The following is a 262,110-nucleotide window of genomic DNA, read 5'->3' on the forward strand; positions in this document are numbered from 1 at the left end:
ATTGAACAATCCTAGGGACCAATTTTCTCCAAGGCACATCGTTATTATTTGGGACAGCAGTCAGGAATTTTTCTTTACTTCATTTCAAGGGCAAATGCAAGATTAGCATCCACAACTGAGTCAAGCTAGAATTTGTTCAATGGAGGTTGCAATGCAGCTATTCAGAGATCAGCATGCTGGCCAACAATGGAGTAAACTATCACTAACAGCCTCCAGCTCCTCTCACAGAACAAATATGGCAAACATAATATCAGTGATCTTATCTGTGTGCAGAGTGCAGAATCTAACGTTTTCCAAAAATTAAAAACAAAAATGCAGTCTTCTGTTTCTGAAAGATCAAAGTCCATGATAATCAAATAAAAAAAATGTTGAGGCTTTCAATTTTACATTCAAATGAAATCAAATGTGAAAGGAGGGTGCATTATGTGTAAGCATTCTATGCCTTCTTATCTTGCCACTGTTACAAAACTATGAATTATCTTTTGACCAAAGCCACAGTAACTCAATACCAAGACCGTCAGAAATCTGTCTACTAATTTTCTTTGGAAAATGTTGGTTTCTCAAGTTTTTCCAAGGATTTAAAAAAAAACATTAGTTTTGGGAAAATAGAAAAATGGACAGAATCACAGAATGGACTGCCCTGATCAGACTGGGTCTCCCTGCTCCCACCTAGGTTGATGTTGATCCCCACAGCTATCCTGCACTCAGTGATTGCACTGGATGGTACTGTAGCTCATTTTGGGGAGTGATCTCACTTGCTCTTGGCCCAGTCCCAGCTTGTTCCTTCTATTCTGACTTTCCAGCACTCTTCACATGCTTGTCTTCCTGTCTCCAGCAGCATGTCTTGCGTTAACTGTTCCAGTTGCTATCACCACTCTGCACAATCACAATTAATGATGCAAAACTGGGGAAATTGGAATCAGAAAGGCTGCAACCCAGGCAGAATCAGGAAGATCCAATTTGAATCGAGTTGTGATCTAGAGTGATACCTGCAGCCAGGCAGCATGTGGTACAATTAACATCAGACTGGGAATGCAAGAGGAAGGACTGAGAGAGGAGGTTGGGAGACCAGTCCTAGAGAGTCCAGAAGAGATAATGGAGTGGGTCTGCATTAGGACCAGGTGAACTACAGTAACATCCAATGTAATTACACCAGTTCCAAGGATTTCCAAAGAATCATAGGGCAAAATTTAATGATTTTGACTCAGATTTCCATGATAGGGCAGAGTATTCCCTTCACAGTGCAAACACAAATGGTAGGATATTTCACTGGAGTTATGCCAGAATGTAGAAATTCTTCAGGAACCACTCCACCAGCTCTTAGCTGTCATCCATTAATTCTGGGATTGTTTGCCTGAAATGACAGGAGACATACAATATATCTGTCCAACAATGGGTGCGTGTATTTACATGACATCCAAATGATGAGAGTACATCATCCTATCACTTGTGCCCTAACAATGCTGTTTACTAGGACTACCTGTGTATTCCTAGCATCCAGAACTGATGTGACAGTGAGGGGGATTAAAATTTAAGAAGAGATTGGGATATAAATTTACCTTGGATGGTACTGAATTGGTAGCCTGTTTTGAACTCTACCCGATTTTCTTTGAAGTCAGAGTGCAAGATGCCTACGTCCTACACAGGATGAAATCAGAGCAATAGTGAGAAAGGATATTGGCTCAGAAAATCAAGATGTAGAATCAGTCTGGGTGGAGTTAAGAACCACAAAGGGGCAGAAAATACTGGTGGGAGTTGTCTATTGGTCTCCAAACAGTAGTGGTGATGTAGGGGATGGCATCAAACAGGAAATTAGAGATGCATGTAACAAGGGTACTACAGTAATCATGGGTGACTTTAATCTACATATAGACTGGCCAAACCAAATTAGCAATAATACTTTGGAGGATGAATTCCTGGAGTGTGTACAAGATGTTTTTTTAGACCAGTACGTTGAGGAGCCAACCAGGGAACAGGCTATCCTAGATTGGGTATTGTGCAATGAGAAGGGGTTAATTAATAATCTTGTTGTGCGGGGTCCTTTAGGGAAGATTGACCATAACATGATAGAATTCTTCATTAAGATGGAAAGTGAAGTAGTCCAATCCAAAACTAGGGTCCTAAATCTAAACAAAGGAAAATACGAAGGTATGAGGAGTGAGTTGGCTATGATAGATTGGGAAGCTACATTAAAAGGCATGACGGTGGATAGGCAATGGCTAACATTTAAGGAACGAATACATGAATTGCAACAATTATACATTCCTTTCTGGAGCAAAAACATGAAAGGAAAAGCGGCCCAACCATGGCTAGCAAAAGAAATTAAGGATAGTATTAGATCCAAAGAGGAGTCAGATAAAGTTTCTAGGAAAAGTAGCAAGCCTGAGGATTGGGAGCAGCTTAGGATTCAGCAAAAAAGGACCAAGAAATTGATTAAGAGGGGAAAAATAGAGTATGAGAGTAAACTTGCAAGGAACATAAAAGTGGACTGTAAAAGCTTCTACAAGAACGTAAAAAGAAAAAGATTAGTGAAGACAAATGTAGATCCCTTACTGTCAGAAACGGGAAAATTTATAATGGGGAACAAGGAAATGGCAGAGCAATTAAACAAATACTTTAGTTCTGTCTTCATGGAAGAGGACACAAATAACTTCCCAGAAAAGCTAGGGAACCAAGGGACTAGTGAGAAGGAGGAATTAAAGGAAATTAGTATTCGTAAAAAAATAGTGCTGGAGAAATTAATGGGACTGAAAGCCGATAAATCCCCAGGACCTGATAATCTGCATCCCAGAGTACTAAAAGAGGTAGCCATGGAAATAGTGGATGCATTAGTTGTCATCTTCCAAAATTCTATAGATTATGGAACAGTTCCTGCAGATTGGAGGGTGGCAAATGTAACCCCACTATTTAAAAAAGGAGGGAGAGAGAAAACAGGGAACTACAGACTGGTTAGCCTAACATCAGTAGTAGGGAAAATGCTAGAGTCTATTATAAAGGATGTGATAACAGGGCATTTAGAAAATAGCAACGGGATTAGACAAAGTCAACATAGATTTATGAAAGGGAAATCATGTTTGACAAACCTACTGGAGTTTTTTGAGGATGTCACTGGTAGAATAGATAAGGGAGAAGCAGTGGATGTGGTTTATTTGGATTTTCAGAAGAACTTTGATAAAGTCCCACATAAGAGGTTAGTGTGCAAAATTAAACCACACGGAATTGGCGGTAATATACTGGCATGGATTGAAAATTGGTTAACAGACAGGAAACAGAGAGTAGCAATAAATGGGTCTTTTTCGGGTGGCAAGCAGTGACTTGTGGGGTACCTCAGGGATCAGTGCTTGGGCCTCAGCTATTCACAATATATATCAATGATTTGGATGAGGGAACCAAATGTAATATTTCCAAGTTTGCTGACGACACAAAACTAGGTGGGATTGTGGGTTGTGAGGAGGATGCAAAGAGGCTTCAAGGCGATTTAGACAAGTTAAGTGAGTGGGCAATACATGGCAGATGCAATGTAATGTGGATAAATGTGAAGTTGTCCACTTCGGAAGGAAAAACAGAAAGGCAGAGTATTATTTAAATGGTGATAGATTGGGAAATGTTGATGTACAAAGGGACCTGGGTGCCCTTGTACACCAGTCACTGAAAGCAAACATGCAGATGCAGCAAGCAGTTAGGAAGACAAATGGTATGTTGGCCTTCATTGCAAGAGAATTTGAGTACAGGAGCAAGGCTGTCTTACTGCAGTTATACAGGGCCTTGGTGAGACCACACCTGGAGTATGGTGTGCAGTTTTGGTCTCCTTACTTGCCATAGAGGGAGTGCAGCGAAGGTTCACCAGACTGATTCCTGGGATGGCAGGACTGTCGTATGAGGCAAGATTGGGTCGACTCGGCCTGTATTCTCTCGAGTTTGGAAGAATGAGAGGGGATCTTATTGAAACATATAAAATTCTGACAGGCCTAAACAGACTGGATACAGGGAGGATGTTTCCCTTGGCTGAGGGGTCCAGAACAAGGGGTCACAGTCTCAGGATATGGGGTAGGACATTTAGGACTGAGATGAGGAGAAATGTCTTCACTCAGAGGGTGGTAAACCTGTGGAATTCTCTACCACAGAAGGCTACGAAAGCCAAGTCACTGAATATATTTAAGAAGGAGCTAGATAGATTTCTAGACACAAAAGGCATCAAGGGGTATGGGGAGAGAGCGGGAATATGGTATTGAGATAAAGGATCAGCCATGATCATATTGAATGGCGGAGCAGGCCCGAAGGGCCAAATGGCCTACTCTTGCTCTTATTTTCTATGTTTCTATGTTTCAACCTCCAGAAGACATCACAACTTTGTAGCAGTCTCCTTTGTGAAGCAGAGGTGCAAAGACAGGTCTCCTCTAACATACCCAGGAAGAACCTTTTGCATCACTACATACAGATCCTGGGGTAAGTATATAACGCTTGAGGTATAACCACACATGCCTTTCTTGTCCCCTCAAGATCTGCCCCTCCTCCTCCAAATAAAGGACTGCCATTGGAATTCCCAAAGGAATTCCCATCTATCCACTTTAGTTGCAGCAAGTGAAATAGCAGCTAGAAACAAGACTGTTATAAGAAACATGTTTGGAAACAAAAGTCTTGCAACGTGAAAAATAAAGTCTTAACAAAAATCAATGCACCAGCAAAAATGCTGATAAAGCAATATAATAAGGCAAAATAACTTTCCAACTACTAACAAAAGGTGATACACACCTTTAAGAAGCCAATTCACACAGGCCAGGTTATCCATATACTGCTGTTCCTATTTTATGTGGGCACGCAGTTCTTTCAGCGAACACGTAGTAGAATACTATGAAATCCGATGTTGGACATATTTTTAATAACTACAATCTTTAATGTCACCAGCAGGGCCTCCAAAAATTTGTTATCTTTTTGTTACTAAATGCAGCATGCTGAGAATTGGGCAAATTAGCTTGCACACCCAATTTCACAAGCCATGCCCACCCTAGCGAGGATCCATGCCACCAACAAAGTATCGCAAAATTAGGGCTAATGAATAGCTGGGAGTAGCAGAGACAGGCCTGGCTATAGACTGACACTAGATCATGCTATATTGTTTTATTTTTACACATGGAAATGGAATCACAATGTCTTTTCTGTTTATATGCAAACCCAATGGTATACAAGCTTATTGTGTTTGTTGTTCCTAGGTATTTGCATGACAGTTGCTTTTACTATACTTTGTTTTCTTTTTCACTGGTCTCATCAGGCAGCTAACCCTGACAGTGTAATGTTGTAACAGTCTTCGAAAAAACAATTTATTATTAATAACTCTCATTCAACAGATATGCTCTACAATTTAGTAATTTTGAACATTTTACAAATAATCTCAAAAATATACTACTAATTAGGTGCACTACACCTTAACCTGAAGGACGCATACAATTGTTGTTGGAGTGAGTCATTGTTGATCTACCCTGTAACATGAACCCATCCTTGTCTCACTGCCAAATGGATAATGTGTTGCCATGGAGCTCTTGACATCAGCAATGTACCTGTTCTTGGGAATGCACAGAGAAAGGAACAAACATCACTTAGATATGCTTTGACAAGCACGTACACTTGGTGGATGAGCTTGAACCACACCTATTAAGCACTTGCCTTTTACCTACATAGGCAAGGATGTTTCTTGAACCTTTAGTGATGAGTTTAAATCCTATATTTAATATGTACCTTGTTCTATTTTTGTTTCCTCTCATTCATATATAGAGTAACCATCCTCCATTCCAAATATTCACACAAAAATCTACTTAATTATTCCATCGGTAAATTAGGGGAATATTATTAACCCTTAAAGTGCCAATCGAAATATTTGTGGTAAGTTCACCATATAAAGTTTCTATTTATTCGGAAGGGTAAAGATCAAAAAATAAAATTCATCAAGTTATTCTGATGACTTTTGCAACAACATTCCCTGAAACACTTTGTAACATTATCATTCCATTATTACGCAACAATTTGTAAGGCTGTAAATTCAATTGAATTCAGTAGGAAGGAGACTCATCAGATTTTATATTTCACCTTTCTAAACTGGGAAGTCTCTTGTCCCTCATAGAATCATAGAAAGGTTACAGCACAGAAGGAGGCCATTCGGCCCAACGAGTTCGTCCGGCTCTATGCACGAGCAATCCAGCTAGTCCCACTCCCCCACCCTGTCCCCGTAGCCCTGCACATTTTTTCGTTTCAAGTACTTATCCAGTTCCCTTTTGAAGGCCATGATTGACTCTGTCTCCACCATTCCCTTGGGCAGTGCATCCCAGATTCCAGATCACTTAGGAACATAGGAACAGGAGTAAGCCATTCAGCCCCTCATGCCTGCTCCGCCATTTGATAAGATCATGGCTGATCTGTGATCTAACTCCATATACCTGCCTTTGGCCCATATCCCTTAATACCTTTGGTTGCCAAAAAGCTATCTATCTCAGATTTAAATTTAGCAATTGAGCTAGTATCAATTGCCGTTTGCGGAAGAGAGTTCCCATCTTCTACAGCCCTTTGTATGTAGAAATGTTTTCTAATCTCGATCCTGAAAGGTCTGGCTCTAATTTTTGGACTGTGCCCCCACTCCTAAAATCCCCAACTAGCGGAAATAGTTTCTCTCTATCCACCCTATCTGTTCCCCTTAATATCTTATAAACTTCGATCAGATCACCCCTTAACCTTCGAAACTCCAGAGAATACAACCCCAATTTGTGTAATCTCGCCTCGTAACTTAACCCTTGAAGGCCGGGTATCATTCTAGTAAACCTACGCTGCACTCCCTCCAAGGCCAATATGTCCTTCCGAAGGTGCGGTGCCCAGAATTGCTCACAGTACTCCAGGTGCGGTCTAACCAGGGTTTTGTATAGCTGCAGCATAACTTCTGCCCCCTTGTACTCTAGTCCTCTAGATATAAAGGCCAGCATTCCATTAGCCTTCTTGATTATTTTCTGCACCTGTTCATGACACTTCAATGATCTATGTACCTGAACCCCTAAGTCCCTTTGACCATCCACTGCATAAAAAAGTTTTTCCTCATGTCACCTTTGGTTCTTTTACCAATCATCTTAAATGTATGCCCTCTGGTTCTTGACCCTTCCACCAATGAGAAGAGTTTCTCTCTATCTAACCTATCTAGATCCTTCATGATTTTGAATACCTCTATCAAATCTCCTCTCAAGCATCTCTGTTCCAAGGAGAACAATCCCAGCTTCTCCAGTCTATCCATGTAATTTAAGTGCCTCATCCCTGGAATCATTTTAGTAAATCTCTTCTGCACCCTCTCTAAGGCCTTCACATCCTTCCTAAAGTGCAGTGTCCAGAACTGGACACAGTACTCCAGTTGTGGTCGAACCAGTGTTTTATAAAGGTTCATCATGATTCCTTGCTTTTGTGCTCTATGCCTCTATTTATAAAGCCCAGGACCCCGTGTGCTTTTTTAAAATGCTTTCTCAACCTGCTCTGCCACCTTCAACGATTTGTGCACATATACCTCCAGATCCTTCTGTTCCTCTGCCTCTTTTAGAATTGTGCCCTCTAATTTATATTGCCTCTCCTCATTTTTCCTACTGAAAAGCATCACCTCGCATTTTTCCGCGTTAAACTTCATCTGCCACGTGTCTGCCCATGCCACCAGCATCTTGAAGTCTATCACTGTCCTCCTCACTGTTCACTACCCATTCCAAGTTTTGTGTCATCTGCAAATTTGGAAATTGTGCCCTGTACTCCCAAGTCCAAGTCATTAATATATATCAAGAAAAGCAGCGGTCCCAGCACCGACCCCTGGGGAACACTGCTGCACCCTCCAGTCTAAAAAACAACCGTTCACCACTACTCTCTGTTTCCTGTCATTTAACCAATTCTGTATCCATGTTGCTATTGTCCCCTTTATTCCATGGGCCGCAATCTTAATAGCAAGCCTAACATGTGGCACTTTATCAAACGCTTTTTGAAAATCCATATACGCCTCATCAACTGCATTGCCCTCATCTACCCTCTCTGTTACCTCATCAAAAAACTCTATCAAGCTGGTTAAACACTATTTGCCTTTAACAAATCCATGCTGGCTTTCCCTAATCAATCCACACTCATCCAAGTGACTATTAATTCTGTCCTGGATTATCGTTTCCACATGTTTCCCCACCACCAAGGTTAAACTGACTGGCCTATAGTTGCTGGATTTATCTTTACACCCTTTTTTGAACAGGGGTGTAACATTTACAATTCTCCAGTCCTCTGACACCACCCCCATATCTAAGGATGTCTGGAAGATTATGGCCAGTACCTCTGCAATTTCTCCCCTTACTTCCCTCAGAATCCTAGGATGCAAGCCATCCAGATCAGGTGACTTATCTATTTTAAGTACAGCTAGCCTTTCTAGTACCTCTTCTTTCCCAATTATTAGCCACACATTTCCATTGGTGATTTACACATATATCTGTTTGTTTTATTTAGAACTCTTACCTTATCATCTTACAAGCAGTGACTATCACCATCATCCGCTAACTTAATCTAAACCACAACACACAATCTGCTTTTAGAATTGTCATGGTGATTTCTTCAGGAAAGACCAATTTCCCCTTCACGTCTACTCTCGTTTCCCCATCTGTGTCATTGCTACAATCGTTCCCTGATTCTTCTTCCTTCTTTGTTTCTTGTTCAAGTTGCAACAATTATAATAAAATGGAATCTTCCTTGCCATGTTTTTGATGATAGAAATTTGACTGCAAATGGTGGTTGTATGTCATTGTCTTTGTGTTGCCAACAGCAACATTTGCCCTTAGTTTGAGTCAGTGCTCACACTGTCCTGACTGTATAGAGTTCCTGTTTATTTAGCAAAGTATGGATAGCCTTGTGAAATGTGTTGCAATTTCCCTGTTTTTACCAACAGTATAGCTATCTTACTGTGTTATTTTCCAGCGATATAAAATTGTCTTCAATGCATAAAAAATGATTAAACTTGTCAAAGAAAATATGACAATTATCAATAAAGTGTTCTATCTCCAATGATCCACCCAAGTCAAACGGTTGGTCCATTAGAGTTTCATACACATATGGTTGTTGATATTTGTACAAATAAATCTAATCAATAATTAGAGATCACTACTTGGTTCATTTGAATATAAGAGATCAAAACAAAATTTGACGAAAGTTGGGAAAAGGATAAAGAATTTCCTCATATCGTCTCACCTCACTCCCTTTGTGACAATTTTAAATTGATGACCCCTCGTCACTGACTGCCCAACCAGAGAAAATAATCTTTCCTTATTCATCCTATCAAAACCCTTCATAATTCTAAAAACCTCAATTAAATCTCCTCTTAGTCTTCTCTGTTCCAGTGGAAATAGTCCCAGTATCTCAAGTGTATCCTCATAACTATAGTTTCTCATCCTTGATATCATCCTGGTGAATCTGCGCTGTACACTCTCTATGGCTTTAATTTACTTTCATTAATAGGGTGCCCAGAACGGCAAACAAATAATACTCATGACTGCAGTCTAACCTTTGCCTTGTACAACCTTATCATTACCTCTTTGTTTTTGAACTCGATGCTCCTATTTATAAAACTCAAAATGCTATTAACCTTTTTTTATGCACTTGCGCTTTCAAGGAGTTATGTATTTGAATCCTTAGATCGTTCGGTTCATCTACACCTAACTTTCCATTGAATGTTCCTTTTTATTCATTCATGGGATGTAGACGTCGCTGGCAAGGTCAGTATTTATTACCCATCCCTAATTGCCCTTGAGAAGGTGGTGGTGAGCCGCCTTCTTGAACCGCTGCAGCCCATGTGGTGAAGGTTCTCCCACAGTGCTGTTAGGAAGGGAGTTCCAGGATTTTGACCCAGCAACGATGAAGGAACGGCGATATATTTCCAAGTCAGGATGGTGTGTGACTTGGAGGAGAATGTGCAGGTAGTGTTGTTCCCATTTGCCTGCTGCCCTTGTCCTTCTAGGTGGTAGAGGTTGTGGGTTTGGGAGGTGCTGTCGAAGAAGCCTTGGAGAGTTGCTGCAGTGCATCTTGTAGATGGCACACACTGCAGCAACAATGCGCCGGTGGTGGAGGAAGTGAATGTTTAAGGTGGTGAATCAAGCGGGCTGCTTTATCCTGGATGGTGTTCAGCTTCTTGAATGCTGTCGGAGCTGCACTCATCCAGGCAAGTGGAGAGTATTCCATCACACTCCTGACTTGTGCCTTGTAGACGGTGAAAAGGCTTTGGGGAGTAAGGAGGTGAGTAACTCGCCACAGAATACCCAGCCTTTGACCTGCTCTTGCAGCCACAGTATTTATGTGGCTGATCCAGTTAAGTTTCTGGTCAATGGTGACCCTTAGGATATTGATGGTGGTGGATTGGGCGATGGTAATGCCGTTGAATGTCAAGCGGAGGTGGTTAGACTTTCTTTTGTTGGAGATGGTCATTGCCTGCCACTTGCCTGGCGTGAATGTTGCTTTCAACTTATGAGACCAAGCCTGGATGTTGTCCGGGTCTTGCTGCCGGGCAACAAGTCCTGCGGGCACGGACTGCTTCATTATCTGAGGGGTTGCAAATGGAACTGAACACTGTGCAATCATCGGCAAACATCCCCATTTCTGACCTTATGATGAAGGTCAGAAGTGAGGATGAAGCAGCTGAAGATGTTTGGGCCTAGGACACTGCCCTGAGGAACTCCTGTAGCAATGTCCTGGGGCTGAGATGATTGGTCTCCAACAACCACTACCATCTTCCTTTGTGCTAGGTATGATTCCAGCCTCTGGAGAGTTTTCCCCCTGATTCCCATTGACTTCAATTTTACTGGGGCTCCTTGATGCCACACTTGGTCAAAGGCTGCCTTTGATGTCAAGGGCAGTCACTCTCACCTCACCTCTGGAATTCAGCTCTTTTGTCCATGTTTGGACCAAGGCTGTAATGAGGTCTGGAGCCGAGTGGTCCTGGCGGAACCCAAACTGAGCATCTGTGAGCAGACTATTGGTGAGTAAGTGCCATTTGATAGCACTGTCAATGACACCTTCCATCACTTTGCTGATGATTGAGAGTCGACTGATGGGGTGGTAAATGGCTAGATTTGATTTGTCCTGCTTTCTGTGGACAGGGCATAACTGGGCAATTTTGCACTTTGTCAGTTAGATGCCAGTGTTGTAGCTGTACTGGAACAGCTTGGCTAATTCTGGAGCACAATTCTTCAGCACTACAGCCGGGATGTTGTCAGGACCCATAACCTTTGCTGTATCTAGTGCACTCAGCTTCAGTTACAGTGGGTTTTCAACTTGCATCTCAACTCATCATGTCCTCTCTCCTCTGAGTTCACTGCCCTCGCCTCCTTTAATCTTTCCCTCCATGTATACTCCCCTACCCATATTAATGGCCACCCCCTCGATCGTGCCATCTGACGTGGCCTCTCTATTCCCATCATGTCAATCACAGATAAGGCTATCTCTGATCACTTCCTTGTATCCCCCTCTCCAGTCACATTGCCCTTACCCCTCCCAACCTCACTTCCTTCTATGTCTGCCCCTGGGAAAAAATTCTTCCCCAAGTCAATTACAATAGCACTTTCAAATTCCCAACTGTCTAGCCTTTGGCCCTCCATTCACCACAACATTTCTGTAGCTCAATCACACCCTCACCTCCACCTTTGATGCCCTTGTCCCCTTTAAAACCATTACCGTCTCTCACCCTGGTCATTCCCCCTGGTATGGCTCTCAACTCCGCTCCTTTAAGTTCAAAGGTCGCAGACTTCAACGTTTATAGTAGACAACTGGTTTAGCCATTCATCATCAGATCTGGCTGGACCACATAAAGCACTATTGGGTCCTGTTCTCCTCTGCCAAAACTGCTCACTATTCCAGGATCATCCTGGAACACAAAGATAACCCCCTGCTTCTCTTCTCCACTACAAACCGTCTTCTGAATCCCTTCTCCCCTGCCCCCTCCACCCTCACCTCCAACAACAAGTGTAAGGAGCTCATGGACTTCTTTGTCACTAAGATTGAGACCATCCATTGAGCTGCCTCTGTCGCTTCCCTCCTTCCCCGAGCCCACAAAACCAAACTTCCCCTAAGGTTCCCTCCTGCCCTAGTCCTGAACTTGCATTGTTCTATAGTCTCTCCCCTATCTCCCCTCATGCCCTCTCCGAGCTCATCTTGCCCATGAAACCCATCTCCTATTCCCTCGACCCCATTCCCACCAAACTGCTAACCACTCAACTTCCCTTCCTGGCCCCCATGTTAGCTGATATTGTTAACGGTTCCCTCCCCTCAGGTACTGTCCTCCTCCCCTTCAAATCTGCCATCATCTCATACCTCCTCAAAAAACCCACTCTTGACCCCTCTGTTCTTGCAAACTACCATCCCACCTCCAACTTCCCTTTCCTCTCCAAAGTCCTCGAACATGTTGTTGCCTCCCAAATCTGTGTCCATATTCCATGTCTGAACCCCTCCAATCAGGTTTCCGCCCCTGCCACAGCACTAAAACAGCTCTTATCAAAGTCACAAATTATGACTTATCTGACTGTGACCATGCTAAACCATTCCTCCTCATCCTTCTTGACCTGTCTGCAGCCTTTGACCTGGTTGACCACACCATCCTCCTCCAACGCCTCTCCTCTGTCGTCCAGCTCGGTGGGACTGCCCTGGCCTGGTTCCATTCCTATCTATCCAGTCGTAGCCAGAGAATCACCTGCAATGACTTCTCTTCCTGCTCCCACACCATTACCTCTGGAGTCCCCCAAGGATCTATCCTTGGCTCCCTCCTATTTCTCATCTACCTGCTACCACTTGGCGACATCATCCGAAAACACAACATCAGGTTCCACATGTATGCTGACGACACCCAGTTCTACCTCACCACCATCTCTCTTGACTCCTCCATTGCCTTTGATTTGTCCCGCTGCTTGTCCGACATTTAGTACTGGATGAGCAGAAATTTCTTCCAACTAAATATTGGGAAGACCGAAGCCATTGTCTTCAGTCCACGCCACAAACTCCGTTCCCTGGCCACCAACTCCATTCCTCTCCTTAACCATTGACTGAGGTTGAACCAGACTGTTCGCAACCTTGGCGTCCTATTTGACCCTGAGATGAGCTTCCGACCATATATCCGCTCCATCATCAATACTGCCTACTTCCACCTCTGTAACATTGCCGGTTTCCACCTCTGCCTCAGCTCATCTACTGCTGAGACCCTCATCCATGCCTTTGTTACCTCTAGACTTGACTATTCCAATGCTCTCCTGGCTGGCCTCCCATTTTCCACCCTCCATAAACTTGAGCTCATCCAAAATTCTGTTGCCCGTATCCTAACTCACACCAAGTCCTGTTCATCCATCACCCCTACGTTCGCTGACATTGGCTGTTGGTCTGGCAATGCCTCGATTTTAAAATTCTCATCCTTGTTTTCAAATCCCTCCTTGGCCTTGTGCCTCTCTATCTCTGTAACCTCCTCCAGCCCTACAACTCTTCTTGATCTCTGTGCTCTTCCAATTCTGGCCTCTTGCGCATCGCCGATTTTAATCGCTCCACCATTGGCAGCCGTGCCTTCAGCTGACTAGGCCCTAAGCTCTGCAATTCCCTCCCTAAAGCTTTCCGGCTCTCTACCTCTCTCTCCTCCTTTAAGATGTTCCTTAAAACCCACTTCCCACCTGTCCTAATATTTCCATATATGGCTCCGTGTCAAATTTTGTTTGACAACGCTCCCGTGAAGCACCTTGGGACATTTTACTATGTTATAGGTGCTATATAAATGCAAGTTGTTGTTGCTGTTTCTGATAAATTTGTAGACAATATTTGGCACTTTTTACGTCAACATAAGCATTTCTTATATGTTCTATTAAAAGTAAATTAAAAATATAAAATAATGCATAGAATTTTTAAAAAATCAAATAAAAAGTGTAAAAATATGAAAAGAGAGAAAAGACTAGCACTAAAAAGGTACTTGGAAAAAGAAAGTAAAATAATATGAAGGAAATCTGCCCTTAAGAGTTCTATTGAGTAAGGAGTTTCCTTTTATAACCAGTCTAGATGGATGAGCAATGCACGCAGTACAATGTTGTCCTAAATGAATGCACATATACTTCAATTAAACCCATTTTAATCAATCGTAATATTGAAATTAAGTTGTCCCCCATTTCTGGCTAGCCAAAAAGTCATGTACTACAGAAAGTTGTGCAGGGGTCCTGTGAAAGTGATTCCTTACCCAATGTCCCAACTCTTGCACATCCTGCACTGGTGAAACTCAGGAAAGAAAATATGCCCCCAGTCAGGCATAATGCAGACACCAGTGACAGTCTATCACAAATTTCAGAGTTAAGTTTGAGCCTAGTCTCTTCTCTGCATCACTTCTAATCTCTGTTGTGGACTTCCAGGTCTTCACCGAATCCAAATGCACCTTTTTCATGTTTCCTCATAAGACTTATTTTAAAGGAGCTAGGGACCAACTTGTTCAAACCCAGATATTTTATTAATATCAATAAAAGCAGAAAACAAGTTAAGACACTACTGAACATCAGAAGTTAGCAATTCTAATGAGAATTGATACTAATTTTTCTGCAAATGAAATATAATTGTGTCCTAGCCCAGACCTTCAGATTTAAGTAAGTTCGTTACTTGCGAATTTTATATATATAAAAATTATATATAAAAAACAAAATGTAGTGGCATCTCAATGGTACAGACTTCTTTAAGTGGGCTTCATTGCACTTATTCCTGGTTTAAGCAAAGTGGCACATGATAAAGGATGTGAATGAGAAAATTATGGAGGAAAATTTCCTCTGTGCACTATTTGTGGCAAAATGTGAACATGTAAATTTGTACAGAAAGAAGTATTGACTTCTGTCGATGAAGCACAAAGCAAATGCAGGGGTGGGAACAATTATCAGAATGAGATCTATTATCAGGCCAGGGCTAGGCACACTAATAAGATGTTTGTACAGACCTGCACAGTTTCACATTTGGAACAATTTGTGAGGCTGCACCTAACCTCAGACTAAAGGCGAGAAACAAAGTGCACTGAATGGTTGGGTGTACAATAGCTGAAGCTAAATTTACTGTTTTGTCCTTGTTTTCACCTCAGCAAAGTTCACAGTGTCAATGCCAAAGAGCAATATCTGGCATAAAGTGCACTTGTAATATAAGGAAACACCTAAGAAAGAATAACAACATGAAGCATATTACACCCCTCTTGTCTCTAAGTTGAATAGATTGTTTTGTGCTCTTACTAATGTAGATAATGCCATGAATTTTATAAACAGGTGGAGACCAGGGGCTCAATTTTCAATCCTCCCACCCAATGGAAATGGGACACCGGGCCCCAAAAGTGGCATGGAAGAATTTACAGCCACATTGCTGCCATCGCTGTGGCCATCTCCATTTTGCTGGGGTCCTCCAAATAGGCAGCCCGGGTGACCGCCTGAAGAGAGCAAACAGCTCATTTAGGTATTTAAATTGGGGTCCTATGATATCAATAGGACCCTGATACCATTCTAGCACAGGACTGAACTGGGCGGAGCAAGCGCTGTGGGGCCGGGAGGAGCAGGAATGCTCCTTCAGGCTGCGCAAAACCAGCCTGGGCTGCTGCCACTCTGGCTCCCCCTGTCTCTCCAGAGATCAAGCCCCCCTCTCCCATGGACCTACCTTCTTCTGGCTTGGAGGACTGCCAGGCTGCCCCGGGGCGCTTGGTCTCCAGCTGCAGCCCACCGTCCTGATGCTAATGTGGTCTGGCCCTCAAAATGGACCAGGCCTCCCACCGTGAGTATCAGGTGGTCGGCCAACACATTCCACCATCCAGCCCCCAGAAGTCTGCTCGGGGAGGAAGGGGAGTCTACCCCCAGATCTCTTAACAGAAACAGGGCAAACTTGTACAAGATATGCTTCCTGATTTAAAGGTAATGGGATTTACAAGCTCAAAGGCAAATTATTAAGGGGAGATATATCTAGGAGTGAGGCAACCAGACTTGGGCTCAAGAGAAGCCCCCAAAAAATGTTTTACCTTTAGTTTGCAAGAAAGTTTTAAGACTGAAACAAAATGGAGGCAAGATAAATCTTTCCTAATTAGATTCTTTCTCTAAAGAGAAGTATGCCCGCTCATAAATCGAGGGAGGAAATTAGAGTGCTTTTTTAAAAATTATATACCAACACTACCTTAAAGCGCGGGCTACTCAATAGCACAACAGTACAGCTAGTCATTTACCCACACAAAATATGACTTACCAATTTGTAAATTATTAAAGAGTTACTTTTTAAAGAATATACAGAGGAGCAGTAAGCAGAAGGATCAAAAATTGTCAAAAGTTCAGAGAATGAGGGATGGTGACAACTTTTGTTCTTTTGTAGAATTTTTAATGAAACTTAAGTTAAAAAAAATTTGAAAAAATGTGCTTTGTTCTCTGGACCAGCAGCATCCTGGTGTAAAAATCAAGAGGATTTTATGTGTTATTTGTTGTTGGGGAGGGAGGGTGGTGAGTGGAAAGAATGGGTAGCAGCAGTTTCCCCTTTCCTTACAAGAGAGGGCAGACAGCAGAAGATGTAAAGGAGGCTGATGATAAGTTACCAGCTTTCAATGATATCCCTAGAAATCCATGTTAGCTATTTTAAGCACTTTATAAAGATCTTTCTGGACTTATATACGAATACGAACAATGACGGACAGGAAAAGACCATTCGGTATATCCAGCCTGTGCCACACAATCGTGATACCATATGTATCACAATATATACATTTCCCTACCCACACCATGTGATGTCCTGGAAGAGACGAAAAAACAGATAAAAAAGCAGGCCAATTTGGGGGAAAATAATCTGGGAAATTCCTCTCCGACCCCTTTGGTGATCGAAACCAGTCCAGTAAATCACTCTGGCCCTGATAATTCTATGCATTACATTACCTACCTTTTGTAAGAGGTGATCTCTGCCCCAGCCAGAAACAGGTCCAGTTCTCGCTTGAAGGAATTCAGTGAATCGGCGTCTACCGCACGATCCAGCAGCCTGTTCCAGAGGTCCACCATTCTCTGGGAAAAGAACTACCTCCTGACATCTAACCTAGATCTGATCTTGTAAAACTTAAAATTGTGACCCCTGGTCCTCCCTAACATATTTAATTGGAACAAATGTCAACGGGAACATAATTTATTCCTTACATCATCTTTGAAACCTCAATCAGATTACCCCTAAGTCTACACTTCTCTAAAGTGTAGAGCCACAGCTCTGTTAGCCTATCTTGATAACTAAGATGTTTTAAGCTGGGAATTAATCTAGTGGCCCTCTTCCGCACCCTTTCCAAAGCCTCAATATCATTTACCATGTGAGGAGACCAAAACTGGACACAGTATTCCAAATGAGGCCTGACCAAGGTCTTGTACAAGGACAAAATAGTATGTTTTGTCTTATAGTCAATTATCCAATAAATGCATCCAAAATCCTATTTGCTGTAGCTATTGTTTCATGGCATTGATCATGAACCTTTAGAGACCTGTGCACAGAACTTCCAGATCTCTTTCTTTCTCCACCTACTTTAACACTTTTCCCTGAAGGGTGTATGTATGTTGAGCATTTGAACTGCTCACATGCAAAACATTGCATTTCTCCAAATTAAACACCATTTGCCAGTCATGAGCCCGGTCCCCAGACACATCAAGATCCACCTGAAGCAGTCGAGCATCATCTACATCGCGCGGATCTTGGTACCATTTGCAAATTTGCAGATTGTACCCCCAATACCTACACCTAGATCATTAATAAAAATAGTAAAAGAGCAACGGTCCCAACACCGATCCCTGTGGGAAACCATGCGATCTTGTAAAGAAGCCTCTTGTGCCTCCTGTCGAAAGCTTTTTGGAAGTCTAAGAAGATAATGTCTACTGGGATTCCTTCATCCACCATCTTGGTGACTTCTTCAAAAAATATAATCAAATTTGTTAGACATGACCTGTTTTTGAAGTCATGTTGGGTGTCCCCAGTATGTCCCTCTTTATCCAAGTAATCATATATTACAACCCTAATGATTCCTTCAAGCATCTTTCCTAATACTGATGTCAAACTAATGGGCCTATAAATTACCCGGCTCCATCTTGTCTCCTTTTTTAAAGATGGGGACCACATTAGCCTCCTTCCAGTCTACAGGAACAATCACAGAGAGCAGTGAGCTATTAGAAATACAGGCAAGGGGCTCGCACAGCACGTGTCCCATCTCCCTGAGGACCCTCGGGTGGATTTGATCCGGCCCGGCTGCTCTATCTATTTTCAAGTTAATTCAATCTAAAACAATATGTTTATCTATGTTAATATTACTAGTTTTAATATTAACATCATTAAATTGTAACAGTCGAGCATTGTGTTCAAGAGTGAAGACCGATGCAAAGTGCTCATTTAATGTATCTTCCATACCAGTGACTCTTTCATAAACTGTTCCTGAGCTTCCTTCAACGACCCAGTACAGTCTTTGACAGTCCTCTGACTCTTCACAAAACTGAAAAAGCTTTTCCCATTACTTCTACAATTGTCTACAATTCTCTTTTCCATTATCCTTTTAGCTAATCTAATAGCAGCCTTTGTTTTCTTTAGCTGTTCTTTGTACTTAACTCTGTTTAGTTCAGTATTAGATATCTTAAGATTGTGGAAATATTTTTGTTTACATCTTATTTGTCTTTGTATATGACCAGTCAGCCACCTTGGCTTTTTCTTACCACATTCCCTTCTTTAGACTTTGAGTACATATTTGTCTTCCACATTTTTTATCTTGTTCTTAAAAACTTTTCTTTGTATTCTACATCGGGCTCATCACCATCCAGTAGGGTTAGCCAATTAAACCGTTCCAAATCGTCTGCCACTTTAGCAAAGTTTGCCCTTCTGAAATCTGGTATGAGTTGTAGATTTTCAGTACCTTTGGTTCTACTAGCCAATTGTAACTGTATAATGACTTGATAGGGTAAAACCCCAAGGATCAATTTTACAAAACATCAAAGACATAACTAGAATTGAGGGCTGTGAGGATTTCCTGAATCATTTCTATATAACTGTGCCTTCAAGATGAAATAGATTGGCCAGCGGATTTACTTATCTGACAAAAAACCCATTTGACTAATGATCAGAAAACCTGAGACAAGGGGAGGATATTCCTCACAATTGTTTTTCCTTAAATCTAAAAGTTTAACATTGGAGAACTCAGTCACTAGGATTTGACTTGCTATACTTAGCCAATTATCTAAGAGTTTCGAAAGAATCAGCCAAAGGTGCAGGTGCCTCTGGGTAAGACGGGAGGGAAGAATGCCTTTGAAGGGAATGGGAATACCTGGCAATCTCCCAACTATGAGATCTGATGGATGAAAATTTTCCAGGGGGAATTTCCATGGGATTCTCCCGATCTTCCATTTCAACGTTGGTGGAAGATCAGCGAAGGCCCCGGAGAAACAACATAAATGGCTGTTTACTCCCTTTCTCTGAGGGTTCTGCTGATCCTCCACCAATGTTACAGTGGAAGACTGGGAGGACCCCACGGAAATTCTCCCCATACATGATGAAGAGACTTTGGTAAGCATCTTGAAATCAGATATTGCATAGACAATGGTTGACAGTGGCTGCCAGCTGCTTCGGGGAGAATACTCTAGAAATAATAGGGCAGAAATTGCTCTGAGCGGCGAACACACATCGCCCGCCACTCATAAGTAACTAAGTCATCCATAAACTTTTCATGGGCTTCTGGGCGCCAATTTGCTTTAGTTGAGAAATGCAAGAAGGTCATTCCCGGGCTTCTCTGAGCTGTAAGAGGAGGAAAGGATCTCTGTGTCCCCTCCAACAATCAGCTTGAAGCAAGCCCGCTGTGAGAACCAGGAAGTGAAGCTCATTCACAAACAGCGCAAACTAACAACCAGGAAGTGCCGGACAAGATTAGTAAATGTACTATAAAATCAGATAGAGAAAGCAAAATAAAGAGAGGATAAGATTAAAAGACTGAGATAAAAGAGACAGAAAGAAAAAGTAAAAAACAATTTCTTTTTAGTTTCTTAATTTTTTTTTTAAATGTCCAAGAACTATTAAAATCAGGATGTGGAGATGCCGGTGATGGACTGGGGTTGACAATTGTAAACTTTTGCCTGAAAATAGAGATCTTGAAACATTTGCCTGAGGAAGGAGAAAATCTCCGAAAGCTTGTGAATTTAAAATAAAATTGCTGGACTATAACTTGGTGTTGTAAAATTGTTTACAATTATTAAAATCAGGAGTAATGAGACTCCACATTTTTAAAAGTAAATTTTAAATGCCAGAGAGGTTGTTTGGCAGTCATTAATACTTATCATGTTGTTAAAACCCAGGTTAGACCTAAAAAAAACTCAGCGTACCTGTTTTGTGGCGAGATTAGTTCAGTTCCAGCTGGGAAGTGGAGCAAGTTGGCGCTGGTTCATTGGTTGCAGCTGGTGAGGTTCCTTTTACGTGCATCTTTCAGATCACCAGCGAACCAGGAAGAGCAAATTCTGGATTTCCGCATTTGACTGCGCATGTGCGGTTGCCGGAACTTGCTCTTCTATTTCGCCATTAATAACGGTGAGCGCTGTTAGGCTCACCATTATTCTAAAAGCAATTTCTGGCCCAATCTATACATAAAATGTGGGCAAATCTAATTTTGAGTCAAAAATACATGAATTTAGAAGTGCTCCAAAAGATTCAAAAGAACCGAGAAGAGGACATGACTGTGGGCGTTCCCCCGATCTATTGTAACTTTGACGGAAGATTGGTGGAACTCATGGAAAAACAGAGCAAACAGCTAAAAACAGCCATTTACGCAGTTTCTCTGGGGGTTCCGCCAATGTTATTGCAGTAGATCAGGAGAACTCCAGGGAAATTCTCCCCCACTTGTCTTGAGTGGTGGAGTGAAATAAGTTGCAATGAAAATAGAGCATCACAGTGCAAGAGGCTGTGCCTATTAGCCAACACCCAGTTCACAGATTTCACTACATGCACATACACAACAGGTTCAATAAACAAAATGTCAGAGATTGGGATTTGCTGGAAATGTGGGGAGAGTAATGGAAACTACTGAGTCACCTCCAATTCTGCAGTCTGGTATAGATACCTTGAAGTTAATGATAGGCGTGGACATTCTCCATAACCACAAATCTTTATATTAGATGTTTACTCAATTCATATTGCTCCTCATTACCACAAAGTTGCAAACAAAAAGTTACTTGAAGGCTCCACTGGCAGCCAAATGTCTGTTCCTTATAGGGGTAAGTCAGTACACCTCCAGTCTCCAGTCAAGGTGCACTAGATAAAAGTCGTCTCAGGTGGACAACTGTGAATGGTTGATGGTCTTACATGGAAAACTTTGACAAATTTTGTTAAGTCACATACTATAGAAACAGAAACAAAGAGTGAGTCCTTTAAAAGATCTGTCTGGTGCTACTGAGTACATTGTGAAAGACAAAAGAACTGACAGCATTGATTCTGCTAGATTTCTGTCTTTGACACTGTGAATATTAATTAAGAAAAGAAAAGACCAAGGTGGGGCTAACTAAATTATTTGCATTGTTCAGTAGAAAGTTATCCATTGACAAGCCCAAATTTTAAGGTACAGCACTCTTCCATTTTGTACAGGAAAAAGATCAGCTTTGGTATTCAGTTAGTAAGAGAGTAATGAGTATGGCTTGGCAGTCCAACGAACATCCAATCCAAGAATAAAGTTCTTCTACTCCAACTCACTGAGATTGTTGGTGTATTCAATTTGGATTATTCTTTTGTTCTCTGTTCTTGGCAGGTGGAAATATGGGGTGGGAAAATATTCTGGAGTTCTGCTTGATTACCTCTGGAAATTAGTCATGCAGAATTTTTCCTCATGAGATTAAATAGGTGATAGGGTAAATCGTACATGGATTTGAAAGGAGTTCAATGGACCAAAAGGCTTTTTGTCTTTCCTGCATTTTGTTTAAATCGCACCTCATGAAGAGCTGGAAGTATGACAGGTGGGTGCAGCTCACCCCTTTCCTCCCATACTCCTTGTGAATTTTCTAAATTTCAGCATGTGGGCCTTTTGGTTCATAATCCACATGCACAATAATGAGGAGACAAATTTTTCACTATTCTTACTCATCATATGATCCTTAATCTCTATCAACTTCACCAATCCAACGAACATCCAATCCAAGAATAAAGTTCTTCTACTCCAACTCACTGAGATTGCTGGTGTATTCAATTTGGATTATTCTTTTGTTCTCTGTTCTGCTTCTCCTTTTTTAGTTGCAGATCACCTTTTGTGTCCCAATAGTTTGCACACTTGAATTATTTTATTTTTCTTTAACATTCTAAGGCGCATTGCTTGGGAGAAGGAGGTTTGGGACTCTTAGCTACATCTTATTTATTTTAGTGATGTTAAGGATGCTCTGGAGATTGAATTACTCATTCAATTCAGTGGTAATGAAATAAATTTTGCTTAACTGGGCACTAGTCCTTTTCATGGTGCTAATCAGGGCAACCTATCCTCGGGCTCAATATTTTATTTCTAGCTCCGCTTTGTAGAGGAGGTTTCCCTTCCTCTACCTGTGTTTAATTTCCTTTCCTTCCTAGAACATTCCCATTTTGTTGGATTTCTTATTTGGATATTAAAGGAAATATATTCATAAAATATTAATTTAGTGATCATTGTACTCAGTCCTTTTGGTAACTGAAACAAAAAGAGGGGAAAGAGAATAATCCCTTCATCCATGTGGCAGATGGACCAATAGTAAATCCTCCAAAACAACATTTGGTTAAAGAATTTACCTAAAAACAGGATTCCCCAACACCATCAGGGCATCAAAATACCTGGGCTGAAACAGCCAAAATGAGGGGAAGAAATCCAAAACACTAAAAGCAGACAGAAACCAGAATGCACACAGGAATCAAAACACTTCCACGGTAGAAATTTCAGTGTCAAATCAGAAAAGATGGAGGTCAAGTAAGGATCAACAAGCTACCATGCTTAGATATTCAGCTTTATCCCACCCACCCTTCACTTGGTGATAGCTGGAGAGAGGAAGTGTCCTGAGGACTCAGGCTACTGGTAATGTGGATGTTACTGTAGAGACTGCATTGCAATGGCCTGTTTGCACAATTCACAGTAAAATCATCTGCTGACATTGCAACAAGCAACAAGACTAAGCAGAATGCCAAATTAATCAAACTGTTGACTACATTACAATGCAATTAGTTACCTTTGCAAATGAAGTTCAGAGATATAGCTTAACGAATGCCTCCACTTCAACCTAATTCATTGTCCGTGAAGTGCTTTGGAGTGTTTCTAAAAGATATCAAGGTGAAATATAAATGCACCTTTGTTTAAATCAGTGCTCCATGGAGTCATCTGAACTAAAGGGACAAGTTTAAGTCCCATAGTAGCTGATGTGCCACTTATGCCTAAGGCTGACCCTGCATGGATTCATGACAAATTCAAACATACAAGGGTAGATTTTCCTCTATGGGTGCTCGATGGGTGCAATTCTTCAATCTCTCATAGTGTATTTGGTAGCATTAGATAACTCTAAAGGCTTCACACTTTGTGTGTGATTTATAGAATGTGATTTAAACTATGTCTCAGAAAGCTCTGTATTTGTTGTCCATTAGCCTTTCCAAATTACTCAGATCAGAGACTGAACTTATTCAGCACACTGTAAATGAAGTCATCAGTTCACGTGAAAAAGGTGCAGCCAACTGCCTCACTTTTGACAAACCCCTTTCTTGTATGTAACGCTTTCAGTTTCTGGAGTGTTCCACTATATGTTTTATTTCCTTTTCCTCAGAGTTCTGATTTTCCCAAGTATGTAAAAGATAGCATGCTTAACTGCCAAATCATTTGCTATTAAAAAATTGCATACCGTGAAAAGTGAAACTACTTAAAATACAGCAGGAATCGATTCATCTATACTTATCCGATGATTGGGCACTCCCAGTGAGGGTCAGTGCTCGCAGTGAATGCTGGTCAGGAAATCATAGGCCTGCAGAGCTTGATTTTCAAAACATTTAAATTCAAATTAATGGAGGGAAAATCAGGATGTGGGTGCCTGCGATTGTCTGACGAGCATTTCCTGTGAGCACCACTCCTCACTTCCAATGTGGAGTCGGCCCTGTAATGAATGGGTAGATTCTACATTTAAGCAAAGTCAAGTGACATTAGTGACCTGGGCCTGGATTTTTACTCTGAACCATGGAGAGAGCGGGGGTTAGGATTTCCAGATGGGAAACCCAGAAGTATGGGTTTCCCAGACATCCTGGCGATTTAAATTTTTGATTTTTTTGGTAGGTTTCCCACGCGATAGCCAGCCAGGCTGACAGGCTGATTGCCTGTCAGACGGGAAAGCAGCCGGGGAGCAGATGCCAAGTAAGTCAGACATCGGGGTGGGTGGTTGGGGCCGGACATCAGCGAGGTGAGGATCGGTCATTGGCGGGTGTCAGCCATCGGCGGGGGGGGGGGGGCGGTCAATGGGGGGAGTAGTCAGTCATCGGGGGGAAGGGTGGTCATTGGGAGGCGAGGTCAGTCATTGTGGTGGGGGGGGAAGGGGGTCAGTCATCTGGGGGGGGGTCAGACATGGGTGGGGGAGGGGTCAACTGATCGCATATGTCAGATCGCGGCAGATAAACTTGTTGGGCCTGGAGGAAAAACTCCTGCTTCTCCTGGTCCACAAGCAGTGCAATAAAGGCACTTAGCTGTGGCGAGAATCACAAGGCCTGGGAACCACGGCCCCCTGCAGTTAAAAATAAAAAAGTTACTATAATGGAGACACGCAGCCTCCTTAAAAGATTTTACTGACCGACCCGCCTCCTCTGAGTGGGTTGGTTGCCTCTCCCCACCCCAACTAGCTTCCATTAAAACTGAAAGTGGGCGGTTTGGAGGGGAGTTGTGGTCGGGTTTAACATTGCTACCTTCCCACCCATCCTCAACCCACCCTTCCTTGGGGGTTAAGGTTACCCCCTTGGTATCAGCATGAGGCAGCAGAATGTATTAAATTCCACTTCCAATTTGACTGAAATATTACTGAAATGCCATACATGCCAGGCTCAGTTGTATCAGGTATTGAGCAGCCTAACCAGCAATTCATAAAGGGACAGCTGAAGGCCGCTCCTTCGGTCCCCAAAAACTACAGCAGCCCACTGCCAACCCGTTCTCGCCCTACCGCCCGGGGTCTGCTCCCTCCCCCAACAGGACCGATCTGCCAGTCGGCTCTGCGCCGAAGCTGGCCGATTTCAGCCTTTCAAAAGCAGCGAGTTGCAGCCGAGTACCCGTTTTCATACTTCCCTGCTCTTCTTCGAAAAGTGCCATGAGATCTTTTACCTCTACCTGAAAGGGCTGACGCTGCCTAATTAATAGAACGTACAGCACAGAAACAGGCCGTTCGGCCCAACATGTCCAAGCTGTTTTTAAGCTCCAGACAAGCCTCCTCCCTCCCTACTTCATCTAACCCTATCAGCATATCCTTCTATTCCTTTCTCCCATATGTGTTTATCTAGCTTCCCCTTAAATGCATCTATACTAGTCACCTCAACTACTCCTTGTGGTAGTGAGTTCAGATTCTAACCACTCTTTGGGTAAAGAAGTTTCTCCTGATTCCCTATTGGATTTATTATTGACTATCTTATATTTATGACCCCTAGTTCTGGGCTCCCCTTCAAGTGGAAACATCTTCTCTACATTTACCCTATCAAACTCTTTCATAATCTTAATCAGGTCACCCCTCAGTCTTCTCTTTTCTAGAGAAAAGAGCCCCAGCCTGTTCAATCTTTCCTGATAAGTCTAACCTCTCAGTTCTTGTATCATCCTAGTAAATCTTTTTTGCACCTTCTCCAGTGCCTCTATATCCTTTTTATAATATGGAGACCAGAACTGTTCACAGTGCTCCAAGTGTGGTCTAACCAAGGTTCTATACAAGTTTAACATAAGTTCTCTGCTTTTCAATTCTATCCCTCTAGAAATGAACCCAGTGCTATGTTTGCTTTTTATATGGCCTTATTAACCTGCATCACAACTTTTAGTGATTTGTGTATCTGTACCCTGAGATCCCTCTGCTCCTCTACCCCATTTAGACTCTTATTTTCCAAGGATTATGTGGCCTTATTCTTCCTACCAAAATGTACCACCTCACACTGAACTATATTGAAATTCATTTGCCAATTAAATGCCCATTCTGCGAGTTTATTAATCCTGTATATTGTCGCAGTCCTCCTGAGTATTAGCTATACCCCCAATTTTATTGTCGTCTGCAAATTTTGAAATTGTACTTCTGATTCCCGAATCCAAACCTTTTATGTAAATGATGAACAACAGTGGCCTCAGCATTGATCCTTGTGGAACACCACTTCCCACCTATTGCCAGTCTGAGTAACTATCTTTAATCCCTACTCTCTGTTTTCTGTTTTGTAGCCAGCTTGCTATCCGTTCTGCTACTTGTTCCCTGACTCCACATGTTCTGAGCTTGGTCATGAGTCTACTATGCGGTACCTTATCGAAGGCCTTTTGAAAATCCAAATATATTACATCTATTAAATTACCCTTGTCTACCCTTTCAGTTACTTCTTCAAAGAATTCAATAAGGTTGGTCAAGCATGACTTTCTCTTGTGAAATCTGTGCTGACTATTCTTTATTATATTTTCAGTTTCTAGATGTATTTGTATTACATCTTCCTACCACTGACAATAAGCTAATTGGCCTATAGGGTTAAGCTAATTGATTTTTGGCTTGGTTTAATGCCTCATCCAAAAGACAGAACTTCTATGAAAGGAGCACTCCCTCGGTACTGCACTGAAAAAGAAAACTATCTACAGGTTAAGTGAGATTCTGATAGCAAGTTCCATAAAAGCGGTGTCCGTGAACTGTGCTAATAATTCCGGGCTGTCATTTAGTGACTATACCTTTAGAATCATAGAAATTTACAGCATCAGAAGGAGGCTATTCAGCCCATCCTGCTTTTGCCGGCTGAAAAAGAACTATCCAGCCTAATCCCACTTTCCAGCTCTTGGTCCGTAGCCTTGTAGGTTATGGAACTTTAAGTGCATATCCAAGCACTTTTTAAACGCGATGAGAATTTCTGCCTCTACCGCCCTTTCAGGCAGTGAGTTCCAGATGCCCACCACCCTCTGGGTGAAAAAAAAATTCTCCTCAACTCCCCTCTAATCATTCTACCAATTACTTTAAATCTATGCCCCCTGGCTATTGGCCTCTCTGCTAAGGGAAATAAGTCCTCTCTATCCACTCTATCTAGGCCCGTCATAATTTTATACACCTCAATTAAATCTCCCCTCAGCCTCCTCTGTTCCAAAGAGAACAACCCCAGCCTATCCAATCTTTCCACATAGCTAAAATTCTCCAGTCCTGGCAACATCCTCGTAAATCTTTTCTGTGCCCTTTCTAGTGCAATCACATCTCTCCTGTAATATGGTGATCAGAACTGTACACAGTACTCTAACTGTGGCCTAACTAGTATTTTATACAGTTCTAGCATAATCGCCCTGCTCTTATATTCTATGCCTCAGTTAATAAAGGCAAGTATCCCGTATGCCTTCTTAACCACCTTATCTACCTGTCCTGCTACCTTCAGGGATCGGTGGACATGCACTCCAAGGTCACTTTGTTCCTCTACTCTTCTCAGTATCCTACCATTTATTGTGTATTCCCTTGCCTTGTTTCCCACCCCCCCCAAATGCATTACCTCTTTTACTTTTTTTTAAGTCCCTTACACATTTTCTTCCCTGTAGTGATGTTCAAAATAAAAATTATTTTGTACTGATTGTATCCAAATTTACTCAGGATTTATGGGGTTCAATTTTTCCTTTGAATTTCTCCCATTTTTTTTACACTAAAATAAAACCAGAAAAAAATCCCCAAAATAGCTATTGGCAATACAAATGGATGCTAGATTGCTTCTAGATCCTCGATTTACCTATTTGTTTTGATATTTGCAAAGGTTTTAGTCAAGTATCTTTTTGGCTATTTTGTGATGTAGTCTATGCATCTTGGCTAGGATGTCAGGTGGTAAGCATTATATCCCACATATTGCTTCTTAGTATTTGTGTGCTTCTTATAGGCTAATGCCCAGGTTTAAACTGTGTGGGCCCCATCCTTTAGGCGTCCCGCACCATTTCCTGACTGAAAAGATAGGCAAAGTGACTTTTCCCCAGGTTGCTCCCAATGGCACTCTTTTAGAATTATTGAAGTGAGGCAAAGATTGGCTCACCCTGAAATCTTCTCTCCAGGCCTGTGGGGAAGTGCCTCTCCTCTTTTCAACTCCACCCTGATGACTAAATTGAATTTGGGGATTTACTCAGTGGGAAATAATAGGCGTTAGCTTCCATTCTACCATTCTGTGGCACAGCATGTCAGTGCACCAATGTGTTGCTCCTCTGAAACCTTTATTTATGTGGTAGTGAGTCACTGACCCATTTAACAGAAAAAGGCTCACAAATGTATAAATTCATTGTAAAAGACAACATCCAAAACTCATATTACTTTAGGGTGAGATTATTGCAGTTTCCAGTAAAAGTCACCTCCATATTCATGTTAGGGAACCTATCTTATTTTAGGAATTTTAAAGTAAAACTTTAAAGCAATTAACTAGCTATCAATTATTGTACCACATGCCAAACCCACCCTCTAGAAAACTAGAACTTACCAAAGATGCAGTAAGCTGAGACAGTGTAGGCTTGGGCTCAGTATTTACAGGGAACCTCACTTTATTTCAGAAGCAAGTTTAGGTATCTCCAATACCCATGCAGTATGAAATGCAAAGTCTCTTCCAGGCAAATCTGGCAAATTAATATAATTAGTCAGTTATGCCATCAAGTAATTTCATCTTTAAGAAGGCAGGAGCAAACATGTAGCTTGCAATAATAGACGTGTGGGAGAGGATTATTAGATAAAAGCACAATGCCATAAACCACAATAGGGAAGTTTACCTGAAGATAGCAGTATGCTACTGCTTTTTAACCCCTTCCTACTTATTCTTTATTAGATATATACTATTTTCATTCTAGCCTTACTTAGATTGTCTGGAGATTGTTTGTCAGGGGATTATGCAGTGGGAAAAATATCAGTAAACATTGACAGGAATTGATGTGATATACAAGTGTGAGTTTATTAATTATGGTTAGGATTTTCACTTCTGCCCTCCCCAGCCTGCAATTCTCTGCCCATTCATTTTAATGAAGGACTAGAAGGTGAACTGTGGATGCCAATTTCTCCCCCATAGTGTATGTGTGAATAGCTGAGGCAACGTGGGATAAGGAAGCTACAGATGGAAGCACAAAAAACTGTCAAAGAGGAGCAGGCTCCAGCAGTCTAGAAACCTGAGACAAGAAAAAAGCAGGTGAACATAAGGGTGCAAACCACCTCACCAGCATGGTGTTCCAAAAGCGGGTCCCCATCGCTAGCACCAACTTGTTCCCTCTCCATCCTCTGGAAACGCCAGCACATCCATCCCATATTGCCAGCACTTCCTACCGAAGTGAAAGTGGGAGCTCCATTAGGGAGAAAAAACATCTGGAAAATTCCTCTCTGACCCCTTTAGGTGATCAAAACTACACCAGGAGATCACATTGACCCTGATTTATATAACAAGGTATCTGCTTCTTGTACGAGGTGATCTCCACTCCAGCCAGAAACAGGTCCAGTTCTCCCTTTAAGGAATACAGCGAATCAGTATTCACTGTACAAGCCAGCATTCTGTTCCCAAGGTCCACTATTCTCTGGGAAAAGTAAAACCGCCTCACATCTAACCTAGTTCTGCCTTTACGTGACTTGTAAGCATAACCCCTAGTCCTCCCTAACTTATCCAGTCGAAATAGCTGGTCCACGTAAACACAATCTAGTCCCTTCATTATTTTATAAACCTCGATCAAATTGCCCCTGAATCTACGCTTCTCTAAAGTGTACCGATTCAGCTCTTTGAGCCTATTTGCGTGGCTAAGGTGTTTTAAACTGGGAATCAACCTTGTTGTGCTTTTCCTCAAGCTTGTGTTGAGCTTCATTGGTACAGTGGAGAAGGCTAAAGACAAAGAGGTCAGAGTGGGAGTGGGATGGGAAATTGAAGTGACAGGAAGATTGGAGTCGCACTTGCAGACAGAATCACGGTTTTCAGAAAGCGGTCACTTAATCTGTGTTTGAGCTCCCCATTGAAGTAGAGACTGCACCTTGAGCAGCAAATACAGTATACAGGTTGCAGGAAGTATATATAAATTGCTGTTTCACCCAGAAGGAATGTGTGGGGCCTTGGAACGTGGTATGGGAAGAGGTGAATAGGCAGTTATTGCATCTCCTGCGCTTGCACAGGAAAGTACCAGGGGAAAGAAAGCAGGAGATAGGGGTGGTGGAAGGCTGAACCAGGATATCATGGAGGGAATGGCCCCCTTTGGAAAGCAGAGACAGAGGAGGGTGGAAGATGTGTCTGGTGATGGGATCTTGTTGGACTTGGCTGAAATGGCAGAAGATGATCTGTTGAATGTGGAGGCTGTTGGGGTGGAGGGTTGTGAGGGGGTTAGGGCAGCAGCACGGGATCTGTCCAATTGTCCTGTTTGCCACGGTGGAGGGAAATCATCAGCTGAGTAATAAGGAGGTAATTTCAGATATTTTGGTGTGGAAAGTGGCATCATCAGGGTAGATGCGACTCAGCTGGAGAAACTGGGAGAAAGGAATAGAGTCCTTACAGTGTCAGCCAAGGCACAGTGGTAGCACTCATACCTCTGAGTTAGAAGGTTGTGGGTTCAAGTCCTACTCCAGAGACTTGAGCATAAAATCTAGACTGACATTCCAGTGCAGTACTGAGGGAGTGCAGCACTACGAAACTGTGAGTGTTAAACCGAGACTCCATCTGCCCTCTCAGGTGGATGTAAAAGATCCCATGACACTATTTGAAGAAGAGCAGGGGACTTCTCCCCACTGTTCTGGCCTATATTTATTCCTCAATGAACATCACTAGAACAGATTATCTGGTCGTTATCACATCACTCTTTATAGAACCTTGCTCTGCACAAATTGGCTGCTGCGTTTCCTGCATTACAACAGTGATTATACTTCAAAAGTACTTCATTGGCTGTAATGCGCTTTGGGACGTCCTGAGCTCATGAAAGGTGCTATATAAATGCAAGTCTTTCTTTTTCGTTTTAAGGGAAGGGTGGAAATTTGAAACATAATTAACAAAATTCTCTAAATTGGGACAAGAGCAGGGAACAATAGTTACAGTCATCGATATAATGAACACTGCAATCAGGGAGGGGATCTGAGTAGAACTGGAACAAGAGTATTCAACATATTTTACAAAAAATCAGGCATACCTAGGACCCATACGGGTTCCCATAACAACACCTTTTATCTGGAGGAAGTGAATGGAATTAAAGGAAAAGTTGTGCAATGTGAAAACAAGCTCAGGCAGGTGTAGGATGGTGATGACGAATGGGGACTGGTTGGTCAGGGAAGAAGCAAAGGGCCTGCAGGCCATCCTGCTGAGGGATGGAGGTGTAGGGAGTCTGTACTTCCATAGTGAAAAGGAGAGTGTGAAATTTGTTAAAGTGGCAGAGGGCATCAGAAGAAGAGGGCATCAATAGTGATTACATTTTAAAAGTATTTCATTGGCTGTGAAGCACTTGGGACATCCTGAGCACTTGAAAGGCACTATATAAATACAAAAGCTTTCTTCACCCAACACAGATCCAACCCCAATGTCTTTTTTGAGAGAAACAGGGAATAAACATGACCTGTATAAGAGATCTCCACTTAATTGACATTTTTATGCTAGTCAGAGTAGAAATAGGAGGATATTTCAAATGAATACTTGGCAAGAGGAGTGGTGGAAGGAGGAGGGATTCAAATTCCTGGGGCATTGGAACCGGTTCTGGGGGAGGTGGGATCAGTACAAACCGGACGGTCTGCACCTGGGCAGGGCCGGTTCCGCTGTCCTAGGTGGAGTGTTTGCTATTGCTGTTGGGAGGGTTTAAACTAAAGTGGCAGGGTGTTGGGAACCTGAGCAGGGAGACAGAGGAAAGCGTGTCAGGAAGGGGCAGAAGGTATGGAGTAAAAGGTAAAGTGTTAAAAAAGGAAAAAGCAGGAACTAAGTGTCACAAAACATATTTGAAAGTTCTTTATCTGAATGCGCGTAGCATTCGTAACAAAATGGACGAGGTAACGGCACAAATAACTACGTATGGGTATGATCTTGTGACCATTACAGAAACATGGCTGCAGGGTGACAACGACTGGGAATTAAATATGCTAGGGTATTTAACAATCAGGAAGGACAGGCAGGAAGGAAGGGGAGGTGAGGTGGCTATGTTAATAAAGGAAGGAATCACTGTAATACAGAGAAATGATATTGGGACAAAGGATCAGGATAATGAAACAGTTTGGGTAGAGATAAGGAATAATAAGGGGAAAAAAACACTCGTGGGCGTAGTATATAGGCCTCCTAATAGTTGCAACTCTGCTGGAAGAAGTATTAATCAGGAAATAGTCAGGGCATGTAATAAGGGAACAGCTATAATTATGGGGGATTTTAACTATCATATTAACTGGACAAATCAAATTGGGCAGGGCAGCCTTGAGGAAGAGTTTATTGAGTGTATTAGGAATGGATTTCTTGAGCAGTATGTAACTGATCCTACAAGGGGGAAAGCAACCTTGGACCTGGTCCTGTGTAATGAGCCAGGATTAATTAATAATGTCCTAGTTAAGGATCCCCTTGGAATGAGTGACCATAACATGGTTACATTCCATATCCAATTAGCGGGTGAGAAGGTTGGTTCTCAAACAAGCATACGGAGCTTGAATAAAGGAGACTATGATGGTATGAGAGCGGAATTGATTAAAGTGGACTGGGAAAATAGATTAGATGGTACATGAGCAGTGGTGTTCATTTAAGGAGTTATTTTACAACTTTCAAAAATATATATTCCACTGAGGAAAAAAGGGTGTAAAAGAAATGACAGCCATCCGTGGCTAAGTAAAGAAATTAAGGACAGTATCTGACTAAAAACAAGGACATATATGGTAGCCAAACTTAGTGGGAGGATAGAAGATTGGGAAGTCTTCAAAAGACAGCAAAAAGTAACTAAAGGATTGATTAAGAAAGGGAAGATAGATTATGAAAATAAATTAGCAAAAAATATATAAACAGATAGCAAGAGTTTCTATAGTTATATAAAAAGAAAAAGGGTGGCTAAGGCAAACGTAGGTCCCTTAGAGGATGAGACCGGGAAATTAATGGTGGGAAACATGGAGATGGCAAAAATGCTGAACAAATATTTTGTTTCAGTCTTTACGGTAGAGGACACTAAGAATATCCCAACACTGGACAAACAGGGGGCTCTAGGGGGGGAGGAGCTAAATACGATTAAAATCACTAAGGAATTGGTACTCAGTAAAATAATGGGACTCAAAACGGATAAATCCCCTGGACCTGATGGCTTACATCCGAGGGTCTTGAGGGAAGTGGCAGTAGGGATTGTGGATGCTTTGGTAATAATTTTCCAAAATTCTCTGGACTCAGCAAAGGTCCCGGCAGATTGGAAAACTGCTAATGTAACACCCTTATTTAAAAAGGGTAGTAGGCTGAAGGCTGGAAATTATAGACCAGTTAGCCTAACATCTGTGGTGGGTAAAATTTTGGAGTCTATTATTAAGGAGACAGTAACGGAAGATTTAGATAAACATAATTTAATAGGACAAAGTCAGCATGGCTTTATGAATGGGAAGTCATGTCTGACAAATTTGCTTGAGTTCTTTGAGGACATAACGTACAGGGTGGATAAAGGGGAACCAGTGGACATAGTGTATTTAGACTTCCAGAAGGCATTCGACAAGGTGCCACATAAAAGATTATTGCTCAAGATAAAGAATCACTGGATTGGGGGTAATATTCTGGCATGGGTGGAGGATTGGTTATCCAACAAGAAGCAGAGAGTTGGGATAAATGGTTCATTCTCGGACTGGCAACCAGTAGCCAGTGGTGTTCCGCAGGGGTCGGTGCTGGGTCCCCAACTCTTTACAATCTATATTAACGATTTGGAGGAGGGGACCGAGTGTAACATATCAAAGTTTGCAGATGATACAAAGATGGGAGGGAAAGTAGAGAGTGAGGAGGACATAAAAAATCTACAAGGGGATCTGGACAGGCTGGGTGAGTGGGCGGAGATTTGGCAGATGCAAAACAATATTGGAAAATGTGAGGTTATGCACTTTGGCAGGAAAAATCAGAGAGCAAGTTATTATCTTAATGACGAGAAACTGGAAAGTACTGCAGTACAAAGGGATCTGGGGGTCCTAGTGCAAGAAAATCAAAAAGTTAGTATGCAGGTGCAGCAGGTGATCAAGAAGGTCAACGGAATGTTGGCTTTTATTGCTAGGGGGATAGAATATAAAAACAGGGAGGTATTGCTGCAGTTATATAAGGTATTGGTGAGACCGCACCTGGAATACTGCATCCAGTTTTGCTGTCCATACTTAAGAAAAGACATACTTGCTCTCGAGGCAGTACAAAGAAGGTTCACTCGGCTAATCCCGGGGATGAGCGGGTGGACATATGAGGAGAGGTTGAGTAGATTGGTTCTCTACTCATTGGAGTTCAGAAGAATGAGAGGCGATCTTATTGAAACATATAAGATTGTGAAGGGGCTTGATCGGGTGGATGCGGTAAGGATGTTCCCAAGGATGGGTGAAACTAGAACCAGGGGGCATAATCTTAGAATAAGGGGCTTCTCTTTCAAAACTGAGATGAGGAGAAACTTCTTCACTCAGAGGGTAGTAGGTCTGTGGAATTTGCTGCCCCAGGAAGCTGTGGAAGCTACATCATTAAATAAATTTAAAACAGAAATAGACAGTTTCCTAGAAGTAAAGGGAATTAGGGGTTACGGGAAGCGGACAGGAAATTGGACATGAAGCTGAGTTCAGATCGGTCAAGGCCCTGTGGGTGGCGGAGCGGGCCCAGGGGCTGAGTGGCCGGGTCCTGTTCCTACTTCTTGTGTTCTTTAGATTTGAGGTTAGGATCAGATCAGCCATGATCTTATTGAATGGCGGAGCAGGCTCGAGGGGCCGATTGGCCTACTCCTGCTCCTATTTCTTATGTTCTTATGTTCTTAAAGGCACTTAACAATCAGAAGAGAATTTGCATTGGTTAAAAAAAAAAACAAATTACATTCCACAGCTACAGGGAAACTACTTTAGCAATTTCAATGTCGGACAAATTCAGGAAGTCTGCAGTCTTAGGGCAGAAGCTCATTGGATGGGACTGCAGGTTGGAGAATTGGGGCTGAATTGGGGCTGGAGTGTTATAGCTCTATCTCTGTGCACTTTCATATCTAACAAGTCTGTCTCTGGGAGTGCAGCCTGCATTGAATTTGCTCATATATCTGCCAAGAATGAATGTCACATTTCAAGCTTTCTCCCCAGTGCTTGCTCTCATGTTAATGGATAGGTAGTAGCTTCCAGAAGCAGACTTCTTATAAACTGAACTCGTGCCTTTGTTCATCACCATGTACAGGATAGCGTGCCTAGCTTTACCACTTCACCCCTATTCATAGTAAACCACTTCCTGGAAAATATCTAGGATGCCCATCACATTCTCCTGTCACACTCGAAAGCAAAAGAAACAAACATATTGTCAGACCAGTACATCCAGGCTAAAATGTTTAGTTCAATTTTAGTTTAGGTAAAATAATACATTGAAGCAAAAAGATACAGCAAGATACTAAACATCACAATACTTAAAAACAAGAGAACTAGAATCAGTTTACAAGGGATTAATATGTCCATTTCAGGTGTTTCCTACAGTCTCTGAAAAGCAACAGATCTTATACCAGGTACAGTCTGGTTTATGTTTTGTGTAGGCTTTCACAATTCAATGTTGTACCCAGATATTCTAAGTTTGAACTCATTCACAGAGTTTGTTGTTTACACACCAGAAATAAATATTAACTTCTTTCATATTACAGCCACTACGTTTACAATAAAGCAACCAATTGCAGTGCTAATAGCCTTGCCCCGGGACATAAAGTCTTAATGCCTGAAAGCTGCAGTTTCCTCCATATATTTCATGTAACAGATTTTCTGAATAGTTCGGTAAACATTTGGTATACAGTTGTCTATGTCACTGCCTGTAAATTCCCATTCATTCACATTTCAAATAGGCTGTTTTAGTCATCAAAGTAACTGTGCTGAAAGCAATGGGTTTCATCCTGCAACAAATAAAGAATGTTTTTGTATTTTATGTCATAGAATTAAACTAGAGTTAAAATGGAAGGTGTCTTTCACTATTAAACTTCAAAATGGAGACTGCACCCCAGTTGCCTGTGAGGCATGGGCCAGGTTGTTTGATCTGGAAAATTATCAAGATACAGAGGCTTTGAATAGGGAATTTAGGAGAAATTTCTTTACCCAGAGAGTGGTTAGAATGTGGAACTTGCTACCACATGGAGTAGTTGAGGCAACTAGCATAGATGCATTTAAGGGGAAGCTAGATTAACAGATGAGAAAGAAAGGAATAGAAGCATATGTTGTTGGGGTTAGACGAAGAAGGGTGGGAGGAGGCTCACGTGGAGCATAAACACCATCATGGACCTGTTGGGCCGAATGGCCTGTTTCTGTGCTTTACATTCTGTGTAATTCTATATAATTTATTCTAAATGCTAATCAAATTATACATGTTCAAAGCATTAACAGATATGTTATGTAACCAAGGAATAGCATGTAGATAGTGAAAAGGAGGGCCCCAATGATGGATACCTAAGTGACACCAGAGGTGACCATGCAAGCAGAGGAGAAGCTGTTGGCAACAATATAATACATATGTTGAGTTAGGTTAAGAACAGATTCAGAAAGAGAGTTCCATGGAGGTGGACTGCAGAGAAGATATTGGAGGAAAATAGAGTTATCAACTGTGTCAAAAGTAGCAGAGAGGTCAAAGAGGACAAGGACAGGTAAGAAGTCATGGTTACAGTTGCACAGGATGCCATTTGTGACTTTGACCAATGCAGTCACAGTACTGTGGATGGTTGAGATAATTTTGAATACTATAAAGATAGCTGGCCCTGAAATGCCTTGGGGGTTCCATTGGTCTCCCGTAATAACTCTGAAGGGGGCCTCAAATGTGCCGGCAGTGTGCCAAAGTTTTTTTGTGGGCCCAGGAGGAGACCCACAACAATATAAACTGAAAATTTCTTTGGCCAGCTTTTGAGTGGCCTCCGTGGTCCCTTTAAGAATCCCTGGTTAGGCCACTCAAAGCCTGGTTCAACTAGGTGAAGCATGTGTGGCGCAAGTCTGTTTGAACCTGAATTTCACATGAAAACCAGCATAGGACCCCAATTTGCATATTACAGAGCCTAATGTATGTTTCAGGCAGGCTCCCTGGATGATTAAAAGTCACCCAAGCCAATATGGTGTTTGGCACAATTCTGGCATAGTTCGGGCGTGGCAGATTGCGCAATGAAATTTGGAGGTCTAGCTCTGATTTTATGCCGGAAAAACATGTGGCCATAAGTTGACCCTAACTTTTTTGATTCTATCAAATGGAATGGTTTTAAGGCCTCCAATTTCTGACACAGCTCCTTCTATTGTGCAGTGGTGAACTGCTATTATGGCCCCTGATGCTTGTTTGGAAATACTCAGATCAGTTGATTCACCCATTAAGGTTGAAATGGTGTAGCTGAATGATGTAAAGAACTCTAATTATTTTGTATCACTGGATTTTATAGATAGAAGCATTGATTATAAAAGTAACGAAATTAAGTTGAATTTGCACAAAACACAGTTGAAGTATTACGTGCAGTTCTGGCATCCTATTATAGGAAGGATATTGGAACCATGAAAAAGACTATAGCTAAGTTTCATCAGAGGGATATTGGGAATGAGAGATTTGAGGTATGAAGAAAGGCTTGAAAAATTGGGGCTTTTCTTACTGGAACAGAGAAGCCTAAGTGGCTACCGAATAGAGTTGTCACGTTGCAGAATTTTTGATTTTTTTTTTCACAGAAAAGATTTGGGGATTGAGTTATGTTTAAGTGCTGTGTTTTAAAACAAAGTGAATTTTCACAGGTTTAAAAAAAGAGAGCCAAAGGGGCTGCAGCCAAACTAGCCAGTTTGTGGAATGTCACAGCTGATAGAATCATAGAATCATACAGAAGTTATGAAGACAGTGGGGCCTATTTTTCAATTGACGAGGAGCTTACTATTCTGTTAACATCAGCCCACCACTTGCTGCTGTTGGACTTAGCATTTGTGTGGGATTTTAACTGAATTAAAACATGGACCATTTTAATTCCTTTAGACTTTCCTCATTTAGATTAGAGGCAGAGATTTTTTTTTAAGAAGTTACAATGAGCCTTTCTGAACATTAAACAAATGGCTGGTGTCTCATCCTCCGCAGGAAACCATGACTCTAGTCAAACATTTCCCTACCGTCAGGAACTTTTTTTTGTTGACCTCTCGTCCAAAGACCTTGAAAGGTAGGCTCTTGGACTTAAAATAACTGATTCAGACCGCCAGCAAATTCTATTGGAGCTGGCTGGGAGGAAGTTGCCCAATGGGGAGAACCAAAATGGTTATGTTAGCAGCGTGGCCTTGTTTTCATTCTGTGGGAAATAGGTCCCAGTGTTACTGTAAATAATATTAAGCTCAATAAAACACAGCACTGAAAAAGTTAACATACTGCTGTTTGGGTTCCGCCAGGAACACTCGGCCCCAAACCTCATTACAGCCTTAGTCCAAACATGAACAAAAGAACTGAATTCCAGAGGTGAGGTGAGAGTGACTGCCCTTGACATCAAGGCAGTATTTGACCGAGTGTGGCACCAAGGAGCCCTAGTAAAATTGAAGTCAACGGGAATCAGGGGGAAAACTCTCCAGTGGCTGGAGAGCACAAAGGAAGATGGTAGTGGTTGTTGGAGGCCAATCATCTCAGCCCCAGGACATTGCTGCAGGAGTTTCTCAGGGCAGTGTCCTAGGCCCAACCATCATCAGCTGCTTCATCAATGACCTTCCCTCCATCATAAGATCAGAAATGGGGATGTTCTCTGATGATTGCACAGTGTTCAGTTCTATTTGCAACCCCTCAGATAAAGAAACAGTCCGTGCCCACATGCAGCAAGACCTGGACAACATCCAGGCTTAGGCTGATAAGTGGCAAGTAACATTCGCACCAGACAAGTGCCAGGCAATGACCATCTCCAACAAGAGAGAATCTAACCACCTCCCCTTGATATTCAACGGCATTACCATCGCCGAATCCCTCACCATCAACATCCTAGGGGTCACCATTGACCAGAAACTTAACTGGACCAGCCATATAAATACTGTGGCTACAACAGCAGGTCAGAGGCTGGGTATTCTGCGGTGTCTACAAGGCACAAGTCCGGAGTGTGATGGAATACTCTCCACTTGCCTGGATGAGTGCAGCTCCAACAACACTCAAGAAGCTCGACACCATCCAGGACAAAGCAGCCCGCTTGATTGGCACCCCATCTACCACCCTAAATATTCACTCCCTTCATCACCGGTGCACTGTGGGTGCAGTGTGTACCATTCACAGGATGCACTGCAGCAACTTGCCAAGGCTTCTTCGACAGCACCTCCCAAACCCGTGACCTCTACCACCTAGAAGGACAAGGGCAGCAGGCACATGGGAACAACACCACCTGCACGTTCCCCTCCAAGTCACACACCATCCCAACTTGGAAATATATCGCTGTTCCTTCATCGTCGCTGGGTCAAAATCCTGGAACTCCCTTCCTAACAGCACTGTGGGAGAACCTTCACCACACGGACTGCAGCGGTTCAAGAAGGCGGCTCACCACCACCGTCTCAAGGGCAATTAGGGATGGGCAATAAATGCTGGCCTTGCCAGCGACGTCCACATCCCATGAACGAATAAAAAAAAATCACCAGAAGAGATGAATATATAACTTTGTCATTAAAACATTGACAAGAATCACTAAATATTTCAGTAGGTCCTGGACTAGTAACCAAGGCTAGAAATGACCATTTGACTTTGAGGTCCTACAGCTGATGAAATCCCAAAGGAGGAAAAGAACAATTAAAAATATTTAGAATGCTTCAGTTTCCAAGTTAAAATCAAAATGTTACTAGTAATTACAAATCCAGTTGTACATTTTGCCCAGCTCCTGTTATATTTCAGCTCTCCACCTATAGGCTACTGAAAGTAATTAAATTTATAACGTGAGGACTGTACCCAAAATATGGACTGGATTTGATCCAGGCACAATAGTTAGAAGAAGAATTAAAACTATCTTGTATGCATCTGTGCAATTCTTCAACATTCAAAGTACTTGCAATAAATTTGTATTAATGTCGTTAGTACCAGTTTCCATAGAAACTAGTGTAAACACATCTGTGTAAAACAAAGTACAAGACATTAAAATAGTGAGTCGTGGTGAATTATTGAAGTTATTTCACAGGTATGAAAAGCTGCATACAAATTAAATACACACTGCAATTTGCCTCTGCGTATAGGATAGTCCTGTTATTCAGTCTCTGGGGCCTTGTTTAGGGTTTCCCAGTCTAAAGGTCCACTTATGGTGGGCAACTACATTAACTGTGCTTACTTTATTGTTATTTCACACTTGGGAATTTGTATCACTTCTCCATGGTGCGAAGACAACTACTATATATGAAAATCACAAGTGAGAGATAATGTGTAAATTCGTAAGTGCACAAGCTGCTGCTTAGGGAACTTTTTCCCCCTCTCGATCCTCAATCCCAGACCAATATGTCACTTCTAAGAGTAAGTAATCCTTTGAGATATCAGTGACTTGATTCTATTGTTTCATTGTGAATAAACTTTGCACCATATATCTTTGCGCAAGTTAGATTTAATGACATTGTGGTACTTTTAATTTTTGCTTATACCACAATAGCATTCTGCTGTCAGGTAGATGGAAGGGAACCGAGCATTCAAGTATTGTTTTTCTACTAGCATGGAAAGTTCCCTTGTATGCATCCTGAAAAAGTAAATAAGATATGATAAGGGACACATGATAAGGGTGCTGCCTAAAACCATGATTTTGGTGGAGCAGCAAAGCCATTTCATCACATGGCAAAAGAGGACACTGGCTCAAATACTATTAGGTGGGTACCACAGATTAATTACAATATAACACCACACAAGATATTCACAGTAGTGTAGGATTATTGCATTGTGTTAAGGAGTAGGTGGGACATTATAAAGGGGACACTGGCAGTGCCACCAATTCAACATGAATGCGTGGTAAGAGCTAGCCCATCAATCTTTTTATTTAACTAGTGATGACTAATGAGTCCTTGCTCCATGGCACCAATACTGTCAATATAAAGATGATGTAATAGCCATTTATATAATGTGGAACAGATTTTATAAATCATGCAGATCCAGACACCAAGTGGTTGGAGCAGGCTCAAGCACAGCCTTTGTGCTGACTTGATCCACATTTATAGTTTTTTGTCTGGAGCTACAATCGGAGATTAAATAGCCCTGCTAAAAGCTTTATGAAAAAATGTGCTAGAAACGTTAAACTGGGCCAAAACTATTAATGCAGTAGCATAAAACCACATATCACACTACTGAATAAAAATAACACCTTCTCAGGATACTCTAAAGCTCTTCACAGCTAATTAATTACTTTTGAAGTATAGTCACTGATGTTATTTTGGCAAATGCTGTCAATTTGCATATAGCAAGATCCCAGAAATAGTAAATGAGATATATAACTAGTTGATTTGTTGTTGGTTGAGGCAGGAATTGTGTTCTTCACATAGCCCCATGTGATTTTTTACATCCACCCGAACAGGCAGGCATGTCGTTGGTTTAACATCTTGTTTAAAGGATGGTACGCCTCTGACAGTTCAGTACATCCTCAAGTACTGCACTGAAGTGTCAGTTCAGACAATGTACTCAAGTCCTGGATGTGGGTCTATGAACATACAACCTCCTGACTCAGAGGTGAGATTGCTACTAAATGAGCCAAGCTGACACGATAAATTAGCTTTTCATTAATGCTCTATCAGCCTGAATTTCATTTGTGCTATTACTGCCAACATAAACAAAATTTAGCCTGTAGAAAACACAAAACAAGCCATGGAGCAGGAATTCACTTGGGCTAACTGTTAATATAAATCTGGGCCCCACGGCTGAATTCAGTGGAATGCACTTTCTCTCAGCAACATGCTCTGGAAAATCAAATTGACATTTTCTTGAGATTACTTTGTAAATGTGCACAAATCTAACTCTACTTCATGAATTTTATGAGTAGTTTTAGAGTTCACTGAATTCAATGCTAGTAAAAAATTAGTAAGATGCTTGTTCAGTCTTTTGTGTTTATCTGTTTCAGGACTGTAGAAGTGGCACTGAAATATGTCAGAAACCAAGAGAAAGGTCTCTGGAATATTACTGAACCATGATAACAACCCTCCCTTTGGACTGTTATCTGGGGATTCAGTGACCTCTGTACTTCAAAATCAAGAACTTCTGATAACTGTTACACGTATATCTGCACAAGTAAACAGTGGGTCTAACTAACTGCATGGAACAGAATTTTCTTTGACAAATGATAAACCAGATCGTCTGGTTCAATCTGAAAATATTTCAAAAACTCAACTTTGTATCAGACAAACACTTCACATGATGAGCCATTACTAATATTCCCTGTGCTCCTGAGTGAAGCAGAATTAAAACGTTTCCCGAATGAGGGCTGAAGATCTCTTGATGTTTGAAGCTACACACATTGCAGTATAACAATATGGAAAACCTTCTCCAGTATATTACTGAGATTCGGAAAATGCTGCTGAACAGCAGACGGGTTCGCATCTTTGATTGTCCAAATGGTGAGTTCCCAACTTCAGCTGGCCGTTTGGCGGTGAGAAGTAGTAACAAGACATTCTCCTCAAAAGGAAGGAAGGAGAAAAGCAGAGGGCAATTGAACACTGGCTCCTCTCATATACCCTATAGCATCGGATCACAGAGCTAAATCGAAAAGAGGAATGCTGTCTGTAATCACAAAATATATTTTACTTTCTGAGGTGGCCCTAACTATAATTTATTCACTGCTTCGGGATTTATGAAATGTCCAGTCAGCTTTACTCATGGAAATAAAAAACACATATTCAACAGACTCTGTTTCTAGGTTATGCAACAAGTGATGATCATCTTAATTTTGTTGCTATGGAACCAAGTATTACTATCTAGTACACAACATTACTATTGGAGTGTGCAGACAATCAGTAATCCGGGAAACATAATGACAAGAATGACCATTCATGACCATACTGATCCCACTGCCTCTTTGTTATTGAGGAACTCATTATATCTCCCTACCTCTGTCTTAACTGGAATTTTTTTTTACAAACTGGGTTGGATATTAGAATTTGAAAAAAATGGAAAAACAGCTTCATAACATAACTTTATATAATGAAAATATATAAAGCCATAGAAATAGAGTGATTCAGAGCCTGTCATGGGACTGTGTTGTATACTGTGTCACATCTAAGTCGGTATATACTGACATTAACATGTCGATTTATAACTTCATCCATCTGGCGAAACCAGGCGTGGGGTGGGCAGTTAAAATAGTGTGTAGGATTTACCCACTCCTTTCCTGCCCTAAGCTGGCCGGCTGCAATTTTAAATTGCAGGTACCAAGAACACCCATTCGGCCCAACAGGTCCATGTTTATGCTCCACATGAGCCTCCTCCCACCCCTCTTCATCTAACCCTATCAGCATAGCCTACTATTCCTTTTTCCATCATGTATTTATCTAGCTTCCCCTTAAATGCATCTATGCTAGTCACCTCAACCACTCCTTGTGGTAGTGAGTTCCACATTCTAACCACTCTCTGGGTAAAGACGTTTCTCCTGAATTCCCTATTGTATTTATTAGTGACTATCTTATATTTATGGCCCCTAGTTTTGGTCAGATCTATGAAGAAAAAAACCTAGCAGAAGTGAAACTAAAACAATATTATGTATAAATAACAATGATTCTCACTTAGTTTACAGAATCAGTTGCAAAACAATAAAACATATTGTGCCCGATTTATCCTGTCTGTAACCTCCTGTGTGTGTAGTATCCAAGTATTTCTGGACAGGAATTAAGGCCAGAGACCAATAACACTGATTCACCACCCCTATTACACACGACGAGTATTTCCTGAAGTCACATAGTTAGGAGTGATAGGCTCTCACCTGAAACAGCAGGACTATTTAAATGGCATTTAAATGATGTGGAACTGAAATCATGACTCCTTCAACATCATTTTCCAGGGTGAAGGTTTGGCCGATACTTGCTTTGTAAGACGTCCTTGAAAACATGCGGCAGGAATTTTCTCGGAGTTCTCCCAATTACCCACTGCAACTTTGGCAGAAGATTGGTAGAAATCCCGTTTATGCATCTATTCTGGGTTTTCACCTAAGTTACTGTGGCTGATCGAGAGAACCCCTCAGGAAATGTTTGGCATTGCTAGGCTGCAACTTCAGGTCGGAGGAACTTTAAATGGCCAGGCAGCAACTTACACCTTGATGAGTTTTCTTCATTCAGGTCAGCAATTGGTGCAGTATAGTTGCACTGTGTGGGGTGGAGGTGATATTGCTGCAATATCATAGAAGCATAGAATGATACAGCACTGAAGGAGGCCATTCAGCCCATCATGCCTGTGCTGGCTCTTTGAAAGAGCTATCCAATTAGTCCCACTCCCCTGTTCTTTCCCCATAGCCCTGTATTTTATTTCCTTCAAGCATATATCCAATTCTCTATTAAATTTGCTTCCACTACCCTTCAGGCAGTGCATTCCAGATCACAACAACTTGCTACGTAAAAGAAAAATTCCTCATGTCACGTCTGGTTCTTTTGCCAATCACCTTAAATCTGTGTCCTCTGGTTACCTACCCTGCCACTGGAAAAAGTTTATCCTTATTTACTCTATCAAAGCCGTTCATGATTTTGAACACCTCTATCAAGTCTCCTCTTAACCCTCTTTGCTCTAAGGAGAACAACCCCAGCTTCTCCAGGCTCTCCACATAACTGAAGTCCCTCATACCATTCTAGTAAATCTCTCCTGCACTCTCTCTAAGGCCTTGACATCCTTCCTAAAGTGTAGTGCCCAGAATTGGACACAATACTCCAACTGAGGTCTAATCAGTGTTTAATAGAGGTTTAGCATAACTTCCTTACTTTTGTACTCTACGCCTCTATTTATAAAGCCAAGGATCCCGTATGCCTTTTTAAACAGCCTTCTCAACTTGTCCTGCGACCTTCAAAAACTTGTATACGTACACCCCTAGGTCTCTCTGTTCCTGCACCCCCTTTTAAATTGTACCATTTAGTTTATATTGTCTATCCTCATTCTTCCTACTAAAATGTATCAATTCAAAACTCTCTGCGTTAAATTTCATCTACCACGTGTCTGCCCATTTCACCAGTTTGTCTATGTCCTCCTGAAGTCTGTTACTATCCTTCTTATTATTTACTACATTTCTGAGTTTCATGTCATCTGGAAACTTTGAAATTATGCCCTGTATACCTAAGTCCAGGCCATTAATATGTCAAAAAGAGCAGTGATCCTAACCAACCCATGGGGAACACCACTGTATACTTCCCTCCAATCTGAAAAACAACTGTTCACCACTACTCTCTGCTTTCTGTCCCGTGGCCAATTTTGTATCCACACTGTCACTGTCCCGTTAATCCCATGGGCTTTAATTTTGCTTACAAGTTTGCACTGTGTGGGGGGAGGGGATATTGCTGAAGTATGTTTGCACTGTGTGGGGAAAGGGGATGTTCCTGAACTCAGATGAGCACCTCTTACTGTACAAGTGTTAATGTTCCATTTCTTACATCAGTTATCTTAATGGCCTCGTTGAATGCAATTGTCAATTTATTGACAATTAATGCTAAATTCTGGGCAATTTTGTACTGTTGACTATGTCCACTCAGAACTGAGTCGTGATTGCCCAAAATCATTTCACATCGGAACCTTTTGGAAGAAGGGAAAGGAGAAAGTGGTAACGCATTATGCAACCTACAACCACTTCCTGCTCAATGCTTAGCATTCTTACACCTTCCCCATCCCACTTCTATGTTATATATTGTATACATAAGGGCTGTAGTGTCACAAGAGTTGCTCCTTATAACCAGAAATATTTTAACCACAGTTGACATTATCAATAAAATGTGACACCCTATAAATTGCATCCAGTTCCAATGAAGCTCACGTGCAGGAGAACACTGGGACATGTCAGGAGGAGAATCACACAGGCAGGCAATACAACAGTGGTTCATGTACAAATTTGTAATTTGTTTAATGGAAACAGAAAATGGTGGAATTTGGCATTTAAAAGGAGAAAAATAGTTAAGGTTTCACAATTTTTTTCTGTTTACAATAATGATGATTAATAAAGAAATTTCATGGCACGTAATTTGCTTTCCTTCCTCAGCCTTGCTTGTTTGCAGGAAAGGTTTATTACACCCATCAGTTCTCTAGAGCAGTTTTATCTACCAAAATGACAATTATATATATTATATAGAGGGATACTGTGTGACATCATCCACTGGAATAATTCAAGGATTACACTTCCCTAATCAACTTAAAAGCCGATATCGCAGAGATACAACTAATAACACTGACTAGCCTTCAACTGCTGTGGAAAGGAATATGAATTCAAAAATTATTGTGAACCGTTTAGTTTTCAGTTGTCTACATATGTGAAACTTCAGATTAAAGTGAGTGCTGTTCTTGTGGGGGATGGAGTAAGGCTCTCCTTCATGGTGACACTCCCTTGTAGAGATATTTATTGGAGCCTACCCACTAACCTTATGGATTTTATGTGTCTGCTGGCTTTATATGTTTTGTTTGTCCATTCCTTGGCTTGTACTTTGGACTATACTACTCTTTGGTTAGTACACAAAGAGCCTAATAAAAGTTTTCAATTGTAAAAACAGAACAGTGCATAGACACGCATGCACATAAAATAATTGCAATGCTGTGGTGTGCCATTATAAAATGTAATATTTTCAGCTCTTATTTGGACTGACACTTTATAATTCAACGGCTAAGATTAAAACTAAAGCACACAAGCGTACTAAACTGTTAGGCACATGCTCAAGCTCCACCCACTTTCCTTATGTGGTCTAGTAGCTGAGCTGTGCGTAGGAGTTGGCTGTGTTGCTGCACATCCTGAAAAACAAGTTAATTTACTGAATAAAGTCTGAAGAAAATAGCGTCACTGCTGAATGGCAAGATGGCAACAATGGCTTTAACCGAAAAAAAAAATCACTTTTTCTGGTTACATTTTTCCAATGTCCCTCACGTAGTACTAATGGCTGGATATCGAAGCCTCCTTTCTACCAACCTCCCCTCACCCAACCTCTGCACAACTTGCCCCTCATACATCCTTGGAAAAGGCCATCTGGAGTCTCAAAGCACCACAGTGGTGCTAATACTGACAGCTTGGATAGAGGTCTACATCTCTCATTAAATCCCCTTGGATTTGCTGGCCTTCTCTCCACTCCTAGCACAATAATGAACCCTCTAGAGACAATAGCCATAAACAGATTCAGGGTGTCGCAGAGAAAACCTTCACTAAAATGATTCAGCTATTCCATAAGGATTGACTTATTAAGGTGGATTTTCCCTCTTCAGTGCAATGAAGTGCAAAAAGGAGTGCAGAGCCGTTATGTCAGGTTTCCGCTCCCCCTCCCACCCCATCCCCCGCCATACCCTGCGCTGCCGCAGGATTTCCAGAAGATTCCCCAACATTTGTATGTGGGCCTGTATGAAGTGCTGTCCTGCACTTCCATTAGAACAAGGCAGAAAGGAGTACTCCCAACACACCTACCTCAGTTTCCTCTGGATGCAATTGTTGGGCACCCCAGCGATGGAGCACCTGAAGCTTGGCATTGGAACTGCTCCCCGGACCTCCGAGGACCGGAGGGTCTGTGACGCTCTTGGGAACAGACCAAAGACTTACCAAGCAAGTTTTCAACTTTTCCTAAAAAAAATCCTCAGGATGATCTACACGGTCTAAAGCTCATCTATCTATTGCTCTCCAGCAGCAGCCAGAAGGCCTTGATGTTGACAGCCCGCAGAGCAGCTGCAGCTGTTCTCCCATTTCGTCCCTCCTGTTCAGGTGCATGACCCAGTTGGGGGGAGGGGTACACCAAGGCTGTGCAAATTATCTGATGCAGGAAAAATGCATGCACCTGCTTCTCACAGGCACAGCACACCTGAGGTGAATTGCAACTGTTCGGTGCTCAGTGAGCTCCACTGGAGGAAAATCAACTCTGTAATCTTTCTGTAGTTGTTCAGTGTCATATAGTATAATTCATTCCAGCATTTTCAAATTCATCACTGCCTCCAATACTCACCTGTACCCCTCAAACTTCAATGCTAGTTGCTGCCTTGGAACTACGTGACCACAGCAAGACAGTCAGCTTTGGTGCCCTCCTACATGCTATATTATTATGTAAAATTATACAACTGACTCACTAGCTGTAGGTGTTTCCCTGCAAGGACTGAATGACCACCTCACCAACTCTCAAAGTTAAAAAAAAACCCTTAAATAAATTATACATCCGTATTTGATGCTGACATCAATATATTGGGACCACTGTCTATGTGTCGGTGTTTGTGGATGAAAGTCGTCACAGACCAGGCTCCTACTCTTCAGACGTCTACTGCTACCGCTGTTTTAAGTGATTCAACTCCACAGGACACTCTGGGTGGGTATTCTTGTCAGATCAGTGGCATTCAATCACTTATAGCAACAACGTGAGGTAGAAATCCCAGAACAATGCTGAATTCCCTCCCAGTCGGGGAACACTTTAGCAGTCAAGGACATTCAGCCACCGATCTTCGGGTAAGCGTTCTCCAAGGCAGCCTTCGAGACACACGACAACGCAAAATCGTCGAGCAGAAATTGATAGCCAAGTTCCGCACCCATGAGGACGGCCTCAACCGGGATCTTGGGTTCATGTCACGCTACACGTAAGCAGGGAAAAAAAAAGTTATCTGTTTTTAATACAACTGGACATTCTCTCTCTCTCTCTGCCTTTCGGGTCTCTTTCTCTCTCTGGCTTTGTAACCTGACCCATTGTGTATTCAGAACTGTTTTCTGTGGCTAACCTGTCTGAACACCAACGACACCTTTGATTGGTGTGAGCGTGTCCCAGCCTAATATAAGATATGCGATTTGAGAACCTTTCACTTGCTCACTCACCTGACGAAGGAGATAATCTCCGAAAGCTTGTGATTTTAAAATAAAATTGTTGGACGATAACCTGGTGTTGTAAGATTCCTTACATTAATGCTGAAGAGGGAGGAGAAGGGAACAGATTTCAATATTAACTAAGTGAGATGGGAAAGGAGAGTATCAACATGAACAGGAGGAGAAAAGTGCCAACATTAACTGGAGGAGGGGGGTGGGTGGAAGGAGAGTGTCAACATGAACTAATGGCATTGGAAGGAATGTACAATTCTAAATTTGTTGCCCATGGTCTTAACAAGAATGATCCTATAGTAAATGGGACTTGGTTTGAATGTCTTACTTGCTATTTTTAAAAGTAAATATTATTTTTTTTAAATATTAATTTTTTTCTCCTATCAATAGGTTATCTGGTGAAGTTTCAAAATATAAATTTAAATGAATTACTTTGAAAATGACAAATAGAAACTAGTTTTCAATAAAATTGAGCAATAGTCCTTTCATTTTTAAATTAGAAGAATTTCAATGACCATGTTTATTGTAAATTACATAATACTGGAAAATGAACCAAATAAAGCATCTAAATCATTTTTTTTTCTGAGGTGGAGGGGAGGAATTTCCAAAGTCTCCTCTAAAAAAATAAATACTGGGCATGATTTTAAAAGTAAAGTACTTGAAATGTGCATGAATGTAATTAATTATGCTGGAAGTGATTTCAACGCTGCCTCAACATGTTTCCCGTGATGTGTGAAACACGACATGGAAACTCAGCGGGTTGTAGCCGGCAGCCATTTGGACATTTAAACCCCTGTTTGACAGATGGGGATAAAAGGTGAGTTATTGCAGCAGGGCACTCAGTTCTCTCAGACAAACCTTTGGCTGGGAGATCTTTGTGTTTAGACTTGAAATTTTTGGTTTACACTCAGAATTGTTCTGTTTACACATATTTACCTATCTTTTGGACCCCCTCAAACTGATGATATCAGGATGGGGGGCACAATAGCTGCATTCATCAGTACATCCGAGGAGGAGGAACATCACCATCTTCGCTAGGCAGGGCGTGCAGTTCCGCCACTTGCAGCTCCACCACACGGAGGTGCGCCACGGGCACCTGCACAAGAGCAGAGAGGGGAATAACAGAGGGACCAACATCGCAGGAGCCACTACCCTCTTGAGAGGGTTTACAGACTGAGGCTGAGCTTCCTGGACCTCTCTGAGGAGCAGTGCCTACGGAGGCTGAGAATGAGTTACTAGGTGGCCTCCTTCATGCCGAGCTGCTCCCGGCTGGGCCTGGCGGCATCACATTGCCGGTCGCAGTTAAAGTGACCCCTGCCCTCAACTTCTTCACCTCCGGATCATTCCAGGGTGCCACCGGTAACATCGCCGGGGTCTCTCAATCGTCTGCCCACAAGTGGATAAGACAGGTCACCGATGATTTGTTTTGCAGGGCATCCCACTACATCAACTTCCCCACGGACGACCTCAGCCAGACGGAGAGGGCAGTGGGTTTCCACTTTGTGGCTGGCTTCTCACTGGTACAAGGTGCAATCGATTGCACCCATATAGAAATCCGAGCACCTCCACACGAGCCAGGACTGTTCATCAACCGAAAGGGGTATCACTCCATCAACGCCCAGCTCATTTGCGACCACCGGAAAAGATTTCTTCATGTGTGTGCCAGATTCCCTGGCAGCTGCCATGACTCATGCATTCTGAGGGAATCCAACATCCCACCCTCTTCCACGCACCAAACAGCCATAAGGGCTGGTTCCTCGGAGGCAAGGGATACCCCCTGCACACGTGGCTGATGACACCTCTGAGGAACCCCATCAGCGAGGAACAGCGTCGATACAATGACAGTCACATTGCCACCAGGGCTGTCATTAAACATGCACTAGGACTGCTGAAGATGTGATTTTGGTGCTTGGATCGGTCTGGGAGAGCGCTTCAATACGCACCGACGAGAGTGGGTAGAATTATAGTAGTGTGTTTTGTCCTGCACAACATGGCGCAACAGAGAGGGGTACCGGCTGATGAGGCCCCATGCCCTCATCCAGCATCCACATCTGCCATCAACTTTGAGGAGGAGGAGGACAAGGAAAAGGACAAGGAAGAGGAGGAGGAGGAGGAAGAGGAGGGGGAAGAACCCATCGGCAGAGTAGCAGCTCATCTGGCTGCTTGTAAGGCCAGGGAATCACTAATATTTGAACGTTTCTCATAAGGACATATGGAAAATGAGGATAGTCCAGTCCTCAGACCACTTGGAAAGAGCAGCGCCAACACCAGCGCCCCCCCACCCCCGCACAAAACACTCCTACAATTACACATCCACCTACTGTGAACGCACCCACTGGGTGGCAACAAGTCTCACCGTTCATGATGAAGCACATGAAAGGGCCCTATCACAAAAGGCAGTCAAGAATGGGCAAGATGAGGCAGTAGTGGTGAGAATGATAACATTTAATGTGAATTTGACAAAAAACAAATATAAATGAAAAACATGACAGTCTGTCAGACACCCTTGTGCAGACCCTTCGTGATCACAAAACCTTCGCCTTTCTCTTCCTACTACTTCTATGTGGTGCATCCCCTGTGGCTGCAGCAGAGGTAGTGGTAGGTTGCTCATGTTCATGCCCTGACTGCCTAGAGGTTTTGGAGCCTGCGATGGCCCCGCCAAAGACTGCTCCTCCTGCACCTGTGCAGGGGCAGACTCGGCCACCTGGATAGGAGGCAGCATTGCGGGTACTGGTTGAGAGGGGGACAATGGGTGGGACGTGGGAGCGCTTTGAGTGGCATCCCCACTTCCATGTCCCCTTTTGCCATCATCACTCTCCTGGGCCAGGCCCACATCATTCCTACCACCTTGCTGGACGACAGTTTGGAGGGCATGTGTGATGCCGTGGAAGCCTTGTTGTAAAGTTTCTGTCTGCCTCTTTAAGGCGGCAGAATGTTGTTCACTGTGAGTCCGAATGGCCTGAATGGACTCATCCGAGAGCTGTGCTTGAAGCTCAATGGAGGTTAGTCTACTCTCCATCACAGACATTCCCACACTTACCTGCATCACTATCTCAGACATTCCCTCCCGTACCTGTGCCACCATTCCACTCATGCAGGAGTTGGACTCCTCCATCCTCTCTGCTATTGTGGAGAGTATGCGTGGCACCTGTTCCAGTACTTCGCAAATGTGCTGCTATCCCTCGATCATTCTCCTTTTAAAGGATGACCCCTGGGGTTCAGCATCTGCGTCCAGCTGAGCAGAGCCTGGAGAGGAGTGCGCCCACCGATGCGGACTCTCCACAGCTGCCCCTGCCACCAGTGTCTGCTCATGCTCACTTGTGTGTGGTGACTCACCAGGTGCCAACCCAACTAACTGACTAATAGGACTCACCGAGATGTGAGTATCTGCGCTGGTGGATGGCTCGCTAAGATATGACAGTGAGCCCTCAGAGGCCGGGAGATCCTCTGAGGAATCACCCTCTCTCATCATTGCGGTCGTTGAAGGGACTGGAAGAGAACAGAAGGCAATATTAAGCATCATCACAGATGTGTAATTTTGCGATGAGCATACTGAGGTGTTCAACATGCCAATCATTGTTAACATCAATTCATGTTGTGTGTGATGAATGTTAAAGTTGTGTCACCAGACGTTTGTGGGGTGTCAGTCTCGGTGTCCCCAAAGGACAGGCACTCGAGCGTGCGGCTGATCTGCAGGGCCTCCTCCTCCACCTTTGTGAGGACAACTATTTGTTGTGGCCCCCCTCCAGTCCTCGCACTCTCGCGTGCATTTTGCGCTTTCTTCTCCTACAAAGGGAGAAAGTACAGCTGCATGAGTGAGTGAGGGTGAAATGGTCAGGCAATGAATGCATTGCTTTGGGAGAGGCTGGTCATGAAAGAGGTGCATCAGAGGGTGAGTATGAGACAGAGACATCACATTGGATCAGGATTAGGGTGAGTGGTAGTGGTGGGTTCACAAATGGGGAGAAGAGGAAGTGCTCAGGAAGTGAAGGTAAATTGAGGATAAACCTTAAATGGGTGTGAGGAGTGATGTGATGGAGTAGTCTCGGCAGTGCAGAATGATGTGAGGGGGGGTGGGTGTGATGTGCGGCACGGAATGCAGGAGAGTCAGTAAGTGTACTCACTTTTGCTGAACCAGGTAGGTCATTGAAGCGCTTCCTGCACTGGACCCAAGTGTGGGATATGTTGCTCCTGCTGGTGACCTCCTCTGCCAGGCCTTCTTGGTGGCAGAGACAGGGCGCTTCCTCCTGTCGGCCAGGTAAAAGTGTTCCCTCCTCCTCCTCACCCTGGCCAGCAGCACCTCAAGTGAGGCATCGCTGAATCGTGAAGCTGGCTTGCCCCTCTGCTGCTCCATTCTGTGTCCTTGCTCCTTGCTCCAGCAAAAGCCATTGTGCAATGGCCCTTTAAATCCAGATGCTCCAACTGACAGCAGGTCATGCGGGTGCGCAGTCCGCCCGCTGCGCAGCTTTCGGATGGCAAACCCAGAAACAACGTGAAGGGGCACCAATTAAGTCGCGATCATGTGGGGAATGGTAAGATTTTATGATTCGAGTTACCCGCGGGTCCATTGACCCCCCCCCCCCCCCCCCCCCGCTGCCACCCCGCTGGCATTTTTAAATTGTGCCCATTGTGCCTTCATTATTTGTATCTTTCTTCAACCTTTTGTGTACTTTTGCTTTTTTTCCTTCCAATATGAGTGAAGGAGTGTTACAGCTTAAACAGGACATCCGTATCCCATTGCACTTTTAGTATCATTATTTGCTGTCCCATCTGACAGAGTTATATTCAGAGACATGACTCAATTATCAGCTTTATTGGAGGTGGGGGTGGCTTCTGTCAGCTTTTTAGAAGCCGTTGGCCAGCTTTTGCTAGTTTACTAGATTTCCATGTGTAATAAATATTTAGAAACTAAATGAAGTACTGAAGCCTTAGGAATATTTTTACAATTCAGTTTTTATTTCCCTTTGAATTTTAGTTATAGTATTCCATTCCCTCTACTCCCCCTGTTATAATGAATGGAATGTCCCTCAGCCTGACTGTAATCTATGTGCTGGTAAGGAACGAACCCTTTTCTCAAAACCTGGGTCAGAATTCTGATGTTGTAAAAGTACAAATTTCTTTCTGCATCAAGCTTTTGTGATCTAAAATGGCTGGTGCCTGTTGCTGCTTTGGGTTCCTGCAAAGAATATTTTGTTTTCACTGGACGCCACACTTTTTTTGTATCTATTTTTAAAAATATGGTAGGTCAGTGTTTCTTTAATCCATTTTCCTTGATGGTTAAGTGAAGTGGGGGAGGGAAGGCACGGCCAAATTTCTTGTGAAGACCAATTCAGCGTTTGCTCAGCAGTCTCGTTTGTCATACGATGGTTGCTGTCAACCTAAATGTATCTGAACTCCCACCCTAGCTTTCAATCTTGTTTTCTCACTCTCATAAAGGGATGCAGTCACATCATATTGTTCTTATTAAGAAATTTGACATTTCATCCTAGAATCATACAGCACAGAAGGAGGCCATTCGGCCATCCCAGCCCATGTTATCCTGATCGAAGTTTAATTTCATGCTGATTGTTGATTTCTTTTCCCGTGCTGTTTTTTGTTCATAAGCCCCGACTTTAACGTGGGGCAGGAATTGGGCAGGCAGGGATCGAGGTGAGCGGAGATCGAGACGAGCGGCAAACTGTCCTGACCTCAGCAGCGTGAGGCCCGGACGATTTTAATTCCCAGGTTTCATCTGTATGACCCCGGTCAGTTTCCCGCCTGGGCAAGGTGGGAAGCGGCAGCTGGCCGGTGGGCGGGAGAGGAATGTCAGGTGACGGGAGGCTTCCACCGGAGACCCGGAGGAATGGTCCCTGGCACTCAGGTAAGTTGCAGGGAAGAGATTTTGGGAGGGCCTTGCCATCAGGAAGGGAGATGTGGGGCAGGGGAGGTTTAAACTTTCTTTGTCAGGCCCAGAACAAAGGAAAATTTTAAAAACTTATCTAATTGGGTCTCTTCTGGCCCCAACTCTTCTTCCCGCTAGGTTGATCTGACAGGAAAGTCACAATCACTTCCCCACTCAGCTCACTGGTTAAGACAGCAGTTGGGAATGCCATTCGAGCCCAACTGGTTTCCGCCGGGAGGGCAGGGTTAAAATCATCCCAATAGAAACACACAGTTTACTCGTAACATATTCTTGAAACTCAGATGCATTCAAACTCTCTGTGATAGGACAGCAATCTCTCACAACTCACTGCAGCCAGTGTCATGTAAATATTGGGTATTTCACTGAGCTATTCCCTCTTGCACTGGTCTCACTGCAAACAGACTTTGCGTCCATTATGAATCAGAAGTGCCAGGTCTACAACGCAAACTTCGGCTTCAGGTAACACAAGCTTCTGGGTTCACCATTGGCAACCACAATCAGGACCCAAGCTGATTTGCCTTTAAACTGAACACTCAAAGTTCCTGCCAGCAAACAGTCGTGCACTCAATCCCAGATGCTACATGCGCTCGGTGCAAATTAAAGAAACACAAGTGCACACAAACGCTTCCAGCAGAGAGACATTTCTAGCAGGCTCCACATTAGAAGCCAGAGAAGAATATTGGGGTCACTAATACCACTAGTCAGTGAGTTGGTAATTGGAGGGCATAAATTTTATATCACTAAAAAAAAAGTTAGGAGCATTCATTTTATGAATCTTAAGGATTGTTAGGATATGGACTGCCCAACCAGAGACAGTAGTAGAAGCAGAATCCATAATAGCCTTTAAAAGGGAGGTGGATATATATTTGAAAAGAAACATTGAAAAAGGTAGGGAAATGGGACTAAAAGGAAAGCTCTTTTAGAAAGCTGGTGCAGGCATGATGGGCTGAAATTTTGGGCTATAAATTCCATAATTTTATGATCCGTTGATAATAGGATGGCTACACATCATGCCTGGCAGAAAGTGGCAGCCAGATTAAACTATACCCACACTACCAGCAGGACCTGGAAACAGATGCAGAAGAAGACAACAGATTTTAAGGAATCTGTCAAGAAATGAGTAATCAACAGTATCGTGTACCAGGTGGGTGGTATGTGCCTGTCAACCTGTTTGCATTTACCGCTGGTCTATGTCAAGCATTCACATATTACGATGTGGAGATGCCGGTGATGGACTGGGGTTGACAATTGTAAACAATTTTACAACACCAAGTTATAGTCCAACAAATTTATTTTAAATTCCACAAACTTTCGGAGGCTTCCTCCACACTGTTCACCTGACGAAGGAGGAAGCCTCCGAAAGCTTGTGGAATTTAAAATAAATTTGTTGGACTATAACTTGGTGTTGTAAAATTGTTTACAATTCACATATTACAGCACTTTCATTGCCTCTCGTGCATAACCCATATGTCAGCAGGGCACATAGTTAAGATGTAACATACAATTGAAGTCATGCCACACCATCCAAGGCTTCAGGTTGGACATGGTAGCCATTCCCTCACTCACTTTCCAAAAGGGCACACAAAGAAAAAAAGAGCAAACTCAGCATAAATATTGATGAATTGTGCTCGGTATATGTTTAAATAATTTAGCATTAAATTTGGGGCCTTAATGAGGGTCACACAGGAAAGGCAAGGACTTTAGCTCACTAAAATTAGAACACCCACTGAATTGAAGACCATAAAGATATTGGGCCTGCTGTCCCAATTCAGCACTCCCTCTGTTCGTTGTGCACCAGTTGTTTTCAAAGCTCTAAATACTACCTGTGCTTTGTTGTTAGTCAGTAAATAAGAGTGTTTGCATTTTCTTAAACCTGTTGTACCAAAACTCAGATTCCCCCTCCACAATGATGTCAGAAAAAAAGGCATCCCCATGTTGCCAGACTTCAGAAGCCCCTACAGTAGTGTCAAATTCGAGGATCCCAACCCCAGCTTCCCTGCCAAACCCAGGACCATTTTCCAGTGTTACCAAACTCCAGAATCGTCCCTCAACCTTACCAAGAGTGCAGGACTTGATTTCCTATGTGCAACATGACAGGAGATTGACTAGTATTTTATATTTTTTGCACATATTTCTTATGAATAGGATATTATTTTCTTGCAATCAGTATTTTCTACATGACCACATGAAGCTGGGAGGCAGCTAAGAGGAAAACTGAATTGAATCTGCCAAAAAAACACTACATTTAAATAAAGTTTAATAGGCAAATTTATTGGCAATGTTCTGCGCCAATACACGTAATTCCACATGGAAAATTCCAGCTATTAATCATCACTCCCTCACAGAATAACCACAAGTGAGGTCAAGCAAAAGTACATCGATGATTACACAGCATTTTTGATTTCTTTCATAATTTACTTATGTTCGAATGCACATGGCTGTACCACCTGGAACACAAACAAGTGAAGAAGATTAAAGTTGAAAACAAGAGAATGAATTTTCAGTAATAAATTTGCTAGATTGAAAATGTTTTTCTGAATGGGCAACAAAAAATAACAGTTACTGGATGCGCAGCTGTCTTAAAAATCATTAACAACTCCACAGGAATATTTTATCATACTAATAGAGGTCATAAATATAAAATAGTCACTAATAAATCCAATAGGGAATTCAGGAGAAACTTCTTTACTCAAAGAGTGGTAAAAATGTGGAATGCGCTACCACAAGGAGTTGTTGAGGCAAATAGCATAGATGCATTTAAGGGGAAGCTAGATAAGCACATGCGGGAGAAAGGGATGGAAGATTATGCTGATAGGGTTAGGTAAAATAGGGAGGGAGGAGGCTCATGTGGAGCATGAACGCCGGCATAGACCAGTTGGGCCGAATGGCCTGTTTCTATGCAGTAGTTTTGATGTAACTCGATAAAATTTTATTTTTGTGGGAGGCTAATGGTAGTCTTGGTGAGAAAAATGGCAACAACTCAGAGATGATTATAATGTCTTCAAAAGGGTCGAGGATAAGGATAGTGGAGAAGGTGGTGATGTCATAGGAAGGGTAATGAAGCTCGATTTGGAAAGAATAATATGGCCTTATAGGATACCAGTGTCCCCTGGGAAAGTAGCAAAGACTTTAGTGAGGGAAACAGCTGCAGCCTCAGAAAGGTTTGTCACAATGCATGGTTAAACTTACCCTGAAAGGGCACTTAAGATGATGCTATAAGAGTGGTGACGATACTCTAAGAGTGATAGTCAACATCTCTTTGTTGAGAGTCACAATCCCATATATTGGAGGTAATTTTAACCCACCCCAGGACGGGTGGGGTGGGTGGGAGGAGTAGGTTAAAAACTTTAAAACGGGAAACCTGACCCCAACCAGCCTCCAACGGCCCACTTCCAGTTTTAACGAAGACGGGTTGGGGGGGTCCCTCTTAATGAGGTTTTTCAGGCCTTGGGAAACCCAGCAGCTGAAGGGAGGTGAGGACGGCTGGAACAAACAGGTAAGTGCCTTTCCACTACTGCTTGTGGGCCAGAGGTAGCAGTAGTGTTTCTCCCTAGCCCTCCGAGCTAACCTGTTAAATTCCCCACGATCAGAGCCCCACGATCGCCACCCCCCGCAACTGCAATCGGACCCCTCCTTGATCAGACCGCCCTCCCCTCCCCACCCCCTGTGGACTAAGGGCTCCCCGACCCACAATCTCTCCCTCCCTCCCTCCTCTCCGCTCCCCAGCTGCGGCCTTGTGCCACAGGCCTACCTGCCCGATAGCCAGCCAGCCTCTCGATCTGGCTATCTGGCCAGTAAACGGATTCAAAAAATATTAATCAGGTCCTGCTGTTAAATTCGGCAGGATCTCCAGGAAACCCGTACTTCCGGGTTTCCCGGCCGCTAAACCTCCCCCCTCCACCACCACCCGCACCCCCCCTCCACCCTGGTGAACATCGGGACCATAGTCTTCCAGCAACAGCCACTTCCAATAAAACTCCTCCACTACATCATCAAATAATGGGACATAGGTTATGAATTTAATGCAGTCCTTTCATTTGCAGTATAGACACTGGGATAGCCGTGCCTCCGAATAGATTCCCCTTCATTTCTTTTGCTGAAGAGAAAGAAAAGGAAAGGAAACAGCTTTGTTAATATTCCGCAGCTGTTCAAGCTCTGAATGGAGGCCCAAAGCTGCAAATCTACCAAAGGTCACTGGTGATAGGGAGATGAGCTTCAAGTGGCCTTCAGACCATGTTATGAGTAGTACTGTACTACAGGCTCCTTACATTAATATCGCTTGGTTTTCTAGCTTAAAATTATTTCAGATTTTGTTTTAAAGAAGATAATCAAAAAGATAGAATTACATCCAAGTGTTTTTAAAAAAGGAAAACTGGTCCATCTCAGCAACAGGTCAAGGGAATTGTGATGTACCAAGTGCCATTGGTTCTTTTAAGTGTACAGTTTGCAATCCACATCACCATAGAACCATAGAAAAGATACAGCACAGAAGGGGGCCATTCAGCCCATCGTGTCCACGCCGGCTCGAAGAACAACCAGGTGCCCAATCTAATCCCATCTTCCAGCACCCGGTCTGTAGCCCTGCAGCTTACAGCACTTTAGGTGCAGGTCCAGGTACTTTCTAAAAGAGTTGAGGGTCCCTGCCTCTACCACCAATTCAACGCATCTTTCAACTTTCAACGCATACACATAATTGCATTTATCTAAAAACATTTTTTGTAGTGTATTGTGCATATGCTCCTCTTAAGTATGTACCTTGGGTCGTAATAATTATAGAAAATCAGTTTTATGCTGAGCAGCAATGCACTTCAGGAATTCAATTCAGATAAATCATGGATTATTGGACAAGCATTACTTCAGGAACGTTGATTGTGTACTGGACTTTAAAAAAGGGAACATTTTCACTTTTAACACTCCCAGTACAAGGCTTCACATGTTGACAGTGCAAATTGCAAATTCAGGTGTGTGCCTGATTCGTGGTCCCCATCCATTGCCTTTAATGGCATTTGGCATTCATTTGCCCTCATTCCAGGAACCCAGTCCAGAGACCTAGGTATAATTACTTGGCTGAGTCTGCAGAGATCTGCCTCCATTGTCTATGCTTTACAAGAGTCACCAAATTATACTTTTCCTCACGCACGACTTCTGGACAACCTCAACCAATAAGGTCAGCTCGCCGATGGCTGTGAATGTGACCACAGCTTTAAATTTCTTTGCCACTGGATCTTTCCAAACTACCACTAGCAACACTCGCCAAATCAATCAGTCTACTGTGCACTCATGCATCAACCAAGTGACAAAAGCCTTGTTTGCATTAATCACTCTCCTTGCGAAACGGAGGCATCAGCTCATCAGGTCATAGTACTTTTATCGAGTGGAAGGGTTCCCAATAATGCAGGGAACCATAGATGGTGCTTATTTGGCCTTCTGGCCCCTTGCACCAACCCATGATCTACATGAACTAAAAGGACTTCCATTCCATTAATAACCAGCTGGTGCCGGTACATAGAAACCTCATCATACAAGTTCACGCTCGATACCCTGCGGGGATCCCTGATGCGGTTTTGACAAAAGGAAGCATTTTTGTTTATAAATATTGGCTTCTTTACGTCAGAATACTTGTGAAAAGAATGCTCCAGCGCATTTTGATCCAGTAGCCCCCAGAATATAGACGTGGAAGCCAAAAATTCACAGGCTCAACATCCTGGCATAAATGTGCCTTCCCGTAACTTGGCCCTGCTACAATATGTGGAGTCAGGGAGAGGTCACCTCATTTTATCATTATTGCCATTATACCTCAGCTATAATGTATGCCATCTTTCCATCTGCTGCTACCTTAATATGGTCCCTCTCAAAGAAATTTTCTTGAAATAAAATCCAATTTTATTTTCCTGTAGATGAACAGTATATGTGGCAATAAAGCCTGTTGCGTTGGTGCTTCTCCTTGATGACAATGCATGGTGTATCTCATTTCAACCTAATCTACTGTTCCTTGTAGGTGGGAGGAATCAATGTGGTAGCAGACTGCTGAGCTACTTGGATGGGGCTTTGTATCTCTTAGTGCAGGGTCATCAAATGACCTACACTGTGCCGTTCCCATACTTTGCTGACTGCCTGCTCCTGCCCACTCACCAGTACTTTGTCAGTCCTTCGAGGAGGCCAGCAATGTTGGCCAGATGTAGTATCACCCTGAGAGGCAGAAGCCTTAACTGCCTTTCTTCCTGCCAGGCATGCTGCGCTGCTATCCTGAGGGAAGGGTGCCCTAGAGTGCCAAAGAAGCAACCCACTTCACATTCACCTCATGCATCAGCATGTCCACTTTGGTTAGTCAAATAGAGAATCAGTGGCAGGCCACAGGCCCCATTTTGTGCCTCCACATTAGGCATCCCATCCTTTGTTTTCACCCGTCACTTATTCTTCTCCCAGAATTACTGACAAATAATTATAATCAAATTGGAGCCATGACAAAGATTCAAAGAATATCTGCTCCCATTCATGGCTGCTTACTTTTCAATGGCTGCATTTCTTTAAATGTGAACTGTAGCCCTTAAAATGTTTCATGCTCGCCAGATTCAGCAGCCCTCCACAGCTTCCTGTATAAGCTTCAAGTGGTACAAGGAGCTTACGTTAAATATACTAATGAGTTGACCTTGCTGAATGCACAAAGCAAATGCAGCCATTCCAGTGGCACCTTGCCTGCGCTGACAGAATCTGCCCTGTATTTTAAGGAAGCCTGCCATCTAATAAAAGTGCTAGGCCCTTTTGTTCTGCTGCGTATTTTCAATGGGGAAATAGATAAAGACATTTCCACTGCTCCTTGTACAGGTGCAATGTACATTACACCTGTTTACTGTATCAGTGGATGGAAGATTGACTAATCTGGTTACCAGTGATATCTTTAAAGGATCTGATCACATAAAACTTCAATGCTATGATGATCTTCATAGCAACAGGCATGCTATTTCTGTGCTGGGATCTTGAATGCAGGTTGGGCTACAATAGATGGTATTACTCAGTTTCAGTGCCCTTTGTGAATTGTAGATGATGACGTAGCTAAGTAGGTAGGCCCGGGTTTAAATACTTGGGTCCTGGACCACTTCCAAGTAGATGCTAGAAGACCGAGGTGCAAGCACACTTACTTTTCTTTCCTCCGGTTGAACTCCTCGTCCTCCTCCAAATTCATAACAACCATGGATAGGCCCAATGAAATGCCTGGGCTGAGCATTGTCGTCACTACCAAGGTATCAGCTGCTGTCATCAGCATTGCTATATGAAAAAGTCTCTGCAAAGTAAGGCAGCAGCAAACGGCAGCAGAAAGAAATGCAACCAAGATAATAAACAAAAACAATTTAAACCCACAACACGATCTCAAACTGTCAATCACACTAACAATCAAGGTGTTCAAGGCCATTGCACAGAAGCTCAGAAGTGGTCTACAAGAGTGAAGAGACAAGAAACAGCATGGAATTTGTCAAGAGACTTTTTTAAATAAGAATGATTGAAATTAGAGGGAGGGTGGGGGCATAAAAGCGGCCTCTAAAGAACTCTGAAATGTTTTGATCCTGGAATTCAGCGCCTAGCAAATCAGATGTTCATGTCTGATGTATATGAAATACGAGTGTGTGCTCTCTGAGCCCACCAGCTCAATTGTTCCAGCCTTTATAAAGCTTTGAAATGGATTTCAAATATTTGTCACTCTTTGCCAAGATTGGTGGGGGGAGGGGAGGGGGGAAAGAAGTGCCAAACACAAATAAAGCTAAAGGAAACTCAATAAGGAGGCATGAAACAGAGTGTGTGGGCAAATGATGGAGGAGCACAGCACCTGACCCTTGTTTGATGGCTGCCAAGTCAATGTAATGGTGCATGGAGTGGGAGCAAGGAGGGTTGCTCTGTTTAGTACTTCAGGTCACCATCAGTAGAGGACAGCAACCATTGGAGTTGGCTCCCAAATGTCAAAAAGGAGACCTGTGACACAAAATCTTCCCAACCCCTGTCGGCTGCTCAGTGCTAACCCCTCCCCACCTCTTTCAATAGCCCCCAAAGTCTTTGCCGCAAAATGCAGTATGCCTTGGTCCCAGTACTTGGCCTACAGGCCCAGTCTCACAGTGAATTCTGGTCCTAGTGATGCTCTGCTTCTGGTGTCAGGTGAGGTAAAAGTCACCCTGTAATCTAGGCTGACACTCCAATCCAGTACTGAGGAAGTACTGTATTGTTGGAGGTGTATTTTATCAGATAAGCTGCTAAACCAAGGTCCTGCCTGGCTGTTCTATTGGTTCACTTGCATGCTAAAGATCACATAGCTGTACTTAAACAAGAGCAGGGAATTTTTTCCCTCCATCAACGCCACCAAAAAGACACATTAACTGGTCATTCATTTCATTGTTGTTTGCAAAATGGCTTTTGGGGTTGCCTACATAGCAACAGTCATTGAACTTTAAAGATTGCATGTAACACATTTTGAGGCATTTTTGAGCTAAGATGTTATATAACTGCAAGTCTCTCTGAAGATTATGAGCCTGAATTCTGCATCTCTGAAGTTGAAAAAGTAACTAATTGGAATGAGCATGGGCAGATCGTGGGTGGGACCTGGTTATGCTGATTCCCCACCCTTTTTCCACTCACCTGAAGTTCTGGTGGTGTGGATGGCCACATACACCTGTCCATAAATGGGATGGACATAAAATGACACCATGCAAATGAGGGCAATACATCATACAACATATTTCCCCCCATTGCTGAGTGATGCTGAGCACAGGACTTGTGCATCCCCGACATCCAGCATTGGGGAGGGGGTGATTTAGAATTTAAGGACCAGTTTCGCAAAGCAATAAATCTCACTTAATTCATTTCCTTTCAGGAAACTGGCCTCCAATGAAAACAGCAGCATTTTAAAATATTTTAATTTAGCTCCCTCTGCTCACACAAGATGTCAGTGAATTTCCACCCTCCTGACTTGATGTGGGTGTCCAATCAGTACTGCAAATGGCACAGGTGTCTTCCAGCAGTATAAAAAATGCCTGTGGCTCTGGGTTTTGGGATGGGGCCAGAGCACATCCATTTTAAGTGCAGAAGTTCCAAGCTCGTCTCATATCCATCCCCCAAGCTCTCCGCCTGAAATTCTGGGCCCAAATTTCCCTGTCAAAATTCTATTGTGTGCTCCATCTGCCATATTTCCTATTCCAAATTAGCTACTGTCTGAATGTTTTGTGAACAAAAAATCCTGACTTGCGATTCAGAATTTCATGTTGGCAAAATGCGATCAAGACCATACGTCTGAAAAGAAATATCAGTAATCTGAAGTACTGAAAATTCCAGTCTATAGATCAGATGTTCATACCTATCTCCATGTCCTTTATTTCTGGGGGTGCAATTTGCACCTGAGTATGCCTCAAATCACAGGCGTGATTTATGTACACATGTAATGTCTCTCATTCACACTCTATAGGAGAAACAGTATGTTAAAGTTGTACTCAGTCACTTCAGAGTTCAAGATCATTCCGTCCTCCCAGTTCCCCTCCCCCCCCACAAATTTCCTTCCACAACAAATCCTGTAACATTGTCTTCTCATTCAGAAAGAAAATAAGCGAAAAGTTTCAGCAGTTTCTAGTCATATTAACTAATAGTATGTCAGTAAGTGCTCTTTCATGGACCAAAATCCTTTGCGTAGATCTATTATGACCTACTTTTAAAAGATTTACAGGGGCAATTCTCATCAGCAATGTAAGATGATTCCCTCCCTCCCAAGCTTTTCAGGAACATTATTCATAAGAAGTTTATAAAATACAAAGCCATTGCTATAATCTGTTCATTAGTTATAGATTCAAAATGAATACACAGTGAATAAAAGATAACTTTTGCTGTTAAAAATCCTTTCTTTAACCATTTCATAAACTGGTGAAAGGGAATCAGCTCAGGCTACTGTAGTATTTGTGTAGAAACAGAAATGGTCTTCAATTTAAAATGAAGCTACACTGGGGTAGATAGGTCACTGAACATCATAGGTTGCTAAAGATTTCTTTGTTCAGATAATTTTCTCATTGTGATTCTGGTTGATATGTCAGGAAGGAAGTACTGCAATCTTAAACCCAACCCTGTCTGCTGTGTGCAAAAAAGTCAAACTGGACTTTTCAGGGGATTTCCCCTCATCTGAGGCGGTCTATTCATGCTGCTTTAAGATCAGCACATGACCCTGAGTCTTAAATACACTTACTGTTAATGCTGTCAGTGAGTGCTAAATTGCATCATCCCCTCCCAAAGGCTGAATAGTTTTTCAGCTAGCTGTCAAGATTTATATATTGTACAGAGTTACTTTACACAGAAGGCTTTTATCGAGCATTTTTTCTTAATGCTGCTTTCACTGTTTTGAAACATATGGCCGTGAATTTCCTCAGAGCTGCTCCCGTTTCACCACCGTACCATGCCCACGGTTTTGTAGTGAATTGTAATGGATTTTAATATCCTCTGGTAGTGCACTGCTTAATGTATTCAAGTAAAAGTTCTTTATGTGCAATTTTAGCACACTCGTTAACCCATTTAAAACAAGTAGGCGAACGACTGCATTAGAACAGCACACAAAAGAATTTATGTAAACACATTAAGCAGTGCACTACCCGAAAAAAAGAAACCCAACATGATTTTTACAATAGATCTGTTGGTTTGTTTCAGTGCATTATTGATATTCTGACCACAAAATGAGGACTGAATAACACCACTAGTACCTAATTTAGTTCAATTTTATGCATAACCCTTGCCTTGAATTATCACAGGATAATTACACAAACATATGAATTTTTTTTTTAAAAACACAGTAAGTGAGCTGATGCATAACATGCTTCTCAGCTGATTATTCTGTGTCATTTCCACCCAAACACAGAGGCACCTACTCACATCACTAATGAACTGAAATAGAGTCGGAGTCTCAAAAGTAAATGAGCAGATCCTTTACCATATCTCCCAATGGACTTGTCAGTATCAAGTCTATAACCATATGCACTTGGGATTATTCTCACATAATAGGTCCAGTCATAAACTTTAAAAACATTTTATTCCTCTTTTTCTCACTATTTTTCCCTCCTCCCCTCCTGAAGGCATTAACTCCTTGCTGGCATATGGAGACAGGTTTTCCACCCATTAACTATGAACGGGTAGACGATCCAGACCATGACTCCACAGATGCCAGTCGCTTTCTGGTATTTCGTCCAAGCAGCCATTTCTGATGTATAAGCCCAGGCAGTGAGTATTGGTAGGCTATTCAACTATGGAAGGGATCATAACCAAGCTTGATTCTGTCCTGGTTCAATGTCCACACACTTGCACTTTCCAGCAGGGATCACCGGGTAGAAACCTTGCTGATTTTTTTTCTCCTGCCTCCCTACTTCTGGATATTTAAGCCAATGATAGGATCCTGCTATTGCCCCGACTGAGATCAGCTAATTCAGCAGAGATTGGGAGTCGAACCTGGCATCTTCCTGGTCTGCACAGCTCAGATCCCCATTGAATAAAATTGCTGAGTCATAGCGAATCTGTGAAGCATTGAATAATCACAGAAATTGAAATTGTCTCGTTCTTTGAACTGTTTGTTGTTCTTGCATGGCGCTGGGAGACAAATGCAATATTATGAGGACAATCTTTCCCCCCCACATATTGTGATTTCTTTCATTGGAACGGACCATATGGGGGCAACTTCAACTAATGATTTAATTAAAGATCAGTCTAACTCAAGTCATAAGGAAAAGATTATCCTGATATTATGTTCTGCCTATAGGCACCCTATTAGATTTGAGCATAAGATGCAGGGAAAAATCAGGTAGAAACATAGGGCAGCTACTACAGTGACATTATGAACTACATTAAGTGTTTGGAAGTATCGGAATACGTCCAATGAACTAGCAGTCTTGAGTGTTTGATTCTGGAAGGAGGGTGTTCTCTGCTGAACTCAAGAGAGTCCTTTAAATAGGAAATATCCAGGCAGATATGTGTGTCCGTGGGCAGGGCAGACTGAAGAAAAAATACTGCTCAGTAGTAATTATTGGTGCAGCAGGAAGCTCACTAAAAATGTATTCAAATCACAAGTTAATTGGTGATGGTTGAAAAGAGTGGGGAGCCCAATTCATATAAAATTGATTACTTTTCATCATTTTAACAGTCTGATTTTGGGGAGGTGGAAGCGGAGAGGGTAAGCAAAATAGTTCTCTTTATACCTCTGGAGATCAGCTACACTTATTATATTTGCAACTGTTAAAGAGCTACTGCCTGGTCTCTGGTATTGAAGCCTATGTTTTCTCCTCTTGCTGCCCGATTTTCAGGTTGTATACAGGAGAAGAAAATGGAGCTGTGATCCATTACACTCGCTCCCCACCCACTTTAGATATGCCCACCTAAAATGGGTGGGCATATCTAAATGAGGCAGTGATGAAGTGTTGACATCATACATCTTATTTTCTTTCATTTACTATCTTATTAACACTCAGCAGTCATCACAGCCATTACCAGCCTCTGGAGGAAAAGTGGAATCACAGTTGAAGATCCAAACACAAATGTCAAAGCTTTGCAGAATCCTTATTTCTCCACCAATATTTGACTTTATTTGTTTTTCTTTTGCTCTGTCAACTACTTTACCATCTACCTTTCTGCCATTTGCTGTGTATTGCTTTTCCTCCTCCCTTCAAATAGTACAAATAGTAAATTCACTTTCAGGATTCCCCTTTAACGTTACTTTCTGAAAGAAGATGCAGAGGAGGAACCAGCAAAGTTCAGGCTGGTGAGGCTGCACTGGAAGTGCATGGCACCTGCCCACCGTGCCAACAAACCCAGGGATACAGACACAGGTGCTCCTACCTGCATTTGTCCGAGGAGCAGGAGAAGCCTGGATGATGCAAAGGAACAACTCTTCTTGGCAATGCACATTCTTACTACACTGGTACAGGAGACCTTGTGACTATCACATCTGGCCACTGCACCAACAGTCATCTTTCCCTCCCCCCCCACCCCCACTAACATGTCCTATGAGCATCAACTCATGTACTCATGCCAACTCATTGAAGTCATGTCCAAACCTTGCCAAGAACAATGCCTGCACTCAAAACTTTAACCATAAGTTTAATCAAAACCCACAGCGTATATGTGTCTTGTGCTTCTTAGCACTGCGCTTTCACTTTGGTGGCAGAGTGTGAACTCTCAACCCCAGATGCTGCGTCTAGATCCGAGGTGTTGCCTGAGTGGAAGAAATGCATAAGGTGGTAACTGCTGTGTGTTAATATGAGCCTCTTAGGACTGAGGTGGTGCTTGCCTCACAGCAGTTAAATCATGAGTTGGATCTTTGTCCTCTACGCAGCAGTTTGAGTATCCATGGAAGAACCACAGTCTGGGGATCTCCAATGCAGATCTGCCTGGTGCTGCCACAAATCCAAGGTGGACAGCAATGTGGTGAACACATCCATTAGTGCACAATAGATGTGGGTAGTGGACTCCTCCCATTGACCCACCATTTGCTGCACAGCGTTGGGCACTGTCCTCATTGCCTGCAATTAGGTTTGATGCTCCACAAGCAACCATTTTTTAAAAGCAGAACCCGTGAGATCTGGGTCCCCAGGCTTTTCAAATGAGGGCCGACATCAGGAGCTCAACATCATTATAAAAGTTTGGTGGACATCAGAAACTCCATTGGGGTCAGCCCACATCTTGGCGGGCTGACACACATCACAGCAGTCATAGGCCTGCTTGGGTTTTTATCCTCGCAGAATTCTAGCCTTCAGTGTCATGCTGAGGTGTTATAATTATCTTCAGCACCTTGATCCAGAGAGGGAAAAAAACATATTTCAGCTCTTAGTTGCTACCCAGTACCTCATGTTGAAAAGTGTACCCATACATATGCCAGGTGAAAACATAATTAGAGGTCATTTTAATTTTTGGCGATGGTGTAAAATAGGCGATATCGGATCAGCCGCCCGTAATACACCCTACATGATTTTCCTTTTCACTGACTTCAATGGAAAGTAAAATCGGGCAGGGTGCACAATTGGCTGCCGATCCAACATTGCTTGCTTTACGCCATTGCAACCCCTCAAATAATGAAGCAGTCCGAGCCTGCATGCAGCAAGACCTGGACAACATCCAGGCTTGGGCTCATAAGTGGCAAGTAACATTCGCGCCAGACAAGTGCCAGGCAATGACCATCTCCAACAAGAGAGAGTCTAACCACCTCCCCTTGACATTCAACGGCATTACCATCGCCGAATCCCCCACCATCAACATCCTGGGGGTCACCATTGACCAGAAACTTAACTGGACCAGCCATATAAATACTGTGGCTACAACAGGTCAGAGGCTGGGTATTCTGCGGCGAGTGACTCACCTCCTGACTCCCCAAAGCCTTTCCACCATCTACAAGGCACAAGTCAGGAGTGGGATGGAATACTCTCTACTTGCCTGGATGAGTGCAGCTCCAACAACACTCAAGAAGCTCAACACCATCCAGGACAAAGCAGCCCGCTTGATTGGCACCCCCTCCACCACCCTAAACATTCACTCTCTTCACCACCGGCGCACTGTGGCTGCAGTGTGTACCATCCACAGGATGCACTGCAGCGACTCGCCAAGGCTTCTTCAACAGCACCTCCCAAACCCGCGACCTCTACCACCTAGAAGGACAAGAGCAGCAGGTCCTTGGGAACAACACCACCTGCACATTCCCCTCTAAGTCACACACCATATCGCCGTTCCTTCATTGTCGCTGGGTCAAAATCCTGGAACTCCCTTCCTAACAGCACTGTGGGAGAACCGTCACCACACGGACTGCAGCGGTTCAAGAAGGCGGCTCACCACCACCTTCTCAAGGGTAATTAGGGATGGGCAATAAATGCTGGCCTCGCCAGCGACACCCACATCCCGTGAACGAATAAAAAAAAACCCATCCCGACTTGCAAATATATCGCCATTCCTTCATCGTCGCTGGGTCAAAATCCTGGAACTCCCTTCCTAACAGCACTGTGGGAGAACCTTCACCACACGGACTGCAGCGGTTCAAGAAGGCGGCTCACCACCACCTTCTCAAGGGTAATTAGGGATGGGCAATAAATGCCAGCCTCGTCAGTGATGCCCACATCCCATGAACGAATAAAAAAAAATTGCCGTAAGTTAAAATTAACCTTGCTGAATTTGGCTCTGACATATTTCACAGGCGAATAGCCTAATGACACTCATTGTCTTGGCTCACTTTTCAAGAATGACTACTTGGGCAAGGTGCTGGAAGGCAACCAACCCCATGGAATCATAATCTAGGATAAACCATGCCTTGAGGGCAGGGGACAAAAAAACTGGGAGGAAAAAAAGAAAATAAAGGAATCATTTTGAAAGAGAACTCTCAAGACTTTAAAAGAAATGTTGAAATGCGAGAGGGAAGAGCTAGCAAAGGTAATTCGAACATTTTACCATTTGGTTGCAAGCTTGACTGTATTCCTCTCAGTTTTGTATTTATTGATTTAAACCCTGGGCCCAGGGTCACCATCAATAGCATAGCATTCAGTAGAACCTATACCCTGGTACCACCCTTTAAAATCAACTTGTATCCTGTAGAGCATACTGAAAATTGTGAAGAATTGAATTTAAGTATATTTGTCATTGTCATATCCTATCCAAATTAACTTGGGACACATGCTTGCTGTTATTTCTACCAAAATCTGTATTAGTTCCTGATTAAACCTCCACTCCACCAGCACTAGGCATGAGTAAACAGGCATTAATTCTTATTTTTGAGTTAAGTTTACCGTAGGCTGACCCAAACCCATCAAGCTGCAAGCCATTGCCTAACCATTAATATTATTGACGTCAGTCTGCTTCAAGCTTTTCATCTGGAAATCTCGAATAACAAACTCTGACCTTTAAAGAGATTCTCTACAAGAAGTATCCTTGGGACCCTCAACATTCTAACTCCCCTCCTCCAAGTAGAAGTTGTTACAAGTCTAAGGTTCCCAACTTTGTAAATAGTTATGTTTAAGAAATATTGATCTCAGTGTATTTTATGGGCCATGGGTTAGATATGTTGGAATTTGTCTATTTTGGAGGAGAGGCAAGGAGACCAAGCAAAACTTACTTTTGGAAAACTAAAGTGTTGAAACTACTGTGTTCAGGATTTGTTAACCCAAATGCATTAAAGTAAATTTAAGTTAAAATAATACACAGCTTTACACGAATGCACTAACTTATTAGTTCCAAATGTCAAGGAGACCAATTTCAAGCCATAAGTAGGGTAAAGTTCAAGATAGGACAGTTTATGTACGATTGTCAGAATGAGTGGTCTTATAAGCTGAATGCCCTTTTCCACACTTTATGCTGTCCATCAGTCTGGATTCAGTATATGATAAGATGTGGATGAATCATCATATGTTACATATGTTACATTATCATAATCTGATTTATAATCAGATTTTTAGCCTGCCCTCCTGACATTTGCTGCTGCCACCCACATCTCGTCCTTGCTGTTCTGTTCACATGAGTCCAGTTACACATAGATCATAGGAACATAGGAACAGGAGTAGGCCATTTAGCCCCTAGAGCCTGTTCCACCATTCAATGAGATCACGGCTGATCTGTGACCAAACTCCATATACCTGCCATAGCACCATATCACTTAATACCTTCGGTTAGCAAAAATCTATCAGTCTCAGATTTAAAATTAACAATTGAGCTAGCATCAACTGCCATTTGCAGAAGATATTTCCAAACTTCGACCACCCTTTGCATGTAGAAGTGTTTCCTAATTTCACTCCTGAAAGTCCTGGATCTAATTTTTAGGCTTTTCCTCAGTCCTAGACTCCCAACCAGCAGAAATAGTTTCTATCTACCCTATCAGTTCCCTTTAATATCTTGAAAACTTTGATCAAATCACCCCTTAATCTTCTAAATTCCTGGGAATATAACCCTAGTTCATGTAATCTCTCCTAATAATTTAACCCTTGAAGTCCAGGTATCATTCTAGTAAATCTGTGCTGCATTCCCTCCAAGGCCATTATATCCTTCCTAAGGTGCGGTGATACTTTTCGATAGGGAGAACAAGGAGAGGCAATATAAATTAGAGGGCACAATTCTAAAAGGGGTGCATTCTTGTGGCTTAATAGAATCTTTGTGAATAGGAACTTAATGTAAGTGCATTGACTTGGAGTAAAAACATAATGAATCTGGCATTATCAGTGGATATTGAAAATTGCAAGACTCAGAACCTGGGAACTTGTGTAAACCAGTCATTTTACCGCATTGGTCTGGCTTACTCTGAAACTTATAGCTCTAATATTTTCCAGCTAAAATGTGGCAATGAACAGGATGTGGCAGTAGGTGTTAGACCTTCTTTAATTGACAGCAATAGTACACGCCTAACTGTCATAGTCACTGCTACGTCTTATATGAACGTTGCAGCTTTCTGAGGAGGGTGCCAATTTGTTTTATACCTTCCTCATCCTCCCCTATTGTCTCACTTCTTTATTCATCTTCTTTTCAACTAAAGACCCTCATGTAGGTTTCTCAAAAAAAAATTATTCCAAATTATTGAAGAAGCTCGAGGGGCTGAATGTCCTTACTCCTGTTCCTAAAATATCAAGAGCTTTATTTGTGCTTACTCATTGCAACAGAAGGGGGAAATTTTTCATATTCACGGTTTTACAAGTTGCACACACAGAAATGTGCAAAAAAGAGAAAAAACTCCAATTCAACAATAGCGTTCTCACAGAATGTGATCAGGAAGCGAGCCTCACTGAATGTACATGTAGGTCCAAATGTTTGACTTACAAGGCGATAGGAACCATTTTTCTAACTTTTTGGAGGTCTCACACAGTATGTAATAGCCTTATTATACTTAATTTTAGTCAATCATATTTAAATTGGTCCCACACCGAAATCACTAGTCATTTTCACCTTTTCACCATGAGAATTCTCATCCTTCTGTCCAAATCCTTCCATGGCATCGCCCATCCCTACCTCGGTAGCCTCCTCCAGGCCTACTACCCTCCGAGAACTCTATGTTCCTCCAGTTTAATTTTAGAAGTCAGAATTTATGTCATTAATCTTTTGATACAGCTCGTGACTTGGCACTTAAAGAAATCATGTACAAACCTTTATAAAAGGAAGAAAACTGCATATATGTCAAAACCCTATCACTTCATCTCAATTTGTCTTAATTGTTGATCAATTCGGAACTCGCAGGCTGAAGGAGGGATTATGTGGGAGCAAGAAACAATGAAATAGTCAGGAGGAGGAGGAAAGCATGGAGGAGAAAATAGAAGTTCAAAACATTTCCCCTGCTAAAAAGAGCTGAAAAAAGCAGTTAACAATTTTCATTTGTTAATTATGCTGTCCGCTCCATTTATACTGGGTACATACTTCAATCAGTCGTACATTCCACACCAAAGTGAGTCGAGTTCAAAGGTAAATAAATTGCTTAAAATAGCCGCTAATACTACTTCAATCATTGACGAGTTAGTGGTTGTTGTAGTGATTGGGTTTCTATAATACACTCACTTGGTACGGGATTCACAAAATCACTTAGAACTTCACTCTGCCAGGTTCAACTGTGATCTGTTACAATGCAGCTGCAGCTCTTCCTCCAGGTGCACTCCACTCGAGACCACAGCTGATCCTGCAATTGACCCAGGTGTGCAAGTATAAAAATGCCTGTATCTACACCAGGAAAATATCTGCACAAAGAAAGCTACGCGCTGCAGCCACTGCTGACCTTCTTGGTAATGCTGGTCAAAGGTCATTGTGAGATCTATCAAATAACTGCTTATAACAGGTAAAACTGCAATGTTCAAACTAATCTGTTATTAATGGCTTGCACTGTGTTATCTTGAATGAAGAAGAGAATGTGACAGAAATATGTAATGGATAGAATTACAAAAAAAAATTAAGCTCCCAATAAAATTAGAAAAACATACTACATTCTTAACAGATCTCATCTTTCCATCTTGCAGCAATCCACAAGTACATTTAAAGTTTAACACTAAAATACTAGGAAAAAAATCAGAAGTTTTCTGAGCATAACTGGCAGATGTAACAGCAAAAAAAACCACAATTAATATATTATTGTACTTCATGGGATATGAAGTGCTTTGGGATGTCCTGAGGTTCTAGAAAGCATTATATAAATGCAAGTTCTTTTTTTTCTAATTAGCTTTCTGCTTGTGCTTCAGCAGCAGTATGACACGGATTGCCCCACTGTACCATTTGTTATTGGTGTGATTAGATAGTTTACTACAGAAAAGTGGTTTCATTATAATTGCATTTTTTAAAAATTTCCTGTAATGTAACTGCTCAAGCATGGCCTGGATTTAGGAGCTAAGACTTCAGCACTGGATACAAAATATAGTGCGTGATAGAAAAACACAGTTGCACATTGTTTTAGGAGGAGATATTTGATAACATCAGTAAAGCATTTCATTAGTTTTGTGTCATCTGCCAATTGCCCCATAGCACCAAAGTGGTTCATTTTTGATAAAGGTAAATACGGCCTGAAATTCAATGTTAGGTACCACTGGATGAAATCAAAACAATCTCATGACAAGATCGCTGAAGGGAACGAGAACAGCACACAGTAAGGGAAGCAATTTGAGTCTCAGACAAACTAATTGCAGGGTGTAATGCTGATGATTGATCACAGTTAAAAAGTCCACCCATTGTTTTCCAGATGATACCAGTTTATTATGGAGCTGAGAAGTCAGTTCTTTTTAGCTGCCCAGTGTCATACAACCACAAAAGAAACAAAGGATAAATGGGTGACTCATAATGGCAAAATTACACGTTAGTAGAAAGAAAGACAAACTGCAGTGGAACATAAGCACAAGCAAAAAAGGTTTGTACTTTGTCCTTGACCAAATTGAAATTGGTTTGAAATGAATGGTGTTCTCTGCAACTGTGAAATGCTAGTTATTTCCTCTTTCACTCAAAGAATGACACGTGAAGCGCAATGCCAGGGACATCTTTTTTCAACTTGAGACAATAAGCTGATAGCCATGGTGTGTAACACCAAACTCTACTAGGATATGCACTGTATCCACTACTAGCTAGCAGCAGATTCTGGGTTCTGGCAGTACAGAGACATTGTGGTTTCATCATCTTCAAATGGTTTATGGGAAATGTTTTTCTGCACAATATGTTATTAAGGAAGAATTCATGACGTAAATTAATCTGTGTTCTTTTGGCCTTGAAATCAAATTGGCTAGCACAAATGTGCATTTGCTAATTACAGAATGCTAAACGTTAAAGTTTAACCATTTTGCTAACTAATGAGGTTCAAGTTACTTTTTGGGTAAATTAACTGATTCCATACTGTAAGGATGTGAATACTGTAAGGAGGGAGCCTCACTCAAAGGGAACATGGGTCAGAGAAGCCTCGCTACTATATTTTAGCCTTAATTCCCATTCTGCGTTCTGTTTAAGTGCAGCTCCCCACAGGGAGGGTGGCCGTCGGTGAATTTACTCTTATATTCAATGGATTTCTGAATGTGCTAGTTCTGTAGGACAAAGTGACTTTCTACCCACCCAATGAAGGAACATAGATCTCAAAACAACCAATCTGTGAGAAAAAGAACTCTGGGGCTTGATAGAAAAATGTTTTCATTGTGAGTTAATGAGAATTTTTAAAAATTGAAATTTTGTCCTCAATCAGTAATAACACCAAGATCTTGCTGGAACATAAATTCACCCCCCTCCCATCCTAAAGAAGTATAAAGTTGAAGTGAAACTCAATTTCAGTTACAACTAGTTATTGTATGGTTTATATTACAATCAGGATTAATTGCATTTCATGAGAGTGGTCTAGACTGATGAGGTATCACTGGTGTAGCATAAAGTCTCATGAGTTCACTTAAAATACAGCGATACACCACCACAATAGTGTATGTGAGGCCGTACCATAGTCTCAATACAAGCAAGCATCATATTTTATATATATGTTGAAATTAATGTGCAGGCAGCGTTAATACACAAAAAATCAGTTTTGTAACGTAGACCCAATCTTAACTGTAGCAATAATTTGACCAATTATCGATTCATTCAGAAACACTTACTTTAAATGAATACATCTGTCCAATTCACATTTCTGCCTTGATTTAAGTTAACAGATAAGGAATATTTAGATCCTCAAGTCGTTCTCAAGTCCTCTCCCATTTCGTCACACGTAGCTTTCCAAGATCCAAATTCAGTTTATGAAGAAACAGCACACAGATATTGTAATTAGCTCTCAAAAAGCCAAATTCTACACCATGGAATTATGGCTACATAGGATGAAATTATAAACACTTCGCTTCTATTCTAGCCTGGCCATTGTTGCTCAGTCAACCAAATGTCTACCTATGTCTCCTGCAGTACAGAGTACTTAACACTCGCAGCAATCATATCCTCCAATCATTTCTGGAGATCAAACAATTTTATAAGAATCCTTATCAAGCTATTCTAGGGATATCCCAAAGTCACTTAATTTTGATAGGAAATACTCAGATGTCTATTTAAGATATTCAAGATATGCTGAATCACGAATCTTTACTTCTGTGCCCTGAGAAAGCCATTTGGGCCACCCATTCGTTGCCCTCAACATGTTTGTAACAATTAAACCATTTTACAGAAATAGAAGATCCTGCATCACCTCATTTGAAAATGATGGTGAGACCTACCTAAACTGATAGCCCACAAGCAGCTAGACTTTTGTTTGCAGGTCAGAGAAATTATATCAGAAAGATACATGCTTCTATGTTTATGTATTTGCACACCAGCATGTCTTATATGCAGTTATATTCTCTGGTTTTATCTTTGGGATCAGTATGTAAATTCAATCATTAAGAGATCTTTCCAGTTACTTCTCACATTTTCTGGTGTGCAACCTATCACCAGATACAAAAATGTTCATCTGGGTAAATATCTGTGACCTTTGACTAAAGCAACATAATCATTTCAACCTCAAATCAAGCACATGAATATACTCATGACATAACTGTAATGTTAGTTATGCTGGTCAGATGTCTGGGTGTCCAAGAACAACAAGCAGCCTCATGACTTGCTTAGCTGTAAAGCAGCAGACACAACTGGCTGGAAGGAGAATGATGTTCTTGCTTGTCTGACAGAGGTCTGAGACAATGAAGTTCAAAATTCCAGGTTAAAAATAGTCGAGGTGCAGCCATCTTTAGCCTGCTTAGATCTGAAAAGTTTTAAAGCCATTTAAAATTACTTTTGAATTCAATACAAACTACACTATATAACATGTTAATTAGTTACATTTGAAGTAAGTGGAGATTATTGCAGCTCGGTGAAGGATGGAGGCTAACGGGGCCCAGCATCACGTGTTGCTACATGACAGTGACAGACATTCTTGTGACACCATGGCATTGTTTCTGTGTGAATGATGTCATTGCATTTGGGTTTGTGTAAACAAAGAGAGAAAGCATACCCAATAATTGTACACAGGCAGAGAGATCCCTTTAAGACTGTCAGACATACGACCTGATGCAGCCAATTAGATTAAGGAGTAACTTTCCCGGACCACAAGTGGGGAACATTTTTAATTAGGTCAGAAGCTGGTGCTTTCTGCTAGCTCCTTTCTTAAAGCTCTCTGTTTGAAATCAGACATCATGTCTGTGGGCGTCTGCTGCAATATTATACTTTAAAACTGTTCCAGAAAGTGTGTAGTAAGATAAAATCAAAAGTTTGAAAATGAAAATTCTTATGTTTGTACTAAAAATAAAATAGCAACTGCAGCATGTTTCTAATGTGAACTTGCATTACTACAAATGCAGCTTTTTAAAATTGTGCATCCCACTCATGCCTTTGTCAGCCAAATATCAGTGGTCTGACCGACTCATATTCACTGTCACATGGCAGGACAGAAAGTGGTGTACTTCCTGTTCAGTTTCACCATCAATATTGGGTGCTGCATAATACACTACTACTTAACTCTTTTGTTATGTATTTGTTCACAGCTTAATTATATTGTTCCACAAATTTAAATTCAGGCCTTGATTTTTTTTTAATAGTGAACAAACTATAAGTTAAATTTTACTAGTTATTGGAAAACTGGTATTAGAGTATCTGATATGTGGCTTGTGTTACAGTATCCTACAAGTGCAAATAGTAATATACTGACAAAAATTAATAACTCATTGCAGAAACAATGAGTGTACAATACAAATAATTGTCATCTTCCTCAAATAAGGCTTAGGTTAAATTAAACCAGCTCTACCAAAAGTGAAATATGTAGCATTGTTAACTCAAACTGGAGTAACTATTTTCTTCCTGTATAATAGTGTCTTTAACATAAACATTCAGCCCCATACTACATTAAAGTCTCAGTCACCAAAGAAAAGAGGAGGAAGTAAAATAATTTCCCAGCATCAGATGATCAGTCTCCACCCATCCTTAACACATAAAGGGTGAGATTGATGATAAGACTGTGAATGGGGAAAAGCTGCATCATTGTGCTGCATGTTATGTTGAACTAACCTGCTATGTAACAGTTCACTTGTTTTTAATTTGCTTTTTATGCTCAATTTCCTGCTTATCAATGGGAGATATTAGTGTTGTGAGTTTCAGCAGACTACTAAATGGTGGGAGGACATTCACTGTCACATGGTAGGACAGACAGAATGTTTACTTCCTGTGTAGTTTCACTATCAGCCAACCATGATTGTGTCCTGGTCTGTCACCCACACATGTTGGGGGCGGGGGATTTTAACCCTACCCATCTGAGGGGCAGTTATAATACCCATGCACATATGCTAATCGGGGTCTGATGACTTTGGCCTGAGCTGAGAAGCAAGGTCAAGACCAGCATGACGAGGATTGGGAAGCTGAAGAGTGCCTCCAGGTAAGTGCTCCTTCGAGGACCACAAGGAAAGTGAAAGCTTCCCCTGCCCTAGACTCCCCTCCCCTACCACAAAATTCCCCCAAACTCCATTCCCCACACTTCCCTTACTGCTAGCGGGCGACCAAGGGCCATTGAATTTTCCAGAGATTGGCAGCCACTTCTTACCCCCTTGCTGCCCAGAACAGGTGGGAAGTGGACCAATGGCATGTTAATGAGGGCTGGCAGTTAAAATCGCCGTGGCCTTGAATGGTCATAAAAGTAACGAAAACCAGCTGTTTCCCACAGACAACCCGCTGGCAGTTAAAATGCCCCGATGCACTTTCCAACAGGGGTCACTGAATACCAATCAGGAGCATTAACTCCGGATAATCATTTTTTCTTTCTTCCCAGCGCTGAGACCAGTTGTAGAGTTGTAGAGCATTCACTGCGACCCCAGCTGAGATCAATTATCTCAACACACAGCAGGAACTGAACATTGGATCTTCCTGGTTTTTATGACTCACTACCACACCATGGGATGCCTTTACCCACTGGGCTATCGGGGAGTGTTTTGAAACTATTTTGAATTGCTCATCAGAGTAGTGACTATTTACCCATGATCGGTGGCAGGCTAGTGATGAATACATATCTGATGTCTGTGGTTTTCGGAGAGAAGGCTCTTGGATCGTCAAGTTATTTTTCAACTTTGTAATTAGTCAAACTTCAGAGTCTGCGAACTTAATGCTAAACCTCACAACCTGAGCCTTCACTTCTAACTTTAGTTTTCATATCTTCAAAGTGATATTCGACAAGTTATACGGTTTGAACAGATTACAGCCTTTATCAAGGGTGTGAATGGATCAGTATATTTCAGGCAGGTTTAAACTTTTGACTTGAATTTGTACTTCACCTAAATTTTCCAATTTCATGCCCTTGATGAGGAATAATTCAGGTGCGCTTTGCACACAATTTTCCTACCATTAAACAATCAGAAAATCCTGTGTAAGAGCGCCTGAATTTCCAATATGTACTCCAGGCAGTTGAGATTCCTGCAGAGGGTAACAAGCCAGGAAATTAGCCCTCTAAATATGATTATTAATAACAGAACAAAGTTAAATATCATTCATTACATTCCCAGGAGTCGCTTTTCACTTCTTTCGTCTGCCGCTAACAGAGTGGTAACAGCCTCAAAATGGGGATCGGTAGTCTTACCGCTCCATTAGCATCGATGAAGAGACCAGCGACATTTTGAAAGGGGCCTATCGCTGGGCAGCCAAAGCGCCCGCTTGTCATCGGGTGGTAGGCCCCTTTTAATATGCAAATCGAGGTCCTCGGGCCCCAATTGCCACTTTAGGTCAGAACTGGGCAAAGCCTGTGTCGTGCACACTCTGACCAGTTGCACGGGTGATGAAGCCGAAGAGGCCCCAGCCAAGGTAAGTATAGAATTATTTTTGTGGGGCCCAGAAGAGCAAAAATAATCAGTGTCGCTGCCTCTCCAGGACCCCCGCCCTTTGCGATTGCGACCCTCCCCTTTCACTTACGTTGCTGGCGGCCGGGGCGGCCCGATATTGGGAGGCCTCAATCTGGTGAGCTGCATCGGAATGCCCATTTGGCGCCCCACAGCTCGCTGGCCCGATGTTAGTGAGACCAGTGTCCCAAAGTCACGTGCGCCTCTTCGCCACGGGTACAGGCGATTGGCCAGCGCGCTCCGTCAGTTGGTCGCGCAAAAGTCAAAATCAACTCCCCAGGTCTCCCAACTGCTTCACTTGTGAGAAAATTTAACACACCACATGTAAAATGATGGCAGACATGAAACTGAATGTAGAAGAATTATTAGGATTAGCCCAAAATAAACATTAGGATATTGGAACAACCGTTAATTTTATGAACAGAATGACCATTGAAAAGTTTTATAAGTATTCCTTTGAGATTTGAAAACAAAGTTTTCTTTCCTCCCCTCTCGTTTCAAAATTGAAGCAATGAGATTTCTTGCTTATAAAGCAATTCTCTAAAGAGCTGTCATTGATTCTCTTTTTGTTTGCAGTGAAGATTCAGATGCTGTTCTGAACGGGTGTACTGTTTACTGAACTTTAATGACCCTTCCTGGAATAAGCGCTGTTTCCCAGAAGTTCCAGTAATTCGACCTGAATTGTACACAGCGTAGCATGATACAGCACTCCCTGTCACAGTCTACTCTTCCTCTAACGCAGGGCCTCAGAGCTGGCCAACCAGCAAGCAAGCTGGAGGTGATGTAGCAACTGGCCTAATGTGGAAGAACAGGAAGTTAGCAATTGAGTGTAACATGTTGCAACCAGCAGAAGCAAAACCAGTCTAATCTGAGTGAAAGAATTAAAGAGGGGGTGTCATCAGTTTTATCATTTTGCAAATATCTCGACAAAAGTAAAAATGCTATGAAGTTGGCATGATTATAAAAACAGACTGTATGTAATGTTAGCATGTGCTGGATTAGCTCTTTAACCTTATGAGCAAATCCTATAGTCTACTACTCAGAGAGATCCAGCACAGCCACAGCGGGCCAAATGGCCTCCTGCCATGCTGTATGATTCTATGATCTTAATCAGGGCAGCAATAGGAGCACTAAAATTTTCCTCAGAAAAAATAAGCCATGTTCCTACTTCTAGTTACTAACCAGTGATCCCTACCCCCTGCGCCCCGAGAGGAGAGGAGAAACGAGAAGCAGTGTGGAGGGGGGGAAGGAAATCAAGTTATTTGCTGTTTCAACATAACTTATTTCTACCTTTACAATATCCTGGCTATGACACGTAACTTAAGGTATGCATTAAAAACTGGCTGTGGTTACATAAATATCATAAGTCTATTGTACAAGAACTGCCTTTGTATACTATGCAATAAGGGATATTCCATAAGTTATAAAGCTACTGTTCCTATCTGAGATACTGAATAAACATAGTTCTCTGTGGCCAATACAACTTAAAATTTCCACATCGTTCACCTGAGGAAGGAGGTAGCCTCCGAAAGCTTGTGAATTTAAAATAAAATTGCTGGACTATAACTTGGTGTTGTAAAATTGTTTACAATTGTCAACCCCAGTCCATCACCGGCATCTCCACATCAATACAACTTAGTTTGTGCTCAAATATTAGCTTTACTGCAATGGCAGGGATAAAACGTACCCAGTTTTAACCAGAACTGCCAACATCAGACTTGAGCCAAGTGGCTTGTTTCTGTGCTGCAACATTCTGGGGGGGAAGTTGGCCCGTCATGTCCAATTTCTGGGCGAAAAATAAGTTGGGGGGGAACCAGTTTCTGGGTGCGATCTCCCATGCCTAAACCTCCCAGAAGTATGCCGGCTGACAAATTGGCAGCTGGCGACTTCTGAGTGTCCAGAGCGTTAGACTCCTGTGGCCTAACACCGGTTTACAGACCCGAAAGCTAAATTCAGCAAAAACTGGTCTGTCCAGCTCGACAGCAGTCAAACGGTGGTCCTTAAAGGGACCATTGGACACAGCCAAAGAAAAGCTAAGTTTTATTTTTTTTTAAAAACTTACTTTGATGTGGAGCCAGGACTTACCTGTAGGCCGGTTACGCATTGGAGCTGGCTCAATTTTCTGGGGCCCAGGACTTACCTGTAGGCCTGCTCAGCATCCCAACCAGCGAGCTGCATCAGGATGCCCGATTGGCATTTGCAGCTCACGAATATGTGTAGATGAGGCCTCAGCCCAATTTCCAGCTAGCCTCGGGACTTCACCTTCAGGCACGTGTTGCAGGCGAGCCACTCGCTGCGTGACAGTTTCTGGCATGAAACCAATTTCCTGGCCTCTGATTTTAAGATCAGATCAATGTTAGAAGTGAGATTTAGGATCAAAATGAATGAGACAAATTGCAAATCGATTTAAATATACTGAGGTGTGTTTATTTTTAAGAGTTTGATGCATCAAAATAAGCAATATTTTTAAAGCAAAATGTCGTAGTCTCACTCTAAATGAGTGAGAGTTGGTAAGTATGTTATAACATGTACAGAAGCTGATATGATGGCTTCATAAGCCATAACCTGCAAGATGTGAACAAACCTATCAGATTTTATCTTGTGTTTGTCTATTTACACATACTTTTTACATCAATAAATTAAACTCTTCCAGCAACTCACAAAATTCACCAGAGACAATGGTAGAAATAATGTGGGCAGCTGCCTAGTTGATCTGAAACTGTGTAATATAAATTATATTACATGAGTTTAAAGCCGCATTGATGTGAGAGTGGGTAACACACAGACTGCATTTTGACTTCCAAGATCGGGGTTTGAATTCATACTTGTCAGAAGGGACAGCAATCTTCACCCGTTGTTGGTTATAAGGGGATTGTATGTGAAATAAGTTTGGTCAGTATCTCAACCCAACCTTTAATGGGTGCAGGCTGACAGTACAAAACTATCTAGAAATCAGCACAAATTAGTGATCTCAATCAGAAGAACCATGAGGATGATGGAAGATGGAAACAATACATTGAGCTAACAATGAAGTGATAGTATCCTTAACAAATTCTGTAATAATGGGACGTGGAGTGAAAGTATCAGAGAATACATCTGACATAGATACGTGCAACAACAACTGCTCCAGCCACTCTCAACAATGACTGTCAATCAAACGCACCTATTCTCAAAGGACAAATGTCGTCCAATTTTTATTGGGCTGCCAGATGGATTGTGGAGGGGTGTTCGATCTCAAAAAGATGCCGGAGTGTGCCTCCTATCAATTTAGTCCAGAGCAATGCAGTCAACTTCTGTGAAAAAGTCCACACTTCAGACTGTGCCATCCTCTTGACTGGCAGAGGAAACATGAAAGGGGAACATGGAAGAAAAAAGAAAGTATTACTATTGAGTTTTATCGTGCAAGAAAGGTGTGGGAACAACAACATGCATTTATATAGTGTCTTATTGTAGAAAAACACCCCAAAGCGCTTCACAGAACCATAATAAAAAAAAGACATATTAGGAAGGGTGACCCAAAGCTTGGTCAAAGAGGTGGGTTTTAAGGAGGGTCTTAAAGGATAAGAGGGATGTGGAGAGGCAGAAGGGTATAGGGAGGGAATTCCAGAGCTTGGGGCCATGACGGTTGAAGGCACAGCCGCCAATGGTGAGGAGAAGGCCACCAAAATATGCTCACAAATGGACACAGTAACTATATACAAAAGTCCAAATCTGTAAAAAAAGTAGTTTATTATAGCATAATTTGTTAAAACAGAAGGCATTTTTAAAAATATCTGCCAAACAAGAGTATGTTTCCATAAGTGGTGTGTGGAAATCCCCCCATATCAATAACTGCCAGTGATAATATCCTTCTTGTGTAGCAGGCCTCTTTAGACCCTGTGAAAATCAACAAGAATCTATTGTTGCTGCAAAAGGAATTCCTCGATTTAAACACTGAATATGTGAAGATGCCCACAGTTATCTATTCAGGGAGGCAGAGATTAGCGTTGCTTAGATCTTGGGCTCGATGTTAGCAGGGCTGCGGGTTCGCGGCGGGGGGCTATTGGGCGCGTGGGTACCTGTTCGATCGCAGCCCAATTGGATCCACTTACCTGGTCTTCCGGGTTCCCCACTGCTGATCTGCGTGTCGGGCGGGCTGCGCATGCGCAGTAAGATCTGTCAGCTGGAGGAGCTCTATTTAAAGGGGCAGTCCTCCACTGACAGATGCTGCAACCAATAGAACACATTACAGCATGGAGCAGCCCAGGGGGAAGGCTGCTCCCAGTTTAATGATGCCTCACTCCAGGTATCCATACATGAGGTGAGGAGGAGGGGGAGGACAGAGATCTTCCCCATGGCGGGCGGGAGGAAGCGGCCTGCCTCTGCCACCAGGAAGGCCTGGCTCAAGGTGGCAGAGGAGGTCACCTGCACCACCAATATATCACGCGCCTGCATACAGTGCAGGAGGTGCTCCATTGACCTCAGTAGGTCAGCCAAAGTGAGTACACTTACTCATTCCCCTACACTCCATCTGCCACATCACCGCCCCCACCCCACACCTCCTTCTGCACTGCCAACACTACTCTGTCACATCACCCCTCATACCCACTCAAACCTCATCCTCATCTTACCTGCACTTACTCACCTCGCCAGTACTCATCCCGCCACTACCACTCAACCCAATCCTCATACAATCTCATGGCTCTATCTCATACTCACCCTCTCATGTATCTCTTTCACAGTCAGCCTCACTCAACCTGCCACTACCTGTGCTGCAGCCACAGGGCATGCATCACATATGTGCAGTAGGCAGCGTAAGGCAAACGTACCGAGAGCATGAAGGGGATGCACAAGGGTGTTTGAGGGTTTGTCATGCTTTTTACTTATATTTAATTTCTGACCAACTCACATTACATATTATATTGGCACCACTACTGCCACATCTTTGCGAATCTTGTTTGGTTTGTGCAATAATGCCCTTTCCTGAGGATCACTATGAAGACCCACAACTGATGCCACCCATTGTGTCACTGCAGAGTGGGTGTAGGTGTATTTGCAGGGCTCTTTTGTGCAGACGGCTGAGAGATGTCGACGATGTCCCCGGTGGCACCCTGGAAGGATGCGGAGAAGTTGTTGAGGACAGTGGTGACTTTGACAGCGACAGGTAAGAAGGTGGTGCTCGGGCCAGCCGGGAGCAGCTCGGCATGAAGGAGGCTGCAGATGTCCACGACTACATGTTGAGTGACTCTGAGCCTTCGTGTGCACTGCTGCTCAGAGAGGTCCAGGAAGCTGAGCCTCGGTCTGTGGACCCTGTGGCGAGGGTAGTGCCCTCTGCGACGCATCTCTCTCTGTGGTAGCCCTCCCTCCTGCTGTACAGGTGGATGTGTCACAGCACTCTTTTGTGGAGCTCCACGTGTCAGAGGTGGATGGCGTGGATGGCGAGACTGGTGAGGCTGGTGATGCTGTTCGTCCTCCGAGGAGGTCATGACTGCAGCTACGGCGGCCCCCATCCGGAAGATGTACATCTGAGGGAGTTCGCAAGGTAGGTACATGTCTCTGGACCCCGGGGTAAGTGTGCAAGTTGGTGAATTTTCTTGTCAGGAGGAGGGTGGTGGAGGCCAAACTTTGTCCCAAGTGACAGAGTGGCCTCTTGCAATGAGTGAGGGTCTTCCCCCACCCCCCCCACCTGTCAAATGGACCTTTGCAGCTGCCACAGGCTGACAGCTGCAACACGTCCATTTGAACTGGGAGTGTTTCCCCCAGTATGGGAAACAGTCCCAGTTTTCTATAAAATCCCACCCCTCCTCTCATAATCCCTTAATCAGGTCAGTTAATGACCTGAACAAGCAAGATAAATACTTTCAAGTGGAACCCCGCTGGCTTTAATTGCCTGCGGGATTCCCACCAGCGAGGGCTGCGCGCGCACGCCGGCGCGTCAGTGGGGAACCCGGAAGTGGGCAGGTTGGAGCCCCCCTGCCAGGAACGCACCCGATAGCGGGTGCTAAAATGATGCCCCTTGTGTCTATTATAAGTCTGATTTTGGACATTAATGAGTGGGATTCTTATATAAAATGTTTTGAGTGTTGAAGGCTCTATCGGTCTGCAGTTTTCTCTGATGTTATATTGGCATTCTAGGACTCCGTCAGCAGATCTGCTGACAAGTTCCACGTGGACTGAAGTTTTGTAAGAAACTCTTAATGGCCTTTGAGGGCATGATTGGTCCACAGAGCACAGGTATAATTATAATTCAAGATGCTGGCTGAAAATACACAATGGAGTACATCTCAAAGTAAGTGCTAAGATGCGCCTGCTGGGAACCTCTGTCGCTGACCCTGATGGACCTTGCAGAGTCGAGAGAGGTTCCCTCATTTTGCTGCCAATGGTGTGTATCCACACAAAAATTACCTGGCTGGGAGTCGCTGCATTCCTCCCTGGAAACAAGATATTGCTGTCCCGACGTCCCCTTTGTAAAGGGGCCACTTATAAATATAAAAATATTGGCCCAAAATTTGCTGGAGCAGGACATCTCGCAGCAAGCCCCATTAATTAGATTTTATTCCTCACCCTTCAGCTCGACAATTTTTTGCACTGCAAATTGCTGGAAGTGCAAGCTGATAACGGCATGGTGAGGGCAACCATGGGAACAATAGTCTATCTTCTTAACCAATGAGATTTAAGGATAGAGAAAGAAACAGAATGAACGACTGAGAAGGAATTGGGTGATTTAGAGTAAAATTAGGTACAGAAGGAGAAATAAAGGGAGAGAAAGAAAGATTGGATTAAGAGAAAAAAAAAGACAGAAAGGAAAAGAAAAAAAATTTACATTTTAAATTTTAAAAACCTCTAAGAACAATTTACTTCCCCCAGGAGTGAAACTCCACAGTTTCAATTGTTCCCTTTCTGGGCGGAGATTTTGAGTGGCATTGAAGGAATATAAACCTGGTCATTAAAAGGTTTATGTTGTTAAGTACCAGCACTAACTTTCTGCAACAAGTTAATTTCGTAATTAATGCAAATTTTTTGAAACTCATGGGGAGGTTGACGGCAAGCTTTCGTTTTCGCAAGACTAACGGTGGAGCGGCGCAAATCATCCAGCAATTTATGGCGATTCGCAACACACGGGGTATCTCTTCCTCGCCACACTACTAACAGTGTACACATTAAACTCGGTGTTATTTTCCCAGCAAATTGTGGAGGAGGCCAATTTCTTGGTGCAATCTCCTACGCCCGATCCCCACAGAACCTTTGAGTGGTCAAGATGCCCGCCTGAAATAGGCGTTAGGCCCCTTGAATATGCTAATTCGAGGCCTGTTTTAAGACCCCGCTGCCAAATTTGGCAGAAACTGGGCAGTGCATACGCCAGGCATGCTCAATTCAGCTTTTCTGAGTAACAGCGACCTAACAAGCGGTCCTTAAAAGGACCACTGGAGACCACCAAAGACCAAGTAACTTTCACGTCCTCCCTGTCCTCCTCGCTGTACATTTCCCTTTCTCTTTTCCTTCTCTCTTTCTCACTTCTGTCTGTCAGAAAATATAATCCTCTTGTTTTGGGCTGGATTTGAGCCCTGGTATCAAAAGTGGAAAGACATTTTTAAACTTACAATGTAATGCAGTATAAATTCACTGCCTTGGTTACTTGATAGATTTCCAAAAAGGGACCCAGTTCTTGAAGATCTATTGCAAAATAAAATGTATTAGCATTGTTTCTACCTGTAATTGTAAATGCGATTCAATGAACTCATGCATGGTTACAGCAAAATCATTACAATGAAAACATCATTTTGTCACTTGTGCATGATGACAAAAATTATGCTGATCTCTCTCTTGCTCCCCATAAAGGACAATGATATCTCTTCCAAATACAAAGGGAATTTGAGTGGCGTCTTCATAGTTAAGATAGCATAACAATAACCAGAGACCTTCAGAGTCTCTCTGCTTCATCTGTACCCTTCCTTTGCTGCTCCAGATACCCTGCAAAATAAGATTTGCAGTTGACTATATTGATGCTGCCAAGTGATCTTCTGTAGTTTCCTCCAGGGTGTAGGTGGAAGGTGGTCCATTCCAAGATACCAGTGAGGATAATTGCATTCAATCTGCTGGCCTGCTCTTTACATTTTCTGTTTCATTGGGTCTGTCACTGCAGTGGGTTTCACATTCTATTTTAACATAAAGCAATAATCTTCACTCGACTTTAACCACATCCTGCATACTCACACTTTGTTCAGGGCATCAGAGCATAAAGATATCATTATGCCGGACACCAGTGTGACTGTTTAGTGATGCACATACACACAAAACTGGTGGGCAATCCAAATAGGTTTGCCATTGGCTGTGAATTACATGAACAACTTTGTGTGAACTGGGATCAACCTGAGTCATGCCAGATCATCCACTCCCAAATTTATCATAAACAACTTTCATTTACATAGCACCTTTAACATGGAAAAACATCCCAAGGTGCTTCACAGAAGCGCTCAGACAAAAAAAACGGAACATTATCCCAAAAAGTGCCCACAAGGCAGATCCTTGGCAAATTACTCAAGTAAAGAGTTTCCGGTCCCTTTTCCACTTTATAACTTTAGGTTACTATATTATTAAACTAATATATATGGATATCAGAATTATATAGCATTTTTAAATCACAAGGAGTGTAACAGCTGTCACATAAAATAAGCATTTTAAATTGTTTTACTTTTGAATTTTTGTTTTCTTACAGCAAGTCCAAAGAAAATATCTTTTTTTTTCAGTTCTGCTGATCACTCCCAGATGTACAACAGTGTATCTGTGCCAATAAAACAGGGCAAGAAACTGAATGCATGCTTGTGTTTGAACACGGACCAAGTCACTAAGTCTCAAACACTGAGATGAACTATCACTAATATACTTAGTAGCAAAACTGCATCAGTGGGACGGGATGGGATCCTCATAGTATATGCTGCAAACCTAGTGGCATAGATCTTTATGTTTTAACCCTTTCACTAATGTCAACTACTTGAATGCTACCTCTGGACGAGTTAACTTGTACATGGGGTAATATGTAATATTTCACAATGAGGGTAAGTAATCGCAATGATTACTTGCACTTGCAATAACTCTCCCACTAAAAGTAAATTCCTAATTAATTAAATATAAAGCAAACTTGTTAAATTCTGACAAACAATAAATGGTTTCAAGTCCTGACCTGAATACAGGTCATTTTTAATGTCAGACCTGTAATGCTGCCCAGCTCTTGGTGGACTGTTCCACTGAAATGTCCTGGGTTGGATTTCAGCTACAACCCTTGCGCTCTGTTCAACTCAACATCACCAGCTGCAACAGTTCGTCAGGGTGACTATCATTTAAACAATCTTTTTAAAAGAAGTACAGATTTGGAGGTTCTGAACACTGGATTTTAAAGGGTAATGTTAGTGTGTCAACTCAACAGATGTTTGTAAACAGATGTGCAATAGTTCAACTGGTGATGCAACTTATCCATCTCACTGTGTGGCAGACTATAACTGATTTCAAAAATGCAAACATCTATGAAACAAATTAAAATAGCCCTGTGAAAACTCTATCTCCAAACATTGCACATCATGTGCACATTACATACAAACATATGCTAAAAAAGGAGAGAGATGACCTTCAATACTCACCCTTTCTATTGGATAGTTGGTTCCCATTTATTTTATACTCCCACTGTTTACTTCCCTTCCCCAGCTTCATGACTTTGCATATTTTTACATTAAACATCTCCCACTTTTTGGCCCAATTGTGTAACCTATCCAGATCCTCTGCAATTGGTGCATTGGCTCCCAACTATTGGTGACTCCTTCCAATTTGATATCAGCAGCAGACATGGTCAGCTTAGTTATTGCTCCTTGCTCCAAGTCACTAATATACATTAAGAACAATATGCCTAGAACCAATCCCTGGGCACCCTTCCTGTCAGCTCCTTCCACATTGATGCTGGTCCCTTAACAATTATCCTTTGTATTCTCTGACTCAGCCAGTTAATTATCCGCTACAAAAGCTTCCCTTCTATTTTGTGCCTTTTCACCTTGTAATCTCCTACGTAATACTCTGTCAAAGGCTTTATTAAAGTCCAGGCAAATTAAATCACTAGTTCTCTTGTTAACCAACTCTGTTATATCCTCAAAGAATTTTAGTATATTTGTCAAGCAAGATCTACCAGATTTAATGTCTTGTTGACTATTTGTTATCACATTATATTTCTCAAGATGCTTCACTAGTGTCTCTTTCAGATTGCTTTCAATTATTTTACGCATCACTGATGTCAAACTTAAAGATCTATACTTCCCTGGGTTATCCTTCCATCTCCCTTTATAAATTGCCAACACATTCACCTTCCTTGGTACAAGATTGCAGATATTATAGCACAAACTTTCCTGGTGACCAAAATAGCAGCTAGGGAAACAGTGCCTTTGGAGTGGATTGAGGCAGTTCTGTGAAATGCACCTTCTTAAAAACCTTCCAAAAAGGATGACAATGTTTCTTTAAAAGGCAGGCTTATCAGCTGTCAGAATTTAAAGGTGTGCTGTCAGGTATGGAATTTACATTAGAGTCACCTTTAACCCTGTACTGGTATCCACATTCCCATAAAATTAGCAGAATATCTCACCAGTGATGACTTCCAGCTACTTCTTCATTTGTGCAAAAGACCATCATAATTCAGTTGCAGCTATAGCTCCTGAGTGTAATAGATCTTTCATACAAGTGGCAGATCTGTCATAACTCACCACCCTATGGGTGACATTCTATAGAGTTTGACTTGTACAGGATTTTGGGGTTTTATCATCGCTCAGCTGAAATGTCCCAAAAACATATCTGACAGCGTAAATAAGGAAAGTCTAAGAGGAGAAGGTGAGTAGCTGATTAATTCACCGTTTAAAGTGCCAGTGAGTTTTAATCAGCATGGTTCAGTGGTAACACTCTCACCGCTGAGTGAGAAGGTCATGAGTTCAAGCCCCACTCCAGAGATTTGTGCACGTAATCCAGGCTGGCACTTCAGAGCAGCACTGAGGGAGTGTGGCATCTTTCAGATGAGATGTTAAACCGAGGCCTCATCCCTCAGCACTATTCAAAGAAGAGGAAGGGAGTTCTCCTGGTGACCTGGCCAATATTTATCTCTCAACCAACATTAAAAACAGATTATCTGGTCATTAACTTATTGCTGTTTGTGGGACCTCACTGTGTGCAAATTGGCTGCCTTGTTTCCATTCATTACAACAAGGGGACATAGATTCAAGGTAAAAGGCGGGAGGTTTAGAGGGGATTTTAGAAAGAACTTTTTCACCCAGAGGGTGGTTGGAGTCTGGAACTCACTGTCTGAAAGGGTTGTGGAGGCAGGAACCCTCACAACATTCAAGAAGCATTTGGATGAGCACTTGAAATGCCATAGCATACAAGGCTACGGACCAAATGCTGAAATATGGGATTAGAGTAGACAGGGCTGATGGCCGGCACGGACACGATGGGCCGAAGGGCCTCTATCCGTGCTGTATAACTCTCTACTCTATAACAGTGACTACACTTTTAAAAAAAGCACTTCATTGGTTGTGAAGCACTTTGTAACATCCTGAGGTCATGAAAGGCACAACTTAAAATACAAGTTATTTCTTTCTAGACATCATAAATTGTCTATGTTATTCAACCAGCTATAGTGGTCATTGATTTACTTGGCAAATTAACCACTACAACTGGATTCTGCTGTAGTTCTTTTACAAATGAAAAAGACTCCTTCTTTCCCCATGGACCTATCTCCACTGGCCAGGACACCTATACTAATATAATGATTGGAGTGTCATAGAGCAATGCTAACTGCATTTGTACCTAATTTACATATGGTATCAATGGCTGCCAATACCGTATTTAAGCCAGGATAATATGGGCCAGGGCCATGGCCAGGGTGGCCTCCTGGACTAGTTTTGATCGTTTAAGGGGATCAGAGAGGAAAGTCCCAGATTTTGTTCTCCCAAATTGGCCTGGGCTTTTATCTGTTTTTTCGCCTCTCTCAGGAGATCACATAGTTTTGGATGGGGTGTGGAGTTGCATTGCAATTGTATGGGACAGGCTGGATGGACCAGAGGGTCTTTTCCTGTCCATCATTGTTCGTATGGTACACTAGCACCAAGGTATAGAGTTGCAGTTGACTTTCCCACTAGTGCCAGTTAAGATTAAAATCAGATCAATCTAATCCGAAGACAATATCTCGCCACAGCTAATAATTGGTTTTATTTTAAACTTAACTTTACACAATTTGCCAGTAAAGGAAGCCCTGTTATCCAGATAAGATACATCCACAATGCAGAGAGCTTATATATGTTACAACAAAAAAAACTATTGAGATTTTTAAAAGTGATTAAATAAATGAGGGAATCAAATGTTCATGCTTTAATTGAGTCTCACTGTCTTGCTGGCTTCCAGTTCCGTGAATTATCAGTTCAATCTGTGATATTGATCATGTTTTCCAATCCATTCTATCCTACATCACATTATAACTCATTTTGCCTCTCCTCCATTGTCTGGGTCAATGGGACTGCCTTTGCTTGGTTCAACACTTATCTATCCAATCACAGCCACAGCCCACAGCATCTCTAGCAATGGCTTTTCTTTCCACCCCCTCAGGGTCCCCAAGGAACCAACCCAACCTTGACCCTGCCTCTTAGACATCTGCATGCTGCTCCTTAGCCATATCATCCGTTTACATGGGGTCAGCTTTCACATATAAGCCGATGACACCCAGCTCAACCTCTCCCACCACCTCTCTCAACCTCTCCCACCACCTCTCTCAACCTCTCCCACCACCTCTCTCAACCTCTGCATTGTCAGATAACTAGTCTGACATCCAGTCTTGGACGAGTCTTAACTTTCTCCAGCTAAATAGTGGGATGATCAAAGTCATTGCCACAAACACCATCCGCTCGCCACCAACTCCAACCCTTTACCTGGGCACTGTCTCAAGTTGAACCAGATTGCTTGCAACCTCAATGTCCTATTTGATCCCAAGCTGAGTTTCTGACCCCATATCTTCTTCGTCACACAGAACGTCTACTTCCATTTCCGTAATATCACCCACCTCCACCTCTACCTCAGCCAATCTGCCGCTAAAACCCACATATACTTTTTCGACTATACTTGCTTAGTCCAATTATCTCCTTGCTGGCCTCCCATCCTCCTCCCTTTATAATCGCCAGATCATCCAAAACTCTGTTTATAAAATGTCCTGGACCAATCCCACTCATCACTCCTGTCCTTGCTAACCTACAATGGCTCACCGGCACAGGCACAATGGGCCGAATAGCCTCCTTTTGTGCTATAACATTCTATGGTCCCCCATATGCCTCAAATTTAGGATTCATGTCCTTCCCGTTAAATCCCTTCATGGCCTTGCCTTTCAATATCTCTAACAGCCACCCCTCTTCCTAGGCCTACTTTCCATTCCTTTGACTCCGGCCTCTTGTGTATAATCTCCTTCCTTCAACCCACCATTGGCTATCAATATTCCACTCCCTGGAATTCTCACCTAAACCCCTCCATCTCTCCACCTCCCTCTCTTCCTTTAAGACTACCCTCCTTAAAACCCAACTCTGACCAAGCTTTTGGTCTTCCCTCCTAATCGCTCCTTCTTTGGCTCGGCATCCACTTTCTTCACACCTCTGTGAAGTGTCTAAAGAAGTTATTCTATATTAAAGGTGCAAAATAAACACAAATTGTTGCTGTTCAGTGCATTGTACTAGAATGGGCAGAGGAAAGCAATTTAATTGGATTTTTGTAGAGTATGTTATTCTCTGTTTTTTTTCCATCCCCATCTGATCTGTCCAAGTCAGACACCTCCTGCATCTGAAAGGGTTGGTCAATGCTTGGTCCAAAGCATCTGCCTCTATCACTGTAGAAACAGCTGCTAGGGGGTGCACAGGAGTGGTCTTGAGATAACTCTCCCTTTAAATTTATTTCCCTCCCCATAGAAAAGCACCAAAGGTCTACTCAGCTCTTCCCTACAACAATGTAACTGAAACTGGGAGGTTAGGCGGCAAACAAGACAAACCTATATCTGAACGTTCCACAGCACCAGGTCTATTGCTCCAACTCACAACGTCACCACAATTTTATCATTTTTTAAATTAACGTCTATCTGGCTATTATTGCAGTGCAAGCCCAGTCATACCCATTCTCCAGGAAATCCTTGAGCAGCATAGTGGATGCAGAAACATAGGAGCAGGATTAGGCCATTCAGCTCCTCGAGCCTGTTCCATCATTCAGTTAGACCATGGCTAACCTGTAGCTCAACTTGCTCCATAGCCATTGATACCCTTACCCAACAAAAATCTATCAAACTATCAATGACCCAGCAAACACAGACTTTTGGGGACCATGGCAGGGGGAGGCCTAAGCGTTCCTTGTGAGGCCTGGAGGAGTGCTCCTGCACCTCTTTGCCTCACAAGGAAAGTTAAAAAAATAATTTTTAAAGTTACATTTTTAGGCCTCTTCTGGCCCCGTTCCTCTTCGCCTGGCAGGAAACTCATTGTCGCTTCCCGTTCAGGCCGAGTAGTAAAAATTGCAGTCGGGTCCTGATGGCATCATCAAGACAAGGCATGCGTATGTTAAAATGGACCTCACCGGTTTAGAAGGCAGGTGGGGAGGGAGGAGTCCTTGCCGCCTCTTGGCTCCCAGCAGCTCCAGGACGAGTAAATAACTTAGACGATTTTAACTGCCTAGCTACCTGGTTTCCACCAGGCAGGTAGGTTAAAAGTGCACCCACTCTATGTCTGTTAAAATGAGGGGTTTTATTTATTGGCATGAATTGGTCTTACTCACATGACTCAATACCAAATCAATCCATGCTTAACCACTGAGGTAGCTGGGAAAAGAGATCTTTAATGATATTCTAAATTATCTTCCACAAAGTAATGAACTGCTTTTACATTAAAATAGGAAACATTGGAGGTAAGTTTAACCCCACCCCCACCACGACGGGCAGCGGTGGGGAGGAGGGGGTGGTTAAATCGGTAAATGTGAAATCCCCCCCACACGCAATCTGCCCATTCCCCCCCGCCCCCTCACCCCCACGCGCAATCTGCCGACCCCCCTCCCCCAAACAGGCACCAACACCAGGTGACTTATCAGGCATTTGAAGCAGCTACTGTACGGGAAGTTTACACTGGTGAACTATAATTCTTTACTGCTTTCCTTTAATTTTCCACATGCTTCATTCCATTCTGTTTACTTGTCCTCAGCAAATTCCCCACAAGGAAGTGAGTGTACTTCATTGGAGCATGTTAATAACTGATTGTTAGTGACTACGCATTACAGCTGTGGAAGTGCTAACGTAAAACAACTCTGGTAAACACAGCTGCCCCAAACTGTGTTTTTCTCCTGAACATCCTTAATTTGTGATTTTCATTCTCTGGAAACATTGTTACTCAGTGGATACAACTGTATAGAACTCCAGCACTTTTTCAAAAATATCACAGATTAACATAAGAGGTATAATGATCTTCTTAATTAATTTTGGCCTAGTTTCTATTTCAACAGTAAAATAATTTCACAGTATATTTTTCCGTACAGTTCAATGCAGTCTGGGGTATGGAGGGAGGGAGCATCTTTGACAATTTTACAATCCCCTTTTTTTGGAAGATATTAATTCATCACATGTACAGTTCCATCAGTGCCAGTCACCCTTCAGTATCTCACTCATGTGGCAATTATTCATCCGTGCACCTATATAGTGAGTGTTAGCAGGCTAGTAGATCATGGGACATACCACAGCTTTGCCAGATCTTGTCCTCGCCATGCACTGTCATCATGAGCGAGGATGGCATTATGAAAATGTATTCTAGCTATGCCATTTGTGTTGGGTCCTGGATCTGAGCATCAACTGATCTGCGGGTGGGCAGATCTGATGGCATCAGTTAGATACTGTAGGCCCTGAGGGATGGTGTTCCAAAGCTCTGGAAAGCTGATTTCCATCGTTCTCTCCAATCAATTTCTCGAGGACTGAATACCAGTGGTCAAGGCACCCAGTTTGGATGCACTGACTGGCCTGGAGGCATTTCTGTCAGGGAGATGAAAGCAGATGTTTGTGATGCCACCACTCATTCCAGATACTGCTGCACTATGTTGAATCTGTCTCAGATATTGGCCTTGAGGATGGCATTGGACTCTGGCCATGACCTCTGCCACCTGTCTCAGGTCCTCGGAGATGGTCCAGTGCCTCCATGTGACAGTGATGCCCATCCAGCATCCTTCCTTTTAGAGCAGGAACCCCGTGGTCTGAGTCCCCAAGCTCAGAAACTAGGAGATGACTTCTGTTTAGTCTCCTTTCCCCACTGTCAGATCTCACTTTTAGCTCTGACTCCTCGGGCATCGTGAGGGTAATGAATGAAGGAATTCCACACATATAAAAAGAGGCTGCAAAAAGATCAGGGGAAGTAGGTAACTTACTTTGGTTGCTCTAGTGAGTTGTTAAACTTTTTTCTGCACTGCAAAAGAGTCCTGGGGTTCAAGGAGAAGACACCCATTGACACAACCACCTCATTCCGCAGAGAATGTACCACATTATCGGCAGGTGTCCAGACCCCTCCTCCTCCTCCTCCTCTTTAACTCCTTTAGAAGAACTCCCTAAAGCTTTCTGCTTATTTCTTCAGTCTGTCTCCCATGTTGCCAGCTTCCCCCTGTGTCGGCATTGTCCCTCTAAGCAGCAGCAGGTTTTATATCCGACTGCTGCAACGTCTCTGCCTCTCCTCCAGGTATTTCATCACCCCCCCACCCCCCTCAGCCAAACAGCGCCCATTTGGGGCCTGTCTGTCATCTCTGCAGGAGCTTTTCACCCCTGGAGTATCTGAAGTGTTGCAAGCTGTATTTAGACAGACTGCATGGGGGTAATTTTAACCCCCAAGAACAGGTGAGTTGGGGGCAGATGGGCAGTAAAAAAATAGTTTGGAGCGGGACCGCATCCGGGATCCAATACGCCCACTTTTGGGTTTGACCCAGGCGTGTTTGGATGCGCGCAGAAACCCGAAAGTCCCGTCCCCACTTAAAGCCGGCAGGCTGATACTTAAAGGGGCAATGTACGTCATTGCAATAGTTGAGGCACTTAATTTTTTCTGTATTAGAAATTCCCATCACATCAGGTGAAAGCAGGCGGGAAGGGCCAGATCCATGAGGTGAGTGCCTTTATTGCACTGCTTGTGGGCCAGAAGGAGGAGGAGTGCTTCATCCAGGCCCGACAAGCTCACCTGCCGTGATCGGACCCCTGCGATCGGCCGATCACCCTGATGGTCGACCCCACCCCCCACCGATGCTGGACCACCCGATGTCGTCCACCTTCCCCCACCTCTCCAGTTTCTTCCACAGCCCATGATCTCGCCCTCCCTCCCTCCCTCCTCTCCGATTCGCGGCTCTTTTCCCTCCCTACAAACAGCCAGCCTGTCAATCTGGCTGCCTGGTGACTGGCAATCCCAGAAGCACAAATACTTACCTTCAATTGAGTTCTGATCGCAGATTGCAACGCACTCATTTGGATTCTGGGTTCCCCACGCGAATATCTACGGATGCGCTCTCAGCTAAAATCATGCCCCATGCATCTGCATGTTTAAATTAGCGACAGCAGCGCCAGATGTTAGGGTACTTGCAGTATTATTGTGATAATGGTCTGTTGAAAATCCGTATGTCACTTATTTTTAGAATGAAAATTTATGAATTGTGAAGTATAAACGGCTTAAACGTAACCAGACTGCATTATTTCTAATGTAAAAATTCAGAAATTTGATCGGAGCATGGGCTAGAAATTCGGCCACGTAGCACGTGAGAACGGCCTCCTAAGGTCCCAAAATGGTATCCTGAATGCGCGAGCACACTTCTAGTGAGACGTGCGCGGACGCCATTTTGGTAAAGGGGTTCGCGCAAGCACAGATAGTGAACACCGGCATCATGTAAAGTAAGAAGAATATGTGTTAGATCAATGTGCAAAGCTGATTTAAAGGGATAGACACCATTTTGGCATTCAATGCTCCAGCCAACACACAGTCTTAACCACGAACAGCTGAACATGTCTGAGACAGCCTGGAGGAGGACCACCAGCTCTATTTAAAGGGATCATGCAGGTGTTGCAGGTTAGTGGGGGAATTATTGCTTCTGGCTGCTGGTACAATTGTATATGTTTGTTGAAGCTTCCTATACTTGGATAGAGCTGCTATAGTATATAAAGAGTGGTTTGGCAGGTCCTGCATTACTGTTGGTGGCATTTACAAATGTGCTGAACAATTCCTGGCAACCATGGGCGACCTGCTAGGGTGGCCACTGGGCATAGAACACAACTGGGAGGATGCAGAGAGGCCACGCAGAGTGGGTCCCGCTGCAAGGAGAGGGAGGAGGAAAAGGAGGAGGAGGTGGTGCAGGGCTCTGAGTAAGAGGCCATATCCAATGAAGGCCTTCAAGGAATAATACTTTTACCTCAGCATGATGACCACACATAGCGCATCATGCGGGTCAATGCCTGCTACCCTGGCAGCAGTCACAATGCCATCGTTATGCGGCAGTCCAACGTCCCAACTATCTTTGCACCAGCACGGCAAGTCAAAGGCTGGTTACTGGGTGACCAGGGCTAGTCCCTCATGAGATGGTTCATGACTGCAGTCAGGCACAGACGCACACGTGCAGAGTAGGCACACAATGAGAGCCATGTGGCCACACGAGCACACCATAGGCCTCCTAAAGCAACGCTTCCACTGCCTGGACCGTTCTGGTGAAGCCCTGACATACTCCACTGAGCGGGTGTCAAGATTCGACATTGTATGCTGCACGCTGCACAACCTATGAGGGAGCAGCCCTTGCCACCGCCTATCTGGTGAGAATCTGAGCCAGAGGATGAGGTGGATGAGGCTGATGAGGAGGGGGAGGAGAGTGAGGAGGAAGTGGAGGAAGATGCAAGGAGGCAACAAGGTGCACAGGCCCTGTCTCCCAGGGCTCTGCGTGCTCACCTTATTCATGAGCGATATCACTAACCTCAACGACACCTCCCGAGTCAACAACTGTCCTACACTCCCCACCTGTCCTCTCCTAAATGACCATCAAATCGCCCTCTGTATGATTACCAATTGCTTCCTCCCGCAGCTCATCGCATAAAGAAAATCCACCACCAACTGCGACTTCAAATCCAAATTTATAATGTAACACATTTACTCAAGTATCAAATATTAGACTATTCACCCTTGTGCATTCCATCAGTGCCTGTTGTTCGTGTGCCTTTACCTTTCCTAGTGCTCCTACGAGGTGCATCCCCAGTGGCTGGAGCATGGGTGGTAGAAGGCTGCTGACCTTCAATTGAGGAGCATGCAGATAGCCGTGGAGGAGGACCTCGAGCAGTTATGGGCTGGGAGGGCTCGGCTTCAGACTGTACCATCTCAGCCTGGGCTGCAGCAGCCTGGCCTGGCTGGCTGTCAGGCAACAGCAAGGGCACTGGTGGAGTGGCAAGGGTGGAAGCAAAAATGCTGTCATCCAGAGAGAGGACAGCAGGTTCGACTGCCATGGCGCCACTGACACTCGCACGGGGCGGCACCTCAGCAATCCTGGTGATCAGCTGGAGAACAGATTGCTGGAGTGCTGTGATGCCCTGGAAGCCCCGTTCCACAGCGGTGCCCAGAGCCATGATAGCAGTAGTCTGCACTTCCAAAGCAACAGTCTGAGCTGCCACCGCAGCTGTCTCAGCTCCAACTGAAGCATGTAGACCTTTGATGATATCGCTTTGTGCTGCAATGGAAGCCACGACATGGGTCATCAGACAGTGCATCATGGTGGGTTCCACATGTGTGCTGGTGAAGCTGACCACCCATTCCATGTGGGTAAGGATGGGCTCCAAGCTCTGCACAAAGCCCTGTGTCAAGTCCGAGGTGGACTCCTCCATGCCCCTTGACATCGTGCGTAGGCTTTCGCGCAGGTTTTCCAGTGCACCGAGCATTTGGTGGTGTTCGCCCATCAGCCGTCATCTGTAGTCTGGCCCATCAAAGTCCTCATCTGACCCCTTGGCAGCAGAACTAGTGAGCGACCGTGGCCTCCGGTGAGCTGGCACCTGTGGTATCCGTTCCACCCGGCCCGGCTCCTGCGCACTTGTGCCCGGTGTTTCACCACGTGCAGATCCCTCCTCTAACCTAGCCTCCATACTACGTGCAGTGTCAGTATCTGAGCTGGTGGGTGAGAGTGTCAGATCGAGCGACGGTGCGGCTTCGTTATCTATGTCTGCTCCTCCTCCTCAGACTGTGCCGACTCCAGTTCTTGGGTACCTGCAATGACTAAGGGAGACGGGTTGAGTTATGGAGCTGAGAGAGGAGCAAGTAAGGCGTGCGTGCTGCCACCATCTGCAGCATGTGCATCAGAAAATATTGTGGGACGAGGGAGATGTGGGAAACGAGAAGGAGGATTAGGTATGCGGAGACCCCCTTTGTCGGGACCTCCAGCACCGCCAGCGGCCACAACTGCAGTGATGTCCCGCCCAATGATGCACGGAACGGTCTCCTCCAGGGGGGTGAGAACGTGTAGGCGTGCCTGTCCTCCCTCAGGTCTTTTGGGCTGCTGACTGTCATGCGCCACCTTCTCCTGCAATTTGGAGGGAAGCGTGTCAGTGAGTGTCCTGCAATGTGTTTGGGTGATTTGCCTTTCATGGTTGAATAGCTGCCAGTGTGTGTAACCTGAGTGGTAGGTGTATAGATTGTAAGTGTGCCACTATGTGAGGGCGAGATGCAGCATCCAAAATGCAGCGTTGCGTACTGATGGACAGAGTTTGTTGGTGGGTGGTGCAGTTGGTAGGATGTTCCAATCGACAGTTGCATTCACTCACCTTGACCAATCGTGTCAAATCATTGAACTTTTTCCGGCACTGCATCCACTTGCGTGGTGCTATACTCCTACCATTCACCTCCGCGGCCACTTCCTCCCACTGCCTCCACAGTTGGTGTCTGGAGGGTCTCCTGCCACCCTGCGGGTACAGGATGGCTCGCGGTTCCTGCACTCCCTCCACTAAGGCCTCCAGTGCGCTGTCAGAGAACCTTGGGGCACGCTCTCTTGCCTCTCCAGCCATTCTGCCGGTCATCCTGCACTACTTCCATTAACAGGGCACCTCCCCTTTAAGAGGTGCAGGCTGCCTTTACCTAGTGCTGGCCACGCCCCACATCAGGCTTCCTGCTGATGCGTGCAGCCACTCAACAGCACGGGTAATGCTGGCTGCATGAGGAAATCATGGAAATGAGATTGCAGCACGAATCTCACGTGCTGCCTGCATCGGTAACACTGGGTGCGGGTTAACCGCGCACCGCGGCCCCCTCGCCCGGTATCAGGCCTTATCCAATTTTTTTTTATTCGTTCATGGGATGTGGGTGTTGCTGGCAAGGTCAGCATTTATCGCCCATCCCTAAGGTGGTAGTGAGCCGCCTTCTTGAACCGTTGCAGTCCGTGTGGTGAAGGTTCTCCCACAGTGCTGTTAGGAAAGGAGTTCCAGGATTTTGACCCAGCGACGATGAAGGAACGGCGATATATTTCCAAGTCGGGATGATGTGTGACTTGGAGGGGAACGTGCAAGTGGTGCTGTTCCCATGTGCCTACTGCCCTTGTCCTTCTAGGTGGTAGAGGTTGTGGGTTTGGGAGGTGCTGTCGAAGAAGCCTTGGTGAGTTGCTGCAGTGCATCCTGTGGATGGTACACACTGTAGCCACGGTGTGCCGGTGGTGAAGGGAGTGAATGTTTAGGGTGGTGGATGGGGTGCCAATCAAGCGGGCTGCTTTGTCCTGGATGACGTTGAGCTTCTTGAGTGTTGATGGAGCTGCCCTCATCCAGGCAAGTGGACAGTATTCCATCACACTCCTGACTTGTGCCTTGTAGATGGTGGAAAGGCTTTGGGGAGTCAGGAGGTGAGTCACTCGCTGCAGAATACCCAGCCTCTGACCTGCTCTTGTAGCCACAGTATTTATGTGACTCGTCCAGTTAAGTTTCTGGTCAATGATGACCCACAAGATGTTGATGGTAGGGGATTCAGCGATGGTAACGCCGTTGAATGTCAAGGTGGGGGGGGGGGGGGAGGTGGTGGTGGTTAGACTCTCTCCCTTGTTGGAGATAGTCACTGACTGGCACTTGTCTGGTGTGAATTTAACCCCCCATGTCCCTGGAAAAGCTCCTCCAATCTTCTACCTCCAGTATGTAGATTTTTCCTTGAGGTTTTCATGCACTTATGTTTTTCTCCTCTCGAATATATGAATGTAAGAATGCTATGTATATCTACCGCTCAAGTTACAGAGCTCTTGTAGCTACTTGTTTTCACATGTCTGAACCATTCTTGAGTTGCCAGTGTTTTGAAGCTGTGTCAGCTTTTGGTAGGTTGACATGTGTATAGATGCTAAGTAGTAGAGGATGCTGCTGAGTGAATTTGATAGTACTTTGGTTTTGGGGTTTAGATTCTTTTAAAGAATTACAACACAGAAACAGGCCGTTCGGCCCAACCAGTCCGTGTTGGTGTTTGTCCTTCACAAAAGCAGTAGTCCTAATCTCTGGTGTTCACCCTGTTCTCATATTCCTTTATTCCTCTTTCGTTCAACTACCTATGTAACTTATTCTTAAATTTTGTCATGGTCTCTGCTTCAATCACTAACTCTGGCAATGTATTCCATGGTCTCAGAACACTGGCAAAACATTCTTTTTGCCACCATGGTAGCACATCTGCAACAGGGCAGGACTTCTGACCACCCTTTGCCTGCATCCCTGACCCTGGCTAATTTCCCAGGATCAAAGTAATTAATGTATTCGAAGCAGTTCGTGACGCCACTTACAGCATCACTGAGCCATGCGCCTCAGGTGGGGGAAGGGACGTTGCTGCAGCAACTTGCCACAACATTGCGTAGTTGGCAATGCTGCAGGAACATAACTTTTAACCGCATTGTAAGTATTAATAATTGCCAAACCACCTCTTTGGCACTGAAAATTAACTTCTAAAAATGTGGAGTCGCATTCCTCCCGATTTTAACTGTTTTTGGATATTTTTAAAAAACTTTTTCTTTGTCTCTTTTATCCCAGTCTTTTAATCTTATCCTCTCTTTATTTCGCTTTCTCTATCTGATTTTATAGTACATTTACTAATCTTGTCTGGCACTTACTTCTTGTTAGTTTGCGCGGTTTGTGAATAAGCTTCACTTCCTGGTTCTCACAGCGTAGCTTGCTTCAAGTTGTTTGGTGGAGGGGACAGAGAGATCCTTTTATCCTCTCACAGCTCAGAAAAGCCCGGGAAAGACCGCTGCACTTCTTGCAGCAAGTTGGCACCCAGAAGCCCATGTAGAGTTTATGGGTGAGTTAGCTACGTATGAGTGGTGGGCAACATGCGTGCACCGCTCAGCGCAATTTCCAGCCCATAATTTTTGCTCATAAACATTTTTTGAAAAGTTTAAAGTTTTCAAAATTCCCACTTTGCCTTTGTCAAAGAAGCCATTTCAGCTTTAAAGCTCTCTCGTGGCCCATAGCAACACTGAATACCAGGAATGTTTTTAGGATGCAAATGGTAATAAATAAGCCATCCCATCATTTGCGTCTATTATATGTTTGCCCATGTTTGGGCACCTGACATCACTTCCAGTGGGAAATCCCAGAATTAATGTCAGCTGGCAGAGAGCTAACAGAATGGCTCCCTGCCTGATTTTCCTCACATCTGCACACAGCAGACCTCAACAATTATATATATGATGAAGCCTATTTTCCTGAGTGGTTACAGTTCACTGGTGGTCTAGCTGGTAAATTTTGCTGGATGGCTGCTTTCCAGCTAGTTATATTTGTCAATTTAAATTTCCTGTACTTCAGATAGCCAGGGTAGCTGATAGGGTGGATCTTCAACTGACAATTCCACCCACGGTCTGTCTTGACTGAAGGAAGTCATTTCTGATTAGAGGAGCATTCCACCCTAATAATGCGGCCAGTTTCTTTCTGTGCTCCCATCAAGTCAGCCCCTATATTTTTTTACATCTAAATTATAATCTGTCAGCAGGTCTCCTGTTGCATTGATCATGGCTAGTCCCAAACTGGTGGTGTAGTTTCTGATATTTATCTCTGTTCTACTGAAACCTAAACATGACAACAGTTTGCCCAACCAATATATCACATGATGAAAATGTGCACACTATATTATTATTGAAAAATACGGACCTGGTTTTCTGCTGGTTATTCGTTCCTCACTTTTCGCTACTTTTGGTTATGATTATCTGAGCCAATCGAGATGGTTCGCCCTGGGGAAGGGTGACACTTATGAGGTATGATGCTTCTGAAATCACATTTGAGGTGTGACACCCTTTGAAAAGTGAAAGTATGGGCATGTGCTAGACTGGAGACTTTAAATTACACAGATCTAATTTGGAAGATATGTAGATTAAAAACATGAGCTTTGTCACCTTGCAGGACTATTGGAATGTATGGAATAGCAAAGTCTCCAATATAACTGCATTTATATAGCGTCTTTAACATAGCAAAACTTCCCAAGGCGCTTCACAAAGGTGTAATCAGAAATAAATGGACACAGCCAAAATAGAAGTTAGGAGGGGTGACCAAAAGCTTGGTCAAAGTGGTGGGTTTTAAGGAGGGTCTTAAAGGAGAAGGAGGAGAGGTAAAAGGAATCCCTAGCTTCAACCTCTTGTTTTTCACTTTTTAAAATTTTATCAAGTGATTTTTGCACTGGAGGACTGAAAACTTTCCATTTGAGATACCAAGTGTCAGCATGAAACCCTCCGAGGTCAGGAAAAGCACCACCAACTGCAGGGTGACACTCTTCCAACTCTTTCAACAAAATCCCTAATTAGAAAAGCACCATCTTTTGCAACGGAAAGCAAAGGAAAGAAAGAATTGGGAATTACCTGTGCATCCCAGGCAAGTGGTTTTTCACTGCTGGAATTAGGTTGTCTGGGACAAATCGGTAAGCTGTATCTAAATAATGCCAGACCAGTAAAAAAAGACCACAGTTGAGTGAGGACTTTATTTAAATAAATAAGTCCTACCTCAGTCGTTTGGAGGAGACACATCACGTGTGATGCTCAAGTAGAGTTTGATATCTTCCATTAAATTAAACACATCTTTCCTGGTTTTGTATAAATATTATTCATGCAACTAAAGCTTCATTATCCTTGTACTATTGTAAAATACCTTTGACTGCATTCCAGGACACTGACCAACAGTTTCCACAGAAAAATAGAACTATCCATAAATTGAAACAGGAGATGATGGGAAACAAATCATGTGAGAAATTTACCATTTTTAAATTTCTGAATGGTGACTGGCTACATACATTGAGGGAAATTGGTGAGATGCAAAAGGCATGGAAATCAATGGTTTATTTTACATGCCTTCATATAAATAAGGAAAGAGTAGGGCCTATTAGAGACCAAAAAGGTAACCTATGTGTGGAGGGGGAAGATGTTGGTATGGTTCTTAGTGAATACTTTGCATCTGTCTTCACAAAAGAGAGGGACGATGCAGACATTGTAGTTAAGGAGGAGGAGTGTAAAATATTGGATGGGATAAACATAGTGAGAAAGGAAGTATTAAGGGGATTAATATCTTTGAAAATAGATAAATCACCAGGGCCGGATGAAATGTATCCCACGCTGTTAAAAGAAGCAAGGGAGGAAATGGCGGAGGCTCTGACCATCATTTTCCAATCCTCACTGGATACAGGCATGGTGCCGGAGAATTGGAGGACTGCTAACGTTGTACCATTGTTTAAAAAGGGAGCAAGGGATTGACCGAGTAATTACAAGCCAGTCAGCCGAGCCTCGGTGGTGGGCAAATCATTGGAATCAATTCTGAGGGACAGGGTAAACTGTCACTTAGACAGGCACGGAGTAATCAAGGACAGTCAGCATGGATTTGTTAAGGGAAGGTCATGTCTGACTAACTTGATTGAATTTTTTGAGGAGGTAACAAGGAGGGTCGATGAGGGTAGTGGATTTGATATAGTCTACATGGATTTTAGCAAGGCTTTTGACAAGGTCCCGCATGGCAGACTGGTCTAAAAAGTACAAACCCATGGGATCTAAGGGAGAGTGGCAAGTTGGATCTAAAATTGGCTCAGTGGCAGGAAGCAAAGCGTAATGGTCGACAGGTGTTTTTGTGATTGGAAGGCTGTTACCAGTGGGGTTCCGCAGGGCTCAGTACTAGGTCCTTTGCTTTTTGTGAAATATATTAATGATTTGGACTTAAATGCATGATTAAGAAGCTTGCAGATGATACAAAAATTGGCCATGTGGTCGATAGTGAGGAGGAAAGCTGTAGACTGCAGGAAGGTTATCAATGGACTGGTCAGGTGGGCAGAAAAATGACCAATGGAATTCAATCCGGAGAAGTGTGAGGTAATGCATTTGTGGTGGGCAAACATGTCAAGGGAATACACAATAAATGGGAGGATACTGAAAGGTGTAGAGGAACAGAGGGACCTTGGAGTGCACGTCCACAGATCCCTGAAGGTAGCAGGACAGGTAGATAAGGTGGTTAAGGCGGCATATGAAATACTTTCCTTTATTAGCCGAGGCATAGAATGTGAGAGCAGTGTAAAAACAGGAACTGTATAAAACACTGGTTCGGCCACAGCTTGAGTACTGTGTACAGTTCTGGTCACCACATTACAGGCTGTAATTGTACTAGAGAGGGTACAGAGGAGAATTACGAGGTTGTTGCCAGGACTGGAGAATTTTAGCTACGAGGAAGGATTGGATAGGCTGGGGTTGTTCTCTTTGGAACAGAGAAGGCTGAGGGGTGATTTAATTGAGGTGTACAAAATTATAGGGTGGATAGGAAGGACCTATTTTCCTTAGCAGTGAGGTCAATAACCAGGGGGCATAGATTTAAGGTGTTTGATAGAAGGATTAGAGGGGAGCTGAGGAAATTTCTTTTCACCCAGAGGGTGGTAGGGGTCTGGAACTCACTGCCTGAAAGGGTGGTCAAGAGGCAGAAACCCTAAACTCATTTAAAAAGTACCTGGATGTGCACCTGAAGTGCCGTAACCTACAAGGCTACGGACCAAGTGCTGGAAAGTGGGATTAGGCTGGGTGGCTCATTTTCGGCCGGCGCGGACTCGATGGGTTGAATGGCCTCCTTCTGTGGTGTAAATTTTCTATGATTCTATATAAAAATGCTATAACAAAGCAAAATTTCAAATACTTTACATCTCTTCTGAATCATATATTTTTTAAAATCCTTATCAGGAAACAGAATAGTTCATTACCAGAAAAGGCAATGGCGTTTTGAGAATTAATTCAATCATCTGTGAAATATCAACATTGAATTTATGGTTTGGGAATGATACTGATCTGTAAACAGACATTTTCAAATTAGACATTAGACTTTGAACTCTGTTTCTCTTCAGATTTATGAACTGCACATCCAAGAGCAGTGAATAATACAAGTGCAATATAATGTGGCATTCTTATCCACAGCGTATAGGTGTTAAATATCTGGGCATAATAAATTATATCAAATCACTCCTTCAGTTCATGGTTGAAGTTACTGCACATTATATGCGTTGTATTTAAAATTCATTTTTGTGAGCTATGACTCCACCCTTGGCAGTTTTCCCCCAGTGTTCAATGTCTGCCATTTATAGTTGAACCACCATTTAAAGTCATTAAAATGTTTTACATATGTTCGTTTATATCCCAGAGAAATTTGATTTAGCGCTTTCTTCGCAAACACCCGAAAGATATTTTCTTTTGTGGGAAACTCTTATTTTTAAAATTCTGTGATTAAAACTTATGAATTCTTGAAAGTTTGGCTTCCTGATTAGGTAGAAGGAATGACAGACTCATTAAAAAAAGTCAAGTGGTTTGTTTCTAATGCTGAAGTGATAAATTAGCACAATTTTATATGATTTGCCATTAGATGACTGAAGTCATTGGCAGTAAATTACCATGTAGATAATACTGCACGTATTACCTTTGACATCTATTGAAAATCATAGCCTGCAACACTCGTGAAATTCCTGTCAATTTTAAATGCTGGATACTACAAATTGAATTGAGAAACATTTGAAAACTTGGTGGTGGGTATGGGAAGGAAAAAACCTCCAGCAAAGAGATGGAAAGATACTTTTCATGGAAACTGATGCAAATAGCAAGTATTTATTGTCGTCTATTAATTTTTTTAACGTAAACTCTAAAAAGTTGGCTCAATTGAAAGTGTCAGACAATAAACAGTGTAAAAAACTCAGAGTAGAGTTATTCCCCACAAAAAAATGAAATTAAGATAGATCACAAACAATGTACCATTACTTAGGAAATTAAATTGAAAGTTTTAATCACAGAATGTTTTAAAAACAATAAGAAAACGTCACTGGGTCACCTAAAAACAGTTTATAAAAATGAGTCTATCAGAGACAAAAGTGTTAAATCTAATAACAGGGGTGCAGAACATCTAAAATGTGTTAAAAATCTTGCACCTACGCTCACTTTCATTATAAATTCAACATTTATAATACAAACCGTTAGTATAAAGATGTCACACTATAATTACACCTTCCCGCTAGTGGCAGCACTGTAGTGCCTCAGTTTTGTGTCTTCCAGATCCTCAACCTGTACTGCTAAGAATCTCCTACACGCTAACCAACTCTTCCTTTCCAAACTGCTGTAAATTTTGCTATTTAACTATAAATAATATAAAATCAAATATTATATTAAAAGAAAAAGACCATGTATGACTTTAAAATGGGAATTGAAATAAGTATGCGCACCCTGGTCAAATTATTTCTCACCTAAAGACTACTCTTGGTCTTGACTGTCCATGTGCAATGTCATCGGAGATCTACCAGTATTAAAAGAAACATTTTTGATCATCGATTTTTCATATATTTTTCAATTCTACTTTGTAATAACCAGTATTTAAAAAGTTCCAGGAATTTCGCAAGTGTTATGAATTTCACTAAGAGCAAAACATAAATGTAATACTGAAGGAATAAGACCAAAATCAGATACCTGTGTTTATTGTTTGTTTTATCAGTATAAATTGGGATGAGTCTTATATTACAATGAATGAATCAATGATTTGTCATCTAAGATCAGTTTCAACCAGATTTCCTGTTAGCTAGAAGACGCACAGTCTCTTACACTCCACCCTTTTGAGACGTGTCCGAGTCTGTGTTTGCAAAAGGAACAAACTCTAATCGTCATTCTATATAGCTACCAAACCTAACAAGTCACTGCACATTCACATCTTCAGTTTGTAGGTGAAGTTATGGTAAATTGGGTCTTTTAATTACATTCAGTCAAATATAATAATTAAAAAAGGGATGGTAGGTTTAAATATATAATTGCTAATTAAAATATTTATAGTGGTATTAGCTGGTAGTTGATTTAATGGAATGTAATCAGGGAGGATTAAATACTGCTCAAACGTACCCACTTTACATTGCACTCATTTTACTTGTCAGTAGCTAAAGCATGAAGTAAGCTCTCCCTCCCAGATGTTATTTGGTTCACATCCTTAGATACCATGGGCAGGATTTTAATAAGCTGGCGGGAAGAGTCCGGGGAGAGGTGGGGGGGGGGGGTGATTTGCGAGTGAAAAACCCGGAAGGGAAGTAGAAAAATGAGGCCATTCAAAGCCTTTTCCTGATTGACAGGCTGGCTGACATGAGCTGCACGTCCAAGGGTGGGGGAGGGAAGAAAGAGAGAGAGAGTGAGAGACCTCATCGGCAGTTAGGATAGCGATTGGTGGGGGGGGCGGGGGTTGTGGGAACAAAGATTAGAGTGGAGACATTAAACATCGGGATCAGAGTGGAGATATTAGAGATCAGAGATCGGGGGGAGGGGGGGTGGAGGATGGGGGTCCAGGCAACATCGTTTTTAAGGTATGTTTCCTTACTTTTTTTTATAATGGGAAATGTAATTTTATTTAATTTATTTAGTTTATTTTTCACTGATCCGGCCCTTTCCGCCTGGTTTCACCAGGCGTGAATCAGAAGCTATGGGAAAGCCACCCAGGTAATCTTTTTAAGTGTTCAATACACAAATAATAAACTACCTCAATGAGGTACATTTGTCCCTTTAATTATCGGCCCGCAGGATTTAAGTGGAGGTGGGACTTCCTGGTGACTGACAGATTTGCCTGAGTTTCATTCAAAAATGTATGAGTTCCAGCCAGGATGTCTGCCCGCTCCCTTAAACAGCGATTTTGATTGCCCCCCCCCCCCCACCCATTTTTCCCTTTTAAAATCCTGCCCCATGTCTTGAAAGTTTGAGCAATCCTCTCGGTGATTGGCTATGTCACTCATTCAAGTGCTTCCCTATGGCAGGATGCTAGATGAAGCACCATTTTGTAGCATTGATCTGGACAGGGTTCTCCACCTTGGCTGGGGTTGACAGGCTAACACTTATATGGTAAAAATTCACTAAAATTAAATGGTTTCAAATGTAGTGGCACCAAGAAGGATAAGAAGAACAATTTTATGGGACCATCAACTTCCCCTCCAAGAAACCCCACCCTGGCTTTGACATATTTCCCCATTTTTTCCTTATTGCTGCACCAAGATTTTGCATTACCCCACCTAACATCATCGTGGGAACACCATCACCTTGCCAGTGTCCCCTGCACCTAAAGAATAAATAAAACACATTCCTGCCCTCATTAATGTCAGCAAAAAAAGTAAACATGAGTAAAAAGTAGATATTAAAGTTAATAATCTCAAACTATTTAATTCCTAATAGTTCCCTCTAGGTATCACTGCTAAGTAAGTCTGATTTGGGGACAGTCAAGTGTAAAGGACATCACTTTTTACTCACTGAAAACTTTATTGCTAAAATTAGCAAAGACAGAAATATCAGCCTCTCCACCCCATGAGCAGAATTTTCCTGTTTCCTTCGGACTCTTTAAAGTTTTCCACTTACTATAAGTTATTTTTTCTCACTAACATAGAATATACTGCTCTTTATCACTGCAATATATTTCTAAAAATGGTAACTTAGTCTGAGTACAATTCTGCTCACTGAGCACAGTTTCCTATTCTGTTCTTTGCAGTAGTCAGCCATTACCAGTAGCAGTGGGAAGTAGTTTTGTATGGTGGATATCATTATTATCAGATGAAAGAATTATTTAAAAAAAAGAGTAACTGCCCCACCACAATGGAACTGAAGTCTACTGTGTGCTACCCAAGTATAAAAATGTAGCTAGTATGTTGTGTCTGTTGTACCACTGTTAAATAGCATTAATGTCTCAGGCTGCAGAACTAGTGTTATTTTGTAATGGCCAGATCATGTAGCTGTCTTAATCTCTTTAATGGCCAGGCAGAATTTTTGTGGTGCCTGCTAGCCAATATTTTAAATGGTTCCCTCTCGATACGCACTGTCCCCCTCCCTTTCAAAACTGCCATCGTCACTCCATTTCTCAAACAACCTATCCTAAACCCCTATCATTGCAAACTCCCAACCCATTTCCAACCTCCTTTTCTGCTCTATAGGCCTTGAACATGTTGTTACTGCCCAGATCCATGCCCATCTCTCCCACAATTCTCTGTCTGAATCCCTCCAATCAAGTTTCTGTACTTCCCACAGTATTGAAATGGTCCTAACTAAAATAATGACAACGTTCCTTTATGACTGTAGTGTGTTTTCCCTCCTCGCTCTCCTTGACCTCTCTGCAGCCTTTGGCATGGTTGACCATGTCATCATCCTTCAATGCCTCTCCTCCATTTTCCAACTTAGTGGGCCCAACCTCACTAGTTTCTATGGTTACCTATTGAATCGTAACTAGATCATTTCTACCAATGGCTTCTCTTGCCATCCCCAAACTGTCACCTTGGGAGTCCCTCAATGAGTCATCCTCAGTCCCCTCCTCTTCCTCATCTACACGCTGCCCCTTTGTGACATCATTCGAAGACATAGAGTCAGGTTCCACATGTACACCAGCTCTACCTCCACCACCTCAATGCCTCCACTGCCTCTGTACTACCAGACTATTCGGCTGACATCTAATCTTGGACAAGTCGCAATTTCCTCCATTGAACATTGGGAAGATGAGTCATCTTTGGCTGCCACCACAAACTCCATACCCTCGCCACCAACTCCGTCTCTGGACACTGTCTCAGGTTGAACCAAACTGTTCACAACCTCAGTCTCCTATTTGATCCCAAACTGAGCTTCTGACTCCATCATAAAGACTGCCACTGCCACCTCCATAACATTGTCTGCCTCTGCCCCTTCTTCAGCCCATGTGTCATTGAAACTGCCTTTAATGCATTTGTCACCTCTAGACTGAACTATTCTAATGCTCTACTGGTCAGCCTCCCATGCTGAACCCTCCGCTAACTTCAGCTCATCCAAACTTCTGCTGCCCATATCATATCCTGCACCCAGCCCCACTATCCTTGCTGACCTGCAACGGCTCCCAGTCCCCTAATACCTTAAATTTAAAAGTCTCATCCTCATATTTAAATCCCTCCATGGCCTTGCCCATCTATATCCCCAAAACTTCCTCCAGTGCTACATACCTCCCTCACCTGCAAAACTCTCCATTCTACTGACTACTCTTCTGCATTCCCCCTACCTTATGCCCCACCATCAGCACTGTGTCTTCAGCCACATATACTACATGCTTGGGAATTATCTCCCTAAACCACTCTGCCTTTACAACTCCCACAGTGATGGCAGCAACTGAGCAGTAGGTGATACTCCACCATTTTCAAGCACTGCTGTCTCGTTTCCACTGGGCAGGAGGCCTGAAAATAAATAAAACATCTAATACACAAAAGGCCAATAACAGACCTCAAATTTGTCAGCAACTTACATACAATATACTGCTAAGTTTTTTATTTTTCCAAATTAGATTTTCTGTGGCACTACTCACAAGTAGAATTTGCTGGCCTCCTACCTTCCACCCTCCATAAACTTGAGGTCATCCAAAACTCTGCTGCCTGTGTCCTAACTCGCACCACATCCCGTTCACCCCTGTGCTCACTGACCTACATTGGCTCCGGCTCCCGCTCCACCAACGCCTCAATCATCATGTTCAAATCCCTTCATGGCCTCTCCCCTCCCTATCTCTGTAATCTCCTCCAGCTCTACAACCCTCAGAGAACTCCAACTGTGGCCTCTTGTGCACCCCCACTTCCTTCGCCCCACCATTGGAGACCGTGCATTCAGCCGTCTAGACCCTCAGCTCTGGAATTCCCTCCCTAAACCTCTCCACCTCGCTCCTCCTTTAAGGTGCCCCTTAAAGCCGACCTCTTTGACCAAGCTTCTAGTCACCTGCCCTAATATCTCCTCCTTTGGCTCGGTATCAATTTTTGCCCCATTACGCTCCTGTAAAGCACCTTGGAACATTTTGCCACGTTAAAGTCGCTATATAAATGCAAGTTACTTTTGTTGCAGTTTGAAGCCCACATCATGGTTTTTGATTTTTACTATGGAGCCACTCCAAGGCCGAGATGGACACTCACTCCTTGCTGTTGCCACTCACTGCCCTCCTGGTGCTAACACTTGACTTGAGGGTCGAACACACACACCCCTTGCCTCTGCTGCTGCAGCCTCCCATGTGTTGTGTTACCACTCCCCAGACATCTAATTCTCATGGCCCCTTTCTGCTTCTGGTACTGCAATCTGATCAGTCACTGCTGAACCAATCACAAAATAAAGAGGGACATTACAAATCATACAATCTTACAGATTGACAGCAAGATTTTGGAGGCGCCAGTCTGACTGCGGTAACGTTATGTCAAACTCCTGTACTAAAAGATGAAAATTACACCATTTCAAATCCTTCCCACTTCCCACTGGAAGTTTGCCACAGTTTGTAATGTAATTGTTTAGTCATCTGCTGCAGATCCACCTATACCTTGAAGGCAAAAGGAGTGTTTCTGTTAAATAGTTTGATAGCAGCAATTTTATCAGTACCTGGGCAACGTATACAATGATAGAAAGCCTTCTCCGGTTAACTCTATGAATTCACTTAGATACCCCACTCAAAAATAGGAATGTTTTGTTCAAAACTTAATAGATAGCATCCCTAGCCAGGATGGGAATAAATGACCCTCAATCTTCTTTCTTCACATGGTCGCTGATATGACTATGCTTCAGGAATGAGGGATATTTATTGATATCCTGGATATGATTGCCATATGTTCAGTTTTGAACCAAACATTCGATTTTTTGGATGGGGTACCAATTTTCTTTTTAAAAATGTAAACTGGACACTTAACTTAAATCTGTTTTTAAAAAAAGTCAATTTCTTCCACTTCATTTCTATGTCTTACAATTCTATGTCTTAAAATTTCAATAAATTTATTTCAATAAATTTGAATCATCAGTGAAGAAACACAAGTTCTGATCCCACCCTTACCCTATCTACTCTCCAGTTTTATACCAGGGAGAAGGTAACAGCCCCATTCTAGGTCATCACTTTTCCATGCATACAGTTGTGGCTAATTCACTTTGGGCTTTCCTTGACCAGTGCCACCCATGACTTTCTCAGTTTACCCACACTACAAACTTCCTTCACTAACTTCCAAGGCTAGTCTAGGATATTGGTGTTTAGATATAAAACGAGCTAGTCTTAAACGATCAAAGCTTGCATCGCCTCATATGCTCCATAAGCAGACCGTGCAAACCTGCTTGATTATAGACGTGTTCATTTCTTCGGCTATCACTTTTGACTCTCTCAAGTAAGCAAAGTTTCTTGGATACATCAAACATCTGCCTCGCATTTTGCTCAACAAACAGCAAAGTCCAAGGTTAGAAGAGAAATTTCTTGTTATTAACAGCAAGAGCAACCTTTGAAGTTGCTCGTATCAAATTAAAAATTATTCTATTAATGCTACATTTTATACTGTGTAGGAATGCAAGTTAAGGTTTTACCTCAGAAATCATTTCCTCAGCTAACCTGTGGACAATCACAATTGGATTTTTATAACAACCGACACAGAATAATGGAGGTTCACAAAAATAGTAGGAAAAAATCTACAGGGCTATGGGGAAAGTGCAGGGGAGTGAGACTAATTGGCTAGCTCTTTCAAAGAGCTGGCACAGTCATGATGGACCGAATGGCCTCCTTCTGTGCTGTAACATACTATGATACTATATTGACACTGCTAATTAAAACTACACTCCCAACCCTTCATTAACAAGATAAGCCACTTTTCACCCCGACCTCAGTTGTTCAGACTTTGAACTCATCGATCTCTTCCTCACCGCCACAGAATGTCAAATTATTGTATTTCATCAGCCTACTTTGGAGTTTCATATTTTGCACATCGTAAAAATTATGATTGACTTTTAGAAGTTTTTTAAATATAAATTTTTCTCCCCTTCAATTTTCTCCCCTCTTCCCCTGAAGATGCGGACTGTCATTGGAGTATGGTTCGATAAGCAGGTATTAGACTAAACATTGGGCATTGACAAGCTATTCGTAAATAGAAGTCAGAGGTGGGAACCAAGGCTGCTTTTTCTCTCTCCCAAGTCCCCTATGCGGGGTGTGTCTTGAGCCTATGGTAATGATTTGAACTTTGAAATGAGGGCAGGTTAGTCAAGTAGAATGCACTTCATCTGACTCGCACCCAGGCGGAAGAGGGGAAATGAAGGGTGGGCGGGGGTGAGCAGAAAAAAATCACCCCTCCTTTCTACAATATAGAAAATTTGTTGTGAACCTGAAAAGTAACTTTATGCTTTGTTTCAAATCTCTTATACATACCTAATGACTGATAGTATCTCTTTTTTACAAGCATTTATCTACTTAAGATTAAGCAGATAAGTTTTAGTTTCTGTAGAGAGCCACCTTGTCTTCAAACCATTCTTCAGTCTCTTTGTTGTAATTAGCATGCTCCAGGTCAAATGGAACAAAACTGACAACTGCCTGCAGGTTAAACGTAATTTGTTCTGTATCTCCAGCAGATCACAGCGCAGTGCTGTAGCCACAGGCAAAATGACTCATGACTCACCATGAGTAGGGGATAATTGAAAAGGTGCTCACACGAAAGGAAATCCGCAGTGCTTGACACAACATGTTTCTCTTGGACTTTTACGTAGTTTATCCAAACACACCCCTACCTGAGCTCTTCTCAGCTAGTGTGATCTCTTGTGGATTGATAGGTGTACAGTAATATTTCTGTCCATGTGTAATGTACTTTGAGTGCAGGTATGATAAGGATTTTTAAAAGGTAAATAAGACAAACCTAACTTTTAATATAATGTATCAACTATTACATTTTTGATAAACTCTGATTATATCACAATTATTGATCCATCACACATCAATGATGTGAAGTATATTCACCATCAGTGCTGTCAAAAAAATTAACCATATGATCCCATATTTAGAGATACAGTTTCGATTTTCATTGCTCCTGGTCAAACTTCAAAGGGCACCAGGGATATCTGAGTGTGTTCTAAGTTCAACCTGTTCTTTTGAGGCCATAGAGATAAGGGTTGGAGACTCCATGGCTCCTGTGAAACTCCATGTATAAAAGTGATGTTACAGATACAGAGTCAGGTTTAGTATTGGTAGAAAACAGTCAATAGATATTTAAATGAGCTGACCCATCAAATTCTGGCAGATTCAGCTCTGCAGGGCATCAGTGGGCACAAGTCCTGATCTATTGGTGCAAATTTAGCACAACTCACCACATAGAATGTCAGGGTCTTTGCAGTTGATTTTCACTTCCTTTGCTTGGTGTTAACACAGCGGTAACGGCCTCAAATTGGGGCAGGTAGCCTTACCACCCCGTTACCACCTGCGATGCGGCTGGAGCCATTTTAATAGGGGCTTACCTCTGGATGTCCAAAGCACCCACCTGTTTCAGGTGCTAGGCCCCTTTTAATATGGAAATTAGGGCCCCGTTACTTAAAAGGGACACCGATTGACATTTTAGGTAAGAACTGGTCAGAGCGCAGGCTTCGACCAGTTCCACGGGCGACGGGGGAAAAGAGGCCGAGCAAAGGTAAGTCTTGAATTATTTCTGTGGGCCTCAGAGGAGCAGAAGTGCAACTCCGGGGCCCACAAAAATAATCTAGGCTGCCGCTGTGTAGGGACCCCATACCGTCTGCGAACACAACCCTTGCCCCCTGCGACTTACCTTCCTGGTGACAGCACTGGCCCGTTTTTTTTTTGCCGAATCTGGCGAGCTGTGTCGGGAGGTCTGCTTGGCACCCTGCAGCTAGCCTGGCGACTGTAAATGAGGCCGGAGTCTCAAAATCACAAGAGCTATTTCGCCGCCGGAATGGGCGGCCAACCAAAAGTCAAAATAGATCCCTTTGTGTTTCATTGTGTGAAATTCCAGCAACATTGAAATCAATGGACATTGCACATGGATCAAAATTATCAATAAGTTAATACTTGAGCAGAGACATGATCAAATGTCAATTCTGCATATTGTTTTAACAGATTCCACTGAATATTTACTAAATCTATATACTGAACTAATTAATGAGCCAAGGAACAACATTGGTCAATGTAGAAAGAGAGTGATATTTATGTCCAAGCTTTGGTGGTGGAGAGGAAGCACCAAAATGCAACCTGAAGTGCCTCCACTATTAGGGCATTAATTTCCTTCAGACAATCAGGCACCTAAACTAGTTAACACATTGGTAGCTGCCCAAGGATTAAAGAAGCAACACTTATTACATACCAGCTTCACTTGTGGCTATACAAATAGGGACATCATAAGGCAAAGTTTTGCAGCAAAGAAAGCTGCAGAATTGTGTGAAAGCAATCCAACACTCCAGAAAGCCAAAGGAAGCCAGTAATGCCATAAATAGAATTGCTAGGTTGCAGCTTGTGCTCGGAGTGATTGGTCACCTTTTTGACACTACAAATTGTGCAAGATTACAGTAATGCCTTTCTAGTAGCTGGATATAGTCTGCTGCAAAAATATTAACTGCTGTGGCCACTTTCACTGTGACTGGCATGGCTGTTGCAGTTAAGGATGGGAAATCCAGATTCTCATCGAACACACGGCAAATGTTAGTAAGTTCATCTTTGGTTAATCAAAACCATCACACAAATGGACCAATATATCTTTGCAAAGGATTACCTTTTAGCTAATGATAATGGAGGGTATGGACTTCACATTCAAAATGGAGCTTGCTCCTCCATCTATTTATATTATATAAACTGTATGATATGCATTTCATACTTGTCACATCACATTTTACTTAGATTACACGTTCATAAAACAGCAACAAATTAAAACTCAGTTACTAGCAAAAGAATGAATCAGAAATAATCAATGAACCAGACATAGGAAGCAACCAATATTTACCAATAAAATGGAACAGAATCTCAACCAAATTGCTCAAAATACTTTTTGAAAATATGTTTGTCCACCATTTTTATCCTTTAGCCTACTGACCGCACCTCAAAATAAGATTTCTAATGTAATGAAACATTTTAAAATTACATATTTTACAATTAAATTATTAAACTTTCTATGGCACAATTGTCTTGTGTCTGAGTACCTTTATTAATATTTTACTTGAAGGCTCAGCTCTCAAAAACTTTGGGCTTGATGTAGATATTTTTCCCCAGAGTTATCATTCTGTCGCTTGAAAGGAGTGACCAACTACACCTGTACCTGAAAATCTGAGGATGCCACAGCCTGCACACCAAATGCAGAATTTGCTTACATACATTCGGTACAGTTCTCATTGTACATCTTGAAGCCCGTGTATTCTCTTGCAACAATAGGATTTGAGTTTTAGTTTTTCTAAATGATTTGAAAACCAAATGCATTTTGAAAACTTTTCATAGGCATTGTTCCACATCCTAACTATTATTTACTTTAGGGAACCAGCTGTTTGAAGAAGAGAGAAAGAAAAAAAAGAGGGAAAGATTAACTACCTCTGCTTTTTGTTTATACTGAGAACCCACCCCCACCCCCCAACCAAAAAAAAAATTCACACAAAATGTATTTCTTTTCCTCAGTACAATGTCAAAGCATGTCTTCCCTCTTCCTTTCAAAGGACTGGAGTTTCTTTGTTTTTCAAATGATTTGAAAATAAGCTGCAAGATGAATTTAGGAAGCTTTTTGACTAAAACATATACTTCAAAACTATCAATTGTGTGTTTTGTTTACTTCGGAGAGTCTAGTTGAGAAACACAGCTACAAAAGAGGATGATTTACAGCACCTGTGTTTTCTTTGATTTGTATTTTTTTAAAGAAATTATTGAGTTATATCAAGAGTGAACTTCACCCATTACAAAATTTATAACAAAAAGCAGAAATAAAAATAAAAATCTAAGCCATTAAATAAAAATGCTGAGTTAAGATTTGATTCTCACACAACTGTTGTTTGCACCAGGGTTATTATTTGTGCAATTTATAGGTTTCTTAAATCCATAATGTCTTTTAATCTGGTAATATTCTCTCGCTCCCTCTCTAGAACATTAATGTTTAACAGTTGCAATGCACAAGGCAAACACTATGGAAGTAATTCCATGAGCCCACACTCACAGGGTGTATGGGTTGGAGCTGGGGTTTAAACACTACTGCTCCAGTTTTCTGGGTAATTCCCCTACCCCACCTTTGCCAGCAAGGTCATGAAATTACCCCATATTTATTTATTTAAGGAAAAAAAAATGAAAAAACACTCTTACAAGCCTTCTATAAATTCCTTCACTACAGTTGTTTACCCCTCCTGCATTGCTACAGCCAGGCACCCCTCCTCCTGCCACCCAGGCCTCTGACGCTTCATGAGCAACACCATGGGAGCTCTACAAATGGCTCCCTCCTCTTCATTATCCACATGCTGCACATCAACAGTATCATGTGCAGACATGGGGTCAGCTTCCACATAGATACAAATGATACCCAACTCTTACCTCCTCACTACTTTTCTTGATCCCTCGACTGCCTCCAGGCTGTCGGACTACTTGTCTGACAAGAAGTTCAGGATAAGACACAACTTTCTGCAGCTCAACATTGGAAATACCGAAACCATTGTTTTCAGCTCCTACCAAAAATTATTTTCCCTTGCCACCAACTCCATCCCCTTCCCCAGACACTTCTCAACTGAAACAGACCACTCACTATCTTGGCATTCTGTTCAACCCTGAACTGAGCTTTAAACCCCATATACTAATCGGTTACCAAGACTGTTTACTTCCATCTCCACAATATAGTCAGCCTCTGCCCACACCTCAGACCCTTTGCTTCTGAAACCCTTACACATCTGCCTTCATCTCCTCCAGACTTGACTATTGCAATACTTTCCTTGCTGGCCTCCCAACCTCCACTATCAATAAATTCCAGTTCTGCCATACATTTTCTGTTCTGCCCAAGTCCCACTCGCCTATCTGTCCCACCTTGGTTGATATACACTGGCTCCCCATTGCCACTAAATTTAAAGTTGTACAATTATCCATCATGCTATAGACATCACATTCCAGCATTACTCTTTGAATCGATGCAAATTTCTTCCAAATAATTGGCTCAAATTTTGCATCTACATACAAAAACATTGTATATCACATCTGAGGATCTTCATCTCAGGCACCAAACCTTATTGCATGTATTTCTTATGTACTTCATTGGCTGTAAAGCACCTTGGGATGTCCTGAGGTCGTGAAAGGTGCTATATAAATGCAAATTCTTCTTTATGTCACACTTGCACCTGATTTATGAATATAACATTTGTACCAAATAGCAACAAACCACAACTGAAGAGGCAAGGAGCTTACAAATCAAATATTAAGAAAGCAGGTAGATAAACCTCTAATGACGAACTACTAAGGACATCTAAAAACAATGAAATCTATGAATAAAAGAAAGAAGAAGCTGAACTATCAAATCACTTCAAATATTTTCTACAAATCTTTTTGGCCACTAAGCTGAACAATTAAGACCGAAAATAAATGCCATAAACATAACCAAATTTACAAAAGAATTAAGTTATTTCATTAGCACCAAGCTGCCTTTTCCTCCATGCCGCTCTCCACCCAACAGTACAGCTGAGGAACGGAGATGTTTTCCCGCAGGGACAGTGGGGATTGAGAAGGGAAGCCTTCCTGGACAGGCCTTCTGCAATTTCTAGCAACTTGGCTGTGGGAGCAGGTTCTTTGCTGCCCTTTGAGCTGGCAAATGGAATGTGCCATGGGTGAAAGGAGATGGGAACCAAAAAGAAGGGGCAGAAAAATATTCAATTAGCCATAACCTCAATTAATGAAAATAATCATTTTTATGAATATTTGTTTAATAGGGCTCAACTGGCATCAAAAATAACTTTAATACGTTTTCTCCATTTAAATGGAATGGGACGGCAGCTTCATTCTTACTGCAGTCTTTTCAGTGGAAATACCTTTTCTGAATCTGTCTGAGTGCGCAAGTGTAACTATACAGTGAATTTCATTTTCAACTGAACAAGTTACAGAAATCCAAGCCAGTCCATTCCGTATATCTACAAACAACCAATTATAAGCACATTTTTATTACAATTGAAATGTTTTCCTGAAATTTCATTATGGCACCCTGCCAATTTTGTAACCAGTCCTATTATATTGTAACTATTTTTGTCCATCTCAATGTGTTGTATAGAACAACATTCAACAGTATTTACATTAGATTAAAAAAAGCTATCATATAATGACGATAACCTCGCTGACTTTGGGGAACAGTGACTGCACATTTAAGACAAGCTTTTTGCACTAGGAATATTTTCAGTGTGAAGTCATTAGTTCCTCTGGCTGTTTGCTTCAAAATGGGTGTTTCAATCATGAGACACATCTGGCTGAAAAATACATTTATTGAGTGTTGATGGATTTAATTTAGTATCTGTACAATTACAAGTTCTCAGCTTTGTACAAAAATGTAAATATCTTTTGCTAAACTAACTTTTTTGGAATATAAAGAAATGAAGCAGAAATTGACCGCAGTAGTTAAACAAAGTCAGAACTCTATGGTTTTAGTTCAGTCACTGCTATGGTTCACAATTTAGGAAGTTAAAACATAGTTTTCACAAGGTATTACAAGTAATTTTTCTATTAAAACTACTTTTAGTAAAAATCCCCAGTTTAATTTTCGAATCAGTTGTAGAAAGAGCTATATTGTAATTACAGAACTAAAAGAATTGATTCTTTTCACTTTGGCATTCTTGTGTTTTAGTATGAAGTGAGAGATCAGAAGTATTGATGACTAAAGGCGGTTTGCTAACACTGTGAATCATTGGACTAATGCACTCATGGAGTGTCAAGTGTGAGATCGACCTCCCCTCCCATCTCCTCTTGCCATGACTTCTCACACAGACATTCTGGGGCAAGATTGAAAGTGAACCAGTTCCCAGATATTGGAAGAGGAAGTCAACTGCCACTGTTGATATGTCACCTGGAGACCACCTCAAGAACTGCAGTGAGAGGTCTGGGAACAGGTTGCCTAATTAATGTTTTAGTCAGGGATTAGTGCATGGCGTACGTGGGTAGAAAAAAAATTGTCATTGTCTCCACAGGCATTCAAAATAGTTAATTATCCAATTGAAAAATGTTGGGGAAAATTGTGAAGTCTAAATGGCTAAATACTGTGGTCTATAATCACACTATAACGCATTGCATTTGACAAGTTTTATTGCAACATGCTCTTATTCTCTTTCCAGCCTTTTCTAGGTCATATGTTTTAAGTTTGCTACAACACCACCCTGGTCACGCAAACTTTGGTACACTCATTCTAAATAAAGAATTCTCTATGTCAGCTTTCAACTACTCACCAATTTTTTGTCTTACTTCCCAAATTATGCAAGCGTGGCTTCGACAGACACATTTAGTGCATCACCCCATAACTGTCATGTACACCATGGAGGCGTTCTGCTTTCCTCTCCCCAATACATTCTTATTTTTAATCTAAATTCTTGCATTTGAGTAATAATTCGAAGAATCAAATCCTGTGGAAACTTTTCTTTCCCATTTTTGTATCCTTCTGTTTCAAATGATGTAACTATTTCCCTAATTCTTCAGCCTTTCTATATCCAGAGTGTATAAAGTGCACAGTAAAATCCAATCCTTTTATTTCCTAGCCTAACATAATGTAAATAGGAATCCCTGCTTATGAAGTTAGAGTACAACATTTATAACAAAGGCCACATAACTGACAAATAACAATGTCACAAGGGGAAAAGCATTGGACATTGTGTTCAATTTATGGAAGTTAATAGCAGATATTCCATAGTGTTACACACAATAAATTGGAGCTTTATAAGTATGGGGATGTTATGCCGAATAGAAGACTAACTTATCAGCACTGGGGTGGGTGCTGGGATCTAGGGGCACACAGAAGGGGACTCAAGGTCTTACAGCACTGGGAGAGGATCTAGGGTCCAGCAGTATCTTAGGGGACGTCCCAGCATCAAAGAGCACTGGAAGGACAGGTCCTAAGGTTCCGAGAACACTAAAAACATAGGGTCCAGGAACACTGATGCAGTTCTTAGGATTTGGCATCATTTGAGAAAAGGATGTCTCAGGGTCTGGGAGCAATGAGGATGGTGCAGGGATGAAGGAGCACTCGGAATGCTCTCTAAGGGTTTGTGAGCACTGATAAAATCTGGGAGTGTGGATGGGGAAATTGGGGATTGTGATCCTGGGGTCTAGCAGAACTGGGGAGGGGCTTTTGGAGCAGGGGATGGGATAGAGTCTGGCAGTATTGGAGATTGCTAGAATTTATTGGGTGGGAGCAGAGTCTTGCATCCTTTTTGATCAGGGATACCCAAGAGAATGATGGTGATGGCCCCTCTGGGACCGTGATGTCAGAAAAATTACCCCTATAATCAATGCCTTCCTTAAAAAAAAATCATTGGATCTACATTAGCTTTCCTTATTCTTGTGGTATGACATGGACTGCCAATTTTTGATTTTAAATTTTTAATTAACTTATATTCCAAAATTCATTTTCATTTTACATTCAAAAGGTCATTATACAAAATTCAAACTCAGCTCAAACCGATGGGATCGTATTCCCCTGTGTCTGCTGGCTGTTAAACCAATGGAAAAGAAAATCGAGTGAGGTGTATAATGGGCTGGCAATTCGCTGTCCCCCGTTTATGGCTGGGCAATAAAAGTTAAAATTATCCACCAATAGTGGAGAAAGTGCACAAAAATAATTCTTAAATTTGTGTGCACTTGCACATCTCAGTTTTGAAACTAATCTGTGGGGTGAAAAGAATCCTCAAATACAACTTGCACGAATAATAAAGAACTTTCTTTTAACTTGTGGTTTAAAAAGACACCAAGGGTATAATATTCAGTTTGGATGTGGGTGGAAAACTGGGGGTTGTTGATTGGCTGCCTCTTATACATCCCGTCGAATTTTCCTTTCGATTGACTTCAATGGAAAGGAATATCAGACAGGTCATATAATGGGCAGCCAATCTGCATCCGCCAGTTTTCCACCCATGCCCAAACTAAAAATTATCCCCCTCGTTCATGAAAAAAATGCTCATAATTACTCTGATGTTTCTCTCAACAAGTTTAATCAGTGAGTAGCTGAGCCACTAAGATCACCCACGCTGGAACCCTTCTCTGTTCTGAACTAACTGATCACAGCCAGGACAGGTGGAAGGGCAGTACACATGGCCTCACAGTCTCTGGACTAGAGAGGAGAAAATTAACTACACGGCAGCCTTTGCCAGTAGTGTGCATCAGGCGGGGATGGGATCAGACTGGGCCTTGTTCTCCCCACACAAGGTCAAATAGCCTACTGACAAAGACTGTCAAGGCTCACATGAATAATATGGCCACTTGGGGCTCGATACCTAGAGGGTGCCAAGTGCTTGTGGAACCTTTCCCCAGAAGAGGGTCAGGAGAGAAAGCGACAGGAAATAATTGGGTGGAGGGGGACCCTTTACCATTTTCATTTGTTCACAAACACACAACAGTGATGTAAATCACATCAAACCACATCATTTTGTCACTTGTTTCTGGCTCTTTCTATCCCTAAAGAAGAGGCTCATAACCCACCTTTCTTAAAAGTTGCTGCCCATTTAAATCCTGTTATGGAATTGCAACTTTTTTTTGCAACTGGGACTCTGGATCACACCAGAGTTCCAGTAATAGAAGGTGTGGAGAAATCTGCAGACTGGACCCACCTACATTCTGGTTGGAGAACAGAGAGCAGCAGTGTAGTGACAGGAGGCAAGACAAGATGCTGTATGAATGATAAAGAGAATTGATTATAAAAGATATGAAGATATCCATAAACTGGCAAGTTACTGCATTTCAGGAAGTTTGCAGGAAGATACGAGAAACTATGTAAAATCTCAACCTTTAAAATTAATGCTAACTATGAAAGCAAGATTAGGAGTGGTAGGGAAGTGAAAGCAACAGTTTGTATCTAGGACTCACTACTTTTAAACAATGGTATTCAGCAGCAGAGAGATTTTTTTTAAGAATCAGCATATTTTACATTGGCTGTTACCAATCAACAGCTGTCTGTTTTACAGAAATGTCCTTGACTGTATGGCTCTGCTCTGTTTGAATTGCATATACTGGAATATCTGTTACACTGTAAGGGGAGAGCAATCTATGCTCCTGGTGTAGGTGTTTATTGAATAAGATGTCCTGAAAGAGTGTACACTGATTTTGGAATTATACCTGTGCAGTTTCTGTACTGTAGGTGAAAATTGAAAATATAAAACTTGCACAACCCAAAATCAGGAAAATAACTTCGGAAATTCTGCAAGGAGAAAGTACAGTGTTAAAATGCAAATAGTTCCAATATGTCATGGCATGCACCTTTGTTCTCAAGAGATAGGCCATTACAGAAAACAATTACTTTTTACTCATCAGGCTGATAATTCTAAGATTTATTAATGTTTGGATGGGTGGCCTCTTCTATTGGCTTTCACTTTCATTTTATTTCTTAATTAACTAAAGTCGGCAATGGTCATTTTCCCCTTTTCATGCCACTTCTCTTGTAGTTTCTACCCTCCTGATTCTGGTCAAGTGTCTTGAGACAATGATTGTTGCAAATCCATCCAGCAATAGATGAATGGATATAACTCATCCTTGATAACATGGCTAGTAAAAGAAGGGTACTGTAAGCTAGGGTGTAATATGGCCAAGTTTGGAGGAACAAGGTGGTCATTCCCTTATCACTACTTTATCAGATGTTTGAATTAGCAACAACTTGCATTTATTTAGCGCCTTTAACATAGGTAAACGTCCCAAGGCACTTAGCAGCACCATGCATCTGAAAATAAGGTTGGGTATCATTCAGACTGCACTCTGTCATGTAAGGGATCCTCATTTTTTTTTTAAAAACTCTTTTCAGTCATACATTGTTTGTTGCTTTGTCACAGGTCCCATATTCCACAAGGGTTTCCCCAGCATCCTGCTGTAATGCCATCATTGCCAGCCATTTATATCGTTCCCTGGAGATCCCCCCAGAGAGTTACAGCAGCCACAGTGTCTAATTGCTAGACTGGAGAGGCCTAATTTTTTTTAATTTTTCCCCAGTTTTCTCCCCTCGCTTTTGAAGACATTGAATCACACTACCATGATTCCAGAGACACCAACAGGCTTTCAGTATTACTTCATCTGGGAGTCTTCATAGACAGCATCCACACATACATTTTCAATGGGAGCTGCTGGATAGCAATAGGAACAATAGAATCATGGAATCATACAGCACAGAAAGAGGCCATCATATCTGTGCTGGCTCTATAAAAGAACTATCCAATTAGTCCCACTCCCCTGCTCATTCCCCATAACTCTGCCTGATTTTCCTTTCCCTAGTCCATAGCACAGAGGCCAATATAAGCAACACTGCTGCTGCCTTAGCTGAGATCAGCACAGACCGAAGTTCCAAACTGAGAAATCACTGAGTTGTATGGCTCATTATCACCTTACATCAGACAGTGCATTTATCTAGTGAGCCATTAGAGGAGCTACCTAAGCAGATCTTAAACCATTACAAATGTATGCTAGTCCACTCCTTTGTTTAAAAAATCAATTTAAAATATCTAAATTTGAAATAGGGAAGTATGGCACCAAGTGTTGACCCTGAATCGGCAGACTCAGTTAAATTGCTTTTCCTCTCTAGTTTGAAGTGCACTTACTGTTAATCTTGCTTAACCGAACACAAACCGTTGCTTAAATAAAAGGAACAAAGAAAATGCCAATCATTTCCGCCCCTAACTTTGTGGCCTGATGTGTTTTTTCCTTGAACCTTGGGCTGGGGGGGGGGGGGAAGGAGGGGAGGTAGTGACCCTGTGACCCTAGCTAATTTGTTATGCAAATACGAGACCAAGGAACATTTTAAAGGATATACTGCCGAGAAGTCAGCTGATCCTTGATGGGAAGCCCAACCCCTTTTTTTGTAAATATGGGGAATGGTGTCAGCAAATTGTATTAAGAATGAAGTTTGAACCACTGGATACAACTGAAAGAACAGTTGCTACATTGTTACCTTCCCACACCACAGCAATCACGTTTACTGTAACTTTCAACTATAAGTTACTAAAAGTTATTCTGAAATGTACACCAAACTGAGCAAGATTAGTGTCAGATGTTTGTTTTAACACAAGCTGATGTATTGCAGAGAACAAACACTCCATTTTTGATCAGTCTGATACAAAACTGAACTCGTTTCACTGCTGGTTCATATTTTCATGGTGCTCACCTAAGCTTAAAAAGTCTAATTAAAATTGTGCATCAATGCATAACATTTTGCGTGACTGATATACACAGTCATGCATCACTTATGATGGGGACACACAGCAATAAGTTATAATGACTTAAGTACATTTTGAACCACCCTCAATTCCAAAACCAAAATATTGCAAAGCAATTCTGCCTGAAGTAGCACTACTATTGGAACTTGTATTAATAGAGGATACACATTAGGGATATACTAACCAAGAAACAAAGCCATAAGTACATTGGAACAAGTCCAACCTTCAGACAGGCATCACATCCAGAGGATTATTGATGCATTTTCTGTTATGATATTTTATCTTTGAGAAAAAAATAAAATAAAATTGACTTATAGCAGGTTCAGGAGTTACAATGCATACTATATAATGATTTCACACCAGGATCCATTTTGTCATGACTATGTTGAAAGGGTTAGATACTTGAGGGATTGTGTGGTACATTGTTTTTTTCACCTGAGGCCTGGGCTCAAATTCATCCCGAACTTATGGGATGAAAAACATCTGGTTATTGACTGCAAGGGTCTACATGAAATGAGTATGGGCAGTCTTAATCCAGGTCTTAATGAGTGTAGGCCAACAGCATAAAACTGGCACTAATGGACAATCTCAGAGAGGCCCCAGGATAACTGGAAAATACAGAGGTATAGAGGATGATCATCTGAGGTATAGAGGATGATCATCTGAGGTATAGAGGATGATCATCTGAGGTTGAGGCTGAGACACATTTACATCAATATCCCTCACCTTAATGAGCACAAATTCACTAAAAAAGCTTGCAAAAGATATTCTTTTACTTGTACTATAAGTTCTAATGGTGGTTAATCCTTTCTCTGTGCAAGAAGCTTACCTCTTCCCTCCTCCCTGCTGCCACACTATATATTCATAATTGTATTCATGCCACCCAATTCATTCCAAAACTGCAAACATGCCAACCATCAGCATGTCACACTTTAGGCCTCCTTTAGCATGTCAGTGTTTGCTGACAGAATTCAGCACAACTGCCTCCTCCCATGTCCTGCTCCTCCTGAATCTGGTGGTTAATACATCGAATAGATCCTGCTCCTCCTCTTCGTACCACTCCCAGCATTAATGGCCCAGATCATTGCCTCTGTATAGTGCAGGCAGAAACTCACATGAGTGTGTGAGCATGCCCCCAGGACCTCAGAAATAAACCGCCACTTTTGTGCCTTCAACATTTGAATTTCCCCTTCAGGCTTTCATGCACTGATGGTTTGTTTTGTTTTCCTACAAGGTGAAGGAATATTGTCGTTACAAGTTTAGAGTCTGCCTTAGATATTCTTGATGTGGAGATGCCAGTGATGGACTGGGGTTGACAATTGTAAACAATTTTACAACACCAAGTTATAGTCCAACAATTTTTATTTGAAATCTACAAGCTTTCGGAGGCTTCCTCCTTTGTCAGGTAACGAAGGAGGAAGCCTCCGAAAGCTTGTAGATTAGATATTCTTGATGTGGAGATGCCAGTGATGGACTGGGGTGGACAAATGTAAGGAATCTTACAACACCAGGTTATAGTCCAACAATTTTGTTGGACTATAACCTGGTGTTGTAAGATTCCTTACATTAGATATTCTTGTGGGTGCTGGTTACTCCCGTAAGCAGTCTGCATGTCTTACATTTAGGGATGTGCCCATTCTGCCCAATATCTAACTACGATAATGTAGTTCAGAGTAGAACAATAGAATCCCCTTTTGATCGGAACTGGATATTGTGTCTTTCACATATGCTCTCATAGAATCATAAAATGGTTACAGCACAGGAGGCGGCCATTCGGCCCTCTCTGCAAGAGCAATCCAATTAGTTCCACTCCCCTGTTCTTTCCTCGTAGCCCTGCAATTTTTTTTCCTGCAAGTACTTATCCAATTCCCTTTTGAAAGCCACGATTGAATCCGCCTCCACCACCCTTTCAGGAAGTGCATTCCTGATCACAACCACTCACTGCGTAAAAAGTTTTTCCTCATGTTGCCTTTGGTTCTTTTGCCAATTACGTTAAATTTGCGTCCTCTGGTTCTCGACCCTTCTGCCAATGGGAACAGTTTCTCTCTATCGACTCCATCTAGACCCCCCATGATTTTGAACACCTCTATCAAATCTCCTCTCAACCTTCTCTGCTCTAAGGAGAACAGCTTCTCCAGTCTATCCACGGAACTGAAGTCACTCATCCCTGGAATTGTTCTAGTAAATCTTTTCTGCACCCTCTCTAAGGCCTTCACATCCTTCCTAAAGTGCAGTGCCCAGAATTGGACACAATACTCCAGTTGTGGCCAACCCAGTGTTTTATGCATTCTCATATGCACTTCTTCAACTTTTTCAAAGGTGGATTGAGAAAAAATTGGTAAGGTGAGGCTAAGATACAAATCATTAGGCTGCTTTATTTCAGACAGCAAATGAACATACAGAGCAATGGACAAAGCTAATTTCACTTGGCTCTCGCTCACATTTTTCCTCAAAAACATGGGGTAAAATAATAAACCACACAACTTATCCTTATTTCTTAGGCTGACATAATTTTTGGTATTACCTTTCTTTCAGACCATTTCTAACTGCAGAAACTGATCTGCTGCATTTTCAGGTTCTAGCTCCAGGCCCAGGCATACATCTCACAGCCTCTTGTTTAAAACTTTTCTGCCCATGTGGCCCTTTGTGTTCATTTTCAGGGAGAAGGCCAGGATGCTGACTTCTTTTCTGTAATAATTCACCAGTAGGCCTGTCACTTAAACCTGCTACCATTCCTCCCCTCTTAGAGTGTGGGTTCAAAGAGGACATCGCCTACTGTTCTCATGATGAATGGGGGCCATTCTGGCTATTGAGCCCAAGATGACACAATTGGCCCTCTTTGTATCAGTTGTGAATGCCACAAACTGGCCTCTCTGGCTTCTATCTCTGATACACATGTTCAATGCCTGCAGCATTTCTTTTTAAACCTGAGCAAATTCATTTTGTTTTGAAACATAATCCTTAAAAAAATAACTCAATCCCACAATCGTTTCTGTGAAGGGGAAAAAAAAAAAATCAAAAATCCTGAAACATGACAGTTATATAAACCTACCACTTAAGTTACAAATTCTGTGTAACTACTTCATAGAATCATAGAAAGTTACGGCACAGAAGGAGGCCATTCAGCCCTTCCATGTTGGCCAAAAAAGAGCTATCCACCTTAATCTCAATTTCCAGTACTTGGTCCGTAGCCATGTAGGTAAAGGTACTTCAAGTGCACATCCAAGTACTTTTTAAATGAGTTGTGGGTTTCTCAGCTCCCGTCTAATCCTTTTACCAATTACTTTAAATCTATGCCCCCTGGTCACTGACTCCTCTGCTAAGGGAAATAGATCTTCCCTATCCACTCGATCAAGGCCCCTCATAATTTTATACATCTCAATTAAATGATCCCTCAGCATCCTTCTGTTCCAATGAAAACAACCCCCGCCTATCCAATATTTCCTCATAGCTAAAATTCTCCTGTCCTCGCATTCCAGATCACAACCACTCACTGCATAAAAAGTTTTTCCTCATGTTGCCTTTGGTTCTTTTGCCAATTACGTTAAATTTGCGTCCTCGTAATCTCCTGTGTACCCTTTCTGGTGCAATCACATCTTTTCTGTAATGTGGTGACCAGAACTGTACACAGTACTCAAGCTGTGGCCTAACTAGTGTATTATACAGTTCTAGAATAACCACCCTGCTCTTATATTCTATGCCTCAGCTAAAAAAGGAAAGTATCCCGTATGCCTTTTTAACTACCTTATCTAGCTGTCCTGCTACCTTCAGGGATCTGTGGACATGCACGCCAAGGTCACTCTGTTCTTTTACACCTCTCAGTATCCTCCCATTTATTGTGTATCCCGTTGCCTTGTTTGCCCTCCCCAAATGCATTACCTCACACTTCTCTGGATTGAATTCCATTTGCCACTTTTACGGCCACCTGACCAGTCCATTGATACCTTCCTGCAGTCTACAGCTTTCCTCCTCACTATCAACCACATGGCCAATTTTTGTATCATCTGAAAACTTGCCCCTTACATTTAGGTGTAAATCTTTAATATATACCACAAAAAGCAAGGGACCTAATACTGAACCCTATCCAAGAAGTTTGTCCTCTAGCTTCACACACAAGGGACCTAATACTGATGCTAATCCCCTTAATATTTCTTCCTTCACTATGTTTATCCTATCCAATATTTCACACTCCTCCTCCTTAACTACAATGTCTGCATCATCCCCCTCTTTTGTGGAGATAGACGCAAAGTATTCATTAAGAACCATACCCATATCTTCCGCCTCCACACGTAGGTTAACTTTTTGTCTCTAATAGGCCCTATTCCTTCCTTAGTTATCCTCTTGCTCTTTAAGTATTTATAAAACATCTTTAGGTTCTCCTTGATTTTACTTGTCAGTATTTTTTCATGCCCTCTCTTTGCTTTCCTAATTTCCTTTTTAATTTCACCCCTGCACTTGTTATACTCCTCAATGCTTTCTGCGGTACTGGGCTCTCGGTGTCAGTCATAAGCTTCCCTTTTTTTGCCTTATCTTATCCTGTATGTTCCTTGACACCCAGGGAGCTCTAGATTTTACCCTTTTTCTTTGTGGGAACATATTTGCTCTGAACCCTCACTATCTCCCCCTTGAATGCCTCTCACTGTTCTAACACTGATTTGCCTTCAAGTAATTGTTTCCAGTCCATTTTTGCTAAATCACTTCTCAGCTTAGTAAAATTTGTCTTTCTCCAATTGAGAACTTTTACTCCTGTTCTATCTTTGTCATTTTCCATAACTATGCTAATTCTAACTGAATTATGATCACTACCACCAAAATGATCTCCCACTGATACTCTTTTCACCTGCCCAGCTTCATTCCCTAAAACTAAGTCCAGAACTGCCCCATCTCTTGTTGGGCTTGCTATGTACTGGCTAAAATTCTCCTGAATGTATTTTAAGAATTCTGCACCCTCTATTCCTTTCACACTGAGTCTATCCTAGTTAATATTAGGGTAGTTAAAATCCCCTACTATTACTACCCTATTGTTTTTGCACTTCTCAGTAATTTGCCTACATATTTGCTCTTCAATCTCCCTCTGACTGTTTAGGGGTCTATAGTACACTTCAAGTAGTGTGATTGACATGAAAACAAAAAAGGGGCAGAGTTGTTCTCGAGTTGTCAGCATTTTTGATGCTGTTGTTCAGTTTTTGCTGTTTTTTTGATTGGCATGGATGAAATTATCAAAGTGCATTAACTTCAAATTAGCTGGATCTAACTTTGCAGCAGGAGTGAGACAGCCTACACCTACAATTGGAATCAGTGAGACAGCCTGTGCACATTTCCAGCCCCTTCAAAAATCAGCCTGAACACATTCACTACCTCTTGGAATTCTCCCCCCAAAATAAAATGATGACAAGTCACTCATCTTTACCTCTCGGAAAGGGTGATACTAGCTGCATGTACTTCCAACTTCTATGCCCACTTGAAATCTGCAAATAATGTAGTTCCTTTATTTCAGGTCCTTGTGGGTAAAGACATTTGTCCAATAAAAATACCAATTCCCAAAAGAGCAGGAATGCACACAGAAAAGAAATAAAAAACTGCAAGCTAAATAAAATTAAAGATGGAAAAGGAGGTACACATTCCAGCTATTGTCGAGCAAGAAAACTATCGTTAAGCATTTCAGCATTTATTTCAGTTCTACGAGCCTTAGTTGGTTTCCATCTGTATTGTTCAGATTTGCCCAATATTATTCACTTAGAATGATGATCATTAATTTTGGTTTAACAATGTAACCTATTTTGTTGGGCATACTTCAGAAAAATATATAAATCTCCATATTTTCAAATGGGTTTGTAACCTGTGTCATTCTTGCTCATCGTAAATCTCAAAGCCTCAATGCAATCTTAGTGCCCATGTATGCGCTTCTAGAGCAGAGACAATCTCAACCGGAGAGCTTTGTTGTTTAATATGAAATTGCGGCACACAGCCATCCTGGGAGTGAAGGGGCGGGTTATCTAAAGCCAAAAGCTCGCACCCTGAAACTGTCCTGCTTCTGAAGAAAGGGAGAAATGGCTGCAACAAGTGCATGTGGCAGAACAGCACCATTCAATGACGCAACTTTTGGGTCCTTCTGAGCAGTCGTTCCAAACGATCAGTGCCACAGGATCTTCTGGATTACAAGTCTCAGTGCCACACAGTGCAAGGTGCAGGCACCTGATGAGCAGCTGCAACCACTGATGCCAAGTGCTACATTACAGTTCCCTCATTCCCAACATTCTGCTGCTGTTGGTAGACCTGAACATACAATTCCTTTAGTTGCAAATCTCACAAAATGTAACATTGTACAACTACAAATAAGGACAAGGTAATAAACGTACAAGGAGTAAATAGAATCTTTGCACTGGTACTGATTAGGGGAGTACTTTGGAAATTAGGTCATCGGTGCCCTTCACAGCTTCATTTAACTCAGCACCATCATACATTTTTAAATTCTTTCACTGAAAGAACAGAAGCAGATGTCATTCAGCAGGTACTCAGGGGGAAAAAAAAGTTGAAAATTATCAACTGGATAGAATAAAATAAAAGCCCCCTTTATCTCAAAAAATGTTCACAAGTTTTGCCAGATTAAAGAAGATGACTGTGACAATTAGAAAGCGTGGAAAAGTGAGCGTCATATCTTTCCAGATCCTCCCTATGTTGTAAGGCTTTTTGACTGAGCGAGTTACAACCATTTGGATTTTTTTTAAAACTAGATTGTTAGAAAGCAATTTTGGCCTGGAATTCACTGCAATGGTGATCTTGGCGACAAATGCTGTGGTTAGACCATTGTGCTCCCCGATCCTCTAGTGGTGAATTCACACCACAATTTGCTGGAGAACTGACGCGCTGGCGAAGCTGATCGATGACTACGGCGTGGACGACGAGCCGTGCGGCCAGTCTGAGTTGCCCGAGGGCACGTCCATCACCGTGGACAGCAAGCGCTTCTTCTTCGACATGGGCTCCAACAAGTACGGCGTGTTCATCACCATCCCCTATAAAGCCTGGTCCAAGTTCGGCAGTGCCTTCAGCAAGTACGCCGAGGAGATGAAGGAGATCCAGGACAAACATCGGGACAAAAAGGAAAAAGCAGGAACTAAGTGTCACAAAACATATTTTAAAGTTCTTTATCTGAATGCACGTAGCATTCGGAACAAAATGGACGAGTTAACGGCACAAATAACTGCGTATGGGTATGATCTTGTGGCCATTACAGAAACATGGCTGCAGGGTGACAACGACTGGGAATTAAATATGCCAGGGTATTTAACAATCAGGAAGGACAGGCAGGAAGGAAGGGGAGGTGGGGTGGCTATGTTAATAAAGGAAGGAATCACTGTAATACAGAGAAATGATATTGGGACAAAGGATCAGGATAATGAAACAGTTTGGGTAGAGATAAGGAATAATAAGGGGAATAAAACACTAGTGGGCGTAGTATATAGGCCTCCTAATAGTTGCAACTCTGCTGGAAGAAGTATTAATCAGGAAATAGTCGGGGCATGTAATAAGGGAACAGCTATAATTATGGGGGATTTTAACTATCATATTAACTGGACAAATCAAATTGGGCAGGGCAGCCTTGAGGAAGAGTTTATTGAGTGTATTAGGGATGGATTTCTTGAGCAGTATGTAACTGATCCTACAAGGGGGCAAGCAACCTTGGACCTGGTCCTGTGTAATGAGCCAGGATTAATTAATAATGTCCGAGTTAAGGATCCCCTTGGAATGAGTGACCATAACATGGTTACATTCCATATCCAATTAGAGGGTGAGAAGGTTGGTTCTCAAACAAGCGTACTGAGCTTGAATAAAGGAGACTATGATGGTATGAGAGCGGAATTGATCAAAGTGGACTGGGAAAATAGATTAAAGAGTAAGACGGTACATGAGCAGTGGTGTTCATTTAAGGAGTTATTTTACAACTTTCAAAAAATATATATTCCACTGAGGAAAAAAGGGTGTAAAAGAAATGACAGCCATCTGTGGCGAAGTAAAGAAATTAAGGATAGTATCCGAATATAAAAAAGGACATATATGGTAGCCAAACTTAGTGAGAGGATAGACGATTGGGAAGTCTTCAAAAGACAGCAAAAAGTAACTAAAGGATTGATTAAGAAAGGGAAGATAGATTATGAAAATAAATTAGCAAAAAATATAAAAACAGATAGCAAGAGTTTCTATAGTTATATAAAAAGAAAAAGGGTGGCTAAGGCAAGCGTAGGTCCCTTAGAGAATGAGACCAGGAAATTAATGGTGGGAAACATGGAGATGGCAAAAATGCTGAACAAATATTTTGTTTCCGTCTTTACGGTAGAGGACACTAAGAATATCCCAACACTGGACAAACAGGGAGCTCTGGGGGGGAGGAGCTAAATACGATTAAAATCACTAAGGAATTGGTACTCAGTAAATTAATGGGACTCAAGGCAGATAAATCCCCTGGACCTGATGGCTTCCATCCGAGGGTCTTGAGGGAAGTGGCAGTAGGGATTGTGGATGCTTTGGTAATAATTTTCCAAAATTCTCTGGACTTGGCAAAGGTCCCGGCAGATTGGAAAACTGCTAATGTAACACCCTTAGTTAAAAAGGGTAGTAGGCAGAAGTCTGGAAATTATAGACCAGTTAGCCTAACATCTGTGGTGGGTAAAATTTTGGAGTCTATTATTAAGGAGACAATAGCGGAACATTTGGATAAACATAATTTAATAGGACAAAGTCAGCATGGCTTTACGAAGGGGAAGTCATGTCTGACAAATTTGCTTGAGTTCTTTGAGGACATAACGTACAGGGTGGATAAAGGGGAACCAGTGGACGTAGTGTATTTAGACTTCCAGAAGGCATTCGACAAGGTGCCACATAAAAGATTATTGCTCAAGATAAAGAATCACTGGATTGGGGGTAATATTCTGGCATGGGTGGAGGATTGGTTATCTAACAAGAAGCAGAGAGTTGGGATAAATGGTTCATTCTCAGACTGGCAACCAGTAGCCAGTGGTGTTCCGCCGGGGTCGGTGCTGGGTCCCCAACTCTTTACAATCTATATTAACAATTTGGAGGAGGGGCCCGAGTGTAACATATCAAAGTTTGCAGATGATACAAAGATGAGAGGGAAAGTAGAGAGTGAGGAGGACATAAAAAACCTGCAAGGGGATATAGACAGGCTGGGTGAGTGGGCGGAGATTTGGCAGATGCAATACAATATTGGAAAATGTGAGGTTATGCACTTTGGCAGGAAAAATCAGAGAGCAAGTTATTATCTTAATGGCAAGAAACTGGAAAGTACTGCAGTACAAAGGGATCTGGGGGTCCTAGTGCAAGAAAATCAAAAAGTTAGTATGCAGGTGCAGCAGGTGATCAAGAAGGCCAATAGAATGTTGGCGTTTATTGCTAGGGGCATAGAATATAAAAACAGGGAGGTATTGCTGCAGTTATATAAAGGTATTGGTGAGACCGCACCTGGAATACTGCATACAGTTTTGGTGTCCATACTTAAGAAAAGACATACTTGCTCTCGAGGCAGTACAAAGAAGGTTCACTCAGTTAATCCCAGGGATGAGGGGGCAGACATATGAGGAGAGGTTGAGTAGATTGAGACTCTACTCATTGGAGTTCAGAAGAATGAGAGGCGATCTTATTGAAACTTATAAGATTGTGAAGGGGCTTGATCTGGTGGATGCGGTAAGGATGTTCCCAAGGATGGGTGAAACTAGAACTAGGGGGCATAATCTTAGAATTATGCTCTTTCAAAACTGAGATGAGGGGAAACTTCTCCACTCAGAGGGTAGTAGGTCTGTGGAATTTGCTGCCCCATGAAGCTGTGGAAGCTACATCATTAAATAAATTTAAAACAGAAATATACAGTTTCCTAGAAGTAAAGGGAAATAGGGGTTACGGGGAGCGGGCAGGAAATTGGACATGAATTTAGATTTGAGGTTCGGATCAGATCAGCCATGATCTTATTAAATGGCGGAGCAGGCTCGAAGGGCCGATTGGCCTACTCCTGCTCCTATTTCTTATTTCTTATTATGATTAGCCTAGGATTTGCTGTCAAGATAACGGTGAGGCTAACGGCGCTCACTTTTAGTTATGCGCAAATGCTGCAGCAACTTCAGGCGAGAGTAGATGCGCGGTTAAACGCGGAAATCCAAAAGTTGCTATCTGAGTTACGACCCTCTGCCATTAACTTCGCGAAAACGGCAACTCGCTGTCTGCATCACCATTGAAATGCATTGAACAGTGTGAAGTTCCTGTATTTACGCAGTAGATATGGACCAAACTTGCCACAGAAATTTAAGTCAAGTCATTTCAAGTCTAAGTACCCTTTTAACAACATGATAAGTGTTAATTACTGCCAGTCAATCTCTCTGGCATTGAAAATTAATTATTATAAGTGTGGAGTTTCATTCCTTCAGGCTTTAATTGTTGGAGATTTAAAACAAAATTAATTTTTATTATTTTTTTTTTACTTTCCCTTTCCGTCTCTTTTTTTCTCTCTCTTACTCCAATCTTTCTTTCTCTCTCTATTTCTCTTTCTGTACCTGATTTGACATTGAATTCACCCACTCTAACTTACACTTCCTTCAGTCCTTGCACTGTTAATTTCACAATCCTTCAATCTGACTGGTTAAGGAGATACACAGTTGCTTGCCCTGTTCACTTAGATCCCAGATGCCCAGTTTTCTTGTTGCAATGTTATCAGCTTGCACTTTCAGCAACTTGTGGTGCAAACTATCATCGAGATTAAACAGGCAAGGGCAAGTCTAACTAACGGTGGGCGTCATTCAATGCCCTGCAACAGAAAATTCTGGGCCATTAGAATTCATCGCAGCAAGCATCCTGGCAAGTCAAGAGCGGTGTAGCCAATGTCCGATACAGAAGAAATAAAAGTGACAGAGATTGTGTCCAATTTTGGAAATAGTAGTTCAGGGTAAACTGGTATTTGGGAATATCCAAGAAGTTTGCCCTCTAGCTACACACACACCAAATCTAAATATTTTTAAAAAGGAAACCATAGTCTAAATGCAGGAATTACTATCATTCTCGCCCATAAATGTTTTATGTGGCACCACAAGGATTTTTCAATTCTCCATATATTGCTGACATTTAATCACAATTCTGAAAGTGCAAAAAATATTCCAAACCCAAAAAGTGAATGCAGCGAACTTCAGTTTCTAATTGCATCTGATGTATTATTTTACTGAGGGTATGTTTTCTTTCTGTTCTCCAATTGTATAATTTAACTCTTGCCTATTTTGTTATTTACAGATTTTAAATGCATGTGGGATTGTTGATTGTAAAACTACAAACAAAGACTTTTATTTATTTAGCGCCTTATGGAGTCTCTCAAACGTCTCATGGCGATTTGAATTTGATTTACGAGAATGGGTCTGGAGATTTTCTTTGGATTGATCTTGTGTGCACCAAGTATGGATAATGGGGCATCAGATGCAACCACCTTCTTGAATAAACTCATAAATCACACTGCTACCAGCACCATTATTTTTCAGTCGATCGGGCCGCAGCTTGAATACTGCCTTATATGCAGCAAATTCACAATTGCTGTTGATTTTAACGGGAGGGTGGAGCTATGATAATTATCTATTCAACTTTTTCATCGAGGGTTTCTGTGGAACAGCACAAAACTCCCAACAAATTATGGCGTGACGTAAGTAATGGGTTGAATTACTCGCACCATAATTTCCTGGAATTTTTGCACGATAATAATGGCGTACGTCGTTAATGTGACATTACAATGCTGCAAAGTTTCAGCAAATTCAGGCCCAATGAAACCCAAAATTTGCTCCATAAATGGGAAAAATCCTACTGAAGGAGTCAAGGGTTTCATTCATAGAATACACCTGTGAAGAAATAACTGGGCCCAATGTAATAATTAAAGACAGATGCGCATTTAAACAGCAACCATATCATGCCTCTTGGAAATGACCCCAAGTGCTTCATACACAATTGCCGGCCACCCATTCCTCTGCAATGGGCCATCTGGAAAATGCTGCAACTGGGTGAAAAATGCACAGCTAAAATCTACTCGGCCCATCCACAATTATAATGGCAGCTACGGCAGGGCAACAGGATTACCACTTTTGATGGTGGTCAACTCACCGTTCTGTATAAAATATAGATTTTAAATTTGAATATCATAAAATGACATACTAATAAAGAATTATGCACTGATGACTAAATATTATATGGGTTAAAAATGTATCGGTTTCTTTATTCACAAATGTTTTACACGCAAGGCTCCAGTGCTAGTATTTTATTTATCTGAAGAAATGGTTAACATAGTTTGTACTATAAAAGAACCCAAGAGAAAGTCTTTGAAGACAAAGACAGAATCAAAACTTTTCCAGTTCCTGCTTCAGAAAGCACAACTGTTTATTGCATTTACGCTGGCCTTGTTGATAAAGGCAAGCTGTCAAGGACAGTGAAGAGCTCTTGTCAGTAGCAGCCATCTAGCCTAGGTCAACAGGACAAACTCCAGAATTTCATCACCTTCCAAATTTCAATTATATGTACGCACATAACTCCCCCAGCTGGAATGTTTCACTAACGTGGATAAATCTCAAAACATTTTACGAATAAAGTATTTTGCTTTGATGGCACTGTAATATCAGAAATGTACTAAAATAAGGCAAAATATTGCAACGTTGCCGTTGTATCTTGTACGTAGAAAAGGTACATACACTCAGCATCAGGCCTTACTATGATCTGATCCTAGCCCTGCTTATTTTAGGAAACAAACTGTGCCAAGCAACTTTCAACAGGCGACAGCTAATGTGGAGGAGTCCATCACCCACATCTGCGTTGTATTGATGCAGCTTTCCCCAATTCACAGTATTATTACTTTAAGCCAAAATGTACCACCACATACTTACAGAAAATTCCATCTTCCACTTGTTTGCCCATCTTACCAATATCCCCTTGCAGCTTCTTTTGGTTCTTAGAATTATTTGCTATGCCTATCTTAGTATCTTCTGTAAATTTGGCTCATGTGGAGCATAAACATCGGCACGGACCTGTTGGGCTGAATGGCCTGTTTCTGTACTGTACATTCTTTGTAAAAAAAAAATTTGGACATCGCCCCCTCTATCCAAATCACTGATGTACAGAGTGATACACAGTGAACTGAAGCAGTCCCAGGACAGAGCCATGTGGGACACCACCACCCACTCGCAACCTCTCTGAGAAACTGCCCTTAACTCTTCTTCCACTGAAGAGATACACATTAATGGAAATAGCCCTTGCAGTTCATGAATGAGAAGTTATTATATGCAGGAGCAATCAGTGATGAATTGTACTTTGGGGAATCCTGTTATTTGAAAAAAAATGCAATGTCCTCTCCTCCTGTTGCCAGTTGTTCATGGCGAAATTGATGAAATTGATAATCATGGCAAACAATGCATCAGGCACTTGTTTTATACATCTGTGCAGTACAAACTGACGGCTGTCGCCTGTGGTAGCCTGAAATGAACCCAAGGCACAGGTTGGGGTGCTGTGGTGAACCTAACAGCCACTGCCACTGGGGTCTGGCTGCTGGACACTTTACAGCATACAGCACAACTCTGTCACAGCCTCCCCAGTGAATCTTAGCTTATGCATACACTGTTCCTCAAGATAGGGTAATAGTGGCTAAGCACAATCCTCATTTGGTGCTATCTGATGTGCCTGACATCTCTTCATTGTTGCTCTCTTTCTTCCTACAAATAGCACACATACAGAGGGATTCCCATTGGAATACCCATTGTCCCAATTTGTATCTGTGATACAAAGAATGGATGGCGCATGCCAAAAACCCTCTTCTGTCACTGAGTTAGCCAAAACAAACAGAAAAAAACAAATGGAAAGTATACATTAAAAATTTTGAGGCTTTTCCTTTAAATAACTAGTATTCAAAAGGCATAGATTAGCAACCTGGGAAGGCCAATTTATATGTAGAAATTATATTTTTTTTAAAAGTGTACTACCAGTAAAAAGACCAGGAAATAGCACCGATGTCTATTTTTAGTCACTTCCTCTGCATTATTATGTTATAATAACATTCCCACCTATTTCTGCCCCCTGACATCAACCCAACCAGAAGTGCATATTGTACATATTGTCATTAATTTCTGTGGGGGTTCTCCAGATCGTCCTCCATAGCTTTGGCGGAAGATCCATGGAAACCCAGCATTTTACACATCTAATCCAATATTCTCCGTTAACCTTTTTAAATAGTTTGCTTTTTTAAAACAAATGGTTAACCTGGCAGCACACCACATTGGTGAATGATACCTAACCCATAATTCCTCACATTAGTAAGTTGCTGAGGCCATTCAGGAAGAAGACATAGCTCCCATTTTTCTCCACAATGAGAGAGAAAAAAAAATCAGAAGACTCTTGACCAGACCTATTAACAGCAGACTTAAGAGTGGTACTAGACGAGGCCTAACATTACAGTACACAAATGTCCACTGAGCCAAAGTGATGCACAGAAATCATGGGCCTAAAAGAGAGGAGAATTGTCTTTATTTAAATAAAGCACATATTTACACAGGACATGCATTTTACTTGTTTGTTCTCACCTGTCTCAGAAGTTCTATATTCAAACTTGGCATAAATTTACTGGAGTGTTTTATACTCAAGCAAACTGTGTCAGGCCATAGTATAAAACAGATCTTTCCCCTGTCCACTCAGTAGCCCTGTTAATTAGGGGAAGTAGCCAAAAACTATTACTATTCAAAGTAGTAAACAAATGAGGTCCTTGATTTGAACTGAGTAATAGCTTATTGACATTTATAAACAATTGTTCTTATCTTATCTCACTAGTATTCTGTTTGTTCTCCATCTTGTTCTGAGCGCCATCTGGTCGCTTTATGATTCCATACTGGATTGGGCTGCTTGTGCATTTATAGTTAGAATTTAGATGAAGTTCCATTTACTTTTCCCACAAATCCACTTCTTGTTAGCAATGATATCACTGCTGGGACACTTAATATTAATTCATGGTCCATAATCCCCGAGAAAACATTTTGGGATAAATCTTATATTCCGGCACAGACTGGTGTGCAATCTGGTAGGAGGTGGGAATGTTCAGAATTACATGGCTCACCTCATTAATGTTCAGCAAGTGAATTCCCAGCAAGCATGACACCCATATTAGGAGTTCAAGACTTTGTGAGAGGGAGATCCAGCTTTAAAAGCCTGCACTGGCTCTTAAGGGTGAAAGGGTTGTGGAGGTGCAATTTATACTACAATGCAGCAGAAGATGAACAGGCTGACAGAGAAACACCAAGGACTTCAAGCATTGAGGCCCTGTTGGAGCAAATCTGTCTCATGTAAATATCTTGACACCTAAGGCACAAGCCCCCGTGGAAGAATGGTCAAAGTGCATGGGAGGAGGTGGCAACCCCTGTCAAGATACACAGTTACTCCCAAAGGACATGGCTTTAAGTGTGCAAATTCAGAGCCTTTAGTCAATCTGCCAAGGTTGGTCCCAGCACAACAATTTTTTTATTATAGTAGGATACCAAAGTATGCATGGCTTATTGTACTACTTCAGTCCCCTCACTCTATACTTCACTCGTGTCAATTCTTACCATGCATGACCATCTTGCCATAGGGCACCAATGACATTCTCAACAGCTACCTACAAAGCAGCTTTCACTCAAATCTTTAATCGGAACTGCATTCTATTTTCTTACCGATGTAGCTGCATGATGTATGTTCATGTAACCACATCCTCTCTTGCCTGCAAAATACTTATTACATATATCATGCTAACACTGAACTTCTTAGCTCCGCTCTTCTCCTTGCAGGAGAAGGTGGTGCATAAACACCAAGAATATATTTGTACAGGATGACACCTACTGCAATTACCAGCCCCTTAGTTCTTTTGAGAGGCAGCACTTGGGCTACTTGACACAGAGGCTGTAGAGTGTCGGGGATGGAGACATTGGAGCCCTCCCACAGGTTGAAGGTGAGTACAATTCATCCTCAAATCTGTTCATTATTCACTCACTGCCATTAGCGTAAGCACTCAAGAACAAGAGTGTGTGACAAATTCTCATGGAACTCATTTTACATGTGATTCAATCTTTGCAAGATATCTTCTTTCCTCTCCATAGGTTTAGAACAGGAACAATTTCATCAGCCCACTGCCCCAGCCCTCTCAAGCACTTCACTGCAGCCAGTGTCACTTATTCTTACCCATCCAAGCACCAGGTCAGATATTTCTACCCTTAGGGATTTCTTTAGTAATAATGATGAGGGTGCACTAGGTGAGTCATGAAGCACAAGAAAGAAGAGAAGACAGTGGTGAAGACAGAGGAGCAGGTGCCTGTTAGGTGATGGTAGGTGTGAGCTAGTCCTTCAAATTAGGGACTAAGGAATGTAGCATTGGTAATTCTTAAACTATCTCTCCCCTCCCTCCTCTTCAAATATTATTACATTTACAAAATTTGAATTTGTTTTTTGGTAACACAAATGCCTTTAATGTCTTTTAAAAAAAAGAGAAATTCCTGTATAATGCATTCACTGTGCCACCAGCATGAAGTTCTCATTAGTATCATTGGTTGAAGGCTGTGTAATAGCTATTTTGTAATAAAATGTTGTCAGTGATGCTCAATAGACTGTAAAGCAAATCATTTTAACTTTCAACTAGCTCCAAATCAACCAGGCGTTAACCTCAATACCACTGCAACAAAAAAGGAATAAAAAGATCAAACTATTTTATTCCATGTCTAGCAGCAGAATAAAGGTTTAAAAATGTGACCTAAATAATAAAATGATTCCTTAACTTTAATAAACACATTTTAGTACTGGAATATCTAAGCATGTGGATTTTACAAAATGAATGTAATGCTGCAGCCGAACATTAATTAGCAGTGACTTCCTTTGCCACTCTCACCACACCATACAATCAAACTGAATTTGAAATCAATGCTGTGCTTTTACCCTTAGGTCTGGAATGTCATTTCCTACTTTCACATATTTTGCTTGGCTTAAGTTAGTTGCTGGAAAGAAAAAATAATGAAATTTGCTTTGACGCCAATATCAGTGGGTGTCAAAAACATTTGGTTTTGTGAGGTGGAAATACATACTGTAACTATCTTTACTGTAAGTGAAACCAGAATATTACTTTAATTGAAACCAAAATCCCTTGAGAACTTGTGACGTGTGAAAATAGTAAATTCTATTCTGCATCTGTAGATGCTTTGAAATATTAGCCATCTGTTTCTCATTTTGTGTGACGATTTAAGTGCAATGTACTCAGTGTAGAAGGGAGGGGACTAGGTTGTACAGGATTTGCACGCTGTTTTTTCACCACTGGGACCTATATTTGAATCTTTCCCAGAGTGATGAAAGTCTCCTCTCTCTGCCAGCTGGATTAGCTGTAAGTAAAGGTCTAACATAAAATGAGCTCAGGCTCCACACACCTCCTTACAAGTATGGGCCCATAGTACAAACCTGCCCATAAATTACAATCTCATTCAAAAACAATAAGAATTACTATAATATGGGAAGTGTAGAAAGTCCTCCTGATGCTGCAGGGATGATCATCTAAGAATAGAGGCAGTTATACTATGCATCTATCTCAGCGGTGCCCAAGGCACAGCCTACAGGCCAAATTCAGCCCCTGAACTCCTGTGATGCAGCCTATGAAGCTCCTTCTGGTTTCTTTCTTCTTTGCACTTGGGCACAAAGTCGACTTCAGCAGCTTTCGGCTTCAACTTTTTAAAGCTTCTGGACCCGGAGTACTGGAAAAGTCTGCTTCCTGATTGATTGGTGATCTTTGACCGACCAGAGAACAACTTTTCCAGTTATCCCCTGATGACCGACCCCCCCCCCCCCACCCCACCCATCCCCGATGACTCTCCCTGATGACCGATCCCCCCCCCAAACCCCAACCACCAATAACCAACCCCCTCCCCCGATCTAAGCCTTACCTGCTGGCATCCGCCCCCTGGCTGCTCTCCCTTCCGACTGACAGCCAGCCTGTCAATCTGGCTGGCTGGCGGGCGGGAAACCTAAAGAAAAAAATTGAAAGACGTCCATACTTATGGGTTTCACATCAGTAATTCCCCCCACCCCTCCCACTTCCTGGGTCCCCATTAACATTTACCTCCATGAGTTCAAATCCCACCATAGCAGTTTGAGAACTTGAATTCGGTTTTAAAAATCTGGAAATAAAAGTTTGGCATCAGCAAAAATGACCATGAAGCTGCCGGAGTGTCATAAAAAACAAACTGGTTCACTAATGTCCTCTAGGGAGGGAAATCTGACATCCTTATCCAGAATGGCCAATATGTGACTCCATTCCCACACCAATGTGATTGACTCTTAACTGCCCGCTAGCCCACCACCATCTTCTCACTGCATCTAGGGATGGGCAATAAATGCCAGCCTTGAGAATTAATAAAAATTAAAATTGAGATTACAGAAAAGGTATGATGTAACAAAATATCTACATATTTACTGTATGCATGAAGTTCTGTCTTAAATAAACACAAAAATAAAGGTTTTAATTATGGAGGCTGGAGCTATACGAGATACTACTTCACTGATTAAAGAGAAGATCTCTGTAACATTAAAGACTACTGTGCTAAATATAGTGAGTATTTCACCAACGCTGAATTACATTGTATTGCAATTTAACAGTGTACAAACTATGAGAAAGAGTTTGATCTTCCCATTGCGGTCGTGTCGGGTTTTTGGCAGTGGAGGGGATTGCAAAAGTATACATGCAGTGATATAGTTGCCAATACAATCCATTTTATGATTTTGTGGCTTTTAAATGACAGGTGATTCCGATGGCCAGGACTTTCCAATGGGCTGAGCACTGACTGGAGTGGGGAGAGGACGGAACGTTGAGCTGGGAGACCATTCCACCTTCTTTGCATTCAGTCGTTATTCTGACATATTAATGGGCAGCTGAAGTTATTTAATATTAATTCCATGACAAAGTCTTGCAATTAATGCCGCTGAATAAAGTTCCCATGGTGATCAAATTGTCCTTCCCTGCATTATTAGTACCAACACCAGCAGCACAAAGCAAAATTGACCCCCAGTGTCTAGAGCAGGAAATGATGTAATTTTTTAAATTGGTTTTGTCTTATTTTTCTTCCACAGCTCAGACAGACCCTATGTAGCTATGGATAAATTTACTGTGTGAGAGATTAAGCCAGCTTCCAGAGGCTAGCAGTAGTTCATCACAGCAGCGGCCCTTCATTCCCCATTTCCCAAGGGATTGCTGGAACCTGAATCTGTCCCTATTAGATCAAGGCACTTTCAAACATTAGCAGAAACATAGATGCTAAAAACGCAAGTGAATCCTAGTCTTCGAGTCTGTACTAAATGAAGCAATAGACAGCCTTGGACTAATGTACATAATTATCACTGTCTGATGGGGCCTGAACCAATAACCACAGAAGAGTAAACCAAACATCCAAACTACTACACCATCAAAACAACCAGTCACATTACAATTTTATCAGCAGGTCCATCTCGAGTAAATGTGTGGTTTTCTATAATAAAAGATATATAAAAATACTTTTGTTAAGTGACCACATGAATAAGTATAATCTAACCAATGTACCATTTTGGTTGCCACAAACACTTTTAAGGACACTAATTAAATGTTACACAGATTACGAATCGAATGGCAACTCATAGAAATGTAATGAGCTCGGCGATAGCACAGTTTCTGCGAAGGCAAACGTTAAGCTAGATCTGTATTTGAGAAATAATTAGTAGGGAAGACAGAGCAGGTTGATGAAGCAGTGTAACATTGTACACCAGCTTACAGATACTTTTCAAACTCTGAATAATGTAAAGCAATGCCTCAACTATAAATAATCTTTTTTTTAAATCAGGAATCCTTCAATAAACAATTATTACGCAAATTGCTAACAGCTGGCATTCAGACCACATGATCAATATATTCAGGACGTGGTATTAGAACACCCTCTGGAGCTGAATGTTGCAGGAATGTGATAAGTGTCAAGAGTGTGGGGTTTTACCCCATTCACATTAAGCTTAGTATTTTTCCACCTTTTATGTGCCATTTAATGAATAGAGTGAACACCTGTTCTGGACTAGAGGAAAATATCCAGATACATTACAAGTTTGAATGGCCTCATTCATAAAAATAAAAAGAGAGGGTGTCAGAGCCCATCACGCAGCAAAAAAAAACTTCCCGATTAAATATCTCACATTTTGAATGACACAAGTGGATTCTGATCCACCCAAAAGTGGAGAGATTTATATCACATTGTATTAAATACTCCTGATTTCATTTTGGTATCTTTAGTATTTTTTCCAGTTTTCTCCCTGTGTTTCATTTTTCTCTCTTGAAAACTGATACTTGTTGGATTTTGGCAGCCCTCCAGTATCTTGTCCAAGTGGTCATTCGCCATGTGTGAGCCAAGACGGTGAGCATCAGTAGGTTACTGAACCACAAAGGGCATCACAGCAAAGCCCGATCCTGTCTGGGAGTTAAAATACCCCAGGCCTGAAACTTAGGAAAGCGATTTCATTTCACACATGCCTTTGCCTCCCAACCAGCCGAAACCCACTCGGGGTTAAAATCGACCCCATGGTGTGGGTAATGGAGAAATTCACAAGGGTTGAATGGGGATAACGCCTGAGACTGAAGCTAATTTACATTGAAGGGCAAATTGGAGGGATGGGGGTGTCGGAGACTGGGGGAGGTTCATTCTACACCTGGTCATAAGCTATCACCTTACCTTATACCTTAATGCCGAATGAGATCCCTGAAAGTATTCTTTTGCCTAGCACATTTAGTGAGTACAAAATAATTCACTAAAAAATGTTATAGGAAAAGGTGAATTAGGGAATGAAACCCAGTCTAAAATGTGAGGTACAAAATATAATTCTCCCATGAATTGAATGTTTGGTGGAAGTCTTTGCTTATAAAGTTAGTACGTGGTCAAAACATCAATCACATTTTTACTAATATTTTCTCACATTTGTAGTCATTGCTTCACACTATATTTTAACATGGGAATAGTAAAAATACTGGATTTTTGTTGGCATTACTTTCACTGAGAAATTCTGAAACGAGGAAGCTTCTCAAATAACCATAATATACTGGAAAGCATCTGTACACAAAGCAAAACCACCTTTTTTTCAAAAAGATCTTGTTACTGGTAGTAGGCTATAATTATACTGTAATTTTCAGGATGCAACTTCCTATTTTTGCTTTTATTCTTAGTATTTAACTCATCATTGTTTCAGTTTTAATGTGCAAAATATAACATTATCTTCGAAACACATTCAATTGCAAATGCACTAAAATGAGGTGTGGTCTGTGCTCAATTTCAAGAAATAAAAAAATTACTTTTAAACTAACACATGAACTACTTCCCATTTATTTCTGTAGCATTTTGTCATAGCCAAGTACATACATTAGTGATCTAAGTTGACTTTGCACCTTAACCTATACCCTGTACAATTATTATAGTTTCAGTCTACATTTTAGTCAAAGAGCTTTTTTTTATTTGTTCATGGGATGTGGGGGTCGCTGGCAAGGCCAGCATTTATTGCCCATCCCTAATTGCCCTTGAGAAGGTGGTGGTGAGCCGCCTTCTTGAACCGCTGCAGTCCGTGTGGTGAAGGTTCTCCCACAGTGCTGTTAGGTAGGGAGTTCCAGGATTTTGACCTAGCGACGATGAAGCAATGGCGATGTATTTCCAAGTCGGGATGGTGTGTGACTTGGAGGGGAACGTGCAGGTGGTGTTGTTCCCATGTGTCTGCTGCCCTTGTCCTTCCAGGTGGTAGAGGTCGCGGGTTTAGGAGGTGCTGTCGAAGAAACCTTGGCGAGTTGCTGCAGTGCATCCTGTGGATGGTACACATTGCAGCCACAGTGCGCCGGTGGTAAAGGGAGTGAATGTTTAGGGTGGTGGATGAGGTACCAATCAAGTGGGCTGCTTTGTCCTGGATGGTGTCGAGCTTCTTGAGTGTTGTTGGAGCTGCACTCATCCAGGCAAGTGGAGAATATTCCATCACACTCCTGATTTGTGCCTTGTAGATGGTGGAAAGGCTTTGGAGAGGCAGGAGGTGAGTCACTTGCTGCAGAATACCCAGCCTCTGACCTGCTCTTGTAGCCACAGTACGTGTGTGGCTGGTCCAGTTAGGTTTCTGGTCAATGGTGACCCCCAGGATGTTGATGATGGGGGATTCGGTGATGGTAATACCGTTGAATGTCAAGGGGAGGTGGTTCGACTCTCTCTTGTTGGAGATGGTCATTACCTGGCACTTGGTCTGGCACGAATGTTACTTGCCACTTATCGGCCCAAGCCTGGATGTTGTCCAGGTCTTGCTCCATGCGGGCACAGACTGCTTCATTATCTGAGGGGTCGTGAATGGAACTGAACACTGTGCAATCATCAGCGAACATCCCCATTTCTGATGTTATGATGGAGGGAAGATCATTGATGAAGCAGCTGAAGATGTTTGGGCCAAGGACACTGCCCTGAGGAACACCTGCAGCAATGTCCTGGGGTTGAGATCATTGGCCTCCAACAACCACTGCCATCTTCCTTTGTGCTAGGTATGACTCCAGACTTTTCCCCCTGATTCCCATTGACTTCAATTTTACTAGAGCTCCTTGGTGCCACACTCGGTCAAATGCTGCCTTGATGTCAAGGGCAGTCACTCTCACCTCACCTCTGGAATTCAGCTCTTTTGTCCACGTTTAGACCAACACTGTAATGATGTCTGGAGCTGAGTGGCCCTGGCGGAACCCAAACTGAGCATCGGTGAGCAGGTTATTGATGAGTAAGTGCTGCTTGATAGCACTGTTGACGACACCTTCCATCACTTTGCTGATGATTGAGAGTAGGCTGATGGGCCGGTAATTGGCCGGATTGGAATTGTCCTGCTTTTTCTGAACAGGACATACCTGGGCAATTTTCCACATTGTCGGGTAGATGCCAGTGTTGTAGCTGTACTGGAACAGTTTGGCTAGAGGCGCAGCTAGTTCTGGAGCATTAGTCTTCAGCACTACAGCCGGGATGCTGTCGGGGCCCATAGCCTTTGTTGTATCCAGTGCACTCAGCCATTTCTTGATATCACGTGGAGTGAATTGAATTGGCTGAAGACCGGCTTCTGTGATGGTGGGGATCTTGGGAGGAGGCCGAGGTAGATCATCCACTCGGCACATCTGGCTGAAGATGGTTATTATATACTGGAATAAGCAATATGCAGCTTATTAAAACTTGATGCAACAGCCATGTGATTTAATTGACCTGAGGCACACATAGAAATTCTGTATTTCCACATTATTCGTTTTAATATACAGAGGGTCATTTTACAAGGCTCAGCTCCTGGCATGAAACCTTATTAAGTGTGGACATGTTTCACAATATGGCCCTATAATTTTATAGCCCTATTTTAAATCCATGCTCCCTTCTGACAAGTCTCCATGCTGGGAACAGAGCTTCCCAAAATTATTCCTATGGTTATTATGGCATATTAAAAACATTGCCCTTGAAATTATGCCAAAACAAATTATGCTAATATGTTCACCTGAAAATTTAAAATGTGTTACGCCTCCCCTAAAATAGCAGGGAGAGGCATTACAAATGCATTAAGAATTCGTATGTAATTTCAAGGACATTGCATGGTACTGCTGTTTAAATTAAATTCCTACATCGTGCCATTCAATCAGCGATCAACATCCACTTTCCCATTTGATTCTCTTTCTTCCATGAAAAGCTCTCATCATGGCGGCAAACAATGCATTAATGTACAGACCAATTTTATCAGTGAAATCAGTTTGCAATGGCCAAGAGATGAAAAGAAGGGCGTGGTCTCCTTGATCAGGCATTATGTCCCTCTTCAAATTCTTCATTGCTTATGAGATCGAATCGTTCACATTTTTCATCTACATAGCAGGCTGGGTTGAACATAATGACCAACAGAGATAAGCCTGGAGTCCAGAGGTGAAGAAATTCATTTTGTGTTTGTAATACAATAATGCAAAAATGTCTAATCTCCTATAGCAGATGTTATTTAGTGCCTTTACTGTACACAGATCAAATACTTAATGTAACCTACTAGTTTAATAGGTTCACTTCTAATTATGAATCACAACATAACTCATTTTTCCAGCCTTGGCTGCTGCTTCAGAGCCTTTGGAATTTGTGTATTCTTGAAACTGAAGCTGAAACTTGGAACCTGATCTACATTCAATCTTTCAATTATTGCCTCCCTTCCACTCTAACTAGAGAATACCTTTTCACTGTCAGTGATCGGTTACAGTGTCATGGATGACACTGTGTACAGAATATATGGGGTACTGTTTGAAGATAACATATAGCACACATGTCCAAATGACACAGGACAAGCTCAGGTTCCAAATTGCAATAAAAATCAGACGGAACACATCATCAGCACATCAGGACTTGGTCCTGTATCAATCTGTATGATGTTTTGCAAGACTTTCTCCAATGAGATGAAGCAAGTCTAGAAAGTCACAATCTGTTTTAACTCATCTTGAGAAACCCACAAATCTCCTCGAGTGGGTGTGTGAGCTCAGACCTAAAAGATGTTTAATTTCACCTGCACACTATTTTTAGCACAAACATTAATGAGTTTGCATTAAATTCCTGCCTGCAACATTTCAACGCAGTATTAACCTGTTTTTAAAATCACAGAGAAAATTAAATCTTAGAGGGCCAAATAAAATTGCTGTATGTACTTCCAAGAAAGTTTGTTGGGACCAAATGACTATTCCCCTTTTGGGAGACATTCGTCAATCTTTTGTTCGAAAGATCTGCAAAGAAAGACATTCAAAGGAAACCCATCTGATAAGTTTGTCTGTTTAACCCGTTCATGAACGGTTTCAAAGCTGCTGCTATTGATACCATCATTGTTACTGCTTACAACTGTGGTAAATAACTTCATCTGTGAATAAACCTATTTTGTAGTTTATTCTGCTACAAGAATGACTGGCATTGTAGATATTGATCGTTTTCTGAAGTGACATGGGTGGGCAGTGGAAATCTTGTGTGTGATCCAAAGACAATAAATGGATCTATTGTTTACTCAGGATAAACCAACCATTGCAGATTACTTTGTGCACAAGATATCACATCAGCTTGAAGGAATTCAGAAGCTGACTTTTTGTATTCAGCATGAGAAAAATATCTGGAGAAACCAGTGTGGTCCATTCAATTTGTTCCTTCCACGGTACCTAGACCAGTAAAACAGGATAGGGAAGGATTCAGCCCAAGAGGCAGAGATCTAGGGGCTCAATTTTCTATTTAAAAAGAAATGTGCTCTTGGGATGTGGGCAACACAGACAAGGTTGCATTTATTGTCCAACCCTAAGTACCTCAATTTTACAACTAAGTACCTGGCCAGACAAGGTGGGACATGAACTCTCAACCTCTGGGTTGCTACCCAGTATCATAAGATCATAAGAGATAGGAGCAGGTGTAGGCCATTCAGCCCTTCGAGCCTGCTCCGTCATTAAATGAGATCATGGCCTATCTGATTCTGGCCTCAACTCTACTTTCCCGCCTGTTCCCCATATCCTTTGACTCCTTTGCTGATCAAAAATTTGTCTAACTCTGCCTTGAATATATTCAATGACTCAGCCTCCACTGCTCTTTGGGGCAAAGAATTCCAATGGTCCACAACCCTCAGAGAAGAAATTTCTCCTCATCTCAATGGGCGACCCCTTATTCTGAGACTATGCCCTCTAGTTCTAGATTCCCCTACAAAGGGAAACATCCTCTCAGCATTTACCCTGTCAAGCCCCCTCAGAATCTTATATGTTTCAATAAGATCTCCTCTCAATCTTCTAAACTCTAGTGAGTATAGGCCCAACCTGATCAATCTTTCTTCATGAGAAAACCCTTCCATACCCAGAATCAACCTAGTGAACCTTCTCCGAACCGTCTCCAATGCAAGCATATCCTTCCAAAACTGTACGCAGTTCTCTAGGTGTGGAATCACCAGCACCCCGTACAGTTGTAGCAAGACTTCGCTGCTTTTATACTCCATCCCCCGTGAAATAAAGGCCAATATTGCATTTGCCTTCCCAATCACTTGCTGCACCTGTATGCTAACTTTTTGTGTTTCATGTAGTCTTTCTCCATTTATATAATATTTTGCTTTTTTATTCTTCCTACCAAAGTGGATGACTTCACATTTTCCCACATTATACTCCATCTGCCAAATTTTTGCCCACTTGTTTAACCTCTCTCTATCCCTTTGCAGACACTGTGTCCTCCTCATAACTTACTTTTCTACCTATCTTTGTATCAGCAGCAAATTTGGCCACAGTATGCTCGCTTCCTTCATCCAAGTCATTGATATAGTTTGTAAATAGTTGAGGCCCCAGCACTGATCCCTGCGGCACCCCACTAGTTACAGATTGCCATCCTGAAAATGACCCCTTTATCCCGACTCTCTGTTTTCTGTTAGTTAGCCAATCCTCTTTCTATGCTAATATATTACCACCAACACCATGAGCTCTTACCTTGTGCAGTAAACTTTTATGTGGCACCTTATTGAATGCCTTTTGAAAATCCAAATACACTACATCTACTGGTTCCCCTTTATCCACCCTGCTCATTACTTCCTCAAAAGAACTCTAATAAATTTGTGAAACATGATTTTCCTTTCATAAAACCATGTTGACTCTCCTCGATTTTATTTTGAGTCTCTAAATGTCCTGCTATTACTTCCTTAATAATCGATTCTAGCATTTTCCCAATGACAGATGTTAGGCTAATTGGCCTATAGTTACCTGCTTTCTGTCTCCCTCTTTTCTTGAATACGGACATTACATTTGCAGTTTTCCAATCCACTGGGACCTTTCCAGAATCTAGTAAATTTTGGAAGATTACAACCAATGCATCCACTATCTCTGTAGTCACTTCTTTTAAGATCCTCGGATGCAAGCCATGGGGTCCAAGTTATCCTAACCACTATAACTACCTAATGCTACCATGAGTACCTAGCTCTAGGACATTAAGCAGAGGAAATTGGAGCAGAGACCAGTTAGACAGGGCCTCCTTTCAAATTTGCGCTTGTGGAGCATTTACCAGGCAGGATGTTCCTACCCATTTTAGATAAGGGCTTTAAATTGTATGGTAATCACACAGGAGTGCTATCAAAACACCTCTTGCATCATTTTCCTGTGTTTCTGCCTGATGGACACCCAAAGAAAAAAAAAGAATCACTAGAGGAAGTGAGGTTTGAACTTGTGGCCAGCCCCATTAGATTACAGAATCTGTAAAGAAACTGCCAGCAACTGCTTCAGAACTGCAGCAAGGTAAATTTAACATACATTTAAACTGACAAGGCAGACCAGTGTGGCTGTAGACCAGAGGGAATGTGCACTGCTGCAAGGCTCTCAGTTGATCAGTAAGCATACATGTTCCCTTTCCAGATTTGTGGCACCCGCCCATTTCCAGAAATGTTTTCTCACCCGTGTGAAGGCTACGGCATGAAAATCAGTTGTGCCTGGAAACTCAATATTTTATTGCTACCACCTCAGCACATTTCTGCAGCAGTACAAATACTTACATTGTAGCTCACAGGTTAAGCTGCTAGAACTTAAGTAGACTCAAGAAAAACACTCTCTTATTGTTACTCCTGGCTTTAAAAAGTAAGTGGTTCAGGAGTCTATCCTACAGTTTATTTTAAATAAAAATAGCAAACTATGCATACCAGTCTTAGAGATGTCCTGAGGCCTATTGCAGATAAAAGCCTCCCATTTTAAATTTGTTTGTATACATTTTTTTCCTAGGGTAAATCAACCATGAAACCAATAGCTTTCTTTGGCATTTTTGGCTTTGCCCTGTTTTACCACTGCCAAGAAGAAATGTAAACCGCTTGAATTAAGGACATCATCTGTCTTTTGCAACATTAAGATTCATGAACATTCAGGAGGGATTGCAAGGTAGTAATCTCATTGAGGAGGTTCTGATGATGTCCTAAATTGCATGAGCACAGCTCAAGCAGCTTACATTTTTGTGTTATAAATAGATAGTATAACAGCACTGAACCAAAGATCATGGAACAGAGACATGCATTTGATGTTTGCCAGGAGCACAGAAAGCCTTGGGGAAAATTGTAGAAGCGCACCAATGAGGTAACAGATTTCCCATAATTTAATAAATAGAGAAACCCTGGTTCAACAAATGATAGTTAACTCTGCATTCTAGGGGATAAAGTTCCAAGGGTTGACACAGCCTGGAAGAGACAGTAAAGGCCAAGACACTCCATTCAGTTGATGTATGAAAATCCATATTGAAGTTTTATTATTACAATGTAATTCTTGTAAATTTAATACAGCAATAATCAATAAGTGATTAGCAAGAAATAACATTTTGTATATGGGCAAAACTGTAGCAGATGGATTTCATTGCAAGTAAGTGAGGTCATCCATTTTGGACTAAAAAAAAATCAGAGTATTTTTTAAAAATGGTGAAAAGCTAGGAACGGTGGAGGTCCAAAGAGATTTAGGGATTCATGTACACAGATCACTATAATGTAGTGATCAGGTACAAAAAATAATCAAAATAGCTAATGGAATGTTAGCCTTTATATCTATTGAGCTAGAATATAAAGGGGAGTTTTGCTACAGCTGTACAAAGCCCTGGTTAGACAAATCTGGAGTATTGTGTACTATTCTGGGCACCGCACCTTAGAAAGGATATATTGGCCTTGGAAGGGGTGCAGCGCAGATTCACGAGAATATTACCACGGCTCAAGGGTTAGATTATGAGGAAAGATTACATAAACTAGTCTTGTATTCCCTGGAATATAGAAAGTTAAGGGGTGATTTGATTGAGGTTTTTAGGATTTTGAAAGGAATGGATAGGGTAGATGGAGAGAATTTTTTTCCATTGGTGGGTCAGTCTAGGACAAGGGGACATAACCTTAAAATCAGAGTCAGGCCATTCAGGAGAGAAATTAGGAAACACTTCTTCACGCAAAGGGTGGTAGAAGTGTGGAACTCTCTCCCACATAAAGCAGTAGATGCTTGCTCAATTAATAATATTAAATCTGAGATCAATAGATTTTTGTTTGCCAAGAGTATTAAGGGATATGGAGCCAAGGCGGGTAAATGGGGTTAGGATACAGATCAGCCATGATCTCATTGAATGGCGGAACAGGCTCAAGGGGCTGAATGGCCCACTCCAGTACCTATATATTATTTGAAACAGTGATCACAACATTTTAGATGGGGGAGGTTAGCAATTTTTTTCCCATTCAGATAATTCGAACATGGAATACTTTGCCACAAGAGGCTATTGAGGCGAGAATATAACATGATTTAAGAGGAAATTATATAAGTATTTGAAAAGGAATATAAAAAGTGATGGGGAAAGGGCAGGAAAGTGGTTAGCTCCAGGTCAAGAGCTAGAATTGGCACAGGCAAGATGGACCGAACGGCATCCTTCTGTGCTACAATTTCTATGATTGTCCCACTTTGTTGTGACATTTGTTTTTAGAAATCAAGATAGGAATGAGGTATCCTGATACCTTTAACTTGTTTCAGATTTGAATCTGGCAAAATGAAGTACCCAGCAAACAGTATTTAGTGAACTTTCTTTTTCAATTGATTCTTACCAGTAATAGTTGTAATTTTAGGTGTATATTTTTTTCCAGTAATGTTTCTATTACAACAGAATGAAGTACTCACAGAAAAGTGAGGACACCTCATGTTTACTCTCTGATGTTACAGCACCACCACTGGCAACAACAGTTGAATGCCACAGAAATGTAACCTTGCATTCTATAATACTGAAGATTTACTGGTACTTTCAGGCTTCACTAAATGTCAAAAACATGTTTTAAACCTATATTGTATTTACTGTACCTTTCATTTTGTGAATGCATGGACGCAATTCAAAGCTGCCTCTAATCACATACATTAAAAAAAATCCTGATGCCCATGTGAGGTCATCAGTGTTGATGTTATGATATCACCAAACCCATGATGCACAGATTTTTGAAGGCACATTCAGATACAGTTTTAATCCATTTTGTTATTCCTTCCTACTTTGCATTGGTTTCCCCTACTCTGCAGAGGTAGTTTGGGAATCTAAACTTTACATTCCTAAAAGTTCCTAAAACGGCTGAGTGCACTGGATACAGCAAAGGCTATGGGCCCCAACAATATCCCATCTATAGTGCTGAAGACTAGTGCTCCAGAATTAGCTGCACCTCTAGCCAAATTGGTCCAGTACAGCTACAACACTGGCATCTACCCGACAATGTGGAAAATTGCCCAGGTATGTCCTGTCCACAAAAAGCAGGACAAATCCAATCCAGCCAATTACCACCCCATCAGTCTACTGTCAATCAGCAAAGTGATGGAAGGCGTCATCGACAGTGCTATCAAGCGGCACTTACTCACCAATAACCTGCTCACCGATGCTCAGTTTGGGTTCCGCCACTCGGCTCCAGACCTCATCACAGCGTTGGTCCAAACATGGACAAAAGAACTGAATTCGAGAGGTGAGGTGAGAGTGGCTGCTCTTGACATCAAGGCAGCATTTGACCGAGTTTGGCATCAAGGAGATCCAGTAAAATTGAAGTCACTGGGAATCAGGGGGAAAACTCTCCAGTGGCTGTAGTGATATCTAGCACAAAGGAAGATGGTAGTGTTTGTTGGAGGCCAATCATCTCAGCCCCAGGAGTCCGTCAGGGCAGTGTCCTAGGCCCAACCATCTTCAGCTGCTTCTTCAATGACCTTCCCTCCATCATAACGTCAGAAGTGGGGATGTTGGCTGATGATTGCATAGTGTTCAGCTCTATTTGCAACCCCTCACATAATGAATCAGTCCGTGCCCGCATGCAGCAAGACCTGGACAATATCCAGGGTTGGGCTGATAACTGGCAAGTAACATTCATGCCACACAAGTGCCAGGCAATGAACATCTCCAACAAGAGAAAGTCTAACCACCTCCATTTGACATTCAACGGCATTACCATCGCCGAATCCCACATCAACATCCTGGGGGTCACCATTGACCAGAAACTAAACTGACCCAGCCACAAATACTGTGGCTACAAGATTTAATCTTAACTTGCAGTTTTCAAGTAGTGGTAAACAAGCAGCCTGAAGTGGCAGTTGGTCACCTAGTTAATTAGGTGACTGGTTAGAACTGGTAATCTACTGTCAACTGGGGGGCTGACTCAGATGATTGGCTTTCTAGCTAGCATAAATTCAGAAGGGTTTTGCTCACGCACGGAGTAGCAGCTATCAACTGAGTCTATAATTAGGAATTTGGTGAGTGAGGGGTTTTGGTGCAGTAAGGGGTGAGGTGCATTTAATTTGTCAGCGGAGAGGAACGTACCGAGAGTGGGTCACAGCAACAACAAAACAAAACTGCAGTGTGACATCACAGGTAAGGCAGGTAGGTGGTTGGTGGTGAGTATCTCTTCTGTTTTCTTCTTTCTTAGGACTGTGGGCTAAGTAACTTATAGCATAAAACTAAATTTTTAAAAATAAACTAAACTTAATTTAGTTATAGCAAGTAGCGTTTTTTAGTGAATCAAAGTCCCCAGTGTAGTTTACATTCTCTAAATTTAGAGTAATTTAAAGGAGTAAACTTCTTAAAGGGAGTAACTAACAAGCTTAATCTAAGGCGAGTCATGGCAGCAGAGCTCGCACCTGTGATATGCGGGAAGTCATGAACACTACCGGTGTTCCTGGCAATCATGTGTGCAGGAAGTGTGTCCAGCTGCAGCTACTGGCTAACCGCATTTCGGAGCTGGAGCTGCGGGTGGATTCACTGTGGAGCATCCGTGATGCTGAGATTATCGGGGATAGCACGTTCAGTGAGGTGGTCACACCGCAGGTAAAGATTACGCAGGCAGAAAGGAAATGGGTGACCGCCAGGCAGAGTAAAAGGACTAGGCAGGCAGAGCAGGAGTCCCCTGGGGCCATCTCCCTCTCAAACAGATATACCGCTTTGGATATTGTTGGGGGAGATGGCTTATCAGGGGAATGCAGTAAGAGCCAAGACCGTGGCACAGGAGGGGAGGAAAAAGAATGGGAGAACAATAGTGATAGGGGATTCCATCATAAAGGGAACAGATAGGCATTTCTGCGGCCGCAGACGTGACTCCAGGATGGTACGTTGCCTCCCTGGTGCTAGGGTCAAGGATGCACGGAGCAGCTGCAGGACATTCTGATGGGGGAGGGTGAACAGCCAGAGGTCGTGGTCCATATCGGTACCAATGACATCGGTAAAAAAAGGGAGGAGGTCCTGCAAGCAGAATATAGGGAGTTAGGAAATAAATTAAAAAGAAGGACCTCTAAGGTAGTAATCTCAGGATTCCTCCCAGTGCCACGTGCTAGCGAGAGCAGAAATAGGAGAATAGGCCAGATGAATGTGTGGCTTGAGAGATGGTGTAGGAGGGAGGGGTTTAAATTCCTGAGGCATTGGGACTGATTCTGGGAAAGGCGGGACCTGTACAAGCTGGACGAGTTGCACCCAAGCAGAACCGGGACCAATATCCTCGCGGGGGCATTTGCTAGTTCTGTTGGAGAGGGTTTAAACTAGTATGGCAGGGGGTTGGGAACCAAAGGGCAGGTACAGATAGGACAAATTCAGACCAGGAAACGGGAAGTAGAAAAGCAGTTAGTGACGTAGTTAGCGACTCAAAGGCAAAAGAAGCAAAGGTTAAATAGTGTTCAGCACAGGAATTTGACGGGGTTAAAGGGTGTATGCTTCAATGCAAGGAGAAATCAAAAAGGGGGCAGTCACACTACTAGGAGTGTACTATAGACCCCCGAATAGTGAAAGGGAGATAAAAGAACAAATATGTAGGCAAATTTCTGAGTGCAAAATAAGAGGGCAATAATATTAGGGGACTTCAACTACCCTAACATCAACTGGGATTCAAACAGTGTGAGGGGCAAAGAGGGCGCAAAATTCTTGATCGGTGTCCAGGAGAACTTTTTTAGCCAGTACGTGACAAGCCCAACAAGAGGGGATGCAAATCTAGGATTAGTCCTGGGAAATGAAGATGGGCAAGTGGGTAAAGTGACAGTGGGTGACCATATTGGGGATAGTAACCACAATTCAGTTAGTTTTAGCATTATTATGGAAAAGGACAGAGTTAAATCAGGAGTAAACGTTTTAAATTGGGGGAAGGCAAATTTAACAGAACCAAGAGGTGATTTGGCAGAAGTGGACTGGACACAACTACTTGAAGAGAAATCAGTGGCAAGCCAGTGGGAGGCACTAAAAAGTGAAATTCTATGGGTACAATGCAGACATGTCCCATCAAAGAAAAAGGGTGGCACTGCCAAATTTAGAGCCCCCTGGTTGTCTTGAAGTATACGGGGCAAGATAAAGCAGAAAAAGAAAGCTTATGGCTGTCACAGAAAACTAAATACTGCAGTAGGCCTAGAGGAGTATAGAAAGTACAGGGATGACGTAAAAAAGGAAATAAGGAAAGCAAAGAGGGGCATGAAAAAATATTAGCTAGTAAGATTAAAGAAAACCCAAAGATGTTTTATCAGTACATTAAGAACAAGAGGATAGCTAAGGAAAAGGTGAGACCTATCAGGGATGATAAGGGTAACTTGTGTGCAGAAGCAGAGGATGTGGGCAGGGTTTTAAATGAATATTTTGTCTCCGTATTCACAAAGGAAAGGGATGATCCAGACGTAGTAGTTAAAGAGATGTGAAATATTGGATAAGGTAAACATAACGAGAGAGGAAGTACTAGGGGGACTGGAATCCTTGGAAGTTGATAAGTCACCAGGGTCTGATGGATTGTTTGCTAGGCTATTGAAGGAAGCCAGGGAGGAAATAACGGATGCTCTGAGGATCATTTTCCAATCCTCACTAGATACAGGGGAGGTACCGGAGGACTGGAAGACTGCAAACATTGTACCATTGTTTAAAAAAGGTACGAGGGAAAGGCCGAACAATTATAGGCCGGTCAGTCTTAGCTCAGTGTTGGGCAAACTATTAGAATCAATACTGAAAGATAGGATAAACTGTCACTTGGAAAGGCATGGTTTAATCAGGGATGGTCAGCACGGATTTGTTCAGGGAAGGTTATGCCTTACAAATCTGATTGAATTCTTTGAGGAAGTGACAAGGAGGATTGATGAGGGTAGTGCAGTTGATGTTGTCTACATGGATTTTAGTAAGGCATTTGAAAAGGTCCCACATGGCAGACTGGTCAGAAAGGTAAAAGCCCATGGGATACAGGGAAATGTGGTGAATTGGATCCAAAATTGGCTCAGTAACAGGAAACAAAGAACATAAGAACATAAGAAATAGGAGCAGGAGTAGGCCAATCGGCCCCTCGAGCCTGCTCCACCATTCAATAAGATCATGGCTGATCTGGTCCTAACCTCAAATCTAAAATCATGTCCAATTTCCTGCCCGCTCCCCGTAACCCCTAATTCCCTTTACTTCTAGGAAACTGTCTATTTCTGTTTTAAATTTATTTAATGATGTAGCTTCCACAGCTTCCTGGGGCAGCAAATTCCACAGACCTACCACCCTCTGAGTGAAGAAGTTTCCCCTCATCTCAGTTTTGAAGGAGCAGCCCCTTATTCTAAGATTATGCCCCCTCGTTCTAATTTCACCCATCCTTGGGAACATCCTCACCGCATCCACCCGATCAAGCCCCTTCACAATCTTATATGTTTCAATAAGATCGCCTCTCATTCTTCTGAACTCCAATGAGTAGAGTCCCAATCTACTCAACCTCTCCTCATATGTCTGCCCCCTCATCCCCGGGATTAACCGAGTGAACCTTCTTTGTACTGCCTCGAGAGCAAGTATGCCTTTTCTTAAGTATGGACACCAAAACTGTATGCAGTATTCCAGGTGCAGTCTCACTAATACCTTATATAACTGCAGCAATACCTCCCTGTTTTTATATTCTATCCCCCTAGCAATAAAAGCCAACATTCCGTTGGCCTTCTTGATCACCTGCTGCACCTGCATACTAACCTTTTGATTTTCTTGCACTAGGACCCCCAGATCCCTTTGTACTGCAGTACTTTCCAGTTTCTCGCCATTGAGATAATAACTTGCTCTCCGATTTTTCCTGCCAAAGTGCATAACCTGACATTTTCCAACATTGTATTGCATCTGCCAAATCTCCGCCCACTCACCCAGCTAAAAGTCGATGGATGTCTTTGCAAATGGAAATCCGTTTCCAGTGGTGTGCCACAGGACTCAAGTGTTGGGTCCCTTGCTGTTTGTGGTATATATTAATGATTTGGACTTGAATGTAAGGGGCATGATAGGCAAATTTGCAGACAACACAAAAATTGGCCATGTAGTTGATAGTGAAGAGTATAGTGAAGAGGATAGCTGTAGACTTCAAGAAGCTATCAATGGATTGGTGGAGTGGGCAGAAAAGTGGCAAATGGAGTTCAACCCAGAGAAGTGTGAGGTAATGCACTTAGGGAGGGCAAACAGTAAAAGGGAATACACAGTAAACGGGAATATATTGAGGGGTAGAGGAAGTGAGACCTTGGAGTGCATGTGCACAGGTTCCTGAAGGTGGCAGTACAGGTAGATAAGGTTGTGAAGAAGGCATACGGAATGCTCTCCATTATTAGCCAAGGTATAGAATACAAAAGCAAGGATGTAATGATGGAACTGTATAAAACGCTGGTAAGGCCACAGCTGGAGTATTGTGCGCAGTTCTGGTCACCACATTACAGGAAGGACGTAATTGCTCTAGAGAGTGCAGAGAAGATTTACAAGAATGTTGCAGCTACGAGGAGAGATTGGATAGGCTGGGGTTGTTTTCCTTGGAGCAGAGGAGGCTGAGGGGTGACTTGATTGAGGTGTACAAAATTATGAGGGGCCCAGATAGAGTAGACAGGAAGTACCCGTTTCCCCTAGCGGAGTGTTCAAGAACTAGAGGACATAGATTTAAGCTGATTAGCGGAAGGATTAGAGGGGACATGAGGAAAAACTTTTTTTTACCTAGAGGGTGGTGGGTGTATGACGAATTGGTGGTAGAGGCAGGGACCCTCAACTCTTTTTAAAAAGTACCTGGACCTGCACCTAAAATGCTGTAAGCTGCAGGGATACGGACAGGGTGCTGGAAGATGGGATTAGAATGGGCACCTGGTTGTTCTTCGGGCCGGCGTGGACACAATGGGCCGAATGGCCCCCTTCTGTGCTGTATCTTTTCTATGGTTCTAAGAGTAGGTCAGAGGCTGGGTATTCTGCGGCAAGTGACCCACCCCCTGACTCCCCAAAGTCTTTTCATTATCTACGAGGCACAAGTCAGGAATGTGATGGAATACTCTCCACTTGCCTGGATGAGTGCAGCTCCAACAACACTCAAGAAACTCGACACCATCCAGGACAAAGCAGCCCACTTGATTGGCACCCCATCCACTACCTTCAACTTTCACTCCCTTCACCACCGGCACACCGTTGCCGCAGTGTGCACCATCCACAGGATGCACTGCAGCAACTCACCAAGGCTTCTTCGACAGCACCTCCCAAACCCACAACCTCTACCACCTAGAAGGACAAGGGCACATTCCTCTCTAAATCACACACCATCCTGACTTGGAAATATATCGCCGTTCCTTCATCGTCGCTGGGTCAAAATCCTGGAACTCCCTTCCTAATAGCACTGTAGGAGAACCTTCACCACAGCGGTTCAAGAAGGCGCTCACCACCACCTTCTCAAGGGCATTTAGGGATGGGCAATAAATGCTGACCTTACCAGCCATGCCCACATCCCATGAATTGTACATTTTTTTAAATTCAAATACCAGTAAACTAGCCGTAAATAACAATTTTTATTTACATTTGGACATTTGTAGATTGCTCTCAATACTAGTCATATATTGTACTTGTTAGGGCTCTAGATGCAGCTTGTTTTTGTTTGCATTGATTGAATGTAGTCTTATTTTTGAAGGTACATTTAACTATTTGCTTTTTATTATTTACATTCACATTTAGTTTGTAGACAGGGTAGTGGCAGTATTGGTGTAACAATTTATATTGTCCTTCAAATATGGCCTGCATGCATGTTGTGTAATTCTATTTTATAAGCAACCAAATACATTGCATTTAATATAAATGGTATGTATTTTGTATAATAGCCACTACAGCAGTACCAGCAGTCACTTCCCGCACACCTACAGACATAATAAAGGACAGTTCACTATCCACAAGTTAGCAAGCCAGTGGTTGGCCAACTCCATAATGTTTTGAAACAGTGATTCAAATGGCATTATTTGCACAACCTTGTTAGTGGTAGTGCCTAGTTAATGATTTGCACCAATGATGTCCTTGTAATGTTATGTAGTTGACAATATTCAGCAATGGCAATTTTTCTACTTTTCTTTAACCTTTTGCAATAGTATACGCTACGTTTGTGGGTCTTCTCATAATCCCCGATTAAAGTGCCTGTTTAAATACAGACTGTGCTGCAACATCTGATCTGTTTCTCTATTCCCCTCGACTGGAGTCACCTTGCTCTATCTCCTCTAATCTCACTCAGTTAGCAAGACCCAGTCTCCCCTAGATAATCAGATCCCAATTGCTGTTTGGCATATGAATGGTCACTTATCGGGCGATCAGCTAATGCCCGTTTTCTGCCAATTGAATCCAGCCCTATTGTGTTATGCAACGCCTTTGTCTGACGTCCATTCACGGTGATCAATTGTACAAACCATGACATCTTTTCCACATTGACGGTCACTGCACAATAACCTGTAGTTTCATATCTTACTGCCTCACAACCATGCCACAGACCCTCTTATAGACCAGTGGCTGCTAGTTTAGTGATCTACACCGTCACCTTTAAAGCAATTAATATCCTTTCTGTATTCTGCACAGGCTCACCAGATGGATGGCATGCGTCATTTGACTTTCCAACCATGAGTTTCCCAGTGTTCACAAGACCACAAAACAATTGTTCATCCAACTGCTTTAGGAGTTTACACTCCTGATCAAACAATCATATCCTTAGATCAAAAGCAAAATATTGCGGATGCTGGAAATCTGAAATAAAAACAGAAAATGCTGGAAATACTCAGCAAGTCAGGCAGCATCTGTGGAGAAAGATACAGAGTTAACGTTTCAGGTCGATAAACCTTCGTCAGAACTGGAAGAAGTTAAAGATTAAACAGTTTTTAAGCAAGTACAGAGCCAGGGAAAGGTGGGGGGAGGAAAGAACAAAACAAAAGGGAAGATCTACTTCCGGATCCATTAACATTAATTGATTTCTAATATGTTACAGTATCTCCATCTAACCACAATTTCCAAACATTCATCAGCTCTATCACTAATGCTATGTAAAATCCATATGGAATTTTCTATAACATCTTAATTTTGTGCCTGTACACTTCAGGCATCAAATCATAAGCAGTAAGATTAACGTACTTTATAATTTCATACTCTGCAGAGTGCATCGAATTCATAGATGAAAATGCTGTGAGCACTTTTCCCACCAAGTGTTGCACGAGTCTTTCACCCCAAATTTCCATATGTGGAGGCCAATGTTCATACCCATATGGAGTATCAGTGTTATGAAAATCAGAACACAAGAGCACAACGGCCCTGTTCCTGCTGCCAATCCACCTGCCGCAATTTTTCTTGGGTTCTAGACAAAGGCAGGAGCCTCATTAAGTATGCAAATCAGTGTCCTATGATGTCACTAGGACCCCAATGCTATTTTTATGCATCTTAGCGTGATGATCCTTCAGTTAGAGAGAGGCTGAGCCGCACAGGTCAGAATCAGACACTCCTGGTGGTATTTAAAGGGGCACTCACCGGAAAATAGTCAGATCACTTGCAACTATATGGAGTGAAATAGGAAGTTTACCAAGAATGTTTTTTGGCTGAAATTGCGCTTTTTTTGTTGCAATTTTTGCCATTTCAGCCATTCTGTTAGCACAGAGAGGTGCTTGCATTACTGATATTGGCCACTCCTTATCGGCTGTAGGAAGAAGAGGAACAGGAGCAGTAGCAACAAAGGATCGGAGAGCTTCAGAAAATACCATGTGGCCCTGCCGAGGAGTCCAGGAAGGAGGAGGGCTACTCTCAGGCAACCTTACCCTGCTAATAGGGTCTACAGGCTGAACGACCTGAACCTCAGTGAAGAGTAGCGTAGGAGGAGATTGAGCTTCTCACGACAGGCCATTGCAGAATGTTACAGCAGAAGCTGTACCTGGCACTGCTTTGCCTGTGCAGTTAAGGTCACCAGAGCCCTGAATTTTTATGCATCAGGGTCATTTCAGGCTGCAGCTACAGACATATGCAACATAATCAGGCTGCAATGCATTCCTCCATAAAGCAGGTCACAGATACGCTGTTTGTCAGGACAAGTGATTTCATTGAGTTCCCCATGGATCCCAAGATCCAACAAGAAATGTAATGGGGTTTGCAGCCCTTCCAGGATTTCCAAAAGTGCACACATGTGGCCATCAGCTGTCAACGAGCCTGGCTTCTTCAGGAACTGCAACTCTTAATGTCCAGCTGGTCTTTGACCACTGGCAGCAGTTCATGCAAATCATAGAATCTTACGGTACAGGAGGCCGCCATTCGGCCCTTCGCACCTGTGCCGGTTCTTTGAAAGAGCAGTTCAATTTAGTCCCACACCCCAGCTTTTTCCCCATAACCTTGAAAATTAGTCCTCTTCAAGTACACGTCCAATTGCCTTTCTTTCCAGGCAGCGCTCATTGTGTCTACAGCCTATGGCAGTCCAGCAGTCCCTTTCTCTTTGACAAAGAACAACACGTCCCAGGCTGGCTGCTAGCAGACAAGGGATATCCTCTGCAGACTGGCTGATGGCCCTGCACCAAAATTCAAGCATGCCAGTGGAAATCAAATACAACAGCAGCCACAACTCAAACGGAGCAGTCTAAAGGGAAACAATGATTCCCTTGCCTGGACTGGTCTGGGGGTTCCTACATTACAGACATGGGAGTGTCTGAGAATAGTGGTGGTGTACTACCTCCTGCATAGCTTTCTCCTGCAATGGGGAGAGCTACTGTTGGAGACCGATGAAGAGGACCATCCACTGCATTGAGCAAAGGAAACTGATAATCCAGAGGATGCAGCAGCGGTGGGAGTTCGGCAATATCTGTCTGCAACCAGAGCTGCATGCCAGCAACTCTTTGACCATTGCTTCTTCTACATTACTCCTTCCCCCACACCACTCATTTCCCTGTACATCATCTGAACCAATCCACCTACCCTCCAATAAGGAACTTCCATCCCACTGACCATCATTCACAGCTGTCATTCACATGCCAAAGCTGCTACAGTGTAGATCACATTAAATGAAAGGGTGTTACTGTTGACAATCGGCAAAAGAAATAGTAAGAACCCAGGTGTCTGCCCATATTGCCTTTTTTACGTCACTAAATCTGCTACTAATCTGCCCCAGCCCCTCGCAGTGGCTTCAGAATTGGAAGTGGGTGGTCATTGATACTCAGATGACAGCTTCCGAGATGCTCGTGCTTGAGGCCTGAGAGGGCCCAGTTGCAGTATCAGTAGAAGTGACCACATGCTCCACAGTAAACTGCAGTGTTGACGCCTTGCGCCAGAACGCTGCACAAGCTAGAAGCAAATTCCTCCATACTTTCCGACATGGTACGGCAGCTCTTAGGCAAGCAGTCCAACCTCTCAAGCAATTTCTGTTGCATACAAAGCCTGCATCTCTATCCTTTTCTACGATCCTTCAGTAGAGCCAAGACCCAAGCTTGACCTCCACTCAGCCATCTCCTGTTCTGTCCTTTCCACTATCCCCAGCTCCTGCTCACTAGTGCTGAGTGATTCATCCTGTACAGACCCCTCTACCTCAGCATCTATCCCACCCAGGGTGCTGACTTCAGTGCGAGCTTCGGAAGGATGGAGCGAGAGATTTGGGTGTCCTTGTACACAAAACACAGAAAGTTAATGCGCAGGTACAGCAAGCAATTAAGAAGGCAAGTGGTATGTTGGCCTTTATTGCAAGAGGGTTAGAGTACAATAGTAAGGAAGTTTTGCTGCAATTGTACAGGATTTTGGTGAGACCACACCTGGAGTACTGCGTACAGTTTTGGTCTCCTTACCTAAGGAAGGATATACTTGCCTTAGAGGCGGTGCAATGAAGGTTCACTAGATTGATTCCTGGGATGAGAGGGTTGTCCTATGAGAAGAGATTGAGTAGAATGGGCCTATACTCTCTGGAATTTAAAAGAATGAGAGGTGATCTCATTGAAACATAAGATTCTAAGATGGCTTGACAGGGGAGATGCTGAGAGGCTGTTTCCCCTGGCTGGAGAATCTAGAACTAGGGGGCATAGTCTCAGGATAAGGGGTCGGCCATCTCGGACTGAGATGAGAAGAAATCTCTTCACTCAGAGGGTTGTGAATCTTTGGAATTCTCTACCCCAGAGGGCTGTGGATGCTCAGTCATTGAGTATATTCAAGGCTGAGGTCGATAGATTTTTGGACTTTAGGGGAATCAAGGGATATGGGGATCGGGCGGGAAAGTGGAGTTGAGGTCGAAGATCAGCTATGATCGTATTGAATGGTGGAGCAGGCTCGAGGGGCCGCATGGCCTACTCCTGCTCCTATTTCTTATGTTCTTATTTTATGTGATGGTGCATCTTCAAGAGGGTGATCTCCCTTCATCTCTTGTGTGGCAAGGCCCAAGTCATGGGATGGACCTGAAAAAGGGGAGAGAATCAAAGGTAGGTGGTAACAGATGAGTGGCAGTACAGTGTAGTATTAGGTTTCCTTGCTGCCTGTATGTGTGATTCCTTGAGGAAAGAGAAAGGGTAGGTGAAATGAGCAGACATCTGCTGTAGTTGGCCCCCAGCCTAACCACCCCTGATGCTTCTCTTACTGCCTTCCCCAATGATCTCCACAGCTTCCCCTTCCACTTGAGTGAAGGCTTGTATGGAGACTAGAACTTCCCCTGGTTCTGGTCCTCTCCCCTGTGTTGTGATCCAGCTAGTCCTACAGGAAGGATAAGAGTGTGACTCTTGTAAAGTGTTGTGCAGATGTGTGACACAGCTTCATATAGTGTGTATGCTCAGAAGGAGAAGTAGCAAGTAGTGAGCAAGATAGGGAGGTAGTAATGTGCAAGAAAGTGGCTCCAATTTGAAATGTGAAAATAGTTAGCAAAGAGTAAAATGCTCTAAAGTTGCTACCAGGTCAAAGCAGAATATTGTTTGAGACTGTTTAAAGGGTAACAGCATGAGAGTGTGTGCTAGAATGAGAAGGAGTGTTGGTGCAATGTCCCGCTATGATTTAAGGAGTAACAGGTGGTGTGGGGAGGGAAATATTTGGAGAATGGGGCGGGGGAAGAGGGAGGAGGGAAAGTGCTGTGACAAGGTCTCACTGAGAAAAAAAAGAGCACTGATAGCAACACACATCAGGAAAGGCATAAGCTGGAATGTTAGTATCTGCTTTCACCATCTCCCTAGGGAGCCTGTTCCATAGATTGACCACTCGCTCACTGAAATATTGTTTCCGCAGATTAGTTTTGAATTTACCCACCTTCAAGAGCAAGCCGTGTCCTCTGATTATACTGTTCTGGACAAGGTGAAATAGCTCATCCTGGTCTATATTATCTAGTCCCTTTAGAATCCTAAGAACAGCAATCATATCACTTTTCAACCTTCTCTTCTCCAATGACAACATGCCCAATTTACATAATCGATCTTCACAATTCAATCCCTCTGTCCCCACAATTATTCTGGTTGCTCCCTTCTGTATCCTTTCAATAGCTACAATATCCTTTTCGTAGTGTTGCAACCGCAACTGTACACAGTATTCCAAGTGCGCTCGCACCAATGATTTATAAAATGGCAGGATTACCTCACTATTTCTGCTCAATATTAGCCTTTTAATACATCCCAACATCTGATTAATTTTATTCACTGCCATCGAGCAATGTTGCGATAGTTTTAATTTATTGTCAATCAGGACCCCCAGATCTCTTTCATTTTCCATGCACATAATTTTCTTTCCATTTAAGTAATACTCCCTTCCTGGATTTTTTGTCGTCACGTGAAGCACTTTGCATTCTCTACACTGAATTTCATCTGCTACCTGTCTGCCCAATTCCTAAGTATGTTCAAATCCTCCTGTAGCTTATCCTGTTCAGCTTTGGAGCCTACCACCTTCATTAGCTTTGTAGTATCTGCAAATTTAGCGTTTATGCTCGTGACTCCTAGTTCCAAATCATTTGTAAAGATATTAAACAAAAATGCGCGTAATATTCTCCCAGGCTGATGACAATCCCTGTACCACTATCCTCTGGGTTCTATTGGTCAGCCAATTACATACCCATTGTGAAATATTTCCACTGATTCCCGCTTTCTTTATTTTCAGTACCAGCCTTCCCAGAGGATCTGTATCAAAGGCCTTACTGAAATCCAAGTACACCACACCCACTGCCTTACCCTAGCAAGCTCCTTTGTCATACCCTCAAAGAAAACTAGTAAGTTAGATTGGCAAAACCTCCCCTTCATGAACTCATACTGGCTATCTTTTATGATTTTATTTCTATCTAGATGCTCCATGATCTCATCTTTAACAATTCCCACAGTGGACGTCAAATTCTCTGATCTGTAGTTTCCTGGGTCACTTCTTCTACCTTTTTTAAAAATAGAAGTAACATCTGCCTTTCTCCAGGACCCAGGCACCCAGTATTCAGTGATTTCTGGAAGATTTGTGCCAGAGTTCCTGCAATTTCCTCCCTTATTTCCTTAAGAATCCTCGGATGCAACTTATCTGGCCCTGAGATTTATTCATCTTAAGTTTGCACAGCTGTTTGCCAACCATGCCGATAGTAATGTGAATAGCATCACATCTCACCATCGCAACACACTCTAGTTCCTTTTCCAGATCAAATAAGTTATCTCTCTCCTCCTTGGTAAAAATGGAGACAAAAAAACTTTTGCAGCCTGTGTAGCATCAGTTGTCATGCTCCCACCAACCCCACTTTCAATGGCCCTACTAGTCAATTAGATTTTTTTTAAATGTTACCCACCTTTGGTGCAACAGTTAGATGCACAGCTAACACATGCTACCTACTGGCATAACAGAAAATTAATATGAGGACGTGAAAAGTGTTGTACAAGAAAAGTGGAATTTTTGTCCTGCATGTGGCTGCCAATGTATCAAACAGCAGAACTTTGCACTTGCTGAGAGATTCTGTGTGCACAATGCAGTTACTGCCATCTGTTTAAAAAGGGACTGGTTCGTCCAAACTTGATTAGGACCAATTCAAAATTCATTCTATGTTAGGAGAACAGAAGAATACTTAAAAAGAAATAAGAAAAACAAATTTATCTCCACACAAAAGTGAAAAACACATGGAATGAACTTCATGACAGAATAATGGAGGCAAAAGTCCTGGAGTCATTTAAGAAACAGCTGTGTGCTGTGGTGGGAGAGGACTGTAGGCTTTTGTTCTTGGATGTGAGATAGGATGGGCCAAACTGCCTTCTGCATCCACATCTATTTTGTGACCGTGTAAAAAAGACACAGCTTTTGTTCATGTTAAAATCACTACAGCAATATGTTTGCATTACCCCAGCTGGTTTTATTGCTGGATATTGTAGAGAAGCATTCCAAAAGATCCATGAAGTGTTTGAGTTATTAATAAACAAAAGTATGTCATGATCTTAGCATGTTATTTTATGTATGTGACCATATTGGCATTGCCAGATATTTCAAGGGCAACAGAAGGGGAGTTGAACATTGGTTATTTTGAGCTTCAGTTTCAACTTCAGAGCCACTAAGCTTGAATACATGCAAAGGCAAAGGGCTGATTATGCCAGCAAGCATGGACACATTTCCATGTCCCTAATACTACTGCTATAATTCTATGAACAACATTACTACTACTAGTACTACAACGACAACCACCACCTCACATTTATATAGTGCCTTTAACATTAAAAAACAAACAAAATCACCTCGCAGAGGTGTAATTAAAAAAATGATGTCGAGCCAAAAGGAGGAAATATTAGGAGGGGTGAACAAAAGCTTGGTCAAGTAGGTGGGTTTTAAGGAGGGTCTTAAAGGACGAAAAGGGGGATGAGAGACAGAGGAGTTTAGGCCTAGGCAGCTGAAGGTACAGCTGCCAATAGTGGGGCACAGGGTGGGGGGAATGCACAAGTAGCCAGAATCAGAGGAAAGGATAGCTTAGAGGATGTTGCGAAGCTGGAGGAGGTTAGAGAGACAGGGAGGGGCAAGGTCATGAAGGGATTTCAACCTGAGTAACCCGCCCAATAAAGTCTGTCCGTTTCCCACGCGATCGCGAGTGAATTGGAGACACTTAACATGACTTCTGGGTTTGCCATCAGAAACCTGCGCAGCGGGCGGACTGTGCACCCGCATCACAGGCTGTCAGCTGGAGGAGCTGTATTTAAAGGGGCAGTCCTCCAATGGCTGCTCCTGGAGCAAACACCCACACAGCACAATGGAGCAGCACAGGAGAAAGGCTGCTCCAAGATTTACCGATGCCTCACTTCAGGTGCTACTGGATCGGATGAGGAGGAGGAGGAATCTGTTTTACCTGGCGGATGGGAGGAAGTTGCCTGCCTCTGCCACCAAGAAGGCCTGGCTTGAGGTGGCAGAGCAGCAGCAGCAACATCTCCCGCACCTGGATCCAGTGCAGGAAGCGCTTCAATAACCTAACTAGGTCAGCAAAGGTGAGTACACTTAATGATTCTCCTACATTCAGTCTTCCACATCACTGCCCCCACCCCACCCCCCCCCAACTCATTCTGCACTGCCAAGACTACTCTATCACTCCTCAAACCCACTCAAAGCTAATCCTCAACTTCCTCACCTCCCCAGTACTCACCCCACCACTACCACTTTGAGGCACTGGGGGATTGGGGACCAATGTAGGCCAGCAAGAACAGGGGTGATGGGCGAGTGGGACTTGGTGCAGGATAGGAGAAGGCCAGTGGAATTTTGGATGAGTTAAAGTTTACGGAGGGTGGAGGGCATGAGAGCAGCCAGGAGAGCACTGGAATAATCGAGCCTGAGGTGCTAATGGCATAGATGAGGGTTTCAGGAGCAGATATTTGAAGTAGGGGCAGACTTCGAATGATGTTGCCAAAGGGCAGCATGTCGATTAGGAAAGTGAGCCAAGGATAGATCGTTGGGGGACTCTGATGGGGACAATGTGGGGGATGGGGAAGAGAAGCTGGAGTTGCTCTGGCTACGATTGAGTAGATAAGAGTGGAACCAACCAAGGGCAGTCCCACTGTGCTGAACAAGGGAGAAGATGTGTGGTTAGTGTTGGTGTGATCGACCATGTCAAAAGGCTGCAGAGAGGAATACAAGGAGGAATAATGCACAATGGTCACAATCACAGACAATGTCATTTATGAGTTTGGTTAGAGCTGTTTTGATTCTGAGCTAGAGGTAGAATCCCAATTGGAGAGTTTCAAAAACGTTGTGGGAAAGATGGGCACAGATTCAAGGACTTTGGAGAGGAGATTGGAGATGGCTTAGAATCATAGAATCATAGAATCATAGAAGTTTACAACATGGAAACAGGCCCTTCGGCCCAACATGTCCATGTCACCCAGTTTATACCACTAAGCTAGTCCCAATTGCCTGCACTTGGCCCATATCCCTCTATACCCATCTTACCCATGTAACTGTCCAAATGCTTTTTAAAAGACAAAATTGTACCCGCCTCTAGTACCGCCTCTGGCAGCTCGTTCCAGACACTCACCACCCTTTGAGTGGAAAAATTGCCCCTCTGGACCCTTTTGTACCTCTCCCCTCTCACCTTAAATCTATGCCCCCTCGTTATAGACTCCCCTACCTTTGGGAAAAGATTTTGACTATCTACCTTATCTATGCCCCTCATTATTTTATAGACTTCTATAAGATCACCCCTTAACCTCCTACTCTCCAGGGAAAAAAGTCTCAGTCTATCCAACCTCTCCCTATAAGTCAAACCATCAAGTCCCGGTAGCATCCTAGTAAATCTTTTCTGCACTCTTTCTAGTTTAATAATATCCTTTCTATAATAGGGTGACCAGAACTGTACACAGTATTCCAAGTGTGGCCTTACTAATGTCTTGTACAACTTCAACAAGACATCCCAACTCCTGTATTCAATGTTCTGACCAATGAAACCAAGCATGCTGAATGCCTTCTTCGCCACCCTATCCACCTGTGACTCCACTTTCAAGGAGCTATGAACCTGTACTCCTAGTTGCAAGAACGTATGGACTGAGGGTGGGATTTTCAGAAGGCAGGTGATGACAGCAGTTTTGACAGAGAGGGAGCAGGGTGGTGGAAAGAGCACCTGAGGAAAGTAAACCATTTACAATCTCAGCTAGCACGAGGGCCAGGAAGGGAGTTAGGTAGTCAGCAGTTACATACTTACCAAGCCATCAGAAACAAGAGTGGAATGGTGTTGTTCTGTCGTTTAAATTGCTTCAGGATATTCACCATTGGTCAAAACTGATGGTGGTGGTGGGGGGAGGTTGGAGATAGAGGAAAGCCCAAAGCCAGAATTCTTGAAAGTGCGAGTAAACATTTCTACCAGTCTAGTAAAAACCCTTTCAGTATCCAATGTCACAGCAGCAGTTAAAGAGGCAGGTTATAGCAGATTGCCAAAAAATCCTATCTTATATCAATTAACTTAATTGTAGTGAGTAGGAGTTCTGGAAAACTTTTCCAGTTAATGTGCCTGAACAGTAATGAGAACAGAATACCTGAAATCAACTGGCTGAAAATGAAAGCAATGCATTTTCATCAACAACTTCAACTATTTATTAACAGCTATTATGGTAATGACAGTATTGCAGAAGTGAGCTCCATCATATCCACCTTTCAATGGCAGAATGTTTCCGTTGTAGATGAAACAAACATTGAAACTTTTGCATTACTAATACTGCAGTGCGGGGCTAAAACGCAGACTCTGATTTAGGCCCAGATGCAGTGACTATCAAGTTTTGGTCTGAGATATCACACCACCTATTCCATGTCAGCTGGCAACAAACTTCACAAATGTCATTATCAATGGATTAACACTGCTCCATTACCTGTACTGCTACTTAACTGATTATGCTACTGCTGTGTGTCAACCCCTGAAAGTGCTTGTTAAGCAGATTTTTGCCAGCTTGTGATGGTACTTTTCTTTGCTGATGAACAACTCAAGATCAGATACCCCAATAAAATTTCTTATGAGCTGCTGGATTAATATGACACATAATCGCGGGACCTGGCATTATCTAGTTTCTGAGTGTGGTTTATTCGCCATGTGGAATTGACTGATTGATTGGCTGCACTAAGGAAGTAAATCATTCAATAGTTCAGTCTGAGAGAACTCATTCCCATTTTTGAGCATCAACATTGATAAACTTGGCTTATTTTACTAGAAACAATGCAACCCAAACTTTAGAGTATGACAGCAGACGACACATTTTCTAGTGCGGCGTTGTCTCCAATGTTTGATTAATACAGTGGGGTAGATTTTTGTCTTTACGTTTGGGTGGAGAGGAAAGTTGGACAAGGAGATCACACACCTGTAACAAAGCCCACCTGATTAATTTTAAATGAAAGGAATAAAGAGAAAAATCTATCCCAGCAACTAAAGTAATTTCTATACTGGAGTTTATGATTTTGATTTCCTCAGTTTCTACTAACTCCAGATGCTAACGAATATATTCCAATCCTTATCAGACAGTTCAGCCAGGAAAATTCTTGAGTGAAAAAAAATATTCAAACCCTTTAGATAGAGCAGTTTTCAAGGAATCCTTGGGCTTCCCCAACCCTGGCCTTCTCTCTGCCTCCCATCACCAGCAGCTCTTTTGAGATGCCTCCTCCCAGCACTAACCTTATGCTGGGGCCCGTTCCCTTGGATCCCCAGCAGTGTTGGCCTCCCAAAAGATTTCCCACTCCCACCCACAGACTCTTGTATCATTCCCGCCAGCATGCAGACAAGTTTAAATGAGTGCTGGGAGTTAAAATGGCCCAGGTCTTACACAGAGGAGTCTGTGGGGGATTCCAGCCGGCTCTGCCCCCACCCCACCCCCACCAAGTTAAATTCAACCTTAAAATGACTGAATTATCTTACATTTAAAACTCAGTTCATCAGGGCTGTCTTGAATCTCAGAAATCCAACATCTCAACGCACTTCAGGTTATTACCAATTCTGCTGAAAATTTTAAAACGCCACAGAATAATTCCTGCCACTGACTAGTTCTCAGCCCCACATTTTAACATATTCCCTTAAATAGAAAAGTTTATTATACAAATTATAAACACTAATATATATTTGAATTCCTAACAATTCAAATCTGAGACAACTCAATGCATATTAAAGCCCACTACAGCCTATTTTTCCAAAACAAAGAAAATAGTGTAAAATTAGGATGGTGAATATTAGAACAAATCTAAACCAAGCAAAGAAGCGGATATGATTTTTTAAGTAAAGTTTCCTTAACTTCTCAATCTGTACACTTTGATACAGCTGTTTTCTCTCCTCTTGCTATTCTTGGTGAAACCCTAGGGATGTTATTGCTGGGTTTATGACAAGCACTTTACATTTAATGAGTTATTGTGTAAAGCCTTCTTTTGAAAGTTAAAAACAGAAGCAAACTGCACTGTCTGCTTTTCTGAATTTAAACGTGTTTTTAATCCCTATCCATGTTATTTGAAGTTTTTTTAAAAATAAAAGAGAACTTTTATAATGACTTTTATTGGTACACCTCAAGTCACAATTCTGAAACTGTGGAGGAGATTTTGAAACCTCCTGCTTGGCGTAAACCAGGAGGTACTGCCCTGAAAATGGTGGGGAATGACTTCACCTCCCATTCCCGCCGACAGTGTGGCCTTTTCTATCTTCCCCAGTGTGGCCTTTTCTATCTTTTCTATCTTGCCTATTGCCAAGCGGTCAGAGTCCTCGCCTTAATCAGACGATGGACTCCTTTAATACGTAAATGGAGGTCCTATGATGTGACCCCAATTGCCATTTTAGGATAGTACAGGTATCACACAGTAGCAGCCGGCAGTCCAGCCGAAAAGGAGACCAGCAGATAAGTTTTAATTAGTTATGTGGGGCCTGGTGGACAGGGGTGCTCCCCGGGCTCCATAAAAACAACATTGGTCACTGTCTCACCGCATGCCCCCACTCCCCTCCAGAGAACGGACCCCACCCCACCAGGACTTACTTTCTTCCAGCCCTGGGCTGCTCAATACTGTGGTGGCCCAGAGCCAGCAGACCGCTCTGGGGCACTCACTTACCCGCCTGCAGCCCGCCGGCCCTCAAAGTATCCACCAGCTGGCCGCCCGAAAACCCGCCCACAGTCACAATCTACCCCCGTGAAAAATCGAGAGAACAGTCAACAACTTCAAAATTACAGTAGCAAGATAAATTGAGAAACAAAAAAATTATATTTTGGTTACCAGATATTGTTCCAAAATGTACAGCAACGTCACCACATTGAAACTACTGCTTCCAGTGCTTTACAACTCTGTGTAAGGTTAATTAGCGTTCAATCTGAATGAAAGGACGTTGCATAAAGATGTGGAGCATGGCAAGAATCAGAAAATGACCAGCAGACAAAAGCCCAGAATTAATTCCTCTTCTCTCCATTTAAAAAAAAGTTATTTCTTGCTGTTATAATCCAAACATAAAAACAAGCAAATCAATTCTTTTTAGTATGCTCTGTATTGACATTGGGTGTGCATCATATAGTGAATGCTTTGATTGTAAAATACACCTCCTTAAGCCTCAGGGAACAACATCTACTAAAAAAACATTTCTAAGTAAAATGTCAATGTGACATTAAAACAGATGGAACATGAATATGTCCTCACACAGGGAACTATAATGGTGATCAGCAAATGATGCTTTGCTTCAAAGTGCTTTACTGAAGTCTTTGTTTCTTCATTTTATTAATTATTATCAGGAAAAAGTATTATTTTAACCTATTTTTTGTGGGGTGAAGATTGGGGCTTTTCAAAAATAATGGGTGAATCCTCATTGCAACATGTAATGATGCAGAGATCCAGAGTCTGCAATTCTGTTCTTAGGATATCTTCTTCTACTACTTTAACTTGTTCAAATACTTATTTCTACATTTAGTTCTTATCTTACAAGAATGGTTCTGACATGTTACAAGAAGGCTTGGAGCATAGGATGGTTAGGGCCAATTTTGCAATTCTAGCACAAGAGCTACTCGGACTGCTACCTGTAATCATACTGGAAGTAAGATGGTGGAGTTGGTGACATTTTGTTAGGTCAACCTCAAACTCAGAAATATTAACTCATTAAAAGTAGCAACACGAGTTGACAAGGCCATGAAGAGTGTAAACAACGTACTGGGGTTCATTTCTAGAGGAATAGAATACAAAAGCAGGGAGGTAATGTTACATTTATATCAAACCTTGGTTAGACCACACTTGAGTACCATGTGCAGTTCTGGTCTCCATACCACTGAAAGGATATTGAAGCACTGGAGAAAGTGCAGAAAAGATTTACAAGGATGTTGGCAGAATTGAGAGGAAAGATTGAGCGGGTTGCTGACTTCAGTGTAGAGTAAATTTGGACAGGGTGTAAAACTAGGGTTGCATCCCATCCAGTCAGTTTCCTGATGAGTGGGTTGGGTTAAAATTGCTGCCAATATGTCAGTAACTCTCGGTAATACTAAACGTAGACCAGCATCCATATTAAACAAACATTAAGTTCCTTCTAACCATCATGGAGTCATTAGATAGTTATCTCTCTCTCAAAGAACGCAGAAGAACTGATGATCTGGGAAAGACTGCCCAATTTATCTGTCAAAAATTAATAGCTTTTGGCTGCAGAGCTGTCAGTCAAGCAAACTTCCCCCTCAGAAACCTAACTCCGGTCAACCAAGACAATCTGCCAGATTCAATGGGCTGATAAATATATAAATCAGGAAATGCTACTGGTGAGATCAACACTAATAACTTTGCAATTATAACAGTATTAACCTAAGACCAAGTGTCATTGCTTTGTCAGTGGACCTGCTTTTCTCAAAGTCATTTCTAGCTATAACTACAGAATGTTGATTCTGCCCCACCCAAAGACAAAAAACCTACAGTAATACAAATTGAAAGTTACCACTCACATCCCATAGGTGAATATTAAAATATATAGGCCCTGAATCCATTAAGATTGCATCAGTCAGGGCTCTCAAAAGCTAATTCCACCAGAACATTTGGCTTTGGGGAACGCATCCAATTTGTGTGAGGCAAGTAAGCACCCACTCTATTAGGGTGCATCTTGGGCACCTACCTACTCCAAACTGCCAGGAAATGTGAACTCCTCCTCTGGGGGAAGAGGATGAAAATTGTCCCCAAACAGCTGCATGTGTAAAAGGAACACAGTTTCATAAAATAAGAAAAAAAAAGTTCTCTCTGTAATCTTTGGGGGTCCAGGCCACAATCGGTACTTTTGCTTGACATACCATCCCTCCAACCTTACACCAGGCAGGTCTCCGTGAGGAACTCCCAATGGAATGTGTCTCCACCCCCTCTGCTCTTATAAAGGGGCGGACGGAGTTCCACCTTTTACTAAGCCCAGTAGAAATCCCCCCTCAAGGCATACCCAGGATCCAGCAGAGTTTGCAGCCAAGTCACGGTGGGAGTCTGCCAGACAGCTGAGGAATTTCAGTTCTATAAACTCTATTATTTGATTTGTGACAGAACTGCTATTCACCGCAGTTGAATTATCAAAATGAAGCTCCTCCCATGAGTTCAGTGCGCAACGATAAAGTGCTACTGACTCCCCGATTACACTTGGGCCACTTCAGATCCATTCAGCATCCAAAACTGATTTTGACTTTACATGAAGTCACCGGGATAAGTTCTAACAAATCAAAGACAAATGACTAGCAAAATGAATTTTAGAAATTACAATGTAAATTATACTGCAATGTCTGCATTTGTCTAGCATTTCACATATTAATGTCACATTCTTTGTTACTCATTTGTTTTGAAGAGCCTCCTACTTGTGACCAAACATAAAGTTGCCTTTAATGCAGAGAATTGATCTGGTACATATTCAGCCTACATCTTATCATCAAAAATTGAGAAGTAACACTAGTAATTACATACAGTCCTGAGACTAGGGCACTCAATGTGAACGCGACTGAATCTGCACTTGTTCATTTGAAATTATAAACCGTAGAAAGGCCTTTTGGTCTATCAAACCTGCGCCTTTCACAGAGACAGTACAACCTGCTCTATTGGATTCTACTCCAGATATTTAATTTCCTGAAATGCTCTGTATAAATACTCCCTGATCCATAAATACTCCCTGATCCATAAATACTCCCTGATCCGTAAATACTCCCTGATCCGTAAATACTCCCTGATCCATAAATACTCCCTGATCCATAAATACTCCCTGATCCATAAATACTCCCTGATCCGTTCCTACTTTCAACCCTATCCAACTACCTTCTGTAAATGACAACCCAAAGCCCCAGCAGCACATTAACCATTGAATATTTGTTCCTTTCTGTCTATATGAATTCCTACAACCTCAATCCCATGCCCTGATATTTATCAGTTCTTTTTTGAAGAATTTATTACAGTACATCAACTACTTTAGCTGGGAATTTGTTCCACATAAATCACTGTGGACAGGAAATAGTCTTCAGCCTTGAAATTTCTGGGGGCCCATTCCATCAGCGCAAGTGCAGCGGTGCGTAACCCCTGCTCACCATGGCATGAAGCAAGAGACCCCATCCCAAATCCTAACGACAGGGTCATTTACTTGACCAGGTTGGGTGCATCGTGTCTGCAAGGGCGCTTCAGTGGCACCCACCCCAATCTGTCTGTTGGAAGGTGGAGCCACCCAAACTGCCCCCTGCCGAGGCCCATCCTAAGGGTGAAACAAGAAAGGTACAAATGTTCCCTCTGGGATCAATTACCTTTCTCTTGGGAATTTCTGGAGCCTGTAATGGCCGCAGTACCACTGAGGCCCATGTAGTGCGTAAAGGGAAGAATTTCCTGGGGAAACCTGAGAACTCCCTCAGACAAGCCCCTTTGGCACTACCAAAAGGGCCATCTACAGTTCCCTTCATCTGAATTTAAAAAGGCCCAGTTTAAATGGTGTGGAATCCAGGCTAACCGCAAGAGTGAGACGAGGACACAGGTGGCTCATTGTAATGTAAGTTCCCCACGATGGGAGCAGAGTTCTGTCTTACTTCCAACCATAAAACCACTATTATGTCTTTTTGATATGAAATTTTAGCTAGGCCTATTATTTTGGTTTTAGAAACAGTTTAAATGTAATGTGCATGACAAGCATGATACTGTAAATTATCTACTGTATCTAAATTATTACATTACTTCAGTGCAATTAAATATGGCACAAATTAGTTTATTAGTTTTAGACTGAATGATGCAAAGTATGGTGTTTTCCACCTATTGGGGTGGCCAGGACTGCCTGATAGGTAGCCAAAGCAACCTCTGGCATGAAATAAGAGCAGGAGTAGGCCATACGGCCCCTCAAGCCTGCTCTGCCAATCAATAAGATCATTGCTGATCTTTGACCTGAACTCCAACTTCCCGCCCGATCCCTATATCCCTTGATTTCCTTGGAGTCCAAAAATCTCTCTCTCTCAGCCTTGGACATACTCACGACTGAGCATCCACAGCCCTCTGGAGTAGAGAATTCCAAAGATTCACAACACTCTGAGTGAAGAAATTCTTCCTCATCTCAGTCCTAAATGACAGACCCCTTATCCTGAGACTACACCCCCTAATTCTAGACTCTCCAGCAAGGGGAAACAGCCTCTCAGCATCTGCCCTGATAAGCCCTCACAAAATCTTATATGTTTCAATGAGATCACCTCTCATTCTTCTAAACTCGAGAGTATAGGCACATTCTACTCAATCTCTCCTCATAGGACACCCCTCTTATCCCAGGAATCAATCTAGTGAACCTTCGTTACACCGCCTCTAAGGCAAGTATATCCTTCCTTAAGTAAGGAGACCAAAACTGCACACAGTACTCCAGGTGTGGTCTCATCAAAGCCCTGTACAATTATAGCAAGATTCTTGTACTCTAACCCTCTTGCAATAAAGACCCACATACTATTTGCCTTCCTAATTACTTGCTGTATCTGCATGTTAACTTTCTGTGTTCCGTGTACAAGGACTCCCAAATCCCTCTGAGCACCAACATTTAATAGTTTCTCACCATTTAAAAAATATTCTATTTTTCTATTCTTCCTACCAAATTGAATAATCTCACGTTTCCCCACATTATACTCTATCTGCCATCCACTTGTCCACTCACTTATCCTGTCTATATTCCTTTGCAGACTTTTTGCGTCATCCTTAGAGTTTACATTCCCACCTAGCTTTGTATCATCAGCAAACTTGGGTAGATTACACTTGGTCCTTTCATCTGAGTCATTAATATAGATTGTAAATATCAGGATGAAATCAGGCAATTATTAATCCTGTGGCATGCTACTCCCATTTGCAGCATGCATAAAAAGGTGTCATCTTCAGATCTTAGCAATCTGTCCATGAAAACTACAATCTACTGTGACATAAGGAAAGAATTAGGAGAAAGCCTGAATTGCAAAACACGCATATGCTAATTTATATTGCCCTAATGTATTTTTCAACCAGGATCTGAAAGCCATATACCTACCCTGAATTCCTACCACTCCTCTTACTATCAGCTGGCGATATATTAATCCTGAGGACTGGCAGCAGGGGGAACAAATAACCTCCACATCTGCCCATTCTTATAGATGTTTTACAGTATCACAATCACATGGAGCTATGGTCACTCTCCAGCTTGACTTTTAGTGGAAAACCCACAAAACAAAAAAAAAAGACAAAATACAAAATGCTCCAGCATTGACAAGTAATGTGAAACCACTTCAAACTGCATTCCACATAGCAATGCTTTTTTTTGTCAAACTTGCTATGTAAAAAGCAAGAGGTAATCACTGATATAAATGTAAAGCAAATACATAGGCCATACAATGACACCATGCAAATATTGGCACACAAAGTATAATCCATTGGTATGCAATGTATTTGTCTGCTCTTTTAACAGAGGAATTAACTTGTCAATTGGGAGCTATTTCTGGCAAGGTGGAACTTCTGCCTATCCTGCAGATAACTCCCGACGCCAGCCATATTTCCTGTCCTGGGGTAATTTCCACATGGAAGGTGGGCTTCCTGGCCTCTGCTGGGGAGTTACGCCAGAAATTTGATGCAGCAGGCCTTGGGGGGGGGGGGCTTACACAAGGGTGAAAGAGGCAACAGCCAAGAATTTATTTTTTTCATTGGCAAAAATTCTCTCCTATGGCTCAGAATATTTACACAGGTCCCTCTTCTATTGAAGCCCCGAAGCTCCAATCACCAGTGGACACCGATGCCCAGTGACCACAGAATCCAGCGTTTGAACTGGGCAAATTCAGAAAAAACTGCCATCACTGGATTTCCCTCATGACCATATGATTTGAATGTGCCTGCTACACATGGGTGGGCGAAATTCATGCTACTTGGACTGGCCTCTGTTAAAGGTAGGGGGTTGGAGGGGTTGGAGGAGCAGCGGCGTAGCATTTCCGAGCATATTCCCAGCCTCCTTCATCAAAAAACGGAGACAGGACCAGAAAGCCTAGGCTATGTACTGTAAAACTTAAAAATAATTTTAAAAAATCAAAATTTTCCAACCCCCCTCCCCCAAGAAAGTAAACTCTCCACTGGCCCACCTTGTTTCTGGTACATACTATGTCTACCCTGGACGATAGGGAGTGGGGAACACAACAGATAAGCTGCTATGTGTAGACATTTCAGATTGTTAGCTATACCCCTGCTATACATTTTGCTTTGCCAACTCAAATCAAATCAAAATAGCGTACCTTATACATCCATCATCTTTGCCTCAGTATTTAAGACTTGGATCATACTTCTCAATCTTTTATGAGAGAACTTAAGTTTTCCATTGTGGCTGGAAAACAGTGAACATTGTCCCTACATGTTAGCAGCGTGCAAGGTACATAAACTCATTAAGGCATTGGCATGGCAACATCCTGACACAAACGATTCCCTGTTTCATCCCAAGGATTGCTTGACACTCACACCCATGAAGTATTTTGTAAGTTGTTGGCTGGCTGGCTGCCTCATGTGAAGCCTTAAAGCACTCAATTCTAGAAGAAAAAAATTAAAATAGTTGCATTTATATAGCACCTTTCACCACCTCAGGACCTCCCAAAGTGCTGTACAGCCAATGAAGTACTTCTGAAGTGTAGTCACTGTTGCAATGTAGGAAATACAGCAGCCAATTTGCACACTGCAAGGTCCCACAAACAGCAATACGATAATGACCAGATAATCTGTTTTAGTGTTGTTAGTTGAGGTATAAATATTGGCCATGACACCGGGTGAGGCGGAGGGGAAAGCATTGGCTCAGAATGTTCTCTACTGTTGGTCAAGCAAGAAATACTGTCACCAAAATTTTAAGAGGTCTCATTTTATTTACCCTCCATCCCAGCAAGTGTATCAAAGGAAAATGGTAAATAATCATTTGAAAAGATTACCATAAAAAGACACCATGATGGGTAAACAGAGTTGCAAATGGAACCAAGCTTTGGCTCTAAAATGAACTATGTAGCAAAAATGAGCCAGTCATTTACATTGCTTTTTCCCTCTCAAGTACCCTCCAGAAGCTCATGCTTTCCTTGCAATGGTTAGAACTAAGCATTTATGTAAAGTCTGAATGGGGAGAGCTGTTAAGGAGATTGGCAGCAGCTCTGTCATTTTGACTACAGACTGAAAAAGAGTTTGGCTTTTTAGATGAAGGTGTCAGCCTTAGCTCAGTGGTAGCACTCTCACTTCTTGGGCTCTATTTTAGCACCCGCGATCAAGTGCGTTCCTGGCGGGAGGGCTCCAAAAATCAGGGATTCCCGGGGCGGGGCGGGAGCCCGGTTCCAACCTGCCCACTTCCGGGTTTCCCACTGACGCGCTGACATATGCGCTCAGCCCCTGCATGTGGGACTCCCGCCTGCAATTAAAGCCGGAGGGGTGCCACTTAAAGTATTTATTTTGGTATTTCATGTCATTTACAGACCTGATTAACGAGATATTTTAGGAGGGTTGGGATTTTACAAACAACTGGGACTGCTTCCTGTACTGGGGGAAACACTCCCAGTTCAAATGGACGTGTTGCAGCCATCAGCCTGTGGCAGCTGCAAAGGTCCATTTGACAGGTGGGGGTGGGGTGGGGGGAGGGAAGACCCTCACTCATTGCAGGAGGCCACTCTGTCACCGTGGACAAAGTTTGGCCTCCACCACCCTCCTCCTAACAATAAAAGTCACCAACTTGCACACTTACCCCGGTGTCCAGACACATTTACCTACCTTGCAGACCCCCTCAGATGTACATCTTCCGGATGGGGGCCGCCGTAGCTGCAGTCATGACCTCCTTGGAGGGTGAACAGCATCACCAGCCTCGCCGGCCACGCCGTCCACCTCTGACACGTGGAGCTCCACAAAACAGTGCAGTGACACATCCACCTGCACAGCAGGAGGGAGGGCAACCGCAGAGAGAGATGCGTCGCAGAAGGCACTACTCTCGCCACAGGGTCCACAGACTAAGGCTCAGCTTCCTGGACCTCTCTGAGCAGCAGTGCACACGGAGGCTCAGAGTCACTCGACATGTAGTCGTGGACATCTGCAGCCTCCTTTATGCCGAGCTGCCCACGGCTGGCCCGAGCACCATCTTCTTACCTGTCGCTGTCAAAGTCACCACTGCCCTCAACAACCTCTCCTCCGCATCCTTCCAGGGTGCCACTGGGGACATCGCTGACGTCTCTCAGTCGTCTGCACAAAAGAGCCCTGCAAATACACCTACACCCACTCTGCAGTGACAAAATGGGTGGCATCAATTATGGGTCTTCATTGTGGTCCTCAGGAAAGGGCATTATTGCACAAACCAGACAAGATTCGCAAAGATGTGGCAGTCGTGGCGCCAATATAATATGTAATGTGAGTTGATCGGAAATTAAATATAAGTAAAAACCATGACAAACCCTCAAACACCCTTGTGCATCCCCTTCATGCTCACGACACGTTTGCTTTACGCTGCGTACTGCATATATGTGATGCATGCCCTGTGGCTGCACCACAGGTGGTGGCAGGTTGAGTGTGGCTGACTGTGAAAGAGATGCATGAGAGGGTGAGTATGAGATAGAGCCATGAGATTGTATGAGGATTGGATTGAGTGGTAGTGGCGGGATGAGTACTGGCGAGGTGAGTAAGTGCAGGTAAGATGAGGATGAGGTTTGAGTGGGTGTGAGGGGTGATGTGACAGAGTAGTGTTGGCAGTGCAGAAGGAGATGTGGGGTGGGGGCGATGATGTGGCAGACGGAGTGTAGGGGAATGAGTAAGTGTACTCACTTTGGCTGACCTACTGAGGTCATTGCAGCGCCTCCTGCAGTGTATGCAGGTGGGCGATATGTTGGTGGTGCAGGTGACCTCCTCTGCCACCTCGAGCCAGGCTTTCTTGGTGGCAGAGGCAGGCCGCTTCCTCCCGCCCGCCGGGGGGAAGATCTCTGTCCTCCCCCTCCTCCTCACCCCATCCAATAAGACCTGGAGTGAGGCATCATTAACCTGGGAGCAGCCTTCCCCCTGGGCTGCTCCATGCTGTAATTTTTCCTATTTCTTGCAGCATCAGTCAGTGGAGGACTGCCCCTTTAAATAGAGCTCCTCCAGCTGACAGACCTTACTGCGCATGCGCAGCCCGCCCGCCGCGCAGATCAGCAGCGGGGAACCCGGAAAAACAGGTAAGTGGATCCAATCAGCCTGCGATTGCGCGCGGAGCAGACTGATTTCACCGGGCGCGTTACCCACGCGCCCAATCGCCCCCCCCCCCCCCCCCCACCCCGCCGCCCTGGTAATATCGGGCCCCTTGAGTCCGAAGGTCGTGGGTTCAAGCCCCACTCGAGAGCCTTGAGCATATAACCTAAGCTGACGTTTCAGGGAGTGCTGCACTGTCGGAGATGCCGTCTTTCGGATGAGATGTTAAACCTACCCTCTCAGGTGGACGTAATAGAGCCCATAACACTATTTAAAGAGCAGGGGCGTTCTCCTGGCCAACATTTATCGCTCAACCAACACCTAAAACAAACTATCTGGTTATTTATTTCATTCTTTCTTTCTCGATGAGGTGCCAATTCCATTTGACATACAAGTTAACAAAATAACATTCCACTGGAGAAATAATTGATTTATGACTCTCATCCGCCCACTTGGGATTAAGCATCAGGAATGTACTGATGCAAAAACTATACCCCTGATATCAACTATGTATGAATACCAGTAAATACAGAAACAGTTCAAACAATAGTTACTGTAACATATTACTCATCAAAACCACAAGCAATAATATTTAACAAGCACTCATAGGCAGGCAACTGCTAATGACGCTGTTGCATGTGTTTTCCCAAGGAGTAGCTATGGAAAAAAACAGAGGTTTTGGCAAAGTACTAAAGTGCTTGATGGGACTAGTCTGGATCTTATACCTCAAAATAATGCAACCAAGATACATCTCATTAGTAAGCATGTACTAGAACCACATCCAGTGAATATACCTCAAACTAGAAAATACACACTTTCTAAAAGAAAAAATACACCTTCATGAAATTACTGTCAGTTTTTCATTTCTAGGAGATATTATTAAGCCTATACTCCCACTATGTAACACAAGTTCATAAATCATTTAATTGCCAGTGAACAAAGGACTGATTGCTCCATTATTCACAATGTAAATGTACACCGTCCAACTGAATATATCTATATGCATGAACTGCTCATTTGTATTAATGTTGATGTTCAGATTGTCTGCAAATTGTGGCATGGATTGTTTTCTGTTTTATCATTAATGGTGGGATAGCATTAAAGTGCTTTGGCAACAAAATCATGGGAACACCATTACCTCCAAGTTTCCTTCCAAGGTCACACCATCCTGACTTGGACATATCGGGCATGATTTTGCCTCCAGGTTCGGGTGGGTTGTGGCCAGGGGGGCAGTGAAAATAGATGATTTTAGGAGCGAGAACGAATCCCGGCTCCAAGCCACCAACTTTCGTGTTTGACCCAGACTGGGTGTGTATGCGCTTCAGAAAGCCGAAAGTCTTCCTGATATTTAAAGTGACAATTAAGAGACTTAAACTTGTTAAGGGGTTTAATTTTTAGTGTATTAAAGCAGGGAAATTATTTTAACTCTGCCTCAACGTCTCTCCCGTGGTCTCTGAAAGACGACATGGAAACGGAGGTGAGTTGCACCTGACCCTTATTTGGACCTTTGAGCCAGTGATTGACACATGAATAAAAGGTGAGTTTTTGCAGCAGGGCAATCAGTTCTCTCAGACAAACCTTTGGATGGAAGTTCTGTGTGTTTAGGCTGAGATTTCTTTGTTGACACTCAGAATTCTCGTGTTCACACATATTCACCTACATTTTGGACACCCTCAAACTGACACCATCAGGATGGAGGGCGCAATAAATTTATTTTACATTACACCTGAGGAGGAGGCACACCACCATCCGCAGCAGGCACGGTGTGCAGTTCTGAGGCTTGCAGTTCCACAAGATAGAGATGCGCCACAACGACCTGCAGAAGAGCAGAGAGGGGAACAACGGAGGGCCGAGGTTGCTGGAGAGGGGGTAGAGGCAGATGCTGAGCTTCCTGGACCTCAGAGGAGCAGTGTGTACAAAGGCTCAGATTGAGTCGCTAGGTGGTCAGAGACATCTGCACCCTCCCTCATGCAGAGCTGCTCCCGGCTTGCCATGGTGGCAACGCATTGCCCATCGCAGTTAGAGTCACCACTACCCTCAATTTCTTCGCCTCCGGATCCTTCTAGACGCCACTGTGACATTGCCGGGATCTCAGTCATCTGCACATAAGTGTATATGAGAGGTCACGGATGGCTTGTTTTCCAGGGTATCCAACTACTCCAACTTCCCCATCGACAACATCAGCCAGACTGAGAGGGCAGTGGGTTTCCACACTCTGGCTGGCTTCCCAAGGGTACAGGGCACAATTGATTGCACACACGTAGCAATCCAAAGACCTGCAACTGAGCCAGGACTGTTCATCAACCGAAAGGGATATCACTCCATCATCATGCAGCTGGTTTGCAACCACCAGAAGAGGTTTCTGCATGTGTGTGCCAAATTCCCTGACAGCTGCCATGATTCCTTCATTCTGCGCGAATCCAACATCCCGGCCCTCGTCCACGCACAAAACAGGCTTGAGGGCTGGGACTTTGGAGACAAGGAATACCCCCTGCAGATGTGGCTCATGACCCCTCTGAGAAACCCCACCAGAAAGGCACAGCAGCGGTACAACAACAGTCACATCACCACCAGGTCTGTCATTGAACAAGCCATAGGAATGTTCAAGATGCACTTCAGGTGCCTGGATCAATCTGGGGGAGCCCTTCAGAACGCACCAGCGAGAGTGTGTAGGATAATAGTCATGTGTTGCATCCTGCACAACATCATTCAATAGAGAAGGTTACCGGTGGCTGAGGTCCCATGCGTTCATGAAGCAGCTGCACCTGCCATCAACAAGGAGGAGGAGGGACAACCCTGTTAATTGTATCCATGTGATTTATATCAATGTGTTAATTGTATTCAGGTGGTGTGTATCAATTGGGGCTCTCTTGTATCCGTATGAGAGCTTATATAGGGTGTGGTGTGTGTAAAGTGGAGCTCTCTGAATAAAGGCTTGGAAGCAACTAAAAACCAGGCTCTAGTATTCTATCCTTCACCACCGGGCTATCCAGCTTATAACAAACCCATCAGCAGAGCAGCGGCTCACCTGGCTGTTCGTGATGCTAGGGAGTCACTCATATTTGATTGATTCTCAAAAGGAGCTCTGCAAAGTGAAGATAGTCAAGTACACAGACCACCTGGAATGACCACCACTAACACCAGCCTCTTACACCCCCTCCCCCACCACCCTTGCAGAAAACATTCCTACAATCACACATACACCCATTGTAAATGCGCCCAATGGGTAGCACCAAGGCTCGCCGTTCATGATGAAGCCCATGAAAAGGCACTTTCACAAAAGCGATTCAAGAATGGGCAAGACGTGGCAGTAATGGTGAGAATTATAACATTTAATGTGCATTTAACAAAATACAAATATAAATGAAAAACATGACATTCTGTCAGACTGACGCCACTGTGCGTACCCTTCGTGATTACAAAACCTTAGACTTCCTCTTCCTACTGCTTCTACGTGGTGCATCTCCTTGTACCAAGGGACTGTGAGGCTAGGCTGATCTTTTGTTCATTTCAAGACAGATTATGATCACATAATTAATTTGGTTCATAAAATTGTCCAGTTCCAATATTATGCAATGAAGGGAAATGTATTGTGTGTGTAACTTTGGAACATCAAACAGCACTAGATTTTTTTTTAAGATTATAAGAAAAAAGTCAAAACAAATGTCCCGGCACCAGTGAAACCCCAGATCCAAATTGGGAACATTTCAAGTATCTATGAATTAATCTGTAATGGCCAAATTCCTGTCAGTTTAGTTTATAATTTGTCCTCAGAAATCTCCTTGTAATATGCAGCTTATAACCATAATTCAACAAGCATCCAGCTCAAGATTTCAGCTAGATACTGAGCGGGTAGGGGAGGAAAAGAAAGGGAGATGTGAATTGAGCCTAAACATTCATGTTCCATCCCAATGGAGAGCTAGGAAAAAAAAAATCTTTGGAAAGTAGTTGGGGGAATAGTGGCAGAAAGGAGAGAACAAAAATAACAAAAAGAAAGACAAGAAAAAAAGGTTCAGGACAGACTGAATGACCTTTTCTTGGACACACAGACGTGAAATTGGTCTTCGGCAGTAGAACAAAACATGAGATAGCGAATTGGTAGTCCCATTTTACAACATGCTCAATTTTCTTTTCCACTGAATTCAGTGGGATTGATTTTAACTCAGGGTGGGATTGGTGAGATAGGGGCCCAAAGTAGGCAGGAATGTCATCAAGGCTGTTGGGCGGGAGCGAGAATTGGGGCTGAAGACAGACGCTGCCGGGGATGTAGGGGAATGGTTCCCGGCGTAAGGTTAAGTGTAGGACTGGGGAAGAAAAGAATTCCCAAACATATACATAGTGGGGAGGGGGAAGGAAGGCAGTGGCAGGGAAGGCTCAAGGATTCCTTCCAGAGCCCCCAAGAAATCCTCCTGAAAAAGTAAAAAAAGAGATTTACATTGTCCGAGTCTGGCCACTCTGCTGCCTCCCATCTGGTTTCTTTGGTGGGTTTTCCACAAGGCGTTCCAGTTCAAACAGCATTGCGGCATCAATGACATTATTGGACCATGCAGGCTTGTAGCAGGAGCCTAGGCCAAGCTGAAAGTCGGTGAAGAGAAAAAGGTGCCGGACAGGAACAGAACGATAATGACCCGATTTTGACCCCTCCCATTCACCATTCCCACCCGATAGGGAGATTAAACTCGACCCCAATGGAAAAGAAAGTCGTGCGGGGTGTAAAATGGGCTGCCAATTCGTTATCGCCCGTTTGCGCTACCGCTGAAGACTAATTTCACCACGTTGTTAGACTGAACCCTGCTGTTATAGAGCCCGAGAGTGGCTGTAAAGATATATGCTTCATGAATTTGACCCTGCAGCTGCAGGAATCACAAAGAGATATCGACAAATTGTACTAAGGCAACATCATCTCTCTTTTGCAACAGATCTTCTCAGTGCTGAAAATAACACACCATTTGTCCACTCATTGACTAATTCAGTCTAAGCTTTCTTGAGGGAATCCTAGGTAAGTGTTGCAATGAAACAAATATTCCTTTACTATGATCCATTGTTATCATCCATTTCAACAGCTCAAATATGCTGCAAGCCTCTGTTTCATTAAACCTTCTCATAAGCTTGTTATGATGAAGCTTGACATGACTGGCAGTTGGGATGCTGGTCTGAAGTTATCAGGTTTGATTTTGAACTCTTCTTGTTGATACTATTCAATTGAGATAAATTTAATTAACAACTGAAACAGATGAATCTATGGAACAGTTAGTTCTTAAGGATTTAGAGATCCTAATCACCTGTGTCATCAGGACCAGGAGCTTTTCCAAGATCAAGTTTTTACAAAATATTTAATTTTTTGCACCTTATTTTGCTTCGGCTAATTGGGCTGTTATACACCAATGGAACTTTTGGACTGGACCTTGGACTTCAGATGATATTTCTGCATATGATGTTTACCAACTCTGCCCTATTCCTCACAAGAGGATCAATGGTGAGGTTACACTCAATGTTGTTAACAAATTTTATTATATTCCATAAGTCTTGTATCACCAATAGCAATTTAAATAAAAAATATTGATGTTCAGCATGAAGGTACACTTTGCCATCTATCAAGCCATTTCTGCTTTTTGGTAAATACTGCAGAACCAGAAACCAAGACCAAAACAACTGCTTCAACCCCCGACTCACATTGCTCCCAGTGCAACCACAGTCACTCCAAGAATCTTGTACCTATCAATATATTCCTCCCACAAGCAGCATGTAATCAAAATGTACAATGGCTTAACAAAATATGTATATGTAAATGTACACTTACACAAATGTATAAACATACAATAGTTTTTTAAAATATATGAGCATGTACACTTAAATATACAATGGCTTCATAAAAAATGTATGTGAATGCACATTTTTTTGAGAATGCAATAAAAATACCGTGGAACTTGATCTAGTGCTTGAGCACAGCTGCATGGGTAGAATATTGCACTCTGCACCACCAGATATAAGCACGATGAAGTCTGAATTGACACTCGTCTGAACTGGCAACTTGCTGTTTAGACAGTTCCAATAGCCTCATCATTCACCAAGACCTCATGCTTGAAGAGACTACCAGCTAGTCTGCTTGGATGCAGACTAAGTGGTAGGCCAAGTGATGTCTTCAGGTAATCAGTAGAGCCAGTCAGTGCTAGATATAAGTAAGCATTGAGAGCAATCCAATTGAAAAAGACTATCAACTCTGAAAGAGTAAAACATGCCAATTGCATTCTCATATTTGCTACTTATTCAATTTTCAAAGTAGCAATTGAAATCACCAACTGAAGAATCTGCACCTAGATTAGATTGTATCAACAGACTCTGACACAAGAGTGAAAACAGTCATCAGAAATTAGTGGACAATAAACTGTTTCCCGAAATACCTTTCCTCTTTTAGGGAAGTATTCAAAATCATGTCTGTAGCTGTGGTTACGAGAGCAAGTTTCATCTGTTCTATAGCCAGCTGAAAGAGATGACTGTAGCTTCATTTACAATCTAGTCCATTAAAAGTAAGTCACAGATATTTAGTAGGTCAGGATTTGCAGAAATGCAACAATATTAAGATATAAAGTTAGTCAGAAGATGATATTTGTGAAATGCAATGTAAAATTTGATTCCTGAGCATAAATAGCTGACAGTTAACCAACAGAAACCAACTTTGCTGGAGGACAGATCCTAGACCCATCACTGAGGATTGGGACTCTTTCCTTCAGAGTTATACAAATGTGAGGCTGGAAACTGAAACTGAGATGGAATTCTAGGGCTACCTACATGCACGTCATTATTTTTTCTGGGATGGGGGCTGCATGGTGCAGTGGGCTAAAACAGTGTCTGGGCTTATTTACAAATCCAGCCCAGACAAAAAGGATGGCAGTATTTTGCTTTTGATGGATGCAAGAGTCCATTACAGGAAAGATGTGATTGCACTGGAGAGGGTACAACAGAGATTTACGAGGATGTTGCCAAGGCTGGAGAATTTTTGCCTATGAGAAAAGATTGGATAGGCTGGGGATGTTTCTTTGGAACAAAGGAGGCTGAGGGGAGATTTAATTGAGGTACATAAAATTATGACGGGACTTGGTAGAGTGGATAGGGAGGACTTATTTCCCTTAGCAGAGGGGTCAGTGACCAGGGGGCATAGATTTGAAGTAATTGTAGATGGATTAGGTGGGAGCTGAGGAGAAATTTTTTCACCCAGAGGGTGGTAGGGGTCAGAAACTCACTGCCTGAAAGGGTGGTAGAGGCAGAAACCCTCAACTCATTTAAAAAGTACTTGGATGAGCACTTGAAGAGCTGTAACCTACAGGGCTACGGACCAAATGCTGGAAAGTGGGATTAAACTGGGGATAGTTCTTTTCCGGTGGCAGGGACACGATGGGCTGAATGGCCTCCTTCTGTGCTGTAACTTTCTATGGTTCTAAAAGAGTCCTACACAAAATAATTTGGGGCATTTTCACCCAGTTCTTAATGTGTAGGCCAACATCACAAAACTGCTTATAATTTAATACATATCACTCAGTAGCTATAAAGATATCTATGTGGGAAATTAAAAAGTCACATTTGCATTGTCATACGAGTTGTGGTTCAAGCACATTATTGTGGCAAGTTTCTATTCTCCAGCTAGCCTGTTCTTTCCCCAAATTGCTGACACTGGGCTGGAAGATCTGTAAAGTCTTTCATTCCCCAACACTGACATCTCTCATCTTGATCAGCACAAAAATTTAACTGAAAAACTAAAAAGGGCTTCACATGAAGCCCTTTTAAAACTTTCCTCTTTTGGCAAATTTTGATTTGGGAGTGAAGTTCAGATTTCTCCCCGAATGCTTAAAATTCAATCGAATTTTTATTCAGAATCGGACTTCAGATCTCGTGCCCGATAAAGCATGATGGTGGGTAGGAGTACATCAATAAAGGTTACAGAAAATGTCATGCTACAACAAACCAGCTCAAAACAACCCAAATGAAACTTGTTTAAACAGCACATGTGGTTTGTGCACTAGTGGTGACTTTCATATAAATAGTCTTTCTCATGTCTCTTAACTTGGAGTTAGTTGTCACCCTCTGTGTTTACACTTTTGTTCCCAACTACACCAGTGTGATAAAGTTAAAATAACCAGTTTGGGAGCAGCAAATTACCAAGTAATAAAGCAGTTAGTGACATTGGTAAGCAATTAATCCCATGTGTTCTTGGATTAAATATCTCAATCGCCATGTGGTTTGCTTTTCAGTCAACCACTCTAGAATAAATCTTGTGTTTAGCATTGGAATTGAGGTACATTGTTGGAGTAACACTGCAAATCTTAATAAAAACCACAAATAAAACTACCTTTGATAACATACAAAACTGCAATAACACATATAATTTAAAATTACAGGGTAGACATCGCACTACTTTTTGGTTTGTTGTTTCAGTCAAAAATAAACACAAACAAACAGCTGAATGATGTCAGTAGCAAACTGCGGTTTTTAAAAGGAAATACAACCCTCAGCCCAAAAACGGGCAGCATTAAGCCAAGTAATAATGTTGATCAAAGGCAGATAAATAACTTTGTAATGTGCTTTTCATTTAATGGGTCAGTGGAAGCCACAAATGACGTTGTACATGGCATTACATTAAAAAATCACCACAAAGGAAATCATTTTTTTTAGCAGGGAGTTGTATACGTGAGCTTGGCATAAGGCAGACAGGGAAAATGAGAGGAGGAAACAGTAAAGTTCAAAAACTTTCCAAAATTTTGGCAGAGAAGGTTTGACATTTGAAAAATGCCTTTCTCTCCCAGTCATGTTAAATACAAAGTTGTGAACAATCTGTTTTTCCGACAAAAGACTTATTCATTGAGATATATATTACAAAGTATGTCTATCTTTAAAATGTAACTGTAAAGAATTTTTGAAGTCGAGAACTCCCCCCCGACCCCCATCTCCAAATCAGTTTTCTCCCCCATTGTCCTATTAGTGCTGACTCATGCTGAGGGGACCTCACCCAAGTCGCCAGTGAGACAGCTAGTCTAGTGAACCTAGACAATGAATTCAAGCCATTCAACTGTGGGTGGTACTACATTTAATCCTGCCCTCACCTGCTCATGCACATCATCTAGCTACAGTCACTGGATAGTGATCAGAAGTGAAGAAACCTAGTTGATTTTCCTGTTCCTAACTCTGGGAAACCAAAGCCAATTGCAGCATCTCTACAGCGACCCCTGCTAAGATTAGCTAAGTCAGCACAGTTTGGGAATTGAATCTGGAATTTATGTTTTTTGCTGCCAACACTCATGGAGATTGGTATTAATAGGGACAGAATACAAGGGAGAAAAACACTAGCAGCATCAGCTGCCATTTGAAGCATCATCTATGGGTTCCCACCATGTGAAAATATAATTTATTAGCATTAAAATGCTGGTGTTATTTTATCATCCACTGCTTAATGATGCAAATTACGGCCTGGTTGGGGGCTCTTAATGCCAATTGGTGCCGGTTGTCATTGGGTGCTATAAATTCTCGAATAATATCCAGTGTTTCAGAGCTAATTAATGGGGCTGACTTTAGTCTCTGATATACCACGGGTGCAGACAGAGCATAATAAGAACATAAGAACATAAGAAATTGGAGCAGGAGTAGGCCAATCGGCCCCTCGAGCCTGCTCCGCCATTCAATAAGATCATGGCTGATCTGATCCCAACCACAAATCTAAAGAACACAAGAAGTCGGAGCAGGACCCGGCCACATAGCCCCTGGGCCCTCTCCGCCACCCACAGGGCATTGACCGATCCGAACTCAGCTTCATGTCCAATTTCCTGCCCGCTCCCCATAACCCCTAATTCCCTTTACTTCTAGGAAACTGTCTATTTCTGTTTTAAATTTATCTAATGATGTAGCTTCCACAGCTTCCTGGGGCAGCAAATTCCACAGACCGACCACCCTCTGAGTGAAGAAGTTTCTCCTCATCTCAGTTTTGAAAGAGCAGCCCCTTATTCTAAGATTATGCCCCCTAGTTCTAGTTTCACCCATAATGGAGCATGTAATGAAGCAGAGATCAAGTTCAAGTTTCTGGTTGGGGTTGGGGCAGGACATCAGAAACTCCCATCCAAAACAGGGGCAAGCTGCATTAAAATATGGAAATGGGGCAGGCAGATCCTGCACATAAGTTTACCCTTGTTTGATATGCAGAACATCCAGTGTAAACAATATTGAGGAAATTAGGCATCCAGGGTTGCTAGAGGCCGAGAAGTCAGTGGCACTCCATTTAAAGGGCGCAATTATACAAAGGGAAGTGCTTTTAGGACATTTTGGACTGTTACTGATTTTTTTTCTCTTTTCTGCTAGTGCTTTGGTTCCCATGATCCTTTGTGAATTATTCTTTTTCTTTTGCCCCCACCACCATTACTGGCACCATAAGTTTCCGAATGGAAATACTCTTATCTGAGGTTTTTGGTAGAGGAAGAGCAGGACCAACAAAGGGCTGTCAGAGAAATTAGGCTGCACGAGAGTTGCTAAGTGCCCCCCTACCGGCACCTATATCTGGAGACAGGTGAACATACCTCATTTTGGCAGATGAGTGCATGCAAAGGCTCCTCTTCACAAAGAAAGCTGGGACAGAAGGCTCATTGGTACCACTATGATATGTGAATGCTTGACTAACTTATATTAGATCCTGCCTCAGAAGTTATGTTCAGCCAATTTGGTTCACTCCACATAACATTAAAAAAAAAGGCCAAGTACATTGAACACAACAAAGGCTATAGGCCCCAAAAACATCCCAGTTGTAGTGCTGAAGACTTGTGCAACAGAACTAGCCATGCCCTTAGCCAAGCTGTTCTGGTACAGCTGGCATTTACCAGGTACGTTCTATCCACAAAACACAGTATAAATCTGACCCTACCAATTACTGTCCTATCAGTATACTTCCAATCATTGGTAAAATGACAGTAGAAGTCATCAATAGTGCCATCAAGCGACACCTACTCATCAATACTTAATACGGGCTCCAAACCTCATCAAAGCCTATCCAGAGATAAATGCATGAGCTGAATGCCCGAGAAGAGGTGAGAGTATTTAAAGATTACTACAATTAGTCTACAAAAAGTACAATTTAAGTAGTAGATAACAGCTTTGTTTTTTCACCTTCTAGTCACTAAGCAAAAGCATTTATTTCTAAAGTATATCCATTGTGGTTCACCACATTGGTTTATTAATGCACTGTGCCAAGGAGTGGTAGGATATAGGTTCATAGCTAAGATTCCTCATATGATGAACATCCAATCTCAACCTGACTGTCGGGAAAAGATTCAGAGTGTGGTCAAAGCTGTTCCCCACACAGAGAAAGGGGAAAATGGAGAGCAGGATGTTACTCTGGTCTGTTCCATTGCACCTCAAGTGGCCACAAAGACCACAGCATTAGCAAAAACCATAGGACAGGTCACTTGTCCAGCCCAGAGTACCCCCTCAGTCCAGCAATAAAATGGAAGGTAAACACCACAAGATGGAGGATAAAAACACAAGTTTATATTAATTGGATACACAGAATTATATACAATCAAATAAGCTGTTTGCCACAAGAATGGATTCAATTATCAAAGCCTCTGATTAAGATATTAGCAAAAGATTCTGCTCTATGATTTTTTGCACACAATTATAATGAAACATTTTCTATATATTATTCAATTACAGTATTTTGAGTTGATAAGAATTATAGAAATCATGAAGGTTCTTAGAAAGAAAAATTTAATGTGAGCTATAAACAAGGAAAAATGCACATAATGCTAAAAAGAATGTTTTGACTTTGATTTCAAATTATGATTCTTTTTATTACAGTATTTATTTAAGATATCCAATACTTGTCACTACAGATTTTCTTCTGTGGTGGGTTTACCACCAGGAGTGTGCCAAGACTGTACTTCTGCCCACAGGTGTGATCCCTGCCATAACCCCAATCCTAGTTAGCTCTGTGGGCCCTAATTCAATAAGTAGGGTTGGATCCCAATTCTATTTGTGCCTTTGATCAGGAGCCCATCTCTGAGGGCAGGGGCAGAGTAGGAAAGTAGGGAGGTTCAGTGCTGCTGCTGATTAAATTGGTTGCAACAGCTGAAAGGGCCAAGGCAGCCATATTGTGTCTGAAACAATGTGGCCCAATGTAATTTGTGGAGTTGGTGGTTCTTCAGGGCACTAAGCACCCAAATTTACAGACTCTTTAGCTAAGGCATTATGTTTAAAATCCAATAAAGGATGACCCAGATTTTTGATCCCAAGGGTAGGAGGCTACATTGGACATACTACCAAGGCCACCTTCTTCCACTGGGCCTGGACTAAGTATCACAGCCAGCAACCCCCAAACTCACCCCTAACCCCAACATAGCTAATCAATGCTGGAAGAGGTTTTCTGATAAGGTTACAGGTAGCAGTCATACTTTGTAACAATAGACTATAATAAGCATGTTTCCCATTTCCAGCCACCTTGCCATAACTTTAGTGATTGCCTTCTATAACTTACCAGCAATGTGCAGGAAGTACCTCAGTACCCTTTACACCTCATTCCTTCCCCTGCAAGAATTTCTTCAACATGTAAAGTAGTGGAAAACTCACAATATGTATTATCTCATTCTGCTGTGGATGCTCAGTCGTTGAGTATATTCAAGAATGAGATTGATAGGTTTTTGGCCACTAAGGGAATCAAGGGATATGGGGAACAAGCGGGAAAGTGGAGTTGAGGTCAAAGATCAGCCATGATCTTATTGAATGTGGAGCAGGCTCGAGGGGCCGTATGTCCTACTCCTGCTCCTATTTCTTATGTTCTTATGATCACCTCCATTTAAGGACTGCTTTCTAACACTTGTTTTTCATTCCATATGATGGCAAGCAGACAGCCTTCAAATTCTCTACATTCTTCTTAAAGGGGAAATTGCCAAAGACAAAGAAGTACCACCTCAGTCTCCCAAAGCTCTTGCTGGACAGCATCAGCTTCAAAACCTCTTGCCACTAAAGAAGCACAGAGTAGATGTAGAAAGTTAGAACTGAAATTTTAGTCACCTAGGAAACGCTTAGTTGTAAAAAAAAATCAATTTGCATTTATATAATACCTTTAATGGAGAAAAAATGTCCCAAGGTGCTTGACAGAAAAGTAATCAGACAAAAACTGACACCAAGAATGTATCAGAAGAGATCTGCTTAAGGAGGCAATGGTTCGTTAAGAAGGCATAGAAGGAACTATGTGTTCTGTTGAAAACTGTAGCTTACCTTGGCTGCTCTGGTGAGATTGCTAAACTTCTTCCTGCACTGCAAAGGAGTATTGGAGTTCAAGAAGATAGCACTCACTGCCATGGCCATCTCCATCAACAAAGTCCACATTCTTTATGGGTTTTGCAGCTCCATAACCCCATATAGCCTGTCCCTCCTCTGCTGCATTTTTATTAGCATGGCACCCAGGTTCAAACCCTAAAGTTTGCCACTTATTTCTTTGTTCTCACCCAGGTAGTCTGCTTCCTCCAGTGCTGCCATAGCCTAAGGAGCAGCAGATTTTATAACCTGCTCCTGCATTAGGTCTCTGCCTCTCCTCCAACTATTGTTCATCCCGCCCTCATCTGGCTATCTAACTATCACCTCTTCCCCAGTTTTCGAACTGTTGGAATATCTGAGCCATTACAGGCTTCATTTACACAGTCTGCAGAGCTCTCTGTATTTAAATTAGTTGACCCTGCAATTTATGGCAGGGTCAGCACCACAACCTCATGGCAGGCCTGCCTGCCCCACTTTCAGCAGCACAAAGGTGCGATCAGAATTTTGGACCATTGGTCTTCATTTTAGGTTTCAATGTTAATTTTCGCCATGCTTTGGTTGCATCAAAATCATAGTTTTGCCAGTGCTTTACACAATCCAACAGTTATACACCAGTTGTATAACAGCACAAGTACCTGATCAATGAGGAATTTACAGGATCAAGTAGTGTCCTTGACCCATTTAGTGACTGTCACAGAGACAGATGATGCATAACAGCATCAATTGTTTGTCTAAGCTGCAGGTCCAGACTAAAACATAATTTAAGAGTGGGATCTGAAGTTTTTGTATGTGAAAAAGTTAATTTTGTACCGATTTCCAAGAGCTGATACAAGTTTTATTAGGCGTATTAGTCTCATAATCTGTGTTATAGTCCATTAATATCACATTCAACATTTTTCGATTGGGTGGGTTTTAATATCATCAGGTTTTATTAATTTGACCCAAAAACTGGAAACGTAACTAAGGTAATTGAAAGATGATTAAGTCAAATTCAAAATGGTGCCAGATAAATGAGTAGCTTTGTAAGGAATGTTCTGCAAGCACCTAAACAACTAAGAGCCAATAAGCTGCACTTATGTAACCATGACAGCATTATAGGGAGACATCTGAGCAGGAAGTAGATTAGGCTCTGAGCATTAAAGATAAAGGAATGTTAAGGTATCAGGAACAGAATTATGTGTTTCAATCTCCTCCAACAACATGTACGAGTAGCTCGTGGATTTCTTCATCACTGAGAGTGAGACCATCCATCAGCTGCCTCTCCTATTTCCCCCTTCCCCTTCCCCACCAAGCTAAACCTCCCACCAGGCTCCTCCCTGCCCTAACCCTGATCCTGTGACTTTCTCTCCTATCTCCTTTCATGCCCTCTTCGAGCTCATCTTCCGCTGCTTTGATCCTATTTCCACAAAACTGTTGACCACCCAATTTCCTTTCCTGGCCTCCATGCTAGCTGTTATTGTATATGGTTCCCTTTCCTCAGGTACTGTCCCCCTCCCTTTCAAAACTGCCACAAAGACACTTAGCTCCTTCCACAAACTTTACACCATTGGCACTGATTCCATCTCTTTCCCTGGCAACACTCTCAGAATCTGACCCTATATCCTCTCCATCACAAAGATCACTTACTTCCACCTCCATCACATTATCTGCCTCTGCCCCTACCTCAGCCCATCTCCTGTCGAAACTCTCCATAAAATTGTCATTGCCAGACTGGACTATTCCAATGCGCTCCTGGCTGACCTCCCATTCTCCATGCACTGTAAACTTTGGCTCATCCAAAACTCTGCTGCTGTTTCCTATCTTGCACCAAGTCCTGCTCACCCTTCACTCCTGTCCTTGCTGATGTACAATGGCTCCCACACCCCTAATGCCTCAAATTTACAATTGTCATCCTCATATTCAAATCCCTTCATGGCCTTGCCCCTCCATAGCTCAGAAACCTGCTCCAGCCCTACAACCCTTTAGAACTCCATTCCTCTGAGTCTGGTCTTGTGCATCTTCCCACCCTTCACCCCACCATTGGTGGCCATGCCTTCAACCACTTAGGCCCCAAGAGCTGGAAATCCCTCCCTAATCCCCTCTGCTTCGCCATCTCCTTCTGTTTCTTTTAGACCCTCCTTAAAAGCCACCTCTTTGACCCAGCTTTTGGTCACCCTCCTAATATCTCCTTCTTTAGCTCGCCATCCATTTGTGTTTGATTATGCACTCTGTGACGTTTTTCTATGTTAAAGGCACTATATAAATTTTTGATATTATTATTATTATTACTACTATTATTATTCAGGAGACCCTTAACATTCTTTAAGCATTGACCTGCAGATGCCATTCTAATTTCCCAGTACATTCCCATGAATCCCTGAATAATGTTGACCAAATTAAAACGTATTCAATGCTGTGCTATATATTCAATTACAAACAACATTTGTAACATGTTCCGGAAAACGTAATAATTTTACAAAAGTTATAATTATTCCAAATAAAGCTAGATTATATCATCACTTTTTGATAATGATGACCAGGATGCATAATATTCATCTAAAAACTGTTTATAGGAAACTCAGTCAAATCTTGAACAATCCCAAATATGTCAAGTTTAGCATCAGGTTTATTTGAAACTTCTGGACATGATACGAATGATACCATACACAGCACTGTTCATAGAAAGCTTACTAATAAAGGAGCCTAGAGATTGAGAGAGATGAAGTTACATGCACCTTTCATATAGGAACATAAATAAAATTAAACATTACAGACCTTTAAAACTCTTCAAGAAAAGGGTTCTAATAAAGTTCATGAGAGATTCATATTCCATTGCCCAGGGGTGGTAACCTAATTTTAAAACAAAAAATAGCCCAAATCAGAGAATTCAGTCCTTTTGCTCCCAGTACTACACTCCTACAAGCTGCAACAACTGCCATGTGGTAAAAATACAACAGATTTCAACACGTTTTTGCCGTATGGAAATCTCATTTCCTTTGTGTAGTAAGGGAACTTCAACTTCTTCTCCAAAATATTAAAATAATGCAGATGGAGACTAAAGCCAACAAAATCTTCCTAATAAGTAGGCAACTGGGCAATACTTTGAAGTTTGGCTGATATTTTAGAAGCTTGGGGATACCAGACTGCTGCAAATAATGTCTTCAGTGCTGCCATCTTCAATACAAAAAAAAACAGAGGGAGTGGGTTGAATTTAAATTTAGATTTGCAAGATTGAAGTCTGGACCACTGAGATCTGAAACAAATTACAAAGCACTGAGCCTGGTGATTTTAGTCAAAAGACCATAAGAGAAATACTGAAGCAGCTTGGGGATGGTAATGTGATAGACCAAACTCTCCTCAGCTCACCAAATGAATTGTTAATAGTATTTTCTCTTCATGCAGGTAGTGGCCAAAAAGTTTCCCCAGAGCAACAGCACAAAAACTATTTGCAATGAAGTAAAGGGACGTCCAGTGGTGTCCATAATCTCAAACATCCCATTTCAATTCAAACTTGCTGGCATCGAACAGCACCATAGAAAAGCAGCAGGGGCACACAAGACTCCTAAATGGCAAAATCAGCTGATTCTACAGAAAACTGTACTCCCGCCCCAAGCACCAAACAGAATTCCACCCTAGTGAGTTCTATGAACAGATTGTGTTCCCAAACGGTCAGGGAATGGGAATAAAATAGCTGGGTGAGGGGGTGGGGAAAAGCTAAGGAACCATTAAAGAGTTAATTATACAACCAAAGAAAGGAGAAAAAGAAATTTTAAAATGCCACTTGTCTTTCAGCTGTCACAAGTTTCTAGAGAGAACAATGGTTTTGAGTCGATTTAAGCTTCACCCTTAAGTCATTTATTTTAATTTACTTCTATCACCAAATATTCACTTGCATCCATGTTAATTTCTGTTTTGCCAACCTTAGTGGCATTTAACAGCTTGTGAAATAAAGCCGTGGGCAGGTTAAGTCTCTTATAGTCTTTGGCCAATCACAATCAGCCACCATAGAACAATGAACTCATTGTAGAACTGATTAGCTAAGACCTGGACTGATCCCAAGAAGAAATGTTGTTTGTCAGAGTTTTCACGGATTAAATGCAAAAGAGAAATTACCTGTAACCCAATGGCAATAACGATGAAGATAAATAGATTATAGCCACTTTTGGCATTTTCACTGCTTCATTTCAAGTAATCTTCCAGAAATTTTTCTCTCATATTGAAGTGGCACAGAACACCAGTGAGCATGGATAAAAATATACACCTTGATCTAGTTTCTCACAGTGAGTCAAACAAACACTATTTATTTGCTCTGGGAAAGTGCCGTATCGGAGGGAAAGAGATTCTTGAATTACTACTGACCACCCCGCCCCCCCACAATCGCCAGCGGCAATATAAAAAAGTTACAACTGTTGCCACAGCTATGCAGAAGCCATCATTTTTACCACTTCCTCACTCCCCATTTTAAATTTTTAACCATTCCCAAAACATACATCATTCTCTAACCATTAAGTCGGCATGTGATCTGCTCCTAAGCCTCTACCAATATAATGATAGACATCTGTTAGGAGCTGTGCAAAGAGTTCACAATTTTCCTTCCCTTGCTTAGCGAAGTGTTCGACCTGTATGGGATACTTTCTCAGGTAACGTGACTGAGATCAGGAAATTGCTACATGACCAGCAACAGTCTGAACCTGCAACTTACCATTCCACGGCAGAATGCTGAGCCACTAATATGTTGTACCATCAAGCCACCTTAATAGTTATAAACATTTTGCACACAATTCTTTTTTGGGAGTTTATCAGTAAAGTAAGAAATGAAATATTTTGGGGGGTTTCTACTTTTTCACTTTAGAATTTTTTCTGGGGGTTTAGCATTATCAACCATTCCCACAGGTGAGCCTTAGCTCTCTTTGTCCCAGAGAGTGTTTTTACATGTCCAAGTATCTAGTAGAATGTCAGGGAATCTAACAGAGAACACACTCCAATTTATTTCAGCTTACTGGTTTTATCACTTGCCTTCAACAAGATCTTCCTTGAGTTCAGAAAGCAACAGAATAATATTACATTACACTGCAACTTGGGGTTTAACTCCCAAATGTATTAAACAGTCTTGGAATAAGTGAACAGTAACAATGACACAACATAAATTTTACAGTAATTATTAAACTTTTACTCTTAAGTAAGTAGAAAACAAGAAATAGCTACTATTGGGTTAAACTTTGTATTCTTCTGCGGCGGTTCTTCTTTTCTAACTGTTCACAGAAACCGTGTGACCTGACTATCACTCTCTCAAAGCTTTAAACAAATCCTCAAATTTGAACCAGCTAGACTGAGAAATACTTTACTGAAGATAACCAAGACAAAATTAAATAACTTTGTTACATTCAAGTAATCTGCCAATCAAACACATTTTTGAACAAATCCCACAAGATGTTTGTATTTGAATTGAATGCATCGCCCTCCTTCAAGCATGGGCCTGAGACAAAATGACAAAAATTGTAACATTTGTATCAAAATAATGTAGGCTATAATCCTCCGTGACTGCAGTTGGTTTTTAACCCATTTGCTACTATGACAAAATTAAAGTAGCCAATACTATGCTAAATTTCAGACAAAAGTGCTTAATTTTTGTCACGTTGACCAATAACATTCCTAGCACTCGTTAGTCATCCTATTAAGCTCAACTGAAAATATATCTATATGCAAATAAGCACAGGCTTAAATTTTCTGAAGATGCGCCAGTAGCAAGGAACCTCACCTGACATTACATATTGGAAAACGTGGATAGCTTTTGGAGGGAGAGAAGACAATGTTAAGGGCATATGAGTGGCATCGAAACTTTCCCTCATATGAGAGCATGCAACCCATGATAAGATGTGTAGGTGCATTGACCTTTTAAATCAAGTGTCCTTGAAGACTTGCTGTAGCCCTTGTGGCCAGCAATGTGAATTAGTAGAATGATTCTGAGTAAAGAAGATGCAGGATTGTTTGCAGAAGTGAGTTCCCTTGACATTCAGGTTTGAGGGAGAAAGAGTGTGAGAGGTAATGAGGTGAGTGAAGGTTGTCTGAGTAGTAGAAGATGTGTATTGGCAAGAGTGCCTAAACTTACCTTAGCTCCCCCTGTGAGGACACTGAACCTCTTCCGGCTCTGTGTGGCAGTTCTTGAGGTGGTGCAGGTAACAGTGACTCCCTTTGCTACCTCCCTCCACATAGACTACACCACCCTCTTATGGGGCTTCCTGACCTCAATGCCCAACAATCTTGTTCTTATAGCGCTACCTTCTGCCAAAAGGATCTCCAGGGACACGTCTGGAAATCTAGGAGCCCTTCTAGCTGTTGGCAGCCCCATGGCTGGTGCAGTTAGAGCTAGTCTGGCAGAGGACTGATGCTGCCCTTTAACTACCCTTTTAAAAGGCAGCAATACAACTGTACTTCCCCCACACCCAGTTGAGGTAAATCTATCAGGAGTGATATACTGTTCCAAACCCACCCTACATAGGAAATGAGGGCTGCAGGAGGAAATTTTAGTTGGCTCGCACTGACAGGTGGTATTCCCACACTGTTGCCAACCTGCTAATGGGAGAGAAATCCAAGCCTAGATGTTTTGAATGCTTTTCCATATGTCATGTGCCAGGGTTCTGACCATCCTTGATGACAATGAGATATCTGAACTCTTAAACCTAATCCTGTATTGTTCCTTGGTGTTACCTGAGTGGCAGGAATGCTTGAAGTGGCTGGCTGTTGCATTTCAATTGGGACTGACATGGCCCTCTATCATGGCAACTAAGGTCTGCGATAGAACTACTGCAGGTTGCACCACTCGTGTGACAGCATGGGCAGTTTCAGCGTGTTCCCTTTGAGCCCCATGTGCAGGCATTGGAGAGGATTGGCTGGAGGGATATGTTCAGCCATCCACAATATCATCACTGCCCATTCCTGCCATGCCACTAGTATTGTGCACTGCCTCCACATGGTCACTGATCTGCAGAAAAGGAGACCTAATGATACCAATGAGATCAATGAAATCCCATGTGCAATCCAGCTCCCATTCTTTTGAGATCAGAAGAGAGTGTCTTCTCCACTCTGGCATCCCAGTCCTTTATGGCAGCAGTCTGGCCATGGAAGGAGCACAATCGAAAAACCCAAAAGAACACTCATCTTCACATTGTTAGCTGCAACTTGTTAATTCAGCAGCAATTGAAAAGACTGTAGGAAAGCTTTGCCTGGTAAAAGAAGTGTTTTGCAATAGTCCCAAAATGCAAAGGCAACAAAAAGCTGCATTAAATCCAAAAGTACCCACCAAAAAAAAAGACACTTTACCATCATTCCACAAAAACTCATATAAGTTACATTGTGTAAACAAGCCATTCGGAAAACTTGCTTTAAGAATTATACAAAACCAGGTCAGGCCAGTGGAGCAGTTAAAAGTGCAATATACATGGCTGAGATGTGCATTGGGGGTGGAGGTCAGAGGGATATTGTTTAATTAATTATTTCATTTAAATAAAGCATGCGCTTGCTTGGAGTGTAACCTCATCTCTATAATAGACAATGGCATCTTTGTTTCGGAGTATGGGTAACAACGTCTGATATTTGGATTTACATACCATGAGCTCCATAACGTTAATTAAATTATTGTACAAGATGCAGGTTTCATCCACACTAAGAAGTTTATGTAATAGGTTGGGCCAGGCAGACAAATGAGCCACAGAGGACAAGTTCACAGGCCAGTCGAAGGCACCAAGGGCTGGACTGGCTGTGAAAACTTTGTTCATGTAAGAATAGGAAATTTCATGGGTGTTATTTCAGTCAAAGGCTCAGTTTGATTACTACACTAAAACAAAATGAGGGAGAAACTTTTCTGCTGATTTAATAAAATGAACCGTCTGAGGAATGCAGTGCCAACTTCAACAGAATGAAAAGAAACAGGATTACTGGCTTTTTTTTCAAATTCCAACAATACTTTGAATGACCCTATTGAGCCGGAAATGCCTCTTAGTCTTACAAAAGTTGTGTTTCTACTCCGTTTTCAAAATGTAATTTCCAATGGAGTGTACAATTAGTGTACAGTGGAAACCTCCAGAGCCACAGAACATTGCAACATTTCACTTACTAAATTTTTTTCCTCCCATGGGTCTCTCTGCACCATGTCATTGCCCTGATCAGCAAGGCCGGCAGGTGAACTATTTATTTTTAGACTGCTGGCAACTCAGGGAACTTCAAGCTTCTGGGCATCCCTTATTTTAACTTTTCAATTCTCACGCTGTCATGTTGAAATAAATTCTGATGTTACATTTATAAGCTTCACAGATATCAGAAGTAGTGTTATTACTATAATATTAACCCTATACAACTAAAATGAACACTGAACATATTAGATAAAAACAGAACATTTAACACTTCCCTTCCTCCCCCTTCAGTTTTCTTTCCCATTGTCTTTCTCTTCAATTCGTACTATTTTAATTTTATGTTTACATTGGTTCTACCTAATTTTCCTTATTCTTGTCTCTTTTTAATTTTAAATACCCTACTCACTTGTTTTTCTCTACCGATGGGGGCTCATTGTCCATTTTGAAAGTGGGAACTTATTGTAAAAATTGACATTCGTTTGGCTGAAAGCCATTTTAACAACCAGTCTAAGTTTAGAATAATAATGATCAACATGATTGCTTCATTGCTGTGACTAGGACAACATTTGGCACAATTTTCAAGCATCAAACCAGCAGTCAACAAGTTATTTCATTGTTTTCCCAGCAGTGTGATCAAGCCCTGAGCTAGATAACTTGTCTGCAGTGACACTCCAAAGGCTGCATCTGGGTCCTACTGCTCAACACGTGTATGCAAGGAGTACAAAAGTGTTAGAAGTTTTCCTCCCCACAGTTGTAACATCAATGGGGAAGTTTTATTAGCTTTGATAATTTCCCCTCTCGCACCATTACCTCCGGAGTCCTCCAAACTCCCCATACAGTTCCCCCCTGCCCTAGCCCTGAACTTGCATCTTTCTCTAGTTTCTATCCCATATCCCCTCATGCCCTCTCCGAGCTCATCTTGACCATGAAAACCCACCTCCTGCTGCCTTGACTCTATTCCCACCAAACTGCTGACCACCCGAATTCCCTTCCTGGTCCCCATGTTAACTGATATTGTTCCCTCTTCAGGTACTGTCTCCCTCCCCTTCAAATCTGCCGTCATCACCCCCCTCCTCAATAAAACTACCCTTGACCCCTCTGCCCTTGCAAATTACCGCCCCATCGCCAACCTCCCTTTCCTCTCCAAAGTTCTTGAACGTGTTGTCGCCTCCCAAATCCGTGCCCATCTTTCCCGCAACACCATGTTTGAATCCCTCCCATCAAGTTTCCGCCCCTGCCACAGTACTGAAACAACCCTTATCAGTCACAAATGACATCCTATGTGACTACGATCATGGTAAACTATCCTTAATGTTCTCGACTTGTCTGCAGCCTTTGACACGGTTGACCACACCGTCCTCCTCCAATGCCTCTCCGCCTTATCTACCCAGTCATAGCTAGAGAATCACCTGCAATGGCTTCACTTCCCGCTCCTGCACCATTACTTCTGGAGTCCCCCAAGGATCTATCCTTGGCCTCCTCCTACTTCTCATCTATATGCTGCCCCTCGGCGACACCATCCGAAAACACGACATCAGGTTCTACATGTATGCTGACAACGCCCAGCTCTACCTCACCACTACCTCCCTCGACCCCTCCACTGTCCCTGATTTGTCACACTGCTTGTTCGACATCCAGTGCTAGATGAGCAGAAATTTCCTCCAACTAAATATTGGGAAGACCGAAGCTATTGTCTTTGGTCCCCGCCACAAACTCCATTCCCTGGCCACTGTCTGAGGCTGAACCAGACCATTCGCAACTTCAGCGTCCTATTTGACCCTGAGCTAAGCTTCCAACCACATAGCCACTCCATCACCAAGACCGCATACTTCCACCTCCGTAACATCGCCCGTCTCCGCCCTGCCTCAGCTCATCTGCTGCTCAAACCCTCATCCATGCCCTTGTTACCACTAGGCTTGACTATTCCAATGCTCCCATGGCTGGCCTCCCATCTTCCACCCTCCATAAACTTGAGCTCATCCAAAACTCTGATGCCCATATCCTAACTTGCACGAAGTCCCAATCACCCATAACCTCTGTTCTCGCTGACCTGCACTGGCTCCCGGTCTGGGAACGCCTCAATTTTAAAATTCTCATCCTTGTTTTCAAATCCCTCCATGGCCTCACTCCTCCCTATCTCTGTAACCTCCTCCGCCCCTACAACCCTCCGAGATCTCTGCACTTCTCCAATTCTTGCCACTTGCATATCCCCGATTTTAATTGCTCCACCATTGATGGCCGTTCCTTCAGCTGCCTAGGGCCTAAGCTCTGCAATTCCCTTCCTAAACCTCTCCGCCTCTTTACCTCTCCCTCCTCCTTTAAGATGCTCCTTAAAACCTACCTCTTTGACCAAGTTTTGGTCACCTGTCCTAATATCGCCTTACGTGGCTCGGTGTCAAATTTTGTTTGATCGCTCCTGTGAAGCACTTTGGAATGTTTTACTATTTTAAAGGCGCTATATAAATGCAAGTTGTTGTTGTTTTTGATACACTGTATCACTGGGTCTTCCAAGAACAATACTTTAAAAAGTAATATTGTTTTGATTTTCATGCAGAAATATTACTGTAGTCCTCAAAGGTAAAAAAGCATTCGTGTGGGGTGGCTTGGTAACAGGATTAGTTTTGTAATATGATGTACATAGAGCAGTGGATATAGGTCTGGAATGGTGATTCCCAATAAGGGGATTTCCCATTCTCAGTGGTTACATTATGGAAGATTCACAGTATAAGACAGGTACTTCTGAGAAAGAGACACAAATGGACAGAAAACAAGGAAGAAACAGAGAGTCAGAAAGATCAGAGCATAAACCAGCTCAGACAAATCTTGCACACTCCTCATGATCAGCTATAGTGACACTTTGGGAAAGACCCTCCACAGATCACTGAGCCACCTCTTCTGCTCTATTTCTCAGCCAAATAAAAAGGGAGCAAAATACAATAAAATAAAGCAAAAATAAATGGTTGCATGCATCATTTTCTCTAACCAAGCCTCATTGTATTTGCTGGAAGTTTATGAAAAATTATTTACAGTTTATAAATAAAAATACAACTGTTTTGAAAACAAAAAAGCTCTCTCAATACTTAAAGAGTTAACAGGAAATATTTACCATACATTGATCTCAGTTCAATATTACATATGTGATTCATCCCCATTAGTTTGTTCTCACATACTCCAAGGCTTGAGCAGGAGCCTCAACACATCACAACATCACACACCCAACAGAAAGTGTCTTCACAAGTCTTCTAGTATGAATGCACATGTATCAATAGTCAAGCATATCAAAATCTGCTTGAAAATAAATTTTAGAAGACTTGAATCAATCAATTCTTTTACATTCAAAATGAGTGGTCCCTTCTATATATGGGCATACACCAAGGCTACTCCCTATCAACCTGCTCAGCCGCTTCAATACCACCATTACACTAACCTATAGGACCTGCTCTAGCCCGAGCCAGCATCAACAAAATCAAATTGAGCTCGATTTGACTCAAAATTAATTGCTGGGTTAGGGTTAACTTGTGGTATCAATTTACAGGAATATTTTTTTCTTAATGAGTAAATCTAGAACTTACTCAAATTGCACCAGTGCACACGTGAGTTTTTTGTCCCATTGTCACTGGGTGATTTCTTTTCTCATGAGGTATAACTCTCCATTGGGTATATTATGTACTCTAAATATCAGTCAGCAACAACACTTAACTGAAATTGTGTTGGAAAATGTTGATAACAAGCTGTCAAAGAAAATTCAATGCACAATGCCCAAAGTATTTCCAGCTTGTAAACCCTTTTCTGTTATGCATATAAGACGTACATAAAGTAGGAAAAGTGATCAGCAAATAAAATTCGTTCCAATGCTTTGCACGTAATGAAATGATTCAACATGTTATTGTTTCAGACTGCAAACACTAATTACGCGTGCAATAATTTTTAAACATAGAAGTGTAATATGGTTATAGGCTCACATGAAACCGCATCAGTCCTTCTCATTAACTACGCATTTCATGTGTACAAAGGAAATTATCACTTCCTCCCTCTGAACTAAATTCATCTCTCAGGCTTTAGGCTGCAACAAGATATGTGACGTACTGATCTGCAGCTGATGTCATCACAACAACATCCTCAGTAGATCTAACCACTTTCAAACATTCATATTCAGAAAGACCATTAATGGCGAGAGGGGAAGTACGTTTGAAAGATACACAACCAGCATCACAGCAAGATGTCTCATTTGCATATGTTGTTTGTGGTTGGTTATTTATAAACCTAATTTTACTCTTTGCTTTCTGCCCCAAGAAGTGCTACTTTTTACTTTTTTGCTATTTTTAAAAGAACCCTGCTATAGCCCACTGCAATTTTTAAATGATAACATTATAATTGGTGAATTTCCTTACTATGTAATAACTTCTGGATATGGCTGATGTTTTTTCTGTATTTGCCAGGATCATTTATCTAGGTTACAAGATGTCTATTCTTTCCAGCTAGGCATATTGTTTGCACATTAATATGTGCTACGATGCAGTATGAAATACAAGGGAAGAGTAACAGTCATGGCTCAGTGGTAGCACTCTCACCTCTTAGTCAGAAGGTTGTGGATTCAAGCCCCACTCCAGAAACTTGAGCACATAATCCAGACTGACACTTCAGTACAGTGCTGAGGGAGTGCTGCACTGTTGGAGGTGCACTCTTTCGGATGAGACGTTAAACCAAGGCCCCGTCTACCCTCTCAGGTGGAGGTTGAAGATCCCATTGCACTAATGAAAGTTCTCCCGGTGTCCTGGCCAGCATTTATCATTCAACCAACACCCTCAAAATAATTTAACTGGTTATTTACCTCATTGCTATTTGTGGGACCTTGCTGTGCGCAAATTGGCTGCCAGGTTTCCCTATATTACAACGGTGACTACACTTCAAAAAGTACTTAATTGGCTATGAAGCATGTTGAGACATCCTGGGGTTGTGAAAGGTGCAATATAAATGCAAGTTCTTTCTTTCATATAAAAGAATACACAATCTTCATTGCCGTACATCAGGAAATCAGAATGATGCAGTTACACTTCATTTCTAGTCACATCCACAGGCTAAAACATTCTCCAAAAGGTCAACTCCTATTTGCAGCTATAAATATCACAAATGTAGATCAAGAATGAGGTAAACTCCTTCGTGATTTTTTTACGTTCCCAATTTCATAGTTCCTGTAAGTTTAGATGCTGGTGGCTAGTGGGTACTGGAATTTATCACAACTACCCTTTAATTGGCTTTAATAAACTTGCCTCCAATCAGGCTATTCTTCTTCGCATTAAAAAATTGTGGTGCCATCCAATTGAAACAGAGCTGCTCAGTATCTTCATTGGTTGTAAAGCAATTTGGGATGTCACGAGGTTGTATATAAATGCAAGTTTTTTCTTTTTTTCCCCTGTTTATCTCACAAGTGGCCCTGCCAGCTCTTTGTTTTCACCAACTTTTCCAGCTATCTTTGCTTGAAAATAGGGTTACCACCTGTCCAAGAAATCTCTAAAATGGGAGCCGGATACAAGAAGTCTGGCTTTTAAACGAGACGTTTACACTTTTACACTTTGCTTCTGTATATTTTTGATGTGTAAATCTAATACGATTTTCAATAGCTTTCCATCAATAGCAGAACAAACCTCAAGCCATAGTTCCGCCTCCCCCTGCGGACTGCTTTATCTTAGATAATGTCGAGCTTACCACTGACCAAGGCTGATACTAAAATTGTCCTGCTTTAAGAAGTAATATAAACAAGGTGGCTTTCATAACAATACCTTGACTGATCTCGGTCTGAAAAAAAAAGAGATGTTTCATTATTAATTCAATTCTGATTATTGCTTAACAAGAAAAATCTCTGTAACTGAGTTGTTTCAGTTATTACATAAAGCCTAACAGGTGAACTATCTATTACTAAGTTATTAACAAATATAACTGCCATCTATTAGCAAAAGCACCTTCACCACATAGATTGCAAAGCTTCAACAATTAGACCCACCATCACTTTCTCAAGGGTAACTCGGGAATGAAACATATTTAAATTGGGCTCCCACAGTGCAATTGGGAGCCCGATTTAAAATTCACTGTTGCTGCGTGGGTTTCCCTGGGATCTGGAAACCTGGCAGTGAAAGGGAGGAAGGAGCTGCCGGCACAACAAGCTATGTGCCTTTTTCAGCACTCCTTGGAGGCCAGTAGGAGCAGGAGTGCTCCTCCCAGCCTCTCAAGGAAGCCTTTGGCCTTCTGCAGCCCCGACCGCTAGCCTTCTCCCCCAGCCCTCCCAATTGCCGACCGCTCTCCCCTCACCCCAATGATTAAGCCATGATCTAATTGAATGCGGAACAGGCTTGAGGGGCTGAATGGCCTACACCTGTTCCCATGTTCCCTCCCGATCACCGCCCCTCGCCCCCACCCTCCCGATCGCCGCCCCTCGCCCCTTCAAAATTTGCTGGGGACCATCTGCTGCTGGAGCTCCCTCCCGGCCGTCGGCCAGTCTGTCCATTTGGTTGGCAACCAGGTGGAAAAAGAAACAAAAAAACGTTAATGAGGTCCTGCGTTAAGTTCGGCAGGACATCCGCATCCCCGGCCTTGCTGAGTTCTTCATCCATTTTTGGCATCCCTCGCACCCTCCCCGCAAGTATCAAGGTCATATCTGAGGAGAAGGGGCAATGGGGAATACACACTCCCACCCATTATCTTGGTATTCTAATGATTTAATAACTAAAATTAACTTGCCTTTTTTTGTTATTTCATAACATGTTTACCCCCAGCCACATCTCCAAAGTCCTTCAGTTTGTTTCTCTAGCACGAGTATAATTTGCATCAGTCACTGATTTAAAATAGGATTTTATGGCTGTGGCCAAGATACTAGATTGCATTTTTCTACTGTGTACTGCTTGGATAACAAGAGTCTAAATGGGGTGAAGGAGCATAAGGATCTGGGGGTGCAGATACACAAATCACTAAAAATAGTGACACAGGTTAATAAGGCCATAAGAAAAGGAAACCAAACATTGGGGTTCATTTCTAGAGGGATAGAATTGAAAAGCAGAGAAGTTATGTTAAATTTGTATAGAACCTTGGTTAGACCACACTTGGGGTACTGTGAACAGTTCTGGTCTCCATATTATAAAAAGAATATAGAGGCACTGGAGAAGGTACAAAAAAGATTTACTAGAATGATACCAGAACTGAGAGGTTATACTTATCAGGAAAGATTGAGCAGGCTGTTGCTCTTTTCTCTAGAAAAAAAGACGACTGTGGGGTGACCTGAGAGAGGCCTTTACGATTATGAAAGTGTTTGATAGGCTAGACTTAGAGAAGATGTGTCCACTTGCGGGGGAGACCAGGACTAGGGGGCATAAATATAAGATAGTCACTAATAAATCCAATAGGGAATTAAGGAGAAACTTCTATACCCAAACAGTGGTTAGAATGTTAGAATCGCTACCACAAGGAGTAGTTGAGGCGACTAGCATAGATACATTTAAGGGGAAGCTAGATAAACACAGGAGGGAGAAAGGAATAGAAGGTTATGCTGATAGGGTTAGATGAAATAGGGAGAGAGGAGACTTGTGTGGAGCATAAACACTGGCATGGACCTGTTGGGCCGAATGACTTGTTTCTGTGCTGTACATTTTATGTAATTCTATGTATTCAGAACTAGAATCGTGCAGCATTAGCATACCAATAGAATTTCCAGTGTCATGCTATTATTTTTGTGCCTTGATTTGGAACATATGAGGGGTAATTTTAAACTCCAAGAACGGGTGGGTTGGGGGCACGTGGGAGTTGAAAATAGTTGGTTTTTGGGTCATGACCGCAACCCGGCTTTATTTCCGGGTTTAACGTCGGCATGTAAAGGTACAGGCTTCCCACTGGGAATGCAAAGTCCGAAAATTTTGCGGTTGCGACCCAAAAAAAACAACTGTTTTCAACTCCCACCTGCCCCAAACCCACCCATTCTTGGGGTTTAAAATCACCCTCATTGCAGCTTCATGAGATATAAAAAAAATGGAATTCTGGACCTGAGTTAATGCAAATAGGACACAATGTAGCAGTTAGATGAAGGGACGTATCCAAAACAACAGTCTATTTTTCTCTTTTCATTACGTATGAACCTGCTATGTAATTTCAGCACTTTCCTGTTATTTCAGATTCCCACCATCCACCATTTTGCCAGTTAATTCCATTGATTAGTTTAATGACAATTATGTAGGCTGGCTGCACAGGCACTGCATTTTTAAAGTTGCACTGATCCACGTCTCCCCAAAAATCATCTATTCCTTTTGTAACAAATTGAGCTCTTTCCCACCTTACCAGGATAAACATGCTTCATTGCAGAAGTCACTGTAAGTGGACAATTCCACTTCTCAGTCAGAAAAAGGAAAGAAAATCTGAGATGTTTGATGCAAAAGTAGAGAAATGTTGACATAGAAATATACAATAACTAATGTTTACAGAAAAGCGTGACCTAAAATCATGACAAGTAGTAAAGTTTATGAACAGGAAGTGCACACCATAAACAAGGTTTCTATATAATTGTAATAAACACTTAGCATTCGTTTGGGCTGAGTAATTGCTTCCATCTAACTGGCTGCAAAGGAGAGCACTCCAAACTAACTGGCTCCAAAACATCAAATAGGAACTAACAAAAATTACAAACAGCCTTGCTTTAAAATCAACATTTGATTTCTAGAAGACCCACAACGGAAATAAAGGAGGCAGCAATGTTGTTGTGTTATACATACAATATCAAGTTGTAGCAGGGCGTGATTTATAACCCCCTGCACTCTACTCTGAGACCCGGAGGGCAGGCAGATGACCTAATCTCAGGCCTCTGCCAGTGCCACTCTCAAACCTGCCTGCCAAGCAAACATCAGCAACCTCAGGTTAACAGCCTCCAGAATTTCAGTCTGTACCTCCATGTAACAGCTTTCTCTCTTATTAATGGCAGAAAGGAAACTTGCTTTGTGGGCTGGGTGTAGAACCTTCCCATGAAAGCTCAACCCGCACAGACTACTAGTTCACAGCACTGATAAGTTTTCTGCTGTTTGTCCTGCTAGGATCACCATCCCGGCTGGGACACAGGAATGCAGGGTTACCTGGAGCCAATTAGAAAGAATTCACTCAGCAACAGGTCTACCCTTCTAGGGCCCCTCACTGATCCAGGCTGGATGGTCAGTTGTCTATAGTGCCCTGGAGTTTTGCAAATCAGCCTGAATCAGCCACCAGTGTCTGCCATGAAGGATTGACTCGGTCCCAAATTCCTAGCATCAGGTGCCACCTTGTAAAACAATCTGAAGTTGACGTCAACTGGGACAGGTTGGCTGGAACAAGCCCATGTTCTACAATCATAGTTTGCTTAAAGGCAGGCTTAACAGGTGAAGATGGACATGAGCTGGCCCTTCAGTCAATTTTTCCTGCTCCTCTTCCACCACCACCACCTGCTCCTGACCAGCTGTGTTCTGAGCATCACCTGGGCTCCTGGGGCACCAGAGAAATTGGAGAGGAACATAGGCTACAGTGCTGTCATCAAGGCAACATCTGAAATATAGATTACAGCATGATAAGTCATTTGCTTTCGCATGTGGTTTGGAGGCAGCGACTGAGTAAATAAGCAAGTGGGATGAGAAGGAAGTTACTAACACCGAGCTGTGGGAGGCCTTCAACTGTTCCATCAGTTTCTCTCTCTGTGCTGCCTCGGCCAATGATCTGGAAGGTGGCCTCCTCAAAATCACTCAAGTTAGGGGCCTTCTTCCAGTTTGGGTCTGTTCTCTTCCGTTATGTATAGCCTTCACCTGCAAATTAAGAAGCTGAAATGAAAAGTTGAAATTGTCAGGAGCACACAAGTGTCATACGTAGGTGGCATGGTGCAGCCAAATTGGCTGTGGTAACATGTGTGTGCATTGAGAGGGAAGGATTTGTTTGAGAACATGTCAGACTGAACACTTACAGGTGTAAGCTAGTGGTTCAAAATGTACTTTGCTGCATGACATCTACGCATGGCAATTCTTTAAAGTACTGCAAGATAGTGTGTGGGAGGAAATGTATGTGCCTTGCTTTGGTTAGCTAATTGTGATAATGTTATAGTGGGTTGTTGTTGCTGAGCTGATCTGTAAAAGCCTTCTGTAAACAAGAACAGGTTCACAGACAGCACAACTCTGCATTCAAAGGCATCACCATCACCTTCCATACACTCTGCGAAGCTCAGTGGTGTTCCCAGTATCCTGGGTACTGGAGTATCACCCTCTTCCGGCACACTTGCTCAATCAGTACTTTCACTGAAGCATTCAAAAACTGGGCGCTGGTGGTACAGCTGCTCTGGGAGCTGACATTTTGTTTGGCAGCACAAATTCTGCTGGAAGCTTTAATTAGTTGGCCTTTTGAAATATGACCTTCACTTTAAGGTGATGCTTTAGGGATTTTAAATCCTGCAGCACCACCATATTTTTGGTCGTCACAAGGAATTGGGTCCCAATTGGAGGTGTTGTTGATGCTGGGGGCTCACTACAATTATTACAGTAAGCTTGATACTGGAGGGCTGGCAATCAATCAGACAGGCATTAATCATATCAACTAGTTATACTGCACCTTTTGGGTAGTGGAAATGATCAAAAGTATAGTCAGGCGGAGAGGCTTAAGTGAGGGGGGAGAAATTGCTGCTTGCGAGTCATATTTATGATAATGCCAGGATGTCAACAGAGTCATCTACAATGAAGCCAGGGATGGTGATGGCCTATTCACACAACATTTTGGAGAGCAACATAAAGTAGGGTGGTAATAAAGGTGGTAACGGTATATTCCAGATCATATGGGGTGTGAGGTCTATTTAGGAGATTGGTTAATGACACCGATCCTAACTTGATATCTAGCGAAATTCCAAAATGTCACATTGATTGTAATGATTAGAATTTTGTACTACTTATGTTAATAAAATCCTCTAATTACTACAACTATGTTTGTCTTTGAACACCCTAAGAGATGTGCTTCCACTGCGTAATCTAGTGATATAACTAACTGCTCCAAGTGGTAGGAGCAACTATGTTGACAAGCTGCTATTGGGTATTGCAGGACTATAGTGGCATCAAACCTCTAGGTACAGGATCTTGAGATGGCCTTGCAACAACTGAAATCATGTCCAACAACACAGTGGCTGCCAGCACTTGCCTACCTCTGACACTTCATCAATCTTTGATGGAATGGGTGAACGTACAGCCACCCTCAGAAGAAGCTACCTCATCTGACCCTCTTGTCATGCCCCAGGTGTTGGGTATCACAGCTGGATGACCAGCGATCTGCCTGTCTCTAGTCCACAGGAGGGGTAATTTTACAATTTTGAGCATTCAGCAAGCAGTGCAGATTTGTAAAGTTACCCCACGGTGTCTCTGGTGTACTCCCGTATCTCTTTCCAGCTAATCCCCCAGCCTGTCAAATCTGGCAGCGAAAGACTCCTGTGAGTCGATTGCCAAGGTCTCAATCACAGCAGTCAGAGTGTTCAGCAGAGATAATGGCCCCCACATTCCTCTGCTCCCACTCTGCCATCATAAACTCCTCACACTATCCAAATATCAGGCGGGCACCTGTGCCATTACATAGAACTACATATAATTACGTTCAATTTTACAGCACAGAAACAAGCCATCCGGCCAAACTGGTCTATTACATAGAAAGTGCAGCACAGAAAAAGATCATTCACCCCAACAGGTCCATGACTTGTTCCACACAAGTCTCCTCATCTAACCCTATCAGCATATCCTTCTATTCCTTTCTCCCTCATGTGTTTATCTAGCTTCCCTTTAAATGCATCTATGCTAGTTATCTCAACTATTCCTTATGGTAGCGAGTTCCACATTGTAACCAACTTCTGGGTAAAGAAATTTCTCCTGAATTCCCTATCGGATTTATTAGTGACTATCTTATATTTATGGCCCCTAGTTCTTGTCTCCCCCACAAGTGGAAAAGTCTTCTCTCCATCTACCCTATCAAACTGTGCAATAATCTTAAAGACCTCCATCAGGTCACCCCTCAGTCTTCTCTTTTCTAGAGAAATGACTCCCAGCCTGCTCAATCATTCCTGACAGGTATAATATTTCAGTTCTGGTATCATCCCAAATCGTTTTTGCACCTTCTCCAGTGCCTCTATATCCTTTTAATAATATGGAGGCCAGAACTGTGCACAGTACACCAAGTGTGGTCTAACCAAGGTTCTATTCAAGTTTAACATAATTTCTCTGCTTTTCAATTCTATCCTTCTAAAAATGAACCCCAGTACTAGGTTTGCTTTTTTATGGCCTTATTAACCAGCTTTGCTACTTTTAGTGATTTGTGTATCTGTACCTCCAGATCCCTTTGCTCCTCTACCCCATTTAAACTCTTATTTTCTAAGGAGTATGTGGCTCCCTTATTCTTCCTACTAAAATGTAATACCTCACACTTATCTATAGTAAAATTCATTTACCAATTATACAGCCATTCTGCAAATTTATTAATGCCTTCCTGTATTATGTCACAGTCCCCCTCAGTATTAACTATACCCCCCAATTCATCCTCAAATTTTGAAATTGTATTTCCAATTCCCGAGTCCAAATCATATATGTAAATTATGAACAACAGTGGTCCCAGCACTGATCCTTGTGGAACACCACTTCCCACCTTTTGACAGTCTGAATAACTACCTTTAACCCTTATTCTCTGTTTTCTGTTTTGTAACCAGCTTGCTAGCTATTCTGCTACTATGCCGGTGTTTATACTCCACACGAGCCTCCTCCCACCCTACTTCATCTAACCCTATCAGCATACCCTTCTATTCCCTTCTCCCTCATCTACTTATTTAGCTTCCTCTTAAATGCATCTATGCTATTTGTCTCAACTATTCCATTTGGTAACAAGTTCTACATTCTAACCACTCTTTGGGTAAAGAAGTTTTTCCTGAATTCCCTATCGGATTTATTAATGACTATCTTATATTTTTGACCCGTAGTTTTGAACTCCCTCACAAGTGGGAACATCTCCTCTAAGTCTACCCTATCAAACCCCTTCATAATTTTAAAGACCTCTATTAGGTCATTTACAGCACAGCAGGGGCACCGGCTTCAGGGGGAAGAGGGGGTGGAAACTCACCACGGTTCCTCGCTGCAAAGTTTGCGAGTCTGATAAGCCAGCCAAAGATTTTAATTTTTTAAATTTTAATTGGCCTTTTTTTTTAAAGTAGGTCTGCAGTCAATTGCAGTAGTGAAACCACGTTTCTAAGTTTCAAATCCCCCGAGGCCCCAAGTAATGCTGGATGCCAGGAACAGATAGACTTCACTTGTGCCCATTGTTGCTTGGACACAAAGACAGGAAATACCTGATGTGGCATATTTCCTTTATTTACATGGTGTCATATTATGCCTGCCCATATGTTGGCAAGTGTATTATGCACCCTGCCCAAATCCCATTGAAATTTTGATGGGCAGGGAAAAGGGGGAGGAATGATTTGGCGTACTCAGATACCACCCAAATTTCCTCTCCAGCCCACTCAAGTATTTTTACACAGATTTCAGCAAGGAAATTCCACGCCATTGAGATTGCGCTTGCTCTTGCTCTCTCTGTGCTTTGGGCTCCCCTGCAGATGGCCATGAAGATGCACTCACTCCAATTTGTACTCTGCATTTCACTAAATCCCTCATGCATGACCGCAATGATGGCAGAGGTACATTGCTACACATTTTCCACCAGCCACTGCAGGATGTTTATGGCAGACTCAAAAGGAGGACATGAGGCTTTTTGCCCCTCCAAAATCATCCTGGTCTCTATCGCCCACAGATTCTGGTCCAAAAAAGACCATAGCTATTTCTAAAATTAAGACAGCTCTTTTAACATAGCAACCTCACTGCCTGTTCCTGGTTCTTTCTTTGTAGTTGTGGGCAACCTTGCCCTGGAAGCACACAGAATTTATGAAGATATTAGAAAATACCAGTGTACCCCACGCCAGCGACCAGGCCAACTCCCTTCCTGTGCGAGGGCATTGCAAAACATTGTGCATGCTTATGGTGGCAATGCTTCTTCAAATACAACTTTGAACAGTTTAATACTGGAATTGTGCCATAAAGCTTTTATGCAATAAGGAGTGTGGAGAAAAGAGGAAAAGGTTTATTTCCAAACCCTGCTTGTTATAGTCCATGTGTGCAGCAACTCAATATTATATTTAGGGATACATTTACCCTGGCATTTCCTGATGCTACTGAATGCTTTTTGCATTTGTTTCCAGGTCCAACAGACCTAGGAAACTGCATTAGCTCACTCCACTACCTCCACCTATGCAGCTTGTATCTGTGCTTTAACAGGGAGCTGGCCTGCATAGCAAAATCTATACTCTTCAAATCAAATCTATATAGCATCAGTTCAAATGTATAAATTTCTCTCTGGCCAACCAATCCCAGAGTTTATTGTTTATTTTTTTAAGATCTTGTGGTTGATAATCTGATGCTGCAGTTAACAGCAAGGCATAGTGTAGGATGTGACCTCATTACTGTACGTGTTCACATATTTTACAATATAGGATAGCATTTTTTAAGACATTTCTGTGAGCAATGTTTCCTTTTTTATACACGTACATAGTCATTTTACAGAGTAGGATATAAAGCTGATGTAAACCTGCTAACACATTATCTGAACTTCCCAAGTACCTTCGTCACCCACTATTTTCTTGTTACATACTTTCACATTGACTACATTAGCTGCCACTGTGCTGTGCTACTTTACAAAAAAACAGCTGTGAGAAGAAACTATCTGAAGAAGCTATCAATGAGCATTAAACTGGTTAACAACTCGTGCAACCCCTGTAGCACTCAAGCTTTTGGTTTCTTCTTCTACCATTATCATCTAATGGTTGTCTGTCACATTCACCAAGGGTCAAGGCAGTATATGTGTAACCTGAAGGCTACCCAAAAGAAAATGTTTTATTTTGCATAATTAGGCAGTTATTGAGCATGTTTGACAGTTCAGCTGCCAGTTGCCAAGTGCATTTTTATAACTGCCTGTGCTTATAGCAATGATGTTTGACAAATTAAATTGGAAATTGAGTTTATTGATTCTGTTAAATGTTGTCATGTAATCCCAGCAGAAATGGCACAACCTAAAATTGGATCTTTCTGCCAATTGCCAGTTCTTAATGTTTTTTCTTTGTGCTGTAACTCAATCATTAGTTTATATGGTAAAGTTATAGAATCATAGAATCATAGAAGTTTACAACATGGAAACAGGCCCTTCGGCCCAACATGTCCATGTTGCCCAGTTTATACCACTAAGCTAGTCTCAATTGCCTGCACTTGGCCCATATCCCTCTATACCCATAAAAGACAAAATTGTACCCGCCTCTACTACTGCCTCTGGCAGCTCGTTCCAGACACTCACCACCCTTTGAGTGAAAAAATTGCCCCTCTGGACCCTTTTGTACCTCTCCCCTCTCACCTTAAATCTATGCCCCCTCGTTATAGACTCCCCTACCTTTGGGAAAAGATTTTGACTATCTACCTTATCTATGCCCCTCATTATTTTATAGACTTCTATAAGATCACCCCTAAACCTCCTACTCTCCAGGGAAAAAAGTCTCAGTCTATCCAACCTCTCCCTATAAGTCAAACCATCAAGTCCCGGTAGCATCCTAGTAAATCTTTTCTGCACTCTTTCTAGTTTAATAATATCCTTTCTATAATAGGGTGACCAGAACTGTACACAGTATTCCAAGTGTGGCCTTACTAATGTCTTGTACAACTTCAACAAGACATCCCAACTCCTGTATTCAATGTTCTGACCAATGAAACCAAGCATGCTAAATGCCTTCTTCGCCACCCTATCCACCTGTGACTCCACTTTCAAGGAGCTATGAACCTGTACTCCTAGATCTCTTTGTTCTATAACTCTCCCCAACGCCCTACCATTAATGTAGTAGGTCCTGGCCCGATTCGATCTACCAAAATGCATCATCTCACATTTATCTAAATTAAACTCCATCTGCCATTCATCGGCCCACTGGCCCAATTTATCAAGATCCCGTTGCAATCCTAGATAACCTTCTTCACTGTCCACAATGCCACCAATCTTGGTGTCATCTGCAAACTTACTAACCATGCCTCCTAAATTCTCATCCAAATCATTAATATAAATAACAAATAACAGCGGACCCAGCACCGATCCCTGAGGCACACCACTGGTCACAGGCCTCCAGTTTGAAAAACAACCCTCTACAACCACCCTCTGTCTTCTGTCGTCAATCCAATTTTGTATCCAATTGGCTACCTCACCTTGGATCCCGTGAGATTTAACCTTATGTAATAACCTACCATGCGGTACCTTGTCAAAGGCTTTGCTAAAGTCCATGTAGACCACGTCTACTGCACAGCCCTCATCTATCTTCTTGGTTACCCCTTCAAAAAACTCAATCAAATTCGTGAGACATGATTTTCCTCTCACAAAACCATGCTGACTGTTCCTAATCAGTCCCTGCCTCTCCAAATGCCTGTAGATCCTGTCTCTCAGAATACCCTCTAACAACTTACCCACTACAGGTGTCAGGCTCACCGGTCTGTTGTTCCCAGGCTTTTCCCTGCCGCCCTTCTTAAACAAAGGCACAACATTTGCTACCCTCCAATCTTCAGGCACCTCACCTGTAGCTGTCGATGATTCAAATATCTCTGCCAGGGGACCCGTAATTTCCTCCCTAACCTCCCATAACGTCCTGGGATACATTTCATCAGGTCCCGGAGATTTATCTACCTTGATGCGCGTTAAGACTTCCAGCACCTCCCTCTCTGTAATATGTACACTCCTCAAGACATCACTATTTATTTCCCCAAGTTCCCTAACATCCATGCCTTTCTCAACCAGGTTTTCCATAGCAATACAAATAAATGCTTGAATAATCAAGTGATAAATGTATTTTCTTTTGGTTTATATTTTAAATGTTATAATTTTCTTCCCTCGCCCCCACCATCCACAATCATCTACTCTAAGAATTAGTTGCAGTTGCAGGAAAGCCATCTGTAAGAAGAACAAGATGGTGTCCCCTCCAAATACCACGATTATTCAACTGAACAGTAAGGCCTTCACTTGATAGGTCCCCACTTAGGCTAGTTTTCCCTTCCTTCCTGCAGATGCTGATAAAGAACAGCAAAGCTTGCCTTCAGGTCTAATCAAGAGTAGGGCTCTTACTCAAGACACTTTACCTCGGCTGTACATTGGTTAACATATTTAGTAGATTTTCATACATAATGTGAAAACATTCCTGCTTCTCCTGGTCCACAAGGAAATCAATAAAAGATTTTTAAAACTTACCTTGCTGGGTCTATTCTGGCCCTGGATGCATCTGCTGCCAGCTTTCCCAGGCGTGCTTGGCACTCAGCACAAGTCTAACGGCTGGGGGTTAAATTCCTGTTGAGGTCTGAATGATGTCATTGGCCCCTATCTTTTGAATATTTCTGGAGGTCCTCAGCTCCCTGCGACAAGGGCCTAACATGCCTCCCGAAGCCAAGGAGTTCAAATATCGGATGGTGGGAGCCTGATACGAACGGGGAGGTAAGTACTCTGCCCCTATTTTAACCCCCAAACAGGCCCCATTCTCGACAGACGCAGGAGGTTAAAATTGGGGCTTAAGCGATTTGAGAAAAAAGCTTTTCTCCCCCTTCCTTTCCAGTCTTTGTTCTTTCTTTTCCTAGGAGCAATATAAGCAAGTGTAGCTTGACCAATTCTTTTATTAGCGATGATGACTAGAAAGATAACATGCTCGTTCTCTTTTTCTTTATGTTTCACTGTAGAAGCATAGACTTGGTCTCACATTTTAGAATCTTACCGAAGAAAATGGAGCACCCTCTGAATCGGGAGTCAGTGCCAATCTCTTCTCATGAATTGATTACTAATCTGATATTCCTAGCTTTAGAACAAATAATACAATAATTAGTTTCAACTGGAAAATCAACTTCATTCCATCTTCTTTAATCCCACACTATAGTTAGGTGGGAGAACAGATTAAAAACTCCAAATGAGATTTAAATACCATCTGCCAGTTATAGAAACCTGTTTACCTACAAGTGAGGTGGATTGTTCAAAATATAAATACCCCAGCATGGCCTTTCAATACCTGACTTTGGAAAATAAAAGCCCTGCAATTATATGGATGAACAAAATCAATGAGTATCATATGAGGTCAATGAAAGAACAGAGATTTTAGCCGTAGAATTAACTCCTTACTAACCATCAATTGTAAATATGTTGACACTATTTCTATTACCATATATTAACCAGATCGATTTAGACCCAAGATTTTCAATTTTGACCGAATCCTGGCATACTGTTGCCATGGTGGGAGCTTGAATGACACATTCCCATCATTTTGACTGCACTTTAAATACACCCACCCATATTTAGGTGTATGTATTCTTGAAGTTACAGGAAAGGGTGGGGAGCCAGCAGAGCAATCCCTGAAAAAAATCTCATGCCACATTCACTCCCTGTTGTAACTCCAGCTGAAAATTCTGCCTATAATATAAAAGAGTCATAGCAAAATATATTATAAATCACCACTGTATTTTATGTTTACTCATTCACATTAAAAATACATGACTTATTGGATAGCTGAGCCATACAGAAAAGGAAATCTTCAGGTTTGGTCTCCAGCCTATGCTGGCCCTAGTAAGGAGTGCAATAATTGGTCACAGCACTCCTGAACAAGGGAAGGGAAACCAACAGGATTCCTGCTTTTGATCACTGCTCAATGACACCTGCTGTGTGGATATCAGGTGTGGGTAGGATTAGGTTTGCCTGTGATGTCCCTCTGTGGTCCAATAATTTCCTAACTTACAAAACTCGCACATCAATAACAGACACCTGGATAGGTTATTGGAGACCCACAATATACAAGCAGCCATATTCCAGAATGAGTCAGTGCCTTCAGAACAGAAAGGGGAGGGGGGAATTCATGAGAAGGAGTAACAAGAAAAATATATTTGAGGAGGTTGTGTGTTGAATTGGATTTGCACACTGTCCTTTCACCTGGGAATGGACATTGAAATTATCAAGAAGAATGGGTAAAGTTTCCTCAGAGATTGTTATAAAGTTGCATATATAAAAATGGGTTTGGCCAATCTCCAGACTGCTCTTAGTGGGGATGAATCCACAGCACAGAACTCCCCATAACTTGACACTATTTTATATCCTCATGCAGACAGATCACAAAGGATGTTTAGCATGGGAAACGTGCAGTAGGTGCACTCTTCTGAGATTGGAATTAATACCAGCACATCCATCTGAGCAGAAACTGGGGTGGGAATAGACAAAGAAAAAAAAACTGGGGTGGGTAGTGTTGGACTACAACAGTAAAATGTCTTTGAAGCAGCTTTGCTTCCCTCTCATGCAATTTTAACACATATCTGGAGTGCTGCCTGAAAACAGCATTCCAGCCATATGCGAGAACAGATGAGCCATTAAACTGAATTTAAATGGTAGCCTTACTGCCCTAGGGTAAAACTAGACCATGCTTACATATTCTTCAAAAATGTACCCAAAGACACGTGGGTAAAGGTATGCATATGACACATTGCAAAAGAAGCCTAATCACCCACAGAGACTCAGAATCTTTGTTTCAATCACTAATGGAAAAATCTACATACTCAGTTGTAGTTTTAGTTATTTCACAATGCCTTATTACTTGCTGGAGATTTCCCCCTTGTTACAGATGCTTAGAAATTCCCACTTATCTATCATTGGCTGTTCCAAGAGGCTATGTCTTTACTCACATAGTGTGAATCATAGAATGATATAGCACAGGAGGCCAATCGGCCCATCATCCCTGAGCCGGCTCTTTGAAAGAGCTATCTAAATAGTCCCACTCCCCTGCTCTTTCCCCATAGCCCTGCAATTTTTTTCCCTTCAAGCACTTATCTAATTCCCTTTTGAAAGTTATTATTGAATCTGCTTCCACCACCCTTTCAGGCAGTGCATTCCAGACCATAACAACTCGCTGCAAAAAACATTTTTTCCTCATGTCGCGTCTGGTTCTTTTGCCAATTATCTTAAATCTGTGTCCTCTGATTACCGAACCTTTTGCCACTGAAAACAATTTCTCCTTATTTACTCTATCAAAACTCTTCATAATTTTGAACACCTATACAAAATCTCCCCTTAACCTTCTCTGTTCCAAGAAGAACAACACAAGTTTCTCTTGTCTCACCACGTAACTGAAACCTTTCATCCCTGGTACCATTCTGGTAATCTCCTCTGCACCCTCTCTAAGGTCTTGCCATCCTTCCTAAAGTGTGGTGCCTGGAACAGGCCTCAATACTCCAGCTGGGGGTCTAACCAATGTTTTATAAAGGTTTAGCATAACTTCCTTGCTTTTGTACTCTATGCCTCCATTTATAAAGCCAAGGATCCCATATGCCTTTTTAACAGCCTTCTCTACTTGTCCTGCCACCTTCAAAGATTTGTGTACGTACACCCCCAGGTCTCTCTGATCCTGCACCCCCTTTAAAATTGTACCATTTAGTTTATATTGCCTCTCCTCATTTTTCCTACCAAAGTGAATCACTTCCCACTTCTCTGCATTAAATTTCATCTGCCATGTGTCTGCCCATTTCACCAGTCTGTTTATGTCCTCCTGAAGTCTGCTACTGTCCTCCTCACTGTTTACTGCATTTCCGAGTTTCATGTCATCTGCAAACTTTGATATTATGCCCTAATTACCAAGTCATTAATATATATCAAAAAGAGCAGTGGTCCCAACACTGACCCCTGGGGGACACTACTGCACACATGCCTCCAGCCTAAAAAACAACCGCTCACCACTACTCTCTGCTTTCTGTCCCTTAGCCAATTTTGTAACCATGCAGCCACTGCCCTTTTAATCCTTTAATCCAATTTTGCTAACAAGTCTCTTATATGGTACTTTATCAAACATCTTTTGAAAGTCCATATACGCATCAACTGCACTACTCTCATCAACCCTCTCTGTTACTTCATCAAAGAACTCAATCAAGTTAGTCAAACACGATTTGCCTTTAACAAACCCTTGCTGGCTTTCTTTTATTAATCCATATTTTTGCAAGTGTCAATTAACTTTGCCCCGGATTATTGTCACTAAAAGTTTCCCCACCACCAACGTTAGGCTGACTGGCCTGCAGTTATTGGGTTTATCCCTCTCCTCTTTTTGAACAGGGGTGTGACATTTGCAATCCTCTAGTCCCTTGGCACCACTCCCAATATCAACAACAACAACTTGCATTTATAAAGCGCCTTTAACGTAGTAAAACATCCCAAAGTGCTTCACAGGAGCGATTATCGAACAAAATTTCACACCGAGCCACATAAGGAGATATTAGGTCAGGTGACCAAAAGCTTGGTCAAAAAGGTAGGTCTTAAGGAGAGTCTTAAAGAAGGAGAGAGAGGTTGAGAGGTGGAGAGGTTTAAGGAGGGAATTCCAGAGCTTAGGGCCTAGGCCACTGAAGGCACGGCCGCCAATGATAGAACGATTAAAATTGGGGATGCGCAAGAGGCAAGAATTGGAGGAGCACAGAGATCTCGGAGGGTTATAGGGCTGGAAGAGGTTACAGAGATAGGGAGGGGCGAGTCCATGGAGGGATTTGAAAACAAGGATCGGGAGCCAATATAGATCAATGAGCACAGGGGTGATGGGAGAACGGAACTTGGTGCAAGTTAGGATACAGGCAGCAGAATTTTGGATGAGCTCAAGCTTATGGAGGGCGGAAGATGGGAGGCCAGCCACGAGACCATTGGAATAGTCCAGTCTGGAGGTAACAACGCCATGGATGAGGGTTTCAGCAGCAGATGAGCTGAGGCAGGGGCGGAGACAGGCGATGTTATGGAGGTGGAAGTCTTGGTGATGGAGTGCATATGTGGTCAGAAGCTCATCTCAGGGTCAAATAGGACACCAAGGTTGCGAATGGTCTGGTTCAGCCTCAGACAGTGGCCAGGGAGAGGGGTGGAGTTGATGGCTAGGGAACGGAGTTTGCAGAAGGGACCAAAGACCAATTCTGACTTCCCAATATTTAGTGGGAGGAAATTTTTGCTCATCCAGTAGATGTCGGACAAGCAATGTGACGAGCGGGAAACAGTGGAAGGATCAAGGGAGGTGGTTGTGAGGTAGAGCTAGGCGTAGTCATCTGACGTTGTGTTTTTGGATGATGTCACCATGTAGATGAGAAATAGGAGGGGGCCAAGGATAGATCCTTGGGGAACTCCAGAGGTAATGGTGCCAGAGTGGGAAGAGAAGACATTACGGGTGATTCGCTGGCTACGACTGGATGAATAAGAATGGAACCAGGCTAGCACAGTCCCACCCAGCTGGACGACGGAGGAGAGGCGTTGGAGGAGGATGTTGTGGTCAACCATGTCAAAGGCTGCAGACAGATCGAGAAGGATGTGGAGGGATAGTTTACCATCATCACAGTCACATAGGATATCATTTGTAACTTTGATAGGGCCATTTCAGTACTGTGGCAGGGTCCGAAACCTGATTGGAGGGATTTAATATTGGAGTTGCGGGAAAGATGGGTTTGGATTTGGGAGGCGACAACATGTTCAAGGACTTTGGAGAGAGAAGGATCGGTTGGAGCTGGGGCAATAGTTTACAAGGGCAGAGGGGTCAAGGGCGAGTTTTTTGAGGAGGGGGTTGATGACGGCAGATTTGAAGGGGAGGGGGACAGTACCCGAGGAGAGGGAACCATTAATAATATCAGCTAACATGAGGGCCAGGAAGGGAAGTTCGGTGGTCAGCCGTTTATTTGGAATAGGGGTGAGAGAGCAGGAGGTGGGTCTCATGGTCAAGATGAGATTGGAGAGGGCATGAGGGGAGATAGGAGAGAAACTACAGAAAGATGTGATTTCAGGGCTAGGACAGGAGGGAACCTTAGGGGAAGTTTGATTTGGTGGGCTAGGGGAAGGGAGGGAAGCGGGAGAGGCAGCTAAACGGATGGTCTCAATCTTAGTGACAAAGAATTCCATGAGGTCCTCACACTTTTTGATGCAGGTGAGGGTAGAGAGGGCAGGGGAGAGAGGTTTAAGAAGATGGTTTGTAATGGTGAAGAGAAGCTGGGTTTCAGGATGATCCTAGAATAGTGAACAGTTTTGGCAGAGGAGAGCAAGACCCGATAGTGCTTTATGTAGTCCAGCTAGATTTGCCGATGAACGGCTAAACCAGTTGTCCGCCATAAATGTTCCAGCCTGCATCCCTTGGGCTTAAGGGAGCGAAGATGAGGGCCATACCAGGAGGAGAGACCAGAGTGAGCGAGAGTAATGGTTTTAATGGGTACAAGGGCATCAAAGATGAAGGTGAGGGTGTGATTGAGCAGATAATGGCTGCAGAAATGTTGTGGTGAATGGAAGGCCAAAGGCTAGACAGTTGGGAGTTTGAAAGTGCCGTTGTAGGTGGCTTGGGGGAGTTTTTTCCAGGGGCGGACACAGAAGGAAGTGGGGTTGGAGGGGGAAGTGGATGTGGGTGGAGAGGGATGCAAGGACGTGATCAGAGATGGCCTTATCCGTGATTGACACGATGGGAGTAGAGAGGCCGCGTGAGATGGCAAGGTCAAGGAGGTGGCTGTGAATACGGGTAGAGGAGTTTATATGGAAGGAGAGATTAAGGGAGGACAGGAGGGCAGTGAACTCAGAGGAGAGAGAGCATGATGAGTTGAGGTGGAGGTTGAAATCACCAAGGATGAGAAGTCGCTCGGTGCAGAGGTTGAGGGAAGAAAGCAATGAAGATATCTCGGTAAGAAACTTGACGTAGTACTTGAGTGGGTGGTAGAGAACAAGGATCTAAGGAGGATTGGAAGATTGTTGCCATAGCCTCTGCAATTTCCACCCTTACTTCCTTCAGCAGCTAGGATGCATCCCATCCGGACCGGTGACTTTTCTACTTTGACCGGTGCCAATCTTTAAGAACCTCCTCTTTATCTATTTTTATCCTATCCAATTTCTCTACTACCTCCTCCTGTACTGTGACATTGGCAGCATCCTCTTCTTTAGTGAAGACAGGTGCAATGTACTCATTTAGTACCTCAGCTATGCCCTCTGCCTCCACAAGAAGATCTCCTTTTTGGACCCTAATTGGCCCCACTCTTCCGTCGGCTACCCTTTTACTTTTGATATGTTCATAAAAGACTTTTGGGTTCTCTTTTATGTTACCCGCTAATCTATTCTCATACACTCTCTGCATCTCTTATTTCCTTTTTCTGTTCTCCTCTGTACTTTTTGTATTCGGCATGGTTCTCTACTGAATTATGAACCTAACATTTATCATAAGCCTCCTTTTTCTATTTCATTTTAATCTCTCCATCTTTAGTCATCTAGGGGGCTCTAGCTTTGGATGCCCTTCCTTTCCCTGTCGTGGGAATGTGTCTAGTCTGTACTCGAACTATCTCCTCTTTGAAGGCTTCCCATTTACTGTTTTACCTGCCAATCTTTGATTCCAATCAACCTGGGCCAGATGCCTTTTCAACTCGCTGAAATTAGCTCTCTTCCAGTTCAGTATTTTCACATTTGATTTTTCTTGTCCTTTTGTATAACTACACTAAACCTAATGATATTGTGATCACTGTGGAAAGATGTACCTCACCTCACTTTGATCATGTGATTGAATTCAGAATATAGGTATAGAAATAATTCACAAAATTCAAAATTAAAAGTGTGGACTTTCTCCAGTTATGATTTGTTTCTCCTGATATTCATACAGTCTCAGAACTACATGTACATGATGCAGTAATGATATTATGGTTCAATCATAAATTAGTTCCCATAAAAAATTAAGGTCTGTACATTATGGTTCTATGATTGGCGAGAAGCAGAGGTCAGTGGAATGAGTTTACAAACTGCACGTTTCTGAAATTTGCATTTCCCATAAAAACTTGAATTATCTTAATAATAGATAATGTCATAGTGAATATTAGATTAAAACTGTAAGCTTCCTTGCTTCTTGCTTGCCTTTTTTCATGATTGGCTGTATTTTAATTAGCTGACTTTCTTAAGTTACTAAAATAGTCATGCTTTGTTATCACAAGGCTCATGAGTACTAGTAAAATACCCTTTTCCGTTACCAAGGGCACGATTTTAACAGTGAAAAACGGGTGGGTTCGGGGCAGGGAGGCATTCAAAATTGCAACCATTTTAGAACCGCCTCCAACCCGCCCATTTCCGGTTTTCACCGGGCAGGATGAGGGGCGGGTCGGGATTCCGGAGCCTTCTCTTTTACATCTCGTGAAAAGAGGCGAGAAGGCCCAAGGCTAACAGGTAAGTGCCTTTCCGGCACAGGTTGTGGGCTGAGAGGAGCAAGACTGCTTCCCCCAGGCCCAACAAGCCTACCTGCAGTGACCCCCAATGATCGCAGACCCCCCCCCCCCAATACCCGATCATGCAGCCCCCCCCCCCCCCCCCCGATCGCCAATTGAGGGCCCCCGACCCCGATTGCGGACCCCCTGTAAGTGGTTTGCCTTGGTGGTTCGAATCACCCCCCCCCCTTACACAGTTCTAGACGACGGGAATTACGGTGAACAGAATTGACTCACAGACAAGTTTTCCGGACTCAATCGTACAATGTTTATTAAGGTTAACACACACCGCCGTCTTCAATATATCAAAAAAAACAGTGGCGTAAGACATATACAGTACACTACGTCACTACGCAGAACCTTCCCACTAAATCCCTATGGCTTGGTTGGGAACACACAACACCCCTTCACACAATACCGGTGGTCTTAAGGATGTGGACTTGGACAATGCTCACCCCGATTGTCCCTTGACTTTCTCGCTGCTTCCCTTTGTAGAAAACGTGTCTCCTGGTTCCGTACTGCCGACGCAGTATTCAAGTCTCAGTTTGAGGTTCGTCCATACAGTTGAAGAGCGAGGCTCTGCTTCTCATGGTGGTTTCTTCACTCCACCCAGGCAGAGTGCTCGGTTCTTGTTGCGATGGTGAGGACAAGCGAAGACGAGAGCAGGCGAGAAAGCAAGAGAGCGAAAAGTCCCAAAACTGCCTCCTCTTATTCCCCCCAAAGTTCCAAACTTCTTCGCGCCAAAAATATGAACTTTTCAAACCCCACTTTTCAAATGGGCTGCTGTGTTTTTTCAGCAGAAAAATCTTAAAACACAAAAGTCCACAAAATGTCTGTTTGACCCTCATCGCGGTCCCGCGACCCTGATCCTCCCTCCCAATGATCACGGACTCCCAACCCCGATCCCTCCCCCACAACAATCACGGACCCCTGACCGCGATTCCCCCTCCCTATAATCCCGGACACCCGCAATGACCCCTGATGACCCCTGATCCCGACACCCCCCCCCCCCGTGACTGACACCCGATCCCTCCCCCCATGACTGACAACCCCCATGCCAACCCACACACCCGCGCCAACCTATGCCCCCGTGCCCACCCATGCCCCCGTGCCCACCCATGTCCCCGTGCCTCCTCCTCCCCATCTATACAAACAAAGACTTATCTGAAGACTTACCTGAACACGTCCTCTCCCTGGCTGGTCTCCCATCGGACTGAGACCAGCCTGTCAATCGGGCCGGTCAGTCAGACGACCAACCAACAAAAAAAAAAGTCCTTACATCAAAATCGTAAGGACATCTGGGAAACCCGTACTTCCAGGGAACATATTTGTTAGGATAGGTTTGTAATAAAGTTTCATGTTACATTTTAGGTCCTGTTTCAGTAATTCCCCATATTAAAAGCATACTTAAAGAATTTGTGAGAATCCTTAAACCGTTTAAAATGTGAACTGATATTTTAGTTGTCAATTGCAATATTTTTCATTGCATATTTAATGTAACTTGGCCAATAACTTGCAGAATAACATTGTAAACCCACATAAAGTGGAGTGTGATTCTCAGACCCAGAAGCAGTAAAATTCCATGATCTATGTTTATTTCCTTTCTGCCATCACGAGTAAGCAGCAGTATCTATATTGAAATCCACTCATTCATACTGAAGACTATTCCTAGGCCAGGAGCCAGCTTCCAAATGACGTCACACTAGGAACACAATGTGCTGGCAAAGAAACAAAAATTTACTCTGGTAAGGAACAAGCAAAAGCACGTCCAGAAAATTCACACTGAATGGCAGGGCCAGCTAAATAGTCTTAAATCATTTCACCTGGCTTTTGTCATAGCATCTTCTTCCTCCTAGGACTGTCTCTTACTGGAAAGTGAAACGAGTACAGGGTGTCAATCGTACATTTCATGGGAACACAGGGCAGATAAATTTAGCTCCATGATTGATCACTTAATTAGAGCCAGTTAAACAAGAAGAATGACCTGGCAAAAGCTGAGTCAGTGAGCAAGGAAAATCCACTGTTGCGCCACATCACTGACATAAACTTTCCTTTCATTACTTGTATCTGCACTTTGAAAGCAGGGGATAATGCTCAGTACAGAAGCTTAATACTTAACTCACCATCTTTGTCCTAATAAGTTGACATTTTAATGCATAACCTTGAAAGAGGAAAGCCTTAAAGGATTATTATGAGGTATTTTTATGTTGCTAATCCATTTTTGTATGTAAAGGGAAATTCAGTGCCATTGGAAATGAGAGTTATCACCCCAAAACCACTATCATTTTTGTAATAACAAAGCTGCTAACAGATTCAAAGGAACATTGTTATTGATAGTGCAATTCTCAGTAAGTGCAATTCTCAGTAATTCCAAATTGGCACTTTTTAAATAACCTGCCTCCTTTTAAGAATTTTCCATGAATTGTTAGAACACAACCATGATAACACGCAATGCTTTTTTAAGTTGGATGCAATGACCAATATTCTTAGGTGATTTATTGACAGCCTTTTACTGCCCCCTCACTTTATGTTCCTGGATGAGCCAGATACTACTACTACTAACATTTACATAGCAGCTTTAATGCAGCAAAACATCCCAAGGCGCTTCACAGTTGAGGGTCAGAGCTGAGTATGAGTAGGACAGTAAAGAGTTTCAGTATTCATCAAGTAGTCAAATAAAATGGCAGCTGAAGTCAGGGAATCTGGATAAATACATTTAAGGAGTTATAAAATCATTAACATTGTGATTCTCCTACCAACAAACTGCCAATTAAAAATCAAGTACATCAGTCCTACCATACTAAAGCCACCATTTTTAATGTGGATGAATTTTACATTCCCAGCTAACCATTTTACAGGCTGCCTGAAATTGGAGGTAATCTTGTGACATGTTTGGTAACTGGTTAGGAGGTAGAAGACAGAGAGTAGGGATAAAGGAAACATTCTCTGATTGGCAAGATGTGACATGTAGTGTTCCCCAGGGATCTGTATTTGGGCCTCAGCTTTTCACCATATATATTAATGACTTAGATGGAGGAACAGAAAGTTGTGTAATCAAGTTTGCAGATGACACTAAGTTAGGAGGCATAGTGAGTTGTGTATATGGGAGCAGGAAGTTACAAAGGGACATTTGACAGTCTAAATGAGTGGGCAAAACTATGGCAGATGGAGTTCAATGTGAGGAAATCTAAGGTTGGAGTGATAGCCTTTATCTCAAAGGGATTGGAGTACAATAGTGAGGAAGTGATGCTTCAATTAGGCAGAGCTTTGGTCAGACCCCATCTGGAGTATTGTGTTCAAATATGGGCACCGACCCTCAAGAAATATATAGTTTTATTTAAAAATTATATTTCACGTAATTTATCACATAATTGTCCTAGGAGGTTGAGGGGGCGGTGGGGGGGAGCAGGGTATAGTGCAGATTTGCCAGAATGATACAAAGGCTCAAAGAGTTAAATTATGAGGACAGGTTCCATAAACTTGGTTTGTATTCCCTTGAGTATAGAAGGTTGATGAGTGATCAAATCGAGGTGTTTAAAACGATATAACGATTCAATAGGGTGGATACAGAAAAACTATTTCCTCTGGTGGGAGAATCCAAAACAAGAGGGCATAAGACTGAGATTGATAGATTTTTGTTAGGAAAGATATGGAGCAAAAGCAGGTAAATGGAGTTGAGATACAGGTCAGCCATGATCTACTTGAATGGCAGAACAGGCTCGAATTGTTGAATGGCCTACTCCTGTTCCTATGACATATAACAGTGACACACACTGACATATAATAATGAGTCTGCTACAACTGTCACTCTACATGATCTGATGAGAGTCAGGTTAGAGAGGTGCGAGAGACAAATAGAAATACTAGTTATAAACACTATCGTGGACTTATAAGATCTAACAGTGCATTTTTGTGGAAAAAATATATTTCAGTTAGCATTGTTAAAAAAAAGCACTTACACCACATTCTGCAATGCTATACTTTAAAGGATACCATGTACAATACCAACAAAAGATCAACATAATTGTAACAAGCAGTACACAGGACAAATATCACTCCAACATCGTGTTTTCTAGTCTGCAGCACCCTCTAGAGGATTTGTGTTAAAAGTTAAATAAATTTACCTGCAAATGTTCCTTAGAACGGCATGCTAGGGTGGTAGTATGTGAGTGACAATTGTCCTCAACACTTTGGGTGAGAAAGAAGAGAATTATCAAGGACTCCCACTCCCAATCATTATAGAACGATTCATGTTAGAAAATATGGATGTGGTAGATGTCAGGTAAGAACAGAATCCAGCTCAGCTGTGATGCCCTCTACAGGTGAATAGCTTGCTGACGATCATTTTCCAGAATCACACATGAAGAATAACCACTTAGGCAAGATACAGGAGGGCTGTCGGTACCCGTGGAACCATACCCCAGCAGGAATCATCTGAAGAGAAGGAAAGGGAAAAATGCTGAGGAAAATAAACCCCTTGCAGGGTTTTCCAAAGCATGCCTATCAAGATATGCTAAATAATATGACATTTGTAGAATTAGGAGACTAAATGCCTAATTTCTACGCTAATGCTGCGGTATGCGTGTGTTGGATGGAATGTTGCTTTTCAACTCCAGTCAGAAAAACATTTTGTGGAAAATGTAAGTGTAATAAAGAATAATAGAAATCATTGACAGGAGCACCCCTACAAAGAAAGAAAGCTATGTTAAATATCGGTTGAAAATATCCCAGGTGTTAGGCACATACGTGCCAACCTAGAAAGCTAACAAAAGCTGACCAACTGATTCAACAAAGTTGACAAATTAAAACAGCTCTGAAAATAAACCTATGACATGCAAGGCGTGGATTTGTCATAAAGTAAATTGCAGATATACCCAACATTCCGTCGCCTGGTAGAGTGGAAGATTGTGGCAAAAATTGCGGGGGGTTTTCTTGTGGAGAAATTGTGCTGTGTCAGCCATGGTTCAGTTGGTAGCCATCTCGCCTCTGAGTCAGAAGGTTGTGGATTCAAGTCCCACTCCAGAGACCTGAGCATAAAATCCAGGCTGACACTCCAGTATTGAGGGAGTGCTGCACTATTGGAGGTGCTGTCTTTCAGATGAGACTTGTCAGCCTTCTCAGGTGGACATAAAAGATCCCATGGCATTATTTTGAATAACAGCAGGTGAGTTCTTCCCAGCGTCCTGGCCAATATTTATCCCTCAACCAACATCACGAGAAAAAGATAATCTGGTCATTATCACATTGCTGTTTGTGGGACCTTGCTGTACACAAATTGGCATCTGCGTTTCATACATTACAACAGTGACTACACTTCAAAAGTACTTCAGTGGCTGTAAAGCGCTTTGGGAGGTCCTGAGGTTGTGAAAGATGCTATATAAATGCAAGTCTTTCTTTCTTTCGTAAGTACAGGTACTTTCTGTAGCTAGATTTGATTGCTAAGTTGTTTTAAATAGTTTCTATGATTGTCAGTGACATGGAGGCATTATTTTTTTCCATCATCCAGTTCAAAGGGATTCTGCACCCCATCCCCCCAGTTCATACAGGTATTCCTCTACCTCCCCCAAAGAATGCTGGCGCTCTTCTCCCATCTTCAATTCACAATGTTCATCTTCTCCCACTTGATTTCACACCAGCTCCCTCCTCCCTTCTACCAATACACGTTGGTACTCTTTCCCGCTCCTCTCTCCAAATTTCACACTAGGGTTTTTCTCCCTCCCCCTCAGTTTATGCTGGCATTCTTTTACCCCTCACCCAGTGCATTGTGGTACTCTTCTCTCACTACCTTCAGATCATGCTGACACTCTCCCCCTCCTCCCCACTTCATGCTGTCACCCCTCCCCATCTCCTTCAGTTCATATGACACTTTTCTCCTCAAGCCCCGCCTCCACCCCCGCCTCCAACCCCCCCCCCCCCCCCCCAACTCCAGTTCATGCTGGTATCTTTTTCCGCTCACCTCTGCTCCTTGCTCTAACCCACATTATTGATAGCAGCTGCTATGTGATGCTGTTGGTTCAAGGGATGGAATTTAGCTGCTTGCTACGAGTAGGAATTCTCACCAACACTGTGCAGCAAAGTTCCATCCCCCGCCGCAGAGCAGCATCTGGTAGCGGCTGGGAGCAGCAGTAAGGAACAGAGCTGGTTCTTGTCTGAACACAGACGAGCAGACACCGACTCCAAAACATTGAATAATTACTGGATAATTCCAATTTGAATGGCACTAAAAAGAACCTCCAGTACGATTTTATTCTATTTGCTTAATTCAAATCACTGATCAATTTGAATTTTCTCATGCAAGGAACAACTTTGAATTAGAATGGTGTTGAAATAGCTAAGGAACTTGAGAGAGGCCTAGGAGTCTCAATAGACTTGACACTAAACCTGTCCAACCAATGCAAAGCAACAATCAACAACACCTATAGAATGTTGAACTACATAGCCAAAATAGTAGATTATTGGTCAGAGGAAGTCTTGATCAAACCATACAATGCTCTGGTCAGACCACACTGAGTACTGTGTTCAGTTCTGATATTAGGAAATTCTTCTTCATACAGCCATCAACATTTGGAATAGACTTACAGCTGGAGTAGTGGAGGCAAGAATCCTGGAATCATTTAAGAAACAATTAAATGCAGCAATGGGAGATCTATAGAGTCTTTCTGGATGGATAAGTTAAGATGGACAGAATAACCTTCCTCATCTGTAATTATCTAGTGACCTTGTGAATAGGAGTAGATTGTATTATACATATCCTACTTGTTATGATTCACAGGCCAATTTAAAAAAATCTCCCACATATGCTATTGTGTGGACTTACAACACACCTACAAACTGTTATTTGTCTAATAAAATCACCTGCATTTTTGAAGGGAATCTACAATCAGTTAATTGGCTATGAATGGAACAATAGAATAGGCCTACAATCTCTGAATAGGTTCCTCATCCATTTCTTGGTGCTGCATTTACATTACACCACTGCGATCTCTGGAGCCCTGAATTCAGCAACAGTGCAGGGCAGTGGTGGGTTTTTCAAGGTGAGGTTCACAGTCCACTGTAGTTGAAGCCAGAGCTTTTGATATCGAATGCATAAGGTGGCCAACTGTCACACAATGTGGATTACATTGTGGCATCTATCCACTTTTAACAGAGGTCGTAAAGGAAGTATACATCCTAGCGGCAAATCTTATTATAAATTCAGCATCACATGTCGATTTTGTGTTGTGAGGATAGTGAGCAATTCATTTTTTCCTGCTTTGGAATTATTAAATCTCCTAAATATTCATACTGGCAGTACATAGTTTCTGTCATCCTGCAACGTAACAAAATCCTCTGCTGTTACAAGTTGTTAAATTTTAACAAAATTATAAAAACAATCCTAAAGCTAAAATGAAGTACGTAATCAGTAGTCTGTCATGTTTTATTTTTCTTTCTCTCTCGCACATACACATGACACATAAAGCCTCTATTAAAAAAGTTAATATTAATTTTGCCTGAATAAATCATTTGAAATGTGCCCTCATTAAATAATCTTGAAAGACAACAAATAGAAGCATTCTATCATTTGGCTAGCTTAACTCATACTGTTGCATTCTGAGAAATTATGTATACTGCACTCTCAGATTACAGGACCTGCCTTCAGTTAAAAGTGTCACCAATCTGGGCAAAAATATCAAGCCCAATAATAACGCAGAGGCGGGTTGTGAGCCGGGGGGTGGGGGGGCGATGGTGGGCGTGAAACCGGAAGATGTTTGGACATGGAAGTGGGAACTCCATGCAAAGTGCTCCCACGTCTCACCCATTGCCTCCCCCCTACCTCCAACCAGTACCTGACATGCTGCCTCCTCTCCCAATGGCCAAGTCTGCCCCTGCACAGGTGCAGGCGGAGCAGTCCTTGGCAGAGTCTGTGACACCAGAGGTCATCAGCCAAGAGCATCTCAAAAGTCAGAGCAGGGGTCAGAGCAGCCTGCCTCTACCTCTGCTGAAGCTACAGGGGTTGCAGCACCTAGGAGCAGTAGGCAAAGGAAAAGAAAAGCTTTGTAGTTCACCAAGGGTGTGCACATAGGTTTTTATGAAAATGTTATTAAGTTTATTAACTCACACAAAATTTATTTATTTGCACCACTTTCCCATGTTCACCATTCTGGCCTGCCGAGTGGCAACTCAGCTTTTCAGTTGCTTGGTGATGAATGTGAAGACATGAAATGACGGGGACCAATTGTTGCATGTGCAATGGGTGAACAGAATCATAGAAAGTTAAGGCGCAGAAGGAGGCCATTCGGCCCATCATGTCCGTGCCGGCCAAAAAAGAGCTATCCAGCTTAATCCCACTTTCCAGCACTTGGTCCATAGCCCTGTAGGTTATGGCACTTCAAGTGCGCGTCCAAGTACTTTTTAAATGAGTTGATGGTTTCTGCCTCTACCACCCTTACAGGCAGTGAGTTCCAGACCCCTACCACCGACTGGATGACAAAATTTCTCCTCAGCTCCCCTCTAATCCTTCTACCAATTACTTTAAATCTATGCCCCCTGGTCACTGACCCCTCTGCTAAAGGAAATAGGTCCTTCCCATCCACTCTATCTAGGCCCCTCATAATTTTATGTACCTCAATTAAATCACCCCTCAGCCTTCTATGTTCCAATGAAAACAGCCCAAGCCTATCCAATCTCTCCTCGTAGCTAAAATTCTCCAGTCCTGGCAACATCCTTGTAAATCTCATCTGTACCCTCTTTAGTGCAATGATATCTTTCCTGTAATGTAGTGATCAGACCTTAAACCAGTTCTCAAGCTGTGGCCTAACTAGTGTTTTATACAGTTCTAGAATAACCACCCTGCTCTTATATTCTATGCTTCGGCTAATAAAGGAAAGTATCCCGTATGCCTTTTTAACAACCTTATCTACCTGTCCTGCTACCTTCAGGGATCTGTGGACATGCACTCCAAGGTCCCTCTGTTCCTCTACACCTCTCAGTATCCTCTCATTTATTGTGTACTCCCTTGCCTTGTTTGCCCTCCCCAAATGCAGAGGTGTCATCAGGCAGGTTTGAAGGGGGTATCCTTTGTCGCCTAGCAGCTACCCGTTAAGGTTGGTTCCAGGTACGAACAGGTCAGGGACATTGGCCTACCACAGTATGAAAGCATCATGGCAGCTGCCAGAGAAACTGGCGCAGACCTGCATGAACCTTTTCTTGTGGTTGCACACTAGCTGAACATTGATGCAATGAAATTGCTTGCGGTTGACGAATGTTTCTGGGTGATCTGATGGTCCTTGGATTGCCATGTGTGTGCAATCAATGGCACCCTGTACTTGTGGGAAGCTAGCCAAAGACACAAATCCAAGTGCCCGCTCATTCTGGCTATTCTCATCGGGAAGTTTACATTACTCCCAGCCCTGGAAAACAATCCGTCCATCATCTGCCTTATGCATTTATATGCAGCCGACTGGGAGACCTGCGGTATGTCTCCAGTAGCAGCCTGGAAGGAACCAGAGGCAAAATAATTGAGGGTGGTGGTAATTTTCACAGCTACTGGTAATACGTGGCCACCAGGTCCAGCAGGGACCAGGTCTTCTTCTAGGAGACTGCAGATGTCTGTGACCACCTGATGTGACAATCTCAGCCTCCGGAAGCACTGCTCTTCCGAGAGGTCAAGGAAGCTGAGCCTCTGCCTGTACACCCTATTAGGTGGATAGTGCCTCCTGCGAACTCGACCCCTTTGTCATTCCCCTCTCTGTTGTCCACCTCTCTGTTCTCCACCTGCAGCTCCCACCACAGCACGCCCTTGCTGCTGTGGATTCTGTTTGTCCTCCTCGTCCAAAATCCAATCTAAAGCAGCCATGGTGCCAACCATCCTGATGTTGTCTGTGTGCACACCTCCAAACTGTACAATTATGTCTATCACAACAAGTACTCTCACCAAACCGTTTCCCAGAAGGAACTGAGAAAACAACTGTGAGCTCTGAGCCTTTATTCATATCGGGACACCTGACCTTTAACCATCCCCATTAAGTGTCGTTCAATCTCGCCTCCATTTTACTGCCAAGTTTCCTGAGCCCCAGGAAACCCATGCAGGAGGTGATTATTTCAAATCGATGCCAAAATCTCATGAAAGGACCCTCATTAACATATTATCATCAAGGACCCAGCTCTCCTGAGGGGTTTACTCAGCCACATCTAAATTTGCCTCGGTTAAACCGGAAGTGGGTGCGTTCGCAGTGGGTTGGGGTCGGGTTTCAGACTTTTGCAATTTTAACCCCCACACAATCCTCTCCCGCCTATCATGGGGGGGGGGGGTTAAAATTCCCCCCATCGCACCAGACAAGTGCCAGGCAATGACCATCTCCAACAAGAAAGAATCTAACCACTTCCCCTTGATGTTCAACGGCATTACCATCGCCGAATCCCCCACCATTAACACCTGGGGGTCACCATTGACCAGAAACTTAACAGGACCAGCCACATAAATACTGTGGCTACAAGAGCAGGTCAGAGGCTGGGTATTCTGCGGTGAGTGACTCACCTCCTGACTCTCCAAAGCCTTTCCATCATCTACAAGGCACAAGTCAGGAGTGTGATGGAATACTCTCCACTTGCCTGGATGAGTGCAGTTCCAACAACATTCAAGAAACTCGACACCATCCAGATCAAAGCAGCCCGCTTGATTGGCACCCCATCCACCACCCTAAACATTCACTCCCTCCACCGCCGGCGCACAGTGGCTGCAGTGTGTACCATCCACAGGATGCACTGCAGCAACTCACCAAGGCTTCTTCGACGGCACCTCCCAAACCCGTGACCTCTACCACCTAGAAGGACAAGGGCAGCAGACACATGTTCCCCTTCAAGTCACACACCATCCCGACTTGGAAATATATTTCCGTTCATCGTCGCTGGGTCAAAATCCTGGAACTCCCTACCTAATAGCACTGTGGGAGAACCTTCACCACACGGACTGCAGCGGTTCAAGAAGGCAGCTCACCACCACCTTCTCAAGGGCAATTAATGATGGGCAATAAATGCCGGCCTCGCCAGCGATGTCCACATCCCATGAACGAATAAAAAGAAAGTCCAAGCCCATGCTTTTTCGAGATGCTGAGGCCTTCAAATGAAACTTCAATGAAGGCAATAAAAAATACAAAAAACTTCAATGGATAAATTTGATCATGTTATTGTGAAATATATAATCTTAGTTTTGACATTAGAATTTTCAATTACTAAGAAAAAATTAGAAAAACAAGTTTTTCCAAAAAATATATTGAGCGATTCAATCGGTTTATCAACAAACCACGGTGATGAAATGTTCATATACAGTTTTCCCCATTACATATCTGCTTACACACAGAAACCCTTCAAAAATGCTTACACTGATTTCCTTTGTCGTGTTGACATTAAAGGTGTTACATAACGAAACATTTGCGGACTGGAAGTGTGTGCCACACACAGATCTCCTGTTGTATTGCTCATTGTGATTTGGAAGTTTTATAAGAATTGAGGTGTTATGCCAAATAATATTTCTGGTTTTATCAGCACCAGGCACGGCGCTGGGATCTGGGATCACTGGGAAGGAAGCGTGGGATCTGGCAGTTTTGGGTTGGGATCCCAGGGTCTAGCAGTATTTTAAGGGGAGGAGGTGTTGTATGTTAACCAAAAGGGTAGCACAGGCAGTAATAAATCTTAAAGGGACATCAGCTGAAAAATAAATTGTTGTTTTTGGGGAGAGGTGCTGAGCTGTAAGAGAGCTATAGGTAAAACTATTAAAAGGGTCCAGTGAGGCAAGCCAATAATAAAAAGGATACCTGGAGGAAGCAAAAATCAAAAAGAGATATCTAAGCAATAAAATCAAAAATCAGATATAAATATAAAATGTGCAAATGGGAGGAAAATGACTGAAAGGGCAGTAAATGACACAAGTAAAATTAAGATGGAAACCATGACATGTCTTTGCTGTGGAATGTTGGTGGAATGATAACATGTGCTACCTGTCTTGTTTGGGAGGACAGATGGGTCTGTTACTTGATGCTGGCAGAGCAAGGTTCGAGAAAAATACCTTAAAGTAAATTAATCCATATATTCACTCACTAGTTAATCATGTCTCTCTCAAACCATACAAATAAGAAAAACAATTATCCATCCCCTCAGCAACTTAGACAGAATTTCATCAAAAGTTTTGAAAATCTAAAGCCTATTCAGCTGATTGAACTTTCATAGTTTTAACAATGACTTGCATTTCTATAGCATCTTTAACATATGAAAAGGTCTCAAGGGGCTTCACAGCGATGTAAGGAAAAACGCACACCGAGCTAAAGAAAGATCAAGAAAATAAAGTACCTGTTAAAAATCTTCTCCAAAGCTCAGTTCATTATGAAAGTACTAAAGACCCTCCAGTGGGCATCAGTTCTGGGAGTGCATAAGCTCCAACCCCCACCATTCATCGTCAATGGGGGGAAAAATCTGGACATTGTTCAATACTTTACAGTAGAATAATGCCCAGTATACAGGGGATTATCTTTTGTACCTTTTGGTGCAGAATGATTTTAGAATCATAGAATCATAGAATCATAGAAGTTACAACATGGAAACAGGCCCTTCGGCCCAACATGTCCATGTCGCCCAGTTTATACCACTAAGCTAGTCCCAATTGCCTGCACTTGGCCCATATCCCTCGATACCCATCTTCCCCATGTAACTGTCCAAATGCTTTTTAAAAGACAAAATTGTACCCGCCTCTACTACTGCCTCTGGCAGCTCGTTCCAGACACTCACCACCCTTTGAGTGAAAAAATTGCCCCTCTGGATCCTTTTGTATCTCTCCCCTCTCACCTTAAATCTGTGCCCCCTCGTTATAGACTCCCCTACCTTTGGGAAAAGATTTTGACTATCGACCTTATCTATGCCCCTCATTATTTTATAGACTTCTATAAGATCACCCCTTAACCTCCTACTCTCCAGGGAATAAAGTCCCAGTCTGTCTAACCTCTCCCTGTAAGTCAAACCATCAAGTCCCGGTAGCATCCTAGTAAATCTTTTCTGCACTCTTTCTAGTTTAATAATATCCTTTCTATAATAGGGTGACCAGAACTGTACACAGTACTCCAAGTGTGGCCTCACCAATGCCCTGTACAACTTCAACAAGACATCCCAACTCCTGCATTCAATGTTCTGACCAATGAAACCAAGCATGCTGAATGCCTTCTTCACCACCCTATCCACCTGTGACTCCACTTTCAAGGAGCTATGAATCTGTACTCCTAGATCTCTTTGTTCTATAACTCTCCCCAACGCCCTACCATTAACGGAGTAGGTCCTGGCCCGATTCGATCTACCAAAATGCATCACCTCACATTTATCTAAATTAAACTCCATCTGCCATTCATCGGCCCACTGGCCCAATTGATCAAGATCCCGTTGCAATCCTAGATAACCTTCTTCACTGTCCACAATGCCACCAATCTTGGTGTCATCTGCAAACTTACTAACCATGCCTCCTAAATTCTCATCCAAATCATTAATATAAATAACAAATAACAGCGGACCCAGCACCGATCCCTGAGGCACACCGCTGGACACAGGCATCCAGTTTGAAAAACAACCCTCGACAACCACCCTCTGTCTTCTGTCGTCAAGCCAATTTTGTATCCAATTGGCTACCTCACCTTGGATCCCATGAGATTTAACCTTATGTAACAACCTACCATGCGGTACCTTGTCAAATGCTTTGCTGAAGTCCATGTAGACCACGTCTACTGCACAGCCCTCATCTATCTTCTTGGTTACCCCTTCAAAAAACTCAATCAAATTCGTGAGACATGATTTTCCTCTCACAAAACCATGCTGACTGTTCCTAATTAGTCCCTGCCTCTCCAAATGCCTGTAGATTCTGTCCCTCAGAATACCCTCTAACAACTTACCCACTACAGATGTCAGGCTCACTGGTCTGTAGTTCCCAGGCTTTTCCCTGCCGCCCTTCTTAAACAAAGGCACAACATTTGCTACCCTCCAATCTTCAGGCACCTCACCTGTTGCGGTGGATGATTCAAATATCTCTGCTAGGGGACCCGCAATTTCCTCCCTAACCTCCCATAACGTCCTGGGATACATTTCATCAGGTCCCGGAGATTTATCTACCTTGATGCGCGTTAAGACTTCCAGCACCTCCCTCTCTGTAATATGTACACTCCTCAAGACATCACTATTTATTTCCCCAAGTTCCCTAACATCCATGCCTTTCTCAACCGTAAATACCGATGTGAAATATTCATTCAGGATCTCACCCATCTCTTGTGGTTCCGCACATAGATGACCTTGTTGATCCTTAAGAGGCCCTACTCTCTCCCTAGTTACCCTTTTGCCCTTTATGTATTTGTAGAAGCTCTTTGGATTCACCTTTGCCTGATCTGCCAAAGCAATCTCATATCCCCTTTTTGCCCTCCTGATTTCTCTCTTAACTCTACTCCGGCAATCTCTATACTCTTCAAGGGATCCACTTGATCCCAGCTGCCTATGCATGTCATATGCCTCCTTCTTATTTTTGACTAGTGAGTGGTAGGAACTCAGGACAAAGAGCAGACATAAGATGCTGCCTGTATCTTGAAAAAAAATAACTACAACTACCACAGAGCACAGCATCTTTCATAAAGCAATTTCGTATTTTTATACTTCACACAGTGTTTTAATTATCAATTGGGCTATTTCATTCCCTCAAAACACAATTTAAGGCCTCTATCAATATTGCTGTATAAATGGAGAGCAAGAGTTGCACCAGAGCAGTTCAGGGCAATTTGCCTTCCAACTTCCCCTTTCCTAATTGTTCATTGCCTCCCCTGAAGATCCAATCAGAAGATGTAAACTTTCCATGCGGGAAACAGTAAACATTACCTATGCTCTACCACTCCACTTTGCAGTCTATTAATATGCTAATAAACTGTACCACTAAGCAGCCTGTGGGAGCATAGCAGCTTTAATATAAAGAATGTAAAATTTGCAACTTGGCTTTAACTCTTATGTGAGAAGAGTGAGAATTATATAACTACCACTAGATGGCAATATATGCACAAAGCAAATTTGATGGTGCCCTCATCAAGAAATAAAGTGAATTCCATAAACACTAGTTTTATTCCGATTTGCTCCAATGACAACTTAACTTGTCCTGATCTAATCCTCTTTTGGGGACTGGACTGTGAATATCTGCGTAACAGCCATCAATATTGCCAACAGGAGCTGTGATAAGGGAGCGAGGCAACTTTTTCTTCTCCTCCAGCAGAATATATCACTACCACAGGCTGCCTTTAAACTATGTCTCCCAAAGCTCATTTAGTAAATTTGCTGCCTAGTGTGAACTGAGCCATAAGGACCAGAAGATCCCACGTTTCATTTTCTGTTTGTGCTGCGTTAGCCAATCTCAAGCTACTTTTAGATTGCATTCAATGCTGTTCAAATGTCACTAACTCCTGATGCGCAGGTCTCACGCAGCCGATAGCAATATCAAAATAAAATTGGCAGATTTAGTAAGGCCAAGAAGACCCAGTTTGACTGGCTTCAGTGAATCTGGCAAGTTTTATTCGGTATTGCCCACTGGCTGCGCAAGACCCACGCATCAGAAGCTGGTGGCACAGCACAACACTAAAGACAGTACAAAAGCAGCTTCAGCTGGAACAACAGCATGAAACTAGAGATGGCTATTGTCCCTGGGAAAGGGAAGAGAAAAATATGACAGAGTTCCTACTTCTGATTGCTGTCCAGTGATTCCTGCTGGAAAGTCTGCTTGTATGGAGCTAAGGTAAAGGCTAATGATGCTCTCATGGTCAAACAGCAGGCAAACATTTACTGTCATAAAGAATGGACACCTTGTTGAAGTACCAGAGGACAATTGCTGCTTGGGGATATATGGCTCAGCATGACTCAGCAGCTGTAGGAGATGGAGGGAGCAAATTGGAAGGATTAAAAAAAACTATTTACTCTCAGCTGGCCTATTAGAAGTTGAGAAAACCAAGGGACTGGAGAAAACGCAGCCAAATGAGTTCCAGCTGAAACCCTGATACGCCATTTGGAACTTTCTCATTGGGTGAAGTGCTCAGTTGCTTGAATTGCAGCCCCTGCCATAAATCGCTGCTAATTAAATTAAGCTACAATAAGAAAATGAGCTCCTTGTTAGTAAATCAAGTAGGAAATTAATTTCATAAATAACTTGGAAGTTGTCTTTTGGGAAGATAGAGTAGCAGTGTTAATTGCTTACATACACTATTCATCTCTGGCTCCATTTCAGTAATTTTCACACCATGACTTTGCCTAAATGGACTGTGAAATCATCTCTATGAATCAATATTGCTAAGCAAACTCAATTATGCAACAGGGCAGAATCTGTCCCTCCACCACTTTTAACCATGTCAGATTATGCAAAAAAAAATTAATCTGTTCCTTTCTCTTTGAAAAAGGAAATCATTTAATGTATCCATAAGGTACTGTTGGGTAACTTCCCCAAATACCATTAAACAATTGTCAATTCCAGTGGTTTGCATTTTTCACAGAAAAATGGACATGAAACACAGAACGGAACGCCAGTAAATATTTCAGAAAATCCCATAATCTACATATTAAAAAGGGAGGTTGACTTAATCAGTCACTGTAAACCATTGGCACTGATATGGTTTCTCTTTGCATCAGTGTACGAATCACACAAACTATTTCTGTCAGGTGGCAAAACATCATTTAAACTTGTGCACAAGTTGTATTTTCAGGCAGAAACTTGCCAGGTACTGCATGAAAGTATAACTTGTGCAGCAGATTTAAGTGGAAAAAGTTGTCATGACATAAAGACGTTTGTTTAACAGGAAACTGGCATACTTGAAATACTATGTTACAGAAACAGCTGCTTGCCGAGAATGTTTTCTTGCACAGTACAAAATTTCAGGCCTTGGACTCAAGTGCGGTCAAGTCTGAAAGGACTTGTTCCATACTGAGATTTTTTTTTACATTTTACATTGACTATAGTTGCTGATGGGGCTCAGCAACATCTTATGGAGCAACATTTAGTTCAATAGAATGCAATTTTTGAAAGAACATATCTGAGAGCCATGGCAGCTGCATACTCAATAACAATGGCTAGTGAAACAGACAAATGCAGTACAGACCACTTAAGGCCAAACCAAAATGCACTTAAATATTCATTTTAAAAGTTTAGCTGCTAACTATCAAGCATTTCAAAAACATAAAACAAAACAGAAAATTTGTTAAATACTTGTTGTTTATTTCATAGGGTGCTCTTCAAATGTTACCTTGAGTAACTGAAAAAGACTCCAGCAATACACACACTCTTTGTTAACAATTTTTATCAGGAAGTAAAGAGCTGGAAGTTTTTCTTTCCTTTCCCAATGTTCTCCCTTCCCCTTCTTCTATAAAGACAGGGGTAAAATTCCGTCGGTACTGACAGCACTCTGCTACCTTATCCAAGTGTGCATTCTCCAAACAGTAAGCTTGGACTGTGAATGCCAATAGGTTATTGGATCATAGAGGGCATTACAGCCTGCCCCAATTGAGTTCTCCCCAACCCCATGTCTACATGCACTTTCCAACAGGAGTCATTGGATAACAATCAGCAGCAGAAACCCTGGCCAGTGTTTTTCCTTTATAGCCCAGGGGTGCTGAGGCCAACTATAGAATACCACCTGGCTGACATAAGGTAATTCAGCACAGGCCAGCAATTGAACTTAAAACCTTCCTGGTCTCAGTACCACACAGGGTAGTTAATAAGAGAGCCCAGGCAGCTGGATTTATTTGTGAGTATGCAAATTGCATACAGCGGAAAGACATAGTCAAGAAACAAAAAGTTTCATTTAAAATAAATGAATTATTAACTACTTGGTTACTTTCTGAAATGTTGTTTCGCTTTATGAGTTCCTTTTTCATTACTAACTTTTAAAATAATAAAATAAAATCAATTTCCAACTATTGAGCTCTCACGTGCCAGTTCTAATTCACATCCATGAGGGAAGGTGAGCAACCCTGCTTTCAGCACTTTACCAATGGCATTCTGTGACCAGCAGCTAAAAAGTGCTGTCACCGTCTCTGATGATAGATTCCAGTAACTTCCCCACAATTAATTTTAAACTGAAAGAGTTACATGGGCCTAAATTTTAAACACGAAGAACAGGAGGGATGGGGGCGGGGGAACAGTAAAAATTTTTAAAGTTTGGAGCGGGAACGAATCCCGACTCCAACCCGCTCAATTCCATGTTTTACGCATCTGGGTGCACGCGCGCTTCTGAAACCCAGAAGCCCCGCCGGCTTTAATTGCTTGCGGGATAACATTTAAAGGGGCAATTAAGATAGTTGAAGTAGTTAACTGAATTAAATTTTTGTGTATTGAGGCAGACCAACGATTTTAACTCTACCTGAATGTGTCTCCCATTGCCTCTGAAACACGCCATGGAAGCAGAGGCTAGTTGCAGCCAGCAGCCATTTGCACCTCTGAACCAGTGATTGACAAGTGAATAAAAGGTGAGTTTTTGCAGCAGGGCAAGCAGTTCTCTCAGATAAACCTTTGGCTGGGAGTTCTTTGTGTTTAGACTGAGATTTTTTTGTTGACACTCAGAATTCTTGTGTTCACACGTATTCACCTACATTTTGGACACCCTCAAACTGACACCATCAGGATGGGGGAGCGCAATGGATATATTCAGTAGTACATCTGAGGAGGAGGCACACCACCATCTGCGGCAGGCATGTCGTGCAGTTCTGGGAGTTGCAGCTCCACAAGACAGAGGTGCGCCACAAGTACCTGCAGGAGAGCAAAGAGAGGAACGATGGAGGGGCCGACATCGCAGGAGGCACTACCCTCGTGAGAAGGTCCACAGGCAGAGGCTGAGCTTCCTGGACCTCTCTGAGGAGCAGTGCCTACGAAGGCTCAGATTGAGTCGCCAGGTGGTCACAGACATCTACAGGCTCCTTCATGCAGAGCCGTTCCCAGCTGGGCCTGGTGGCCACGTATTGCCCGTCACAGTTAAGGTCACCAGTGCCCTCAATTTCTTCGCCTCCAGAACCTTCCAGGACGCCACCAGTGACATCACCAGGATCTCTCAATCGTCTGCACATACAATAGGTCACAGATTGCTTGTTTGCCAAGGCATCCTACTACATTAACTTCCCCATTGACAACATCAGCCAGACTGAGAGTGCAATGGGTTTCTACTCTCTGGCTGACTTCCCAAGGGTACAGGGCGCAACTGATTGCACACACGTAGCAATCAGAGGACCTGCACAAGCCAGGACTGTTCATCAACCGAAAAGGATATCACTCCATCAATGCGCATCAATTCAGTTAACTACTTCAACTATCTTAATTGCCCACCGGAGGAAGTTTCTGCAGCTGTGTGCCAGATTCCCTGGCAGCTGCCATGATTCCTTCATTCTGCACGAATCCAACATCCCGGCCCTCGTCCACGCACAAAACAGACTTAAGGGCTGGCTCCTTGGAGACAAGGGATTCCCTCTACAGATATGACTCATGACACCTGTGATGAACCCCACCAGCGAGGCACAGCAGCGGTACAATGAGTCACATGACCACCAGGTTTGTCATAGAGCAAGCCATAGGAATGCTGAAGATGCGCTTCAGGTGCCTCAAATGATCTGGGGGAGCCCTGTAGTACTCGCTAGCGAGGGTACATAGAATAAGTCGTGTGTTGCATCCTGCACAACATCGCTCGAAAGAAAGGGCTACAGGTGGATGAGGTCCCATGTGCTCATGAAGCAGCAGCACCTTCCATCTACATTGAAGAAGACGAGGAGGAGAGGGACGATGGGCGAACCATCGGCAGAGCAGCACCTCACTTGGCTGTTTGTGATGCCTGGGAGTCACTCATATTTGATAGATTCTCATAGAGAGATCTGCAAAGTGACGATAGTCAAGTACTCAGACCACCTGGAACGACCACCAACACCGGCCCCCCATCCCCATGGTTGCACATGAATGGGCACTTTCACAAAAGGGACTCAATAATGGGCAAGATGTGGCAGTGGTGGTGAGAATCATAACATTTAATATGCATTTAACAAAAACCACATATAAATCAAAAACATGAGTCTGTCAGACACCCTTATGCGTACCCTTGGTGATTACAAAACCTTCAACTTCCTCTTCCCACAGCATTTATGTGATGCATCCCCTGTGGCTGCAGCAGAGGTAGTGGCAGGTTGCTCAGATACATACCCGGACTGCTTAGATGCTTTCGGCCTATGGCCTCTAGGTTTTGGAGCCTGTGGGAGCCCCTCCAAAGACTGCTCCTCTTGCACCTGTGCGGGGGCAGTCTCGCCCATCTGGAGAGGAGGCAGCATGAAGGGTACTGTGAGGTTTCACTCTCAGTTACCGGTAATTGACCTGACTCCAATTTGGAAAAAACGTCCTTTTTGAAATTTATAAAAGGACCAACACACGCAGTGTTGGGGCAGTGGTTTACAATGCAGAGCAAGAGATCATATCACCCATTCCGTACTGGGTAGAGTTGTGTCTGTCTCAGGAGCCTTGAGGAAAGCGCTTTCCACCCCACCTGGGGTACCGTCATTGACTGGTTTGTCTCTCACATCTTCTGCCCCGCCTGGGGTGAACTTTGGACTCCTTGACCTCAATCCTACTTCTGTTGATCCGGATCATTCATCAAATAGCTGTTTGGTGGGCCTCCAAAGTCAGCCATAGTTACATTACTCCTGCTAAATTTCTACCAGCTACTACCAGTGCGAGGTTCTCTTTTATGCCACTTTTGGGGGTGTACCCAGGGTCAACTATTGATAGGTACCCATGCTCTATTGTGGTCTCCCAAAAGGGCGAGGTGCCCAATGGTGCTTCAAGTTCTTTGTTTCTTTAAGGAAAAAGGGTCAGCCTCCCATGTTATCTTCCACCTTTCAGGACTCTGCAAGAACAGCTTGTGTCCCACCTCTGGTCTTAATCAATCATAACTTTACACAGTAGCTCAAGACTGTTTTTCCTCATCTTATCTAGTCTTGCCTTTGTGTCAAGGCTAGGAGTCCATAATTCTCCAGGCCTCCCTTGACTCCTTCAGATCCCAGGCCAGGTGTCCTGAAACAGCCTTGTAAGGCTTCATTGCATATGGCTATCCAATCTGATTTTGTTTGCGTAAACAAGCCAGAAGGTGGAATGCTGAGGCTGCCTTTCTTGCAAATTGATGTGATCTAAGAGCTCCCTGCTCTAGTATTAGTCCTGCGTGGTTTACACATCCAGCACCATGGTATTTAGTCACACAAAATTATACAAAAGATCATAAGATGCACATACAGACACCATTACAGTGATTTCACTTGCCTGCTACACTACTGGGCAAGGGTATAATCTTACAGTACCAGTTGGGGGGGGGTGCCAATGGGTGAGACGTGGGAGTGCCTTGAGTGGCGTCCCCACTTCCATGTCCCCTTTTGCCATCATCCCTCTCCTGGGCCAGGGCCACATCACTCCTACCACTCTGCTGGACAACAGTTTGGAGGATATGTGTGATGCCTTGTAGGGCCAGTGCTAATGTATCTGTCTGCCTGTTTAAGGTGGCTGAATGTTGTTCACCCTGAGTCCACACGGCTGTTCCAGGGCCTGAACAGGCTCATTTGTGAGCCGTGCTTGAAGTGCAATGGAGGCTGCCATTCTCTCTATCGTAGACATTCCCGCACTTACCTATGCCACCAGTCCACTAATGCTGGAGGTGGCCTCCTCCAGCCTCTGTGCTAATGAGGAGACTGAGCGTGGCACGTTTTCCAGTACATTGCAAAGGCGTGTCTGTACCTCTATCATTCTGCTTTTCAAGGATGACCCCCAGGGTTCAGCACCTGTGCCAAACTGAGCAGAGCTTGGAGAGGAGTGCGCCCACTGACGCGGACCCTCCATAGCTGTCCCTGCCACCAGTGTCTGCTCGTGCTCACTTGTGTGTATTGACTCACCAAGTGGCAACCCAACTACCTCTCTAATAGGACCCACCAAGGTGTGAGTATCTGCGCTAGTGCATGGCTCACTAGGATGTGACGCTGCGCCCTCAGCAGCAGGGAACTTCTCTGAAGAATCGCCCTCATCCACGTCTTCATCCATGACGCTCCTGGAAGAGAACATACAGCGATATTAAGATTCATCGTAGAAGTAATGTTGTGATGAGCATACTGAGGTGTGCAAAAGGTCAATCATTGATAACATCAATCTACATTATATGAGGGATGTTAAAGTTCTGTCACCAAACGTTTGCAGGGTGCCAGTTTTGGCATCCCAACAGCCAGGCACTCCACCGTTGGGCTTATTTCCAAGTCTTCCTCTCCTCTAAGAGCCATGATTTGTGGAGGACCCCCTCCAGTCCAACTCCTCTCCCTTGCATTTTGTGCTCTCTTCTCCTACAAGGGGAGAAAGTACAGACATGTGAGTGAGTAAGGGTGACCAGGTCATCCGATGGATGCATTGCTCTGGATCAGGCTGACAATGACTGAGATGCATCAGAGGGTGACTAACAGACAGATTGATCACATTGCATTAGGTTTGGGGTGAGTGGGAAAGGTGGGTGCACAAATTGGGGGGAGGGTGAAGAAGTGCACAGAAAGTGAAGGTAACTTGACACTGAGCCGAGGAGTGATGTGATGGAGTACGCTTCGCAGGGCAATGTGAGGGGGTTCATGTTCACCACAGCATGCCGGTCAATCAGTAACTGTACTCACTTTACCTGACCTGGTTAGGTCATTAAATTGCTTCTTGCACTGCAGCCACGACCAGGGCACTGGTTAAGTCTTTGAAACTTTCATGATTTGTCTAGTTTTTGTCCCTAAACTTTCTTTGAAGGAGCCGAGGCCATTGCTTGGGAGATATGGAACCATTGCACTTTCTGGCTTCGCATCCAATACCAGCATTTTGTTTGGTTTTCTCTAGTCTGTCTACTGTGAGGATCAAAACAATATGAAAACTTTGGAGTACTGGTTCTCTTTTAAATGTTACACATACACTCGGCAAATGAATCAAAGTCAAAGTTGATGTCCCTTCCTTCAGCAGACACACCAGTCTTGCTTGAAGGCCCTTAAACTGAAATACTTCCAGCCAAATTTATCATGATTCCTCTAAAGCTAAAATTTCTACGGTTATTCACTAATCCATAAATTGTTCCAGTTTCAAATCCTTCATATTGGCTGTAGTAGTGAGGGCCATTAGGCCATATTGCTAAAGCAGAGATCAAGAAACTTGAATGTATCATTGTCGATGCCTGGAAATTGCTCATGAAATTGCTCATTGCTAACAGGGCTCAATATTATTTCAGGACAAATCGAAGAGCAAGTTCCAGCGACCACACATACGCAGTCAAATGCAGAAATCCAGAAACTGATCTACCATTTGCCCTGGTCGTTTGAAAGCTGCGCAGGAAGGACAGCTCGGCAGCTGAATGAATAAATGAATGGACCAATGCAATTTTGCTGCACTGCCCAGCTGGAAACTAACTAACCTCTCCAGACAAAAGGTATGCTGAGTTATATCAGGTCTAAACTAACTTTTAACGGCGTGGTAAATATTAACGACTGCCAAACAACCTCTCTGACTCTGAAAATTAACTTTTAAAAATGTGGAGCCTCATTCCTCCTGATATTAATTGTTGTTGGACATTTAAAAATCATGTTTTAAATTTGAATTTTTAAATCTCTTTTATCTGACTTTTAATCTCACCCTCTCTTTATTTCGCTTTCTTTAACTGATTTTATAATGAATTCACTGCTCTAGCTTTCACTTCCTGGTTCTGATTGCACGGCTTGACAAGGATGCTTCAAGCTGTTTGGTTGAGGGGAGAGAGATCCTTTCCCCACTCTCACAGCCAGCAGAAGCCCGGGAAAGACCGCTGCACGTTTTGCAGGTCTCCACTGAAGCAAGTTGGCATCCAGAAGCCCGTAAAAAGTTTGTCAGTGAGTTAGTTACTTGCAAGTGGCAGGCAGTGTTCATTTGCTGCTCAGAGCAATTTCCATGGGCCAATGTCTATGTTCCAAGTTTTGCCTTTCTTTCGCTGGGCTCTGAGATGATCCCTCTGTAACCCAGTGCTTGTTGGGTCACCTCGGCTTAGAAAATGTCTCCCCCCCCCCCCCCCCACCGGTTCATATACCTCTCATTTTATAGAAATAAAAACAGAAAATGCTGGAAACACTCAGCAAGTCAGGCAGCATCTGTGGAGAGAGAAACAGAGTTAACGTTTCAAGTCGATGACCTTTCATCAAAACTGGAATAAGTTAGAGATTTAAGTTTATAAGCAAGAACGGAAGCAACGAAAAGGTGGGGGGGGGGAGGAAAGAAGAAAAGGGATAGGGTGGAGGGCAGGAGTGATTAAATGACAAAAGGGATGATGGTGCAAGGCAAAAGTGGGGTGGTAATGGGACAATAGAAACATTAGAAAATAGGACCAAGAGTATCAAAATGATCATGGCTGATCGTCTAATTCTGTACCTTGTTCCTGCTTTTTCCCCATATCCCTTGATCCCTTTAGCATTAAGGAATATATCTATCTCCTTCTTGAATACATCTAATGACTTGGCCTCCACTGCCTTCTGTGGTAGAGAATTCCACAGGTTCACCACCCTCTGGGTGAAGAAATTTCTCCTCTTCTCGGTTCTAAATGGCATACCCCGTATCCTGAGACTGTGCCCCCTGGTTCTAGACTCCCCAGCCATCGGGAACATCCTCCCTGCATCTAGTCTGTCTAGTCCTGTTAGAATTTTATATGTTTCGATGAGATCACCTCTCATTTTTCTAAACTCTAGTGAATATAGGCCTAGTCGACCCAATCTCTCCTCATACGTCAGTCCTGCCATCCCAGGAATCAGTCTGGTAAACCTTTGTTGCACTCCCTCCATGGCAAGGACATCCTTCCTCAGATAAGGAGACCAAAACTGCACACAATACTCCAGATGTGGTCTCACCAAGGCCCTGTATAACTGCAGTAAGATATCCCTGCTCCTGCCCTCAAATCCTCTTGTAATAAAGACCAACATACCATTCCCCTTCCTAACTGCTTGCTGCACCTGAATGCTCGCTTTCAGCGACTGCTGTACAAGGACACCCAGGTCTCGTTGCACCTCCCCTTTTCCCAATCTATCACCATTCAGATAATAATCTGCCTTTCTGTTTTTACAACCAAAGTGGATAACCTCACATTTATCCACGTTATACTGCATCTGCCATGTTCTTGCCCACTCACCCAACTTGTCTAAATCACATTGGAGCCTCTTTGCATCCTCCTCACAGCTCACATTCCACCCCAGCTTTGTGTCGTCTGCAAACTTGGAAATGTTACATTTAGTTTCCTCATCCAAATCATTGATATATATTGTGAATAGCTGGGGCCCAAGCACTGATCCCTAAGGTACCTCACTAGTCCTGCCTGCCACCCAGAAAAAGACCCATTTATTGCTACTCTCTCTTTCCTGTCTGTCAACCAATCCTCAATCCATGCCAGTATATTCCCCCCAATCCCATGTGCTTTAATTTTGCACACTAACCTCTTGTGTGGGACCTTATCAAAAGCCTTCTGAAAATCCAAATACACCACATCCACTGGTTCTCCCCTATCTATTTTACTAGTTACATCCTCAAAAAAAACTCCAGTAGATTTGTTAAGCATGATTTCTCTTTCATAAACCCATGTTGACTTTGTCCAATCCCGTTAATGCCCTCCAAGTGTTCTGTTATCATATCTTTTATAATAGACTCCAGCATTTTCCCCACTACTGATGTTAGGCTAACTGGCCTGTAATTCCCTGTTTTTCCTCTCCCTCCTTTTACAAATAGTGGGGTTACATTTGCTACGCTCAAATCTGTAGGAAGTGTTCCAGAGTCTATAGAATTTTGGAAGATGGTCACCAATGCATCCACTATTTCCACTTCCTTTAGTACTCTGGGATGTAGATTATCAGGTCCTGGGGATTTGTCAGCCTTAGCCCCAATAATTTCCCAAGCACTATTTTTTTTACTAATACTGGTTTCCTTCAGTTCCTTCCTCTCACGGGACCCTTGGTTCCCTAACATTTCTGGCAGGTTATTTGTGTCCTCCTTTGTGAAGACAGAACCAAAGTATGTGTTTAATTGTTCTGCCATTTCTTTGTTCCCCATTATAATTTCCCCCATTTCTGACTGTAAGGGACCTACATTTGTCTTCACTAATCTTTTTCTCTTGATATATTTATAGAAGCTTTTACAGTCAGTTTTTATGTTCCCTGCTAGTTTACTCTCATACTCTATTTTTCCCCTCTTAATCAATGTCTTTGTCCTCCATTGCTGAATTCTGAACTGCTTCCAATCCTCAAGCTTGCAGCTTTTTCTGGCAATTTTATATGTCTCCTCTTTGGATCTAATACGATCCCTAATTTCTTTTGTAAGCCACGTTGAGCCACCTTTCCTGTTTTATTTTTGCACCAGACAGGGATGAATAATTGTTGTAATTCCTGCACACATTCTTTAAATATTAGCCATTGCCTATCCACCGTCATCCCTTTTAGTAAAGTTCCCCAATCTATCCTAGCCAACTCGCACTTCACACTTTCGTAATTTTCTTTATTTAGATTCAAGACCCGAGTTTCGGATTCAACTACTTCACTCTCCATCTTAATGAGGAATTAACATAAGAACATAAGAAATAGGAGCAGGAGTAGGCCAATCGGCCCTTCGAGCCTGCTCCGCCATTTAATAAGATCATGGCTGATCTGATCCTAACATGATTCTATCATGTTATAGTTGATCTTCCCTAAGGGATCCCGTACAACAAGATTGTTAATTAATCCTTTCTCATTGCACAATACCCAATCTAGGATCGCCTGTTCTCTAGTTGGTTCCTCAACGTATTGGTCTAGAAAACCATCACGTACACAGTATTATTGCAAATTTGGTTTGACCAATCTATATGTAGATTAAAGTCACCCATGATCATAGTTGTACCCTTCTTGCACGCGTCTCTAATTTCCTGTTTAATGCCCTTCCCTACATCTCCATTACTGTTTGGGGGCCTATAGACAACGCCCACCAATGTTTTCTGCCCCTTGGTGTTTCTTAGTTCCACCCATACAGATTCCACATCTTGATTTTCCGAGTCAATATGCTTCCTCACTATTGCATTGATTTCCTCCTTTACTAACAACGCTACCCAACCTCCTTTCCCTGTCCTTCCTAAATATTGAATACCCCTGGATGTTCAGTACCCATCCTAGGTCACCCTGCAGCTATGTCTTCATAATCACAACTATATCATAACCGTTAATATCTATCTGCACTGTTAATTCAATCTACCTTATTGCGAATGCTCTGCGCATTAAGACACAATGCCTTTGGACTTGTCTTTTTAAGATTGCTAGTCATCTTAGTTTTATTTTGCACCATGGCCCTATTTGTTTTTCGCCCTCGTTTTCTCTGCCTTCCACTATTGCTTATTCCCTTTCTGTCTTTTGTTTCTATCCTTGTTTCCCCCTCCTCTGTCTCCCTGCTCAGGTTCCCATCCCCCTGGGCCATTCTAGTTTAAACCTTCCCCAACAGCAACTAACAAACACCCCCGCGAGGACAATGAAGGATTAAAAGATGGGTCCAGACTTGA

At 42.5% G+C, this 262,110-nt stretch overlaps 2 long non-coding RNA genes across 2 annotated transcripts; both read right to left on the reverse strand.

Annotated features, from left to right (window-relative positions):
• Positions 1-82,840: 82,840 nt before the first annotated feature.
• On the reverse strand, positions 82,841-203,996 carry LOC137335473 (uncharacterized). The gene is made up of 4 exons (XR_010966426.1): positions 203,869-203,996; positions 201,076-201,109; positions 87,991-88,063; positions 82,841-83,744 (listed from the first exon to the last, which is right to left on the reverse strand). It is a non-coding gene; the product is annotated as an uncharacterized lncRNA (long non-coding RNA).
• A 50,546-nt stretch (positions 203,997-254,542) lies between these two features.
• LOC137335474 (uncharacterized) lies at positions 254,543-257,478 on the reverse strand. The gene is made up of 2 exons (XR_010966427.1): positions 256,751-257,478; positions 254,543-256,617 (listed from the first exon to the last, which is right to left on the reverse strand). It is a non-coding gene; the product is annotated as an uncharacterized lncRNA (long non-coding RNA).
• Between the last annotated feature and the right edge of the window lie 4,632 nt (positions 257,479-262,110).

Source organism: Heptranchias perlo, chromosome 19, assembly GCF_035084215.1.
Source record: "Heptranchias perlo isolate sHepPer1 chromosome 19, sHepPer1.hap1, whole genome shotgun sequence".
In the NCBI taxonomy this organism is placed as follows: Eukaryota; Metazoa; Chordata; class Chondrichthyes; order Hexanchiformes; family Hexanchidae; genus Heptranchias; species Heptranchias perlo.